Source organism: Cyprinodon tularosa, unplaced genomic scaffold, assembly GCF_016077235.1.
Source record: "Cyprinodon tularosa strain WSP-4 unplaced genomic scaffold, ASM1607723v1 ctg860, whole genome shotgun sequence".
Classification (NCBI taxonomy): Eukaryota; Metazoa; Chordata; class Actinopteri; order Cyprinodontiformes; family Cyprinodontidae; genus Cyprinodon; species Cyprinodon tularosa.
The window spans coordinates 162,334-450,691 of record NW_024039630.1 but is presented as its reverse complement, the minus strand read 5'-3'; the positions used below and the strand labels follow the sequence as shown (position 1 = coordinate 450,691).

At 40.4% G+C, this 288,358-nt stretch overlaps 4 protein-coding genes, 1 long non-coding RNA gene and 1 other non-coding gene across 7 annotated transcripts in view; all 6 read left to right on the top strand.

Moving 5' to 3' along the window:
• Positions 1-10,826, top strand: part of LOC119775278 — a 14,099-nt gene extending 3,273 nt beyond the window's left edge. Inside the window, exons 2-3 of the long non-coding RNA XR_005279626.1 lie at positions 455-456; positions 10,815-10,826. This is a non-coding gene — a long non-coding RNA (uncharacterized LOC119775278). The remainder of the gene's footprint in view (positions 1-454; positions 457-10,814) is intronic.
• Positions 10,827-23,291: 12,465 nt separating this feature from the next.
• etv5a (ETS variant transcription factor 5a) lies at positions 23,292-34,175 on the top strand. Of its 2 annotated transcripts, none has more exons than XM_038273208.1 (12): positions 23,292-23,449; positions 23,551-23,644; positions 23,718-23,765; positions 23,962-24,012; positions 25,939-26,062; positions 26,148-26,399; positions 26,481-26,776; positions 29,030-29,092; positions 29,207-29,275; positions 31,763-31,932; positions 32,021-32,122; positions 32,707-34,175. In XM_038273208.1, exons 1-12 carry the CDS (start codon positions 23,402-23,404, stop codon positions 32,935-32,937), a joined length of 1,548 nt encoding a protein of 515 aa, XP_038129136.1. In that variant the 5' UTR covers positions 23,292-23,401; the 3' UTR covers positions 32,938-34,175. The 2 variants fall into 2 exon arrangements, with proteins under 2 accessions (XP_038129136.1, XP_038129137.1); XM_038273209.1 differs by having other exon boundaries at positions 23,300-23,449; positions 23,554-23,644.
• A 12,861-nt stretch (positions 34,176-47,036) lies between these two features.
• Positions 47,037-82,167, top strand: rbm44 (RNA binding motif protein 44). Its single transcript, XM_038273206.1, has 17 exons — positions 47,037-47,292; positions 53,478-53,615; positions 53,682-53,816; positions 62,591-62,665; positions 64,227-64,378; positions 64,454-64,584; positions 65,679-66,027; positions 66,097-66,155; positions 71,981-72,146; positions 72,222-72,253; positions 72,792-72,861; positions 73,676-73,766; positions 74,974-75,084; positions 75,154-75,227; positions 78,859-78,923; positions 79,036-79,207; positions 81,867-82,167. Exons 1-17 carry the CDS (start codon positions 47,037-47,039, stop codon positions 82,158-82,160), a joined length of 2,370 nt encoding a protein of 789 aa, XP_038129134.1. The 3' UTR covers positions 82,161-82,167.
• Positions 82,168-98,413: 16,246 nt separating this feature from the next.
• Positions 98,414-210,015, top strand: itgb5 (integrin, beta 5). Its single transcript, XM_038273205.1, has 16 exons — positions 98,414-98,886; positions 102,026-102,111; positions 104,449-104,653; positions 104,730-104,979; positions 107,734-107,902; positions 115,938-116,099; positions 120,389-120,484; positions 120,568-120,657; positions 122,079-122,213; positions 144,319-144,493; positions 152,462-152,716; positions 195,728-195,950; positions 200,076-200,176; positions 205,220-205,339; positions 205,447-205,613; positions 209,779-210,015. Exons 1-16 carry the CDS (start codon positions 98,829-98,831, stop codon positions 209,866-209,868), a joined length of 2,382 nt encoding a protein of 793 aa, XP_038129133.1. The 5' UTR covers positions 98,414-98,828; the 3' UTR covers positions 209,869-210,015.
• Positions 199,140-199,256, top strand: LOC119775287. Its single transcript, XR_005279627.1, has one exon. It is a non-coding gene; the product is annotated as a small nucleolar RNA SNORA66 (small nucleolar RNA).
• Positions 210,016-244,877: 34,862 nt separating the features above from the next.
• Positions 244,878-275,280, top strand: tnfaip6 (tumor necrosis factor, alpha-induced protein 6). Its single transcript, XM_038273203.1, has 6 exons — positions 244,878-245,026; positions 248,262-248,399; positions 256,789-256,950; positions 267,171-267,399; positions 274,236-274,276; positions 275,038-275,280. The coding sequence occupies exons 1-6, from the start codon at positions 244,927-244,929 to the stop codon at positions 275,172-275,174; spliced, it is 807 nt and encodes a 268-aa protein (XP_038129131.1). The 5' UTR covers positions 244,878-244,926; the 3' UTR covers positions 275,175-275,280.
• The last annotated feature ends 13,078 nt before the right edge of the window (positions 275,281-288,358 follow it).

Sequence of the window (288,358 nt, the reverse complement as noted above, 5' to 3'; positions counted from 1 at the left end):
CATCAGCTGATACCATCACAAGAAAAAAAAAGTCTGCCTCTACTTTAATATTACTGAAGTCCCAGTAGAATCTGATAAAAAAATGTTCTGATTATACTGTGTAACGGCAAAACCGAAGAGAGTTAACTTTTCCACTGACTGTATTTTTGACTGAATCTAGTTGTATAAGATTTCTCACCTCAGCTTTGGTCTAGTTCCCAGCTAAATTGTGCCAAAATGTTAAACTGGTCACAAACAATCCTTAAATATTTGTTGAACCCGGGATCCATTGTTCAGGGCGTAATGAACTGCATCCATGAATATGATCACACATCCTGTGGGGGGTTCCACTGCTAGCTTTAACTTTTGGTTTTATTCTTATAAAACTATCACAGAGTATTAGGACTTGGCTAGAGATTATTCTTTCTTTTTTTTTTTATTCCAAGAATAAAGTCTTTATATTACCAGATTAAAGTCGTAACATTACGAGAATAAAGTCATCAAACCACAACCTGTTTCAGAAAGAAAGCTTGGAGCTCCGCCCAGCATAAGACGGCCGACCAGCTCCACCAATCAGCAACCAGAGTCCACTTTGACATCCTGCCCAGTTTGATGCTGCTGCTAAAAGATTTCCTGATTTGTCAAAGTAGAACTTCACATGATGCTCAACCTTCCTCGTTTTAGGGAAGACAGGGCTTCTTGTAGGAGTTGTCATAAAATACAACTTTATTCTCCTAATATTAGGACTTTATTCTCAGAATACTATGAGTTTATTCTCGTAAATTTACAACTTTTTTTGGTAATTTTATGGCTTTATTCTCATAATTTTAAGACTTTATTCTAGTAATTGTTTTACTTTATTTTCAAAATGTTGCAACTTTATTCTCATAATTGTATGGCTATTCCCTTTGCGGCTTTATTTTCGTAATTTTATGTCTTTATTCTCATAATTTTACGACTTTATTCTTGTAATTTTATTACTTTATTCTCATAATTTTAAGACTTTATTCTCATAATTTTTTGACTTTATTCTCATAATTTTTTGACTTTATTTTCAAAATGTTGCAACTTTATTCTCGTAATTGTATGGCTATTCCCTTTGCGGCTTTATTTTCGTAATTTTATGTCTTTATTCTCATAATTTTACAACTTTATTCTCGTAATTGTATGGCTATTCCCTTTGCGGCTTTATTTTCGTAATTTTAAGACTTTATTCTCGTAATTTTTTTACTTTATTTTCAAAATGTTGCAACTTTATTCTCGTAATTGTATGGTTATTCCCTTTGCGGCTTTATTTTCGTAATTTTATGTCTTTATTCTCATAATGATACGACTTTATTCTCGAAATAAAAAAAAAACAATATCTCTAGCCTGGCCCCAATACTCCCTTATAAAAAACAAATTTAACAAAAATAAATCTCCCAGAAGCCCGAGGAAAGCATCACAGAAGTTTCTTTGCACAAAGCGGATGCAGTAATGGAGGACTTGCTCTTCCAGGCCATTTTTAGTAGAACTGCTTATACTTTTCCTAATGATTGTATCTTATGAAGTATAGATGTTTAATACGTGTAAATAGATGTGTGAATATTTCACTCTTTAAAAAACTTCACTCAGTTAAATCGAGGATGCATCCCACCTTCCTTCACTCTGAGGATTTCATTTCTTTACATCAATCTTATACTGAATTATATGTTTTACTCCTTAGGGGACTATTCCTGATAAAATAAAATAAAAAAACCTAAGAATGAACCCTTTAATCTTAAGACGACCTTTATATGATGTGATTTAGCTGATGTGGAGAGCTGGCTGCTGCAGGGGAGGTTCTGATGGCCCAACCTGAGCTCCAGTGTTCACACCCTGCTTCCCTTTAACAGCCACTGAGTCAGAGCTCAGGTACCACACAGGAACCAGTCGCCCAGATGTGATCCGACAGTTTATCGCTCATTTCTTTCCATATCAGCGGTCGGCTGAAGCCGAAATATCCCAATACAAAAAGGTGATTGTTTATATGGGAGTGGAGCCGGAGCGCCGACAGGACTCAGTGGTTACAGAGTGCATGTTTACAGTAACTGTACATTTAACGAGAGAATGATTTTAGATGTTATACAAATGTATATATATATTGTTTGTAATATTTCCTCTGAAGTTAACTCCATCACAAGTGGATCCAACTTATTTCCATTTTTGTTCTGGATTCATTGCTTTTCTTTTTGCTTAAAGCCATCGGTTAGATGAAGGACCGGAGAGTTTCCACAAGAAGCCTGGATGTCAGATCAAAGGGCGGCCAGCGCCACATGTCTGCTCCCAGCCTGTCTGAATGATTTCCCCATGCATGTCACAGCCCATATCTATCTCTTTCCTTTGTAGCAATCGATTGCCTTAACAAATAAACAGACTCACTCTGTGCTAACGATCTGCCGCAGTCATGATCAACAACAAACGAGGAGCAGGCGCTTCTAGACGTACCTGCATGGTCCTTTTTCTGGCATGTTAACCCTTCTTTAGCAGAAGACCACTGTGATGTAATCTGCTCTCATTAAAGTGACAAAAGAATCAAATCTGTTTGCCTTATCTGTGCCTCTAACTTCCAGAGGGAGGTTATCTGTAAAGGTTAACCAGCACCTTCCATGCAGGCTAATCTCCTTCCTGTCTGAAATGGTTCATGTCTGTATTGGTTCCACTCACTGGGCTCTATAGCTTCATCGTAGGCATGCGTCACATTCATTTAGTAATTCCAAAAAAGTATAAAAAGAAACAATCCACTGGACTTTGTTTCAAAGTTTGAAGACGTTTCTCTTCCCATCCAGGAAGCTTTATTAATTCAAAATGTCAGAAATAGTGTTGAGTTCCAGGCTTTATACAGTAGCCCAACAAAGCCCTTTCTTTGTTTAGAAAACATGCAAATAGAAGCGGATAAGCGAGTCCACCCCTTAGGAATGGGGGTCGTTTGGCTTCTTTGTTAGCCTGCAATGCCCCATACCTGTCTATGCCTCTGAAAGGGGGGTCGTTAAAGGGAATTGTTAGCCTGGCTGAATAGGCGAGGTCTTCTGCTCCCCTGTAAAGCGATTAGGGGTTGCGATGATAGCGGAATGGGATTACCTCAATTGCTGTATTGTAGGTTTTAGAAAGCATTTAGCTTTTAGCATATTTAGTAACAATTCACTTTTCCAGGAATTATGATTATATAACATACATTTTGTTAGGGATGCGCAATATAATCGGCCCCCTATCGGTATCGGCTTAAAATTGAATATCAGACATCGGCCACCCCACCGATATTTAACCCGATATTTGATCAGCTTCTGAGTTTCTAAAGTCTAAAAAAAAAATATACTACTTCTTCCTCAAAAACTTCTTTTTTACAGACTTAAAAACTTCTAAAGACGGGGGAAAAAATATTGATACATTAAAATATCTTATATTAGCATTTAAAAACACCATATCAATCTCTTTTACTAATGAAATATTGCTATATGTCATCGTTATGCTACGAAATCCCCCGAAAATTCACCAAATGTTGCCATATTTTTATGTTGATATATTGACGCGGTATCAATCTATTTTACTAACAAAATCTCACAAGAATTTGCAAAACATCACGAGAGTTTGTAACAGAACAATGAAATTTCACGAGATTTTAAAAAGTAAAATAGATCCATACCGCGTTTTTAAAAATCAATTTGATATTAGCATATGAAAATATATTTGAGTATATTATTTTTCAAAGTGTCAGAAATGGATAACAAAACTGCTATTTTCAACAATGACTACTTATTTTTGTCCAGCTTTAACATCGGTATCGATATCGGTTATCGGCTACATGAGTTTTAAAATATCGGCATATCGGATATCGGCCAAAATCCCAATATCATGCAGCCCTACATTTTATGTCTTTTTAAAGAAAACAAGATCTTGAATTTCCCTTGATCCACAAAATGACTTATATTGTACCAACAGCTTTAAAATAAAGACATATTCGCAGAGCTGAGGAGTAAAACCTTACATTTACTCAGGTACTTTAGTTACTTGAGTAATATTTCTTTTCCTGCAGCATTTGTTTTCATTTTCCTTTATCTTGGTAAAATATCACTGCTTCACCTTGAGCTAAATGTTTGGATTCTCCAAGGCTCTAAACACACAGTTAATATTTATGTCAAAATGAGTCATTTCTTCTTTGAACTTAGCCAGCCTGACATTTGGAGGTCGAGCTAACATGTAGTCAGGAGGAAAAATAGTCACTGAATGTACTGGTTACATAGTTTTAATGTGTAATGGACTATTTTTTTCAGTTAGTTTTAATTTTTCATTAAATACGCACATAATATATTATTAACTATCAGACATTATGATTAATCAGTACTTCAGTTGCCTTTCTTACTCTCATTTGAGTAAAAATGTGATAATGTATTGTTACTTTTGTGACCAATTTTTGGGTACCTTACCCACCTTTGCATTTCTATATACAGTATGAGCCTGTAGTTCCTTAACCAAATGCTTTTTTGAAGCCATCAGTAATTTAGGTTTGATATTTGACCTGGTTGTGCAGAAGTGGTTTATCTAAACCGCTTGGTGTTCTGGCACCTGACCTGGAATCTGAGTAAAACCCTGAGTTTCCAAAACAAAATAAAGTTTAGGGACATTCAGGAAAAGTTTCAGTCAGATTTATCCCTTCCCAGAACTTGCTGAAGTGTATGTTAGGAACTTTTGTCCAATCCAAATCCTCGGCTGTGTCCAGGTCTCAATCAGCTGAGTCTCAGATTAAAGGAAATTAGGTCTGCTCTTCAGGGAGATAGAACCCAAATGAAGCGTCTCCAAGGCCTAAGCCTGGTGGAACACCAATCGCATGAACCCCAGAGAGGGCAGCTTCACATCAGCACGGACTGATCCACTGGGAGACACGGCTCCACCCACAGTATGGCTGAGGTCTGTAGCAGCTCCCGTGGACAGTGGCACCTCCAGAAATCTTTCATGGGGGGGCCAGATGGGGCCACTAAAAATCTTGGGGTGGCAACTGAAACCAAAAGCCATTTTTCCGTGTTTGAATCTACTATTGTGGTAAACCTGCCTGTAGAAATCATAAAGACTCATATCTTGGTTTATGGTGTGATTTTTAATATGACATCACTGGCTGGGCATAATTAACCTGACTCCGCCAGATGGATTTGCTCCGCATATCCATCTGGAAACCTTCCGTTGAAGTAATTTTGGGAGGGGGCGAAAATACTCGTTAGCTGATTGGCCTATGTTGGTGATAGACGGGCCAAATAAACCAATCAGATCAACGAAGCATATGACGTACTAACAGCCAGGCTACTCCTGCCGAAACCAGTCGGGAGAAGAGCAAAAACATCTTTTCCTCTGAGAAAAGCCTCCAGAGCAGTGTTTTGCTCTTCTTTCAGTGAAGAAATACTCTGTAATTCCGATAAAACTTGCTCGATAGCCACGCTAACGCTAGTTTCATCGGCTGAAGCCGCCATGTTCTTTAGACTGAACTGTCGCGCTTCTCGTTGCGTCACACCTCAACCCGCCTCAAAGCCAACGCTGATTGGACGTTCGTTTGGTGAACGGCTCCAAATTTTCTTCAACGGAGAGTCTCCAGACTGATCTGCGAGTGAAACCTTGAAAGCTCGCGAGATCAGGATGGTCTCACAAAGCTAGGGCATAATGGCATGAAATCTAAACTGATGCTACTACAATTTACACTGGCGAGTGGGGTGGCCAGAGCATTGCACAGGGTGGCCGGGGTCACCCCCTGGTGGCGCTACTGCCCATGGACAATGGGTATTCATTTATTGTACGGATGCAAATATAACGGAGGACTTGCTCCAACAAAAATAAACAAGACGGTTGAAACGTGGGGCCTGCTAGGAGTTCAATCGGGCCGATGACCCTAAACAGACAAGAAAACTGATCTACGGTCGCTGAGGGTCCCAAACGCCATGAAAGTAAAAAATGTAAAGAAATTACCAAAAAATAGACTAGCTAACACAATAATTAAGAAATTCACGATGCACATGCGAAGAAAGAATGCTGCAACAGAGAAACACACTACCATCATGAAGCCCACTATGATGCAAACACAAAAAACACATGGACGGAGCAAAAACAAGCAAAGTAAGTAGCTCAGCATAATGGAAGTCCTCCAGACCACAAGGGGGAGACAATCAACAACCCATATGGTACCAGATATTTAATTGATTCTTTTTTTAGTTGTTTGAGCATCCCGTACATCGCTTAACTCTGAGCTGGCCCCATTTTATCTGCAATCTGAATAACTAGTTTACAGATTTTGACTTGCAGCTTTTTTGCATGTGTTTTGTGTAATTGCACTGCGTTTGCACCTCAGCCATTGTATGGAACAGATAAAGCAGGTTACCTCTCTGAAGAGGAACCAACCTCAACCTGAACATCTCAAGTTTAAAAAATGTTTAAAAGTCAATCTCCGACAGAAAGCAATGCTATGAAAAAAGACACTATGTGAAAGACACTAGTCAAGGACAACAAAGGTGTGAAGAATTTTTATTTTGAATAAATTGTTTTATTGCAACGTTAAGCAGATAGTCGTCTGCCTTTTCCATGTTCATCATGTAAACAGAAGTACAAAAATTGCATCCAGTACCTCCTTGATTGTCATCCTAATATCCTGCATCTGAGTCAGAAATGCGAAGTGGGAATAACACACAGCTGACTGAGACCCAGAGCATTAATTAAACTCAACTAATGTTCTTTCTCTGTTTTTTTTTTGTTTTTTTCAGAGTGTTAAGATCACTAAGAGTGTTTTTAAACAGCAAAAAACAAACAATGAAATGTAACAGTTGGACTTTATCAATGCCCTGTTTTAATAAAACATGCGCTGACTCTAATAATAGAATCACAACAGGCCTACTTGGGAGTAAACAAGCAATTCCAGATTAGGAAAGCTTTTTTTCAAGACAAGATGATTTTTGTCAATTAAAATAAAATGGTTGTGTACTTTAAAATAATAGAAACTTATTATTTAAATAGTCATCCTGCAGCTAGTCTGGTCACGTTTCAGAGCTACCATATTTATCAGGTTTTCTAGTTTGATAAGAAGCCTAAATAAGTTGAAATGGACAGCCATCTTGCATATTTCAGTAGATTTCCATCATGTCAAAAGGTACATTTGTGTAGTAAATAAATAATTAAGCAAATGAGCTCTCAATTCAGCTCTCAAGCATGAAATTAAACGATGAGCCAAAAGCTATTTCTTGGAGAGAAACAAGACTAAACCCTGAAGAAAGCCCCACTCTATCCTTTTCTTTGGAGGTTGTTGAGAAAAGCAGCCCAGCTGGTGTCTCTGTCCGGGATGGTTTCACAGCTAAGCAGAGCACAAGACCAGATGCTGCAGAAACTATAATAAGAGAACAGAGAGAGAAAAAAGTTAATTGTTGAACCAACAAATAGTGAAAAAAAGAGAAGTAGGATTTTGATTAAAAAAAAAGTGGTGCCCATGTCCTCCAGTAGCCTAAGTATATAGCAGCAAAATGACTGAAGAGAGAGCTCAGAATAAGCTGAGCCAGCCTTACAAGCTTTATCAAAAAGAAAAGAAGTTGATAAACCTATACACACATACATACAACACCATTATCTGAGGTATGGAAGTAAATCTGTGCCACAAGCGTCACGTCACGTGACTAAGAAAACATAACGGGATTGGCTGGGTGTTGGACGCCACAATCCATTGCTAATGTCTGTGACCTGAAGTAACCCTTCCCTTTTTACACTGAATTTAGACGCCGAATTTAAGACAGTGAAATAGAGCCAGTTGAATCTCAGGAGGCTGAAAATATTGAGTTTGAATTTTGAAAGGTTGAATTTTTTTATATGCAGATTTTTTTAACACTGAAAAATTTAACTGAAAAATAAGTATTGAAAATATAATCACTTTGAAATAGTCATGTGAATTTTTAGCTTGAAGAGAAAATAACAAATGAAATTTCAGCTGTGTAGAAATAATGACAATGAATTTTTTTTTTTAGGTCAAAAATGTGTTCTGAATATATTTAAACACTGTACAGTAAGTACAAACATGTAACATTTAAATTTCAGTGGCATTTTTTATTCAAATCCCAGCGACACAAATTTACTTCCATACTGAGGCCATGAGAATATCATTAGTGACATTAACCAGAGCTGTTTCAGTTCTATGATGAGCTCTAAACCAGACCAATCAGATCAACAAAGCATATGACGTACTAACAGAGTGTTGACGAAAACACAACCACAAGCCAGGCTACTCTTGCCGAAACCAGTCGGGAGAAGAGCAAAAACATCTTTTCCTCTGAGAAAAGCCTCCAGAGCAGTGTTTTGCTCTTCTTTCAGTGAAGAAATACTCTGTAATTCCGATAAAACTTCCTCGATAGCCACGCTAACGCTAGTTTCATCGGCTGAAGGCGCCATGTTCTTTAGACTGAACTGTCGCGCTTCTCGTTGCGTCACACCTCAACCCGCCTCAAAGCCAACGCTGATTGGACGTTCCTTTGGTGAACGGCTCCAAATTTTCTTTAACGGAGAGTCTCCAGACTGATTAGCGAGTGAAACCTTGAAAGCTCGCGAGATCAGGATGGTCTCACGAGGCTAATCTGAGGGATGAAAGTTTTCAAAACTTGCTAAAATAAGGGAAAAACGTCAACAAAACATTGTTTCTTTAACTGATCAGTTGGATGTTGTTAAAGTCTCTTAAATCTTTGCTGCCAGTGTTTTTCATTTTTGTTTACCTCATTGCCTGACTGGCTACTTTTTTAGCATTTGGATCAGTTGCAGTGATAAATCTAGGCTTACAGGCAACAGTATAGCTCTGTAAATTGGGTCAAAGCTGAAAAAAAACAACTACTTGTTTCGGCGATGCTGTTCAGGGTGTTGTTTCTGCTGGTAGGTTTTAAAGCATCAAAACAACGAAACCAGATGCTTCATTTCACTTCAAAGGTCATCCTGCAGGTTCAGCTGAGGCTGCTGCATGTAAACAAGATGGTATCTGCTACAGAAATAGTGCAGCTGTCTGGTTTGATGCCTGCAGTGCCTTTAGGTCAGTATATCGGAGGGAGTCAAGGGCAGAGCTGCCCTCCAGTTATCCAGAAGCTGATCAAACTGAGAGCCTGGAGAATCAATATGTCCAGCCTCTGCAGTCAGTATCTGTCTCTGCACAGTGTCACCCTGGCTAAATGTTGACTGCTGGCATTTCAATGCACTTAAAAATCTGTTTCTAAACAGCAGAGGATAATTTTGTTTTTTGCTTTTCTGCCTAGATGAAACCAAATCAAATTTTAATTTGATGCTTTTTTGGTTACTTCTAAGCCACATTTGAACTGGACCATCACACAAACATGTATGTGGCTCTTCTTTAACGGATAGTTCAGATTTTTTGCCAAGAGTTCTTGAGCAGCTATCTGTCATGTCAAAATAAATCACTTCATTCAAACATCATCTCATAACAGTCTGTTTAAGGTCAGCCTGAATTAACTAAATTGTATTTAAGATTAAACTTTGACTAAGCAAATCCTAAACCTCATTTTGTTTTTTAGACATACAGAAGTGGACTATAGTCAAATTTGTGTTACTGTCCATGTTTCACAATCAAAAATGTACTAAAGTTAAGGTCATGAATTGATCGATGGATTCTGCTTTGAAACTTCTGCTGAAGAGCATCATCCTGTCAGGGTTTGGTTGAGGTTTGAGGACCCAAATGCAGAGGCAGGGAGGCAGAGGTGAGTTTTTGTAGATTTAATTAAATGTTCACAAACAAGTGAGGCAGGAATCCAAAAATCCAACATGAAAAATGTAAAACAAACCAGAACCATGGCGACATCAGGGGAAAACAATCACAAGGAGCCAGCGCTGAGGAACTGCACAAGGAGAGTATTTATGGGAGACTGAACAACGAGCTGATTGGGAGCAGGTGAGAGGAGTCTAGAAAAGGAGACCAACACAAGAGGGCAACAAATAAAAACCTAAGAACTAAAATAAATCCAGAAAATACAACAAAATAGGAATTAAACCAATAAAACTAGAAAAAATGGAGAAAAGAACAAAAATTACAGAACCAAGACTGTGACACATCCAAGTCATGAAGCAGCCAGACCATCACACTACCACCACCCAGCTGGTTCTATCAACTCATTGCAGAATTTACTCGTTCTGGACGAACATGTGGCAACAGTGGGAAGTAAGATGCATTACTGTTCCCTTCACAGTGACAGTGGAGAGAAAAACTCTGCTTTAACACAAAGAAACCAGATCAAAGCTCAGTGTGAGCAGCTTTTTGCCGAGGCATACTGGGGATCTGAAAAGACAGGGGCAGACATAAAGGAGATAATTGTAAACTAGCTTAGTTGATACCTCTGTGTAGTAAAGAAATAGTTAAACAAATGACCCCTGATCAGGTTTTCATCTTAAATGGATGAAAGAGAGCACAAAAAGTTAGTTATAGTAAAAGACGAGCTAATAGCTATGTCTAGGAGAGAAACAAGACTAAACCCGGAAAAAAGCCCCATTCTATCATTTTCAATGTAAGTTGGTGACAGCTGCAGCCCAGCTGATGTCTCCGCCCAGGATGGTGTCACAGCTAAGCAGAGCAGATGGAGCAACTATGATAAGAAAAAGCAGAGAGAGAAAAAAAAGTTATTTCTTGAACCAACAAATAATGAAAAAGTAAAGAAGTAGGAATTTGATGAAAATTGGTCCCCATGTCCTCCAATAGCCTAAGTATATAGCAGCACAATGACTATAGAGAAAGTCCAAAATAACCTCACCTAATCTTATAAGCGTTAACTCTTATAAAAGTTCATTGTGCTCTAAGTGCAAACACAATTGTTTAGCATCCATTTTCTCAAGAATCTCAGATGAAAAAGAAGAAATGATATAGGTCTATAATTCAAAATGTAAATAAAGAAGGGCAACAGAATAAAGTAAGAAATGAAACCACTGCTGAGGCGTTCTGTTTTTCAGAGGAGTGAGGAAACCCCATGTGCTCCTTGGGGGCCCTTTGATGCCCACGGGTACCGCATTGGTGACCCCTGCACTAACGTTACAAACCTTTGATAATCATACCATCTTAAAAAGCTCAATAAACACGTGTGGTCTGTAACTTCTTTCAAATTGTTAATGTGTAAATCCCTTTATTGTCCCACAACGGGGAAATTTACTCTCTGCATTTAACCCATCCCCTCGGGGAGCAGTGGGCTGCCATTGTGCGGCGCCCAGGGAGCAGGTTTAGGTTAAGGGTCTTGCTCAGGGACGCAGAGTGGCAGTCTGTGGGAATGAGTGGGACTTGAACTCAGAACCTCCAGGACCCAAGCGCAATGCTCTAACCAGTAGGCCACCACTCCCCAAAGCAATTTATCATCCATTAGCCACATGATAAAATCAGCTTTAATCGATTATTGGGCAACAAAATGCAGACGCATCTTATTTTCTCTGGTGGCCTCTTCTGCTCACAAACAATAAAGGAACACAAGACATTTTCTAATACATTCTTAAAGCCAAATTAAAGAAACTGTCAAGCTTGAAGCGATGGTAGAGGTTTTCACTATGAGCCACTCACAAAGACAAATATTATGCAGAAAGTGTGGCTGTGTGTGACAGCTCACCTGCAACAAACGGTTCCCTCTGGAAAAGTTTGCTATTATTTGTCTACCATTTCCAATCTTTGCTAGATGTCTGCATTGTTTCTGCTGCTGCCCATTTTCAGACTGGAGTGCAAATAAAGGCCACTAATGACAGGAAACCTTGAGAAAACTATTCAAAGTTTTTTTTTTTTTCTCTGATAAATGCAGTGTTAATCTTTTATTAGGCCCCAAACTGAGTGACATTTAATGACATCACTGCGCTTTGATCAGCTTAGTCATGTATAAAAACAATTCAGTTCAATTCAGTTTATTTCTATAGCGCCAATTCACAACACATTTCATCTCAAGGCACTTTTCAGTTCACCAGATCATCCAGTCAGATTGATTCAAAGTTTTCTATCTAAGGAAAACCAGTTGATTGCATCGACTCATTGACTCTTCAGCAATCCCTCACACTAAGCATGCTTGTAGCGACAGTGGAGAGGAAAAACTCCCTTTTAACAGGATGAAACCTCCAGCAGAACCAGGCTCAGTGTGAGCGGCCATCTGCTGAGGCCCACTGGGGTTCAAGGAGACAGAAGCAGACATAGAAAAAGAAGCATAGATACAAAAGGCAACTGTCAACCAGCTCCACAGGCGGCCCCGTCCAGGAAACACACAGCCAGGCAGACGAGCTCCGAGCCAGCTCCCATGTCAGAGGATGAAGAGAGCACATCCAGTTAGTCACAGTCAGAGAAACAGGACTACACTGGAAAACAGGCCAAGCTCCAACATCTAGAAACAAAGGTGTTGCTGACATTTCTCTCCAGGATAGAGTCACAGCTAAACAGGAAAAGATCATGATCAAAACTCTCAATAAAGTGAGCTCAACTCACTTTTACAAAACTTTCCACCATCCAGTTTATCTGTTTATATTAAAGGAATAGTACACCCAAAACATGATTAGCCTTCATTTTCTACTCACCCCCATGCTGAACAACACTCTGTAGTACTTTTTTGATATCTCAAATGCATCTGGAGATCTCAAAACGAAGTAGAATGTTTTTAGAGCATAAACAGTAGTGTATAGGATTTCCTAAAAGCGCGTTCACGAGTCTACGGAAACCGCGGCAGACCAAACCAGACGAAAGTGCGCATTCAGCTCGGCAAAGAACTCATGCTCTTCCTCAACACTGAAGTCCTCAGACATTTTTCTTTCGTTGTTTCTTTCTTTGCACAGGTAAACAGCACATTTCTTCTTCTACGCTTGCATTATCGGCAGAGCAGACGCTGAATGCGCACTTTCATCTGGTTTGGTCTGCCGCGGTTTCTGAACGTGCTTTTAGGAAATCCTATACACTACTGTTTATGCTCTAAAAACATTCTAAATGACTTCGATTCGAGTAAATTATGGACGCTACCCACTCAGGACACTTGGAATACATTGGACGAGCAGTATGGAGGAATATTGACACGTTTTTTGTGGACTTTTATGGACCTTTCTGCCTCGGGTGCCACAGACCTCCATTATTTGAATGTCAGCAGACAGCAAGAAGCCTCCCAGATCTCCAGATGCATTTGAGATATCAAAAAAGTACTCCAGAGTGTTGTTCAGCATGGGGGTGAGTAGAAAATGAAGGCTAATCATGTTTTGGGTGTACTATTCCTTTAAGTGGTCAGGGAAAAGCTGTTGTAGCTTTAGGTCCAGATGAAATAGGATGTGCACAAAAAAAAGAAAAATATTTTTTTTTTATCATCAGTCCATTGCATAGTTCCTCAAAGGTCTCGTTTTTCAAACCCTTAGGTGCCATTTCTGCCCAGCACTTCTGTGACTATTGAATCCTAACCATGGCCTTACCAGAGGCAAATGAGGCCCGCAATTACGTTTCCCCAAAGCATCAAGTTGTTTTTCTGAAACTGTTTCCTAAAATATAAATTAATTCTTTGAAACCAGTCAGATGATGATGATGATCTTTGCCTGATGCTAATACATGAAGCTGTAAAGTGTGAAAACAAAAGAAACCTGCAAAGCATCACTGTTCTGTGTTGTTGAAACCCAAAACACAGAGACGAGGACAATATTGTTTATGAAGGCTTTTCATAACAGAGCGAAGGAACAAATAGAGACTGAGAACAACACTGGTTCTGACTGTACAGTGGTTAGACCAAGGAGCTGGTTTCTACTCTACTGGTTTGATTACTCAATGTTATGCAGGTCTGTAAATGAGCTGAGAGGAGGACACACTGTGGTGGAGAAGAAACTACAGTGCTAAGAGAAGAGAGTGGGAAAATCCTAAAAATAAATCCCATAATGCTTTCCGAGGAGAACTCTCCGTGCAAAGCATTCTGGGATATATCTGCCTCTTCTGAGGTCTTTCTTTTCTTCTCATAGACTTCGTAGACACTTCTTCTCTTACGACCCTCGGCCATTTTCAAAGGTGAGCTTCAATGACCGTAGCTCACCACAGATATACGCCTGAAAGTGTGCATGTGCAGAAAATGATAGCTAACAGGACGAACACGTAGGACGGCCTTACGTAAACATATCACCAGCATTATTGACAGTTAGGAGGACCACTGATTAAGATGATCCACCTGGAAATAAAAGATCGTCCTCTATACCTTTAAGCTACTACAGGCATTTAAGCTGAAAAGGATTCTTCGAATTAATTTTAAAACGTTCACCTCTACCACTTACCCTGCAGTTTTCTCCCTTTTGATTCTCCATATAAAAACGCGGCCCCGAGGCATGATGCTGCTCCCACCGTGTTTCATCGCTGTCAGGTTTTTTTAGGATTCTCTGCTTTGTTGCTTTTCTGACACACATGATGTTTAACTTTTGGTTTAGTAACACAAGTGCCTTGGCTCGCATTCCTCTCTCTGCATTCTTCTCTAGGTGGAGATCTCGGTATGTTGGCAGTTGATTTGCTTTTCTTTTCTTTTATATATTTGTTTGATTCCTGATGTTTTGATCAAAAACCTGAATGATCCATCCAGCTGTGTGTCGCCTTTTTTTTCTAAACTAATCCTGAACCTGTTGACCCTCAGACACTCCACATCCAACGTTCAGTAACTACTATGAGCTTGTTATCAGATCCAAAGTCTGAATGGAAACAAGCAGCGACTGACAACATGTGATAAGCTCATCACATCACACCAAATGGACGTATTTCACTTCTTTGGTTTTCTGTGGCGTCGCCTCGCAGGCCTGTGGTCCTTCTCTGAGCAGTGGTAGCATCCTGCAGAGATTGCTGCAGTAGACTTTAAAACGAACACAGACGAGGAGATGAAAGAAGGCCTCATTATACACCAGTCTTTGGAAAGTCTTCTTGGGTTCGGCTGCTGAGATAACAAGGCAGGAATTATCTCCCAAAGTGCTATTAATAGGAGACAAGTCACATCTTGCCCCAGAGTGAGAGCATCCTGCGCCCAGAGGCCCTACTTCTTCATTTAAACTCTTCCTCAGATGTGAATGTCTGCAGATGCTTTGCACACTGGGACCGGCCTGTCGAGACCCGCAGCTGCAATGCTCTCCTCAATACTCAACACTAATGACGGCGAGATACACAAAGATGAAAAATGCAAATATAGGTTCTGTGCATTTATTGTATAGAGGCATCCCATTACTGGTGAAGATTCCCAGTCATCCAGGTCATAGTCATTCCAAATGAGTTAAAAACAATCCACTGGACTTTGTTTCCAAGTTTGAAGATGTTTCGCTTCCCATCCAGGAAGCTTTTTCAATTCGAAATGTCCGGAATGGCGTTTAGTTCGAGGCTCTATACAGCAGCCCAGCAAAGCCTTGTTATTTTTAGAAAACATGCAAATTGAAACGGATAAACGGATCCACCTCTTTGGAATGGGGGTCGTTTGGCTTCTTTGTTAGCCTGCAATGCTCCATACCTGTCTATGTCTCTGAAAGGGGGTCGTTAAAGGGAATTGTTGGCCTGGCAGAATAGGCGAGGTCTTCGGTTCACTTGTAAGGGGGTTAGGGTTGCAATGATAGCAGGAAGGGATCAACTCTATCGCTGCATAGTAGGTTTTTTGAAGGCTGAAATCTGAGTCCACCCCCCCCCCACACACACACACACACACACACACACACCCCCCCGCTTAAGGTTGTTTTTTTCTTTCTTAACATAGATGGCTTCCTTCACGCCCCTCTCAAACCAACTGTCTCCTTTGTCCACAAAGGGAACATTCTTGTCCTCAAAAGAAAGTTCTTTCTTCATAAGGTGTAGATGTTCGTCAGAGTGTTGTCCAGAGGAGGGCGCTCTTCTGTGTCGGGCCATGCGTCTGCAGAGAGGTTGTTTGGTTTCTCCAATGTAAAGATTAGAGCTTTCCTCACTGCATCGAACTGCATACACCGCTCAAACTTAACGCTATTTCTGACATTTTGAATTGGGAACGCTTCCTGGATGGGAAGCAAAACGTCTTCAAACTTGGAAAAGTCCAGTGGATTGTTTTTAACTTTTTTTTTGGAATGAGGTGTCTCATTCCACAGAGACAAATGTGTTCTGGCTTCTTTTAAGGTCAAATGTGAGGATATCTGTTCAAACTTGTATAAAAAAGAAAAATATTCTCCACAACAGCATCTTTAATGAGACGATTACTTCACTTTATGGCTCCTAATGTGGTTCTTTAAATCAATATCAGCCGGTGCTTAGATGAGGTGTATTTCCCACTTTCTGTGGCTGCTAACTCTTCACAAAATCGTAAAATGGTTGCTTGCTACGCCTGGGGAAAAACATCCAAATGAACAGATGATAAATGTGGACACTTTATGGTGTGGAAGCATTCATACCAGTGGCTGCTGGCCACTAGAGGGAGCTCATTCCATTTTTCATTGGATTGGTGACATATTTCCGCCCTAGGAGAGCTCTGGGCGCAGCTAAGCGTTTGCTCACCACCTCACACCACAGTGCAGACGTATTGCAGGTGACTGACAGGTCGAGTCGCGTTGCAGACGCATTGGAGAGAGAGAGAGAGAGGGAGAGAAATGGTGCTAGAAACGTCCTTTTCCAGGACCTGGTTTAACTACAAGGCTTGGCTAACTGCATGCAGCGAGGCTAAAGCTTTATCCTGCTTTCCCTGCCTCCTTTTTCAAATATCAGGATCTGAGCCAGCATGGATAAAGACAGCTAGGACTGATTTAAAGCACTTTTTAGAAAAGGCAAAGAAGAATGAACAATCTGGGATTCACATGGAATATAATAGAATATAGTCTATTTTTTCTAGATGTTTGTTAATCTGCATAGTTGCTCTTAAATAAACACGGTCTCAGAAAATAAATTGTTTTTTATTTATTAGAAAAACATAAAGCTCACTAATCGCTTCTTCATTATTAAACTGGTACATTATTTTTTAGGTTTCTTACACCATAATGGACCATGCAAAACACAGATTTACCTTCACAAAACCTCTGAAGGGCAATATTTATGGACAAAAAGTAAACCTGTACATTGAAACTATGTTTTTGTTTTTTATAAAGTGCTTTTATAATGTTTTTTTTGTTGTTGGCATTCATATAAATATACTGGTGTGATAACTAAGTTTGATTGGTTTTAGGTATACGTCTATTTTTAATTTATAGCCCCCCTGGAAGAAAACTCTAACAGATTTATACCCCTCTGAACTTTTCTGTAACATCTGTATTTTTTATTTAATTTGATTTCTTCCATAAAAGGCAGTAAAAAAATTCAGAAATCACTTACCTTTGTGAGTTTATTACCAGATAGAAGGCTTTGGAGAAGAAACTGACTCTACGCATGACCTTGGACATACTATCCAGACAGTGAAGTATAGTGGAGAGAGCATCATGCTGTGGGGATATTTCTCTTCATCAAGGACAGTGAATTTGTAGTAGTCAATAGGATGATTTAGGGGCGGTTATTAGTGCATAGCTTTGGCTCTTTTTCCAAATATCATTATTCCAGACTTTACCTGCATCGGGTTTTATGACTGTAAACGTTCTAATCATGAGTGACGTATAATCAAAGAGGTCCAAGGTTAAGGTTTGTACTCTGCATGATCTTTTCAGAGTTAACTCTGGACAAGGGCTTAGTTCACATTCAAAACGATCCGAGGTTTAATCAGCTTAAAGTCCTCCAGGAAAGCAAAGTGGGACGGCGACCTAAACGCTCTTGGACAAGCCCGATCTGCTGCTCTCCATTATGTAATATCATTCAAATCCCTGCAACTATACACTGTACAGTATATTGTTCATGCATTTTGCCTCTGCTTGCTTTTCAAACTGTTTACTTATGTATGAGTATCTGAAATGTGACTCATTGGTCGACGCGTGCACAAACGAAGGTCACACAAAGGTGGTTTTGCTGTGTCCTTACCTTTCTTGGCAACCATTGGGATTAGCCTACATGGCTCCAAGATAACGCTCTTTTCCGACCTGACTGTTACGTCAGCGTCACACTAACCTACAGTCGTAGTCTTAGAGGGAGCTTTAAGCCTGGGCATCTCTTCACAGCGCCAGCTTTCGCTGTCCAAACCACCTAAAGAGAAATAGAGAAGTATCTAAACAAGCACATGGCCAAATGAGTAAAAAATGTCTTCGTTTTAGCCGCAGCAGCGAAGATCAACACCCAACTCCTGCAGGCTTATAAGCTCACTGACTGAGATGTCTTCTGCTATTTACGCTCGGTCGAGAATGCCGGTGGATATTCCTGCACCCCCTGCTTGTTTCAGCTGATGCTGAAAGACAACCTGTTTGCCTTAGGCCGGAGACCTTTAGATGGCCACTGAGATTCTGTGTGACAGCTACATATGTGTTTGTCCCTTCCTACTATTACTGCCTCAGCAGCACTCTCATAATCGCTGCATCGTAGCTACAGGGATTTGGCAGGGATTATAGATTTCATACCAGCTGCTGGAGCCCTCTGTGACGCCAGCAGTCGGATAGAGTTTACCAAAGGGGTTCCCTATATCGTGAAGGTGGCTATTGATCCATGCCCTCTAACCTTTGGACTCCACTGCCTGTTCTTTGCACACATTTATGCCTGAGAATCACCTCATGATACTGAAAACCTAAGGAGCTTATGTCTTTATCTCCAGTGCAAAGACATTATGCTCATTAACTGTAGTCTGAGTCTTTCATTTTTCAATCTAAAGGCAAATAAATGTAACTTTAAAATGTATATTTGTACTTGACTGGCTTGTAATAGGAAAAGTGACCCAATAAGCAAATTGAAACCCTAGTTTCCTGCATCAAATCAAAGCCTAAAGCACTATTCTAGGTCTCCCTCGTTTGATCACTGCAACTTAAAGAGTTTTTGTGGCTGAAAAAAAGAATCCCTCTGAATTAAATCACCAATGACACGTAGAAATGTGACAAGAACGGGAGGATTTGGGAAATTTGGGGCCCTAGGTAAAGACAACCAGGGGGCCCTCTGAACTGAGAGGACAACACATAAAACAGACCCATTCTACAGATAGAGAAATTTTAATAGAATAGACATCCATGAAAGACTTTTTCCAAGCACTAAGCTCACTTAGCTGATTGCTCCTTCCTGTGTTTCCAAAAAGGCCAAAGTAAATAACCCAGTCCTTCTTTTCACTGTAGACAAGCCATGATCTGCTTATCTGTTCTCCATTTTTCATTTGGATGAAATAATAGCTGCATGAATCATGACAGCAGACAAGATAGAGGAGAGCAGGAGGCGGGGTTACCAATCTACTCGCTCTGGAGAGCAGAGTTCGCTGCTTTTAGATGTTGTCTCCAAAGTCTCCAGTAGCAGAAAAAAGTTGCTACATTTGGCATTAGGTGCTTTTTTGAAATAAAAGTGCTAGAGGGGCCTGAAAAAATGTTAAATATTGCGAGAAAAGCGCTAAGTTGGCATCACTGCTTGTCGCATCGTTTGTTTTCAAATGGATTGCTGCTGTCTGTTTGGACCTTTCTGAACATGTGCAGCAAATGGACTGATCCAAATGGTGGACACTGAAGGGGCGGGGGGCTGAGACACACTTAATATTATCAGCGTACTCATGGCATTTTAGCCAAAGGATTTTTATCAAAAACATAATTAATGTGCACAAATAAGGAATAGTTGTATTAACCACACATGTAAACAGAGTTGTATGTGGCCCCCTGGAACTTGGGGTCGAGGCAACTTCCTAGTATTGCCTAATGGTAAACACCCCTCCCAAACACACATTTATGCCTGAGAATCACCTCATGATACTGAAAACCTAAGGAGCTTATGTCTTTATCTCCACTGCAGACATTATGCTCATTAACCGTAGTCTGAGTATTTCAGTTTTCAATCTAAAGGCAAATAAATGTAACTTTAAAATGTATATTTGTACTTGAAACCCTAGTTTCCTGCATCAAATCAAGGCCTAAAGCACTATTCTAGGTCTCCCTCGTTTGATCACTGCAACTTAAAGAGTACCTGTGACTGAAAAATAGAATCCAGTTGAATTAAATCACCAATGACATGTAGAAATGTTTCATGAACATATCTTACTAACTCCTTAAACCTTGAAAAACAGGCATTTATTTCCCATTTAAGTTATAGTTATTAATTAAATACATATTGTTTAGAAAGACCGAACTGTTGTGCATATTTAAATAATCATTTACGATCCCTGTTCGGACAGAAAGCCAGGGTGATTATATCTAGTAGGTTTCCACTGCTGCTGGCCCTTTAAGAAACACGCCTGGCAGCGGCGATTGAAAAAAAAAAATCCTGCCATTCATAAAAATAGGCCACAGCCGTCTCGTGATTGGTCAGACTCCTTAACATGAATAATTCAAGACCACCTGAGAGATGATTGGATCCTTCTTTGACGGACAGATTCTTTCAGCCAATTAGCGCGTTCCACTGCGTGCCGCTGGAGCTGAGGGGAAAATCAGCGGGCCATTGAGGAGAAGCTCAGTCAGAGGAGAGTCAGCCGGAGGAGACGGTTCATTCCAGCTAGCGGACGGACGGACGGCTAAACGGCTTCCGACACGTTGCACTTTTATTTGTGGATATTCTTTCCGTTTTTTTAACATAAGGGACCTTTATACAAAGAAAAAGGTAAGCTACGATGTTTAATTTGGCAGGAATTTGACAGCGAATGTATTTTTTTAAGCTACGTAATTAGAAAAAAAATGGCGATGATTTAGATGCTTTTATTTTGGTTTCTGTTGGTCTTAATGCGGGAAAGGTGTTTCTGAACTCCATGGTGGTTATAATTCACTCATGTTTAGGGTCATTGTGATTTGTTTTTTTTTTTCTGGCTTTCTTTTTTTATGAATGGAAGGGCCAGCACCCCCCACCCCCCCTCTCTCACGGATCAAGTTTCACTTCATTGAAGAAAACAACAGGGGTGGGTGGGGGGCAGGGCGGGGAGCAGTAGGTGCTGTGGTGTGCGTGTGCGTGTGGGGGGTGGACTCCGGACCCCCCATCTCTATCGGCTCTAACCCAGAAGTTTAACCGAGAAGAAGACTTTTTTTGCGGTTTGTTTCGTGCCTTGCTGCGCGGCTCCAAGTCTGTCTCCCTTAAATCACTTCCAATGTTTTCAGCTTTAATGTCCGACTGGAATAAAGAGGAAACTTTCCCTGGTTCTACATTTAAAATCCAATTTAATCCCGGCTGATTACTTATTATACTTTGCTGATAAATTTTTTTCTTTTATTTTTTTTTAGACCATCCTATTTTTTTTAAGATCAGTTTAAAAGCGAGTCCAGTCTGGATCTGGACTGATCTGTTAAAAATATAAACATTTTAAACATTTTTAATGTCAATATGATAACAAGAAAAGCCAACTTGCATGAATATATTAAGAAAATAACAAAAGTGATCTATGAAAAACACATTTTCTTTGGTCCAACATAACCTTTGAAGCATTAATGCTGATACTGGCACTGACACTTTTTAGTTTATCAACCTATATATAATTGTTAACTTGGCTTATTAACTTTTTAACTATTCAATTAGCATTTTATCTATCATTCTTAATTCTTTTCAACTTAATTTTCAGTAGGTAATATATCTTTCAGGGGCTCATCTAATTGGTCAAATGGCAGAATAAGATGTACAGCCATCTATCTTTGCTGAATGGCTGGATTCTCCATTTGTAAGGGGTGTGAAAGTGATTTAAAAAAAAAAGTTAACTTGCCTTATAAATGTTTAACAGCAGTGATCCACTCCTGACCTGAATCTGGCGTACATTGTGTGATTAGGGTGATGGCAAGGAGCTCCGCCATCCTCACAGATCAGAAGCTGTTAGACAAACCTGGACTTTTCAAACCAGGGCCAGATTTTTACAACTCTGATGATTGAATTAAAGCACAGGTCTGTGAAATCTCAACTCTCTTTCTAAAATGAAAAAAAAAAAAAGCAAAAAGTTTTATTGTTTTTAGTGTTTAGACCACCTTAAACACTAAAAACAAATCAAACATGTATGCAAATGGATGTGATCTTTGCCCTCGTCTTTGCTTCTTTGGTCGTTTTATGCATGAGTGTTGCTGGCTGTAAATAAGCAGGATGAACCGATCTGCCTCGGTGTTATGGATGAAATGTTCTGCATTGAATCAAATGGCTAAACTAAACCAGACCTAGATCAGCTCTAACCACAACTCTTGGGTATGTCAAAGTGGATCTCTGTCAGGTATAGCTTGTTTTCATCTGGAAGACATTATTTATTCAAAGCCTCGCTGCAGAGAAAGGATTGTAGTAACCATAACAAACTTTTCCAGTTTTTTCTGAGGTCCAAATTTATCATCTTCAAAGTAGGAAGACACAAAACCTTTAAATGAAAATGTCTTTGTTTGTTTTTTTCATAAATTCATATTTAACAGATCAGAAAGTTGTATTTAGAAGATTCTATCAGTCACCAATAAACTCTGATTTAACGTTGAAACCTAAACCTTAGGACCAGAGATTTTAGTTTTAGTCCTGCACTGCAAAAACGATCTAAAAAAAGTAAAAAATTTACCCTTAATTTGAGTAGGTAAATAAGATGATTTACCAATGGAATGAGTATTTTTACTCTTAAAATAAGATAATTAGATAATATGCACTTGTAATAAAACATTTGGTTTTTTTCTTGTTTTAAATGTAAATTGTTTTGTTCCATTGGCAAAGTGTCTCACTTACCTCCTCAAAATGCACTTATTTAGATTAAAAAATTTTGCAGTGTGTTTAAAATCACTGCTTCAGATTTTAGACTTAGCTAATTGACTCGTTTCGTTTTCACAGGATGCAAAGAGTCAAAGTTATTCAGATATTTTCCGCCGTCTTTTATTTTTTTTAAAGGAACGATCCTGAGTCGTAGCTCCGCTCGGCGTCTGTAATTATTGCCCAGCAGCTATCCTTTATTGGTCATCCATTAACAGGAGAAGGAGCAGTGAGTCATACGGCTCTGCTGTGAGAAGAGGGCAGCTCCACCGCCTCGGGTCGCCTGGTAAAGAGAAGCTGGGAGTGTTTAAGAGAGCGCGGCCCTCTGCTCCTGACTGCTGTCGCCTCTCAGAGAGGTTAACCAGCTCTGTCAGCTTTTTTTCTGTCTTGTTTGGGGGGATTTGTGATGTTGAACGCAGCGTGGTTTCAGCTGCGCTGGAAACATCCTTCCAAGTGTTTACTAAAGATCTCCTAAGCTGATGAGGAAAGGCGCAGCAGAGAGTGCCGCTTATATAACTGCTGTATGTGTTCCTGCATGCTAACTCTGTTTGTTGATTAAATACTGAGCTGACGGGGGGGTTGTAGCATCAGAATAAGATGCAGCTCAGCGTACAGGTTGCTGGGTATTGAGGCGGCACACCAAGGTGCTTGATGGGAAACCCTCTATAGACGTTTCACCTGTTTTATTCCACTGTTTTCCCAGATAATCCACCCGCCTCCCTCTGTCACACAGATAGCATGGACAGATTCTACGACCAGCAGGTCCCTTTTATGGTCCCACCCAGTGTAAGTGGACACACTTTACTGCCAGACGCTCCAGTCCTCACAGCAGCTGATGAAGGAGGCGTCTTCATGATGTTTTTTCCCCATCTCCTCCTTCCAAACAGCAGAACTCTGCCGCAGATGAAGCGCCCAGCGGCCGGCTTCTGAACGACAGGAAGAGGAAGTTCGTGGACACGGAGCTCGCCCAGGACACAGAAGGTAAGACTGTCCGCTGGTTAGCATGTTTCCCTCCGGGCGGCCGGCAGCTCACGCCTCTCACCTTCTCTTCCAGAACTCTTTCAAGATCTGAGCCAGCTGCAGGAGATCTGGATCGCAGAAGGTAGGAGCTCCAGGACCGCATAAAGCCAAACACGTCCAACGTTTTTTAGCATTAAAGTTTAACTCTGGAGAATGTCCAAAGTTTTTGTTTTTCTGAGTCGACCAGCAGAGCGAGAAGAGCAAAGTCCTCCAGAGGACAAAGTCTCTGTCTCCAGCCCCACCTTTGGTTCATCAACCCTTTTCTCTTGTCTCTACAGCCCAGGTTCCTGATGATGAACAGTTCGTCCCAGATTTCCAGTCAGAGAGCCGTAAGTACCTGGACCCCCCCCACCCAGTCTCTTCCATCTAGAGTTTAATCAGCCGGTTAGTGTGGCGCATCACATGAGCCATGGTCCTAATCTGATCTCGCATTTTTTCACACTCTGGGGGTTGGCTAAATGCCCAGCGCCCTGCTTTGCTCTGAAGCCGGTGTTCTGTCAGACCAGCATACCCATATTCAACACCCATGTATCCCTTTGGTTTTGTAAGAAAAATAAACTTAAAACTGCCTAAAGAGGCATGTATCCCTTTAGTCATGTAAAAGAAAAGAAAGATGACTAAAGGGATACACATCTGTTGAGGTAGTTTTAAGTCTATTTTTCCTACAAAACTAAAGGAACAAATGCAAATCTGACGTCTTGCGCATTGACTTTGGGTATGCTGGTCAGAACCAGAGAAGTTCTGTTGGACCCACTTTCTGTTCCTCTGAGTTAATGTTTTGATCGGATGTGTGGGAGGCGAAGACGTGGTGGGGAGTGGTGGTCTTTGTTGTTACTGGTTAGACTGGAGCAGCGGGCTACACTGCAAAAATTGTAAATCTAACTAAGGTACATTTTTCATAAAACAAGTGAATTTCTTCTTGAATCAAGCGGGTAAGTGAGAAGATTTGCCAATGGAATAGGAAAATTTACAGTTAAAATAAGGGGGGGGGGTAGTCTCTTTTTTTCAAGTGTATAATATCTAATGTATCTTATTTTAAAGGTAAAAATTCTAATTCCATTGGCAGATTATCTTATTTTCTTACTCAAATTTAAGGTAAATACACTTGTTTAAAGAAATTTTTAGAACCTTTTTGCAGGATAGCCTCTGGAGTTGCACACAGCAAGAACTATCTAGAAATAAGCAAAAATGTATTAAATTAAGTGTATTTAACCTTATTTGAGTTGGTAAATGTGATGTTTGCCATTGCAATTAGTATTTTTACTCTTAAAATAAGATAATATGCACTGTTTTTTTCTTATTCCATTGGCAAAATGTCTCACTTACACTGCAAAAACCATCTGAAACTAAGTAAAAATTTCTTAAATAAAGTGTATTTACAATTAATTTGAGCAGGTAAATAAGATAGTTCGCCAATGGAATGAGTATTTTTACACTTAAACCAAGGTAATTAGATAACATGCACTTGAAATAAGACAATGCAATTGTGTTTTTTTATTTCAAATGTAAATTGTCTCGTTCCATTGGCAGAGTGTCTCATTTATCTCCTCAATTCAGGATAAAATTCACTTATTTTAAGAAAAAATTACTTATTTAGAATAACATGTTTTGCAGTGCAGTTAGACATGATCATCAGATTTCCATGTTTTCAACTCAGATTTGTTTCAAATTTTTAACCTTCCTGAAATCAAAGATCAGATCCTCGGCCTTTCAGGGTGAATCTCAGCGAACGCGGGTTCGTTTCCACTCCTGTTGACATGAATCGGTGTTAAAAGGCCACTTCGCTCGGCTTCGGTTCGCTTCGCTGTGACCTCAGATGCTGCTCCCAGCTGACTGAGCAGCTCGGACTGGGGGAGCTCACGTCGGCTCCAGTCGGATCCATCAGCCTGCCGGATAATTCATTCAGCCCCTGCAGCTCAGTGCTCTGGGATCCAGTTTCTGTTTGGCGCCCCGGAAGCTGCAGCCGTCCCATGGAGAGCTGCAGCCGGCGGTCTAATGGTTACAGCAGAAAAATCATTGGCTGCCATTAGATTACAGCCGCTCTGATTCATGAACGCTGGTACCGGCGAGCCCTAATGGGAATCAGATGAGAGCTTCCGTAGCTCTGGCGTGCGATTGGTGGAGTTGATAAAGTGTCTGTCTCAGACGATAACCATGCGTCTGTTTATCCATCAGCTCCAGATGTGCTTCAGATAACATCAGTTTTATTGCTTCGATCAATAGAAATCTAACGCTCTCCTTCATCTCCTGTGCAGTGATGTTTCATGGACCTCCGCCGGCCAAGATCAAACGAGAGGCCGCCGCCGCCAAGGAGCTGTCCCCGTGCCACCAGGACCGGAGTCCCATGCCCTACGGAGAGAAGTGCCTTTACAGCTACAGGTCAGCAGAGGCGCCCCCTGCAGGTCAGCCTGACGCCGGCTGCTCGTCGTCCGGCTGGTTAATCTCTTCTCGTCTTCCTCCGCAGTGCCTGCGACGGAAAGCCGAACCCCGGATTCAAGCCATTAACCCCCCCCTCCACTCCAGTGTCTCCCTGCCTCCCCAGCAGCACAGCGCTAACGCAGACCCCGCCTCCTCGTTCCCACGTGGCCAACCAGACGCCGGGGCTGCGGCAGCTGCAGCCACCTCCCAGCCAGCACGCTCTGCCCGCCCAGAGCCCCCCCTTCGCCGTGCCCTGCGCCCCCCCCAGCCAGGATGCAAACAGCTTCACGGAGCACAGGTGAGCGGCCGCCGCCCCCATCTTTACCTCCATCTGCAGTCTTTGTTTCTAGAAAACCGATATCTGATCCTCCATGTTTAGGTTCCAAAGGCAGATGTCAGAACCATGCATCCCTTTCCCCCCGTCTAAGAGCCAAACCCACCCCCCGTTCCTGCAGCAACCCCCCAGCAGCAACAGCCTGACCCGCGACGGTCGCCCTCCCTACCACCGGCAGATGTCCGAGCCGCTGGTGGCCGTTCCTCCTCAGGGCTTCAAGCAGGAGCTCATCGACCCTCGATACAGCGAGCAGGGCGGGGCCCCCATGGGTCCCCCCCGTCAGCAGGCGTTCCACCCTATGGCCATTAAACAGGAGCCGCGGGACTTTTGCTTCGACTCTGGTGAGTACCAGGTATCTCAGGAATGTTTGTTTTGGTCTCCAACACACGATTGTGAGTTTTAACGAGAGGCGGCTGTGTGCGCACACAGGGAGACAGAAGCAGAGATACAAAAGGCGACTGTAGAAGGAAACACACAGCCAGGCAGACGAGCTCCGAGCCAGCTCCCATGTCAGAGGATGAAGAGAGCACATCCAGTTAGTCACAGTCAGAGAAACAGGACTACACTGGAAAACAGGCCAAGCTCCAACATCTAGAAACAAAGGTGTTGATGGCAGCAGCACAGCTGATATTTCTCTCCAGGATGGAGTCACAGCCAAACAGGAACAGACCAGATGAAGCTACTATGAGAAAAAGCAGAGAGAGCAGAACGTTAGAGATTGAACTAACAGATTCTGCAGAGTGGGAGAATAGAGATAGAATGAAGCAGAATGATGAAAATGGGGGCCCTATGTCCTCCAGCAGTCTAAGCCTATAGCAGCAGAACTATAGAGATAGCTCAGGATAACCTGAGCCACTCTAACTAGAAGCTTTTAGCTTTTTGTATCGATGCATCGACACATCCGCAAGAGAATCGATTCATGTTTTTTTTTCCTCCGGTCTATTTTTATCCATTTTCTCCTGGGCGTAATTCTCCCTCCCGTGCTGCGGTGCCGCTAAACCCATTTTGCCCTCCTTAACTCGCTTCCTGGTTATACTCTTACAGCAGTTTGTTGCAGCAAGCTTCACACAGACATTTTTAAATTATGCTCAGTATTGAAGCGTGGTCTGGGCTACATACTGTGGGTCTAGATACGGCCGAGGCGGCGAGGAAGTGGGGGCGAGTTTAGTCCGACGACGGAGGGACATGAGGGCAAAAAGAGCGGAGATCCAGGTGGAAAAAGGGTCCCAGCGTTCTCACGCACCTCGCTCTTCTAGCGGGTCAAACTTCACGAGTTGTTTTCCGCAATTTCGGTCATAAAAACAAAACAAGCCGGCCTCCTGTCTGCGGCACTGTCTGCGGTCAGCTACAATCTGGGAGAGGAGCAGCGGAGCGTCTCTCAAGGGGGCGGTGACGTCAACACTCTGGAGCCTTCTTCTTCTTCTTTTTTTTAATGGCGGATGGCAAACAACTTATAGGTGCATTACCGCCACCTTCCAGAATGGAGTATGGACCAGATAAACTATTATATTCTCCCTAAAATACCCGTTCTTCTTAGAAAATTAAAAATACTACCAAAAACTACATCCCCAGATTACCTTTGAAACAATTCCCTTATATCTAGTTTATTTTTATTCCTGTCTAACTCTCTACGCAACATCTCTCTTTCCTGAGTATATTTATTACATTCTAAAAAAATATGTTGGACAGTTTCTCTGGAGCCGAGGTATTGCATTGAACTCATTACACTGATATTCTGCAGTATTTTTGCAGTATTTTTTGATGCAACTTTTCTACTTCTGTTATTTGCTGTTGTTTCTAAAGAAAATGCATAATGATATTACAGCTTTCATTGATTTTATTTCAAACTTGAAACTTTGTTTAGTCTGTAAGGTGTAAAAAAAATAATAATAATAATGAAAAAAAAATTAAACGATTAATCGAATCGAATCGTGGTGTATTCTTGAGTATCGAAAATAATCGAATCGTTGGGTCAGGAAATCAATACTGAATCGAATCGCCATGATGGATGTGATTTACACCCCTACAAGCTTTATCAAAAAGTCCACTGCCTTGAGATGGACGGATCACACATCAGATAAACCAAACTCCCAGAGTGTCGGGCGGCATATCGCTCGACCCAAACGCCCACTCATCCAGCTGTTGTGCCCCCCCACCCCTAGTGCATTATCCTTCCCTCCAGAAGGTTTCGTCCGGCCTCTCTGACGCCGAAACGGATTCGCTTTGTTCTGGATGTCTGCGCTGCCCTGTGATGTAATGACAAATCCTCTTATGCTCTTATGGCCTTTAAATACTCGCGTCACATCAGAGGAGCCTGTCCTCTGAGCACGAGCGCAGCGTTTAAGTTCAACTTTATAACGAGGAGGGGATCCTTGGAGAGACGCAGAGTGGAAAACATGGCGTCACCCCTCAGAGGGCGGGGCTGATGCTTTTGATCATCGCTGAGATTTAATCCTGTTTCAAGCCTCAGACGTGTACGGGCCACTCTGTCCTCCCTCTGTGATCTGTAGGTGGTCCCACCGAGATGAAGCCCCCCTTGTTTTTAGCCTTTAATCCCAGTTCTAACATTGTGCTCCTGTCTGCTCTGTTTCCAGAAGTGCCTAACTGCCAGTCGTCCTTCGGGAGGGCGGGGAGCTTCTACCAAAACCCCCATGAGAGTGAGTTCATCCCTGTTGGTGTCTTTGTTTGTCAGAGGGATTTTTTTCTTCCGTCCGTGAACCTTTTCCAACTTCATCTCCTTTACGCCGCCTTTATTCCTGTGTTTATTTCAGGCTACGCGTACGACAGAGATTCCCAGCTGTACTTTGATGACACCTGCGTGGTTCCTGAAAGGTTAGACGGTAAGGATCAGATCTGGTTCTAAGAAGGCTTCTTCTTGGGGGGGATACAGACAGTTTCATACCATCAAAGCCCTCTGAACATTTATGGTTTTTGTTATATTGCATAATGGATTTAAATCAAACTTTAGATTAAAAACCAGAGTAGGATTTCAACTGCATTTTATCTAATAGTCTTATTTTAAGAGTAAAAATACTCATTCCATTTGCAAATCCTCTTATTTACCTTCTCAAATTAAGAGTAAACACACTTAATTTAAGAAATCTTTACTTATATCTAGATTGTTTTTTCAGTGTATGAACACTGCAAAAAATGTAAATCTAAGTAAGTCAATTTTTTCTTAAAATAGGTGCTTTTTTTTTTTTTTATTGAGCAGTTAAGAGAGTAACTTTGCCAATGGAATAAGAACAATTTACATTTAAAATAAGAAAAAAACAACAGCAGTCTCTTCTTTCAAGTGCATAATACCTAATATCTTGTTTTAATGGTAAAAATGCTCATTCCATTGGCAGATCGTCTTAATTTCCTACTCAAATTAAGGGTAAATACACTTATTTTAAGAAACTTTTGCTCATTTTCCGAACGTTTTTGCAGTGAAGAAAATTTTATATCACAATATATTTGGGCTATAATCACAATACCTTTAAATGACCTTCAAAAACAATGGAGTGCATAACATTGCACTGATGTACTCATTCAAACTTTTAGTTTAGAATTGTATTTTATTTAATTTAACCAGCTCAAAGCTTTTCACTAATAATTCTGCCACATGATGTCTTTGGGTGTCAGAATTAAAACTTTAACAAGATCCCAGCAACCAAACAGGAAACACAGCAAAAACATGCAGTACTTAATAAAATGCAAAATAAAAAAAGGAAAATTAATGTAAAATTACAAAAACAAAAGTGGAAATACTGTCCAAAAATTAGAGCATTATCAGAGCATCTCCAAATTATTAGCATTGATCTTTACCTGCTGGGAATTTTAAAGGAGCAAAAAAAGTTATAAATTTTAAAACAAAACCTCTGAACATCACATCACAGGTATTACAGCATCTAAACAACATTTCAACAGCTTCTCTTCCTGTTTCTCTCTTATGGGATTATTTTTTCAAACGCCATCGGCTTCACCGCTGCTTTATTGAACGTTTTAATTGGTGTTCGGCGAGACGCCGACATGCAGAGTTTAACACATTCTTCATTTTGCAGCAGATGAATTTTAGCTGGTGGAATAATTTTGTGCTGCTACGTTTTGCAGCAATGGCTTTTTGTTCTTACAAATGAGTGCCTTTTGTTTGGCGTCCTCGGCAAGAAGTCCAAACCGCTTTGAGTGTTCAGCCAGCTCAGCATACGGTGTCAGGCCAGCATACCCTCAGTAATACGGATTACTGTCTCCGCTCTGCTTAAAGACAATCTCGCTGTTTTATTTCGCAATTTAGTCAGGTTTTTGTCATCGTTTGCGCATAAAAGAACAAATAAATCACTCACTAGGTTCGTTACACGCATCAGGTTTAAAAATAAACATTGCATGTCCGTTAGATGAGGATCTTATTAAAGAATGATCTGCATTTTTTTCACAGAGAATTAAATATTTAATTTGTTTTTAGTTTAAGTGACATGCCGATCATTCTATTTTTATAGTACATGAAGAACTACTGAAATTATTTTCAGATTACACATCAATAGATTAAAAAGTCCACGGGGGGATAGGAATGACTTTAGGATCAGGATTCACTCAGTGATAAAAGCCCACTGGAACAATCTGAATCCATCCTATGGGACTGATAACCAATAATAACGATCATGCATGTGTGTTCGTATTACTAAGGGAATGCTGGCCTCAAAGAACACCATATATTGCTTAGCTGAAACACCTGCTGTAGCTGTAGCATGAGAGAAAATAATCCTGTTTATAGGAGGAGTTTATGATGCATTCAAAGTGTGTGGGGAAAAATAAAACTTGCCGAAATAGATTCAGACGGCTGAATGTCGTCAATTAGAATTTGAATTCAATGGCTGCGATGGAGCCATTTTAACGATCGTGCATGGGAAAACGCGATGCATCGAATTTATTCGATATATCGCCCCCCCTAGTTGGGACACTGTAAAACGGACAGATGGGAATGTTTGCAACTATGCAGAAAATGAAGAGAAACAACTTTTACAGCAAATTTGCTATTGGTTTCTCACACGTTTCATTTATAAAAAGATAAAAACCAGACGGCAGTTTGCTCCATCTTCCTATATGCGGGTCTGGCTCCTTGTGTAAACTCCCATTTAATGGGTTTTTAGATGTTGAAATGGAGAAGTTAGTTTGTTAGGAACATGTTGACTATGCATAATGAACAGCTCGTGCATTTTGTTCTCCATCTGGTAGGAATGTCTCACCAAACTGTGGCCGAGATGCAGAACATTTCTGATTCACACTTGTCTTTTTGTGCCTTCTGTCCCTTTCTCCTCGTCTCCCCTCCGTTCCTCCTCCGTCTCCAGGGAAAATAAAACAGGAGCCTTCTGCTTACCGGGAGGGCCCTCCTTACCAGCGCCGCGGCTCCCTGCAGCTTTGGCAGTTCCTGGTCACCTTGCTGGACGACCCGGCAAACGGACACTTCATCGCCTGGACCGGGCGGGGCATGGAGTTCAAACTCATCGAGCCCGAGGAGGTAGGCGCCCGCTTCCTGCTGCCGTCTTCTCCTGTCGTAGCTGTGAATCTAAAGTGAGCGCGGTTTCTGTGTGCGTCTCGTTTGGCAGGTGGCTCGTCGCTGGGGAATCCAGAAAAACAGGCCGGCCATGAACTACGACAAGCTTAGCCGCTCGCTGCGGTATTACTACGAGAAGGGCATCATGCAGAAGGTAGAGGCATGTTTCTTTTTTCTCTCTCTTTGCACCTGGGCGTCCAGGAGTTTGTAAATCTTCCCGTCAACTTTCTCTGATGAAGTCTCTCTGATGGTTTTCAGTTCAGTTAATTTATCTAAGGTGTTGCTGGCAGCACCAAAGCTGTTATTTCTCTCCAGGATGGAGGCTCAGCCAAACAGGAACAGACCAGATAATAAATAAATTGAACTTTATTGATCTCACCATGGAGAAATTAACCCTCTGCATTTAACCCATCTCCTCTGGGAAGCAGTGCACTGTGCAGCGCCCCAAACGGGGGTTAAGGGTCCTACTCTGAGACCCAGAGGCGCAGTCTTTGGGAGTTGGTTTCAAACTCACAACCTCAGGATTCCAAGCCCTATGCCCTAACCAGTAGGCCACCACTCCCCAGATGAAGCACCTATGATGAGAAAAAGCACAGAGTGTAACATTAGAGACTGAACTAACAAATCCTGCAGAATGGGAGAATAGAGATGGAATGATGAAAAGGGGTGACCATGTCCTCCAGCAGGCTAAGCCTATAGCAGCGTAGCTATAACTCGGTTCTGTCTGTTCCTCCTCAGGTGGCGGGTGAACGGTACGTCTACAAGTTCGTCTGTGATCCCGAGGCTTTGTTCTCCATGGCGTTCCCCGACAACCAAAGGCCCAACCTGAAGGTGGACCTGGACGGCCTGCAGGGCCTGGAGGACGACACCGTCCCCCTCACCCACTACGACGACGCCGCCTCCTACCTGCTGGAGGCGGGGGAGCAGTGTGCCCCCGCTCTGGCCTTCCCTGACAACTACGGCTACTGACAGGCTGCTTGTGTCCTGACGCACAACACACACGTACATGCAAACACTCCCAAAGTTTCTCCTCGCGCCCGCTCTGAAATTTCAGAGCTGGAACCGCAGAGCTGCCTGGAGGGGAAAGTGACCTCTGCTCCTTCCGGGTTCCATCTTCTGCTCCCTGGAAAATCCCTCTGAAACCTCCGGAAGCTCGGCAGCTCGTAAACGAGGGAAGAACCCGCCGCGGCTCCTTTCGCCGCCAGGAGAGGTTCCTGAAACCAGGGCGAACTGGACTCTGTAGCTCCAGCGCTCTCCAAAGCAAGGCGAGGGCCGTCGTTGCCACGGAGACCAAAGCCCAGCGGCTTTGAGCGGACTGACAGACGCTCTTTGTACGAGACGGCGGGAGTCGTCGTTTTGTCCGACTTTGTGACAATCTTGTTTAACTTAGAAGCAACCAATCACAAGCCGTTTCAGATTCAGCACTATTCTGTCCAGAGTTGCCTTTCTGGGCTCCCATGTTTGCATCCGATCAGTGAAAGGGCTTCGATTCGCTTAAAGACTTCGTCTCTGTAGATAGAACATCCTTTTTCACAGCGGACTGTGGGCTTGTTGGTTCAGCTGCTCTGTTACGTAAATGTTGTTTGATTCTGTGTAAGGTTTTCTGTGCAGCCCCCGCCCCCCCCCCCCCCCCCCCTCACTGAGGAGAGCACATGGCGCTCCCTGTTCCCCACATCATGTCCTAATTTTCTGTTGTATCTGGGTGCTTGGCGTATCCTCTGCAGTGTTCTCGCTCCTCTGATGCCCCGGTACGGCGGTGGCATCAGGAGGCTGCATGCTCACACAGACGGCGTGGGGGGGGCCCTCTGCATGCTGGAATCAGTCCGCTGACATATCCCTACTGGATTTGGACACAGTTTGTGATATTCTTTTTTTTTCTGGGGGGGGGGGGGGTCTTTTCGTTTTTGAATTTCAAGCAAAGAAAAACTTCTATAAAGTATCTATTTTTGCTATAAGGCTGCATTGGTTTTGATTTGAATGTGTTAAGCTATAAAATGCAGCCTGTAATAAAGATGATGACGACGATGGCTCCGGGTTGGACAGCAAACGAGGACGCGTTCCGTCCCACAGAGGCCAAAGCGAAGAAGATCCCGTCCAGCCCGGACGCACGGAGGATCTGCTTATGTACAGATTTCAGCCCCCGCCCCCGTCTGTTTCTTACTCTGCTGAGTTTCTGTACCGGGTACAATAAAAGCTCCTTGATGATACGCTGCTTGTTTTTATCTTTTCGCTCCTTCTGTCCTCCTCCTTCCAGCAGTCAGCTGACTGACCGCACGCATCTTGCGGCCACTGGCTGACCTGCCTGATTTCCCGAGTCACATGCCTCTCCTCGCTGCTGCTCATATTTTTCTGGGTAAATGATTGCTCTTTTGGGCCGTGGTAAATGTGTTTTGAGCAATGCCTGGTGAGCTGACTGCAAAGATAACTTCAGCTCCTGCAATCCTGGACCCTGAGGGCAAGAAGATCTTGTTTAGTTATACTTTAATGCGCTCCATTGTTGCCCTGTTATCTCTGCTAGCAGCATAAAGCGAACAAGACAGGCAAAACATGTTATGCAGCTTATGAAATATTGAGTTAAAGGATAAAGCATAAATATTGAACTACATTGGGTGCTTTTGTAGAAGAAAATGGAGCCTTTTCTGATAGCGTTGTCAGAGACTGAGGCTAGAATCTTAAGAGATCAATAACGGTTTACTAAATCTGCTTTTCTCAGAGGAAACCTTTCTCAGTTTTGAGCTGCTAGAAGCGGACATGTCCGAATACTACCGTTACTCTTTCCTTCTGCCTTATTTTAAAGCACCATATTATCACAGGTGTGGAAGAATAATTGATATGGCGATATATCAGGATTATTAGCTGCCCGGTATATCGTTCTTTCAATTCAGTTTATTTATATAGGGTCATCTCAAGGCACTTTACAGATTCAATTTAACCAGATCATCCAGTCAGATTGATTCAAAGTTTACTATCTAAAGAAAACCAGTTGATTGCATCGACTCATTGACTCAAAGGTAATCCCTTACACTAAGGATGCTTTTAGCGACAGTGGAGAGAAAAAACTCAATTTTAACAGGAATAAACCACCAGAAGAAGCAGGCTCAGTGTGAGTGGTTCCAGTTCCTAATATATATATATAGGGGAGACCGGGTATGGTTGTAACATGGGGAGAGTTGTAACACCACCAGTTCCAGCAATCAGGGATAAGATAGGAGTCACATGATCACTTCAGTGTTTACCCCGCTTCCTCCCCAATCACATTTTGTGGTTGTCAAGGCTGGAAACGGGTGCATGCAGATACTAAGGAGAAAAAACGGATTTTGAGGTAAGAAAGTAAATTTTTTGACCATGACTATATTTTGTTTAGTACTTATACTGTTGCAGATAAAACCATATTACTTACATTAAATGAAAGTGTAATTTCTCCGGCAAAATGTGATTCATTTCCTCGTGCTAATTTCAAACCGCTATGCTACTACAGCTAGCTAAACATGGCTGACAGAGTTGGGGTGGGTTGTAACACATCTTTAAAAAGTGTTACCCTATGCAGTCTCTGGGCCCACCAAGCCTGCAATAAGTCACACTTATTCACCACCATACGTTGTGAAATGAGTAGAAAATAGAGTCAAGACATTGACAAGGTTAGAAATAATGATTTGTATTTGAAATAAGATTTTTTTTACATCAAACTTTGCTTTCGTCAAAGAATCCTCCATTTGCAGCAATTCCAGCATTGCAGACTTTTGGCATTCTAGCTGTTAATTTGTTGAGGTAATCTGGAGAAATTGCTCCCCACGCTTTCAGAAGCAGCTCCCACTAGTTAGATTGGTTGGATGGGCACTTCTTGCGTACCATACGGTCAAGCTCCTCCCACAACACCTCAATGGGGTTCAGATCTGGGGACTGCGCTGGCAGCTCCATTACCCATAGAATACCTGCTGCCTGCTCTAAATAGTTCTTGCACAATTTGGAGGTGTGTTTAGGGTCATTGTCCTGTTGTAGGATGAAATTGGCTCCAATCAAGCGCTGTCCACTGGGTATGGCATGGCGTTGCAAAATGGAGTGATAGCCTTCCTTATTCAGAATCCCTTTTAACCTGTACAAATCTCCCACCTTACCAGCACCAAAGCAACCCCAGACCATCACATTACCTCCACCGTGCTTAACAGATGGCGTCAGACATTCTTCCAGCATCTTTTCCTTTGTTCTGCGTCTCACAAACGTTCTTCTTTGTGATCCAAACACCTCAAACTTTGATTCATCCATCCACAACACTTTTTTCCAGTCTTCCTCTGTCCAATGTCTGTGTTCTTTTGCCCATCTTAATCTTTCTTTTATTGGCCAGTCTCAGATATGGCTTTTTCTTTGCCACTCTGCCCTGAAGCCCAGAATCCTGCAGCCGCCTCTTCACTGTAGATGTTGACACTGGTGTTTTGCGGGTACTATTTAATGAAGATGCCAGTTTAGGACCTGTGAGGCGTCTGTTTCTCAAACTAGAGACTCTAATGTACTTATCTTCTTGCTCAGTTGTGCAACGCGGCCTCCCACTTCTTTTTCTACTCTGGTTAGAGCCTTTTTGTGCTGTCCTCTGAAGGGAGTAGTACACACCGTTGTAGGAAATCTTCAATTTCTTAGCAATTTCTCGCATGGAATAGCCTTCATTTCTAAGAACAAGAATAGACTGTCGAGTTTCAGATGAAAGTTCTCTTTTTCTGGCCATTTTGAGCGTTTAATTGACCCCACAAATGTGATGCTCCAGAAACTCAATCTGCTCAAAGGAAGGTCAGTTTCGTAGCTTCTGTAACGAGCTAAACTGTTTTCAGATGTGTGAACATGATTGCACAAGGGTTTCCTAATCATCAATTAGCCTTCTGAGCCAATGAGCAAACACGTTGTACCATTAGAACACTGGAGTGATAGTTGCTGGAAATGGGCCTCTATACACCTATGTAGATATTGCACCAAAAGCCAGACATTTGCAGCTAGAATAGACATTTACTACATTAGCAATGTATAGAGTGCATTTCTTTAAAGTTAACACTAGTTTAAAGTTATCTTCATTTAAACGTACAGACTTTTTCCTTCAAAAATAAGGACATTTCAATGTGACCACAAACTTTTGAGCGGTAGTGTAGATATATGGATTTTAGACTTTTCAGGGGGGTTCGATAAGCATCTCCCTGAAATGAGTTTTTGAAAGTTTGCAACATCAATATCTTCTGATGAATATACACAACACTTGCTTTTTTTATCTATACATTTCATTTTGATAGCTGGGGGTGAGGAACCACCAGTCATGCAGGCCTGAATATTACTGCTCTTAGGATTTGTGTTTGGTCCCACTATTGTCTCATTTTCTATCAGGTTTTATGAACTATTCAACTGAATGGATAAGACAACGTTGAAAGCATGATTTATTCCACTAGTTCAGTTCTAAGTGAAGCACATAATTTTGTACACAATTTTTTTCTTTGCAAGCCTTTATTTCAGTCAAATATAATACAAATAGGGCCGGATCTATCAAAGGTTTGCGTGTATAAAAACGTGAGCTATTTCACTGCGCACGCTAAAAAATGTACAAACTGATCTATCAACAGCGTGCTAAAAGGATTTGGTCTTTAAAACGTGCTAAATAGCGCCTCCTATCCATTTAGTACTTTTTCTGCAATGAATATACAATATGGGGCGTTTACACGCAAAAGTGCGTCTTGTGGGAGGAGAACATGTAAATATATTAATTTAGCACTCGCAAAGTGTTTTATCAAACCTGAAAGCAATTTTGCTAACGGTATCTGACTCTATATTTAACATGTTTCAAAAGAAGGTGCAAATGGTGTGTATGCGTAATTGCGCACACATGGCAGCGGTTATTGGCGCAAGAAGGAGACATCGAAATGAAGAAAGGAGACGCAGAGAACGCATTTTTTCACTCCGTGTGAATATTTTTGGAATGAACGAGGAAACGATCATCAAAACATATCGTTTATCCAGCATTGCCATTTTGGAGCTGTTGGGGGAACTCCGAATGGATTTGGAGCCAGCCACAAGGAGGACCCACGCAATTCCAGATATCACAAAACTCATTGCAACATTGGATCTCCCAATCTCGTTTTTCAGAAGTGCTGTCTGACGTTCTAAATGCCATGTCGCCCTGACGTCCTACCGGAGAAACCCGACCTCCCCCCTGCGCCTGTGGAGCAACATGCCAATGCTGCGGGGATGGATACGCGCAGTAATCTCATCCACAGTCACTTCTTGTGAGCCATTTGGTATGTGCATTTTTCTACAGGCCAATACAAAACACCTGTTTTTATATATATATATATATAATGTATATGTATATATATATATATACCACAAAACGCGCAAAACCATTTAAATAGGGCGTCTCCAACAGTTTTGCACCTGCCGCCAGTTACGCAATCACTCTTGTTAAATCACCCGCTAACCATGGTTCAGCCCCTCGCGCAAAATTCCAGTTAGCGAGCGCAAATTACTGCACGCAAAATTTCATCTTGATAAATCCGGCCCATAATACGTTTACAATGTACAACTGATGATACTCTACAGTAGACAGAAACAAGGATTTTGCCACTCAGTTCAATACTTTGAAAATCTGAATTTCAAGCCAATAGTGTTATTGGAACCCAGGACAAGACCTTGTTACCTTTGTAACATTAAAAAATATGCATATTGTGATGGCAAAAATGAATGTCAATATAATAAGAAAAATAACATTGCATTAATGCTGATACTGGCACTTACATTTTTTAGTTTATAAACTGAAATATAATTGTTTACTAGGCTTATTAACTTCTTAATTAATTAGCTTTTTTTTTCTTGACTTATTAACTTTTTTTTCTTCAACTTAATTTACAATAGGTAATATATCATTTAAGGCAAGGGTGTAGGTTTGCATAGGGACAATAGGGACATGTCCCCTACCAAAACTTGGGACGGACCTACCTGTCCCTGCAAACAATTAGATGTGAATACCATGTTTATAATTTACAATACAGCGTAGTTGCAGCAATAGAGGAGTTCTGGAATGGAGAATATTGACAGACAAAAACATGTTTTATCTAAAATGGAAAATGTTTATCAATTTTTTTTACAATTTTGGTATTATTGTTGCTCTAAGTTGGTCGCTCTGTGAGCTAAAGACATCTTTTAGAGTCTCGATACTCTATAATGATTAATCGATTACTAAATTAGATTACATTATTTCAATAAGTGAATAATCCAATTAATTGTTTCAGCCATAAAAAAAAACATGAAATGGGTTAAACAGAGTAACTACAGCCTAGATGTAGAGCTTCTAGAGTAAAGTTAATATATTAAATGCTCAGTGTCAGTTCCTCTTCTATTTCCACCAGAGATGGCAAAAGTACTCACTTTCCGTACTTGAGTAAAAGTACAGATACTTGTGTTAAAAAATACTCTGGTAAAAGTGGAAGTACTGATTAAACTTCTTTACTCAAGTAAAAGTAACAAAGTACAGGCTTGTAAATTTACTTAAAGTATAAAAGTAAAAGAAGAAACCACTTTTTTCATGCCGTTGCCTACATTTTAAATGGATGTCTGCCAATAGGACTAGATCTCCGTTGTGTTCATTTTCAATCATCTCGTCGTCCATGCTACTATGCTAACGCCACCGCCACCAAGCTGCAATGATTTGCCGCCAATAGATACCGCCGAATCTGTCGATTCATCTTGTAGTGGTGCGTCAAATGCAACATAGATTCCCATCCAATTAGATTGAATTTGGTATTGATGACGTGAAAAATAATAACGGTAACTCCATTGAAATGATTCAAAACAAAAGTAACGAGACAATTTTTTTTAAATGTAAGGAGTAGAAAGTACAGATATTTGTGTAAAAATGTAAGGAGTAGAAGTAAAAAGTCGCCATAAAAATAAGTAGTAAAGTAAAGTAAAAATATCAGAAAAATGTACTATAGTACAGTAACGAAGTATTTGTACTTCGTTACTTCCCATCTCTGGCCCTAGGTAACTGCCTAGTATTGCCTAATGGTAAATCCCCCCCCCCCCCCCCCGTGCAGGATGTGCAGGGACATGTCAACTTTTTGGGCAACAACTGGGTTTCATACGGAAGAAGATTAGGGCCACTGGAAAAAAAAAAAAAGTTAACTAATTTTTACATTTTATTTCAGTTTAGTATGGAAAAAAGTCAGAATGCTGACTTTTTTTTTTGAAGAATTCTGACTTTAATCTAAGAATTCTGACTTTAAAGCTACAGTGTGTAATTTTCAGCGACATCTAACGTCCAGACTGCAGACCGCAGCAACATGAACATCTCCCCCCCACCGCTTCTCCCCCCCCAACAGTACGGCGAGCATTACGGGACAAAATGTCTTCCACGACGTCCGCATCACCCACCTTCTCAAGTGATGAGGTTTGTTTACATAGATAATTTTAATACTGCCATCTATTGTTCAGTACCGTCTCAGTTCATCTCTCTCAACTTGCCGTAGTTACTTTCGAGCGTAATGGGCGATCTCGCAATCGCTAGTTTGTTGGCTCTGCGTTGCCGTAGCGCAAAGATGTCTGCCTCCATGGCTGCGAGACCCGCTCCTTTGTAATTATAAATAACGAATTCTAAGGCAACGCAAATATTAAGGTTAAGAGGCTGAGCTCGTAGATGATGATAAATAACATAGTTATGTATAATATATTACATTTCTGACTGTATATCCCTGTAATTATTACACACTGTAGCTTTAATCTAAGAATTCTGACTTTTTTTATTGTCAGAATTCAGTCAGAATTCTGAGAATTCTACAAAAAAGTCACAATTTTGAGATTAAAGTCAGAATTTTAAAAATCAGTTAACGTTTTTTTTTTTTTTTTCAGTGGCCCTAATCCTCTTCCGTAGTTTCAGGAACTGGATTTTGGTGCATTTTGTTTTTAACATTATTGTTACCCTTCTATATCAGAAAAATCTACTTGAGTACAGTAACAAAGTATTTGTACTTCGTTACTTCCCATCTCTGATTTCCAGTGCTCATGTAAATACAACACATGTATTTGGCGTCCCTTGAATCTATTATTTTGCTTTGTTTTAATGATACAAAGAGAACATTTAAAAGATAAGAGTGGGTTTTACCTCTGTTTACCTCTGCGCAATTCTATATCTTTAAAAAAAAGATTATAAATCCACATATAGCAGACATATTTAGACTATTCTGTTAAATAGGCACAGATTTATCTACCATCTTAGGTAATTTCAAATGCAAATCTTTTCAAAGTGGAAAAAAGTCCTATTTCCTCATTCATCAGAGCCAGTAAAGCATCAGTCATTGATAAACAGCATCTAGTGTGTGTACTGCTTATAACATTTGTATAAATGTAGCAAGAAATGCTGCTATTCTCTTTAAACGAAATACACGCTGATTTTCACGTCAAGCATAAAAAAACGAGCATGCATAATTTTGCATAGGACCAATGACATCAGACCAACAGTGTCCCTACCAAAGTTCAAATCAAACCAATTGTTTTAGGGGTTCTTCTAATTGGTTAAATGCCAAAATACGATATCCTTGCTGAATGGATGGATATAGATCTTGTCCTTCTAGAACTCACTGAGGGACAGGGGGGACTCCATTTGTAAGGGCTATGCAAGGGATCAAAAATGCTAACTTGTTCTATAAAGGGTTTAGATTGAGAAACCTAAAAGGAATGATGAAAAGTTTTTGAAGGAATTGATGTTTCAGGATTGAAAAAGTCAGAGAAATGGTCAAACTCGTGTGCAAAGTGAATCCTGTGGCCTTTCACAACCATCTTGTGATGTTTGTTCCAGCCTTTCTGTATCTGAACTTCTGCCCTGCAGCCAGTGTTTCTGGAGAGTCTGGCTTGTAACACCGCAGATGGTTAAATTGGTCGTGAAGCGAAGAGCATAGCATGATGGCATCTGATATGTTATCAAACTGCGAAGCTTCATCCTTGGCCTGTAGAGATGGCCAGCAGCTCTCTGCCTGCTGATTAGTCAGAGCCTTATCAAACCACAGAGAGGAAAAGCTGAGCTCTGGGCTCCAGTAACGCCGCCTGGAAGGCAGCAGCCATTGATTGAGACAGCAGAGTGCCTTTGAATATTATGAAAGACCTTTTAGTGCACTCTGGGGACGTGCCCTGCCCTCATGTTGCGTGTTTGTGTGTGAGGACAGCTTTCACCAGCACTCACAACAAATATTTTATTAGAGCTCTCTCCATCTGCTCCTGAAACAGACGATGAAGGGCTTCAGGTCCGGTTCAGAGCCATCATTAAGAGACCATCCTGAGGTTTCTGTCACATATTTAGTCTCCCTATTCTACTCTTTGCTGCTTCTCCAGTAATACATCATATTAACGGTTTTGCTCCCATCAACAATTTATACTATTGTCATAAGAAAATAAAACACAAAAAAAAGCAAAAAATGTTTCATAACATCTGCAATCTTAAAGTCATAGGGAAGTCATATTAAAATGTAAAATCATTCTAGCTTAAACATGTATATAAATGTACGCTTTATCAGACGATATTGTAGCAAAATTTAGAACATTTTTATTTAGAAGAAAAAATCTTGTCTTAAAATCAGTTTTTTTCTTTCATTATCTTCTGCAGACCAGTTAGTTCTACGTCAGCCTGAACGCCTAAATTCAGCCAATCATATATCAATTAAATTTTTTACAGTCATAGCATCTTGATTCATATGTCGCAGCTAATATACGCAACGGTTGAAATCAGAATCCTTTCCTTTCCCATTGAGTTGCGTCCCAGTGTTCACGGGGATGGACGTCTGTGTCTTCGGCAGGCGTAGAGCTAACAGAACTGGCAGCGTTGCGAGGCAAGGGCTCAAACATGTACGGCTGGAAGGCTTCTACACCAAACCAAGCTTCTGCCGCCCTGGCGTCCTCTTCCACAACATCTTCGTCCCCGCTTTCCTCCTCTAAATAAAAAATGGATGACGGAGGAGACTCATCCACGACCTCCGACACTAAACTCTCCTCCTCTTGCATGTTTCCTCTGTCCATAGCGTTCCTTGACAGCGTCGTTTCTAAGGCACCAATTTAGTGCTACTTGGTCCCAATGGAATTTCCCGTTGGGAACCTGCTAGCACTAAGATGCTAACTGGTTAGCAAGATGCTTCCAATAAACCGACCACAACCAAACTTACTTTCGAACCTTCCGCCACAACAATCCCGCCCCCTTGATAAACGACCAATCACATTCACTTTATTTACTCGTGTAAAGTCGTGCACCACTCTGGAGAATTCGGAAATGCGACGGATGGAACAGCTGCTTCCCTACGACTTTAAAAAAGTGGTAAAAGCTTCACACTCTACTTTGATGCAGTTTAGATATCAGATGCACAGTCAGTTGGAAACAATAAATAAGACGTGATGTTGGCCGAATAATACTGCATGGTGATGCTGAAGAAGAAGGTGTAAACTCTCATCATTTTCCATATTGCAGGTTGCCTCTAAAGGGGCTAATGTTCTTAGCATTGAAAAAGCTGATTTTTGGAAAATACAAAAACTATATATAGGTATGTTTGATTTTTAATTTAGATATGTTTGATGATCTGAAACTTTTGTGTGACAGAAAAGCCTGAATTAAATCTATAAAATACCACAGTAGTCCTGAGTGTCTGCATAAGACCTGCTCTAGCATTTACACAATTTAGTATTTGCTGCACAAAAATGTAAGCAGTGGTTGGAAATAAGGTCAGGGATTATGCTGTAAGTCTCATGGATTAGTGGTTTGGCATAAAGAAGAGAAGTGATGCTGGTTTCCTGATGTTGCTGCAGCAACAGCAGAGCTGAGCATCTTCCTCCACATTAATGAGATCACACTGACATCATTTCCAGAAACAAACTCTGACAACCTTTCTCTTTTGAAGAGTTTGTTGTTTGGACTTATTCTTGGTCCAGGTCTCAAATATAAGCCTAGTATGGTGATCGGTCTGTTGTTTTCAGCTATTTAAAGCTAGAATAAGGCAAGGCAAGTTCTAAAACCTGAAGAAAGTGGAACAAAGTGTAAGAAGCTTCATACTTCTGTTAATACAAAATCTACTTTATGTTCTTTTTTCATAAATTTCTTCTAGGTCAGAAAGATAGAAAAAAAAATAAACGAAGAGTTTATGCTTCACAAGATCACAATGTGGTAATTCTCTTTGACAAAAGAAGTAAAAACAATTTGGAACGTTGGAAACTTTTTAAAAGAATCATATAATCTGACCTAAACGAGGCGCATACTATGGAGGATAAAAAGTGCCAAAATTAAATAAATAAATACAGCATTAAATAAATAATTAAATGTGTCAATAATTGATTAAATGTGGAATTAAATAAATAAATGTGTCATTCATTAATTAAAACCACGTCACTAATATAAAGTGCCACAATAAAATGAATAAATACAACGATAAACAAATAATTAGATGTGTGATTCATTAAATGTGTATTAAATATATAAATGTGTCATTAATTTAATAAAATACATCTTCATTTTATTAAAAAAAAAATATATATAGTTATTACAGTGTGCATTTAATTATTTCATGGTCCTGTGTCGCAGTGCATCGAAACCATTAAAAGAATCTGTCAAACTCACCCATCAAAGTTATGGGGCGGGTTTAACGCGAATCGAGTCTCTGTCATCGAGTTGCTTCGCCTTAATGTGAAGGGTGACCAATCAGGTGTTAGATAACCGCCCCCTAACTTTGATGGGTGAGTTTGACAGATTCTTTTAATGGTTTCGATGCACTGCGACACAGGACCATGAAATAATTAAATGCACACTGAAATAATTATATATATTTTTTTTATGAAATGAAGATGTATTTTATTAAATTAATGACATTTATACATTTAATTCCTTATTTATTTAATAAATTACACATTTAATTATTTATTTAATGCTGTATTTATTTATTTAATTGTGGCACTTTATATTAGTGACGTGGTTGTAATTAATGAATGACACATTTATTTATTTAATTCCACATTTAATTAATTATTGACACATTTAATTATTTATTTAATGCTGTATTTATTTATTTAATTGTGGCACTTTATATTAGTGACGTGGTTTTAATTAATGAATGACACATTTATTTATTTAATTCCACATTTAGTTAATTATTGACACATTTAATTATTTATTTAATGCTGTATTTATTTATTTAATTGTGGCACTTTATATTAGTGCCGTGGTTTTAATTAAAGAATGACACATTTATTTATTTAATTCCACATTTAATCAATTATTGACACATTTAATTATTTATTTAATGCTGTATTTATTTATTTAATTTTGGCACTTTTTATCCTCCATAATCCCGATCCTACTAATTTCTTTGTCTTTTTCCATGTAGTAACATTTATCGAGTTTTGCCAAATACTCCCCATTTCAGTACAGTCGAAACACCACCTTTAGGCCATAAATGGCCTGAAATCTTCAGGTATCTGCTAGAAACCCGATGATACAGAGTGTTTTCATTATTCATCTTCACTGGAAGCTGAACACCCACATCAACCAAAGGACAACTTAGAAGGAGGAAAACTACAGCTTGGGCTGATTTGGTCTGAGTCCAAATCTAAATCTAACAGAAAAACCAACTGACTGAACCAAGCTGTGGACAACAGATGTTCTCACACTTGAAATCTAAGAAGCAGCAGAAAAATTGGGCAGCTGTAATCAGAGGGTAGAGGTGACCATGGCGGGCAGCACAGGCAGCAGAGACCAGTAGCTGCTCTGATAATCACTGACTCACCAACAATTTAGGGCAACTTTAGAATAATGATGCTTCTCATATCCTCCAGAAACCCCTCACTCTGTTGGAGAACATCTAAAATCTTTCCCCACATCATTGCAGCACGCTGTGTTTTTTCAGTGTGAGGAAACAGAGCAAGGCCTAAAAACTGCTGCATCACTGACTTCTCACAAACACACACCTACCACCCACATGTCATCCCACATGTCTTTTATTTCTTTTAAATCTTCCTCTCAGCAGATAGTAACTGTGGCCTAAACAAGGTCTCCATCTAGTGGACCTTTAGCCTTCCTGCTTGAATCTGGGTAAAACAACTCATCCTCACCCTAGCATCAGCTCTGCAGGACACACCAGGAATGTCACACTGCAATTAAAAACAAAACATGACTTCCAACTGGAGGAACAGTCTATTGTATATCAGCATGTGAGACTCTATAGACCCACCTTCACGTGTCTCCTGTTTCACTTCAGTTCTTGAAAAGCTAAAGATGATTCTAGGAGTTAAATTACTTTGGTATATTGCACTGCCTTGGGTGCAAACAGGCTGAAAATACATAAATGTACTGCAAACACAAAACTGACATAAGAAGTTACAATATTATTGATCACTGCTTTGCACACTGGAAAAAAATCAAAATCTAGATAAGTCATTCTTTTCTCAGAATAAGTGCAATTGTTCTCGGATTGAGGAGGTAAAAGAGACATTTTGCCAATGGAACAAGACAATTTACACTTAAGATAAGAAAATACAAATGCATTTTCTCATTTTAAGTGCATATTATTGAATTGTCTTATTTTTAAGAGTAAAAATACTGATTCCATTGGCAAACTGTATCATTTACCTACTCAAATTAAGGGTAAAAACATTTAATTCAAGACATTTTTACTCATTTCTAGATCGTTTTTCCAGTGGAGTATTTGGGTCAGTGGAGTGAATGGAAATTTTTTTGGGGGGCACACATAGCATGCGTTTTGGCTCCAAAGGGACACTTCAGCTTGGGTTTTGGAACTGATGGGCGCTCTTATCGAGCTAATTTTCAGAACTGATTATCATATTTAATCGGTTTGATCAGAACAATAGGATCCAGTATACAAAGACTTTTTTCAAAACGCTTATTAGAAACAGTACTACAGTGACCAGCATCAGCGTCTAAGGCAGGAACCTCTGCAGGAGGTAACAACAGGTCAGCGACCACGTCTATCTGGATGATAACGAACATGTGAGTCACTAACCTGGTCTTATAGTTCAGTCCAGGCCCAGAGGGTGAAGTTGGTTCCAGGGGATCGGAGGCCAACATGACGCAGCAGGCGGCGCCTAGAGAGTTCCAGATGCTGAAGTCTTGGAGCTCAAAGGACAGACGGGATCAGAACCAAGCAGACGAAGGAAGGCAGGATAATCCAGAAGGTGAAGCCAAAGACGATGTCGAAGACATGTTCGGTAGTCAGAGCCAGGAGGTTAGAGATCCAAAGAGAGGCCGAAAGGAAATCCAGAACAGAGTCAGGAAACAGTTCCAGGTTCGATTCCAGAAATCCAGAAGAAGTCTGAAGACAGGTCAGGCAAACAGATCAGAACTGGAACAGGCAGGCTCAGAGGTCCAGAGGCAGTATGGGTCTGGATCAGGTAATCAGAAACAATCAGGTACGCTAGAGAACCCTCCCCACTGGCTCGAATAATCCGACACTGATGACTTCAAAGGGGCCCTTTAGCTTGGGCTTTGGCTTTAAAGGGGGCCACTTCAGTTTGGGCTGTTTTTTCCCAAAATATATATTTTTTTTTTATCAATTTCCAAATAATACCAATGTACAGACATAATACAAACAACAACATGTATCTCTCACACACACTGAGACCTGCACCTATCATAGAAGTAAAGTAAAACAAAATTTCTGTGTTTAGTTTCAAGTTACAAGAAAATCAGATTTAAAATAATAATAAAGCAAATAAAAGCAAAAAGCAACAAAAAAAAAAAAAAAATAAGGCAAAAATGTAAAGTGAGACCAAAAATGGTCTTACATTACAGATGATATAATAATCATGTCTGGCTTCCATAATTGTACAAAGTACTTTACTTTGGTTATTTAAGTTAGTCTTTCCAGTCTGATGCACTCTGAAATTTCTTTACTCGTTGTTTAATAAAAGGTTCTTCTATGCTCTTCCAGTTCAAAGCAATGGCTCTACTGGTATTTAACCATCCAGAATCCAATCCAGTTGTTAGTGAGAAACCTGTAGGATATATTCCCCGTACACAAAGTTAGCTTCAGATTAAACAATTGTGACCAACAATTTATGACTTCCAGCACTTCTGTATATCAGAACATTTCCATAAACAATGAATTAATAATTTTGACATTTAGTGCATATATCAGGAATATTACTGGACATATGATGGAGTTTTTTTTTTGGATGTTATATAAACACTTGTCAACCATTTTTATTGCAATAATTCAAAAAAAATAAACAATCCACTGTATTTTGTTTCCAAGTTTGAAGACGTTTCACTTCCCACCCAGGAAGCTTTTTAAATTCAAAATGTCAGAAATAGCGTTGAGTTCCAGGCTTCATACGGTAGCCCAACAAAGCCTTTTTTATGCTTCGAAAACATGCAAATTGAAACGGAAAAACGGTTTGACTTCTTTTGTTGGCCTGCAATACCCCATACCTGTGGGGTCGTTAAAGGGAGTTGTTGGCCTGGCTGTAAGGCGAGGTCTTCTGTTCCCTTGGAAGGGGTTGGGGTTGCGATGATAGCGGGAAGGAATCAACTCTATTGCTGCATTGTACGCTGAAAGTCCACCCCCTCTGTTTAAGGTTGGTTTTTCATTCCTAACATAAATGGCTTCCTTCACTCCCCTCTCAAACCATCTCTGTTCTTTATCCAAAATGTGAACATTCAAGGAGGAACAGAATTCAATTCAGTTTATTTCTATAGCTCCAATTCACAACACGTCATCTCAGGTCACTTTCCAGTTCAACAGATCATCCAGTCAGATTGATTCAAAGTTTTCTATCTAAGGAAAACCAGCTGATTGCATCGACTCATTGACTCTTCAGCAATCCCTCACACTAAGCATGCTTGTAGCGACAGTGGAGAGGAAAAACTCAGAACGAGGCTTGGTGTGAACGGCCATCTGCTGAGGTTGACTGGGGTTCAAGGAGACAGAAGCAGACATAGAAAAAGAAGCATAGATACTAAAGGTAACTGTAAAAGGCGGCCCCGTCCAGGAAACACACAGCCAGGCAGACGAGCTCCGAGCCAGCTCCCATGTCAGAGGATGAAGAGAGCACATCCAGTTAGTCACAGTCAGAGAAACAGGACTACACTGGAAAACGGGACAAGCTCCAACATCTAGAAACAAAGATGATGATATAATTTATCCCCTTTGAGGATGGACCCACTTCGAGAACCAGAATGTACACTTTCTACACACCTGCACGCTGAAAACAGGCTGACTAAATAATTAGCTGCACTCCACTGCTAATGTTCTAAATCCCAGTATTACAGCTGGTGTGCAGTCAGTTTTTCACACTTAATGGCTTTGTGTGATATAATCTTAGTGATGACAGTCAATAACATGTGTTTGTCTTTTTGTTTTTAGATTTAATAATTTTAGACCTGGAAAAAAACCCAGATGTCTCCTCTGACAGCCTAGGAAAGGAAAGCGACTGAGAAACATATCAATTTAACAACAACAAAAACAAACTCGCATCCATAACATCGTATCTTAGCAACTGGGCCATCACTGGTGGATCATTAGCAGAAGCTCAGGAGTTTATAGTTCTGTTGATGTTTCATCAAAACAGAGATGTTTCTGCTGCTGGTTCTGACTCTAAACAAACCTCCGGCTCCTTCTTACTGTTGATGGTCACAACACGTGTGGGTGGATCACCTTTATTTTGGTTTCTCCTCACCCAGCAGATCATGGGTGAGGAGAAGCAGCTGAACACGCTGTTCCACGATGGAGCTGAATCCCTGTGAACACGGTGGGCGCTGTGTGGGAGTGGAGAGGACAGCAGCTGCTCCAACAGTTTTTATTTTAACTCTGTGGTCCATGATGAATATATTTCCCAACAAAAAGCAAAGATCTACCTTACAGGTTATTCATCCCGCCCGGAGACGACTGTTCTGATACTTTAAGATGTATATTGCCCCACCCAGTAGGGGTGGTAATTATCTTATTTAATGAGATGTGTTATTCAGAATGTCATATATTATCTATGAACACACACCCTACTAACTGTGTGTTAAAACAATAAATGAAAGAGTGATTTGAGCACTAATCGTGGTCAAACAGTTAATTCTGCACATACATGGAATAAATTCACCACAACTTCTGTTCAAAATATGAGAGTTTATTAACAAAAATTATTCAGCTCCAAGTCAAACATATTTCAGTTAAAAACTCTTGACTAAAACTAGTCAACTCAACTAAACTAAACTACTATGTAGAAAGAAGGGAAACATAGTTGAAAACCATATAACAGCCAGAATTTAGGATGTGATCAAATTAGCTTTTCACTCATTTAGAGCTAATTGAATGTTTTTAAACCGCTAACCTGTAAATCATTGAGGTGAATAAAACATCCATCAATCCATTTTCTGTCACGCTTCATCCTTGCAGGGGTGGCGAGGGGCGCTGGCGTCTATCTCCAACTGACTGCGGGCGAGAGGCGGGGTCCACCCCGGAGGGGTCGCCAGTTCTTCGCAGGGCAACACAGAGACACATAACCATTCACGCTCACACCTAAGGAGAATTTAGAGAAGCCAATTAACCTAAAAGTCATTTTTTTGGGACTGTGGGAGGAAGCCGGAGTACCCAGAGAGAACCCATGCATGCTCAGGGAGAACATGCAGACTCCATTCAGAAAGACAGCGGGCCGGGAATAGAACACAGAACCCAAAACCTCTTCAAGTTGGCAATCCAACGACCAACCCGTCCGTGGAGGATCAGGAATCGGAAAAATTAACAGTTTTTTTTTTCCACTTTAACTCGATGTATTCCAACATCCAACTGCCATGAGTTATTCCACCTTTCTGATTCCTGATCCTCCACGGACGGGTTGGTCGTTGGATCGCCAACTTGAAGAGGGAGGATTTGCCATCGAACTTCTGGCCAGAGAAAAAACACGTAATATGTAGCCAACATTTGGAAGAAGAATGTTTTCAAGATGACTTGGATAATAGCGCGTTGTGACAAACACCAGATACAGCACTGGGACTTGATCAACGGCCGATACCGCACCGTGACGTCACAAACCAGTAGGTGGCAGTAGTGTTCTTTGACAAACATGGATGCCTCCAGTAAAGCACATTCACATGAAAATTACTCTGAATTAAAAACACTGATCATTTATCGAACAGGATGTAATAATTTCATATTTAAAGAACTTTAAGAAGTTTGAATTCTGAATATGACTGTACTTCTCCTTTAAGAAGGATCAGATGTCATTTTATCAGCTTCAAATGTACCATCTCTAACATGGCTTGTAATCAATATCTGATCCTGATCCTGCCTCCCTTTAGTCATGTATGAAATGTTTTTTTTAATTAAGGTCACATCACCATAAGCTTCAAAAACACCAAAAAGTAAGTAATAAAATACTTTTTTTTGTACATGACTAAAGGGATACACGCCCATTCAGGTACTTTAAAGTGTATTTTTTGTACAAAACTTAAGGGATAAATGGGTATTGGCTATATAGGTATGCTGGTCTGATCGGGTATGCTGATGTGACAGAACACCGGCTCCAGATCCAATTCAACTGACTGGAACAGTTTGCTCATCAGCAGGGTTGATTAGTCATTTATGGATTCTCATGTGGAACTCGCAATGACCCTCCTTACCAATAGGTGGCAGTAAGGTGTACCTCAACATAACCTATTTGATTCTTGCTGTCCTCTTCGCCAAACACCAATAAACCACAGGAGAAGAAGAAAAGCGACAAGTTTAACATCAGTCATATGTTCAGATTCTAGTTCATCCTTAATTAGTTTGCAGTATAATCACTCAGAAACCAGGCCTGATATTTTAATAGAAATTCAACAGACACTATATAGAATAAATATGATTGGTTTAATAATAAATGTTGAATGGATACCAGCACATTATGGAGTAAAAAAAAATGAAAAAGTAGATAATGCAGCAAAAGAAGCTATGAGAAATGTATCAGTGGATTTAATCATAAATTTTAGTAAATGTGAAGTTAAAATGCTAATTAAACTGAAAATGAAGGATAAAAGACAGCAATTAATTTAAAATTTAAGTAAAGCAAAAGTGAAACTACATTTATTTTAATTATTTAGAAGTTATTCAGAAAGTAAAATTTACTGGATAATATTTCGATATCTACAAATTACGTTGGAGTATAAGGGCCAGCGTATATATATACTTTTTTTATTTCAAAAATAAAGTCGTAACATTACGAGAATAAAGTCATAAGATTACGAGAATTGAGTAGTAAAATTGTGAGGAAAATTTAGCAATGAGAATAGCTGTGAAATTACGAGAATAAAGTCATAAAATTACAAGAATGTCACAAATAGAATAGTCATAAAATTACAAGAATTAAGTCGTAAAATTGCGAGAATAAAGTCACAACATTATGAGAATAAAGTCATAAAATTCCAAGCATAAAGAGGTAAAATTACGAAAATAATGTCAAAACGAGAATAGTCATAAAATTACGAGAATTAAGTTGTAAAATTGCCAAATTTAAGTCGCAATATTATGAGAATAAAGTCATAAAATTCCAAGCATAAAGAGGTAAAATTACGAAAACAATGTCCCAACGAGAATAGTCATAAAATTACGAGAATTAAGTTGTAAAATTGCCAAATTTAAGTCGCAATATTATGAGAATAAAGTCAAAAAATTCCGAGAATAAAGAGGTAAAATTACGAGAATAATGTCGCAACGAGAATAGTCATAAAATTATGAGATTAAAGAAGTAAAATTACGGAATAATGTCACAAATAGAATACCGGTAGTCATAAAATTACTAGAATTAAGTCGTAAAATTGCCAAATTTAAGTCGCAATATCATGAGAATAAAGTCAAAAAATTCCGAGAATAAAGAGGTAAAATTACGAGAATAATGTTGCAACGAGAATAGTCATAAAATTACGAGGATAAAGCCGTAAAATTACGGAATAATTTCACAAATAGAATAGTCATAAAACTACGAAAATGAAGTGATAAAATTGCGAGAATAAAGTCGTAACATTATGAGAATAAAGTTGTAAAATTACAGGAATAATGTCGCAACGAGAATAGTCATAAAATTACAAGAATTAAGTCGTAACATTTAAAGAATAAAGTCCTATTATCACAATAATAAAGTTGTATTTTGTATTGCTATTTTTAAACTTTGTTCTCGTAATAGTACGACTTAGTCTCGTAATATCACGACTTTTGTCTTGTAATGTTAATACTTTATTTTTGAAAAAAGATAAATAAATAAATAAAAATCTCTAGCCTGACCCCAATACTCCGTCGTAAAAAAAAAAAAACATTTGTATAATAGAAGTTAAATGCTGAGTCATTCTGGTACTCACTCCATACCAGTAGATGGCGCAAATGCATCAATTAGTTGTTTGACAACCGCCAAAAAATTTCAAAAAGAAGATTTTTAAAAAAGCGCCAAGACATAAAGGTGGAGCTCTGAAGTTCAGGGTTAATTAGATTTTTTGTTTTGAGTCAGCAATGTTCCCGTGTACCGACGGGGTGTGGGATGTGAGGCAGACCGGGGTGTGGTTACTGTCCGCTCCCCTGGCTGTGAGTGTGCCGGTGTGGCCAATGGAGCTATCCGCTCCCAGATCAGTTCCTGCTGGCAGCGACAGCGGCGCCATGTTTCCTCCACCGCCGCCCGGGCTACAGACGGTGTGGATGCGAAGGCAGCTCCTGCAGAGGTAAACCACCGAGCCTCCTCCTCCTCCTCATGATGAGACGTGAAGCAGTTTTTGTCTCGGTTCAGGTCTCTGTTTGAGCTGGTGGAAGCTAGGGGCGGTCTGGCCTTAACGGACACCGCGATGCTGGAATGGTACCTCAGCCTGGCGCCAGAGGACCGGAGGATCATTCTAGGTAGGTTTGTCCCTGGAGCCCGGTCCAGCACACCCACAGTCAATACCCGTTTATTCCTTTGCTTTAAACTAAAGAGATGAACTGATATTGACTGTGGACGATGATATGATGATGATATATTGCTGTTGACATTCATCCTTTTTTTTAAATGCACATTAATGTTTAACTACCCATAAATATAAATATCGGTATATATTTTGGTGCTTTTGTGTTCTCAACAATATGGAAATAGTTCAATAAATATATCTTTGAGCTTAATTTTGGAAAGAACAAACTGAATCGAAAGCGTATGTGTCGAGTAACTGTAAGTCCGATGCGTATCACAACCCTGAATACGCATCGGACCGTCGCAAACCCGCGCAGACCTGAAGCGGAAGTGCGCAGCCAAAACGCAGCTGTGACTGGTCCTTAGTATGCCTTTGCGGCTGTTGTCCATTGGAGGAACGGCTACAACGAAAAGTCAGTCTTTCTTTTTGCCAACTTCATTAACAGGACTAGTTCCTCTTCGATGTCTAGCAACTCTAGATCCATCTCCGTGATATCTAGCAGACGCGCCATTGTTGTTTTAAAAAAAATAAACTCTCCCGCCGGTGCCGCTGAAGTTCTCGTGAATAGGCTCCCCCTTTCGCTTTGGCGGGAAACTGCTGTGCGTCCCTAGAAATTCCAGACTGTGCAGAAGCATAGCAGCAAAACTGGTTCACAACCAGACCCAAGCCACATTTGATGCGTGCAGGAAGTCTAATCTGCCCTTAAACGTGTCTCCACCAACTTTCATCACAAAGTTACACCCTTGGACTTTATCCCTTTAGTTTTGTACGAAACACACTTCAAACTACCTCAGCGTACGTGTATCCCTTTGGTCATGTACCAAAAAAAATTAAATTACTTACTTTTTGGTGTTTTTTGAAGTGTATGGGATCTCACCTTAAATAGTTTTTTGTTGTTGTTGTTGTTTTAGATGATTCAAGTGATACATGCCCATACATAAGACACAATGTCGATGGCAAACCCAGTCAATAACTTCCAGTCAGTCTGAGATAGCCAGACTAATGTTACGCTACAGACTATACTATAGGATCCATCTGCGTATAGATGGATTTATTTGTTAGGTCATCCACTGACTGGGAAATTATCTTTGGAACGTCTTCCTGCAGCCAGGAAACTGCTTATTTTTGAAGCCAAATGCTTCACACGTAGGCATTTTTATGGCGCGTCTCCATGGGTGTGGGGAGTACCAATATGGCGGCCGATATCTTCACTTTTTCAGGGCTATCAGCAATCCAGTGAATAAATAGACTTTATGGAAGCCTATGATCTCTATTTGTTTACTGGATAACCGATTGGCCGTTGGTCACTGTGGTAATTTATCCCTTTAGTCATGTACAAAAAAACAATATAATTTGTTTAATTATGTAACATTTGTCATATTGTCTAAGTTGATTATTTAACTGGGAAGGTGAGTAATTGGTTGAGTTTTCAGTGGTTAAAATAGGATGAAATTGGTTTGTTTGCTGTTTCTTTAAAGGCACACTATGCAACATTTTTCAGTTAATTAATGTGTTCCATAACGTTTTGGATGATTAAATGAGTCATTTCAGGTTGAACAAAGGTATTCTCGGCCGCCCTGGTGGTCTGTGGGGGAAATACTGCACTTGCAACTGCAGGAGCACCGACCCGCACCCACAGGCTCAGAAGTCTCGTGAGAGTCAGTCTTGCTTTACGGCGAGAACTGCTACACGGCCCCAGTTAAAAGCATTCTCGTTGCTAGCACAGTGGCAATCTTTGTGCAGTTATGCTACGTTCACGCAGCAAAAGCAGCAAAATCGCGTCTGCTGCTTCATTTTTGATGCTTGTACCAGTTAGTTCTGACGCGCGACTGAAGCAGCTTTGCAAAAGTGTGTCTGACGCGCGTTGGGCGGAGCTTCACTATCCTTTCTCTGCCTTGCAGCTATATTTGCTGTGATCATTTGGAATAAAGTAGTTTTAATATGTGTTTAAGTGAGAAAATACACCTGAAAACGTAATCAGTGCCGTCAGTTCATTCAGATTATTATCCTGCCTTCAATATTTTTTCTGTCGGAGCCGCTGAGACCCCCACATACCAGGGATGCGCCGACAGTATGGATCCCTTCATCAGCAGCCTCTGGCCGGGTTGCCTCCTCGCTATTCACCGCGGCAGCTGGTAGGTGTTTTGCATCTAAATAATCCAAACTGCATATTCTGCCGGCAGATTTCTGCATTTTAAATTAATTTAGGCGTCAATGAACTGTTTAAGAGGAGAGATCATCAGCGCTGTGTCTCTCTCCCTGCGTCAGATGCTTAAACGCACCCGACGCGCTGCTTCAGCTGCTCAGACGTGCTGCGCCTGCTGCTCAAAACGCACCGCGGGACCTTTTGCTGCGCCTTGACGCGCGTCAACCATTGACTTTGCATGTAAACTCGCTGCTTCTGTCGCGCCAGCTACGTCCAGTGCGAACGCAGCATTAGTCATTCGCTGCTAAGCTCAAAACAACCGCGCCTGGCTTGACGGAGAAACGTGGAGAACAGCTGTGCATATTTACGACAGTGCACTTTTACTTTCGCCCTCTGGGGGGAGCCTCGCTGGAAAATCAACACCGGTTGCACAGTGTACCTTTAACCTGGAACTGGAGTCAGGTCAAACAGCACATCTGGTGCTGAACAAGGTCAGTTTCAACTTCTACTGGATCTTAACTATATTAATACAGGGTTCCTGCAGGTCCTTAAAAAGTCTTAAAAGGCATTGAATTCTTCAAAATAAAACTAAGGCCTTAATTGGTATTAAAATGTCTTAAATCAGTCTTTTGAAGGTCTTAATTTTCAAAACATCATAAATAGGATTATTTTTATTACGATTTGTTTTTGTAATCTAAATAAAACGTTAAAATTGACAATTTTTTTGTCAATAAAAAATAATGGCTCGCCATTATTGGTTCCGTCCCGATAGCGGAACCAATAAAAGCGTTGTTGCGGCCGGGACATTTGGGAGATGCACCGTTAACTTTTTGTCTGGTAAATATGAGCAAGTGTAAATGTAACCAAAATTGTCTCCAGCCAAGAGTTTTCTCCATGGCTAAAACCAGGGAACATACATGAGGCTCAGTGGATTTATGCAAGAAGTCATTCAAGCTCAGAAAGATGGGAATTAAGGCAGTGGAGTCGCACATGCGAAGCGCGAAACACAAAGCATCAAAATGGAGTTAGAGAGAAACAGCCGGTATTTCTCAGTTTAGTTCCACCCTTGTCTCTGCAACGCCTCCACTTATCACCAAATCAAACATACTAAGAAAACCATACAAAGAAAAATAGCTGCAAAAAAGACTTAGCACTGGTTATGTTGGGGCTTTAAAACTGACTTGTTTTGTTCCCTGCTAAAACAAAGTTTGTGAAATCAGTTAAATAATTGTTAAAATATATCTGTCATTTGTGTGTTTTTAGCTTTCTTCCTGTATGGGAAGCTTTTCAAAATTTGAAACATTAGTGCAGTGGTTTATGTTAAAATAAACCTTTGGGTTAAGTTGTCGCAAGCAGGTTTTTCTTGTGTTTCTTGTGAATTTGGTCTTAAATTTTTATTTCAAGCGGCATTAAAAAGTCTTGAATTTAACTTGCCTTATTCTGTAGGAACCCAGCAAACTGTATTCCACCTGTTTCTTAAGGATCAAATCTTTTCTGGAATCTCAACATATCATTATCTATATTTGCTATTATTTTTCATTTCATCGCTGATCTAAATCAGCTGAAAGTAGAAAACAATCCTCATCAGTCTTAAAACAAAGTACTGCCTTCTAAGACAGGCTGAGCTGCCCAGCTCTCCCCCTTTATATCGCGGTCTAACAGTTACTTTGTTCACCAGAAACAAAGTTTTAACAGTCAAGTAAAACTTCATCACTCATACTACAGAAGTATGGAGGACCAATCCTGCCAAAATGAAAATAAATCCAGAAATAAATAAATGCTCAATAAATAAATAAATAAGCAAGCAATTAATTGCTTGCTTATTTATTGAATAAATGTTGGTAGAAATTAAATTCTACAGTGAGACATAAATGTATACATCTCTTTTAATTAGTGTCTTGATTTATTCGCTTTTTTTATAATTACCTTATTTATTTATTGTCCGTTATAATCTTCAACTTAAATATTTATTATTTTAAGTATTTATTTATGTGCATGTGATAATATTTTTGTCTGTATTATTCTTAGGGTTGTCACTAGAGGTGAGTATTGGCATGAGTGTTGCGATTCGATACATGTCGCAATACTTGGTTCACGATACGATATCACGATATTGCAGTTTCACTATATATTGCCATATTTTCCCCAGCTATCAAAATCAAATGATGAGATAAAACAGCAAGTGCTGTATATTTTCATCAGAAAATATTGATTAGGTATTATTATCCATGTTGTTTGGGGTTTTTTCTTCCACTGTGACTGCCTCAAATACAGATTTGGTGCTGCAGGCACAGTTAAAGGGCTCCACAGCGGGTTCTGCCAGAGTGGTGGTGCAGAGGTAGCCCATTTTCCCATCAATGTTTTATGTAACCATTTTTTTTTTTTTGGGAAAATCGATAGTAAGAAATGAAAGATCGATATCATATTGGGCAGCCAAATACCACGATATATCGCCAAAACGATTATTTCCCACACCCCTAGTTGTCACAGTACTAAACTTTTCAACTCGATACCGATACTAAGGAAAATATTCGATACTCGATACCTTTTTCGATACAAGGATAAAAACAAAGACTCCAAAATTCTACAGAAATATTTCCATTAATAAATAAAAAAACTATAAATAAATACAATAAACAATAAGAACAATATTTTGAGGTTGTATACTGTGCACAACATTAAGCATGCTTCATAAAACTAGAATTAAGTGTTCCTTCCTTGGCTTTGCTTTGCACATATAACAATGACACTAGCCAAAACGGTTAAGAAACTGAAATAATTCTCAGCAGCTGCACCTGTTACAAAAAAAAAATTTGAAACTGAAAAGTGCGTAGAATTATTCAATCACACAGTGTTCTGAAAGTGCATTGTCCTCAATTCTGCAATTTAGATGAATGACTGCTTAGGTGCCACTGGTGGTAGCACTGTATCGATACTTATAAAAACGAGTATTGTATCTGGATACAAAGTTTCAGTATCTATACTTTTTTTGAGTATCGATACTTTTGACAACCCTAATTATTCTTTCTTTGTATTTTTTTACCCTATTTATTTCTTCCATGCTACTTAATCCTGCCTGTCGTATTTACATTTCTGTCGGCATTTCTACCTCATTATGCAAATGAGGAGGGGGCGTGTCTTAAGGGCTCAACTTCTGCCCATTGGTTGGTTAGCATTTACTGCATTGGTCGAATCTGCAGGAGGAGAGGAGAGTCTGAAGAGGGCGAGTACGGACTCGTGTTCTCACCAAGTATGTTCTTGAGAAGAACCCAGGAAAATCGGGTTTCGGGGAAAACGGGAGCACGCAGAATAAATATGGGTCCATTGGAACAGAAGCCTACTGATGACGTCACCACACGCTCAGCTCCTCCTGTTATTAATAGTCTCTAGATAATAATAAATTCTGACTTTTTTCATTTAGTGGGGAATAATAATTGGAACAATCAGATAAAAACAAATCAAATGAAAACTTTGCCAAATACAACAAAAAATCGGCACCATAGCCAGCGGTCCTTCACACACGGCTATGCCGAGAGAGGGCCGCTGCAGACCGGCTAACGTTAGCCCTGGCTGCCGTTAGCCTCGGAGCTCCGCTGGTTGCCGAGGTCCTCTCCAGTTCGGAACATTTTCTTTTAAATTACGCATAAAATCGGTAAATGGGCCATATAGTGACACTTAAAAGTATAATGTTCTCACCTCAAATGATCTTTAAACAAACTTTTATTGGACACCAGCAACAGAAAAGTTAACATTAAATTTAATACTCTGAGCTCTGTGAGTTAAGAAGATGAGCTGCCAACCAATGAGCAGAAGCTGGCCCTCTAAGACACGCCCCCTCATCATTTGCATAACAAGGCAGAAATGTAAATACGACAGGCAGGAATAAATAGCATGGAAGAAATAAATAGGGGAACAAAATACAAAGAAAGAATAAAACAGACAAAAATATTATCACATGCACATAAATGAATACTTAAAAAATAAATAATAGATAAATAAAGTTGAAGATTATAACGGACAATAAATAAATAAGGTCATTATTACAAAATGGGAAAAATGAAATAAGCTAATTATTAAAAGAGATATATACATTTATGTCTCACTGTTGTTCTATTTTTGAGGGCCAATTATTGTATGCTTATTTATTTTTGGAGCATTTATTTATTTCTGTATCTTTAATTATGGCAGGATTGGTCCTCCATACAGATGCTCCAGACTCTGCACACTGACGCTGCTACGGCAGGCTAGTCCACTTTGCTGAAATTTCATTGCAGCAACTCAAAATGGTATTCAGTCATTTCTATGGCCCCCACGTGCGTGTATGCATGCCTGACAACGTCGGGGCGTGCTGCTAATGAGACGACGGATGGTGTCCTGGGGTATCTCCTCCCAGATCTGGACCAGGGCATCACTGAGCTCCTGAACAGTCTGAGGTGCAACCTGGCGGCGTCGGATGGAAACATAATGTCCCAGAGGTGTTCTATTGGATTTAGGTCAGGCGAGCGTGGGGGGGCCAATCAATGGTATCAGTTCCTTCTAGGGGTGGAACGGTTCACAAAATCCACGGTTCGGTTTGATTCACGGGTTCGTGGTCACGGTTTTCGGTTCGATTCGGCATATGTTGATTGTTACACCGAAATCCCATAAAAATGTATGAAATTAATGAAAAAATCCCCCCCAAAATAATGGATTGTAATTATTTTAAATGATCCGTGGAAACCCTGGATCATTTCCGTATGTTTTGCTGCTTTGAATTTAATCATCAGGCACTCAGAGGGGAGCGGACGGGAGCCACAGTGGAGGCTGCAGGCTTTGCTTTGAGCAGCCGGTCTGGAGCGCAGCGGTGCAGAGCGGGGGTTGCTGACGGAGTATGAGGGATTTCGGGGTTAGCATGACATGTTGCTGTTAGCATAAACAAAACGTGTTGCACGTTTATCCACAACTTTCTTTCCGCCGTCATAGTAGGTCACTCTAAATGCAAAGTGGTCCCATACAGCAGACCTATAAAGTGCTGCTGGCGCGTCTTCCAACTCCTGTTCTTTCCCACTCGCCATACCCACACAATTCTCCACAACAACTGATTTTTTTCTGCTACACCCGGCTACGCTGCTTCGCTTCTTCTTGTTTACTACTGGTGGTTGGCTTTGGTCGCAGTACCGCCACCTTCTGCTCTGGAGTGTAAACGCTTCGCCTTTGAGAAAAAGGAGCAGAGCATGAACCGAACGAAACACACGCGAATCGAACAGAGACAGTCGAACCGAACGGTTCGGACGGTTTTCATAAATCGTCCCATCCCTAGTTCCTTCATCCTCCAGGAACTGCCTGCATACTCTCACCACATGAGGCCGGGAATTGTCGTGCACCAGGAGGAACCCAGGACCCACTGCACCAGCATAGGGTCTGACAATGGGTGCAAGGATTTCATCCCGATACCTAATGGCAATCAGGGTGCCGTTGTCTAGCCTCCCTAGACCATCACTGACCCACCACCAAACCGCTCATGCTGAACGATGTTACAGGCAGCATAACGTTCTCCAGACCCTTTCACGTCTGTCACATGTGCTCAGGGTGAACCTGCTTGCATCTGTGAAAAGCACAATTCCGGGTTCTGTGGCAAATGCCAATGGAGCTCCACGGTGCCGGGCAGTGAGCACAGGGCCCACTAGAGGACGTGGGGCCCTCAGGCCACCCTCGTGGAGTCTGTTTCTGATTGTTTGGTCAGAGACATTCACGCCAGTGACCTGCTGGAGGTCATTTTGTAGGGCTCTGGCAGTGCTCCTCCTGCTCCTCCTTGCACAAAGGAGCAGATAGCTGTCCTGCTGATGGGTTGTAGACCTTCTACGGCCTTGTCCAGCTCTCCTGGAGTAACTGCCTGTCTCCTGGAATCTCCTCCATGCTCTTGAGATTGTGCTGGGAGACACAGCAAACCTTCTGGCAATGGCACGTATTGATGCGCCATCCTGGAGGAGTTGGACTGCCTGTGCAACCTCTGTAGGGTCCAGGTAGCGCCTCATGCTAAAGTAGTGACAGTGACCCTAGCCAAATGCAAAACTGGTGAGAAAGAGTCAGAAAAGATGAGGAGGGGAAAATGTCAGTGGCCTCCAGCTGTAAAACCATTCCTGTTTTGATGGTCGCCTCGTTGTTGGCCCTCATTAATTTCATTAACATCAAAGCAGCTGAAACTGTTAAAAACCCCCTTTGCTACTTACCTGACCAAATCAACATCCCAGAAGTTTAATTAACTTGATGCTATACTCTGATTACAAAGTGTTCCTTTCATTTTTTTTGAGTATTGTATTTTCCAGCTTAATAAAAGCCGTAGCATGACTTTGACTTCTTAGACTGGTTTGATATTTACATTTGATTAGATGAACTATTAAGATTGTAAAATGGTGCTGCAGATAATGGAGGGAAGTTCGTTTCTGTGATGTGATTAAAGAAAATGTAAAACCCCTGTTAGAACTAGAGGCGTATAATTGTTATTAGATATCCTCCTTATTTAGCTTTGTCTTTCCTAATGGAGCATTTCAGTATAAAACTAGGTCTGATTTTGGTCTCTTAAAATGATTTTCTCTTTCCAGGTGAAGGAGGCCTCCAATTCTTCCTGCAGAATCATCCCAACCTGGAGGTGTTGGAGGATTATGTTTATTTGAAGTGTAAGTTTGTGGATGCGTTATGATGTTTAACCTGGATCCTTCCTAAACCAATAACCATTTTTAAAGAGCTGGTCACCATCTCTGACGCTCTCCTGAATCCCAGCTCTGATGTGCTACACACTCAGGAGAACTTTAATAAATCCTTTACCAACCGGAGTTCATTCAGAGTAACTTGTTGGCTTGAAACGTCGTCTATCTCGCTTTCTTAACCAAAAATCCAGGATGATTTAGCACAGAACTGATTCAGAGTTCTCCCTAAAACAGAACCAAAGCTAATCTCGGTTCGTCTGTGCGGAGAATCTTAAGCCCATTTCCAACTACCTGCATGTTCAAACTCCTTGGACGTTTAGCACATGAATCTGGATATTTTAGAAATATTACTGTGGGGTAAAGATCTTCATAGCCCCAGAACCGCTCGTATTTTTCTGCGTGCTCTCGTTCTCCCAATGTCCAGACTTTCCCGTGTTCTGTTTAAGAACACACTTGTTGAGGACACGAGTCCGTACTCGCGTTGTTGTGAGTTTCAAAAGGTCAAAGTTTCAAAATGACCTTTCAAACAGGATGTTCATTGTGCTGTTTTTGCTAGCTTAGCAGTAGCTCATTTGTTGTGTTGTCAACAGAAAAAAGGCACCTGTCCTGATCCAGAGAGCAAGCGCTAGCTGACTTAAACACACCTGGCACGCCTACGTGGCTGTTGCTTCCACGTCAAAAATTGAAGACTTGACTGATGGTTTTTAGTATTTATTTCCAGGCTCCATGAAAGTAACTCGTTGAAACCAACATGAGAACCGACAAACAGAAAATGCATTTAATTACAGTGATGTTCTTCATCTCTGTACGCGACACAGTGCAGCTTTTCCAAACGTGAGAAAAATGTAGCATAGCATTAGCTTTCTAAACAAATCTCTGAGGTAAATACAGGCATAATTTTCTGCACATTACCACTAACCTCGTGCCTCCTCAGGGGCGGGTTGAGGTTACTCTTTATCTTACAGATGTCTATTATTCATACTGTTACTTATCTCCGTTTTGTTTTCCTTAAACTTCTTACTTTTACCGGTAGCTTGTTCTGTTTTTGCCTCCGGAGTGTAATACTGACAGGAAGTAGTTCGCGTTTTTTCAAAATAAAGCTCATTATAACCAAAAACTCAAAACCGAGCAATTTGCATATCAAAACACATGAAATACATTTCTTATGGCAAATACAAACCATGAACTGTATTTTATACCCTTAAATCATGAAAATAAATGCATTGAAAAATGGCTCAACTATATGGTAAAGGAATATTTTAGTATTTTTAATGACCAAACAGGTGGTTTGCTACACCCTGTATAATCAGAGTGCGGGGAACTCAGATGTACAGAAAAGTAGCGTCTCCTCTGGTTTCTATTGGCCGAGCATCCGTTAGCTGCCTGGCAGAGCTTTCACTGTGGACCGTTGCACAGACCATACAGTTTAAAAACATTGGATTTCAGGGAGCAGCATCCTGTTGACTTTAAAACAGGTGGATTGTTAAAAATTAATTTCCTTTAAGTTGCTTTCAGTCTCGACCCTCTTCAGATCGTCTGCAGCAAAGTGAGACGAAGGTGTTTCCAGGTGACTTTCAGAACGGAGCGAATCGATCACAGCTACAGCTGCCTGAGGGCGTCCACAGTGACCCTGCCGTCCACCTGACCGGCCACAGCGACCCGCTCACACAGAACCAGAGCAGAGTGAGTGAAGACGCTTCAGCATGTGAGGCAACCAAACCAGTATGTCGTCGGTGAAAGACGCTTCTTGTTTCTCAGCTGAACAGCGGCACAGCAGCGACGCCTTTAGTCATGGAGTCCGACCAAAGCAGACAGAGAGGAGAGTCCAGTTATTGGATCCACGACCCGGTAGCACACCACCAAAGTTATGCTTCTACACTTCAGACACGGTGAGTTTTTATTCGGGCAGAAGGATTTTGACAATTTAGCAAATTTATTTGGATTTTCCTTTGCACCAACTCCAAGCTTATAGATGTTTCACCCCAGGCTGGTTTCAGAAAGCTGAAGCCCCTGACACATGATGATTTAGATCAGCGAATGACTGACTTACAAAAAATCTGGCTGAAACGCTGGCATACGTTGGATAAGCTATGGGGGCGGTTTCGCATTTTAAAAAAAATACACCACCTCGCATAGTATAGCCATGATCTGCTTATCTGTTCTCCATTTTTCATTTGGATGAAATAATAGCTGCATGAATCATGACAGCAGACAAGATAGAGGAGAGCAGGAGGCGGGGTTACCAATCTACTCGCTCTGGAGAGCAGAGTTCGCTGCTTTTAGATGTTGTCTCCAAAGTCTCCAGTAGCAGAAAAAAGTCTAGATTTGGCGCTAGGAGCTTTTTAGAAATCAAAGTGCTAGAGGGGTCTGAAAAGTGGCTAAATATAGCGACTAAAGCGCTAAGTTGGCAACACTGCTCTTTGCATGGTTTGTTTTCAAATGGTTTGCTGCTGTCTGTTTGGACCTTTCTGAACATGTGCAGCAAATGGACTGATCCAATATGGGGGACACTGAAGGGGGGGGCTGAGACACACTTAATAGTATCAGCTCTCTGATGGCATTTTAACAAACAGATTTTTATGAAAAAATAATGTGCACAAATGAGGAATAGTTGTATTAACCCTACATGTAAACGGTTTTATGGGCCCCCAGGAACAGTCAGCCATAACAAAACTTTCAACAATCAAAACACAATATATAAAACGGAAAAGCTACAACAGTGGAGTTTAGGGACATTTCTAGTTTTTATCGATGGCATCTATGTTCCAGTGTGTTTAATCCTCATATGTGGAAGTTAACAGCTTTGTTTCTTCTTTTCTATGGAAAAGCTGGATTCATGTCCAAGAAGAATATTCATTTAAAATGACTACTTAAAGAACAAATCTTGCAATGAAAGTTAAGAACTAGGATCCCTTTTAGGATGTAATGAAATGTGAAGTGGAGTAAAAGTTTGGAGGCAATCTGCCGTGTGGTTTGGTTTCAGGGCGGAGCTCCAGCCTCCTCCTCCTCCTGCCGGCTCTACAGGAGGAGACCTGAGGAGAGAATGGGAGAAATCTCACAGCCTCATTAATGATGACAGGAGCATCCTGATGTGCTTGACCAGTGAAAACTTGTCGATGCCAGATGATAAGGCTCCAGTTCAGCCAGTTTATGACAACAGCTGCAACCCCCCCGGCGTAAAGAGGACTGCCGCTGCTTCCTGTTGTGATGCAGGACTGGACTCCAAGCCGAAGAGCTTCACATCGATCAGCACTCAGACCGAAGCTCCAAGCTCAGCGGAGAAGAGCGTCATGACTGTGGTTCTTATGTCTGATCTGGACTGTCTCTCTGAGGTGAGGTTGGAGCCCAACCAGCTGTGGACTGTTGTTTTCCATGTTTTTACACCTTCTTTGTCCTTTCAGGAGTTAAAAAGACTCCAGATGCCTGAAGAATGCAATGAGACAGAGAAAAAGAGACAAAGGTAACGTTTCGGCCTCGATCATTTCCTATTGCAACGCAACGTGTTTCATGTCTAAAAGATCCAGTAAGATAAGGACTGAAATGATTGAATATTTGGCTCTCTAAATCCGGGGTGGGCAACAAAGAGCCAAATTGAACCAAAAAAAAAATCTGTCTGGAGACGCAAATATTTCAATTCAGTTTATTTCTATAGCTCCAATTCACATCATATGATCTCAGGTCACTTTCCAGTTCACCAGATCATCCAGTCAGATTGATTCAAAGTTTTCTATGTAAGGAAAACCAGCTGATTGCATCGACTCATTGACTCTTCAGCAATCCCTCACACTAAGCATGCTTGTAGCGACAGTGGAGAGGAAAAACTCCCCTTGAACAGGAAGAAACCTCCAGCAGAACCAGGCTCAGTGTGAGCGGCCATCTGCTGAGGCCGACTGGGGTTCAAGGAGTCAGAAGCAGACCTAGAAAAAGAAGCATAGATACAAAAGGCAACTGTCAACCAGCTCCACAGGCGGCCCCGTCCAGGAAACACACAGCCAGGCAGACGAGCTCCGAGCCAGCTCCCATGTCAGAGGATGAAGAGAGCACATCCAGTTAGTCACAGTCAGAGAAACAGGACTACACTGGAAAACAGGCCGATCTCCAACATCTAGAAACAAAGGTGTTGATGGCAGCAGCACAGCTGATGTTTCTCTCCAGGATGGAGTCACAGCCAAACAGGAACAGACCAGATGAAGCTACTATGAGAAAAAGCAGAGAGAGCAGAACGTTAGAGATTGAACTAACAGATTCTGCAGAGTGGGAGAATAGAGATAGAATGATGAAAAAGGGGTCCCTATGTCCTCCAGCAGTCTAAGCCTATAGCAGCAGAACTACAGAGATAGCTCAGGATAACCCGAGCCACTCTAACTATAAGCTTAGCCTTAAAAGTAAAATCCATTTAGTGGTTTTCTATCTACTTCTCATTGGACTTTTTGTTTAGAACTGCACTGCATTGCTGTCCTACTGCAGACATCACCTTTTGGACCTTAGGAGCAACAATTTTCACAGCTTTATCGCTGATCTCTGACTCATCCCAGAGCTTCAGAGCACCCCTCCTGGGTGGAAATGCACTCAGACGGAGATGAGAATGTAAACAAAGATGGTGTAAGCATGGCGGGATGCAAGCAACGCTTAAGCTAACAGCACCTCTGCTCCCTTTACCAAGCATTTTCGTCACCAATGTTCATTCTCTGGGGAACTAAACGGACGAGCTACGACTATCCATCGCGAATGATAGCTCAGCTGTCCAGACAGTGCAATTGAGCTAACGGGATGCCATACACAGGATAGCAGATGACTGGCAAGACCAGAGGTGGAGGTTTGTGCATTTATATTAACAAAGCTTGGTGCACAGACCCTACTACCGAGAGACGCTGCTCACAGAATGTGGAGTTTTAATGGTCAAATGTAAACCTTATTACCTTCTATCATCCTCTGTATATTCCCCTGGATGCTAATGCCAAGCTAGCCATGAAAGAATGTTATACGGCCATTAGCAAGCACCAAACCAAACACCCCGAGCCTCATTTTAATTCCATTCAGTATATTTATATGGCGCCAATTAAAAACAGATGTCATCTTAAGGCACTTAACAGCACTATAAGCTACTGTACAATAAAAGCAACCACTTTTATTGTTGCGGGTGATTTCAACCACTCCATCCTGAAGACATCTTGAGATTCCACCAACATGTCTCCTGCCAGACCGGAAGAGACCCTGGACCATGTCAACTTTAACCTCGCTGGAGCTTACAGGCGACACCCCTCCCCCATGTCAGCAGCCCACTGCTCCCCAAGGGGATGGGTTAAATGCAGAGTTCATTTCGTTGCTCTGTACTTGCAACAGTGTAATGACGATAAAGTTAAATTATATTCCTTTAAAGTAACAAATGCATGGACAAGTATGTCAGCATCACCACTGGACAAATTTCAATTTTTTTTAAATCTTCCCCAGATGAAGCCTAGAAACCTCTTTGATCTGGGATTTAAATGACGGGTCCTGATCAAAAACAACACCAAGATTTTTTACTTTATTATCTGAAATCAGTTTAATCCCATCCAAATGAAGTGACTGGCTAATCAGCTTCTTTTTAAAGACTCTGGTCCAAAGACTATAACTTCTGTTTTGTCTGCATTCAGAAGCAGAAAGTTAAGAGTCATCCAGGTTTTTATGTCTTCAAGACATGCCTGTAATCTATGTAATGGGTTAGCTTCATCTGGATTATAGACAGATATAGCTGGGTATCATCAGCATAACAGTTGAAATTAATCCCATGCTGTCTAATAATTCTACCGATTAGGAGCATATATAAGGTAAAGAGAATTGGTCCTAGCACTGATCCCTGTGGTACTCCACAGGTAACCTTTGAGCATGAGGAAGATTTATCATTAACGTGAACAAACTGAAATCGATCAGATAGAAATAATTTAAATCAGCCTAGAGCTGTTACTTAAATTCCTACAAAATACTCAAGTCTTTCTGAAAGAATATCCTGTTTAGAACTTCTGGATAGATGCAAACTACATTTTGTTGCTTTCAGTGTCATATCGTAACAAAGTAAAAATACTTCACTACTGTACTTAAGTATATTTTGGAGCACTTTATACTTTCCAAGCGTATACATTTTTTTGAGAACTTTTACTTCACTACATTTACAAACTTAATTGCATACTCTAATACATTATCGATGTTTGGTTTAGTTACTAAGTGGAGAAAAAAAAAAAACGAGAGAGAAAAACGCCAGTGTTTTGACCCCACCTACCGACTACAAAGTCGGGTCTTGCCTGGGCTTGTTCATCAACACCAATAGGATACGCCTGTTTCACAAAACCAGTCTGAATTTATCCTAAACTTGGTTGTTTATATTATTTTAAGTGAATTAAACCTTCAAGCAGGGTTCCCGCGGGTCCTTAAAAAGTCTTAAAAGGCATTGAATTCTTCAAAATAAAATTAAGGCCTTAATTGGTATTAAAATGTCTTAAATCAGTCTTTCGTAGGTCTTAATTTTTAAGACATCATAAATAGGATTACATTTTTATTACGATTTATTTTTGTAATCTAAATAAACTTTAAAATTGACAATATATATATTTTTTTTTATATATATAAAAAAAAATAACAGCTCGCCATTATTGGTTCCGTCCCGATAGCGGAACCAATAAAAGCGTTGTTGCGGCCGGGACATTTGGGAGATGCGCCATTAACTTTTTGTCTGGAAAATCTGAGCAAGTGTAAATGTAACCAAAATTGTCTCCAGCCAAGAGTTTTCTCCATGGCTAAAACCAGGGAACATACATGAGGCTCAGTGGATTTAGTGCAAGAAGTCATTCAAGCTCAGAACGATGGGAATTAAGGCAGTGGAGTCGCACATGCGAAGCACGAAACACAAAGCGTCAAAATCGATTTACAGAGAAACAGCCGGTATTTCTCAGTTTAGTTCCACCCTTGTCTCTGCAACGCCTCCACTTATCACCAAATCAAACATACTAAGAAAACCATACAAAGAAAAATAGCTGCAAAAAAGATAGGGATGCACGATATTGGGATTTTGGCCGATATCCGATATGCCGATATTTTAAAACTCATGTAGCCGATAACCAATATCGATACTGATGTTAAAGGAATAGTACACCCAAAACATGATTAGCCTTCATTTTCTACTCACCCCCATGCTGAACAACACTCTGGAGTACTTTTTTGATATCTCAAATGCATCTGGAGATCTGGGAGGCTTCTTGCTGTCTGCTGACATTCACATAATGGAGGTCTATGGAGCCCGAGGCAGAAAGGTCCATAAAAGTCCACAAAAAACGTGTCAATATTCCTCCATACTGCTCGTCCAATGTATTCCAAGTGTCCTGAGTGGGTAGCGTCCATAATTTACTCGAAGCGAAGTCATTTAGAATGTTTTTAGAGCATAAACAGTAGTGTATAGGATTTCTTAAAAGCGCGTTCACGACGCTACGGAAGCCGGCAGACCAAACCAGAGGAAAGTGCGCACTCAGCGTCTGCTCTGCCGATAATGCAAGCGTAGAAGAAGAAATGTGCTGTTTACCTGTGCAAAGAAAGAAACAACGAAAGAAAAATGTCTGAGGACTTCAGTGTTGAGGAAGAGCATGAGTTCTTTGCCGAGCTGATTGCGCACTTTCATCTGGTTTGGTCTGCCGCGGTTTCCGTAGACTCGTGAACGCGCTTTCAGGAAATCCTATACACTACTGTTTATGCTCTAAAAACATTCTAAATGACTTCGTTTCGAGTAAATTCTGGATGCTACCCACTCAGGACACTTGGAATACGTTGGACGAGCAGTATGGAGGAATATTGACACGTTTTTTGTGGACTTTTATGGACCTTTCTGCCTCGGGCGCCATAGACCTCCATTATTTGAATATCAGCAGACAGCAAGAAGCCTCCCAGATCTCCAGATGCATTTGAGATATCAAAAAAGTACTCCAGAGTGTTGTTCAGCATGGGGGTGAGTAGAAAATGAAGGCTAATCATGTTTTGGGTGTACTATTCCTTTAAGGCTGGGAAAAAATAAGTAGTCATTGAAAATAGCAGTTTTGTTATCCATTTCTGACACTTTGAGAAATAATATACTCAAATATATTTTCATATGCTGATATCAAATAGATTTTTAAAAACGCGGTTTCGAACTATTTTACTTTCAAAATGTCATCGTTCTGTTACAAACTCTAGTGATATTTTGCAAATTCTTGTGAGATTTTGTTAGTAAAATAGATCGATACCGCGTCAATATATCCACATATAAAAATATGGCAAACTTTCTGGAATTTTCGGGGGATTTCGTAGCATAACGATGACATATAGCAATATTTCATTAGTAAAAGAGATTGATATGGTGTTTTTAAACGGAAATATATCAGCATATGAAGATATTGGGATATTTTTATGTATCAATATTTTTTCCTCGTCTTTAGAAGTTTTTTAAGTCTGTAAAAAAGAAGTTTTTGAGGAAGAAGAAGTATTTTTTTTTTTTTTTTTTTTTTTTAGAAGTTAGAAACTCAGAAGCTGATCAAATATCGGGTTAAATATCGGTGGGGTGGCCGATGTCCAATATTCAGTTTTAAGGCCGATACCGATAGGGGGCCGATTATATCGTGCATCCCTAAATAAAGACTTAGCACTGGTTATGTTGGGGCTTTAAAACTGCTTGTTTTGTTCCCTGCTAAAACAAAGTTTGTGAATTCAGTTAAATAATTGTTCAAATATATCTGTCATTTGTGTGTTTTTAGCTTTCTTCCTGTATGGGAAGCTTTTCAAAATTTAAAACATTAGTGCAGTGGTTTATGTTAAAATAAACCTTTGGGTTAAGTTGTCGCAAGCAGGTTTTTCTTGTGTTTCTTGTGAATTTGGTCTTAAACTTTTATTTCAAGTGGCATTAAAAAGTCTTAAAAAGTCTTGACTTTAGCTTGCCTTATGCTGTAGGAACCCTGTTCAAATTTTACCAAAATGTAAAAAAATGTCATTCAAACTTCACTTACTTTTTACTTATACTTTTCACTACATTACTTGAGTGCATCTATTTTTACAGTAATTCTTATACTTAAGTACAAGCCATTTCAGATACTTTAAGACTTTTACTCAAGTAACATTTCATTCAGTGAATTGGACTTTTACCAAAGTCATATTTTGGTGAGGTACTGATACTTTTACTTTACTCTGAGATTTCAGTACTTTATACAACACTGGTTGGTTAGTATTTGTGACAGTATAGTGACAATAAAGTTGAATTCTATTGTAAATATCAAATTTTTCTCTCTACAGAGCCAAAGACCTGCCTGCAGAAACAAAGAACATCCTGCAGAAACTGGAGAGGGACTATAAGCTGCTGCAGCAGCAGCTCCTAATGGGGGTTCCTTTGGAGCAGCTAAGTCCTCTGTGTGTGGACCCTAAGGTCACCCCCCCTGGAGCAGGTTCCTCCCCTCCACAGGTGAGATGCTGCCCTCATCTCCCAGCACAGAGACCCCATGATCTGGTTTGGACTCTGACTCCTGTTTGTGTTTAGGTCATTGGTGACGCAGGCGAAAATCCTCCTTGGTATGTTGAACATTTTTGTCGTTAAAGCAAACCAGTAAAGCCTGGCAAACACTGTACGATATTTTAATGTTGTACGACAAAACCATAAGGTTTAAAACTTTACAGCTCACGATTTATGTTGTTATACTGTACGTGCAAAAACCACACGTCAGACACGTCACTCTCGAAGAAAAACAACTCCCTTATTTGCACGTGCGAGGTGCTGGTAAATTGGCTCGTAGCTCTGCTTCATCTGCAGGATCTGCTCACAAACACCTCATGAGGGCATGAATTGATTTTCTCCCGACCTTACGATTCCTAATCCAGAGGTTTTTGTTGGAGGCTAATCGCCCCTTGTTACCCGCTGTATACTACATGACACATGACGCACGATCAGGATCCAAAAGTTTTGCACGACTGGAGAATCGGCCCTAAAAGGGTAAAAACTCGTACAGTGTCTGCCCGCCTTTAGATTGTGTTTATGTGATGTGAGGACAGAACAAAGCCTGCCTGACGGAACTTCTGGTTGTTGTGTAACTTTGACCTCTAACCTCTTTAGCCTGAGCACCGGCCAGGAGGTGCAGAGGCCTGGGGAGAGTGGATGCCATGAGGAGAGAAAGAGCTTCCAGGTCTGATCACAGCTTCCACAGTTTTCTGATGAAAATGAAAGAGAGATCATATCTCTCCTATCCTGGCTTCTCTTCATTGGCTTCCTGTTAAATCCAGAATAGAATTTAAAATCCTCCTTCTCACATATAAAGCCTTAAATGGCCAAGCTCCATCTGATATCAGAGATCTGATTGTTCCTTACGTTCCTAACAGAGCACTTCGCTCTCAATCTGCAGGTTTACTAGTGGTTCCTAGAATTTCTAAAAGTAGAATGGGAGGCAGATCTTTTAGTTATCAGGCTCCTCTCCTGTGGAACCAACTACCAGTTTTAGTCCGTGAGGCAGACACCCTGTCTACTTTTAAGGCTAGGCTTTAAACTTTCCTTTTTGATAAAGCTTATACCGTAAATTCCGGACTATAAAGCACACCTGATTACAAGCCGCAGGCTCTAATTTTAGAAAGAAAATCAATTTTGTGCTTTTATAAGCCGCACCGGATTTTAAGTCGCAGGTTTCCCACGTTGTTTGAGATATTTACAAATAAAGATATTACAAGTGAGCGTTTTTTTAACGTTTGATTTAATTCGTATGATAAAACAAACTAATACGGTACATATGATGAATGCTTTTTTTTTGTTTTTTTCAAGCTACCTGTAACACATTTAAATATACGTATGTGTCGGTAACACGCAAATAACGCTGCATATACCGGTACTTTTAATTGAACAACGCACAGAACATTGAAGCCGACCAGGAAAAGTCATTAATCGCTTTCTTCTTCCTCCTGCGCACTAAAACCCTCAAAGTCCTCTTCCTCGGTGTCTGAATGGAACAGCTTCAGGATGCCGTCTCTGACTTCAGTCTCATCCTTGTCGCTCTCACGGTCCTCTTCATCCCGCAGCAGCCCAGCCTTCCGAAACCCGCCGGTGATGCTGGATGTTTTTCGCACGGTTTCACGCATTGAGAACCCACAGGCGGACATCAGTGAAAGATGCCCTTCGCATGCGGCCAGTTTTGGTGAAGGATTTCTCGCCACTGATCATCCACGTCTCCCACTCACTGCGCAGTGCCACTTTAAATGCACGTTTCACACTGATGTCCAGTGGTTGCAAATACTTTGTTTTTCGCGCCATGAAAAAAAACATGTATTAGCCGCACTGTATTATAGGCCGCAGTGTTCAAACAGTAGGAAAAAAGTAGCGGCTTATAGTCCGGAATTTACGGTAGTTACAGTGGCTCAGGTTATCCTGAGCTATCTCTATAGTTCTGCTGCTATAGGCTTAGACTGCTGGAGGACATAGGGACCCCTTTTTCATCATTCTGCTTCATTCTATCTCTATTCTCCCACCCTGCAGAATCTGTTAGTTCAATCTCTAACCTTCTGCTCTCTCTGCTTTTTCTCATAGTAGCTTCATCTGGTCTGTTCCTGTTTGGCTGTGACTCCATCCTGGAGAGAAATATCAGCTGTGCTGCTGCCATCAACACCTTTGTTTCTAGATGTTGGAGCTTGGCCTGTTTTCCAGTGTAGTCCTGTTTCTCTGACTGTGACTAACTGGATGTGCTCTCTTCATCCTCTGACATGGGAGTGGTCTTGGTGCTCATCTGCCTGGCTGTGTGTTTCCTGGACGGGGCCGCCTTTTACAGTAGTTTTGTATCTCTGCTTCTGTCTCCTTGAACCCCAGTCGGCCTCGGCAGATGGCCGCTCACACTGAGCCTGGTTCTGCTGGAGGTTTCTTCCTGTTCAAAGGGAGTTTTTCCTCTCCACTTTCGCTACAAGCATGCTTAGTGTGAGGGATTGTATTTGAGTCAATGAGTCGATGCAATCAGCTGGTTTTCCTTAGATAGAAAACTTTGAATCAATCTGACTGGATGATCTGGTGAACTGGAAAGTGCCTTGAGATGACATGTGTTTTGAATTGGAGCTATAGAAATAAACTGAATTGAATTGAATCAAAGAACAAATTCTGTGCAGCAGCCATCGCTGACTCTGCTTTTCCTTAAAAAGACGCAAGACGAAAGCGAAGAAGCTGCTGATCTGCCCAATGACGGACTCATTAAGCAAACAGGTGAACGCCCTTTTGAATCGCCTCATAAACCATAAATGATGACTCATCTTCATCGTCTATCCTGCAGCCTCTGAGGAGCCCAGCACCGATGAGATTTGGTTCGACGCTAAAGAGGAGCTGAATCTCCAAGAATTGGCAGCAGAGATCGGTCCGAATTCAAACATGGCCGACAACCAAAGTTAGTTTATAAAACACAAAACATCCAAAGTTAAACGACTGTACTGAATCTGTTTAAATCTGTCGATAGATGCAGAGTCAGCTGATGATGAGAGCAGCAGCTCGAGGCTCTGCATGTCCAACCTGCCTGGCAACACCGCAGAGGTGACTACACACCGTTACCTCTGTCCTGGAATGACAAGCAGGGGGCAGTATGAAGCTTCTTAAAACGTTCAAACTATATCCAGACCATAAGTTACATACAGCAGAGCTGGTAAAGGTTTGATGACAGTGGCAGCTGGTAACATTTTCTCTAGGGGGGCTATAAATTCAAAATAGACGTATACCGTAAACCAGGGGTGTCAAACTGGTTCCAGAAAGGGCCGTGTGGCTGCAGGTTTTCTTTCCAACCAAGCAATAGCACCGGACTCCAGTCAATCATCATGTCATCATGTTAATGCTGAACTCCCTTGATGAGATGACTGGAGTCTGGTGCTATTGCTTGGTTGGAAAGAAAACCTGCAGCCACACGGCCCTTTCTGGAACCAGTTTGACACCCCTGCCGTAAACTATTCAAATGTATTCTTAGTCATCACACTAGTGTGTTTTGCGTGTCACAAACCTAAAAAAAATGTACCAGTTAAATAATGGAGAAGCTGTTAGTCAGCTTTATATTTTTTTTAATGTATGAAAACTATTTTCTCAGAGTGTGTTTATTTAAGAGCAACTATGCAAATGAACAAACACCCTGAAAAAGTAGATTATATTCTATTATTTTCCATGTGAATCCCAGATTAATCATTCTTCTTTGCCTTTTCTAAAAAGTGCTTTCAATCAGTCCTAGCTGTCTTTATCCATGCTGGCTCAGATCCTGATATTTGAAAAAGGAGGCAGGAAAACAGGATAAAGCTTTAACCTCGCTGCATGCAGTTAGCCTAGCCTTGGAGCTAAACCAGGTCCTGGAAAAGGACGTTTCTAGCACCATTTCTCTCTGTCCAATGCGTCTCCAAATCCCGCGACTCGATCTGTCAATCAGTCGCAAATCGTCTGCGCTGTGGCGGGAGCTGATGAGCAAATAAACTTCCTGCGCTCCTCTGCGTTTGTATTGCAGAGGAGCTACTGCGCATGTACAACTTTTAACGAGATTTTTGCGCCCCAGGGCGGATATACGTTAGCCTGGGTGCCATTCCGAACTTAGTCCCGCCCACAATGTTTGAGGTCGGGAAGTTCGGTCTGGCATTGCTCAATAGTAGCGCGAGTATGCTAGCACAATATCTGGCGGGCCAATCAAATTGTCAGGGCGGGCTTTATACGATGATGGACAGATGATCAACAGTAACGTAATCAACCACGTGACCAATGCGCGCTTGGGTGACAACAACAATGGCTGCCGCTGGAGAGTTTAGGTGAGTAGATTCTGCTATTAGGTCTGTTCTAGAAGATATCGACAGCAAATTAATTTTAAAAGAGGAACAGAGAAACGCGATCAAGGCTCATCTTCTTATTCTAGGCGTGCAACTGCAAGCTTTGATTTTTGTTTACAACAACTATGCGTCGCTTAACATACGTCACGCACTCCGTTGCTCTTATTGGTTGTAGGTCTATCCAATTGAGTGCAGAGGCATTTTTTTTCCTGGTTTGTTCGAAACACGCCCCATAATCACAGCTCTATGGAGCAGCATCAGACTCATTCTGACTAGAATTGATAGGACTACGTCAGGCTAGCTATGCGTCACCAATATGACGAAAAATGGAATGACACTTTACTAGTCATTACATTAAATATTAATCTTGCACATCTAAAAATATATATGTATTAATATATTTTGCAATATTTTAGATTTTAATTTAAAATGAAAAATATTTTTTTTTTTTTAAACATTTTTTTTCTTTTATATCTTAATCAGTGTCATTGGGTGGGTGGGATGGCGCCCTAGCTTCCTCTATTGACCAGCCGCCTCTTAGTGAGGGAATCCATTTATAACTAGAAATCAACAAGATAACGTCCAGTTAAACTGGAGTAAATACAGACGGCTGGCTTATTTCTCCTTAAGGTGGATTTATAGTCAGAAACCAGGTCATCTGCCCCGTCTGCTGCACCCCTCAAAAATTTTAGGTCACAGGAGTTCTCTGATTGGTCAAATCTACATCCGCTCTGCTCATGCGTATTTCCTGTTTGGTACCTTACCGGCTTGTTTTGTTTGTCTGACCGCCATTGTGGAAAACGACTGGTGAAGATTTTTTTTTTTTTCAACTTTATTGTTTATAACATTAATTACATGTTTCAGTAGGAATCTCCATTTAGCGTTTTTACAGGAAAAAAAACGACGAGAAATTCAACTTAACTTTTGCAAGGCAAAAGAAGAAGGTACAATTAAATTAACAGAAAAAAATAAAATAACAGGCATTTATAATAAATGATAGTAACCAATCTCCAAAAGGATATATACATGACAAATGTAGAATTCAAAATCAACAATTAACAGAGACATACTTATTTAGGCAGTGCGACAAATCATGTTAACTTGAGTTAAAACACAAGAAATCGTGACATGTCGTTACATAGCTTTTGTATATGTCCATATTTGTCAGCTAACAAGGATAAAGATGAATAGAAGAATTTGAGTTCATTTTTGAAACGTATAACTGAAGGTTCTTGATTTTTCCATTTACATACATGTATATGATATTTTCCCATACTTATGACAATATTGATCATGTCCGATAAATCTTTCGCAATATAATTTTTATATGATAGTATGTGATTTATATTAAATGGTGTTATATTTTCTATTTTGGACGACTGGTGAAGATGGAGCAGCTAGAAGAGCGAGGTGTGCGAGAACGCTGGGACCCTTTTTCCACCTGGATCTCCGCTCTTTTTCGCCCTCATGTCCCTCTGTTGTCGCACAGATCTAGACCCACAGCTAGTTCCTGATTGGCCCTCTGGTGTTGTGGCGTGGAATAGCAAAGCACAGACCACGCTTCAATATTGGGCATAAATCAGAAATACCTGCGACAAGCTCACTGTGACGCCCTGCTTCAGGAGGATAACCAGCCTTTAGCCTGTTAGCTTACTGTTACCTTTAGGGATGGGTGGCTTTATACTTCCTTTAGCTTAAGGCGTTATCAAACAAATCCTTCTTCACTGTTACTGAAGCACACAGCTGGTTAATGTCCAGGTTACAGATTTTTCCCTTTGTTTTGAAGTTCTGTTGTTTTTTTGATGGGTTTGAAGTGAAAGTTCTGAATCCCTCGTAGTTGTTATGTTCATCGTCTGTAGACCTGTTCTAACTTCTCATTTCTGTTGCTTCTTTGTGCAAAAAGTGATTGGTATATCAGTTCTTATTCATTATTATGACGGACACCTGTGATGTGAAAACAGCTTCCATTGAGAGTTAAAGTTAGCTGTATAGATGATGATGATTGTCTACTTCTCTTATAATTCCTCTAGTTTTATTTAGGCAAAAACGATAAACATGTTTCCTTGTATCAATGTTTATTTTTTTCAGTTTTGTTCCCTTTTTTTTCAACAAAGTCCTGAACTTTCAAGACTTGGAGACTCAGTAATTGATCGGCCTGTATGAGGTGGTTGGAAAGTTCTAGTAGGATTGACAAAAGCTCGACTGGTATGATGATCAGAGATTAAAGTATTCAGGCCAGTAGCGATTGTCCGTGGGTTAAAAAAATCACAACTAACATGTATACATGTGTATACGGATTTTTATTTTTTTTTTGATTGAATTCCTGCAGATGTTAAAGTAAATGACTAAAAGCCCTAAATAACTTTTTCCAGACGGATCAGAAGCAGAAATTCCATCCATCAGATGTCAGCATTTCCACTCTAAAGAACAAAGCGAGGTGAGCTGCTATCATTTTAAATGTTTAATTGAAAGTAATCAGATCCAGTTCCTCTGAGTTCTGATGAAAGGTGATGGTTGATGCTTTAATCAGCCCCTGCTTGTGTCTCTAGAGACGCCATGGTGGATGCATCAGAGGCAGCTGCAGGCCGGGAGCTCAGCGGTCATCAAATCCAGAACTATACCATCAGCATCAGTCATGACAGCGGAGCCATCGATGTAAACCAATCATCCAGCTCCGTTTCCAAGCACGACGCCATTGAAGCTTCGCCCTCTGAGAACGAGGTGGGGAGATGTTCTACCTTCCTTCTTTTACTCCTATAAACTCCGAACGATGCATGAAAACAATTTTACTAAAGATTTTTGCCTTTAGCCTTTAAAGCTCAGCAGCATGGAGGCTCCCACTACCAGCAGCTGGAGCTGTGGCCATTTTTCAGTTCCGTTTTTTTTTTCAGCATGAAAATTAGAGTATTAGGGCCACGCTAGAGATAGTTTTTCTTTTTTATATATATTATGAGAATAAAGTCGTAATATCAAAAAAGAATAAAGTCAACGTACAAAAGCCTGTTTCAGAAAGAAAGCTCGGAGCTCCGCCCAGCATAAGACCGCGGACCAGCTCCACCAATCAGCAACCAGAGTCCATTTTGAAATCCTGACCAGTTTGATGCTGCTGCTAAAAGATTTCCTTAATCGTCAAACTGATGCTAAAGTATAACTTCACATGATGCTCCACATTCCTCATTTTAGGGAAGAAAGAGCTTCTTGGACGAGTTGTCATAAAGTACAACTTTATTCTCGTAATTTCATGACTTAATTCTCGTAATTTCACGACTTTATTCTCGTAATTTTACGACTTTATTCTCGTAATGTTACGACTTTATTCTCAGAATTTTACGACTTTATTCTCGTAATTTCATGACTTAATTCTCGTAATTTCACGACTTTATTCTCGTAATTTTACGACTTTATTCTCGTAATGTTACGACTTTATTCTCGTAATGTTACGACTTTATTCTCAGAATTTTACGACTTTATTATCGTAATTTTACGACTTTATTCTCGTATTTTCACGACTTTATTCTCGTAATTTCAGGACTTTATTCTCGTAATTTTACGACTTTATTCTCGTAATTTTACGACTTTATTCTCGTAATGTTACGACTTTATTCTCGTAATTTCATGACTTTATTCTCGTAATTTTACGACTATTCTCGTAATTTTACGACTATTCTCGTAATTTTACGACTATTCTCGTAATTTTACGACTTTATTCTCGTAATTTCACGACTTTATTCTTGTAATTTCACGACTATTCTCGTAATTTCACGACTATTCTCGCAATTTTACGACTATTCTCGTAATTTTACGACTTTATTCACGTAATTTTAAGACTTTATTCTCGTAATTTCACGACTTTATTCTCGTAATTTTACAACTATTCTCGTAATTTTACGACTTTATTCTCGTAATTTTACGACTATTCCTGTAATTTTACGACTTTACTCTCGTAATTTTACGACTTTACTCTCGTAACTTTACGACTTTATTCTCGTAATTTTACGACTATTCTTGTAATTTTACGTCTTTATTCTCGTAATTTTACGACTTTATTCTCGTAATTTTAAAACTTTCTCGTAATTTCACAACTTTATTCTCGTAATTTTACGACTTTATTCTCGTAATTTTAAAACTTTCTCGTAATTTCACAACTTTATTCTCGTAATTTCACAACTTTATTCTCGTAATTTCACAACTTTATTCTCGTAATTTTACGACTTTATTCTCGTAATTTTACGACTTTATTCTCTTAATTTTACGACTTTATTCTCGTAATTTTAGGACTATCCTAATTGCGAATGTATTCTCGTAATTTTTAGTGTTGTACCGATACCAGTATCAGGCAGGACCCCGATGCTGCACTAAAATGTAATGTTGCGCCGATGCCATTATTTGGCCCTGATACCTGGCTGTGCAGTATCGGCCAAAACCGATACCATCTGTTTGAAATTGATGTGTGTGTAAATATGAAGAACTGCAGACTACTTGGATGTAAAATAATCACCATCATGGCTTTGTCAAGCTGCTGCCTACCAAGTAAAACTGCAGCATGAAGATGAGCGGCTGGATGTTGATTGTATACAAACGAACCCAACTTACTGTTAAACAGGAAGCTAATTGGTTTTAATTCAATTTCTAAAGCCTCAATCACCAAATATTCTTATTGAATATCTAAGGCTGGACCTCTGATCTGAGAGCCGTTTGTTCACGTTGATGCTAGATGATTCTCTGCTAGCCCACATGTTGGTGTTGTCCGGCGGCGTTCCGATTCCAAAACAATTAAAAGTTCAGTTTCCTGATTGGAAAAGAAGATTAGAAGAGATTAAAAGAGTGAATTCAAGCAAGATGGATATTAAAAGGCAAATTCTTCACAATTCTATGCAAAATGGAACTGACTAAAATAAATGAACTCCTTTTTAACTGAGGAACTGAAACGGAACCAGAAAAGCTCATCAGCAAAACAGTTGAATTTCCAATAAAAGATGCAGCGATTCGCAGTTCAGTGTGGATTTTATTTGCGATCAGGTATGTGGAGTCGATAACCAAACCAACTGCAAATGCTTCCAGATTGACCTCTGACCTTTCCAACAGGTTTGGACGTCTGCGGCTAAAGACGGTTTTAGAGACTGACCACAGAAAGACGCAGACTTCCTCTCCTCCTCTTTCAGTTTCTGTTCTCACGCCTTCATCACTTCTTTCAAGCACATTTCTTCCTTCATTTCACCCTTTCACTATTTTGCTGCTGCTAGCTGGTTTTTCATATCGGTTTAAACATCGTAGCAACAGACGACAAAACGCAGAAGTCCAAAACAGGCGACGTTGATTCTAAAACCTTCATGCTGTTTTAATGTCTCTAATGTTTCTTAGTTCCTCTTTCTCTGTCCAGCCGATCGACTCGCCGCTCCTCTGCTCCGGCACGCAAAGATGGAGGGTTGTGTCCAACTCGCTCACTGGAAGGAAAACCTACGTGCCTCTGCACTTCGGCACCATGGACAGCCTGAGAATCCTGATGGGCGAGCTGACGAGGATGCATCCAGATGTTGGCCGGCAGGGCGTTATGGACGCTCTGATGGAGCTGAAGACACGACACGGGGGGGCCCTTGGCAGCCTTCCCCTCAGCACCATCAGAGATATGACCTCTGACCTGCTGACCAAATCAGCTCCTGCCACCCAGACATGAGGAGGAAAGACTTACTTACTTACAATTACTTAATTTCATTGAATAAAAAAAAAATAAAAAAAACTTAACGAGTTCAAGTTTGCTGCTTTTTGTTGTAACTACTTGTGGAATAAATTTTCCTCTAACAGACCGTGTCTCAGTGCCTTTGCTTTCTGGCTGATGTGTTTATCAGTTTTGAATATTGGTGGTGCTTTCACACTTGTGCTAGCGTGAGATGGACTCTACAACCCATATAAGTGGATCAGGTAGTGCTGCTCATCCAGTGCGTTGGCCTAGGACCTTTATTGTTTTTAGTTTACATTAATGATCTTGCTAATGTCACAAGTTCTACAATACCTATTCTGTTTGCAGATGATACAAATTTTCTAATCTCTCATAAAGACTTGACTACTATTACAGAGAAATTGAACAGAGATCTAGCCCAGTTTTCAACCTGGTTCCAAGCCAATAAGTTATCTTTGAATGTGAAAAAATGTAATTTCATGGTTTTTGCTGGGCACAAAAATTATACATTTGATGATATAAGAATTTGTATTCAAAACCAACAAATTGATAAAGTTTCTACTGTTCGTTTTTTGGGTGTCCAACTTGACGACAAACTCCTTTGGAGAGAACAAATTGGTACAGTCTGCAAAAAAAGTCACTAAATCTCTAGGTATTTTGAGAAGGATTAGAAATTTGTTCACAATAAAGTGATGTTAACTCTATATTATTCATTAATCTATCCATACCTGTCATACTGTAATATTGTTTGGGCAAGTACATTTCCTAGTTATCTTAAAAAAAATACTACTTTTGCAAAAAGCTTTTGTTCGCTTAGCAACATTCTCTAAAGTTGATGCAGCTAGTGCTCCTCTTTTTTCCAAATTACAGCTGTTGATCATTTTGAAATTAATATTTATCAAACATGTACCTTTATTTTTATGATAAAACAAGGTCAGTCTCCTGATACTTTCAAGAAATATTTTGTTAAGAACTGCCAAGTGCATTCTTATAATACTAGTCAAGCTTTGTCTTTTCATTTACCGTTAAGTATTAAAACTCAAGTGCAATTTTCTTTTCGGCATCGTGGTGCAAAATTATGGAATGAATATGGAAAATATTTGGAATCTTCAGAAATAAATGGTAGAAAGTCTTTGAAAAAAATACTGTTATCCAAAAAAGACAGTGATGTATGATTTTACAAAAATTTGACCCCCTGAAATCTGAATGCTAAAATGTAAAAATAATGTTACTGTATATGTCTATTCTGTTTTCTCTGAAAGGACTCTCATAATGTGAGCTGCCTGATATTTTGTTGGTTTACGGGTGTGGCCTTGGTATAAGCCCTAAAGGGTTTCTGTCACACTCCATCACATTTTTTATTTTATTCTATTGGTGTATTCTGAGTTTTTATTTTGATCTGTGAAAATAATAATTAAAAAAATAAAGGTTTGCTGTGCCAGTCAGCGTAGTGTCCAGAGGCGCTACCAGGAGACAGGCCTGTACAGCAGGAGACTGGCAGGGGGCAACAACCCAGCATCAGGACCACTACCTCCATCTTTGTGCAAGGAGGAGCACTGCCAGAGCCCTGCAAAATGACCTCCACACGTCATGTATCTGCACAAACAGTTAGAAATGGACTCCACAAGGATGGTCTGAGGGCCAAACATCCATAGATGGGGGTTGTGCTCATAGCATGTTGCCCTGTGCTCTTCACCCAGGAAAGCGGGTTCACACCTAGCACATGTATGAGTCTGGAGACACAGTGGAGAGCGACCTGCTGCCCGCAGCATCCTTCCACATGACCGGCGTTTCAGGGTTTTTTTTGCTGGAAACAAACAAATGGTTGAGAGTATTTAAATATTCTTAGTGGGGTTAAGAGTAATGGAATAATCTGCAAAGCTCAGCCACTCGTACAGTTTTATAATTTTTTTTTATTGTTTTACAGTAAAAAATATTGTAATATGTCCACAGCTGTATGTTGATTATTATATTTGTAAAAACACTACATTACAGTATTAGTTTATATTTATGTGAATGTTATTTTTACCCATGCTTTAGTTGATTTGTTTTCTTACTTGTTTTTCCTGTACAGCACTTTGGTCAGCTGTGGTTGTTTTTAATGCTTAACAAATAAAATACTAATGGATTTTTTTTTTTTACTCTGTTACTTTTTCTATTATTTTTATACACCTTTTAAAATCCATATTTATGTGACCACATTTGCTTTCATCTTTTAATGCTGTTACACCACAACTTACCCACTGTGGGAAAACAAAGTGTGTTTTTATTCTATGTAATGCTGATTATTAATGTCTTCCAAAGCTCTGATGCCTTCACAAAGTTCTCCCTTAAGCCCTGATGTCAACGGTCTGTTGATTTAAACAAAAATATGCTGCAGTGCTGAGGCATCCTCCTCCTGTTCTGCTTAAAGCAGGTTAGCACTGGGAAAAAATCAAAATCTAGATAAGTCTCTTTTTTTTTTCTTAAAATAAGAGCATTTTATCTTGAATTGAGGATATAAAAGAGACATTTTGCCAGTGGAACAAGATAATTTACATTCAAAATAAGAATTTCAAGTGCATTTTATGTATCTATCTTATTTTAAGAGTAAAAACACCCATTCCATTGGCAAATCATCTCATTTACCTACTCAAATTAAGGCTAAATACACTTAATTTAAGACATTTTTTACTTATTAGATCGTTTTTCCAGTGAGCGGAGCAGGTCGACCTCTCCAAGATGGCGCCTGCAGTGTCTGTGCATCACAGTGGTGTCAAAAGTTCACACATTTGTTATTTAAGTAGAAGTATAGATGCTGCAGTTTTAAAACACTCTGGTAAAAGTTGAAGTATCAACTTCACCTCTTTACTCAAGTAAAAGTGAAAAAGTATGTGCTCCAAAAACTACTTAAAGTATAAAATAAGCTTTAAGAAAAAGGCCAGATGCCACTATATGTATTGAAAGCTCAATTTTACGACTATTTCTAATAATTCTTAGAGATACGACCAAGGATGAGGGAGGTCTTGTTGGTCTCCGTCTCCCGATACGCTCTCGCCTGTGTCCGACCTTTCAGACATTTCAGCATCTTTTTCTGAATCCCACATTGTAGCATGGCATAGACAATTCACGTTAGCAGTTTGAAGAACACCTGCTTGCTTCTGATGATTTCCTTTAGCTAACCAATGAGTGTTTGCGTTCTATGACTCATCCAATCACACTAGTTTTCACTAGATGTGGGTGGAGCCAATGATCTGCATTGGATGGAGCACATGACGGGAAATAAAGATTTAGAAACATTAAACCGAAGCCAAGAGTAACGAGTAACGTTTATTTTAAAAATGTAAGGAAAAGAAAGTACAGATACTGGTGTGAAAATGTAATGAGTAGAAGTGAGAAGTATAGATGCCTAAAAAGTGTACTTCGGTACAAAAAGTATTTGTACTTGACACTTCTGGCACAGCGACAGTCAATGCGGGGTCTATTCTTTTCTTTAAATATGTCTATCCTCAGACCCCCTGTGAGACCATATGCTGGTGCGGTTGAAGGTATTGAAGCTATGGACCATCCTGCCTGTTCTCCAGAGATAAATCCCACTGATCACATCTGGGGCATCATGTCTCCCTCCATCCACGGACGTCACGTTGCACCACAGCCTGTCCAGGAGTGGCAGATTCTTTAGTCCAGGTCTGGGAGGAGATCCCTCAGGAGACCGTCCTCCACCTCATCAGGTTGTATGGAGGTCACACACAATACTGGGCCTCATTCTGAGCTTTTTTAAGGACATTCCATCAAAGTTAGAGCCGCCTGTTTTTCCACTTGAATTCATCAAGACCACCTTTGGTTTATAAATTAGATTTCCATTGATGATTTTGTTGTCAAAACACTCAGCTTTATACAAAGCGAAGTATTCAGTGAGATTATGTCATACACTCACATCTAGGATGTGTGAGCTTTCCCTTTATCCCTTTACATGTCATCTCAAAACACTTCAGAGTCTCTAAGATCATGCAGATGGATTGACTGCAGCAGTCTAACATTCTGAGCGTTCAGTGCCTGGAGAGGAAAAACTCCAGCAAAACAAGGACCATGATTTAGCTGCAGAAAGAGTCTAGGAGGGAAACAGGACTAAACACTGAAGAACAGGTAACTGAAAGTTACGGTGGTACTTTATGGTCCCACGTAATAAAATACTGTTCGTCTATTTTGTTAGTTAGCAGAGACGCAGCTTTTTATTATGTAAAGTTTGTCTTTCCCTCCAGATTTGGAGCAAATAAATAAAATGCACATTGTTCACCGCAGTTATTTTGCACCAAAAGTAGTAAAAATCCATAAGGCACATGCCTCAACCAAGAGGAACTACTGGGTCAATAGTGCCGGGCCGAGGGTGAAAGGGAGAACCAGATCCAGCTATTGAGGTGCAGGCTTAGTTAAACCTGAGTCTGCAGGGTGCATTGGCCCAAAGCAGGTCCATCCTGCCCACATGTGCTCTGCAGGTTCTGCTTTGCTCCCGTCTGTATAAATGGAGTTGAAATTGAAAGAGTTTATGAGACAAAATTCTTAGGGATTATTATAGACAACAAACTTAATTGGAAGCCTCACATAGAATATATTAGAAATAAAAGTGCAAAAACTATTGGAATATTATTTAAAATAAAAGATTTAATAAACATTAAAGGCCTGCATATTAATATAATATATTCCTCTTTGGTCATGCCTTATTTGTCCTATTTTTTAGAAGTATGGGGAAATGCAAATAAAACAATTATTAATAAGTTAGTTAAGTTGCAAAAAAAAGCTCTAAGGCTTATTAATAAGGTGGGATACCGTGAACCAACTGATAAACTCTTCATTCAAAGCAACACATTAAAATTCAAAGACATTGTTTATATAAAAATACTGGAAATAATGCATAAAGCAGTGAACAAAAGTCTTCCTTCTGGTACTCAGAAATTATTTAAGTTAAGAGAAAATAAATATAATTTGCGAGGTTTGTTTATCAGAATCAGAAATACTTTAATAATCTTAGAGGGAAATTACTTTTGTTACAAACTCCAGTTACAGTTTTATATAATATATACACACATCCAACTATACAATATAATAAAGATTTAAAAAAAAAAAAAAAGAATAAAAAGAGATAAAATATATACACATATAGCTCTTCTGTATATATATCTGTACGTATATCTATGCATATGTAAAAACTAAATCCAAGTAAAGTGAAAATCCAAGTAAAGTGATATATTTGAGTTTATAAAATTATATTTATTAAAGTGTTTATATTTGAATGTGCAAAAGAGACGAGTCAGATAAAGTCTAGATGTGTTTCAGTTATCGGTGTGAAAATGTGGAATGAATTGAATGATGATTTAAAGTTATGTCCTTTCTTGGTGAATTTTAAAAGGGCTTTAAAATGTAAAATGATAAAATCCTATGTTATGTAGATTTGAATATTTATACATGCAGTAAAGAACCTGGTAGGTTGTAAGTATAAAACAGGGTAGGCAATAATAAGCTTTGCTTCAGCCTGTTCCTTTTTTTTGGTAAATTTTTGTTTTGTTTTGATATTGTTGTTTTGTTGTTTAATGTTGGATTATTTGCTAAAAAATAAAGTGAAAGTGATTACCTGCTGAATCCAAGTACCTCAGAAAAGACAACTAAACTTGACCCCATGGGGGGAATTGGGGTCAGGGGTCACGTTTAGGATTAAGGAGTCAATTAGGTTTAGGTTGGGGTTAGGGTCACGGTTAGATGCATTAGAAACGATTTCTTATCCGTCCATCAGCAGCAGGAGCTGCAGAGATCAGTGAATTCAACCAAAACAACATCCAGATTGAACTTGTTCAAATGAAGTCATTTCAGAACCAATCAGCAATGAGAGATGCTGCCTAGTAATGTGACAAAGGTAAATTTATAAACGCATACTTTAATCTGCTGAGGAAAAACTTAAAAAATGTTTATTTTGGGGGAAAGGTTGGTGTAATCATTTTAAGGCTTTGATTTGTACTTTGTTGTAATGGCCAGCAGAGGGCAGCACGTGCTTGTTATGAGGCTTCTTGAGATGTTTAACAATGTCTTAGAGGAGAAATAAATGTGTTGTTAAAAATATGATTTATGTCAGAGAAAAGAAACCATGAAAAAACAAGCAGGATGGTTCTTATGTGAACTATATTTCCATTTCGGTGGATTAAAACTGGATCAATTCCTGGAATTCTGTTCTTTGTACATTTTCAGGGCGACATTGTGAAAAGTTACTAAAGGACACAAACCTTTGATCAGAGCAGAGGCCTTCAGGGCCCTTCCGTACATTTTTAATCCGATCTTCATCTCATTACGATTCAGAGGTGTTTCTCTAAACGATTTAAATGTTGCTTCATGCTTGTTGCCCTTTGGGAGAAAATTTGGTTCTGCTGTTGTGTTCAGAGGCAGGGGCGGATTTAGGAAATTTGGGGCCCTAGGCAAAGACAGGCAGGGGGGCCTCTGAATTGAGAAAACAACACAGAAAACAGCCCCATTTTACAGATAGAGAAATGTTAATAGAATAGACATCAATGAAAGATTTTTTCCAAGCACTAAGCTCACTTAGCTGATTGCTCCTTCCTGTGTTTCCAAAAAGGCCAAAGTAAATAACCCAGTCCTTCTTTTCACTGTAGACAAGCCATGATCTGCTTATCTGTTCTCCATTTTTCATTTGGATGAAATAATAGCTGCATGAATCATGACAGCAGACAAGATAGAGGAGAGCAGGAGGCGGGGTTACCAATCTACTTGCTCTGGAGAGCAGAGTTCGCTGCTTTTAGATGTTGTCTCCAAAGTCTCCAGTAGCAGAAAAAAGTCTCTAGATTTGGCGCTAGGAGCTTTTTAGAAATCAAAGTGCTAGAGGGGTCTGAAAAGTGGCTAAATATAGCGACTAAAGCGCTAAGTTGGCAACACTGCTCTTTGCATGGTTTGTTTTCAAATGGTTTGCTGCTGTCTGTTTGGACCTTTCTGAACATGTGCAGCAAATGGACTGATCCAATATGGTGGACACTGAAGACACACTTAATATTATCAGCGTTCTGATGGCATTTTAGCAAAATTATTTTATTCAAAAACATAATTAATGTGCACAAATAAGGAATAGTTGCATTAACCATACATGGAAACAGAGTTTTTTCGGGCCCCCAGGAACTTGGGGCCCTAGGCACCTGCCTTGTATTCCCTAATGGTAAATCGTTCCCTGTTCAGAGGTTGGAGCAGGACTGGGCAGTTATTTCACCAAAGACTCACCTTAGTAACTATAGTTATGACCTAACACTGAATTATTAAAGAAATGGATTAAAATAAACTATTATGGTTTTTGGTCTTTGCAATAATCTTCAATATGTCACAGATTTACTACTGGAATATAAGTATTTGTATTTTATTAAATGTTTAGTTTAATATTTATTCAGTATGTAATCAGCAGGTCCACAGAATTTAAACTTTACCCCTAATCTGTCTGTAAAATCAATTAAACATGAACGATGCATTGCATGGTGAAATCCTTCCTTCCTATGCTCTCTGACTTTAAACAACCATTATCTGTTAGATTTTAACTTCTGCAGCAGCAACAGTCCGTCCATCAGGCTGGGCATCCAGGCTCCTAACCATAGTTTTAGTTTTAGTTCAACCCAACTAAAGGAAGAGCTTTAGAGCCCGTACTGCAGAGCAGATAGGAAGGAAGGACCATCAATCAGAGCAGAAAGGAAGAACAGGAGAGAACGTGAGATGGGGAACAAAAGCAGTTACTGAATCTGATTTTTTTCTCCCCATCAGTGAACACCATACCAAGTCCTCCCAGACCAAACTGACAACATTTCACTACAGACTTTTTACTGCAGGGGGAAAAAGCTACTTTCATCATAGGTGAGATGTTTAAACATCCCAGTGGAGGCGTTTGGTTTTAGCTGAAAACAATGTCAAACCAAAGCTGGACTCTAAGGAAAAACCTGCTTCCCCGCTGGATGAAAGTGGCTTCATCAGGATTAATCATCAACTATAAAACCAAAGCAGAGTGCCGACAGTCTAACTGTCCTGTCTGACATTAACAACAGATTATTATAAATAATTGATCTACTTTCCTTAATCAGGAATTTTACTGATGAGGCTTTTTTTCATTCAGAGAACGGATTGTTCTTCAGCTGGTTGAACTTTAAACCCAACAAGGATCCAAACTGTTTAGAAAATCAGGTGTTCGTTATGTTACAGAGGCAGATTTAAGAAATTAGGGGCCCAAGGCGAAGGCCAGCAGGGGCCCCTCTGGAAAGAGAAGAAAAACACAAAACAACAGGTGATTGACTCAGATCCAAATGTTACGTCAGAAAACTCGTCTGATCGGTTTGACCTTTTGTCTCATAGACATAGAGATATGACAGTAGACCCGCATTGACTGTCACAGCGCAGGAATTACGGGCGCCATCTTGGGGAGGTCGACCTGCTACCCTAAGCAGAACAGAAGAAGGACGACTCGGCACTGAGCAGCACATTATTGTGCATCTGAAGGATAAGAAATCAATATACAGCTCTGGATATTTTTACAGTATGTAACAATATAAAAATATATATTTATACATTTTTACAGTCTCTCTCTCTCTCTCTGTCTCTCTGTCTCTCTCTCTCTCTCTCTCTCTCTCTCTCTCTCTATATATATATATATATATATATATATATATATATATATATTTACAGGGCTCGATGTTAACCATTGCCCAATCTCCAGGGGAAAGTAGTTTTCATTGTCGGGAGAGTACAAATTTCATTACATTTACCTGCCAGGCAAGTGGAATGATCGAAAAAAAAAAAAATTATTTATCACTCAAAATTACTTTAAAATCACCGACATTCGATGAAAACGACCCAAAAGCGTTGCCGGCGGCATTTATATAGTATATATATATATATATATATATATATATACTATATATACATGTGTATATGTATATATATATATACATATACATATATATGTATATGTATATATATATATATATCTATATATATATATATATATATATATATATATATATATATATATACTATATATACATGTGTATATGTATATATATACATATATATACATATACATATATATGTATATGTATATATATATATATATATGTATATATATATATATATATATATATATATATATATATATATAGATATATATATATATATATACATATACATATACATGTATATGTATATATATATATACATATACATATATATATATATATATATATATATATATATATATATATATATATATATATATATGTATATGTATATACATATATATATATATATACATATACATATATATATATATATATATATATATATATATGTATATGTATATACATATATATATATATATACATATACATATATATATATATATATATATATATATATATGTATATGTATATATATATATATATATACATATACATATATATGTATGTATATATATATATATATATATATATATATATATATATATATATATATATATATATATATATATATATATATGTATATGTATATATATGTATATATATACATATACACATGTATATATAGTATATATATATATATATATATATATATATATATATATATATATATATATATATATATATATATATATATATATAGAGAGAGAGAGAGAGAGAGAGAGAGAGAGAGATACCATGGGCTCTCTTTATTGGTCCAATGTTTCATTTACAATAAACACAAGTAAATATATAAATATACTCATATACAACAACCCAAAAGAAAAAGCAAAAGACATGAATGCACCCCCCCCCCAAAAAAAAAAAACAAAAAAAAAACTGAGAATAAGCATTTCATTATTTACACGACAGAGAGATCTGTCGACCGCCCCAAGATGGCGCCACCCAATCATTTAATGTCTATGGTCTTTATCTCCATGTGTTATTTCTTCTTCTCCTCCAGTCTGTGTTTTTCTCCCCCTTTTCATTTCCTTTTTTCTTGTAGTCTCTCCTTTTCATCTGATCCCATGCAGAGTCATTTTATTGAAAGTGTTTTTTAAAATCATAAATGTAACGAATGTTAGCAAATAAGTGAGAACTGCAGAGGCATAATGTATATGAGGAGTTTATGGGGCCCTCAGGAACTTAGGGCTCCAGGTAACCGCCCACTTTTGCCTAATGGTAACTCTGCCACTGGGCTGTTATGGTAACCAGTGGAAATCTGTCTAAATATGAAAAGGTGGTTTAAATGTTGGGGGGGTATAACCCTAAACAATCCTCTCTGGCATCAAAGCGTTTTTTTTCTGCCTGGATGATCTCTGTCTGGGAAAAAAAAGCCACATGAGAGCGGGATCTTTTTCTTTCTAAACCAACATGATTTCATCCTCTCTGGTTTCTTTGAAGCTTGTTTGCATTTTCTCATGTTTGCATGATCCAAGTTATGTTTTAAATGTTAAAAGTGAAACCAGTGAGAAATCTGCAGGTTCTAAACATTTCTCCAGCTTTAATGGTCACGTTTTAGTGCACAAACCAGGAACTTTGGCTTTTTCCATAATCAGCCGAACAAACAACCTCACATGTGATGAGCCCGCTTAAAGGGGGTTCAAAGGGAGAAATCAGAATAATAATATTGCGTACGGGTGGCTTGCAGTAATGTAAAGCCTTTAACCTTTGAGCGGGGGTCAGTCAGAAGGTTGAGGCCGGGGGATGATGGAGCTTTTTGCTCTTCGTCCTTCACCTGTTATAGAGTTTGTCTGTTAGGCAGAGATGCGGCCCAGAGGTTCATAAAAAACAGGAATTTCTGTTGAACTTGTGCAACAGCAGCATTTTCAGAAACCTGATTCTGAGTTTATCTTTGTCCCTGGAGGAGAGTCTGGAGACTCCTTCAGCGTCTGCTGTTCCTTTAAAGGAATCTGCGTGGTCAGATGTGACCTCTGACCTGCCAACCAAATCAGCTACTGTCTGCTGATATGAGCAGGGGAGGCTGTGCGCCTCAGTACAAAAAAAGGAACATCCAATGAACAACATTCTCTGCTTTCTTTAGTACAAAATGTTGCTCTTTTCAAAGTCTCAATGAACACTGATTTTTTTTTAGCACCAAATTTTAAACACTGAATTTTTTTAATTCATTGGATTCCTTACACTAAATTTTTATGTGGAAGAAATTCAGCTGCAAAAAATTCCCCTGCAAAAATCAGCTGCAAAAAAAAATCAGCTGCAAAAGATCCAGCTGCAAAAAAAAAAAAAAAACAGCTGCAAAAAATTAACCTGCAAAAAAATTCAGCTGCAAAATTTCAGCTGCAAAATATTCAGTGGCAAAAATTCAGCATCAAAAAATTCACCTGCTAAAAAATTCGGCTGCAAAAATTTCAGCTGTAAAATATTCAGCTGCAAAAAATTCAGCTGCAAAAAATTCAGCATCAAAAAAATTCACCTGCAAAAAAATGTAGCTGCAAAATTTCCGCTGCAAAATATTCAGTGGCAAAAATTCAGCATCAAAAAATTCACCTGCTAAAAAATTCAGCTGCAAAAATTTCAACTGCAAAATTTCAGCTGCAAAATATTCAGTGGCAAAAATTCAGCATCAAAAAATTCACCTGCTAAAAAATTCACCTGCAAAAATTTCAGCTGTAAAATATTCAGCTGCAAAAAATTCAGCTGCAAAAAATTCAGCATCAAAAAAATTCACCTGCAAAAAAATTCAGCTGCAAAAATTTCAACTGCAAAATTTCAGCTGCAAAATATTCAGTGGCAAAAATTCAGCATCAAAAAATTCACCTGCAAAAAAATTCAGCTGCAAAAATTTCAACTGCAAAATTTCAGCTGCAAAATATTCAGTGGCAAAAATTCAGCATCAAAAAATTCACCTGCTAAAATATTCGGCTGCAAAAATTTCAGCAGTAAAATATTCAGCTGCAAAAAAATTCAGAATAAAAAAATTCAGCTGCAAAAAATTCAGCATAAAAAAAATCACCTGCAAAAAAATGTAGCTCCAACATTTCAGCTGCAAAAATTCAGCATCAAAAAATTCACCTGCAAAAAAATGTAGCTCCAAAATTTCAGCTGCAAAAATTCAGCATCAAAAAATTCACCTGCAAAAATTTCAGCTGTAAAATATTCAGCTGCAAAAAATTCAGCTGCAAAAAATTCAGCATCAAAAAATTCACCTGCTAAAAAATTCGGCTGCAAAAATTTCAGCTGCAAAAAATTCAGCCGCATAAAAATTCCCTGCAAATTCTTTGCAGCTGAAAAAATTCTCCTGCATAAAAAATCAGCAGCAAAAAATTCAGCCGCAAAAAAATCGACTGCCAATATGTCGACCTTTTGGTGAACTCAGGCCAAAGCAATCGACACTCGATGCAGTCGAGCAGCTTCTAGCCAATGAAATCAGCTCATTTGGTCCGAAATAATAAGGAAGTTTTCCATCGGCTGCTTCTTCCGGATCAAACCAAGAGCCTTGACAGACGGGGGTGCTGCACTAGCTGTGATTGGCTGTTATTTCACCCAGTCCCATTAGATGGAAAACTCTAATAGCTGTCTATTAGCAGCTACCTGACGTTTTGTAATCAGATCTATTTAACAAGAAAAACTCTTCAAGAACAAAGCTATGCCCACCTGTTGTGTCATGTGACCAAATGAGCTCATTTCATTGGCTAGAAGCTGCTTGACTGCATTGAGTGTAGATTGCTTTGGCTTGAGTTCACGTCGACACATTCGCAGCTGAATTTTTTGCAGTTGAATATTTTGCAGGCAAATTTTTACCAGATAAAAATGAAATATAATGAATTCAATGTAAAAAATAAAAATGTGTAAAAAAAAAAAAAACTCATTAACAGACGTCAGATCTTACTTTTGTTATTCTTTTAACCTTAAGTTTCTCAAGGTGATTGGGAAATTATGGTTTTCTGCAAAGAAATAGAAATCATGTCTTTTCTTCGCAAAATATTCCAGTCCAAGTTTTATTGATTTTAGAGTTTTAAATCTGTTCAACTTTGTTTTTTTTTCCAGCGGATCCCCAAAATGTTAGCCTTTGACCCCAAAAATAACAATCCAACAGAAAGGTGACAATCTAAAATAAATACTCACCCTATAGTTATTCATACATAGGAAGTGAAGTAATTATGCTATTTTTAATATATATATATATATATAAAATTATGTTTAATTCATCATCTGAATGTATTTGTTGAGAAATTTTGTTATTTAATTGTGAATTTCATAATTTAACGTTTTATACGAATCATTAGACTTTAAAGGAAAAGTCCGGTTAGCAGGGAACAATCAATGGATCATTATTAGCAGTGATTTAATGAATTTAGCGTTAATCAGTAAAAGAAAAAAATTATAATTTTTGATTTAATATTTTTTGATCACTGAGTCTGGGAGCGGTCATTTTTGCCCAAATATAGTAACCCCTCCCTCCTGCCATCTTCCAGCAGTGACGTCACGGTGCGGTAAGCCTAGCGCCATTCTCCCCGCTTTACAAGCTAAATCAATGGGAACTACTAGACACGTCTGCAATCAACAACAATTATTGAAGATTTCCAGAGGACTTCACCATTGAAATTCACCAGAGCTATAGTGAAACTGACAATACATCAGGTAAAAGCGGAAAAGAATATAAGTTATTTTTAGTGTTGCGCCATTTTTCTGCCCCAATACCCGGCTGTGCAGTATCAGCCGATACGGAAATTGATGTGTGTGTATATATGAAGAACTGCATTCTACTTGGATGTAAAATAATTGCCATCATGGTTTCATGTCAAGCTGCTGCCTACCTTTGTGAAGCAGGAAAAAGACTAAACAGTGAATCCAGTAGAACTTTTTATTGCCTACCTGGAATGGGTGACAATAGTTAATAAACTTTTGGCTCTCAAAATGGTATCAGTGCCCTATTAGTTGGTACTCGCTGATACCGATGCCACCATTTTAGTGCTGGATCGGGGTCCCGCCCGATACTGGTATAGGTATCGGTGCAACACTTGTTATTTCACCTTTCTGATTCTTGATCCTCCACAGACGGGTTCGTCGTTGGATCGCCAACTTGAAGAGGGAGGATTTGCCACCGAACTTCACCACAACACCAGATACAGCACTGGGACTTGATCAACAGCCGATACCGCACCGTGACGTCACAAACCAGTAGGTGGCAGTCAAGGGCGTAGGTTTGAATTAAACTTTGGTAGGGACACTATTGGTCTGATGTCATTGGTCCTATGCAAAAATATGCATGCTGGTTTTTTTATGCTTGACGTGGAAATCAGTGTGTATTTTGTTTAAAGATAAAAGCACCATTTCTTGCTACATTTGTAAAAATGTTTATCAATGTTTGAAGCATCATCGGCTCTGATGAATGACAAATTATGACTTTTTTCCACTTTGAAAAGGTTTGCATTTCAAATTACCAGCGACTCAGACAGAAAGTAAATCTGTGCCTATTTAACTAAATATAGTCTAAATATGTCTGTTATATGTGGATTTATCCTGTTTTTTTCTTTTGAAGATATACAATTCTGGAGAGGTAAAACCCACTCTTATCTTTTAAATATTCTCTCTGTATCATGAAACAAAGCAAAATTATAGATTCAAGGGACACAAAATAAATGTATTGTATTTACATGAGAACTGGAACTGACACTGAGCATTTAGAATATTAATTTCACTCTACAAGTCATCTAGGCTGTAGTTACTCTATTTAACCCATATCATGTATTTTATCTTGGGCTGAAACAATTCATTGGAATAATCAATTATTAAAATGTCAACAAATTTAGTGATCGATTAATCCTTAACTGGAGTATAGAGACTCTAAAACATGTCTTTAGCTCACAGAGCGACCGATTTAGAGCAGGAATTATACCAAAATTGTAAAAAAAATATATATATATATAAACAAAAATGTTTTTATCTGTCAATATTCAACATAGTCAACATAATATATGTTGGTAAGGACAAGTAGGTCGGTCCAAAATGTTGGTAGGGACATGTCCCCATGGTCCCTATGCAAACCTACGCCCATGGTGGCAGTAATGTTCTTTGACAAACATGGATGCCTCCAGTAAAGCACATTCTGAATTAAGAACACTGATCATTTATTGAACACTACGTAATAATTTCATATTTAAAGTACTTTTAGAAGTTTATGGAAGAATATTAAGGCCACTGAAAAAATAAAAGAAAGGTTAACTGATTTTTGAATATTATTTCAATTTAATATCAGAAAAAAAGTCGGAATTCGGACTTTAATCTCAGAATTGTGGATCTTAATGTAGATGGGCTCCATGAAGGCAGAGATGTGGAGATTACTGACAAAGATATGAGTTGTTTGGGAGGAACAGGAACACATTAATGGAAAATGACGGAATTAGTTGACTCTTTATGTGCCTGAAGGGTCCCCGGTGACGCTATTTGATTAATGGAAGAGCAGAAGGTGTTTAAAACAAGAGAGATAGGATCTAAAACAGGCATGGCTACAGCTTGATGCTAACATGTTTGTTAGCTGTCAGAATTCTGAGATTAAAGCCAGAATTCTGAGATTAAAGTCAGAATTCTGAGATTAAAGCCAGAATTCTGAGATTAAAGTCAGAATTCTGACCTTTTTCTCATATTTTACTGAAATAAATTTTTTATTCTGAATATGACCGGTGTAGGTACCAGATTGACTCGGGGGCCTGCGCCTCTTGAGATGCGTCAGAGCGCCCGCCATCTTAAATGTGGCAAATCTGCAGTTTCTCAGTCACTTAAACAGTATCAGAGGGACTTTAATCTCTGAATATACTTTGTATTCGTAGTATTTTTGTTTTTGTAATATTACAAGTTTATTTTTTGTATCCCTTTAGCTTCATTCTCCTGCATTTATTCTCGTTACAAATGCAGACCGCGGGCTCAATGTAGTTTGTTTGAGTGGCGTTGCCATAATGTCACATCATCGGGAGGCGCAAGGCCCATGGAGAATTTCTTCGTAAAATTTTCCGTTTACAAACCGCAATCCCGCTTTCGAATAAAACCTACACCCCGCTATAATTACTTTAGTAAGCTGTCCAGTCCAATCAAAATGTTTTGCGCAATTGTGCAAACGTTAAAACAATTATGTATTGTGACGTCATCAAAAGGAGCAGGCCCCCGAGTCAATCTGGCAGCCCGAGTCAATCTGGTACCTACACCGGACTTTTTTTTTAAAGGTCCGATATGCCATTTTTCCGAGCTCCAGTGAACGCATCCTAATCCCCACCGTGGATGGGGGCGTGGTCTCCAGCTGGGACGTAAACTGGACGCGTCTCCAAAGCCACAGAGTCCAACACTGAGCTCCGGTCTGGATGTTACCGGAGCCCCGCTGGGTTTGGGTCACCGTTCCGTCCTGTTCTGCGCCGCCATGACGGCCTGAAGCAGGTTCTGGGAGCAGTTGTCTCCGAAGAGGCTCTAAGAGGAGAGCAGAGGAGGCGAAAGCCCGCAGAGGGACCGAGCAGGGAGCGGGTCCGAAGGCTCTGGATCGGTGCCGAGCGCTGGCTGCCGGCCGGCGGTAGGATGATCGGAGGAGACCCGCTGAGGCGGCCGGAGCGGAGCGGCTTGAGATGGGGGGGCTGATGGGAAACTAGACACGTCGACGCGTGTTTTCTTTCTTTGAGTGTAGAGCTATAGACCTAGAAGCTGGAGGCGCTGTGACACCATGTGGAGAGTAGCGGTGTGCTGGATGCTGCTGCAGACGCTGCTGCGCTCCGCTGCAGGTAGGAGCCGCCTCGGTCCGACCTGATCACTAACAATAATTCACACATCAAAGGATCCATGGAAGATCAAACATGTCCCTGGAAACCTTCTCCTGTATTATGGCTGAACAGCTGTTTGTGTTTCTGATGGTTGGAAGGACCCCTTACCAGCACCCTAATCTCCAGTCCGGGATGGATTCATGGTTCAGCAGGTGGATCAGAGCAGAGGGGGGGGATTTACCATCAGGCAACACTAAGCAGTCCCCATAAAACTCTGATTACATGTATGGTTAATACAACTATTCCTTATTTGTTCACATTAATTATGTTTTTGATAAAAATCCTTTGGCTAAAATGCCATCAGAATGCTGATAATATTAAAGTCGTAGGGAAGTCATATTTAAATGTCAAATTATTTTGGCTTAAACATGTATATAAATTTACTCTTTATCACTCAGATCATATTCTCCCAAAAGTTAGAAAAATTTATATTTAAAAAAAAAAAAAACCTGTCTAAAAATCTGTGTTTCTTTTTCCTGTTATCTTCTGCAGGCCAGTTAGTTCTACGTCAGCCTGAACACCTAAATTCGGCCAATCAGATGTCAACGGTCATCTGTCAATCACATTTTTTTGGTCATAGCATCTTGATTCATGTGTCGCAGCTAATATACGCAAAGGTTGAAATCAGAATTATTTCCTTTCCCATTGAGTTGCGTCCCAGTGTTCACGGGGATGGACGTCTGTGTCTTCGGCAGGCGTAGAGCTAACAGAACTGGCGGCGTTGCGAGGCAAGGGCTCAAACATGTACGGCTGGAAGCCTTCTACACCAAACCAAGCTTCTGCCGCCCTGGCGTCCTCTTCCACAACATCTTCGTCCCCGCTTTCCTCCTCTAAATAAAAAATGGATGACGGAGGAGACTCATCCACGACCTCCGACACTAAACTCTCCTCCTCTTGCATGTTTCCTCTGTCCATAGCGTTCCTTGACAGCGTCGTTTCTAAGGCACCAATTTAGTGCTACTTGGTCCCAATGGAATTTCCCATTGGGAACCTGCTAGCACTAAGTTGCTAACTGGTTAGCAAGATGCTTCCGAGACACCGGCCGCAACCAAATGTGCTTGTGAACCTTCCGCCACAACAATCCCGCCCCCTTGGTAATCAACCAATCACATTCACTCGTATAAAGTCGTGCACCACTCGGGAGAATTCCGAAATGCAACGATTGGAATGGCCGCTTCCCTACGATTTTAAGAGCCTCCTTTAAGAGGTCCAAACAGACAGCAGCAAACCATTTGAAAACAAACCATGCAAAGAGCAGTGTTGCCAACTTAGCGCTTTAGTCGCTATATTTAGCCACTTTTCAGACCCCTCTAGCACTTTGATTTCTAAAAAGCTCCTAGCGCCAAATCTAGAGACTTTTTTCTGCTACTGGAAAATTTGGTGACAACATCTAAAAGCAGCGAACTCTGCTCTCCAGAGCGAGTAGATTGGTAACCCCGCCTCCTGCTCTCCTCTATCTTGTCTGCTGTCATGATTCATGCAGCTATTATTTCATCCAAATGAAAAATGGAGAACAGATAAGCAGATCATGGCTTGTCTACAGTGAAAAGAAGGACTGGGTTATTTACTTTGGCCTTTTTGGAAACACAGGAAGGAGCAATCAGCTAAGTGAGCTTAGTGCTTGGAAAAAATCTTTCATTCCTTTAGAGACAGCATGAAAAGTCAGCTGAGTACAAAACATAGAGAGGAAAACAAGAAGAGAGGGACACAACCTAGAACAGATAATGGATGTCTATTCTATTAACATTTCTCTATCTGTAGAATGGGTCTGATTTGTGGGTTGTCTTCTCCATTCAGAGGGCCCCCTGCCTGTCTTTGCCTATGGCCCCACATTTCCTAAATCCTCCCCTGGACTGTAGTCCATATTTCAGATTAAACTCTGAACTCTGGCTGAGATTAATCAAACCTAATCCTGAATATTTTTCAATCTCCTCTTCAGCTCTCATTGTGGAGGAAACTGACCTGTAATCCCTGCTGGACTCTGATGATGTTTGATCAGCTTCCATAGTTTCCTAATTAATCAATCAGCTTTCCCGTCGTATCGCTTAGAGCAGAACCAGGGAACAGATCCTGCTGGTTTGTCCTGTCATTTGATGAGCATTCGTTATCTTGGTTCATCTTCAGAACAACTGGGGATAAAATCTACAGATTAGAGTCTTTAACAGGTTGTCTGATCAGCTGATAGAACTCCCCATGAGGAGAGCAGCTATCTTAGGCTGAAGGAGATTTAGATCAACATGAAATATGAGATAAATAAAGTTTTATGAATCATGTTATTGTAGCTCAGCTGCTCCAAGTCATTGTTTGTGATCAATAATGAGGAGAATAGTAGAAACCAAACCTTCTACTGTCGTTCTTCTTCTAACGTTTTCCTGGGTGATAAAAGTTCAGAAGCGGGTCACCGGGTAAAGGACGGCTCAGGTTGTTCTGGGAAAATCTATCATTTTATTCTATAGAGCTGGACAGTTATTGTTTGGAGGCCCTGAATCAACATTTCTCTGCACCCTCCACCACATCTGACTGGGGGTCAGTCAGCCGGGTGTCGGACTGTCAGACGGGTCAGTCAGCCGGGTGTCAGACGGGTCAGTCAGCCGGGTGTCGGACTGTCAGACGGGTCAGTCAGCCGGGTGTCGGGATGTCAGACTCTTTTCTATACCGGGTAACTTCAGTATCTCCATTGCAGCTGAATAGAAGATCTGAAATGAACGATTTTACTTGATTTCCACTGATAGAAACTACTTTAGTTTGATTTATTCAGCATTTTTATTCACTCTGCTGTTTAGTGGATCTTTCTGCAGGCGTGAAGGAATAAACTAAACATTAAACATTCACATTTAAGACTTTAAAGATATAAAACAGTCTGTATGAGATTTTATTCCAGCCATGGGAACAATAATTGGTTGGTTTCGGGTTACGAGTCGACAGTTCTTCTCGCTGTGGATCCGTTTCAGCGGCGTTCTCTGGTGTTGAACTGTTACAGGAACCACTTCCTGTTTGTCCGCCTGCAAATCAAACGTCCTCCATCTGAGATGTCAGGTATTGTTTCTCCTGTTTCTACTCTCTCCTCCTCCAAACTTTGCCGCTGATCTTCTCCTCCCAGGTCTGAACGTCTGTATGAGCGGCAGCGCCACGTCCTGCGAGGAATGCCTCCTGATCAACCCCAGCTGCACCTGGTGCGCCCAAGAGGTGAATGACCGCCACCCTGCAGACACCTGTAGGGCGGAAATCTGTTTAGGAAGTTTGAACAAGCAGGCGAATCATTTTAAATGCAGTTTTTCTGGTTTAAGAAGCCTGTTTTTTTTTCAGAATCCTGAGTTTTTTAATATTTGATTCAGAGTCGGGAGCTTTTTCATCTCCAGATGTGGTTGTGATGTTTCTAGAAATGGAGGACGCTCTATGAAGCGTGTTTTAGATATAAAAGGTCTGACAGTGGTGCTCTAAAGCCAAAACAGAACGATCCAGTTTTCCCGATGGGGCAGAAGGGAAGGTAGTAGCTGCTTCAGCGGTGATGGAGTCCAAGATGGCCTCCTGAGCTGCAGCAGCAGGAGGAGGAGGAAGATGAAGAACTGTTCAGTTTAGAAACAAAAGTTGAATCAGTCGATTTATATCTATAACGCTAGCTGTCGTCTCAATGCCCGTTACAGAGGCGGTTAGTGGATCCAGTTGGATGAATCCACAACCAGTTAAATCTGCTGGTGAAGATTCTCAGTCATCCAGGTCAGAGTCATTCCAAAAAAGTTAAACAATCCACTGGACTTTGTTTCCAAATTTGAAGACGTTTCTCTTCCATCGAGGAACATTTTTCAATTCAAAATATCAGAAATAGTGTTGAGTTCCAGGTTTAATCCAGCAGCCCAACAAAGCCTGGTTTTTGTCTAGAAAACATGCAAATTGAACCAGACAAAGGGGTCCACCCCTTTGGAAAGGGGGTCGTTTGGCTTCTTTGTTAACCTGCAATGCTCCATACCTGCATTGATCTGCAGACGCTCCATTCATATTAGGTCTGGGGGTTTGTCTTTAGGATGCACTAGTCTCTGTTTAAGGGTCTGGTTAGGTTTGAGATGTACTGGGATTTTGTGTTTGGAGAAAATCGTCTCGAGTCTCCAGCAACATATGGGATAGAGATGTTTTTGCGTTAAATTTTCTCACCGTTATGTTCTGCTGCGGGTCTTTTACAGGTTTGAAGACTATCTTTAATGTTTTTCTGTTGTTTGCTCTTCCCTGTTTTAGTGCGGTCATGCTCTGCCCGGTGTTGGAAGGTTTTCTAATCCAAAACAAGCTTTTGTTTTGGTCTGCTGTATAAAACCTGGAACTCAACGCTATTTCTGACATTTTGAATTTAAAAATTTTCCTGGATGGAAGAGAAACGTCTTCAGACTTTGAAACAAAGTCCAGTGGATTGATTTTAACTTTTTTGGAATAACCAGTTGAACCCTCTATAAAAATACATTCAGTTCATTGATACTGGAGAAGATTAACAGAATAACAGAATTTTATTTATTGTTTCATAATAAGGAAAAAGTTTCAGAGAATCTTTAATCTGAAGAATAATTTGACGCATCTAGATATTTGACTTTTTCTCTTGATTCAGCTTAAAGCTAACCGGTAACTGTTAGCTTAATTCTCGATCTGTTCGACGTATCGATGCCCCCTGCTGGCAGGTTTCTTCTTCTTCTGTACCTTTATAGTCGGATTGCTGCTGCTTTCCGCTGTAGCTACCAGATCTGCTCGGTTCTGCTTCCTGCCGGTGACATTACGCTACCTGATTGGCTGAACGTTGCTCCATGATGTAAAACATAGTGGTTGCCAGGGCAACGGTAATAACATCATGCAGCGTCCGTGTGCCAAGTCAGCAGATTTGTAGCGTTAGCGTGTCTAATGACTGAAGTTTTACCGGATCGATAACAAAAGTGAAAAATAAATCAGTTTCTGGTGAACAAAGTAACTGTTAGACCGTGATATAAAGAGCTGGGTAGCGCTGTGGCTAGCTGTAGCTAACAGGTTAGCCTCTTTTAGCTCGCTCAGTTAGCCATATTAAGCTACACTACTTTTAAATTTGTGTCAACAACAACTGTTCGTTTTCTAAAAGTAGATTAATTGTTTTATTTGTCTAAAATCTTTATGAAAGTCATTTTTTAAGATGTGCCATTTGTCCTTCCTGTCCTCAGATATTAATAAAAAGAATAAAAATAAGCTGAGCTCCTGTTAGCGCTGAGCCTGAACGATCAGACATGTTCCTGCTGCTCTGATGGAGGAGGAACGTTTCCTCGCCTTAACCAGGAGCTCAGGGACTTGGCTACAGGCCAGTGGCCTTTAGGGGGCGCTAAACTGGTGCCTATTAGTTACATGGTGTTGCTATAGTTACTATTTAAGTCTGAGCCCAGAGTGCTGCTGTATCTACCCGACGATAATCGATGTGGCTCAGTGGTAAAACCTCATCGTAGCTCAGATTTCCAGTAATGGTTTAGATCTAGGAAGGCGTTTCTTTCTAAGATCTGATTTCTGTTGCTTCTGATCTCGCAGGACTTTGGGAAGCGGCGTTCTCTGACGTCACGATGCGATTTCAAGCAAAATCTGCAAAAGAGGGGCTGCGAGCCTCGCTTCATCGAATCTCCGAGGAGCGCGGCGTCCGTCCTGGAGAGCCGTCCCCTGAGCAGCAAGGGATCTGGGGCGGCGCACGACGTGGTCAGTATCACGCCTCAGAAGATCTCCCTCAGCCTGCGGCCAGGTAAGAACCGCCCGTGTGTAAAGGAAGCTCACGGCGTCCGTCTGTGCCTGACCCGGCTGACTCCGCCCCCCTGCAGGAGACCCCGTCTCGTTCAACCTGCAGGTACGGCAGGTGGAGGACTACCCTGTGGACCTCTACTACCTGATGGACCTCTCGCTGTCCATGAAGGACGACCTGGACACCATCCGTATGCTCGGCACCAAGCTGGCCGAGGAAATGGGGAAGCTGACCAGCAACTTCCGCCTGGGCTTCGGCTCCTTCGTGGATAAAAACATGTCCCCCTTCTCCTACACCGCTCCCAAGTACCAGGAGAATCCCTGCAACGGGTAGGAAGCAGCCTGCAAATCCACTCAGGCTGGTTTTATTTCCCCTGAAACTTTGCTTCCTGGTTTGAATTGGAAAAGTTTCCTGTTGATCCAATACCCCACTCCCTTAAAGAGACATATACCCCATTCACAGTACCCTTTCAAAAACCGTGCCGAGACCGGTCCGAGCTCAGTAACTGAGATAACTTATGGTGTGCAAATGGAAAGCAAACTGAACTGAACCAAGCTAGACACAACCGGACCGCGCTAACTGCAGACCAGTTCCAGAGGTGGGCTCGGCTCCGTTTTTCCCCTGGCTCGGTTCTCTGATAACAAGAGCGCATCAGCAGAAGGCGTCATCTCCGTCTGGCTGCACATCGCGATTCACACTCCATTCCACTAGTTGGCGGTAATGAGAACAACTTCTTCTTCAACTATAAACTACAATCGAAATCTTCTACACGCAACAGTTTAAATAATGGAATTTTAAATAACACCGAAGTACAGCAATAATAATCAAGCATTACTTTCTGACTGTGACGGGCGCCGCCATTTTGATTTGCTTGATTCCCTCCTTCTTCGTCTTCTTCTTCTGGTGTTTTATGGTGGTTGGCAAACAACTTTTGGTGCATAACTGCCACCAACTGCTTGATTTTCTCCTTTAATACTGGCAGTAAGGGGTGTAAATCACATCCATCATGGCGATTCGATTCAGTATCGATTTTCTGACCCAACGGTTCGATTATTTTCGATTTCTTTCTTTTTTTTTTTTAACACCTTACAGGCTAAACAAAGTTTCAAGTTTGAAATAAATCAATGAAAGCTTTAATATCATTATGCATTTTTTTTTTTTAGAAACAACAGCAAATAACAGAAGTAGAAAAGGTGAATCAAAAAATCCTGCAAAAAATCAGTGCAATGAGTGCAATGCAATACCTCGGCTCCAGACGTCCCGCCCCCTCCACAGACGCTCCGCTGCTCCTCTCCCAAATTGTAGCTGACCGCAGACAGGAGGCCGACTTGTTTTGTTTTTATGACCGAAATTACGGAAAATAACTCTCCGCTCTTTTTGGCCCTCATGTCCCTCCGTCGTCGGAGTAAACTCGCCCCCACTTCCTCGCCGCCTCGGCCGTATCTAGACCCACAGTGTGTAGCTCAGACCACGCTTCAATATTGAGCATAAATCAAAAATGTCTGCATCAAGCTCACTGCAACACACTGCTGTAAGAGTATAACCAGGAAGCGAGGTAGGAGGGCAAAATAGGTTTAGCGCCACCGCAGCACGGGAGGGAGAATTACGCCCAGGAGCAAATGGATAAAAATAGACCGGAGGAAAAAACAACATGAATCGATTCTCTTGCGGACGTACAAAACAATTATTATTTACAGCCCTATACCGCTGGTCGTCACTAGGAGGGGAGGAGTCGAGGAACCGAGATAGCATGATGTGTAAACGGTTGTCAGAACCGAGCTCGGCCTGGTTAACTGATCCGAGCTCGTACCGGTCTCGGCATGGATCATTTTTTCAAAGGTAGTGTAATTGGGCTATATGCAGGTATGGGGCACTGCAGTGCAGGCTAATAAAAGAAACCAAACGACCCCCATTCCAAAGGGGTGGATCCGTTCATCCATGTTTTCTAATCCAAATCAAGGCTTTGTTGGGCTGCTGGATAAAACCTGGAACTCAACTCTATCTCTAATATTTTGAATTGAAAAATCTTCCTGGATGGAAGAGAAACGTCTTCAAACTAGGAAACAAAGTTCAGTGGATTGTTTTTTATTTTTTATTTTATTTTTTTTTAAATTATAAATATACACTTGTTTACACATATACATACAACTACAAAGACATACACATATATATACACACATATACAACTACATCTATACATAGACACATACCTACACACATCCACATTTATTTGAGGGGGGGCAGAGGGATTGGGGGGGGTACAGAGTTTGCCATAATACACGAGGTAGAGAGGTCACTTATCAAGACAGTAACAGGTGCTTATTGTGTACGTTTTTGTAAATACATTTTCAGTGTGGGCCAAGGTCCAGACACTCTGGAATCTGGTTGATTATCAAGGATTATGGCGGCCTGTTGCATAGCAACCAATCCCAAAAAGTTGTTCCAATTCTGTACATCAAAACAATTATAGTTCCTTTCCTTCCAGTTCAGCAATATTCTACGTTTGGCTGCTAAAAAGCCCAGTGATATGATATAGTCCACATTCTTTGATGTAGAGTCTTAAGTCTTTGTTCCAAGTAGACAATCCAGAGGGCAAAGTGGTATTTCCATATCTAGTATATGAGACAATGTGTCAGTTATATTCCTCCAGAATGTTTGGACAGGCGGGCACTACCAAAGCATATGCAGCAGTGTGTCCTCTGACCCACAGCCATTCCAGCACAATTTACACTTTTCTTTGTCCTTTTTATTTAGAATATAAGGTGTAATATATGCTCGATTTGTTAGTTTGTGCTGTATTATTTTATACTTGACACATTTGGACATTTTTGTGCTTTTTTGTAGTGCTGCATGGATTGCTTTTTAACTTTTTGCGAATTAAAAATTTAAATTTGGTCATTTACTGGATTACATGTTTATGTCCTTCTGTCTGCTGTAGGTCATAGGATGATATTCTGCTGATTATACATTATTTCCCTTTATTAGATGAAGTGTTTTTGATCCAGCATTTCATTATTTTGCTCTCAGACATGGTTTCATTCTGGTTGTCGTTTGATTAATCCCCCCTGATGTCTCCCTCTCAGATACAAGCTCTTCCCAAACTGCGTCCCCACCTTCGGCTTTCGTAACATCCTCTCTCTGACCGATAAAGTGGACCGCTTCAACGAGGAGGTGCAGAAGCAGCTGGTGTCGCGGAACCGGGACGCTCCGGAGGGCGGGTTCGACGCCATCCTGCAGGCGGCCGTTTGCAAGGTGGGTGAGTTTGGTGACAGACAGGAAGCAGAGTCTGGTGCAGCTGGAGGACGAGTCGCTCACAGGCCCGGTCACATCCCGCCTTCCTCCCCCACTCTAATTGTTTTCTAAAGGAAGACAGCAGCTTGCCTTGTAATTTACTTGAGCTGCTGTCTTTCAAATAGCGGCTGGTTGATGGTGGAGCTAAGCCTGGTGGTCCGTTTTAGTTCTCTGCACTGGAAAAACGATCTAGTTTCTTAAATTAAGTGTATTTACCCTTAATTTGAGTAGGTAAATGAGATAGTTTGCCAATGGAAAGAGTATTTTCACTCTTAAAATAAGATAATTAGATAAAATGCACTAGAAATAAGACGATGCAATTCCGTTTTCTTGTTTAAAGTGTAAATTGTCTTGTTCCATTGGCAAAATGTCTCTTTTACCTCCTCAGTCCAAGAAAAATGCACTTATTTTAAGGAATAAAATAACTTATCTAGATAAAAAATTTTCCAGTGTAGCAGCAGAAATGCAGCTTAATTCTTCCAAACTTGTACATTTATCCCCATTAAAGTAACTGTTGCATTCAGGGACAATCTCAGGCAAAGCCAGATTAAAACGATCTCAGCATCGTTATCTGCTGAGGTGCTGCTTTCCATCTTTATCTCTTAGTTTATCTGCAAACTTAGCAAAGTTTATCACGGAGGAAGCAGAAACGTCTCCTGGTTTGGCTCTGAGCTCCTGGAGGCGGATTTTCTCCCTTAGGTAGAAAAGCACAGATTGTCTCACTGAACTCAGCAGCAGGAAAACATGCATCCAGGGCCTCCTGCTCCTAAATCCCCTCTGTTACAAGCAGAGGCCTGCTATATAAATGAGGTCAGTGTGGGATTCTGGAGTTTTAGAATGATAGTTTTAGTTTTTTATCTCCTATCTCCTATTTAGGTTCATTCTTCTGGTTTGTCCAAAACGGTCGACTGTTTTCAGTCGACCGAATGTATTCATTATCCTTTTATAGGCCACTCATTTGAAAAGCCAAATTTCAAGCCAATAGTGTTATTGGAATCCAGGACAGACCTTATTACCTTTGTAACATTAAAAAAATATGGATATTTTGATGGCAAAAATCAATGTCAATGTAATAGTTTATAAGTTATTATTGATAATTTTCTTCATCTCCCCCTCCCCCCAGGTTAAAGGAATAGTACACCCAAAACATGATTAGCCTTCATTTTTTAATCACCCCCATGCTGAACAACACTCTGGAGTACTTTTTTGATATCTCAAATGCATCTGGAGATCTGGGAGGCTTCTTGCTGTCTGCTGACATTCAAATAATGGAGGTCTATGGCGCCCGAGGCAGAAAGGTCCATAAAAGTCCACAAAAAACGTGTCAATATTCCTCCATACTGCTAGTCCAATGTATTCCAAGTGTCCTGATTGGGTAGCGTCCATAATTTACTCGAAACGAAGTCATTTAGAATGTTTTTAGAGCATAAACAGTAGTGTATAGGATTTCCTAAAAGCGCGTTCACGAGTCTACGGAAACCGCGGCAGACCAAACCAGATGAAAGTGCGCATTCAGCTCGGCAAAGAACTCCTGCTCTTCCTCAACACTGAAGTCCTCAGACATTTTTCTTTCGTTGTTTCTTTCTTTGCACAGGTAAACAGCACATTTCTTCTTCTACGCTTGCATTATCGGCAGAGCAGACGCTGAATGCGCACTTTCATCTGGTTTGGTCTGCCGCAGTTTCTTTTTTTTTTTTTTTCTCTCTTCCTCGGTGGGGGGGAGCGGTGGCGGGCGGGTCGGTGTCTGGTGTCCGCTGTCGCATTGTGGGGGCTCCTTTTTTTTTTTTTTTTTTTTTTTTTTTTGGGGGGGGTTTGGCATGTCTGTTTTCTCGGGGGGCGGGCGGGCCTGCTGGGTGGGGGTCCTGCTGGCGGCGCGCCGCTGGTGTGGGGGTCCAGGCGGCTCCGGCGGGGGTGGTGTTGGGGGGCCGGTCTGGGCGGGCCGGCTGCGCTGGCTGGGTATTCGGGTGGGTTTTCCCTCCTGGAGGCATGGCGGTCTGCCGCAGTTTCTGTAGAGTCGTGAACCCGCAGGCGCGCGCTTTTAGGAAATCCTATACACTACTGTTTATGCTCTAAAAACATTCTAAATGACTTAATTTCTAGTAAATTCTGGATGCTACCCACTCAGGACACTTTGAATACATTGGACGAGCAGTATGGAGGAATATTGACACGTTTTTTGTGGACTTTTATGGACCTTTCTGCCTCGGGCGCCATAGACCTCCATTATTTGAATGTCAGCATACAGCAAGAAGCCTCCCAGATCTCCAGATGCATTTGAGATATCAAAAAAGTACTCCAGAGTGTTGTTCAGCATGGGGGTGAGTAGAAAATGAAGGCTAATCATGTTTTGGGTGTACTATTCTTTTAAGAGTCTGGGGCCCTGTCCAGACAAAGTCAAAACGAACACGAAACGCTAATATTTTCCAGAACGTTTGTCGTAAAGACGGAGACGTAAAATAAATGTGATCGACAACATGAATGCATGAAAACGCTGCAAAATGTATGCCAGGCCTGTAAGTGGCGCTGTGGCGCCAAAGCAAAAATAGGTGAAAACAGGCAACGAAATGTTGGGCATGCGCACTAATATTTATACATGGTTGCCCTGCGGGTCCATTTTCGTGGTTCAGTCAAATTCAGGTGCTGAACTATGTGGTCGATATTGCTCTGTTCTTCCTGGAGATATTCCAGAAGAAGAAGATTCTGTTGTAAGCCCGACAGCAGGGTGAGTAGCATGAGCAGCAACCATTCAACACAGTACGGCGCCATTGTTGTTGTGATACTGTGTCGCGCATGCGTGTTTAGAGGCGACGCTATGATGCACGCTTGTAAGAAAAAAAAATGCGGTTGGAGATTAAAGATGGAAACGCGAAAACGGCGTTTCAAAATCTTCCCACTCTGAAGGCTTAATAAAAAAAGATTGTTTACAGACCCCCGAAAGGCCGGCTTCGTGTGGATGAGAGGCTGGTTTGGTGAAAAATTTATGCCTTTAGGCCAGGGTTTGACTTCATGTGGACGGGGCCTGGGTGTCATCCTCGATATCACGCTATCTTTCCAATCCCATATAAATAACATTACCCGCTCTCTACTCTCTCTACCACCGCTACTTAGCAACACAGACTCAATTCTCCATTTTAAAATGCAACTCAAACTCATCTGTTTAAGATTGTGTATTCTCTTTAAATATCAGTTTCACTGTCACAGACTCTGTATTTTTTAAATGTTTTTATTTTGTTTCTGACACTGTGTTTTTTATGCTTTATGTATGGTGACCTTGAGTGTCTAGAAAGGCATCTTTTAAATAAAATGTATTATTATTATTATTATTAATAACAAGAAACGCCAACTTGCCCGAATATATTAAGAAAAATTACAAAAGTGCTTCCATAAGAAATTCATGAAAAACACTGAGAGTGAAAGAAACACATTTTCTTTGGTCCAACTTTACCTTAGAGGCAGTTACCCCTTGCTCACACTGGCTCCGGTGCGGTTACCGAGCCGACGGAGACCGCAACTCCCGCACACCCACTCTCACACCGCCCTTTTGACTACGGTGCGGTGCGGCTCTGCGGCTCCGGCAACAGGTCCGGAGATTTAACTCGCGAGAACAGAAGTTCACTTGAGTTCACGTAACTTCACGCGATAACACAGGCCAAATAAGGATATTTGCGAGAGCTTGTTGCGGAGGGCTCCGGCACGCCGCAAGGATAGCTTTCTTGCGGAATTTCTCGGTAACCGCAGCCGGACAGCTCAGCAGCCGGTGAGAGAGGTTTATGTCTTTTTAATGACTTGGAATCACTGCGGCGCCGCACCCACCGCACCGCAACGGTAAGACCGGAGTCGGTGTGAGCCTGGGGTAATGCTGTAACCTGACTCCGCCAGATGGATTTGCTCCGCATATCCATCTGGAAACCTTCTGTTGAAGTAATTTTGGGAAGGGGCGAAAATACTGGTTAGCTGATTGGCCTATGTTGGTGATAGACGGGCCAAATAAACCAATCAGATCAACGAAGCATATGACGTACTAACAGAGCGATGACGAAGAGGAGCCAATTGATAGATCAAACTCTTGCCGAAACCAGTCGGGAGAAGAGCAAAAACATCTTTTCCTCTGAGAAAAGCCTCCAGAGCAGTGTTTTGCTCTTCTTTCAGTGAAGAAATACTCTGTAATTCCGATAAAACTTGCTCGATAGCCACGCTAACGCTAGTTTCATCGGCTGAAGCCGCCATGTTCTTTAGACTGAACTGTCGCGCTTCTTGTTGCGTCACAACTCAACCCGCCTCAAAGCCAACGCTGATTGGACGTTCGTTTGGTGAACGGCTCCAAATTTTCTTCAACTGAGAGTCTCCAGACTGATTAGCGAGTGAAACCTTGAAAGCTCGCGAGATCAGGATGGTCTCACGAGGCTATTAATGCTGATGCTGGCACTTACATTTTTTGTTTATAAACCTAAATATTATTGTTAACGGGGCTTATTCACTTTTTAACTTTTCAATTAGCTTTTTTTTTTCTTGAATTGTTAACTTTTTTCCAACTTCATTTCCAGTAGGTAATCTATCATTCAAGGGCTCATCTAATTGGTCAAATGCCAAAATATGATGTTCAGCCATGTAGCAGGATCCTTGCTGAATGGCTGGATATAGATCTAGTGCTTCTAGACCTCACTGAGGGACGGGGGGGGGGACTCCATTTGTAATGGGTATGCAAGTGATCAAAAACTGTAACTTTCCCTATAAAGGGTTACGAAATTTCCACATTTCCAAATTCTCCCTGTTCCATTAATGGCGGATTAGACTTCTGTAGCCACAAACTTCAAATGTCGCCTAGTTCTGGTAGCGAACCAGTTTTGCTGCTATGCTTCTGCGACGTCTGTGTGGAATCTCTAGGGACGTACAGCAGTTTCCGCAAGGGGGAGCCTATTCGAGAACTCGCGAGAACTTCAACGGATCGTACTCCCGAAGCTCCTCGCTCAACCTTTCGTCGTAGTTGTCCATTGTAGTTGTTCCTCGGTTTTAAAAAAATGGTGGGCCCCGGCACTGAATCGAGAATGATGACCAAGTGCGGAAAGGGATTCCAAGGACCAATCATGACCATCTGACGCGTAGTCGCGCACAGAGACAGATTTGATGGTTGCAGAGGCTTTGCGTCAGAAGCATAAATCGGCCTTTAAAGATGAAGGTCAAAGATGCAAACTCACTTTATAAAATAAGGTTATTTACATCAATCATCCATCCTGATGGAGTTTAGTTTCCCTTTTTTGAGCCTTAATAGAATTTCAGCACCGGATACTATGAGATGTGGCGCCATCTGCTGGCAGAACCACAGAACTACCAGAAAACCAGATGGCGATAAAAGAATATTCCCTGACTGTCCTTCAATGCCTTGTAGCAAATCGACACTTGTTTGAAGACCAATCAAATTATCTACGGAAACCAGAACCTCCTATCAGAACATCAAAGAGAAGGAAAGTTCGTGTTTCTTAACAAACGCAAACAGGCAAACGGCGTCTCAATAGGAACTAATCAACCAGTCGGTTTATCTGTTATCTGTATGGAGACCGTAAAGCGTTGCTATCATTGTTAGCAGCTCTAACACCGACGTTCAGACTGGATTCCCAGAGCTGGAAGCTGCTAACTGGCTTAGCCACATTGCTTCCTTGTGTCTGCACACATGCTCAGTTTCATAACTGCAGTTGCTCCATCTTATTGTAAATATTCCACTCATAGCTTTTTTTTTTTTATTTATTTTTTTTTTTATTACTAATAAACTGAGCAAGAAAAGTGTAAAGCACTTAAAAAAGACAAAACGCAAGCCGGACGCGTTAATCATTCAGAATAACATCAAAAGCAAGCAGAGTGAGTTACTCTCACGTTTTGGTTGTGGTTTAGAGGTGCCAAATGCAGAGGCAGAGAGGCTGAGGTGAATTAGTTTTATAGTTTTAGTGAAAATTAGTGAAATAGTTTTTAATGATGAAAATGGTTAACAAAGGCAGGAATTCAAAAATCCAACAAAAAATGTAACAGACCATAACCATGGAGACATCAAGGGAAAACGCGCACAAGGAGCCAGGGAGAGACGAGGTGAGAGGACAACGGCAACGACAGGACCAGCAACAACAAGGAACCAACCAGGAGTGACTGCAGAGGGAGAGCATATGTAGCTGACTGAGACAAAGGCTGGGCTAACGAGCTGACAAGGAGCAGGTGTGAGGGAGCCAAGGGGAAAGGAACACACAAGAGGGCAACAGAGGACAACAGAAAAACTAGAGAACTAACATAAATCTAGAAACTACAGCAAAGTAGGAATTCAACCAATAAAACTAGAAAACAAGGAGCAAAGTAAAGCACAACAGAACCAAAACCATGACAGTTACTGCCGAATGAATTTAAAGGATGTTGTATAACGTAACTATACAACTTTTAAAGTTCGGTGAATGGAGCTGAGCAGCTGTGCTGGGCCCCCATTTAGCCGGGCATACACACTGCGATATTTTAAATCGTTGCACTCAGCTACAGCTCAAACCGACGAAACCTGAGCATAAACCAGGCCTCAGCTCTGCAGTGAGATGGTGCTACTCGGACTCGTCTATCCGGAAGCCAAACGAGTAGAAGAGGAACATGAAGCTCACTAGAGTGAAACGCGCTGCCTTGGATATTTGTCTAATTTGGTGTTGAAAGCCCTAAAAAGAAAAGGAGACGGCGTATTTGGACAAAGACATGGCTGAGCAAACATGGCTACTACGGTCTGTCAGTTTTACAGAAAGAACTCCATTTCCCTCATTGCACCCCAGCCATGCTGCTGGGTTTTCCTCAGACAAGAAGAAGAAGAATCCTTGTTGCCCACTGAGCGATTTTCCCACGACCACCTTACGATGGCCGACTGAATGTCAAACATGTTTGATTTTCTCCCGACCTTACGATTCCTGATGGGGAGGTGGTCGTTGGAGGCTGATCGCTCTTCGTTGCCCCCTGTACACTACACCACGCACCATCAGGCTCAAAAAATTCTTGCACGACTGGAGAATGGGCTTTATGCACAGCTCTACTACTTCCTGAATTTAAGGTAGCTCCTTTGTTTCCTGTCTTTCATTACTGGACGAACTGATTAATCCAGGTGTGTCTGGCCAGTTACTTAGGTCATACACACTTGGATTAATCAGTGCATCTAATCATGAAAGACAGGAAACAAAGGAGCCTCCTGAAGTTCAGGAAGTGGCGGAGTTGTGCATAGAGCCCAAAAAGGCCAAAAAAATCGTACAGTTTATGCCCGACTTTAGCCTTCCTGTTTCCTTCACAGTTCTCTCTCACCATCCTGCAGCCTCAATCAGCCACGGAAACCTTCCCTCTGTAACATCCTCCACACCTCAGTGTGTTAATGTCAGCTGGCCTCGTAGGTTTGTGCGTGTTGAGTTCACTGATTGGATAAGCATGGGATTTTAGAGTTTCCACAGTCGGAGGATGATGAAAAACCCGTTCTAAGCTTCAAGACGTCAGCTGCTCTGATTCCTCCTCCAGACTTTCACACTTTCTGATTTATTAACCAAAGTACATAAAAGTTTTATTGGCCTCTCAAACTTTGTAGAATAATAAAAAGAGTGGGAAGATGTAGACTTGAATAGAAATGATTAGATAGATGGGAATAGCAGCATCACAGCGCTGCTTCCCTCCAACACAAGCAGTGTTTGTGTTCAGAGGCTGCGGGTCAGCCGCCCGGCGCTCTGAGAACTTTACAGAATGAACAAAGAGGCGCCTAAAGGGCCTCTCTGCTGATTGGATGCAACCATTGTTTCCATGCCATAATGGCCGGACCGGGCCTTTTGTAGAACTGTGTGGGTCTGTGTGTTCGGGTCGGTTCTCAGGCTTCCAGAAAGAAAGAAAGAAAGTGTCAGTTTGAGTTAAAAGGAAACTAAAAGGTTTAGTTATTTTTCTTTTATCTGTTCCTCCTTTGATAACACTCTCTGATTTTAACCCCCCTCCCCCACCTGTTTGGCTCCAACAGAAGGAAATCGGCTGGAGGAAGGAGGCCTCGCACCTGCTGGTGTTCGCCACAGACGACGTGCCGCACCTCGCTCTGGACGGTCGGCTGGGAGGACTGGTCCAGCCACACGACGGCCGCTGTCACCTTGACGACCAGAACGAGTACAGCGCCTCCACAAAGATGGTGAGAGGATTTGGTGGTTTATGTGGGCCCTGGTTCGGTTCCTTCGTCCCATGGATCCAACATGGCGGCAAACAACAAGCTAATCGGTCGTAGTGATGTAACTTAGGGGTCATTTTAGACACCTGAGGGGTACGTTCAAGTTACCTCGTAGTTTGGAAGAAGTGACGTAATCTACGAGGCTTCTGGACGCTCCTACTGTATTCTCCTACATTCCCATATGGTCACAGGGTTAAAAATTATTAAATATTTTATCATCATAAACATTTAAAAATAATTCCAAAAAAGTAAAAAAAAACAAAAAACAATCGTCTGGACTTTGTTTCTTAGTTTGAAGATGTTTCTCTTCTATCCAGGAAGCTTTTTCAACTCAAAACGTCAGAAATATTCTTTAGCTCCAGGTTTTATAGAGCGAACCAAAACAAAAGCTTGTTTTGGATCAGAAAACCTTAGAACACAGAGGCGAGCATGTCCCAACTAAAACATGGAAGAGCAAACAACTAAAACACATTAAAGATAGTCTTCAAACCTGTAGATACCCAAACTGGGCGTTTGTCAAATCAGCAAGGAAATCTAAAAGACCCACAGCAGAACATAACGGTGAGAAGATTAAATGCAAAAACATCTCTATCCCAGATGTTGCTGGAGTCTCAAGACTCAAGAGGATTTTCTCCAGACACAAAATCCCAGAACATTTCAAACTAAACAGACCCTTTAACAGAGACTTGCATCCTAAAGACAAAACCCCAAGACCTAATATGAGCGGAGCGTCTGCACATCAATGCAGGTATGGAGCATTGCAGGTTAACAAAGAAGCCAACGACCCGCTTTCCAAAGAGGTGGACCCATTTATCTGTCTCTATTTGCATCGATACGTCCGCAAGAGAATCGATTCATGTTTTTTTTTTTCCTGCGATCTATTTTTATCCATTTGCTCCTGGGTGTAATTCTTCCTCCCATGCTGCGGTGGCGCTAAACCTATTTTGCCCTCCTACCTCGCTTCCTGGTTATACTCTTACAGCAGTGTGTTGCAGTGAGCTCGATGCAGACATTTTTGATTTATGCTCAATATTGAAGCGTGGTCTGTGCTACACGCTGTGGGTCTAGATACGGCCGAGGCGGCGAGGAAGTCGGGGCAAATTTAGTCCGACGACGGAGGGACATGAGGGCCAAAAAGGGCGAAGATCCAGGTGGAAAAAGGTCCCAGCGTTCTCATGCACCTCACTCTTCTAGCTGGTCAAACTTCACGAGTTGTTTTCCGCAATTTCGGTCATAAAAACAAACCAAGCCGGCCTCCTGTCTGCGGTCAGCTACCATTTGGGAGAGGAGCAGCGGAGCGTCTGTGGAGGGGGCTGGACGTCTGGAGCCGAGGTTTTGCATTGCACTCATTGCACTGATTATGTGCAGGATTTTTTGATGCAAGCCTTTCAGAATCTATAACCCAGGGGGATTATTATTTTTCAGTGAATGAGGTTTAATAGGAATAGGTGGAGTGCAACTTTTCTACTTCTGTTATTTGCTGTTGTTTCTCCAATAAAATCCATAATGATATTACAGCTTTCATTGATTTATTTCAAATTTGACACATTGTCTAGCCTGTAAGGTGTAGAAAAAATCGTTGGGTCAAGATATCGATACTTAATCGAATTGCCATGATGGATGTGATTTACACCCCGAGACCTAATCTGAGCGGAGTGGTGTCTGCAGTTCAATGCAGACAAACAATGCAGACAAACAACCTCTCCACAGACACATGGCCCAACACAGAAGAGCGCCCTCCTCTGGACAAGACTCTGCGGTACATCTACACCTGATGGACAAAGGTCATTCTTTTGAGGACAAGAATGCTCGGATTTCAGCTTTCAGAAAACTAAAATGCAGCAATAGAGTTGATTTCCTTCCCGCTATCATCGCAGCCCCAACCCCTTTACAGGGGAACAGAAGACCTCGCCTATTCAGCCAACAATTCCCTTTAAAGACCCCCTTTCAGAGACATAGACAGGTATGGGCTACTGCAGGCTAACAAAGGCTACGTTCAAACAGCACCCTGAAGTGACCCAAATCCGATATTTTTGTCCATATGCGACCTCTATCTGATCTTTTTATGATAGTCTGAGCAACACAGATCGGATGTTTTCCACTGCGATCCAGGCCACTTGGCTCTTTGGTCCTGAATCTGGTACGATTCTGATCTTTTCAAATGCAACCTGTACGCCATTAATACCCGACAAAGGTCACTATTCTGCGTCTTGCTACGCAGAAGCAGGAAGAAAACCAAACACCATGGTAGACGATGATGCAGAGAGCAGTATTTATGTTTAACCATCTTGAAAAGATTGAGTTTTTAAGGTTGGAAAAGATCGCTAGATGAGCTCCGGCGCTACCATCCATGTTTACCTCCGTAAACGAAGAGCATGCTGGCTTGTGACGCCATTACGTCCTCCACTGCGCATGCTGGATACTTGCCTTGTATGAATGCAGTTCACACAGGAGATCACATACAGGTTGCATATATTTGGAAATGCGAACGGCAACGCAAAAAAATAGATTTAATAAAAAAATTTGGAATTAAGCATTAAAGTCGTAGGGAAGTGGCTGTTCCAACCGTCGCATATCCGAATTCTCCCGAGTGGTGCCCGACTTTACACGAATGAATAAAGTGAATGTGATTGGTCAATTATCAAGGGGGCGGGACTTTCGTGGCGGAAGGTTCGTAAACAAGTTTGGTTGTAGCCGGTTTGTCAGAAGCATCTTGCTAACCAGTTAGCAACTTAGTGCTAGCAGGTTCCCAATGGGAAATTCCATTGGGACCAAGTAGCACTAAATTGGTGCCTTAGAAACGACGCTGTCAAGGAACGCTATGGACAGCGGAAACATGCAAGAGGAGGAGAATTTAGTGTCGGAGGTCGTGGATGAGTCTCCTCCGTCATCCATTTTTTATTTAGAGGAGGAAAGCGGGGACGAAGATGTTGTGGAAGAGGACGCCAGGGCGGCAGAAGCTTGGTTTGGTGTAGAAGGCTTCCAGCCGTACATGTTTGAGCCCTTGCCTCGCAACGCTGCCAGTTCTGTTAGCTCTACGCCTGCTGAAGACACAGACGTCCATCCCCGTGAACACTGGGACGCAACTCAATGGGAAAGGAAAGGATTCTGGTTTCAACCGTTGCGTATATTAGCTGCGACACATGAATCAAGATGATATGACTGAAAAAATTTTATTGACATCATTGATTTGCACTGTTGGGCACGTTACTTTGAAAAAGTAATTAGTTATAGTTACTAGTTACTTCTCCCAAAAAGTTACTGAGTTACTCCACAATAAAAGTAACTAGTTACTAGTAAAAGTAACTATTGCGTTACTTTTGCGAGTGTATGAAATCAATAACTGGGGATGTCTAATTCTGAAATCCTGTGTTTGGGTTGTTATAGATACTGCAACATGTAGCTACATCCATCCGTCCGTCCGGACGGACGGGGTGTCGGCAATTGTAACTGCGTTATAGTCACAGTAAGAGTAATAATTTTGATTACTCTTTACTAAAAAAAGGTAGCGGCGTTAATAACGCCGTTACTTTCAACGCCGTTACTCCCATCACTGTTGATTTGACATTTAAATATGACTTTAAGGCCTGCAGTGTTAATGTAGCCAAAGAAGTCAAATGACCCCCATTCCAAAGGGGTGGACCCGTTCCTCTGGGTCAATTTGCATGTTTTCTAAGCCAAAACAAGGCTTTGTTTTCGGTCCACTCTATAAAACCTTGAACTCAATGCTATTCATATTTTGAATTGAAAAATAAATCTTCCTGGATGGGAAGAGAAATGTCTTCAAACTTGGAAACAGAGTCCAGTGGATTGTTTTTTAATTTTTTTGGAATAACTATGACCTGGATGACTGAGAATCTTTAACAGCATTAAAAATAATCCGCCTTAATGAGACACTCAGGTCTAGGAGCTGCTTCCATCTTGATCCAGACTGTCTTTGAAATTTAGTGAAGCTGACTGGATGCATAAAATTTTTTATCAGAATAAAGGAAAGGGTTCCTTTATTTCAGCTTATTGCATTTAATCCCAATATAAACTGAAATTTCCAGTATTAATGAGGCATCAAAGAAGCAAAGCTTGTTGAGAAGACATGAAATCCAGCAGTCTGTGGTTGTGATCATTTCTTTGAAAGGTCAAAGGTCGCCTGCAGGCTTTAGGAGCATCCAGCCACCTCATCTGTCCTGGCGTGTAAATCCTTGGCAGCACATGTGGATCAAACACCAACTGTTGCTCTCCCTCTTCTCCCTCTGCAGGATTATCCATCCCTCGCTCTGCTTGGAGAGAAACTGGCAGAAAACAACATCTTCCTAATCTTCGCAGTGACCAGACGCTTCTACGTTATTTATAAGGTTTCTTTCATCCCCTTTTTCCTTTTCTTTTTTCATCAGTTTGAGCTTCGCTGAAATATTTGCATTTGCTTCATGTTTCCCAGAACATTACAGCTCTGATACCTGGAACCAGAGTGGAGAACCTGGACCAGGACTCCAAGAATGTCATTCATCTGATTATCCACGCCTACAACGTGAGTGAAGAACGTCTGGCTTCCTGTTTTTGTTTGTGCTGCTCTGCTGAGGGAAGAATCCATCTGATAAGAGAAGCAGGGAAGCAGAGTGTCCTACCTCAGCCCAACGTTTCTCCTGATCTGAGGAAAAGATCCAGCAAACCCAAAGAAACCTGATGACGGTCTTCCTGCTTAACATTGTATTCCTGAATTTAATCCGAAATCTCTTTAGTCCGGCTGTTCCTTTAAGATGGAAGCATCTCTGTTCTTATTAGAAATGCAAACAATTCAGTTCAGTTTATATTTAAAGCACAAATTCACATCACATGTCATCTCAAGGCAGTTTCCAGTTCACCAGATCATCCAGTCAGATTGATTCAAAGTTTTCTATCTAAGGAAAACCAGCTGATTGCATCGACTCATTGACTCTTCAGCAATCCCTCACACTAAGCATGCTTGTAGCAACAGTGGAGAGGAAAAACTCCCTTCCCTGAACAGGAAGAAAACCTCCAGCAGAACCAGGCTCAGTGTGAGCGGCCATCTGCTGAGGCCCACTGGGGTTCAAGGAGACAGAAGCAGACATAGAAAAAGAAGCACAGACCTCTAAATACTTTTTATGTTAGAAACGGTGGCTCTGTCAGGGAATGAAACTGTTAATCTGACAAGATCTTAGCCAGTTTTCAAAGGATAAAAGAGAGCACATCCAGTTAGTCACAGTCAGAGAAACTGGACTAAACACTGAAAAACAGGCCAAGCTCCAACATCTAGAAACAAAGGTGTTGATGGCAGCAGCACAGCTGATATTTCTCTCCAGGATGGAGTCACAGCCAAACAGGAACAGACCAGATGAAGCTACTATGAGGAAAAGCAGAGGGAGCAAAACGTTAGAGATTGAAGTCCCAGATTGCATTTAATGAAGAGATTTTCATGAGGCATTTGGAAGGAGGAGCAGAGCCTCCCTCCATGTTTTCCGGTGTGGGTGTGAAAACATCTCCCCGGCTGCAACAAGCCGCCTTTATTATGTCCTCAGATGTGTGTCAGAGGCGGAGCCGTCCGCTGTGAGCGTGATCTTTGACACAAAGGCATTAACATTCCAGCTGCCATGTTGTATCATCCAGCCTGAGGGTGACTGGCTGCAGCAGCTTTGTGCCGCCGTCTCAGCTGGACCCGTTCAGGGTCAGAGACGCTTCTGCACGGCTCCTCCACAGGCGTGGGAATCTTACATGCTGCTAATTGCAGCATGCAGCCTGCTTCCTCGCGTGCCGCTCATAGCTGTGTTGAAATGGAGAGAGAAAAATGTATCGAACCAGAGAAACTCTTCCCTCATGTCTCATTCTTTCTGCTCTGTTATGCAACCAGAGACGCACAACCATAAACAATGAGGGTGGAAGAAACGTTGACATTTCAGCTGAAAGTCATCTTCTGTATCCGTTTGTCCACAGAACATTCGCTCCAATGTGGAACTGACGGTGTTGGACCATCCTGAGGACATCAGCCTGTCCTTCACTGCCACATGCCAGGAGCAGAAACCGCAGCCAGGCTTCAGGAAGTGTTCAGGCCTGAAGATAGGAGACACTGTGAGTCCTTTTCCTGTGTTTATAAGCCAAACACCCCCACAGCTCATGAGAAAGGCCTCATTTAGCAGTGGAGAACCACTTTCTTGGCTAAATATTACACCACACCATGACTAGTGTGTTATTTAACGTTGTAGAGAAACGGCCGTTCCATCCGTCTCATTTCTGAATTCTCCCAGTGGTGCACGACTTTACACGAGTGAATAAAGTGAATGTGATTGGTTTTTATCAAGGGGGCGGGATTGTTGTGGCGGAAGGTTCACAAGCAAATTTGGTTGTAGCCGGTTTGTCGGAAGCATCTTGCTAACCAGTTAGCAACTTAGTGCTAGCAGGTTCCCAATGGGAAATTCCATTGGGACCAAGTAGCACTAAATTGGTGACTTAGAAACGACGCTGTCAAGGAACGCTATGGACAGAGGAAACATGCAAGAGGAGGAGAGTTTAGTGTCGGAGGTCGTGGATGAGTCTCCTCCGTCATCCATTTTTTATTTAGAGGAGGAAAGCGGGGACGAAGATGTTGTGGAAGAGGACGCCAGGGCGGCAGAAGCTTGGTTTGGTGTAGAAGGCTTCCAGCCGTACATGTTTGAGCCCTTGCCTCGCAACGCTGCCAGTTCTGTTAGCTCTACGCCTGCTGAAGACACAGACGTCCATCCCCGTGAACACTGGGACGCAACTCAATGGGAAAGGAAAGGATTCTGATTTCAACCGTTGCGTATATTAGCTGCGACATATGAATCAAGACGCTATGACCGAAAAAATGTGATTGACAGATGACCGTTGATATATGATTGGCTGAATTTAGGTGTTCAGGCTGACGTAGAACTAACTGGCCTGCAGAGGATAACGAGAAAAAACCTACAGATAATAAGAGAGGATTTTTTTTTTAAATAGAAATTTTCTTTCTTTTGGGACAATATGGTCAAATAAAGAGTACATTTATATACATGTTTAAGCCAGAATGATTTGACTTTTAAATATGATTTCCCTACAACTTAAATAGCTCTGAAAACAATACTATTTGTAATTATTCATTGATTTTATTGATCTCACAGTGGATAAATTTACTCATTTCATCGGCTCAAATAGTCAAAAAATTTTATATGAAATTAAATCCCCGATGTTGCTGCTATTTTCAAATATCCATTACTGTAGAAATGTCCATAGCTGCATATTGGTTATTTATTCTCCAGGTGAACAGTTTTTATATTGTTAAAACACTTTTACAATATTTTATTGTTTATATTTTAATTCTTCACTATTAGGTCATTCTTATACATTTTTCTAATGTCTACATTTGTGTGACCATTTTATTCTATAAACTTTTTGCTGCTTTAAACACCAGAATTACTAGCCTCGTGAGACCATCCTGATCTCGCGAGCTTTCAAGGTTTCACTCGCTAATCAGTCTAGAGACTCTCCGTTAAAGAAAATTTGGAGCCGTTCACCAAACGAACGTCCAATCAGCGTTGGCTTTGAGGCGGGTTGAGGTGTGACGCAACGAGAAGCGCGACAGTTCAGTCTAAAGAACATGGCGGCTTCAGCCGATGAAACTAGCGTTAGCGTGGCTATCGAGCAAGTTTTATCGGAATTACAGAGTATTTCTTCACTGAAAGAAGAGCAAAACACTGCTCTGGAGGCTTTTCTCAGAGGAAAAGATGTTTTTGCTCTTCTCCCGACTGGTTTCGGCAAGAGTAGCCTGGCTGTTAGTACGTCATATGCTTCGTTGATCTGATTGGTTTATTTGGCCCGTCTATCACCAACATAGGCCAATCAGCTAACCAGTATTTTTGCCCCTTCCCAAAATTACTTCAACGGAAGGTTTCCAGATGGATATGCGGAGCAAATCCATCTGGCGGAGTCAGGTTACAGAATTTCACCATTATGGGACAATAAAGGGATTTTCTATTCTATTCTATTCTATTCTATTCTATTCTATTCTATGCGAACTGATTTTTCCAGATGTGTCATTGGAATGATTTCAAACAGCTGATCAGCTGATCATCAGTCTGCACAAAGCAAACAGCATTCTGCAGCGTTGATTTATTGCTGCATGCACTGATTAACTGCATATATTTTGCATTTCGCATATTTCGCACGTTCACTGAAAACGACAGCAAGACATTTATTTCTGCACACAACAACAGTAAAATAACAGTCTTCAAATCTTGGAAAACAAGTCGAGTGGATATTTTTTGAACTTTTACGGAACAGTAAGATACTTTTGTAGCAACAAGTAGATGCAGCTTTGGATCCTCTCTGCAAAGCCGGAGCTTCTGTTCTTTATTCATTTACACTCACCAGCCACTTTATTAGGTACACCTGTCCAACTGCTCGTTAACACTTAATTTCTAAGCAGCCAATCACATGGCAGCAACTCAGTGCATTTAGGCATGTAGACATGGTCAAGACAATCTCCTGCAGTTCAAAGCGAGCATCAGTATGGGGAAGAAAGGTGATTTGAGTGACTTTGAACGTGGCATGATTGTTGGTGCCAGAAGGGCTGGTCTGAGTATTTCAGAAACTGCTGATCTACTGGGATTTTCACGCACAACCATCTCTAGGGTTTACAGAGAATGGTCCGAAAAAGAAAAAACATCCAGTGAGCGGCAGTTCTGTGGGCGGAAATGCCTTGTTGATGCCAGAGGTCAGAGGAGAATGGCCAGACTGGTTGGAGCTGATAGAAGGGCAACAGTGACTCAAATAACCACCCGTTACAACCAAGGTGGGCAGAAGAGCATCTCTGAACGCACAGTACGTCGAACTTTGAGGCAGATGGGCTACAGCAGCAGAAGACCACACCGGGTGCCACTCCTTTCAGCTAAGAACAGGAAACTGAGGCTACAATTTGCACAAGCTCATGGAAATTGGACAATAGAAGATTGGAAAAACGTTGCCTGGTCTGATGAGTCTCAATTTCTGCTGCAACATTCGGATGGTAGGGTCAGAATTTGGCGTCTACAACATGAAAGCATGGATCCATCCTGCCTTGTATCAACAGTTCAGGCTGGTGGTGGTGGTGTCATGGGGTGGGGAATATTTTCTTGGCACTCTTTGGGCCCCTTGGTACCAATTGAGCATCGTTGCAACGCCACAGCCTACCTGAGTATTGTTGCTGACCATGTCCATCCCTTTATGACCACAATGTACCCAACTTCTGATGGCTACTTTCAGCAGGATAATGCGCCATGTCATAAAGCTGGAATCATCTCAGACTGGTTTCTTGAACAGGACAATGAGTTCACTGTACTCAAATGGCCTCCACAGTCACCAGATCTCAATCCAATAGAGCATCTTTGGGATGTGGTGGAACGGGAGATTCGCATCATGGATGTGCAGTCGACAAATCTGCGGCAACTGTGTGATGCCATCTTGTCAATATGGACCAAACTCCCTGAGGAATGCTTCCAGCACCTTGTTGAATCTATGCCACCAAGAATTGAGGCAGTTCTGAAGGCAAAAGGGGGTCCAACCCGTTACTAGCATGGGGTACCTAATAAAGTGGCCGGTGAGTGTATATCCGTCTGACAGCAGCAACATTCTCACAGAAATTGGTTTTGCTATTTCAGTATCTAATCTCAAACTTAAACTAACTTCATCGCGGTGGAGAACGCGCTGCTGCTGCCTGCAGATATAAATAAATAGTGATTTAATTTAGTGGTCTGATGATTGCCCTCAACATTTCAGGCTAAATTCAAGTCACAATTAATACAGCTTTACGTAATACAGTTATTGAAGAAAATAAAGAATAATAAATTGGTGTTAACATAGCAATGTAAACGCCCTGTATAATAATCCTGCTTTAAAAAAAGCATAAAAAGAGGCTGTGATATGTGGACACACTGTTTATATCCCATGCTCCTTTTCTTCCTTTGGCGCATTCTTCTTCTCTAGACTATTTAGGCTGATGTAACTAGTAAATCTCTCCACTGTGAGATCAATAAAGTCAATCAATCATTATTTGGTGTTTTAAGTTGAAATTCCATTAAAATATGAATCATTAGGTTTTGTTTCATTGATGAAATTCTAGTAAAACAATAAAAAAAAAATCTGATTTTTGGTTTTATTTTTATTTTGAGGATTCAGGGAAAGAAAATGGCAGAAAATTCCGATCCCTGCATCAGAGCGCTACCTGTTGGATCTATGAACGGTTTTCTATGCTTCAGCCAAACTAGCAGCAGTAGTGGAGTTTGGAGATGCAATCTACTTCTTAAATCTATCTTTGCTCTCCTCTAATTTATCCAGAAGTTCTGCAATCACACTTTTTTCTCTCCCTCCCATTTTGGTGATCGGCTGCATATTTAGCCTTCCCTGGAAATGCCTTTCCTTTAAATTCTTTTTATTATTTGACAACCTCTCATTACAAAGCAACCTTGCAGGAAATCCTTCCGCATTGAAAATGAAAGCAAAGGATTCGCTCCATTCTTCTTTGAATCCTCTGTTCAGGGTATCCGCAGGTCATTAGAACTCATTAGAAGTCATTAAATTATATTTTTTTTAAATAAGGCCTTAATTGGACTTAAAATAAATGAAATCTGATTATTGTGGCATTTAAAATGATTTGTTTCAAAAAAAATATAAAAAAAAGTTTTGATAGATATATTATTACGCAATATATTTCCAGTTGTTTGTAAAGCGGTATGTTGAAAAGAAGCTCGAGGCGGAGGAAATGTTAGAGAGAAATGGAAAATGCAAATTTCAGCAAAAGTTTCTGGAAAGCGAGGAATTTGATGTTTCTGCAGCCTGTCGATGGTAAAGATGAGGAAGGATTTTGCTGTGTTTTTATGCATTTTATATATATATATATATATATATATATATATATATATATATATATATATATATATATATATATATATATATATATATATATATTAGGGGTGGAATAGTTCACAAAATCCACGGTTCGGTTCGATTCACGGTTTCGTGGTCACTGTTTTCGGTTCGGTATATGTTGATCCCATAAAAATTTATGAAATTAATGAAAAAAAAAAAAGTTTTGAATTGTAATTATTTTTAATGATCATGGAATGAAACCCTGGATCATTTCCGCATGTTTTGCTGCTTTGCATGCTCTCTACCATCTCCAAGGGACTCAGAGTGGAGCGGACGGGAGCCACAGTGGAGGCTGCAGGCTTTGCTTTGAGCAGCCGGTCTGGAGCGCAGCGCTGACGGAGTATGTGAGATTTCGGGGTTAGCCTGACATGTTGGTCATGTTGCTGTTAGCATAAACAAAACGTGTTGCACAATGCTTGCACACTGTTGCACTTTTATCCACAACTTTCTTTCCGCCGTCATCGTAGGTCACTCTAAATGCAAAGTGGTCCCATACAGAAGACCTATAAAGTGCTGCTGGCGCGTCTTCCAACTCCTGTTCTTTCCCACTCGCCATACCCACACAATTCTCCACAACAACTGATTTTTTTCTGCTACATCCGGCTTCGCTTCTTCTTCTTCTTCTTGTTTACTACTGGTGGTTGGCTTTGGTCGCAGTACCGCCACCTTCTGCTCTGGAGTGTAATCGCTTCGGCTTTGAGAAAAAGGAGCAGCGCATGAACCGAACGCAACACACGCGAATCGAACCGAGACAGTCGAACCGAACGGTTCTGACGGTTTCAATAAATCGTCCCATCCCTAATATATATATATATATATATATATATATATATATATATATATATATATATATATATATATATATATATATATATATATACGGTATATGATAGTCATGGGTAGTTGTTGACAGCATTAAAATCATTCCTAAAAGCATTAAATTAGAGTTAAGGACTGGTTATCCTCCCGCAGCAGTCTGTCGCAGTGAGCTTGTTGCAGGTATTTTTGATTTCTGCCCCATATTAAAGCGTGGTCTGCACTATGTTATTCCACTCCACAACCCCAGAGGGCCAATCAGGAACTAGCTGTGGGTCTAGATTCGGCCGAGGCGGTGAGGAAATGGGGGCAAGTTTGTGTGACAATGGAGGGACATGAGGGCCAAAAAGAGCGAGGATCCAGGTGGAAAGAGTCCCAACTTTCTCGCGCACTTCGCTCTGCTAGCTGCTCCATCTTCACCAGTCGTTTTCCACAATGGTGACAAACAAAACTAGCCGATAAGGAACCAAACAGTAAATACACTTAGAGTAGAGCGGATGTAGATTTGACCAATCAGAGGCCTCTTGTCTGCAGTCAACTACTATTTGGGAGAGGTGGAGCAGAGTGTCTGCGGAAGGAGGCGGGGCATATCTGCGTTCACCGTGACACACGCAGACCACCTGGTTTCTGAGCATAAATCAGCCTTTAGTCATTCCTTTATAAACTCTGTCTGTTCTCATCAGCTGTTTTCCCTTTGTTCCTCTGGGATCAGTGGCCTGAGAAACACCCGCCGCTTTGTTTACAACAGCCGCCTGCCTGGCCACGCCACGCACCGCGCTGATACGTTTGCTGCAGGCTATAACGCAAATCTTCATTGACAGAAAAGTTTACATTTATTGTTTAGATTTATTTGTTATGCACATTTCCATTGAGTCATTTTTGAAAAAGCTACAGGGAGCTGCAAGGGGGGCTAAAGAGACGCAGGTTGCCCGACCCCGGCCGTAGAAGTTACATAGTTAGCATGAGCTAAATCAGGCTAGCACATGATGTTCTGTCCTATCTGACTGTTTGGAGACAAATCTGACTGATTCTGTCCGTCTGTCTTTGAATGCATCATAACTGGTGCTGCTACAGAAATCTATTATGAATTATTTGTCAGAGTTTTATCCTAAACTATATTTGCACAGTTTAATATTTACCTGGATATTATACTTAGATCTACATACCTATCAGTTTAGTTCTATTACTGTAATAACTTTAAAAATCCTTTTGTAAACAGGTTTCTGTTCCATTTATTTATCTTACAGTGGACTGAAAACCCCTGAATGAAACGCTGATTGAATCAGTTCTTAAAGGAAGTTTCATTTGACAGTGACTGAATTAAAAGATGTCCAGCAGCGCCGATCAGTAGACGAGCAGCTCATATGAAAGCTGGATTGTTCCATTCTGTAGTGCGGGGGTCAAATAGCGGAGCGGCGGTAACAATCAGAAAGAGAGGCTTCAAGCAGAAGGTGGCAGGATTATGCAGCAGGGAGTGGGCGGGAGGATTGATTCTGGCAGAGGAAGGAAGATGCTTAAAATCCTGTTATAGTTGAGGCTGATTATTGTTTTTATGCTTGAATATAGCAAAATAAAAATAAAAATGTTGAGGTAGAACTCGCTTTGCTTGTAATGAGCAAAAAATAGGCAGAAAGACAGAAATATCTATTTATAAATGAGATGAATAATAAACTGTCTGCTTGAAGAGAATTCCTGGTCAGTTTCTGCTCCGACCCGACGAGCTCCATGCTTCAGAGTCACAGGCTCCTCTGGCCTCTAAATAATTTACAGCTTCTGTGTATTTAAAGAAACCATTTTCATGTGGTTCAGCCGGAGCCGCTGCTCCAAGGAGGAAACGACCTCCATTCACAGGGAAAGAACGCTTTCAGGAGGAAAATCAGGATTCAACTCACCTCTTATCCTGCTGCTGCTCAGCAGGTCCTGGATCTTTAAGCTTGGTTTAGAGTCGTTTACCTGAAGCAAGGACAGACTGTAGTAAAACTAAAAACTTTATTTAAAATGCATCCATCTTTCAACCCTTTAGTGGGGAAATACTTTGAAAATCAACATTTACCTTTGCAACATTCCAAAAATAAAATGAATGTCAATGTAATAACCAGAAACGTCAACTTGCCTGAATAAATTTAGAAAAATAACCAAAGTTCTTCTATAAGAAATTCATGAAAAACACTCGGAGTGAATTTTTTTTGGTCCAACATAACCTTAGAGTTGGTTGATCAAAGTGAGCATGTGCAGGATCAGTGTCCTGATGGTTTCTGAGCCGCCGCAGCCTCTCCTACCAGAGGACGCAGGTCATGTGAGGAACTTCCTGTTCTCTGGACTCTGGATGCTTTGCTGCAGTTTGGCAGAAAGAGACGGATTAAATGACTGAATGTAAAAAAAAACACAAAAAAACCCCCAGAGCTTTGAATGAAACTAAATGCAGCAGAAAAGTTAGTGTTTCTCCTTTGTTTCTAGATGCAGATCAGCAGCGATCAGCCTGATGGTTCAACTGAAAAGAAATGAAAATAAATCTGTATTTGGCATCTCTCCGATAACTTCACCGCTCCTTTATCTTTATCTTTCCACCAGCCTTCAAACTCACACCTGTTGCTAAAACTACATCCTCTATCATCTCCATCTGCCTGTTGAGACATGCTACCTTTAGCTTCCCTTTCAGTCGGAGCCCTGTTCTAAAGCACTTTCTACATCCTTGAAAGCGTAGAAGCTGCCACTCCTTCTGTCCCAGATGACTAAGCTTGCTGCTATTTACCAGCTCAGGTTCAATCTTGCTGTCCTTGTAAAGCACTTCTCTGGTCCTCCAACTGAATTAGGGTTCTAGCTGAAAGCCCAGGAGAAACTCCTGTTACCTTTTCCATGCGAGGCGGGGAGTTTAATCTGAAAAGACGAGACTAAAAAAAAGAAACGGATCAGTTTCCCCAGAATCTTTAACTTTAACCAGTTTTCCTCCTAATGTCTTGTCCAGTGGGGAGTAATAAAGTTATTAGATCCTCTTTTTAAGCTGAAACTATCTGATGTTGCAAGATGATGCAAGTTAATCTTTTTTTTTTTATATCTTTATACTTCTGTTGCTATGGAGACGTTATAGATCAGCAGTCTGTGTTTCCTGTTTTCATGAGGATCATCTGACTGTGCAGGAATCACCCATATGGCAGTAGGGTTGCAGACTCCCTGAAAATAAAAAAGGGAATCCCTCATGCGCGTTCCAGCTGACCCCATTGCCTTCATCCTTCCTGGCGTGGTGATTTATTTTTTAGCCCCCCTTTGTATGTGATATCATTTTTTTTTTACTTTTTGACTCAAATTTGCATTGAATTAGATGCATATTTGTGAGTGACATGAACACATGAAAAAAAAATTATTATCTAGCGATTCACTTTAATACAAAATAACAAACTTTGCTGAATAAATAAGTATCTCAAACATAAGCCTGTCCTGCTTAACTTCAAACTTTAAAAATGAATACAAAACAATAAATAAATAAATAAATAGTGCAAATTTTAACAGCAAACTTGTAAACATATTTTTAAATGCTTTAAATGAATTTACTGTAGGCTACAGTTGTAAAACAGAAAAAAAAATCTTTTTCCACTTGTATTTCCTCTGAGCTCCTGCAGCAGTGAGGACGTGTTTGTCTGTGAGTGCTGCAGAGTAAACCTAAGGAAAGCAGCGTTAGCATTTAAATGACTCCATTCGTCCCCCATACTGCTGTTGTCTCCCACTATTCTCTCCGTGAGCAACTCTTGGCTCGACCAATGGGATGAGGGGATTCTAGATTGTTACATATATGTTGTCAGCTCATTGGTCACAATGCAGGACAGGGCCCGGGAACAAGTTTACCGTACATTTTGTATCTAAGGTGCCCTTGTTCTTCATTTTCCATTAGCTTTTTACTGACAATTTTTTTTTACTCTTACAGTAATATGGGACAAAGTGCGTTTCTTTTCCACTAAATACGGGACGGGTACTTTTATTTCTAAATATGAAATGATTTCATTTTCAAGGGAAGGTTGGCTTAACCTGACTCCACCAGATGGATTTGCTTCGCATATCCATCTGGAAACCTTCCGCTGAAGTAATTTTGGGAAGGGGCGAAAATACTGGTTAGCTGATTGGCCTATGTTGGTGATAGACGGGCCAAATAAACCAATCAGATCAACGAAGCATATGACGTACTAACAGAGCAATGACGAAGAGGAGCCAATTGATAGATCAAACTCTTGCTGAAACCAGTCGGGAGAAGAGCAAAAACATCTTTTCCTCTGAGAAAAGCCTCCAGAGCAGTGTTTTGCTCTTCTTTCAGTTTAGAAATACTCTGTAATTCCCATAAAACTTGCTCGATAGCCACGCTAACGCTAGTTTCATCGGCTGAAGCCGCCATGTTCTTTAGACTGAACTGTCCCGCTTCTCGTTGCGTCACACCTCAACCCGCCTCAAAGCCAACGCTGATTGGACGTTCGTTTGGTGAACGGCTCCAAATTTTCTTTAACGGAGAGTCTCCAGACTGATTAGCGAGTGAAACCTTGAAAGCTCACGAGATCAGGATGGTCTCACGAGGCTACGGTTGGCAACCCTTCATATCTCTTCAATTTGGAAGAAGGAACAACAAAGCAGTTTAAAATAAAAAAAAATAGATTTTTCAGTTTTAAAGCACATTTTAGACTCTAATGCTGCGTTCAGACCGCACGCATCAGAAGCAGCAAAAACGCTCGTGCTGCTTCATTTTTGATGCTTGTACAAGTCTAGTTGTGACGTATATTTGCTGTTCCAGCTGCGTGGTGAAGTGCGTCTGATGCACGTTGGGCGGAGCTACCCCATCCTTTCTATATTAGCAGTAGGGGTGTGCAAAATAATCGTAATGATGATGCATCGTGATTCTAATTTTCGTGATCTACTGCATCGATTCTTGATGCCAAGTATCGATTATTAATAAAAAAAATTCATAAATAAAATTGCATGAATGTTTGGCGAACATCAGCCAAAAACAAGTGGATCCAGTAGATGTTGCTGCGGATGTGTTGACGCACACTGCCTTGTGTCACAAGCATTTCCGGGCCGCGGGATACTGCGCCGAGTCATTAAAAAACAAAACATGGAGGAGAAAATATTGCAATGCATCGCAATAATTCAAGTATCGTGATACATCGTGATAGAATCGCATCGTGGCCTGTGAATCGTGATACGAATCGAATCGTGACTTCTTTGGCAATACCCACCCCTAATTAGCAGTGATCAGCGGGTAAAAAGTGTTGACGTGAGAAAGTCCTCCTGAAAAAAATGGGCTGAGCTGTCAGTTCATCCAGATTACCATCCAAGATTATTTCTCCATGGTCTGCTGGTATGTGGGGGTCACTGGGAATCCCCAGCAGCAGCTGCTTCTGGCCCGGTTGCCTCTTCCTGGTTTTCCGCTACTGGTGGTGGTTGCCGGAAGTAGATGTTAGCGTTTTTCATCTACTTAATCCAAACTGCAGGCAGCAGGATAATAAAAGCGAACATATTCTGCCGGCAGGTCTCGACATCCAAAGTTAATTTAAGCATTAATAAATAGTTTCAGAGCAGTGATCATAGCGCTCTGCATCAGCAGTGCTGTGTTTGACTCCCTACCAGCTCCCAGATCATCTTCTGTGGTTGGAAGATACAGCGTGTCCAGCAGCTAAAGTTAAATTTTTCCAGCAGCTGCTGCTTCTAAAGCGCGTCACACATCAGATGTTCAGAAGCTCGGGAGGCGCTGCTTCAGCTGCTTAATGCTGCTTTCACACCGGACGCAGCAAGAGCAGCAAAATCGCTTCTGCTGCTTCTTTTTTGCTGCTTGTACCAGTTTAGTTCTGACGCGCGGCTGAAGCAGCTTTGCTGCTCTGGCTGCGCGGTGCAAAAGTGTGTCTGACGCGCGTTGGGCGGAGCTACTCTATCCTTTCTCTGCCTTGCAGCTATATTTGCTGTGATCAGTGGGAATAAAGTAGTTTTAATATGTTTTTAAGTGAGAAAGTCCACCTGAATACTTAATCAGTGCAGTCAGTTTATCCAGATTACAATCCTGCCTTCCAATATTATTCCTGTCGGAGCCGCTCAGACCCCCACATACCAGCGGTGCGCTGTCAGTAGGAATCCCATTCAACAGCAGCCTCTGGCCGGGTCCCCTCCTCGCGGTTCACCGCGGCAGCTGGTAGGTGTTTTTCATCTAAATAATCCGATCTGCAGGCACCAGGATAATAATAGTGAACATATTCTGCCGGCAGATTTCTGCATAAACTGTTTCAGAGGAGTGATCACAGCGCTCGGTATCATCAGCGCTGTGTCTCTCTCCCTGCCAGCTCCCAGATCAGCTTCTCTGATTGGTTGATGCGGCGCGTCGAGCAGCAAAAGTTCAATTTTTCCATCTCGAGCAGCAGCGCGTTTGCGGTGCGTCACGCGCGTCAGATGCTTAAACGCTCCCGATGCGCTGCTTCAGCTGCTGCTCAAAACGCGCTGTGGGACCTTTTGCTTCGCCTTGATGCACGTCAACCATTGACTTAGCATGTAAACTCGCTGCTTCTGCTGCGCCTGCTGCGTCCGGTGTGAGCGTAGCATAAAACGTGCTGCGCATTTATGTGCATCACTGACTTTGCATGTAACTTTGCATGTAAACCAGCTGCTTCTGCTGCCTCAGCTACTTGCTGTCTGAATGTAGCATAAAACTAACAATCTACCAAAAGAACACCGACTAGGAGCAGTAATGAAGCCAAAATATCCAGAATACATATTTCTGTTACATTTAGGAGAACAACTGTGTTTTTCTGTAAATATGTTCCATGTAAAACTCATTAAATCCTAGTGGTGGATTTAATTACTTAAAAAAATACTAATATAAAGCATTGCTGTTCAATGAATTTATTAATTCACTTATTAATTGGTCGAAGTCCTATTATAAGCCTATAAAATAACCCCTATGGAGTGAATTTTTTACCACAATTGTTGAAAAGCAAAGATCAAACTTTTACAAATGGAAATTTGATTTAAAAAAACATGATTTCCAGCAATGCGACTTTGAAAAACGTTATTTTTTTAAAAGCTTTGCTGTTTTCTTCAATTAAATGTGAGAATTAAATGAGTGAAAACGTCTTTCTGTCCATTAGCTGGACTTTAGCAACATTTTATTGGTCCAGAGACGTTTACAATTGGACTTGATGTAAAGAGAATGAGATGTAAAAAAAAAGAAAAAAAATTCAGTTAGAAAAAAAGAAGTAAAACTAAAATATGGTAGCCTAGTAAAGTAGCCCCGCCCACCAGCGGCCAAAATCATTTTTGCCTGCTAGTAGGTCTAGCCTAAATTTGGTGGGCCAATCAAAACGCAGAGATGTGTTTTGAATATTTGGATGCAAAGTGGGCGGAGTTTTGAGGGCGTGACGATAAAGCTTTGCTAGGCTGGAGAAGCACAACAAGGAAGATGGCAGCAACTACTGAACAGATCTGGTTTGACTGAGCTTTGGAATCAGTTCTGGAAGGATTAGACTTTGGGTTTTCGTTTATACGTGAGCAGGAAGAGGCTCTACGCTCATTCATTTTTAAGAAGGACGTATTCGCCGTTTTACCGACAAGCTGTTTGTTTACACCCCCCCACCAGCTTCCTGTCACGCTTCCTACGTCACAGTCAGTTGCTCTCATTGGTCAGAGTGTTGGCCAATAGGCACAGACATGGTTTGAAAAACAACGGGTTGTTCTCATCAACAATCTTCCGATATCTCATTCATCGGAGCCAGACTAAAAATTACATATTTAATCTCCCATTTAGTCTGGTTTATCAGGCTAAAAATATGTTAAAAAAAAAAAGTTTAAAAAAAATGAAATTGAAAGAAATAAGATGAAACAATAAGACTGAAAAGAAATGGAACATGAAAACCCATTAAGTTTTTAAAAGTTTCATCTTTTGAGTTTGTTTTTTGGAATTCAAATTTCCATTTACCAAACCTGTTTTGTTTTTCCTTGCAAAAATAACGGAACAACATTCACTCCATAGGTCGTACTCCCCCATAACCAGCCTGTCCCCAGTTTAAACCCATAATGGTAAACTGGTTTGAAACATGGGATAAACTTCTGAAGGTTCACAAAAGCTACGTTCACACTGCAGGCCTTGATGCTCAATACCGATTTTTTTTTTTTTGTGAAATCTGAAATTTCTACGCTGTTGTCCGTATTTCCAAATATATGCGACTTGTATGTGATCTCCTGTGTGAACTGCAGTCATACTAGCAAGTGTCCCGCATGCGCAGTAGAGGATGCAATAACGTCACAGGCCAGCATCCTCTATGGATGGTAGCGCCGGCGCGCATTTGGCGATCTTTTCCAACCATAAAAACTCAATCTTTTCAAGATGGTTAAACACAAATACTGTATTCCGCATCATCGTCCGCCATGGTTGTTGTTTTTCTTGCCGCTTCTGTGTAGCAAGAAGCATAATAGTGACCTTTGTCGGGTATTAATGACGTTCAGGTCGGATGAATGCGATCTGGCCGTTCAGACTCAGGTTCCATTCGTATCGGATTTAGGACCACAGAGCCAAGTGAACTGGGTCGGATTGGAAAAAATCGGATATGAGTTGTTCAGACAGTCATGAAAACATCAGATCCATCATCGGATTTGGGTCACTTCAGGCTGCAGTGTGAACGTAGCCTAAAACATCTTGCTCTCTTCGACTGGAGATCTAAACCAGCTGATAACTGGGTTTGGTTCCAGCTGGACCAGTTTCAGCTGGGAGACTGGTTGATGTGAAACCTTGGAGCTCACTTTATATTCTGATCAGAACATTCAGTTGGACAGAAAGCCTTCACCCCCCCCCCCCCCCCCCCCCCCCCCCCCCGGCTTCCCTTTATTTTCCAGCTCTGGAGGAGAAAAGGAGGTGGAGGAGCTGAGGGAGGGAGATTCAGTTGGGATGAAGTGAAAGGAGTTCTGGGGTGATGGGCCTCCATCGTTCCTTTTATCCCGCTGGCTGCCAGTATTCTCCATCGTGCCCCCCCATCTCCATCTTGGTGGGGGCAGCCATGCAGCCTAAAGTAGCATCTGAAAGGCCTCAGACTAAAGCAGGCTGGATGAGGCCTGTGGGAGCGCTGCGTGAAAAGAATCAGGAGGAGGAACGTCGGCGGGACGGAGGATGGATTCCCGCTCCATCTCGGGGGGGTGGGGGGTGCTTAAGCAAATCAGCATCATTTGGGTTTAATTAGGTGTTGTTTTTTTTTGAATGATCCCAGTTAATTGAGTTTGGGGCAGTCATAAGATGCCGTCATCTGAGGAGATAATGTCTCGGTAATCCCCCCCCCCCAGCTTATTTCTATGCCACGAGTTTCTTCAATCACTTCCTGTCTAAACAGCCCCCACCCCCTTCAAAAAATCCCGAATAAGTTGGCTTTCCTTTTAGAGATGCAAAGAAACCCTCTGCTCTGTTGTCCCTGCTGCCACGTGATTATGATCCATGATTGACCATTCTCCTCCTGACTCACATTTACAGTAAATTAAATTGTGCGCCTCGTTAGCTCGTTAAGCTCCCCGCGTTTGGCTGGAGTGGGGGGGGGGGGAGGGGGGGGGGGGTTCTAGGTGGCATGTGACGGAGCCTCTTTCTGTGTTCTGAATCAGCTCAGATTGTTGCTCATCCCTCCGGAAGCCGCTCCGTAATCCACCCTGGAATGCCGCTCATTTGGACCTCGGCTCTACACTGCAAAAATGATCTAGAAATACGTAAAAATTTCTTAAATCAAGTGTATTTACCCTTAATTTCAGTAGGTAAATACGATGATTTGCCAATGAAATTTGTATCTTTACACTTAAAATAAGATAATTAGATAATATGAACTTAAAATAAGACAATGCAGTTTTTTTTTCTTATTTTAAATGTAAATTGTCTTGTTCCATTGGCAAAGTGTTTCAATTTCGTCCTCAATTGGACAAAAAATGCACTTATTTTAACCCTTTTAAGCCCAATCCAAGAATAAAACAAAACAGAAAATTACTTTTTTTATTGGTTTGAAGTCCTTATTTGGCCTTTTAACAAACTATGTAAAAAGAAAAAAACAGAAATACATTTTTGATATTAATAATTTATTACTATGCGATAAGTCAAGATTATTTTTTGTGTAGTCTTCTGTCCTCTGTTATCAGGTGTATCTGATTGTGTACAATAGGATTTTGAGCAAAGTTTTTACCATTAAATGATGCAAAAGGTGTCAGACGCAAAACATTTCAGAAACCGTATGTATCAAATACGATACATTTGGCATTACAGGGTTAAGAAAAAAGATTTCCATTTTTTACAGACTAGAAGCAATAGCGATTCAGTTCCAGTTCATAAATAATTTGAGTCTGGAGCTAAAAACATGGATGGATTTATCAGTACTAAAGCTTCAGTGCAAAACTAACAGCGTTTATTATGGTTCTTCCCTGCAGGGCGACAGGTGCGTCACAAAAGCAATTAAGAAAGCTCAATTGGAAACAGCATGACTCATCAGTAATAATATTTATAATAATTGAACTTTTATTGATATTTCATTGGAGAAATGTAGCTCTGCATTGAACCCATCCCCTTGGGGAGCAGTGGGCTGTAACGTGTGTAAGGGTCTTGCTCTGGTACACAGAGTGGCATTCTGTGGGAGTGGGGCTCGAACTCAGAACCTCAGGATATCATATCTCTATGCCCTACACTGGAAAAGTGATCTAGAAATAAGTAAAACTGTCTCAAATTAAGAGCATTTACCCTTAACTTTAGTAGGTTAATGAGATGATTTGCCAATGGAATGAGTATTTTTACTCTTAAAATAAGATAATTAGATAAAAATTAGGGATGCACGATATAATCGTATCGGCCTGGAGAGAAGTTCTGGATAAGTTACGCAGAAGTTACTCAGAGGTTTAGGATCAGCTAGACTTATGAGTAACTTACACACGCTGGGGAATTTTGATGCTCAAAATTTCTTGACGTACTCGCCATATATCAACGTCTTCCAGCATACCCATAACTTATCCGACATATGCCAAAGTTTTATGCCAGATTCGTATGTCAGGCGTACACTGGTCTAAATCGTCGAAGTGTGACAGCGGCTTTATGTATCCAGGTTTTTAAATCATGAGCTAAGCAGAAAGATTGGTCCATAATCAGAGCACTAGCACAAACACCCTCCTGTAAAGCACGGAGGTGGAGGGGTAATGCTGCTGGTGAGACACACCGCAGAAAGCAAATCAAAGAAGCAAAGAAGTCTGAACTGAATAAGAGCAGCAATTCCTCCACATCAGTGTCATTAGTTTCTGCAGATGATAGATGCCTCTGAATGCAGGTCCAGGATGGGATCCGAGGTCTTTAGCAGGGGGTCCTCGACCCCTAGGGGTCCACAGAGGTACTGCATTGGGGTCACCAAAGTTTTGGGTGATTAGACTCTTTTTCTGTAATGTTTTCCACTAATTGAAATGTCTTTAAATACACATAAACATGAATTGAACAGACTGTAGTAAACAGATAAATGGAGGCAGAAGATGTCTTTCAGTCATCAATGCTCACATTCAGCGACACACAGGAGCTCTTTCAAGCTGGACACCGTTTCATTCACAACACCTGTCTCATCAACCAGGAATCAGAAATACTTTAATAATCCCAGGGAGGGATTACTTTAGTTACATTACTCCACCTGTAATAGAGTGACTATAGGACCAGTTTGATAGAACACTATTTAATACTATATATATAATTAGGGGGTTCCCGCTCCATCTCGCCATCAGTTTGGGGTCCTTGGCTGTTGTCTAGAAAACAACGTTAAAATATTCAGATCATTTTTATAACCCCGCCCCCCTGGTTCTACAACAAACTAAACAATAACAATGACTAACACACATAGTTGAGTTGAACCAGACCAGAAAACGCCTCAGGTGGCGCGTGAGGCGAGGCTCTGTAATCAGCTGTAATCTCTGGCACAGGAGCCAGGCTATCGTTAATGATGGAGCATAACATTATGACCGACTGACTCATCAGCAAAGTCTTTATCAGCAACTGATTAAAAAAAACATCCGGTTTCTCATCAGCTGCTCCGATATCACAGCCGAGCTTCTGAAAAGCGGCGGGTGAGAGCGCCGGTGTTGTTTCAAACCAGCATACCCATAGTTAATACGCATTTATCCCTGTAGTTTTGTACGAAAATACACTTTAAACTGCCTCAACAGGCGAGTATACCTTTAGTCACGCACAAAAAACTATTTAATCTAGGGATGCACGATATATTCGGCCCCCTATCGGTATCGGCCTTAAAACTGAATATCGGACATCGGCCACCCCACCGATATTTAACCCGATATTTGATCAGCTTCTGAGTTTCTAAAGTCTAAAAAAAAAAATACTACTTCTTCTTCTTCCTCAAAAACTTCTTTTTTACAGACTTAAAAACTTCTAAAGACGAGGGAAAAAATATTGATAGATTAAAATATCCCAATATCTTCATATGCTGATATATTGCCATTTAAAAACACCATATCAATCTCTTTTACTAATGAAATATTGCTCTATGTCATCGTTATGCTACGAAATCCCCCGAAAATCCACGAAATGTTGCCATATTTTTATATGTTGATATATTGACGCGGTATCGATCTATTTTACTAACAAAATCTCACAAGAATTTGCAAAATATCACGAGAGTTTGTAACAGAACCATGAAATTTCACGAGATTTTGAAAGTAAAATAGATCGATAACCCGTTTTTAAAAATCGATTTGATATCAGCATATGAAAATACACTATATTGCCAAAAGTATTTGCTCACCCATCCAAATTATTGGAATCAGGTGTTCCAATCACTTCCATGGCCACAGGTGTATAAATTCAAGCACCTAGGCATGCAGACTGTTTTTACAAACATTTGTGAAAGAATGGGTCGCTCTCAGGAGCTCAGTGAATTCCAGCGTGGAACTGTGATAGGATGCCACCTGTGCAACAAATCCAGTCGTGAAATTTCCTCGCTCCTAAATATTCCACAGTCAACTGTCAGCTGTATTATAAGAAAATGGAAGTGTTTGGGAACGACAGCAACTCAGCCACGAAGTGGTAGGCCACGTAAACTGACGGAGCGGGGTCAGCGGATGCTGACGCGCATAGTGCGAAGAGGTCGCCAACTTTCTGCAGAGTCAATCACTACAGACCTCCAAACTTCATGTGGCCTTCAGATTAGCTCAAGAACAGTGCGCAGAGAGCTTCATGGAATGGGTTTCCATGGTCGAGCAGCTGCATCCAAGCCATACATCACCAAGTGCAATGCAAAGCGTCGGATGCGGTGGTGTAAAGCACGCCGCCACTGGACTCTAGAGCAGTGGAGACGCGTTCTCTGGAGTGACGAATCGCGCTTCTCCATCTGGCAATCTGATGGACGGGTCTGGGTTTGGCGGTTGCCAGGAGAACGGTACTTGTCTGACTGCATTGTGCCAAGTGTAAAGTTTGGTGGAGGGGGGATTATGGTGTGGGGTTGTTTTTCAGGAGCTGGGCTTGGCCCCTTAGTTCCAGTGAAAGGAACTCTGAATGCTTCAGCATACCAAGACATTTTGGACAATTCCATGCTCCCAACTTTGTGGGAACAGTTTGGAGCTGGCCCCTTCCTCTTCCAACATGACTGTGCACCAGTGCACAAAGCAAGGTCCATAAAGACATGGATGACAGAGTCTGGTGTGGATGAACTTGACTGGCCTGCACAGAGTCCTGACCTCAACCCGATAGAACACCTTTGGGATGAATTAGAGCGGAGACTGAGAGCCAGGCCTTCTCGTCCAACATCAGTGTGCGACCTCACAAATGCGCTTCTGGAAGAATGGTCAAAAATTCCCATAAACACACTCCTAAACCTTGTGGACAGCCTTCCCAGAAGAGTTGAAGCTGTTCTAGCTGCAAAGGGTGGACCGACGTCATATTGAACCCTATGGATTAGGAACGGGATGTCACTTAAGCTCATATGTGAGTCAAGGCAGGTGAGCAAATACTTTTGGCAATATAGTGTATATTTGAGTATATTATTTTTCAAAGTGTCAGAAATGGATAACAAAACTGCTATTTTCAATGACTACTTATTTTTGTCCAGCTTTAACATCGGTATCGATATCGGTTATCGGCTACATGAGTTTTAAAATATCGGCATATCGGATATCGGCCAAAATCCCAATATCCTGCATCCCTATAAAAATGCACTCGAAATAATAAAAATGCAATTGTGTTTCCTTATTTAAATGTTAATTGTCTTGTTCCATTGGCAAAATGTCTGTTATACATTCTCAATTTAAGAACAAATGCACTTATTTTAAGAAAAAAATGACTTATCTAGATTTAGATTTTTTCCAGTGTAACCACTAGGCCGTCACTCCCCCTGTAAGAATAGAATAAGGCTGCAGACATCCGTTAATCTGTTGACTGCGTTTTTGAATAATCGATTATTCAAAAGAAAGAAACAAAGTAAATAGATGTACCTCAACAAAGCAGCTGAAACTGTGCGGAAGGATTTTTATGTTAAACAAAAAATGTTAAAATCTTTTGTGCATTTTTAGCTTAATAACTGCCCGTCTCACCTGCACAAAAATTGAATTCGGTTTATTTCTATAGCACCAATTCACAACACATGTCATCTCAAAGCACTTTACAGTTCACCAGATCATCCAGTCAGATTGATTCAAAGCTTGTTATTGCAATGTAACACCCTTAATTTAATAGTGAATAATGGTTCTCATCAGACTGATGAACTCTTAACATGGCTGGAAATGGACTCTCCCATCAAAATAATGCAACAGGACCTAAAACTGGTAGCCTCGTGAGAACCATCCTGATCTCGCGAGCTTTCAAGGTTTCACTCGCTAATCAGTCTGGAGACTCTCCATTGAAGAAAATTTGGAGCCGTTTGTCGCTACCCGATCCGTACCATCAGCTCATTTGCGCCTGCGCGAACAGAATAACTTCCGGGTCGCCAAAAAATAATGTAATCACGATACTGAAAAAACTTTATTTATATCCTTAAATAATTAAAGAATACTAAACTACATCGTAAAGACAATATTGAAGACTTTTCTGGAAGAAATGGATGCTTTTTAAATTCAATCCATTGTTTTGCTTGACGTCATTTTTCTGGAATAAAAATCCAAATTTTCGGGAAATGTTCCCTTATCAATGAAAAACTGCAGGTCACGAAAGGTAGCAAATGAATCCATTGTGGGATCAGTACTGCTGGAGTGCATAGTTAAGTACAGAGTAAATCAAATATTTAAACAAATTTAAATATATACGCTGTGCGACGTATATTTGCGCATGCTCAGAGCAGTCAAAGTAACTATCACCATGCGATTGAACTTTTTTATGTATTTCTGTTTTTTTATTTTTAGAAAATGCAATATTGACGAAAATACAAAGATATACAAAAAGAAACCCATGCCTCTAAAAAATACAAAAGAATAAAAAAGTAAGAAAAAGGAAATATTGCCACCGGAAGTTATTCTGTTTGTGCACGCGCAAATGAGCTGATGGTACAGATCGTGCTTCCGGTACGGATCGGGTAATGACACCGTTCACCAAACGAACGTCCAATCAGCGTTGGCTTTGAGGCGGGTTGAGGTGTGACGCAACGAGAAGCGCGACAGTTCAGTCTAAAGAACATGGCGGCTTCAGCCGATGAAACTAGCGTTAGCGTGGCTATCGAGCAAGTTTTATCGGAATTACAGAGTATTTCTTCACTGAAAGAAGAGCAAAACACTGCTCTGGAGGCTTTTCTCAGAGGAAAAGATGTTTTTGCTCTTCTCCCGACTGGTTTCGGCAAGAGTTTGATCTATCAATTGGCTCCTCTTCGTCGTCGCTCTGTTAGTACGTCATATGCTTGGTTGATCTGATTGGTTTATTTGGCCCGTCTATCACCAACATAGGCCAATCAGCTAACCAGTATTTTCGCCCCTTCCCAAAATTACTTCAACAGAAGGTTTCCAGATGGATATGCGGAGCAAATCCATCTGGCGGAGTCAGGTTATAAAACTGGTGGAACGCCATGGAAACCACAGATGTGACGCTGATCTGCGGCTCGAGGCGTTGGGGATAACAGAAGGTTTCCAAAGTTACTGAATAAAATCGTTTGGCGTCAGCAGGAACCTGATGGGTTTTCCTAATTCTCTGAGGCGACATTTTTAACTTTTCCTTTAGATCCCAAAGTAAAACTTTCCTCCTTGCATCCCATTCTAACATCCAGCTCAGCAGGGTGTGTATAAACCAGGCTGTGGGAAGTGGACCGACACCCTTAATTAGTCCGTTATGTCAGAACCGGAGGGGCGCCTGTCTGTTGAGCTTCTCTTTCAAGGCTGAGATGCTTCAGCCCGTTTGCTAAGAACAGCAGAATGGCGCCAAATCTTTATTGGTTCTGAGTCTCACTTTCTAAGCGCCCAGGCTGGGGGTCATATCCACGGATCGTCTTCTCACTCCTGCGATCATCTGTCCTCTCTGTAGGTGTCCTTCAACGTGAGCGTGGAGGCGAGGAGCTGCCCGCCCCGCGGCACCACCCAGACCTTCACCATAAAGCCGGTGGGCTTCAAGGACCGCCTGGAGGTGTCTGTGGATTATCAGTGCGACTGCGGCTGCAGCCGGACGGCCCAGACCAACAGCAGCATCTGCAGCTCCATCGGTACCATCACAGCTTTCTCTTTGGTTGCAGGCTGGGGCGGGCTTACACTGCAAGAAATCACAATCTAGATAAGTCAGTTTTTCTTAAAATAAGTGCATTTGTTTTTGAATTGAAGAGATAAAAGAGACATTTTGCCAATGGAACAAGACAATTTACTCCTTAAATAAGAAAACACAATTACATTGTCTTATTTTAAGTGCATTTTATCTAATAATCTTATTTTAAGAGTAAAAATACTCATTCCATTGGCAAACTATCTAATTTACCTACTCAAATTAAGGGTAAATACACTGAATTTAAGAAATTACTTATTTCTAGATCGTTTTTCCAGTGTAGCGTGATCTGTTCAGCCTTTACAGCTGCAGGAAGAGAGATTCTCTTCATTTTTAACTAACCTCACTATTTATAAAATGTATTATTATTTAAAAAGTAAATGACTCGTTACATGAACAGAAGCTTGTTGCTTGTCTTTGCTATTATTAGAGAAAGGTGTGAATAAACACAGGAAACTGAAGCTGTGGGAAAGTGTCAAACCTGCAACAGGAAGCTGAAGCTCAGAGCCCAGAAATCAGCATGAATCATTAAACTGAACGCTTCCTCTGAGAACACAGAGCTAGAGAGGTTAGATGTGTACTTGTGCGTTTTCATCTACAGTAAACAAACCTGCTTCTTCCAAAAAAGTAAAAAAAAAAAACAATCCACTGGACTTTAGTTCCAAGTTTGAAGACGTTTTGCTTCCCATCCAGGAAGCTTTTTTAATTCAAAATGTCAGAAATAGCGTTGAGTTCCAGGTTTTATAGAGCGGACCAGTGATCATTCTGCTCCTCCACATTCTTTGGAGGACCAGAATGTTCCAACCAGGAGTGTGAAGGAAGCCATCGATGTTAAGAAAGTAAAACCAACCTTACAGGGGTAAAGAACACTTTGCCTGTTCAGCCAGACCAACATTTCTCCCTAACAACCCCCCTTTCAGAGGCATAGACAGGTATGGGGCACTGCAGGCTAACAAAGAACCCAAATGACCCCCATTCCAAAGGGGCGGACCCGTTCGTCCGTTTCTATTTGCATGTTTTCTAAACCAAAACCAGGCTTTGTTGGGCTGCTGGATAAAACCTAGAACTCAACGCTATTCCTGATGTTTTGAATTCAAAAAGCTTCCTGGATGGAAGAGAAATGTACGGTGGCCCTGAAGTGCAAACTGCAACTACAAATCTAAAAGCGCAACTACATAAAGCAAAGCGCAACTACACTAAGTAAAACACAATAACGTTAACCTACCGGAAAAGGTAGGTACCAGTGAGAAACATGAGACATCGCTGATTGGACAACGGCGTCGTTTGACCCTTGAACCGGAAGTCATTCTGCCTGCTGCGGCTTTTGAAAACATGGATATTGTCGGCGCCCCAAACATAGCTGCCGTTATCCAGGAATATTTTGAATCAGGACATACGTACGAGGTGATACTGGATATGCTCAAGACTAATCACCAAATTTCAGTTAGTTTGCGTACACTGAAGACACACTTAAAAGAAGCTGGACTGTTCAGACGACGCAACTTCCGGTTCAAGGGTCAAACGGCGCCGTCGTCCAATCAGCGATGTCTCATGTTTCCCACTGGTACCTACACTGGAAAAAATCCAAATCTAGGTAAGTCATTTTTTTTCTTCAATTAAGTGCATTTGTTCTTTAATTGAGAAGGTATAACAGACATCTTGCCAATGGAACAAGACAATTTACATTTGAATAAGGAAACACAATTGCATTTTTATTATTTCAAGTGCATTTTATCTAAATATCTTATTTTATGAGTAAAAATACTCATTCCATTGGCAAATCATCTCATTAACCTACTAAAGTTAAGGGTAAATACACTTAATTTGAGACAGTTTTACTTATTTGTAGATCGTTTTTCCAGTGTACCTTTTCCGGTAGGTTAATGTAGTTGCGCTTTGCTTTATGTAGTTGCGATTTCCTTAATGTAGTTGCGCTTTTAGATTTGTAGTTGCAGTTTGCACTTCAGGGCCACCGTAGAAACGTCCTCAAACTTGGAAACAAACTCCAGAGGATTGTTTTTAACTTTTTTGGAATGACTCTGACCTGGATGACTGAGAATCTTCACCAGGACAAGCCTGCTTCTGTGCTTTTTATTAAATCTAAACCTAAATGATAAAGTAAAATTATTTTTTTCTATGAAAACAGAGAAAATTTCTGTGGTTAAATTTTTCACAGTTATTGCTAGATTTAAAATCGCAGATCCCTCCCACCGAAAGCTAGTTTAAAGTCAACTTTTAAGTGTGAAAAATATTTTCAAATTGCATTTATTCTGCAGAACATATAAAACACATCTGGTTAAAACCTCCTGTTACAACCCGTCTACTGGTGGCCTGATCATACACTGCAAAAAATTCAAATCTAAATAAGTCATTTTTTCTTGCAATAAAGAGGTAATTGAGACACTTTGCCAATGAAACAAGACAATTTACATTTAAAATAAGAAAACACAATTACATTGTCTTATTTCAAGTGAATATTATCTAATTATCTTATTTACCTCCTCAAATTAATGGTAAATACACTTAATTTAAGACATTTTTCTCATTTTTAGATGGTTTTTGCAGTGTAACAGGAAAGATCCATCTTCTCCATGTCTTCCCAAACAGCCAACACACAAAGTTGAACATTTTTGAATATTTATTTCAAAAAAAGGTATTTTTTTGGTAATATTTTAGCTAATTTCATTGGTAAGTGCGTTGGCTTGAGTTCACAGAAAGGTAAACACATTTTTAGTCAAATATTTTGCATGCAAATTTTTACCAGAACAAAAAAAGGTAGATTCCAGTGAATCAGTTTTTCTTCCATATGAATCCAGCTGGTTGGAGAAGCAGAAGCTCCTCCTCTATCTTCCACGCCTGGGATCAGCAGTGAACCTTGAGTGAACCTTCCCAGGTTTTCCTTCTCTAAACCTCCTTTGATGGCTCCTGACTGCTGCAGCCTGAAGAGATTTCACAGCAGCTTTTATTGTGGAGACCTGATATCCTGTCATTTCAGCTGCTCGCTCAGCAAAGCAGCTCAGATTGTTTTTCTCCCTTTTTTTCTATCTTCACATGAGTATATCAAACATCATCCGACAAATAGATTCATTCTTTAACCGTATGACCAAAGAAAGTTATTTTAGTGGCGTTTAATGTGACAGAGGGTCACCTCCCCGATGGACTCTGGTTTAGATGAAGGCGTATCATGAGCATCGAATGTTCTAGTGCAGCGTTCTGCAACCTGCGGCTCTTTTAGACACTCTCCAGCAGCTCTTAATAGCGGCTAAAATGTAAAGAGCTAAATACTGTATTTTACTAAATACCCTTATCAAAAGCTTTAGTGTTTTTTTTATAAGATAGGAAAAAAAATTAGATTAAAAGAACCGAAATATTTTTAAGAGCCATTGTTCTTTTAATTAGGTTGGAAATTAAATGTTTTAATGACATTTTAATAGCAAAAAATAAATATATTGTTGTTTTGTTTGAGATGGACACTAATTTCCTATACGAGATTAACGCTTTATAGGGCAAGTTACCATTTTTGATCACTTGCATACCCCTTACTAACCTGACTCCGCCAGATGGATTTGCTCCGCATTTCCATCTGGAAACCTTCCGTAGAAGTAATTTTGGGAAGGGGCGAAAATACTGGTTAGCTGATTGGCCTATGTTGGTGATAGACGGGCCAAATAAACCAATCAGATCAACGAAGCATATGACGTACTAACAGAGCAACGACGAAGAGGAGCCAATTGATAGATCAAACTCTTGCTGAAACCAGTCGGGAGAAGAGCAAAAACATCTTTTCCTCTGAGAAAAGCCTCCAGAGCAGTGTTTTGCTCTTCTTTCAGTGAAGAAATACTCTGTAATTCCGATAAAACTTGCTCGATAGCCACGCTAACGCTAGTTTCATCGGCTGAAGCCGCCATGTTCTTTAGACTGAACTGTCGCGCTTCTCGTTGCGTCACACCTCAACCCGCCTCAAAGCCAACGCTGATTGGACGTTCGTTTGGTGAACGGCTTCAAATTTTCTTTAACGGAGAGTCTCCAGACTGATCTGCGAGTGAAACCTTGAAAGCTCGCGAGATCAGGATGGTCTCACGAGGCTAACCCCTTACAAATGGAGCCCCAAAAAACTTCTTGAAAAGTTAAAAAGTAAAGTTAAAAGGTTCGTAAGCCTCTAAGGTTATGTTGTACCTAACAAATTGTGTTTTTTTCACTCTCAGAGTGTTTGTCACAAATTTCTTATAGAAGCATTTTTATTTTTCTTAATATATTCGGGAAAGTTGGTGTTTCTTGTTATTACATTGGCATTCATTTCTGCCACCAAAATATCCATATTTTTTTTTAATGTTTCAAAGGTAATAAGGTCTTGTCCTGGATTCCAATAACACACGATCTAAAAATGAGTGAAAATGTCTTAAAATAAGTGTATTCACCCTTAATTTGAGTAGGTAAATAAGTCGCATTTTTATCCTTAAAATCCGTTTTTTTGATATTATACACTTGAAAAAGGAGACTGCTTTCTTTTCCTTATTTTAAATGTACATTTACTTGTTCCATTGGCAAAGTGTGTCGCTTACCTGCTCAATTCAAGAAAAAATGCACTTATTTTATTTCGGTTATTTGCAGTGCACTCTTTGCTTGGAATTTAGATATTTAAAGTTTTTTAAAATAGTGCCCTCTAAAGGGTAAAAAAAAAAAAAAAGATTTTTTTTATAAAAAGTCCTGTTGTATTTTGCGGCTCTAAAAACAAGCTTTACTTGGGGCAAAACGGCTCTTTGGATATGAAAGGTTGCAGACCCCCGGTCTAGTCACACTGGAAAAATGATCTAGAAATAAGTAAAAATGTTTTTCATGAAGTGTACTTATCCTTAATTTGAGTAGGTAAATGAGATAGTTTGCCAATGGGTTTAGTATTTTTACTCTTAAAATATGATAATTAGATAACATGCACTTGAAATAAGACAATGCAATTGTGTTTTCTTATTTTAAATGTAAATTTTCTTGTTCCACTGACAAGGTGTCTCTTTTAGCTCCTCAAACCAAGAACAAATGCATTTATTTTAAGGAAAAATTACTTATCTTGATTTAGATTTTTTTTCCAGTGCAAAGTCCAGACTTAATTCTTTGTTGTAACTTTAAAAAAAGTTTTTCTTTCAATAAAAAAGTTTAAAAAAACAACAATCCACTGGACACGAAACTTTGAAGACGCTTTTCTTCCCATCCTGGAAGCTTTTTTAATTCAAAGCGTGAGAAACAGTTCGAGAGTTTGAGGATTTATACAGGTGCTGGTCATAAAATTAGAATATCATGAAAAAGTAGATTGATTTCAGTAATTCCATTTAAAAAGTGAAACTTGTATATTATATTCATACATTACATACAAACTCATATATTTCAGATGTTTATTTTGTTTAATTTTGATGATTACAAATGACAACAAATGAAAATCTCAAATTCATCATATCAGAAAATTAGAATATTGTGAAAAGGTTCAAAATTGATGGCCCCTGGTGCCACACTCTAATCAGCTAATTAACTCAAACCACCTGCAAAAGCCTTTAAATGGTCTTTCAGTCTAGTTCTATAGGCTACACAATCATGGGGAAGACTGCTGACTTGACAGTTGTCCAAAAGACGACCATCGACACCTTGCACAAGGAGGGCAAGACACAAAAGGTCATCGCTAAAGAGGCTGGCTGTTCACAGAGCTCAGTGTCCAAGCACATTAATAGAGAGGCGAAGGGAAGGAAAAGATGTGGTCGAAAAAAGTGTACAAGCAAGAGAGATAACCGCACCCTGGAGAGGATTGTGAAACAAAACCCATTCAAAAATGTGGGGGAGATTCACAAAGAGTGGACTGCAGCTGGAGTGAGTGCTTCAAGAACCACCACACACAGACGTATGAAAGACATGGGTTTCTGCTGTCGCATTCCTTGTGTCAAGCCACTCTTGAACCACAGACAGCGTCAGAAGCGTCTTGCCTGGGCTAAAGAGAAACAGGACTGGACTGCTGGTGAGTGGTCCAAAGTCATGTTCTCTGATGAAAGTAAATTTTGCATTTCCTTTGGAAATCAAGGGCCCAGAGTCTGGAGGAAAAGAAGAGAGGCACTTCATCCACGTTGCTTGAAGTCCAGTGTAAAGTTTCCACAGTCAGTGATGGTTTGGGGTGCCATGTCATCTGCTGGTGTTGGTCCATTGTGTTTTCTGAGGTCCAGGGTCAACGCAGCCACATACCAGGAAGTTTTAGAGCACTTCATGCTTCCTGCAGCTGACCAACTTTTTGGAGATGCAGATTTCATTTTCCAACAGGACTTGGCACCTGCACACAGTGCCAAAGCTACCAGTACCTGGTTGAAGGACCATGGTATCCCTGTTCTTAATTGGCCAGCAAACTCTCCTGACCTTAACCCCATAGAAAATCTATGGGGTATTGTGAAGAAGAAGATGCAATACACCAGACCCAACAATTCAGAAGAGCTAAAAGCCACTATTAGAGCAACCTGGGCTATCATAACACCTGAGCAGTGCCACAGACTGATCGACTCCATGCCACGCCGCATTGCTGCAGTAATACAGGCCAAAGGAGGCCCAACTAAATACTGAGTGCTGTACATGCTCATACTTTTCATGTTCATACTTTTCAGTTGGCCAACATTTCTATAAATCCTTTGTTTTTATTGGTCTTCAGTAATATTCTAATTTTCTGATATGATGAATTTGAGATTTTCATTTGTTGTCATTTGTAATCATCAAAATTAAACAAAAATAAACATCTGAAATATATGAGTTTGTATGTAATGTATGAATATAATATACAAGTTTCACTTTTTAAATGGAATTACTGAAATCAATCTACTTTTTCATGATATTCTAATTTTATGACCAGCACCTGTAGAGTGGACCAAAAACACTTTGGTTTGGATATGAAAACATGCAAATTGTTTTCCTGTTTCAGCCAGACCAACAATTCCCTCTAACGACCCCCTTTCAGGGACATAGACAGGTATGGGGTATTAGAGGCTAACAAAGACCTCAAATAACCCCCATTCCAAAGAGGCGGACCCTTTACTTCCGGTTCAGTTTGCATGTTTTCTAGGCCAAAACAAAGTGTTTTTGGTCCACTCTGTTAGGTTTATTGAAGACAGTTAATGTGTGTAGATATGAAACATTGAAGACCTGCCTCCAGCCAGAAGGTCATTACAGGGTCATTCTGTCGCAAGACCCACCCCATCCTGTTGTGATCTGTTAATAAAAATGAAATGTGAGCAGGCAGCCTTTCTCCTCCTGCAGGAAGCTGTTTGAAAATCCCTCGGTGTGTCAGATTCATTTTTTGTCCTATATGAACCCACAATTTTCTGAAGCTAACACACTCTATAAAGCCTCAAACTTGCTATTTCTTATATTTTAAATTGAAAAAGCTTCCTGGATGGGAGGCCAAACTAAGTCCAGTGTTCTTTAACCTTTTTTGGAATGACTATGACCTGGATGACTTTATCTTTAATTGAAAATCGGACACCTTTTCTCTGGGTTTAGTCGCCATAATGTGAAGAAGTTCATGAGGAGATTTAGGTAGAAGTTTTCCTGCTTCCTCCCGGCTCGTCTTCAACATCCGAGAAACTCCCAAAGCTGCTTCAGTTAAATTCTACTTTCCCTGACATGAGGGACAGATTCTCCCACATGCTTGTTTTTTGGGCATAATAATAGTAATTGAGGTGCAGAATTACTCTTAAACATATGTTTTTAAGCTGCCTCCTCTTACATCCTGTCTATTTTTTTTGGGAAAGTGCAGTAAAGGAGCAGGACTGAAGAGAAATCAGGACATTCTGCTGTGAAAAAGAAACCTTGAGGATGAGGAGCTTCTTAGCAGATCATTTCTGAGAAATAAACGGAGCAGAGTGACTGCTAACGGTCCAAACGCTTTACCCCTCAGGAACCTACCACTGCGGCACCTGTCAGTGTGAGCCGGGGTACCTGGGGGCCCGCTGCGAGTGCCAGGAGGGCGAGGCCAGCAGCATGTACCTCAGCGCCTGCCGGGAAGCCGAGGGCAAGCAGCTGTGCAGCGGGCGAGGCGAGTGCAGCTGCAACCAGTGCCTCTGCTATGAGTCGGAGTTCGGGAAGATCTACGGGAGCTTCTGCGAGTGCGACGACTTCTCCTGCGCGAGGCATAAAGGCATCCTCTGCTCAGGTAGGAACCGCCGAGGCCAGACGCTGCCGCCTGGGTCTGTGGGCTTCGGATTTATTGACCGCTACTGATAATGAAAGCTGCTGCAGACTGTGGCTCCCTGGATACACATCAAACCATCCCTGACTCCTGTTTATTTTGACTTCCTGTCCTGTAAGAGCTCCCAGTGGCCGTTTCTCTATTTGTGTACTAGTGTGCTCTCGTGTGCTTGTGAAACGTCATCAGCCTCAGCCTTAGTGCTTTTCCAGTGCTTTTCTTAGGTAGGCAATACTTTGTTCATTCTTTTGTTTTTTTCAGGCGGGGTGGTTCCTTTGAATATTTTTGTACTTGCGTAAATATTGCATAATCTAAAAACGAAAAGAAGCAGTACACTTAAATAGCCTTTCGAACGTTACTGTGACTGCTCTGAGCATGCCCGATGATGACGCACGCAATACAATGGAGAGAATGTAAAACGTATCAATTTCTTATAGAAAAAGTCTTCCATTTTTTCTATGCTTTGTAATTTAGCATTATTTATTGTTTAAAGTATAGAATTTAGTATTTCCAGTACCGTTATTACATCGTTTTCGGTGACCCGGATCATATTCTGTTCACACGTGAGCAGGACGGATCGCGTAGTGACAATTCTCACCCCGCCATTTTTACCCAGCTGTTCTTGATATTGACAGCTTTCCCAGCATGCACTGCAGCAGCAGCAGTTTCCAGATTAGCGCTCACAGAGCTCAGAGTATTTAGTTAGAAGTTCTTTTCTTTTCTGTTGCTGTTGTTTTATAAAAGTACATTTTAAGATCATTTGAGGCGAGAACATTATACTAGCTTCACTGTTTGGCCCATTTACTGATTTAGTGCGTAATATAAAAAAAGTTCAGATTTTGAGAGCCTGCAATCAGTGGACCTCTGAGGGTGACAGCAGCCATGGCTATCGTTGGCCCGGCTGCAGCAGCCATGGCTATCGTTGGCCCGGCTGCAGCAGCCATGGCTATCGTTGGCCCGGCTGCAGCAGCCATGGCTAACGTTGGCCCGTCTGCAGCAGCCATGGCTATCGTTGGCCCGTCTGCAGCAGCCATGGCTATCGTGGGCCCGTCTGCAGCAGCCATGGCTATCGTGGGCCCGTCTGCAGCAGCCATGGCTATCGTGGGCCCGGCTGCAGCAGCCATGGCTATCGTTAGCCCGTCTGCAGCAGCCATGGCTATCGTGGGCCCATCTGCAGCAGCCATGGCTATCGTGGGCCCGGCTGCAGCAGCCATGGCTATCGTTAGCCCGTCTGCAGCAGCCATGGCTATCGTTGGCCCATCTGCAGCAGCCATGGCTATCGTGGGCCCGTCTGCAGCAGCCATGGCTATCGTGGGCCCGTCTGCAGCAGCCATGGCTATCGTGGGCCCGTCTGCAGCAGCCATGGCTATCGTGGGCCCGGCTGCAGCAGCCATGGCTATCGTTAGCCCGTCTGCAGCAGCCATGGCTATCGTGGGCCCGTCTGCAGCAGCCATGGCTATCGTGGGCCCGTCTGCAGCAGCCATGGCTATCGTTAGCCCGTCTGCAGCAGCCATGGCTATCGTTAGCCCGTCTGCAGCAGCCATGGCTATCGTTAGCCCGTCTGCAGCAGCCATGGCTGACGTTGCCCCGTGTGCAGCAGCCATGGCTGACGTTAGCCCGTCTGCAGCAGCCATGGCTATCGTTAGCCTGTCTGCAGCAGCCCTCTCTCAGCATAGCCATGCGTGAAGGACCGCTGGCTCTGATGGCGATTTTTTTTTTTTTGGCAAAATGTTAATTTCATTTGTGTTTATCTGTCTTAATTATTATCACCCCACTGAATGAAGAAAGTAAGAATTCATTATTATCTAGAGACTATTAATAACAGGAGGTGAAATGCAGCTGCAGACGAGCAGAGCGTGTGATGATGTCATCAGTAAGCTTCTGTTCCAATTGATCCATATTTATGCTTCGTGCTTCCATTCTCATCCACGCTTTCCTGGGTTCTTCTCATGAACATACTTGGCAAGAACATGAGTCCGTACTCGTGTTCTTGTGAATTGAGAAATGGCCAGTGTGTTTTTGTGTGTGTTGGAGGTTTCCACGGTAACTCAGCAGCTTCTCCATCCAAAGCGAAGCAGTAGAAGCTTCCTGACTGCAGGCTTTACAGAACCTGCAGTGATTCTGGAATATCTCTGATTCAGGACACGTCAGGATCAGAGTCTAACCCTGCTGTGGACTCTCTCCCTGACCCGTCTCCATGTTCCTCGGCCCTCATGGTTCTGTTTGTTCACGTTGTTCTCAAACAGAGCTGCAGAGAACACTGTGTGTGCTGGAGGACCCCGTCCTCTCTCTGGCTGTCCCAGCTCTGTCCGCAGAGCGGTCTCCATTGTGTGAGAAGAAGTGTTCAGCTCTGAAGGATCTGCGTGGGATCGGCAGAGCCTTTTGTGTTCCCAGTACATCAGGTCCGCGGCCGCGGTGAGAGACCTCCAGGCTCGTCCCCCTGCCAACAGTTGCTTGTGTGAGACCACAGAGGGGCCTTTGTGGCAGCGGGGTTCGGCTCTGGCTTCATCCCAAGGCACAGTGCTCGCCTGTGTTTGTTCAGCCAAACAGAAGAGTTGGCAGTCGGAGCAGAACCGAGCCTCCTAACCTGGACGGACTCTGCTGCTCGCTCAGCCAGAAGCTCCTGGATCCGTTAAAGAGCAAATCGCCTTTATAATAAGGATATATTAGAGATGCATTCATCAGTTTATTTTGGCTTACGTCTGTTTTTATTATTATTATTTGAAAAGGTATTTATTACAGAGGCGATCCTCTTCATCGTTTTAATGTCTGCTTTTCCAGTTTTACTCCAAACTCGTTGAACAAGGCGGCTATTCTTGGCCCTTTGCCTCGGCTGACTCACTTAGAGCCGCGCCTTCTTGTTCTAAATTCATTCATCAAGTCAAAACAAATGAAATACCATCTGTAATTTCCATGCAGGCTAAGGAAGAATACTTCCTCTTTCCAGCTGTTAAAGCTTTAGTTCAGATCTTAATTATTTCATAATTGTGCTTAAAGCAATAGAGGACAATCTTTTATTTCCGGGTGGATCATCTTAATAAGTGGTTCTCCTAACTGTCAATCATTCTGGTGACATGTTTACATAAGGCCGTCCTAGCGATCTTTTTCTGCGCACTTGCAGCCGTATATCATCTTTGAAAATGGCCGAGGGTCATAAGAGAAAAAGTGTCTATGAAGAAAAGAAAGGCCTCAGAGCAGACAGATATATCCCAGAATGCTTTGCGATGAGAGCTATTTAAATTCTATCTGAAGGATTGTTCTAGAAAGGACTGGAAACAATATATAAATAAAGAGATTTGTTCACTGAAACTGACACTAGATTTGAAAATAAACATAAAGTTGGTGCATAAATTCTGTTCTTTAGAACCATGTGGTAAAGTCCCGTAGTTCTGTCAGACCGGCACACCCATAGTCAATACGCATGCGCAAGACGTCAGATTTGCGTTTATCCCTTTAGTCATGTACAAAAAACAAAAAAAAACAAGGTAAAATCGCCATACGCTTCAAAAAACACCAAAAAGTAAGTAATTAAATTAGGGATGCACAATATTGGGATTTTGGCCGATATCCGATATGCCGATATTTTAAAACTCATGTAGCCGATAACCGATATCGATACCGATGTTAAAGCTGGACAAAAATAAGTAGTCATTGAAAATAGCAGTTTTGTTATCCATTTCTGACACTTTGAAAAATAATATACTCAAATATATTTTCATATGCTGATATCAAATTGATTTTTAAAAACGCGGTATCGATCTATTTTACTTTCAAAATCTCGTGAAATTTCATGGTTCTGTTACAAACTCTCGTGATATTTTGCAAATTCTTGTGAGATTTTGTTAGTAAAATAGATCGATACCGCGTCAATATATCAACATATAAAAATATGGCAACATTTCGTGGATTTTCGGGGGATTTCGTAGCATAACGATGACATAGAGCAATATTTCATTAGTAAAAGAGATTGATATGGTGTTTTTAAATGGCAATATATCAGCATATGAAGATATTGGGATATTTTAATCTATCAATATTTTTTCCCTCGTCTTTAGAAGTTTTTAAGTCTGTAAAAAAGAAGTTTTTGAGGAAGAAGAAGAAGTAGTATTTTTTTTTTTAGACTTTAGAAACTCAGAAGCTGATCAAATATCGGGTTAAATATCGGTGGGGTGGCCGATGTCCGATATTCAGTTTTAAGGCCGATACCGATAGGGGGCCGAATATATCGTGCATCCCTAGATTAAATAGTTTTTTGTGCGTGACTAAAGGTATACTCGCCTGTTGAGGCAGTTTAAAGTGTATTTTCGTACAAAACTACAGGGATAAATGCGTATTAACTATGGGTATGCTGGTTTGAAACAACACCGGCGCTCTCACCCGCCGCTTTTCAGAAGCTCGGCTGTGATATCGGAGCAGCTGATGAGAAACCGGATGTTTTTTTTAATCAGTTGCTGATAAAGACTTTGCTGATGAGTCAGTCGGTCATAATGTTATGCTCCATCATTAACGATAGCCTGGCTCCTGTGCCAGAGATTACAGCTGATTACAGAGCCTCGCCTCACGCGCCACCTGAGGCGTTTTCTGGTCTGGTTCAACTCAACTATGTGTGTTAGTCATTGTTATTGTTTAGTTTGTTGTAGAACCAGGGGGGCGGGGTTATAAAAATGATCTGAATATTTTAACGTTGTTTTCTAGACAACAGCCAAGGACCCCAAACTGATGGCGAGATGGAGCGGGAACCCCCTAATTATATATATAGTATTAAATAGTGTTCTATCAAACTGGTCCTATAGTCACTCTATTACAGGTGGAGTAATGTAACTAAAGTAATCCCTCCCTGGGATTATTAAAGTATTTCTGATTCCTGGTTGATGAGACAGGTGTTGTGAATGAAACGGTGTCCAGCTTGAAAGAGCTCCTGTGTGTCGCTGAATGTGAGCATTGATGACTGAAAGACATCTTCTGCCTCCATTTATCTGTTTACTACAGTCTGTTCAATTCATGTTTATGTGGATTTAAAGACATTTCAATTAGTGGAAAACATTACAGAAAAAGAGTCTAATCACCCAAAACTTTGGTGACCCCAATGCAGTACCTCTGTGGACCCCTAGGGGTCGAGGACCCCCTGCTAAAGACCTCGGATCCCATCCTGGACCTGCATTCAGAGGCATCTATCATCTGCAGAAACTAATGACACTGATGTGGAGGAATTGCTGCTCTTATTCAGTTCAGACTTCTTTGCTTCTTTGATCTGCTTTCTGCGGTGTGTCTCACCAGCAGCATTACCCCTCCACCTCCGTGCTTTACAGGAGGGTGTTTGTGCTAGTGCTCTGATTATGGACCAATCTTTCTGCTTAGCTCATGATTTAAAAACCTGGATCCATAAAGCCGCTGTCACACTTCGACGATTTAGACCAGTGTACGCCTGACATACGAATCTGGCATAAAACTTTGGCATATGTCGGATAAGTTATGGGTATGCTGGAAGACGTTGATATATGGCGAGTACGTCAAGAAATTTTGAGCATCAAAATTCCCCAGCGTGTGTAAGTTACTCATAAGTCTAGCTGATCCTAAACCTCTGAGTAACTTCTGCGTAACTTATCCAGAACTTCTCTCCAACGCATATCAGCGTATCTGACGTGTTCCAGACGAGCGCTGAACGTGTTTCTAACTTCCAGCTACTGTATAATGGCGTATTGGCAGCGTTTTGGTATAAAGGAGGTTCACATTAGGAGACCATCAGTTCTCCTCCAGCCTTCATCCCCATCATAGGGTGAGCCAGAAGGTGAGTGATGGATCCTCCCTGCGTTCGCGCCCACCACCAACACACTTCCTAGCAGACATGACGCTCAATCTGCTGCCACTAAAAACCTTCTTTCTTTCTTACTTTTTATTTTTTCTTTGTTTTTTGCGGGCAGCAAACAGCAACTTGGTTAATGCCTTGATCAAATAAATCTTTTTCTGCAGACCGGGCGCCTCCTTGTCTGAGGGGAGCAGCTTTAACTGATGTTTGTGCATCATTTCCTGGGCATTACGCTGCCTTATGCAGAAGTTAGGCTGTCTTTGGACAGAACCTCTGGACTCCTTAATAATATGTAAATATAAACGGCCAAAATTGAAAAAAAACCCATAGAAAGTTGAGCGTACGGCAGCGTTTTAGGAGATTCTGGGACGTCAGGACTACGCTGGCTAAATCTGCAAGGTGCGGCAGGGCCATGAATCTTTACGTAGATCTTTACCAGTCCTGTCTGTCGTTTTCTATGAGGCCTTTCATCAACTTTAACATTAAACAGGCTGAGGCTGCTCAGTGTGGAAAGCTGAGTCTATGAACTGAGCTGGTTTTTATTTACAGTAAAACATTCATTTCAGAGGAATGCGAAGTTAAAAGTTCTTTAACTTGAGCAATTTCTCTTTTTGGATAAAAACTATGAATCATGAACAGGATTTCCTGAGATCCTGATGTTCAAAAATATATTTGAGTACCGGCGGCTGAGGGGAGGATGTTTTTAAAGAAATGATATCATGATAAACTGTTAGCTCATATCCGCATTTATCTGTCTGAGGCTAAAGAGACACATGACCAGCAGCCGTCAGCCATGTTGGCTTCTTTAATCGGTTTATAGATGTAGAACAGGAGGAAGTTCAGCCTACTGGATCCGCCAAGTGTTACAGTAAAACTGATTCATTAAATTATTGTTACAAAGAACGTTTTGAAAATTAAAATTTTCAAAATAGAAAAAGTGATCTAGAAATGGAGTGAAATGAAAAAGTCCAGAAAAAGTTTTGAGTGTAACTTTTCTGTTTTCTCCAATTTAATTTTTTCAATTAAATTTTTCATATTTTATTACAGATTTAATATTTACAGACTTTATATATGTCAAATTTTTTTTTAATATAGCTTCTTGTTTTTTTTTTAATCAAATGTATTTTTTGTTTTAAATAACAATTTTAAGCTTTCTTTTTTTGTAATTAAAATATATATACTTATATTTTTTTATCTTTGTCAAACTTTTATTTTTAGGTTTCTTTTTTTCAATTTATACAAATGATATATAAATATATATATATAGTTTTTGATTTTTCATTTCCTTCTTTTATTATTGCGTTTCCTAAATCACACTCTCTTCCCCTCTGGGGTCAAATAAGGCTGGAGTTTCACTTCCACTCAGAACATGGAGGATTTTATTCACTTCTGGGGTTTTAACTAAATTTTATGTCCTGTGTTGCTGATGGAGAATTACAACATAACAAGCTCCTTATTTAATGATTTCCAGCTGACACTTCTTTTTACCTTAATGGTGATTTTTAATCTGATACTTGTTTTAAATCAAACATTTTTTATTCTTTATTTCGAACATGCAAGAGAAAAACAAAAAAACAATAAAACAATGTTTAAAAACATTTTGAAACAACAAACAAGGTGCCCTTCTTTCCTAAATTAATAGGAAGAAGTAAAACTTCTGTACTCCTACCCGTTTAATTCTTGTATTTCTTTAATTTCAAATATTTATAATTACGTTGCTATATATATCCATATAAATACATACCTACCTACACATATACATACATAAATATGTATACACATATACCATCATACATGTATACAAATTAACAAAACAAAAAACACAAACAAAACTTTCTACAATGCTTCTCTATACCTTTTGAAAAGAATTTCTTTGGACATTTTTTTGAAAAGGAATATGTTTGGGCATTGCTTTAGGTTCTCATTTAGTTTTTCCACAATTTAACTCCGCAAATTGATAAACATAATCTTTTTCTTGTTGTTCTACATCAATTAGTCTTAAAATTTCCCCTTAAATCGTACCCTCCCTCCCTTTCAGAGAACATCTTTTGGATATTCCCAGGCAATAGGCTATACTTTGAACATGAATACTGCACTTTATCTAATTATCTTATTTCAAGAGTAAAATTACTCATTCCATTGGCAAATTATCTCAATTAAGGGTGAATACACTTAATTTAAGACATTTTTACTTATTTCTAGATCGTTTTTGCAGTGTAGTGGCTGTAGTGAGTGTTGATAACACAGTAATTCAGATAAGGTAACAGTAGTGAGCAGGATAGGATGTGAAGTGCTTTGGAATCCAGAATGTACTTAGCTCTGGACTAGGGCTGCAACTAACGATTATTTTAAAAATCGATGAATCGGCCGATTATTTTTCGATTAATCGATGAATCGGACAAAAAATATTTTTTATATTAACCTCTTTATTCCAAAATAAACATTTTAGACAGAACAAACAAGCACACAAGTACAGGTTGCTCATTAACTGTACTGGTGCAATATGAAAAATAAACGTTTGTGTTAAAACTACGCAAACTTACATGAGATATGTAGCTGTACATCCACAAAATATAGGCTACTTTGTTTCATAAAGCGCAAAAAGAGACATTTTTTTTTTAAAAGCCCCTAAGGGGTTCAAACAATAGGCCCCCCATTTCAACAAATGAGGTTTTTTAGACTAGAAGAGTTCTGCCTTTTAAGACAGGAAAGTATAGCAGTTAAAGTTGCTACTTGAGAAAATACTGAACCATAGAGATAAAAATAGCCTGTGGTTCAAATTATAAATTGTATTTGGAATAAAAATGAGAGAACTAGGGGTGCTAAAAACACATCCTCCAAAGACAGATATTTACATGGGAATGTGGCATATAATTAATTTACATATTACTGATCTTGCTGGATTTTATTCTGCTTTACTTCCATAAATTGCAGGATCTTCTTTATTTTATCTTTGCCAGAAGATTTAAACTTTAAAAGCCTTGCCCTCATAATTTGCAAGTTAATTTATTTATAAAGTCAATATAAACGCTTCTTAAGCTAATTCAAATGAAATTAAAAGTAAAATAAGTAGCCAACCTTATCACTGTCTGTAACCTACTAACACGGTAAGGAAAGCATCAGATGAGCTACCTGAAAAACTAACGTTACGTTTCCCCACTTTGAAACCAAACAAACATGGTGGTTCCGTGCCATGTTAAGTTGTTTTGACAAAAGTTGCATGTTACGACTTTTTTCGCTTTACAAAACGCAGGCTATTTTAATTATTGTGATCAATTTGTGCCGTCAATCCCGGCGCATGCGCGCTTCATTTGCAGTCTGGACGCTGAGGCTCTGACTGCAGCGCTGAGAGGGACTCCTGCGGAAGCGGGGTTGGGATGGGGGAGGCGCCCCACGGCAATGACGACGGCGGCGGATGACGCATTAATCGCGCGACACAACTAATCGATGTTAAAATTCGTTGCAAACGCTTTTAAAATTCGATTTTTGTCGATTTTATCGATTCGTTGTTGCAGCCCTACTCTGACATTGAAACCCAATTTGAAAAGAAAGAACTTTGTATAAATCAACCTTGAAACAGAAATGTGAAATTATAAAATTTTTTAAAAAATTTTAAAAAGTAAAAAATGAATTAGAAAATATATATAATATAAATAAATAACAAAAAGATTTTAGAAAATGGCAAAGGCAACCTTAAAATCATTTTTTGATTTAAATGTATTTTAAAGATTTATTTCTGATTGCATTTCTAACATTTTCCGTTTACAAACGCTTCTTTGCAACAATAATGAAACAAAATTCACTCCATCCACACTTCTGTATGAAAACCGGACTTCCTTAAATCCAGTAATTAATTAGCCGTTCTCATTAGCCTCGCTGTCTTTACAGGTGTGTTTACTCTCCGTTTAACCCCCCCCCCGGTTACTCCTCCTGTCCTTCTGACCCACATCTCCTGCACAGCTGCTTCCCTATAATGATCTAAGAGCTCTGCGGCGTCCTGTTGCCAGAAATAGCTTGCTTCTACTCTCCTGATCCACTGTTTACCTCATAAATAAAGCTGCTGTCCTACAGCAGCGTGCTCACAGTCCCGTGTGTGTGTGTGTGTGTGTGTGTGTGTGTCCTCACAGGGTAACTGGGAACATGTGTGTTTACTCATCTTCATGCAGAACGTAGCTCAGACTGTTCCAGCTCTCCTGACTGGGATTGTTTTGCAGGTTAAAGCAGGGATTCAGCCGAGCCGCCGGGTTGTTCTGGCCAACGCATCATAATTACGGCAACATGTTGACCTGAGTCAGCTGTGCTCTGCATCAGCCGGGGCTTTATTTTCCACCGCTGACATGACAGATTGGAGCACTGAGGAGGATCCTCACAGTTAGGGCTGTTGAGTCACTTTGAGAGGAGAGGTAAACATCAGATCCCACTAAACATGGGCCTCAACAGCAGTCAGCACAGAGTCACACATAAGCCCCATATACTCTGCCCTCTGAAAGCAGAACCGTGCTGCGCTCGGTTCCTTACGAGCATTTATACAACACGCTAGGGGTGTAAATAATAATCATTTAGTATCGATGCATCGATACGTCCGCAAGAGAATCGATTCATGTTTTTTTTTTTCCTCCGGTCTATTTTTATCCATTTTCTCCTGGGCGTAATTCTCCCTCCCGTGCTGCGGTGGCGCTAAACCTATTTTGCCCTCCTGCCGCGCTTCCTGGTTATACTCTTACAGCAGTGTGTTGCAGTGAGCTTGATGCAGACATTTTTGATTTATGCTCAGTATTGAAGCGTGGTCTGAGCTACACACTGTGGGTCTAGATACGGCCGAGGCGGCGAGGAAGTGGGGGCGAGTTTAGTCCGACGACGGAGGGACATGAGGGCCAAAAAGAGCGGAGATCCAGGTGGAAAAAGGGTCCCAGCGTTGTTTTCGCAATTTCGGTCATAAAAACAAAACAAGCCGGCCTCCTGTCTGCGGCACTGTCTGCGGTCAGCTACAATTTGGGAGAGGAGCAGCGGAGCGTCTGTGGAGGGGGCGGGACGTCTGGAGCCGAGGTATTGCATTGCACTCATTGCTCTGATTTATTGCAGTATTTTTTGATGCAACTTTTCTACTTCTGTTATTTGCTGTTGTTTCTAAAAAAAAATGCATAACGATATTACAGCTTTCATTGATTTATTTCAAACTTGAAACTTTGTTTAGTCTGTAAGGTCTAAAAAAAAAAATTAATCGTATCGTGGTGTATTCTTGAATATCGAAAATAATCGAATTGTTGGGTCAGGAAATCGATACTGAATCGAATCGCTATGATGGGTGTGATTTACACCCCTACAACATGCTAGCACGGTTCCTTGCCTTCTAGTGGCGATCTACGGTACTACTGCTCTCTAGAGGCAAACAAGCAAATCAGAACATTCAGGAAGTTTGCGGAGAGTCAGGCGAAGAAGGCAGCCTTTGGTGAATTTACTGGACAGAGTCAGCTTTTGGATACGACAAGCGATAGTCTCATCAGGGCTTCCAGACGCAGGAAAGACGGACGTTGAGGTTCATCACGCTGATAAGCGGAATCATCACTGGAAATCGTGCGGCACGGTGGGGAAGCTAGGATTTCTATGAATGGCTGAGACTTCATGATTTTGGAGGCTGGCTGTACGGCGATGCTGCGGTCTGCTCCTGCGGTCTTTGTTATCTAAGAACTGAACCAGAACGAAATCGCGCCAAGCCCTACTGATGAACTAGTACCAGTTTATCGCGGTTTGGTTGTGTCTAGCGAGGTCCGGTTCAGTTGTGGGTGTCATTTACACTCATCAGTTATCTCAGTTATCGTGCTCGGACCGATCTCAGCACGGTTCCAAAAGGATAGTGTAAACGGGGCTAAAGAGAAGCAGCTGATCAGATCTAATAAAACTCTAAACTACCTATACACTGGAAAAAATCTAAATCTAGATAAGTAATTTTTTCTTAAAATAAGTGCAATTGTTCTTGAGGAGTTAAAAGACACTTTTTGCCAATGGAACAAGACGATTTACACTTAAAATAAGAAAACACAATAGCATTGTTTTATTTCAAGTGCATTTTATGTAATTATCTTATTTTAAGAGTAAAAATCCTCATTTAATTGGCAAACTATCTCATTTACCTGCTCAAATTAAGGATAAATACACTTAATTTAAGAAATTTTTACTTATTTTCAAATCCAGACTCAAAACTTTCCTGTTCAGACAGTCCTATCCCATCTAGTTCTTACGCATCACTTCAATATTGTTCTCTTCCTTTTCTTCCTTTGGTTTTATTTTACTTCCTGCTGTTTTGTTTTTCTGTGGCATCTTTATGCTTGTACTTTTTAGCTTCCTGTTTTTAATGTTTTTATCTGCCTGTACAGTGTCCTTGGGTGTTGTGATAAGGCGCTTTCAAATAAAATTTATTATTATTATTATTATTATTATTTTTAGATCGCTTTTCCAGTGTAACTGAAGGTGCATCGGTTGATTAGTTTTAATTTAATCAACTTTAGGTGATTGATGATCAATAGTTGGATTAATCTTATCTACCTGTGCAGAAGTCATCAGGTCCCCCACAGTCAACGCTCTAAGCTTCTTGTTTTTGCTCCACTCTATAAAGCCTCAAACTCACAGCTATTCGTGACATTTTGAATTTAAAAAGCTTCCTGGATGGGAAGAGAAATCCACTGGAAACAAAGTCCAGTGGATTGTTGTTTTTTTACTTTTCTGGAATGAGAAAATCAAAGTTTCTTATTCAGAAGGTGTACTTCATGGGGAGTGTTTGTTTCACAGAGATTATCCAGTAAAATAAAGTTGAAATAGTTTCTGATTTTATAACGACCAACAATGTCAGTTATTAAACGGATTGGTCTCAGTCAAAATGGGAAAATCTGGATTTTTAAAGATGTCTTGATTGGCTAGAAAATTTTAATTAGTGTCCTATGAAGAACTAGCCTCGTGAGACCATCCTGATCTCGCGAGCTTTCAAGGTTTCACTCGCAGATCAGTCTGGAGACTCTCCGTTAAAGAAAATTTGGAGCCGTTCACCAAACGAACGTCCAATCAGCGTTGGCTTTGAGGCGGGGTGAGGTGTGACGCAACGAGAAGCGCGACAGTTCAGTCTAAAGAACATGGCGGCTTCAGCCGATGAAACTAGCGTTAGCGTGGCTATCGGGCAAGTTTTATCGGAATTACAGAGTATTTCTTCACTGAAAGAAGAGCAAAACACTGCTCTGGAGGCTTTTCTCAGAGGAAAAGATGTTTTTGCTCTTCTCCCGACTGCTTTCGGCAAGAGTTTGATCTATCAAATTGGCTCCTCTTCGTCGTCGCTCTGTTAGTACGTCATTTGCTTCGTTGATCTGATTGGTTTATTCGGCCCGTCTATCACCAACATAGGCCAATCAGCTAACCAGTATTTTCGCCCCTTCCCAAAATTACTTCAATGGAAGGTTTCCAGATGGATATGCGGAGCAAATCCATCTGGCTGAGTCATGTTAATGAAGAACAATTTAGCCGCCGATGCTAACTAGTATTTAAGAACGTTGAATCATAAAGTTCTCTCCATTGGTTCCTGGATAAAAGGAAACCAGATCCATGTGGTTCTTTGCCACATGTCTCGCCCCCTCTCTCATACCTCCTTTCCTCTCAGTCTACTATCCCAAAAAAAAAAAGGAAACCAGATCAAAATGACAGTAATATCCACAACTAGAGTAAACATGTCTGTAAATGGGGCCTAACTAATATACATGCACAGATCTCCTTCGTTCATGGCGCTGCTGTGTTTTTTATTTTATATTTTCCTAACATTCCTGCACAGTTTGCAGCTTCTTTCACTTCCTGATGTTTAGAAGTGAACAAAATTACAGGATTTTCAATAATTTCTACTAAATCTGCTGACGGTAACAACATTTCTGCAAATGTTTACATTTTTAAAGGATTTCCTGTTAAATCGTCTCTCATTTGTTGTAGCTGTGAAGGAGGCCTGATCAGGACTATGGAAGAAAAACAGTCTCATTGGAATCTGCCTTTTTTTTAACACCGAATTTTAAACACTGAATTTTTTTAGACATTGAATTCCTTACACTCAATTTTTATCTGGTAAAAATTCACCAGAAAAAATTCAGCTGCAAAAGTATTGACCTTTTGGTGAACTCAAGCCAAAACAATCTACACTCGATAGAGTCGAGCAGCTTCTAGCCAATGAAATTAGCTCATTTGGTCACGTGACACAAACGGGGACGCTCACCTGAGCCCATCACAGCTAGTACGGCACCCCCTGTCTGCCAGGGCTCTTGGCTTGATCCGGAAGAAGCAGCCGGCGGCAAACTCTTTTTCTTCTTCATTTTGGCCAGAGGCAACATGGCGGCGGCAAACAGACGGGTGCCGTACTAGCTGTGATCGGCTCAGTTGTTTCACCCAGTCTGATAAGAGGAAAAACTCTAATAGCTGTCTGTTAGTAGCTAACTGACGTTTTGTAATTCTATCTGTTTAACAAAAAAAAATTCAGCCGGGAACAGCGCTGAGCGCAGCCGTTGTGTCACGTGACGAAATTAGCTAGTTTCATTGGCTAGAAGCTGCTTGACTCCATCGAGTGTAGATCGCTTTGGCTTGAGTTCACCAAAAGGTCGACACTATTGCGGCTGAATTTTTGCAGCTGAATTTTTTGCAGCTGAATTTTTTCTGGTGAATTTTTACCAGATAAAACCTGAGAGTAAGGAATTCCATGTCTAAAAAAAATTCAGTGTTTAAAATTCGGCAGATTCCAATGAGACTGTTTTCTTCCATACAGGACCGATAAAATCGGCCACTAAAACAATCAATTATTGATCGTTTTAGTAGCCGATTCAGTCAGCGTTACACAGATCCAGTAATAATAGAAATAACACAAAAGGCTTAAAGAACACATTTTAAACTGAGTAGTGTGTCAAATTAATTAGCATGGCTAACCATGTTAGCAGGGGGAAGCATACACCGTATGATTTTTTTTGCCCTTTTCATGCCAATTCTCCAGATATGCGTGGATTTTTTTTTATTGGGCCGACTTTCAGTCTGATGGTGCGTGGTGTCGTGTACAGGAGGTAACGAGGGGCGATCAGCCTCTAGCGACCACCTCCCCATCAGGAGTCATAAAGTCGGGAGAAAATCAAACATGTTTGACATTCAGTCGGCCATCGTAAGGTGGTCGTGGGCAAATCGCTCAGTGGGCAAACAGGGACTCTTCTACTTCTCATGGCGGGGGGGCAATGAGTGAAATAGAGTTCTTTCTGTCAAACTGACAGACCATAGTAGCCATGTTAGCTCAGCCATGTCTTTGTCCAAATACGTCGTCTCCTTTTCTTTTTAGGGCTTTCAGCACAAAATTGCCCAAATATCCAAGGCAGCGCGTTTCCCTCTAGTGAGCTTCATATTCCTCTTCTACTGGTTTGGCTTCCAGATAGACAAGTCCGTGTAGCGCCATCTCACTGCGGAGCTGAGTCCCTCATGGTTTTTAGACGTACAGTGTGAGCAGGTAGATCACATCAGAACATCGGGTCGCACAGTGTGAGATCAAACATCGTGAGCTGTGGACTCACACTGTACCACGGAAGCGCAGGGTTTGTGGTTCAGTGTGAGTTTTAGCTACGTGCAACGATTGAAAATATCGTACAGATTATGCCAGGCTTTAGCATCACTAACGGTAGATCTCTGCCTTTTTCAATCCGTCCTCCTCCTCCATGACTCATAATGACTAAATGTTTGGCTTTATGCGCTGAGGTCCTACATCTGGTCTCTCAACCTTTTTTTACGCTGGGATTAATCGATAGAACCTCATCTCCTTGTAGAGGGCGGTTCAGGAGCGAGGAAAAGCGATTCTACTGAGGCGAAAGCCCTGTTTCCTGTGATTAAAGGGAGGCGAGAGCGACGCTACGCCTGTGAAGGAAGGAAGGCGAAAACTGCAGGAGATGACAACCAATCAGGAACTAGATGTGGATGTAGGGCGCTGCAGAGACCAACAACGATGCTGAGAAAGGATGAAGGAAGAAATGCTCTGAAGAGTTTTGTTCTAGAGCTCTAGAAGGACTGACCCCTAACCCCATTCTCTCTGTTGGGGTTCGCGCTGGTTTTCCGCTGCTTCGGTCTAAGCTCAAGACGCCATCTTACAGTAGTAGCCATTTAAAATTTCCTTGATGGGCCCTTGGCTGGTCCTTGGTTGGCCCTTAAATGGCCCTTGGCCCCTTCAATTCCCTCTTAAACATCAATTTTTGTACTAAAAATATTCTCCGTCTTGATTTGTGGACATTAAGATTTAAAGAAACGCGTCATCTTCTTGTCAGATGCTGTAATTCAGTGAAAGGGTGGAGTTGGAGTAAAAAAATATGCATGCCCAAGAGGATCCAGGAAGTTGGAGGAGAATTTGCTGGGAGTTGCAGGGAACTGGGCTGCCATTTCACTGGGAAGGGCCATTTTGAAATGCTGCTACTAAACATCATTTCTGTTGTCATGGTGATCCGCTCTAACGCGACATAGAGCGAAGCTTGGTGGAAAGTGTTGGTGGGGAGCTGTAGTTCCTGGCCTCCAAGATCTGGAAGCATCTCTTGAGGACCTGCTGGACCAGAGGAAACCGAAGCCAGCAGCTTTGTTCAGTTTTACCAAAGAAATATAAATAAAGCAACACTACTCGCTTTAAAACCCATTTCCACACTTCTGGGGTGAAACCAACAACCAGCAGATTTGTTTACGTTTTGGAGCATTTCAGCCGCCATGCAAATCCAATTGTGGTGTTTTTAGTTTTTGTTTTTTTAGCTGATTTTGCCTGCAGTGTGAAAACAGCGTTACTGGACCCACCGTAGGACATCCGGTGTTTACCATCTGTAACAAGTTCACCCACCACATTTATTTTACAGCCCGTGTTTTGTTGCTGGACATCCACACACACTGGTTCCCACTTTCCAACCTGTGCTTTGATGCAAAGCAGACGGATGTACAGACTCTCATCACAGCATCGGCTCGCCACCTCAGGAGCTTCCTTTAGAAGCTGCCGCCTGTTTAGATCATCAGGTCGTTCTTTCCTCCGCAGAGCGCCTGGTGAGGTCCGCTGAGCCCAGGTCCAGTCCTAAATCTGCTCTTGAAGTTAAAGGGCCCCCAGTGCCCGATGGAGATCATGACGTTTGAACATGTTACCGTGGTTACCTGTGGGGTAAAGCGAATACCTGCTGCTTCCTGGATGTTTGCTCCACACTGTGTTCTTCCAACATCATGTTTAGATGGAATAAAAAAGGTTTACACTGCTGTCCTTGATGCTTAAATCCGATTCTTTTGCGTGGACATCGAATACAACTCCAAAAAAATAAAAAACAAAACAAAAAAAACGATCCACTGCACTTGATTTCCAAAGTTGTGGAGGTTTCACTTCCCATCTAGGAAGCTTTTTCAATTCAAAATGTCAGAAATGTACGGTGGCCCTGAAGTGCAAAGTGCAACTACAAATCTAAAAGCGCAACTACATTAAGAAAAACACAATTACATTAACCTACCGGAAAAGGTAGGTACCAGTGGGAAACATGAGACATCGCTGATTGGACGACGGCGCCGTTTGACCCTTGAACCGGAAGTCATTCTGCCTGCTGCGGCTTTTGAAAACATGGATATTGTCGGCGCCCCAAACATAGCTGCCGTTATCCAGGAATATTTTGAATCAGGACATACGTACGAGGTGATACTGGATATGCTCAAGACTAATCACGAAATTTCAGTTAGGTGGCGTACACTGAAGACACACTTAAAAGAAGCTGGACTGTTCAGACGACGCAACTTCCGGTTCAAGGGTCAAACGGCGCCGTCGTCCAATCAGCGATGTCTCATGTTTCCCACTGGTACCTACCTTTTCCGGTAGGTTAATGTAATTGTGATTTCCTTAATGTAGTTGCGCTTTTAGATTTGTAGTTGCAGTTTGCACTTCAGGGCCACCATAGAAATTTTGCTTATTTTTGTTTAGAAAACATATTAATTGAACCAGAAGAATGGGTCCACTCCTTAGGGATGGGAAGTCATTTTGTATTCTTTGTTAGCCTGCAATATGCTGGTCTATGTCTCTGAACAGGCGAGGTCTTCTGTTCCCCTGTATGGTGGTGGGAGTTGAAATTAAAGTCCCCCCCCCCCCTCTGTTTAAGGTTGATTTTCCTTAACATCGATGGCTTCCATCAGAGCTGGATTCTTCCTCTGAGGAAACATCAGGAGATTCATATCTCACAGCCGGAGGTCAGGGTTTGTTTTGCTCTAAGCCGGAAAAGTTCCCGCTTTTCTAAACTGCAGATGACGCCATGAATAACATTCTTCTCACATTGCTTGCATATCTGAATATCTGGCAAGACCTTCAGCAAGTGTCTCCAAATGGCTTGGAAGGAAGTCTGGACAATAGATATTCAGAAATCACATTGATCCAGCAGGAACCTGAATGATTACAGCGTCTGGAATGTAAAACTGTTTAATGAACATGGCAATATTTACCCAAAAACCTTCTAATATTAAATCATTTACGAGTATATTTATATTTATGTGTGTCTACTTTCAACTGCACACATTAGATCAACACTGGGCTGCAGATATTAACTTGGAAACGTTAAATGCATAAATAGAAGCTGCAAATGTGTCTTCTCTCTCTTAGGGTTAGGGTTACTCCCTCATTGTAGAATATTATATAAAACTCCAGCTGCCAAAAAGCAAAAGGCCAAGAACTTAAAATCCAGGCTTGGTCTGACTTCAGCATCGCTCCTCCTGGTTCCACACCAGAGCGGAGCGACGCTAATGCTGTATATATTAAGAGTTAGCGTGTCTAGAAAATGGCCGATACAGGTTCTTTAAAGGAGAGCAATTAATAATCAATGGATCAGTATTTATACCTAAAACTAATACGTTCGCAGTGATTTAAGGAATTTAGCGTTAATCAGAAAAATAATAAAAACAATATTTTTCATCGGGATCACGGAGTCTGGGAGCGGCCATTTTTCCCCAAAATATAGCAGGGTTCCCGCAGGTCCTTAAAAAGTCTTAAAAGGCTTTGAATTCTTCAAAATAAAACGAAGGCCTTAATTGGTATTAAAAAGTCTTAAATCAGTCTTTTGTAGGTCTTAATTTTAAAACATCATAAATAGGATCATTTTTATTATGATTTATTTTTGTAATCTAAATAAAAGATTAGAATTGACCTTTTTTTTATTTATTTAAAAAAAATAACTGCTTACCATTATTGGTTCCGTCCCGATAGCGGAACCAATAAAAGCGTTGTTGCGGCCGGGACATTTGGGAGATGCACCATTAACGTTTTGTCTGGAAAATATGAGCAAGTGTAAATGTAACCAAAATTGTCTCCAGCCAAGAGTTTTCTCCATGGCTAAAACCAGGGAACATACATGAGGCTCAGTGGATTTAGTGCAAGAAGTCATTCAAGCTCAGAACGATGGGAATTAAGGCAGTGGAGTCGCACATGCGAAGCGCGAAACACAAAGCGTCAAAATGGAGTTAGAGAGAAACAGCCGGTATTTCTCAGTTTAGTTCCACCCTTGTCTCTGCAACGCCTCCACTTATCACCAAATCAAACATACTAAGAAAACCATACAAAGAAAAATAGCTGCAAAAAAGACTTAGCACTGGTTATGTTGTGGCTTTAAAACTGATTTTTTTTGTTCCCTGCTAAAACAAAGTTTGTGAATTCAGTTAAATCTGTCATTTGTGTGTTTTTAGCTTTCTTCCTGTATGGGAAGCTTTTCAACATTTGAAACATTAGTGCAGTGGTTTATGTTAAAATAAACCTTTGGGTTAAGTTGTTGCAAGCAGGTTTTTCTTGTGTTTCTTGTGAATTTGGTCTTAAATTTTTATTTCAAGTGGCATTAAAACGTCTTAAAAAGTCTTGAATTTAACTTGCCTTATGCTGTAGGAACCCTGTATAGTAGCCCCTCCTTGCTGCCATCTTCCAGCAATGACGTCACGGTGCGGTAAGCCTAGCGCCATTCTCCCCGCTTTCCAAGCTAAATCAATGGGAACTACTAGACACATCTGCAATCAACAACAATTATTGAAGATTTCCAGAGAACTTCACCATTGAAATTCACCAGAGCTATAGTGAAACTGACAATGCCCACGTGCATGGCAGCTGGATGCTGGAATACATCGGGTAAAAGTGAAAAAAAAAGAGTTATTCCACCTTTCTGATTCCTGATCCTCCACGGACGGGTTGGTCGTTGGATCGCCAACTTGAAGAGGGAGGATTTGCCATCAAATTTCTGGCCAGAGAAAAAACCCGTAATATGTAGCCAACATTTGGAAGAAGAATGTTTTCAAGATGACTTGGATAACAGCGTGTTGTGACAAACACCAGATACAGCACTGGGACTTGATCAACAGCCGATACCGCACCGTGACGTCACTAACCAGTAGGTGGCAGTAGTGTTCTTTGACAAACATGGATGCCTCCAGTAAAGCACATTCACATGAAAATTATTCTGAATTAAAAACACTGATCATTTATTGAACAGGATGGAATAATTTCATTTTTAAGGAACTTTCAGAAGTTTGAATTCTGAATATGACTGGACTTTTCTTTTAAGAAGGATCAGATGTCATTTTATTAGCTTCAAATGTACCATCTCTAACATGGCTTGTAATCAATATCTGATCCTGATCCTGCCTCCCTTTAGTCATGTATGAAATTTTTTTTAAATTAAGGTCAGATCACCATAAGCTTCAAAAAACACCAAAAAGTAAGTAATAAAATACTTTTTTTTTGTACATGACTAAAGGGATACACGCCCATTCAGGTACTTTAAAGTGTATTTTTTGTACAAAACTGAAGGGATAAATGGGTATTGGCTATATAGGGATGCTGGTCTGACCGGGTATGCTGATGTGACAGAACACCGGCTCCAGATCCAATTCAACTGACTGGAACAGTTTGCTCATCAGCAGGGTTGATTAGTCATTTATGGATTCTCATGTGAAACTCGCAATGACCCTCCTTACCAATAGGTGGCGGTAACGTGTACCTCAACATAACATATTAAAAACACTTATTTACTGAACAGTATGGAATAATTTCTTATTTAAAGTACTTTCAGAAGTTTGAATTCTAAATACAACCAAACTTTTCCTTTAAATCGCTAAAACTACTACATCCTGTTAACTCTAAATTTCTTACATTTCTATCAATGTCAATGTTAAAGATTCTCAAAGTCACCGTAGATCTCTGGTTGTTTCTCTGAAGGCAAAATGTCTACCCTACATTACACAAGACAATCAAACCGTGATGTTTTCTTTTCGTTTGACTTCACGATTCGTCCTGGTCTATGACGTTAAACTCTTAACAAATACAGTGAGGCCTGAACTTGGTCAAAGGAGGAGAGGTTCAAGTGCATGAATCCCTCTGGAAGGCCAAATGAGTTTTCCTTGAACTACAGTAGTAGCCAATCAAAATTTCCCCGCTTTCCTTGGCTGGCCCTCTATAATTCCTTTTTAATTCACGGTTTCGTGGTCACGGTTTTAAGTTCGGTTCGATACATGTTGATTGTTACCCCGAAATCCCCAAAAAATTAATGAAATTAATGAAAAAATCCCCAAAAATTAATGAATTGTAATTATTTTTAATGATCCGTTGAAACTCTGGATCATTTCCGTGTGTTTTGCTGCTTTGAATTTAATCATCTGGCGCATGCCCTCTATGATCTCCAAGGAACTCAGAGGGGAGCGGACGGGAGCCACAATGGAGGCTGTAGGCTTTGCTTTGAGCAGCCGGTCTGGAGCGCAGCGGAGCGGAGCGCTGACAGAGTATGTGGGATTTCGGGGTTAGCATGACATGTTGGTCGTGTTGCTGTTAGCATAAACAAAACGTGTTGCTCAATGCTTGCACACTGTTGCGCTTTTATCCACAGCTTTCTTTCCGCCGTCATCGTAGGTCACTCTAAATGCAAAGTGGTCCCATACAGCAGACCTATAAAGTGCTGCTGGCGCGTCTTCCAACTCCTGTTCTTCCCCACTCGCCATACCCACACAATTCTCCACAACAACTGATTTTTTTCTGCTACATCCGGCTTCGCTTCTTCTTCTTCTTCTTGTTTACTACTGGTGGTTGGCTTTGGTCGCAGTGCCGCCACCTTCTGCTCTGGAATGTAAACGCTTCGCCTATGAGAAAAAGGAGCAGCGCATGAACCGAACGCAACACACCCGAATCGAACCGAGACAGTCGAACCGAAGGGTTCGGATGGTTTTCATAAACTGTTCCGTCCCTACTTTGTACTAAAATATTCTTTCTTGATTTGTGGACATTAAGATATAAAGAGAAGCGCCATCTCCTGGTCAGACCCTGTAATTCAGGGAAAGGGTGGAATCAGAGTTAAAAAAAGTTCATGCCTAGGAGAAGCCAGTGGCTGGAAGTTGGAGGGTTTTTTTGCTGGGAGTTGCAGGGAAGTTGGCTGCCATTCGTCTGGCGTTTGACCGGGAACGGCCATTTTGAGTGGCTGCTACTGCATTTGATTATAGGAAAGCTCCAGCTCCTTTTGTTCGTGTGTTGGTGAGTAATGTCAGGCATGCCGTGATTCAGACGCACAGCCAGAAGCTGGAGGTAAACAATGTTTTCGTGCCTGGTGATCGTTGCTGCCTGCCAGCGGTTCTTCACCAATCGGCTCCTTCTCTCCGATAATCACTGTGCTCCTGTCTCAGCCTGTCGATTCACCAACCCACACCTTTAACGCCGTTCCCTCTCCCACCGAGGCCTATAAACTAGATGTAGTGTTGTTTCAGCAACAGGAACACAATCTGCACCAGAAGGACTTAAACCTGGTTTCAAAGCAATAATTAACCGTCTAATTGGACGATTTGTTTAGCTGAGTGTTATCGCAGCGATAACGTCTATTCTGGTCACTTTAGGAAGGATTGATGGTCAGTCTGCATCATTAAAAGCTTCATGGGGAAGGTAGCCATTTTTAGATCCTGCCGGCCACTGAGGCTGCGGAAACTTTCTAAGTTTATTCATGTGAAAACAAGACCTCCCTGCATTTATTATAAGGTTTCACTGAAGGGCGAAGCAAGCCGACCTTTGCTGATGCTCTTCTGTATGAACTTATTAGTCCATGACGGCTGGTGAGGAAACTTTGGCCCATTTCCTCACAGCGTTGCTTCAGGTCATTGAAGTTTCCAGCCGCAGCTTTTTGATTAGGTTGAGGTTTGGAAGCCGGAGCTTTGCAGCCTCATGGTTGTTTATTCTGCTGCTATGACATAACTCCCATTATGCATATTTTCCATCATCCAGTTCTGCTTTGAACATAGATCTGTTGCATTCCTTGCATCTGGTTATTGCTCTGACCCTCTCGGGTGTGGTATGTTAGAGGTTTCAGTTTACCATTGTCTGTTTCTTCTTTTTTTTAACCCCTTGAGCCCGGCGGGCCCATCTGACACTTTCTCATGTTTATCTATTTATAAAAATGGCCAAAAACAGAGTAATATGGTGTTTCATCTACATGCCCTTCAAAATAGGGCTTTAAAATTTCCAAAACATGTTTCAAAATAATTTTTTCACAAATACTTTTTGTTTTATAGCTGTGAAAACCAATAAAATCAGATTCAAAATTCCACCTGACGTGTGACTGCAGGATTAATGCAACAGTAGGTATTCATTTTAAAGGAATAGTACACCCAAAACATGATTAGCCTTCTTTTTCTACTCACCCCCATGCTGAACAACACTCTGGAGTACTTTTTTGATATCTCAAATGCATCTGGAGATCTGGGAGGCTTCTTGCTGTCTGCTGACATTCAAATAATGGAGGTCTATGGCGCCCGAGGCAGAAAGGTCCATAAAAGTCCACAAAAAACGTGTCAATATCCCTCCATAATGCTCGTCCAATGTATTCCAAGTGTCCTGAGTGGGTAGCGTCCATAATTTACTCGAAACAAAGTCATTTAGAATGTTTTTAAAGCATAAACAGTAGTGTATAGGATTTCCTAAAAGCGCGTTCACGAGTCTACGGAAACCGGCAGACCAAACCAGATGAAAGTGCGCATTCAGCGTCTGCTCTGCCGATAATGCAAGCGTAGAAGAAGAAATGTGCTGTTTACCTGTGCAAAGAAAGAAACAACGAAAGAAAAATGTCTGAGGACTTCAGTGTTGAGGAAGAGCATGAGTTCTTTGCCGAGCTGAATGCGCACTTTCATTCGGTTTGGTCTGCCGCGGTTTCCGTAGCGTCGTGAACTCGCAGGCGCAGGCTTTTAGGGTGTACTATTCCTTTAAGCCACACCCCCTAATAGCGGGCATGATTGGAAGGTAGAGGCTCAGACCTTTCCAAGGAGGGGTCGGAGGTCATTGTGTAACCATTCAGGTGATGTAACCATCATGCGTTACATAAGTTTGCTCTGTTATTCTTATTTTCTATTCAGTTAGGTGATATTATTGGTGAATTTTAATTAAAAAATTGGCTTAGTCATAGGAGCAAAGGCTTTTCCTTATGCAGAAGGTCTCCAATAATGGAAATCACCAATTTGTCTGACCAGATTCCCCTTTATGAGGGGAAAAATGTGTTTGGCATAATTTGGCCACTTTTGGCATTGTGTCAAAATCCCATTTCCTCCTAGCACACTGCCTACTAAAATTTCTGTGGAACAAACATGCTTCAACTTATTCAGTCCAAATGTGCTTGACTTATAGTCAAGATGTGGATCTATAAAGTCTGAGTGTTCACCCAGAGTTTCAAACGGGCTTTCATGGTGGGAAAAAATTTGGCATGGCTAAGTATCTTTCATTCTTTCTTTGTTTAATCACCTATATACAGTGATGGGACTAACGGCATTGAAAGTAACAGCGTTACTAACGCCGTTACCTTGTTTTAGTAACGAGTAATCTAACTAATTACTTTGACTGTAACTATAACGCAGTTACCATTGCCGACACCCCGTTACTGCGCGTTACTCAGGTCGCACAATGAACCTTTTTTCATGATAGGACTCGTGCGCGCCTTGTCATGAGAGAGGGGAGGATGAGAATGGCTGATGTATAGTGAGATTCCGTCTGTCAGTTGGGTAGGTGGGTGTTTCTGCTGGTGGGTGTTAACGTACAGCACACACAGAGAGATGGAGAGTGAGGAGGACTCCAGCAGCAAAACACCGTTTTCCACATGGAAATACCGGTGTTACGTCGAGCTGCGTTTCCCCATCACATACGGTTTCCCCTGCATCTCCGCACAGCGCAGGCGGCACGATTCACCGCGCAAGCGACAGGAAATGCGCATGCTAGCTAAAGGCGCGCAACAGTCGCCCTGTGCTCGCGCCACAGGAGAACTATGGAGAGTGTGAACGATCAAATGATAGCCTTTATGGATGGATGGATGGATGGATGGATGGATGGATGGATGGATGGATGGATGGATGGATGGATGGATGGATACTCTGCCATTTCAACCTATTGTATTTTTTCTTTTAAACATTATTTGATGGCCTTTGTGGCAGGGATGGAGATCCATATTTTATGTCACACACAGAGTATAGATCTAGATAGATAGATGTTGCAGTATCTATAACAACCCAAACACACAGGATTTCAGAATTAGACATCCCCAGTTATTAATTTCATTCACTCACCGGATCTGAATGTCCTGTTATAAAACTTCACATGGCGTTCCCCCCTGATGTCATTTACGTTGAGTTGCAATAAATGCTAAACTCTCTGCAGGTTCTTGTCTTTGTCGTCCGCTCTATTCAGCTGGCTTTGGAAACACACCGAGAGAAGGTGGGGGCTGGGTGGTGAGGGTTACGGGGGCGAGAAACGCAAAAGTAACGCAATAGTTACTTTTACTAGTAACTAGTTACTTTTATTGTGGAGTAACTCAGTTACTTTTTGGGAGAAGTAACTTGTAACTATAACTAATTACTTTTTCAAAGTAATGTGCCCAACACTGCCTATGAATCAAACTTGGTGACATTAAAAATAATGGTTCCACCTGAAAAATATTCCTCAATGCCTTGATGTCACACTAATACAAACAATTGTATTTCCAATTCATAGTTTTGGAGCTGTGCTTGCTTTAATTTGAATATGTCATTTCAGGTGGAATTTGCTCCTGGGCTGAAGGGGTTAACATGATGGTTCTTTACATTCTGTGTCATTTGCTGCTGTTTTAGATTCACAGGCTTAAAGTCAATGGGTTTCATTAAAGCACTTTTATCATTTTGGTCACCAATCTTAAGCCGGCCGTACACTGTTCCATATTTTCAATCGTTGCAGCAAGCTGCAGCTCAAACTGTACGATTACACTGCAAGGTTTAAAAGTTCACAGGTCACGATGTTTGTTCTGACACTGTGCGGCTCAGCGCTCTGATCAGGGGCGGATTTACTATTAGGCAAAACTAGGCAGCTGCCCCAGGCCCCAAGTTGGTGGGGGCCCCATAAACCTCCTTTTAGATGTATGGTTAATACATGTATTACTCGTTTGTGCACATTTATTATGTTTTTGATACAAATCCTTTCTCTAAAATGCCATCAGAATGCTTGTAATAGTAAGTAGTGTATCCCCCCCCGACAACCCCTTAGTGTCCACCACGTTGGATCAGTCTATTTGCTGCGCAAGTGCAGCAAAGCAGCAAAGCATTTGAAAACAAACGTTGCCAAGAGTAGTGTTGCCAGCTTTGCCCTATGCGCTTTTGTTGCTTTATTTAGCGACTTTTCAGACCCCTCTAGCATGAAAAAAAAAAGTGGTTATTTATAAATCATAAAATTTAAGATAAAGTTCTGTATTTGTATCATAGGTCTGTTTTATGTGCTTTCTTTTCAATTCAGAGGGCCCTATGCATGTCTTTGCCTAGGGCCCCAAATTTCCTAAATCCACCCCTGGCTCTGATGCGATCTACCTGCTCACACTGTACGTCTAAAAACCACACACACACACACACATTGGACTCTGCGCTGAGAGATGGCGCTGATCGTACTCATCAATCTGGAAGAAGAAGAAGTTTGCACGTGAGCAGTGCTGGAGGTTCTTGTAATTGCCTCATAGACGCTTATAGCTCTGCTTCAACAGCAGGATTTATCCATCATCACCTCATGAATTCCGATTGAAATATTTCTCGTATAAATCGGCCCGAAAAGGACAAAAAAATTGTGCAGCATATCCCCGGCTTTAGCTGTTCTTTGGAGAAGAAGAAGGTTTTCTTTCTTAACTGTCAGTCAAACTGATCACATATGAAACCTTTTGTCATAGATTTGGGGGGATTTGTTGGGACTCCGTAGCCTCGTGAGACCATCCTGATCTCGCGAGCTTTCAAGATTTCACTCGCTAATCAGTCTGGAGACTCTCCTTTGAAGAAAATTTGGAGCCGTTCACCAAACGAACGTCCAATCAGCGTTGGCTTTGAGGCGGGTTGAGGTGTGACGCAACGAGAAGCGCGACAGTTCAGTCTAAAGAACATGGCGGCTTCAGCCGATGAAACTAGCGTTAGCGTAGCTATCGAGCAAGTTTTATCGGAATTACAGAGTATTTCTTCACTGAAAGAAAAGCAAAACACTGCTCTGGAGGCTTTTCTCAGAGGAAAAGTTGTTTTCGCTCTTCTCCCGACTGGTTTCGGCAAGAGTAGCCTGGCTTGTGGTTGTGTTTTCGTCGTCGCCCTGTTAGTACGTCATATGCTTGGTTGATCTGATTGGTTTATTTGGCCCGTCTATCACCAACATAGGCCAATCAGATAACCAGTATTTTCGCCCCTTCCCAAAATTACTTCAACGGAAGGTTTCCAGATGGATATGCGTAGCAAATCCATCTGGCAGAGTCAGGTTAGGGACTCCCAGCATCAAGTTACTGTCCTTCACAATGATTGGCTGTTGTTGGAAATTTGCCTTGACTCTCTTAGGTATTATTGGAACCTTAAGGACCAATTCTGTATCTTCAAAAAGTTCCTGGTAAATAAATGATTGAACAGCAGATTTATTTGCTGAATCTGTCTTTCTAAGATGTCATTGAAGGCCACATGTTTTTGAAAGAGCTGTCGGTCATCATCCAGACTGTTTGTGGGTTTCCCACAGGAGGTTTTCTGTTCCCTGATGGACGCTTTCACTTCCCCAAGCTGTTGTATTGCAGTTTTTTTCTTTTTTTTTGCACTGAGCTGTTAGTTTTAAAGGTTTGCTGTGGTCTGGACTTCACTAAAAATTGTGAAACCTCATTTATCTCCCTTTAAGAGGTCTTTACCCTTCCGTTGTAGCTGCATGTATGATGTGTGCGAGGGATTGCTGTCGAATCAATCAGCTGGTTTTCCTTCCAACTCTTTTTTGCTGCTCTTTGAGCACTTTAAGGACACATTGCTTAGTTGTGATTACATATTTATCTATTTACTTAATGGTACTTTTTCCAGATTTCTCTTTACTATAAAGCAGACATGTTCACAAGTCATTTTTTGCAAGTCCAAGTCAAGTCTCAAGTCTTGAGAGTCTAAGTCCAAGTCAAGTCTCAAGTCTTGAGAGCTCAAGTCCAAGTCAAGTCTGAAGTCTTGAGAGCTCAAGTCCAAGTCAAGTCTCAAGTCTTGAGAGCTCAAGTCCAAGTCAAGTCTCAAGTCTTGAGAGCTCAAGTCCAAGTCAAGTCTCAAGTCTTGAGAGCCTAAGTCCAAGTCAAGTCTCAAGTCTTGAGAGCCTAAGTCCAAGTCAAGTCTCAAGTCTTGAGAAGGCCTGTCACAATTATCAATTAATCGCACAATGAATTCTAATCACTCGATTAATTAAAATAAGTGCAATAATTTTCGTGCTTGCTTGTTTCTCCTTGTGTTTTCATCTCCGTCACTGAGACGGTATAGCTTAAAGGTTACTATTATATCTATGGAATGATCATAATCTTGAACTGGTAAATGAAAAATACAATTTAAAAAAGCACAAATGCAATTTTTTTTCCAGTTAAATTTTGCATCTTTATTTTTTTCTTTCAAAAACAACAATTTTCTTACAGTATTTACCTGACATTTGTGGTTACAACTTTTTCTAGTTTTAGGAGTAAATGTCTGCTCTTTTATTTTTAAGTGAAAATGAGGACTGTGGGGAAAAAAAACAATTACAATCCTGCTTTTTATTAATACATATGAAGTTAGCAACTACAAGAGATAAAGAAAAACCCTAAATAAAAACCAGGACAATATCAATTCTTTCATAAAAGAAACATTGTGGCAATAACTTTTTGTAACTTAATGCCCTGGAACAGACAGAACCGACTTGGTGGGCAGGATTTTAAATTCAATTTAGTTTATTTATTTAGCGCCAATTCACAACATTATTCACAACATATTTCTCCTCTACGACGGCCATGAAGTTTTTAAAACTTGGCTTGTCGATCATGCATGCATGCACACGGGCATATATGTCACGTAGCGTTGCGTCAGTGACGTCAGAGCTACGTGACAGTTTGACAGCCCCTCTGCCGTTTTTTTTACCTCTTCTGTGTGCGGGTAAGGCGAGCGGCGATCAGTCAAGTTAGTAAAACAAAAAACACTCACAAACTCGAGTCCCCATCTCTGCTCTTGGGGTCTCATTTAACAAACCTGCACGGGTTTAATAGATGTTCCCTCACGGGAGCGAGTACAGAGTTGTGCATATGCATTTTTTTTTTTAAGTGGAGATGGTCGATCTTTTTAAAAAAGTTGCGAAAATCTTCCACTATACCTTTAAATAACACAACTGGCTCATTGGAATACACTCTGACATTTATACAGTCCTTTGCATTGATCATTTAGGGCTGGATGGTGGCAGGTAGAGCGACTAACATGGGGTGGAGCCTTGTGCGCACAATTGTGAGTTATTAAGGAAATGTCTTGTTTTGTGAGGATGTATGGGTTAAAAAATCTGTCCTTTCATTTGCATAAACTCTTCCAGCTTTACTAAGATCCTTTAATGAATGGGATTCCTGCTTTATTGATGGTTTTTGGTTTCTTTGACAGTGAGGAAAAGTTTACACTGGAAAAAGTCATTTTTTCTTAAAATAAGTGCATTTGTTCTTGAATCGAGGAGGTAAAAATGACATTTTGCCAATAGAACAAGACAATTTACATTTAAATTAAGAAAATACAATTGTTTGGTCTTATTTCAAGTGCATTTTATCTAATCATCTTATTTTAAGATTAAAAACATTTATTCCATTTGCAAATCATTTAATTTACCTACTCAGATTAAGGGTAAATACACTTAATTTAAGACATTTTTACTTATTTCTAGATCGTCTTCCAGTGAAGTCTTGGTAGAAGCAGCCTGATGGTGAAAATGGAGAGTTTGAAACTTTCCTGAGTTGATTTTTGTAAGTGAGAATTGGCATCATATCATTTGTCCCAGCTTCCATCAGAGGGCAGAGATCCCAAACACAATGTCTGCTGCTCTTTCCTTTTTTTATTTAGTGTAATAACATCAGAGATTAATTTATTTAAACATGTTTTTTGAACTTGATGAGAACCAATTTCTTACATTTCTGCTCATTTAAATGGCTTTTTCATTCATATTCTACTATTATTTCCTTATCTGTTTTGTTTTAGATGCAAACTGAGCGACCAGTAAATAATTTCTTTTGAAAGTTTAATGAAACTTCTGGATTCTAATCAGCTGGTTCTTGGTGTTGGATCCCGAAGGTCAGAGTGAACTCAGCTGTTTATCTTCATTAGCCGGTTTATTTCTGCAGCAGTTCTAATGTAAACGTTCCTTTAAAGCATTCAAGTTTGCCTTGAACAGAGACTTTTATCTGACGCCACGCGGCGCCGCAGACGTCAGGAAGCTGTGTGTCGTCTCCGTCCTATCGGAACAGAACGTTTTCACGCTAATCGTCCCTGAAGGAGATCTGCAATCATTCCTCGTTAACGAGGCGAAATCAGGGCCGCGTTACGTAAACTGTGACCTCCTCTTCAGCTGCTGCGGAGTGGAAAATGTCTGATGCACAGATCGGCAGCCGTCAGACCGCCGGTCTTTTCAGCCTCCTGCTCTCATGCCCATGGGTGGTTCTAAACGGGGGCCAACGGGGGCCAGTGTCCCTGTATGTCCCCTGTTATGGCCCCTGTAATGAAGACATAATACTCAAAGAAATTCTTATGATGATATTTGCTGGAACAGACATGGTTACTAATAGGTCCTTTGGATATATTACATTTTTTTCTTAAAAAAAAATCTGTTTTACTAATTATTTAAAAACAATAAAGTGATAGCTTCAGTGGTATTGAGATAGGATCCCAGTTTTCATCTCCTAAATGTTTAATCTTCTAATTTTTACAGCTAAATTTATCAGTTTTTCTTGAGTTCGAATTCAGATTTTATAGAAAAGAGTAATTTTAACTTAAATCAAGTAAAAAAAATTTAAAATTCCTAAATCATGAATGTATGTTGACCTAATAAGACATACAATTTGAATTAAACCTAATTGAATAGAAATTTTACTTGATGCAGCTCTCTTAATATATTTAAATCTCTTGCCCAGTTATTTATTTCATGCTTTTCTGCACCTCCATGAAAACAACGCTGGCCCCCTCCTGACCCCTGGTACATTGGGTCTAGAACCGCCCCTGCTCATGCCAGTTCCTCTTCTTCCTCCACTTTTCTGCTGTTGAAATGTTTTTGTCTGACCACAAATGTGTAGGGATGTCTTCCAGACCCCACAAGGATCTTCAAACTGTCTCCTTTCTGACCCTTGAATATTTCAGAGGTCCTCTTTTAAAGAGGAAATGGTTTTCATTCCACGCTGCAGTCTGGAAGCCATGAATTTCTCTTTTTTGTCACTTAAAGTCAAAGTGAGACTAAGAGGCCAGTCTGAGCCTTTGTCTGAGCTGTAATCTCATCCCACAGCTGACTGTATAATTTAGTGTTTTATGGGGATATTGTTCTGCCGTCAGGCTGTCATTTGGGGCCCGCTGCCACAGCGTCAGGACAGGGAGGGGCCGCCTGCTAGCTTTGTTCAGTTGCTCTGCTCTCCAATTAATGTGCAGGACTCTCTCATTTCACATTGCTGCTCCGTTTAAAAAGCTCTGCTTGGTAGGAGACCGTTAATAAATGAAAGTCTCTTCATTCTGGCTGAAGTCTCAGGATGTTTTAGAAAACATGAGGTTTAGTTTGTGAGAACAGAACAAATGAAGAGTTAATGAGGCTCCTGAGGCATTAAACCAGAAAGTGATGGAAGCCTTTTTTCTGACATTCTTAAAGTAACAGTTGTTCCAAAAAAAGTTTAAAAAAAACAATCCACTGGACTTTGTTTCCAGGTTTGAAGACGTTTCGCTTCCCATCCAGGAAGCTTTTTCAATTCAAAAGGTCAGGAATAGCGTTGAGTTCCAGGTTTTATACAGTAGCCAAGGCCTCGCACTGCAAAAACCAACTAGTAGGTCAACATTTCTTAAATATTTATGCTTAATTTGAGCAAGTAAATAAGATTATGTCCATGAAATAAGTTTTTATATATAAAATAAAATAAAATTGGATAATATGACCGGACTTTTCCTTTAATAAAAAAATACACTTATAGAAGGTGTAGAGTGGTGCAAAATAAAAGTGTTGTTAAGTTGAAAAGAAATATCTTGCATATAAATGTTTATATAAATATTTCCTATTGGTTACCATGCCAATGTCCAGGAGAAATGGCTTCTCAGCAGCAAAACAAAACAAGGACGAATATCGGAGAAGTTTTTGAGCGTCGGTTCTGACTTAATGAAGTAAAGGTGCTCAGAAGCCAGACAGATCTGGCCGTTTCTCAATATGTGGGCTTGTGCGTTCTCAGGTACTTGTGAAACGTCATCAGCCTCAGCCCGAGCACTATTCCGTTTCACAAGAACAGCAGACCAAGAACGGACAAGGTCTCCGGATGTATTTCTCACCCCTCCATCTTTACCCAGCAAGCATCAGAGCAGACTTGTCCGTTCTTGAGACTGACAGCTTTCCCAGCATGCACTGCGGCAGCAGCAGCTTCCAATGGAGCGCTCCATGTCATTACCCGATCCGTACCGGAAGCACGATCCGTACCATCAGCTCATTTGCGCGTGCGCAAACAGAATAACTTCCGGTGGAAATATTTCCGTTTTCTTACTTTTTTATTCTTTTGTATTTTTTAGAGGCATGGGTTTCTTTTTGTATATCTTTGTATTTTCGTCAATATTGCATTTTCTAAAAATAAAAAAACAGAAATACATAAAAAAGTTCACTCGCCTTGTGATAGTTACTTTGACTGCTCTGAGCATGCGCAAATATACGTCACACAGCGTATATATTTAAATTTGTTTAAATATTTGATTTACTCTGTACTTAACTATGCACTCCAGCAGTACTGATCCCACAATGGATTCATTTGCTACCTTTCGTGACCTGCAGTTTTTCATTGATAAGGGAACATTTCCCGAAATGACGTCAAGCAATACAATGGATTGAATTTAAAAAGCATCAATTTCTTCCAGAAAAGTCTTCAATATTGTCTTTACGATGTAGTTTAGTATTCTTTAATTATTTAAGGATATAAATAAAGTTTTTTCATTACCGTAATTACATTATTTTTTGGCGACCGGGAAGTTATTCTGTTCGCGCAGGCGCAAATGAGCTGATGGTACGGATCGTGCTACCGGTACGGATCGGGTAGCGACACTCCATTGAAAGTTAAAAGTTCTCTTTTCTGTTGCTGTTAAATAATAGTATGTTTTAAGATCATTTGAGGTGCAAATATTATACTTTGAAGCATCACTATATGACCCATTTACTGATTTAACGCATAATAAAAAAAAAAAATTCCAAAGTTAGCCCGTCTGCAGCAAAATTCCAAAGTTAGCCCGTCTGCTGCAGCCTGGGCTAACGTTAGCCGTCTGCAGCAGCCAGGGCTAACGATGGCCCGTCCGCAGCAGCCAAGGCTAACGATGGGCCGTCCGCAGCAGCCAGGGCTAACAAGGGGCCGTCCGCAGCAGCCAGGGCTAACGATGGGCCGTCCGCAGCAGCCAGGGCTAACGATGGGCCGTCCGCAGCAGCCAGGGCTAACGTTGGCCCGTCAGCAGCAGCCAGGGCTAACGATGGGCCGTCCGCAGCAGCCAGGGCTAACGTTGGCCCGTCAGCAGCAGCCAGGGCTAACGTTGGCCCGTCAGCAGCAGCCAGGGCTAACGTTGGCCCGTCAGCAGCAGCCAGGGCTAACGAGGGGCCGTCCGCAGCAGCCAGGGCTAACGATGGGCCGTCCGCAGCAGCCAGGGCTAACGATGGGCCGTCCGCAGCAGCCAGGGCTAACGATGGGCCGTCCGCAGCAGCCAGGGCTAACGATGGGCCGTCCGCAGCAGCCAGGGCTAACGATGGGCCGTCCGCAGCAGCCAGGGCTAACGATGGGCCGTCCGCAGCAGCCAGGGCTAACGATGGGCCGTCCGCAGCAGCCAGGGCTAACGATGGGCCGTCCGCAGCAGCCAGGGCTAACGATGGGCCGTCCGCAGCAGCCAGGGCTAACGTTGGCCCGTCCGCAGTAGCCAGGGCTAACGTTGGCCCGTCCGCAGCAGCCAGGGCTAACGTTGGCCCGTCCGCAGCAGCCAGGGCTAACGTTGGCCCGTCCGCAGCAGCCAGGGCTAACGTTGGACCGTCCGCAGCAGCCAGGGCTAACGATGGGCCGTCAGCAGCAGCCAGGGCTAACGTTGGGCCGTCAGCAGCAGCCAGGGCTAACGTTGGGCCGTCAGCAGCAGCCAGGGCTAACGTTGGGCCGTCAGCAGCAGCCAGGGCTAACGTTGGCCCGTCCGCAGCAGCCAGGGCTAACGTTGGCCCGTCCGCAGCAGCCAGGGCTAACGTTGGGCCGTCAGCAGCAGCCAGGGCTAACGTTGGGCCATCAGCAGCAGCCAGGGCTAACGTTGGCCCGTCCGCAGCAGCCAGGGCTAACGTTGGCCCGTCCGCAGCAGCCAGGGCTAACGTTGGCCCGTCCGCAGCAGCCAGGGCTAACGTTGGCCCGTCCGCAGCAGCCAGGGCTAACGTTGGCCCGTCCGCAGCAGCCAGGGCTAACGTTGGCCCGTCCGCAGCAGCCAGGGCTAACGTTGGCCCGTCCGCAGCAGCCAGGGCTAACGTTGGCCCGTCCGCAGCAGCCAGGGCTAACGTTGGCCCGTCCGCAGCAGCCAGGGCTAACGTTGGCCCGTCCGCAGCAGCCAGGGCTAACGTTGGCCCGTCCGCAGCAGCCAGGGCTAACGTTGGCAGGTCCGCAGCAGCCAGGGCTAACGTTGGCCCGTCCGCAGCAGCCAGGGCTAACGTTGGGCCGTCCGCAGCAGCCAGGGCCAACGTTGGGCCGTCCGCAGCAGCCAGGGCCAACGTTGGGCCGTCCGCAGCAGCCAGGGCTAACGTTGGGCCGTCCGCAGCAGCCAGGGCTAACGTTGGGCCGTCCGCAGCAGCCAGGGCTAACGTTGGGCCGTCCGCAGCAGCCAGGGCAAACGTTGGGCCGTCCGCAGCAGCCAGGGCTAACGTTGGGCCGTCCGCAGCAGCCAGGGCTAACGTTGGGCCGTCCGCAGCAGCCAGGGCTAACGTTGGGCCGTCCGCAGCAGCCAGGGCTAACGTTGGGCCGTCCGCAGCAGCCAGGGCTAACGTTGGGCCGTCCGCAGCAGCCAGGGCTAACGTTGGGCCGTCCGCAGCAGCCAGGGCTAACGTTGGGCCGTCCGCAGCAGCCAGGGCTAACGTTGGGCCGTCCGCAGCAGCCAGGGCTAACGTTGGGCCGTCCGCAGCAGCCAGGGCTAACGTTGGCCCGTCCGCAGCAGCCAGGGCTAACGTTGGCCCGTCCGCAGCAGCCAGGGCTAACGTTGGCCCGTCCGCAGCAGCCAGGGCTAACGTTGGCCCGTCCGCAGCAGCCAGGGCTAACGTTGGCCCATCTGCAGCAGCCTTGTCTCAGCATAGCCATGTGTGAGGTACCGCTGGCTCTGATGGCAATTTTTTTGTTTTATTTTCCAAAATGTTCATTTGATTTGTGTTTATCTGACTGTGTTCATTATTATTCTCCACTAAATGAAAAAAGTAATAATTTATTATTATCTAGAGACTATTAATAACGAGGTGAAATGCAGCTCCAGACGAGCAGAGCGTGTGATGATGTCATCAGTACGCTTCTGTACCAATTGACCCATATTTATGCTGCTTGCTCCCGTTCTCTCAGAGTCCCGACTTTCCTGGGTTCTTCTCAAGAACATACTTGGCGAGGTCACGAGTCCGTACTCGCACTCTAGTGAACTGAGAAATGGCCAGAGTTTGATGCTTTTTTTTTCTTAACTACGAAGTTTAATGTCTGCTAATGCTAATTAAAAGTTAGCATTAGCATATCTGGCACCTGGAAAATGGTAGGAAAGTTAATGGGTGCCAATTAGTGGCTGGGAGGGGTTATTACCTTGAAATGTAAGCTAATGTGTCCTGTTAGCATTCTTTTATTTAAATATCAGAGAAAGACCGCAACTTAAAACGATGACATCTTAATCATGTAAACGGAGGGAAAAAAGTAATGTTTCAATTAGTGCTGCAACTAACAATTATTTTGCAAATCGATTAAACTATTGATTATTTTTTCAAATAGCTCCCTGAACCTGAAGCTTTTTTTTTTAATAGATTTTTTTCTGCCTCTTGGTAACATTTATCTGGTTGGAAATAGGGCAGGGCGATAATTCAATAACGATATATATCGATCGATAGACGTGTGGCGCAATAGAAAAAAAGAGGGTCGATAAAAGTTCGATAAAAAATAAACGCAGTTTTCCTTCCTTCTCATTGTAGCCTAGCATGTAGGTTTATACTAGTCACTACTTCCTCCCAACCAATCGCAATCGCGGACCCAGGCACGCCGTCACCAAGCGCCGCCCTCTCAAACCACAACACAGAGCACATGAAGATGTCGCAGCAAGGAGAGGCGGAGGAAATTGTTCCAAAGAAAGGTTTTTGTAGTTCGCCAGTTTGGCAGTATTTCGGTCATGGCAAGTCGGACAAAAAACTAACCACAGTCCTCTGTAAAATTTGTAGGGAACCAGTGAAAACGAAGTCTGATAACGCAACCAACTTTTTTTTATCATCTCAGCCGCTCACACCCGCAGGAGTACGAGCTGTGTAGGCCCCGGTGCGGCTCTCCTCCGAGTAATCTTTAGGAATTTCGGGAAAATATATATATATTTTCAGTTCTGGGCAGTTTCCCATGTAGTTCTAATGATGAATTTATTTATTTGTTATATTCATTTTGGTCACTTTTCTGGTCACTTTAGTTTATTCTTTGTCAGTATTTAAGGTCTCTTCAGTTATTTTTCTTTAAAACAATTCTGTTATGGTTAAAAAAGTTGGTTAAATAAAGATTTAATTCAAAGTTTGTGTTTGTGTTCTTTATTAAAATTAAATCATTTAGCAATATTATAAAAAGTCCAGGCAGACCTGCACATAAAATATGGTTTCAAATCTTTTCAATAATTATCGATATCGATCAATATGCATTTTTTTTTATCGATAAGCTTTTTTTCTATATCGCCCAGCCCTAGTTGGAAATCAACCTCTGTTCATATTTGTTATGTCTGCCTTATTCTAACACTTTTACTCAAACATCCTGTTCAGAATTTTCCATAGCAAAACCTTAAAGACCAGCCACTTTCCTCCCCACTTTCCTAATTTTTTCATAAACTTTTTGACTCACCCTGGCTCTCTCTACAACACCACAAGCATTTCAAATATCCAGGGCAGCTTTTCCCAGAGCAGGACGTAGGGCCAAGATTCAGAGAGCAACTAGAGAACTTGGAGGTTACAGCCTAATGTTTTCCTTTCACACACGCACACACTCCCTCTGCAGCTTCTGGGTCACAGCCGGTTCTTTGAGCCCTCCTGCAGGAAGCCTGAGCTCTTCCCACTTCACATCATCAGTGGGAACCAAACGACCCAACATCCAGTCGCCCCGCTCCCTGCCACATCTCATCACACATGCACTGCATTCCTGTCGAGGGTCACCCAGTTCAGCACCATGACCCTAAAACTCTGCAGACCAGATAAGGACATCTTTGCACATCCAGTCCTCTTCTGCACTTCAGCTCATCTGTGCACAATTCTCAGTTTGAGCTCCTGTCTGTGTGCAGCTGAAGTTACCAAACGGCTCATTTCCTTTTTCCATGAGCTCTGAATGTTTATATTGGTCTGTGTCTAATGAGCTTTTAAAGCCCATGCTGTCTCTTGGCCAGACACAAGCATTCCCAGGCTGGAACGATGCAACTAACCCTGGATTCTGATCCTTTTAATGCATCTCTTTAAGCTGCCAGTGTCATATTAGACGGGGTCTACGTCAGTTCACAGCTACCTGACGATTCTGGAGGAGGGATGCCACCGAGGAAGGCTTACTGCAGCCTTTGATTACTGTTTGAGTCCTGCAGGTTTTCCAGTCAGCTGGTCTCTAGTTTAGTATGGAAGCACAAAGATTTAAATTAATTTCAATTCAGTTTATTTCTATAGCACCAATTCAAAATACATGTCATCTCAAAGCATTTTACTATTCACCAGATCATACCATCAAATGGATTTAGTCTCCTATCTAAGGAAAACTAGTTGATTGCATCGACTCTTTGACTCTTCAGCAATCCCTCACACTAAGCATGCTTGTAGTGACAGTGGAGAGGAAAAACTCCCTTTGAACAGGAAAAACCTCCAGCAGAACCAGGCTCAGTGTGAGCGGCCATCTGCCGAGGCCGACTGGGGTTCAAGGAGACAGAAGCAGACATAGAAAAAGAAGCATAGATACAAAAGACAACTGACAACCAGCTCCACAGGCGGCCCCGTCCAGGAAACACACAGCCAGGCAGACGAGCTCCGAGCCAGCTCCCATGTCAGAGGATGAAGAGAGCACATCCAGTTAGTCACAGTCAGAGAAACAGGACTACACTGGAAAACAGGCCAAGCTCCAACATCTAGAAACAAAGGTGTTGATGGCAGCAGCACAGCTGATATTTCTCTCCAGGATGGAGTCACAGCCAAACAGGAACAGACCAGATGAAGCTACTATCAGAAAAAGCAGAGAGAGCAGAACGTTAGAGATTTAAATAACAGATTCTGCAGAATAGGAGAATAGAGATAGAATGAAGCAGAATGATGAAAAAGGGGTCCCTATGTCCTCCAGCAGTCTAAGCCTATAGCAGCAGAACTATAGAGATAGCTCAGGATAACCTGAGCCACTCTAACTAGAAGCTTTATCAAAAAGGAACGTTTTAAGCCTAGCCTTAAAAGTAGACAGGGTGTCTGCCTCACGGACTAAAACTGATAGCTGGAGCCTGATAACTAAAAGATCTTCTTCCCATTCTTATATTAATTATCATATGCATGACTTTATACATAATTAGCTGAAACTAAAAAAAAAAACAGGCTGGAAAAATGTGTCACTGAATGTTTTATGGTGTTAAATAGTTTTCTTTAGTTCATAGAGTTCGTTTTGTTTTTACTTGGTTTGTTTGTGTAGCACCGGATGTAGAGGCTCCGTCCAGAATAAAAACAAACAGATTAGGAGGTTTTTCCCTCCTTCATGGCGTCTATAGTCCTGGTGGATAAAGAGGCTGCAGTCGACTGTTTTTGCAGAACCTTCCTTCTCTCGAAAAGCCATGCAGTTTAGAGTATGATGGCATTTCTGTAAGATTAGATAAAGAAGCAATAAACACCATAAGTCTTGTTAACAGAACAGATTATATTCTGAAGACAAAAATCTACCAATTTTGACCAATTTTGTAAAAAACGTAGAAAGTTGAGGTTTAGTAGATGTTGGCAGCAGCCCATCCTGTCTCACATGCAAATACACCCAGAGTCTCTGCTTGTTTAGCATCCATGCTAAATGGCGCCCGTGCTGCTGAGTGATTGGGGGGGCTGATAGGATGACTCTGCATCCCATTTTGGAAAAGGGAGAGTTCCAGAACTCTGAAGCAGACGGGATGCCAAACGCCTCCCCCACCGATCTAATAAGCACTGAGGTGTTTATGGACTGAAGGCAGCTAGCAGCTAGCCTAGACCTGCCCATGTTTAGCAGCTGCATTTACTCCTTTTATCCTCTTCACACTTAGAGGCAGAAAACCCCGTCATCCCTCTGAGCGGCCAAACAGTCATTTAAGGACAGGTTCCCAGCCCTGATGCCATGAGTTTAGCCTCTGAGCAAAGCTTGGGAGTGGTGCTACAGACCCCTGCATGGGAAATAACGGCTTAATGGGATCAGTGTCAAAAATTCACAGCTTCAAAGTTTTGGTGTAAATAAAAAAAGGAGGAAGAAAAATGACGGCATGTCTAAGATTCTAGACGAATAAGAGTGTTGCACAATAATGACCACTGGCCTGATGACACCAAACACTTCCTCCTGGAGGGGTCCCTGACCTCTACGAGGTTCTGCTCTAAGTACAGGACTCTGGTTTCCTTTACTTCACTTCTACACTTTCATAAAGACTCTTAGACCGACGCAGAAGCCGCTCCTAAAGTCAACCCTGGAGGATCAGAACTCCATCCTCAGTGAGCCTAAAAGTTCAGGATTTGGACATTTCTGGAGTTTCACTGTTAGTTTCAGAGTTCCTCCCTTGCTTATGGGCTAGTAGAGATACGTTTAGGAACCGTCCATGTTCACTATCAGACTCACAGTGGTTTAAAGGAAAAGTCCGCTCATATTCAGAATTCAAACTTCTAAAAGTTCTTTAAATATGAAATGATTCCATCCTGTTCAATAAATGATCAGTGTTTTTAATTCAGATTAATTTTCATGTGAATGTGCTTTACTGGAGGCATCCATGTTTGTCAAAGAACACTACTGCCACCTACTGGTTAGTGACGTCACGGTGCGGTATCGGCTGTTGATCAAGTCCCAGTGCTGTATCTGGTGTTTGTCACAATGCGCTATTATCCAAGTCATCTTGAAAACATTCTTCTTCCAAATGTTGGCTACATATTACGGGTTTTTTTCTCTGGCCAGAAGTTCGATACAACCTCACATTTTAGGCTTTCTGCTGATTTTGGTTAAAAAGCTTGACCTAAATTCCCTGGTCTTGTTAGGTGGGATCGGACAACCTGTCCTGTTCTCCACTCTGCACAGTTTGACCTTGGAGCGAATTTGCTGAGACGTAGATTCGTGGGAAGACTGGAAGCTGTTTTAGACATTCTGAAAACTTCTGAAAAAAGGCAGATGAATAGATGAGACGAAGTCGATTGTTATGTCTTCTTCTGTCTCCTCGAACCCCAGTGGGCCTCAGCAGATGGCCGCTCACACTGAGCCTGGTTCTGCTGGAGGTTTTTCCTGTTCAAAGGGAGTTTTTCCTCTCCACTGTCGCTACATGCTTAGTGTGAGGGATTGCTGAAGAGTCAATGAGTCGATGCAATCAGCTGGTTTCCCTTAGATAGAAAACTTTGAATCAGTCTGACTGGATGATCTGCTGAACTGGAAAGTGCCTTGAGATGATGTGTTGTGAAATTGCACTATAGAAATAAACTGAATTGAATTATTTAATCTACAAACTCAAGGTCGCATCCATTTCTCAGTGGATTCCCATTTGTCAGGAGCTTCTTGGCTCAGATGAAGCCACCTTCTGCTTTGACTCCTCCTCCGTTCCAGATGGACGCTTGTTTTTCGCTTATTTAGCAGCTTTAGAATCCCGAACATCCGCTTTATTTTTGGGGACACAAGCAAACATCTGCAGTAGAGAATCTTTAACTGAACATTGCTAAATAATTAGCCTTTGAAAATGCGGTGAAAATGTTTTTTTTTTTCTTTATCCAGCTAAGATAGCAGCCTAATGAAAGAGGTCTTTGTGGACGTTCTGGTGCAATAAATCTACTGCTGAGCCCAACTGGACCATCAGGGCCTCCTCTTGTCAGAGGGGCGGCCCTTGGCTAATGGATGGGCTCCATGTTGGCCGAAACCAATTGTTTCCCTTCAGTTCGCTCTGCAGCCTGACCTCTACTCATCGATGGTTGTGGCTCTGAGAGGTCAGCTGTGGTTTTAGGAAGGTCCAGCTGCTGCAGCAGAACAACGCTGCTTTAACGACGAGCTAACTGAGTCTTATTATTCATAAGAACTGTTGAATAAAATTTACTGCACAGTTTGAACTACTGATAACATTATTTAATGAGTATTTAGATGTTTTCAGGTAAAATAAACCATTTATTTTAATTTTTCTTTGGTTTTTAGATCATTAAATCATTGAAACTCAAATTGGGAAAATCCCACTATAAAAAGAACAGAGCATAAATATTATTATACTCCTCTTTTATCAATTTGTCCCCATAAAATGTGTCAGGAACAAACTCTCATCAGTTTCTTTTACTTTAATAAAACATTAACAGCTTAATTTGAATTAATTCTATAGACTTTAACACATTCGCTCAGGAAAACTCGCCCCAATGCAATTTAAACAAACTCTGTAAACTGTAAAAGAGAAATAAGAAAAAACACAATTTGTAAAACTAAAATGCTTAAATATAAGATCTGTAAAAATAAATGAATTAAAAATCGGAGAAAACAGCAAATTTACTTTTAAAATTTTTCTGTATTTAGAAGGTTTCAGTCTGTTTGTTTGTTTGTTCATTTGTTTGTTCCTTTGTTTGTGTGTTCGTACTTGTTTTTTTCTTGTTTGTTTTTGTTTGTTTGTTCGTTCGTTTGTTCGTTCTTTTGCGTGTTCCTACTTGTTTGTTCTTTGTTTGTTTTTGTTTGTCTGTTTGTTTGTTTGCTCGTTCATTTGTTTGTTCCTTTGTGTTTTCGTACTTGTTTTTTTCTTGTTTGTTTGTTCGTTCCTTTGTGTGTTCATACTTGTTTGTTCTTGTTTGTTTGTTTGTTCGGTCATTCGTTTGTTTGTTATTGTGTTTGTGTGTTCGTACTTGTTTGTTCCTGTTTGTTTGTTTTTATTTATTTGTTTGGTGCTTCGCTTGTTTGTTCCTTTGTGTGTTCGTACCTGTTGTTCTTGTTTGTTTTTGTTTGTTTGTTTGTTCCTTTGTTTGTGTGTTTGAACTTGTTTGTTCTTGTTTGTTTTTGTTTGTCTGTTTATTTATTCGTTCATTCGTTCGTTGCAGCTTTACAGTGCCACTCACTGGTGAGACATGAGTATTACAGCTCTTCTGATTCCACGGCCTCATGTAGTCTCATCTTAACGTGGAAATGTTCCTACATGAGGGTGTAGCCTCGAGTCCGACCGCAGGGTTTTATGAAATGTGTTCAAATATTTGTGGACAGAATCTCAGCTCCACGTTGTCTTATTTACTTCCGTTGTTCGTTTTTTCTCGTCTCATCCAGGTCACGGAGAATGCCACTGCGGGGAATGCAAATGCCACGCCAACTACATTGGCGACAACTGTAACTGCTCCACAGAGACGTCCTCCTGCTTCTCGGATGACGGGAAGATGTGTAGCGGGCGTGGGCACTGCGTGTGCGGCCGGTGTCAGTGCACCGAGCCGGGAGCGTTTGGAGACACCTGCGAAAAATGCCCCACCTGCCCCGATGCCTGCGGGACCAAAAGGTAGAGCTCACAGCCAACCAGAACCAAAGACTCATTCAGAAACCAGCAATAGCATCAGAGTTAAAGGATTTAACAACTACTTCCAGTTTTAATGAATATTTGATGGGAACTCTCACTTTTTTTAATGAATTCTCATTTTAAAAATATATTTTATCACCAGTGATTATTTTATTGATCAAATTACCAAATAAACGAGGTTTGGAGGAGAGCTTTGTGTTGAGCGCCAGATGCATGAAGAAAATCCTCAGCAAAGGTCCGGAGACATTTTTAATTATAATCCGTTACTTTAAACAGAATTTAACACTGAAATAAAATGAGATGTTTATGCATCCATGTTATACGTTTTAAATACAAAATATAAAAAAATAACATTTTTCCATTTTATAATCTTAACGTGTTTTCTGAAGTGGAGAACAACAATCGTTCAGTTCGTTCATATTTTATCAAACGCCCGGCTTGCCACAGGTTTGCCTGCTGTGTCTAAAAGTAGCAGCAGCAGCAACCCAGACTGACAGCTCATTGGCTCATTTGGATCACGTGCAGTCTGGAGCCGGACGCTCCCCAGGGCTTTACCGTATTAACAGGAGAAGAGGCGCATAGAAAGTTAGAGACACTGTCATCGGACAACATGCGTTAATTTATAAATGTTTTAAATCAGGTTGGGTCTAAATTAGCCAGCAAGTGGGTCCGGATCTGGACCACGGTCCGCTAATTCGTGACCTCTGACCTAGTGGATGAAATAGTAGTGGATTAGATAAAGTAGTGAGCATCCATCAGGGTTCCCGCGGGTCCTTAAAAAGTCTTAAAAGGCATTGAATTCTTCAAAATAAAACTAAGGCCTTAATTGTATTAAAATGTCTTAAATCAGTCTTTCGTAGGTCTTAATTTTTAAAACATCATAAATAGGATAATTTTTATTCCGATTTATTTTTGTAATCTAAATAAAAGATTAAAATTGACCTTTTTTTTTTTTTTTTTTTTTATAAAAAAAAAATAACGGCTGGCCATTATTGGTTCCATCCCGATAGCGGAACCAATAAAGCGTTGTTGCCGCCGGGACATTTGGGAGATGCGCCATTAACTTTTTGTCTGGAAAATATGAGCAAGTGTAAATGTAACCAAAATTGTCTCCAACCAAGAGTTTTCTCCATGGCTAAAACCAGGGAACATACATGAGGCTCAGTGGATTTATGCAAGAAGTCATTCAAGCTCAGAACGATGGGAATTAAGGCAGTGGAGTCGCACATGCGAAGCGCGAAACACAAAGCGTCAAAATGGAGTTAGAGAGAAACAGCCGGTATTTCTCAGTTTAGTTCCAGCCTTGTCTCTGCAACGCCTCCACTTATCACCAAATCAAACATACTAAGAAAACCATACAAAGAAAAATAGCTGCAAAAAAGACTTAGCGCTGGTTATGTTGGGGCTTTAAAACTGATTTGTTTTGTTCCCTGCTAAAACAAAGTTTGTGAATTCAGTTAAATAATTGTTCAAATATATCTGTCATTTGTGTGTTTTTAGCTTTTTTCCTGTATGGGAAGCTTTTCAAAATTTGAAACATTAGTGCAGTGGTTTATGTTAAAATAGACCTTTGGGTTAAGTTGTCGCCAGCAGGTTTTTCTTGTGTTTCTTGTGAATTTGGTCTTAAATTTATATTTCAAATGGCATTAAAAAGTCTTAAAAAGTCTTGAATTTAACTTGCCTTATGCTGTAGGAACCCTGATCCATGGTCACTAGATGAGCAGGTATATCCCAGAAAGCTTTGCGAAAGCTGTCCTCGAAAACCATCATGGGATTTGTTGTGGCGTCGAGAGAACAAAGATGGCGCAGACACCGTGCGGGAAGGTAGAGTCCTGTGACCAACAGGGAGCGAGAAATAGTGATTATCTGTCTGAACGGTCAGTTAACTGACCACTATATAGTTCCCGCTCTATATAGTGATTTAGGGGTTAGGGCGGACGTTCAGACACAGTCTTGCTACTAGTGCAACTTTTTACCTATTGCATAAGAGACCATAAAACAATGGAAAACAAACCATGTCTAACTGCTGATGTTGCTAATGCTACGTCCACATGAATGCGCATACAAACTATTTATGTTCAAACTCAACTTAGTGAACATGGACGGTTACTAAACGTATCTCTACTAGTCCATAAGCAAGGAAGGAAACAAATCCTGAACTTTTAAGCTCACCGGATGGAGTCGGTGGATGCCTCCAGTAAGGCATATTCACATGAAAACGACTCTGAATTAAAAACAATAAAAACACAGTATCTAATAATTTCATATTTAAAGTATTTTCAGATGTTTGAAATTGAACTTTAAAGGAAAAGTCCGGTCATATTCAGAATTCAGACAGATATATTGTAAGGAGAATTTACAGTTAAGATCCAGCAAGAAAATGAACCTGCTGCTTCACAGAATCCCAGCTCCTGATTTCTAGATGGACCTTAGAGAAGAGTTGCTGTCTCCCACTTAAAGAGTTAACATTTACAAGTTTTGGCAGCCTAACTTGGTTTATATGGTTACTATATGTGACCAAGTGTAAAATAAGATGTAAAGAGACTTAATTAGTAGTAAAATATTTGTACATTTATTTGCAGAAATATAAAAGCTTCATTATCAGTTGTTCTAAAATCTTATATAAAAATGTAATATGTGGCAAAGCAGTTCATTGATGGGCTGTATCTAAAACAGGACAAGTATACAATTGGCTGAATTGGGGTTGTGCAAATAGCAATAATAAATATACAGTTAGGAAACACCAATAAAAACAATATGACACGGCCAAACAAAGCCCAAATACAAACCAAACAAAACATGCAAAGGTGCCCCTAAGTCAATCCAATTTGACAGTCCAAAAAGTCTATACAGGCCCAAACAACTAATGCACAGCCTAAACTTTAACCAAGGGAAAAAACAGTGGATGGCGGCTCAGCAGCATCCAAATCATCACTAAAAGATACAAATATTTAACATTCAGTATGACAATCATTTTACGGAGTCCCTAAAGGGACATGGAGGGGAAAAAAAGAACTTTTGCGAGATCCTGCAATAGTTTTGCGAGATCTCGCAAAAGTATTGCGGGATCTCGCAAAAGTTTATTTTTTGCGAGATCTCGCAATACTTTTGCGAGATCCCGCAATACTTTTGCGAGATCCCCCAATACTTTTGCGAGATCCCGCAATAGTTTTGCGAGATCTCTCAATAGTTTTGCGAGATCTGGCAAAAGTATTGGGAGATCTCGCAAAAGTATTGGGGGATCTCGCAAAAGTATTAAAAAATAAACTTTTGCGAGATCTCCCAATACTTTTGCCAGATCCTGCAATACTTTTGCGAGCTCTCGCAAAAGTTTATTTTTTGCGAGATCTCGCAATACTTTTGCAAGATCCCGCAATACTTTTGCGAGATCCCCCAATACTTTTGCGAGATCCCGCAATAGTTTTGCGAGATCTCGCAATAGTTTTGCGAGATCTGGCAAAAGTATTGGGAGATCTCGCAAAAGTATTGAAAAAATAAACTTTTGTGAGATCCCGCAATACTTTTGCGACATCCTGCAATGCTCGGTGTAATGCTGCCAGTTGCCCTCTACACCCATGTGGAGTAATTGAGTGAAAGGCCCAGATTTGCTTCCCTCTGGCTTTTAAAAATTAAGCTCCGCCCCCAACTTCCTACTTCCTGGTTCACCCTATCACATATATAATATATATATCACATATATCTTTCTCTGTGAAATAACCCAAATTTCCCACGAACAGAAGGCGTTGATGCATCAGACTGATGTTTCGCAACAGGACGTAGTTCATTTGCGGTTTATTTGGCAATTTAGGTAGTGAAACTTGTGCAATTTGAGTAAATTGCTCCTATTTTCCCAAATGCAGATTGGCTTTGTAAAATTACCCATCATCCTTTGCCTTGTTTCCGTTTTTTTTTGGCGTACAGGGACAGAGCAGAAAGCCTGGCGTCTAACTTAGGTCAGATGTTGAGTTTCGGTGAAAGTCTTCCTTCTCTGCCGTATCCTCCAGACATAGTTTTAAGTGATGGAACCTGCTCAGTCATGTTGTGAAATCTTTTGTGGATTAGCGGCTGATGAGCTTTTTTCTGTGAACTTTGTCCCTCCTGCCTCAGGGAGTGTATTGAGTGTCGGCTTTTCAACACGGGGCGGCTCGCAGACAACCAGACCTGCCAGCGCTTGTGCAAGGATAAAATCGTCACCATGGAGAGCCTCGGTGAGTAAAACCAACACACAGGAACATGTCTTCTATCCTTAGCAGGACTTTGAAGTGGCTTCCATTCATCTCTACACATTTCTATGGCCTTACCCTGACCCCCAGTCCTCACCAAAACACGCCCAACCCTAAAGCAAACTTGAACCTAACAGCAACATGTAGGACTTCAGGGAAATGTTTCTCAGAGTTTCATCAGAGCCTTTATTGTTTCTGTGAGCTGACTTTCAGTTCCCTGTTTTCACATTCATTCCACACATGGTGAACCTAAGTGTTTAAAACCAGAGGATAATCAGACAGCCTCCAGCATGAGGCCGTCTGCCTGTTATGACTGGTTTCCATGTGCGGAGGTCGCCTTGGGAGCCATGATTAGAATCCAGGGAAACTGCAAGAAGCTGCTGTATGGTGATCATCAGTTCACTATCAGCCAAAGGAGCAGTCATCTCTGACCGTTACTATATACCATAATGTTAACATGAAAGGAAAAATAAAACTAAAAAAAATAGATGTATGTTTAAATCCAAAGCTGAAAAAGTAATCTCCAGGAAGTAGCGTAGGATCCCATATCCAGTGTTCTGTCAGATGAGCTTATTTGGTCATTTATTTTAAGAGTAAAATACTCATTCCATCGGCAAATCATCTTATTCACCTGCACAAATTAAGGTTTAATACTTAATTTAAGAAATCTTTACTTATTTCTAGATTGTTTTTTGAGGCGTCCCTTTAGTTTTTTAAGAAAAATAAACCTTAAACTACCTCAACAGGCATGTATCCCTTTAGTCATGTACAAAAAAAACTATTTAATTACTTAAGTTTTGATGGGGTTTTTTAAGTTTATAGCGATCTGAGCTTAAATTGTTTGTTTTTTTGTGCATGACTAAAGGGATGCACACCTGTTGAGGTAGTTTAAAGTTAATTTTTCTTATAAAGCTAAAGATAAATGCAACTCTGACGTCTTGCGCGTGGATATTGACTATGGGTATGCTGTCTGACAGAGCACCGACACAGATCAGACACAGACAAGTGATAAAACAGAAAGATTTTAATGCATTTATTTTCCCAGGTAATACATTATTAACCTTTAACACATTATAATTTAGTAGGAAAATTTTAATTTAGGTCTTTTTCGCAAAGTAAAATGGAGGGCGACCCGGATGTACCGTATTTTCACGACCATAAGGCGCACCGGACTATAGGGCGCGGTTTTATATACAGGTACATTTCCTGTACTACGTTTAAATACCTCTACTGCGTATTTAAAAATAGAGCGGGAGCAAAACTGAGTATTTTTGTGCTTTATTCATGTATTTATTACAAAGTATTAATCAAACCTGGCAGCTGGCCGTGAGACAGACACAGAGCGCTGTGATCACTCCTCTGAAACAGTTTATTGACGCATAAATTAACTTAAAATGCAGAAATCTGCCAGCAGAATATGTTCGCTTTTATTATCCTGGTGCCTGCAGTTTAGATTATTTAGATGAAAAACACCTACCAGCTGCCGCGGTGAACCGCGAGGAGGCGACCCGGCCAGAGGCTGCTGTTGAATGGGATTCCTACTGACAGCGCACCGCCGGTATGTGGGGGTCTGAGCGGCTCCGACAGAAATAATATTGGAAGGCAGGATGGTAATCTGGATGAACTGACTGCAATGATTAAGTTTTAGGGTGTATTTTCCCACTTAAAAACATATTAAAACTACTTTATTCCCACTGATCACAGCAAATATAGCTGCAAGGCAGAGAAAGGATAGTGAAGCTCCGCCCAACGCGCGTCAGACACACTGTTGCACCGCGCAGCCAGAGCAGCAAAGCTGCTTCAGCCGCACGTCAGAACTAACTGGTACAAGCAGCAAAAATGAAGCAGCAGACGCGATTTTGCTGCTTTTGCTGCGTCCGGTCTGAACGTAGCATTACTTTGAACAGCCGGTTCACACCGATGTCGAGCGGTTGAAGTTCCTTTGTCAAACCTCCCGCAATAACAGCAAGCACAGCGTTAATTTGTTTCACCATGTTTTTCACATCGGCTGTGAGATGGGCACGCATGGAGTCACAGATTAACAGCGATGGTGATGCGTGGAAAAAACCACCTGGTCTCCTTCCATTCACCTCCCTCAGCCACTCTTTCATCATCTCCTCAATCAGGAGTTCTGCATGAAGCACATACCTGTTCTTTTATACACAATCCACGCCCACACTTCCCCCTTTAACGTTCTCATGGTGGTCTCAACAACGTCCGCAGTAAAAACACACATAGGGCGCACCGCACATTTTGAGGGGAAAAAAGACGTTTATATGCGCCTTATAGTCCTGAAAATACGGTATATCTGGTTTCGCAGATGAGCTGATGGTACTGATTGTGCTACTGGGACGGATGGGGTAGGGACACTGACTGAGCATTTTTTCTTTGCACGCTTTTAAAAAGGTAACTTTAAAAATCTATCCTTTGTCTATATGAAAAGTTCTAAATAAAGTTTAACCAAAAAAAAACAACAAAGGCTTAAAAACGCATTGAGCAGCAGTGGGAATAAAGACACCTCCTACTGGTAAGGAGTGTAACAGCCTCATCTGGGTTGTAAACTTGTTCTTGTATTTTTGCAAAGCTGAAACTGTTATTTATCCTTTTAAACATCTAATGTTGCATATATTTCTGAGCTGACCAGGAAAAGATGATATTTTTTTAGATTATAATTCCCCCTACATGTTTCTAATGACAGTAATCTTAGCCCATACATCACTGCAGGCTGAGTTCTGCCTCTTTAGACGAGGAAGTGAAGGAATCTCTGCAGATGTTTCAGGCTCAGCTTCACTCAGTCAGGCCTCTGTCCCATCAGAGAACCCCCCCCTCCTCTCCTTCCCTCTCATTTGCTTCAAAGCAGCTCTATTCAAATCCCAACAAACCTCCTCAGTCATCTGCATCCACCCACTGAGCAAACATACCTGCTGCAAAGCACCACTTCTTTTCTGTTGTTTCATAAAGGCAGTGGGCGGAGCCTAAACCCTGACAAAACAGAGCTGTCTGTGGACGTGTCCTTAAAATCCCCCCACCATGACAGAAAGCATTCTCTGGATGTTTAGGGAATGTTTTTTTTTTATCCGTCTGAGCTTTGGGCGCTCAGCTGAGAAGGAGTTCCGCAGGGACCCGGCGTGGCCGTGGCCCAAATCTGACGTCTTCACTGCATTCCCCGCGGTGTCAGCCATGCGAGTGGCCTTAATGCGCTCCACATGTACGCTCCGGATGCTTACAGCATGAGGTAGAGGAGGGCCTGAGGGAGGGGAACAGGGCGAGGCGTGGAGAAAGATTGATTGAATAAAAACAGGCAGAGTCTTTTCCCAATGTCAGCGGCTCCATCAGAGGAAAGAAGAGTTTATGATCCCAGAGAAAATCCTCTTTAACATGTCATTAAGTTTATTTGTACACTGCAAAAAATGTTTTTATAAGCAAGTAATTTTCTCTTAAATTAAGTGTTTTTTTCTTGAATTAAGGAGGAAAGTGAGACACTTTGCCAATGGAACAAGACAATTTACATTTAAAATAAGAGAAAAGATTACATTCTCTTATTTAAAGTGCATTTTATCTAATTGTCTTATTTTAAGCGTAAAAATACTAACTCCTTTGGCAAAATCATCTTATTTACCTGCTTAATTAAATTGAGGGGAAATACACTTAATTTAAGACATTTTCACTTATCTTCATTGATTTGCAGTGCATTGCAAAAAATGGAAATCTAAATGAGTCATTTTTGCTCAAATTAAGTGCATTTTTTCTTGAATTGAGGAGGTAAGTGAGACACTTTGCCAATGGAACAAGACAATCTACATTTAAAAAAAAGAAAAAAACAATTGCTTTGTCTTATTTCAAGTGCATATTATCTAATTATCTCATTTTGGGAGTGAAAATACTCATTCCATTGGCTGATGATCTTATTTACCTGCTCATTTTTTTACTTATTTCTTATTTTTTGCAGTGTGTAAAACATTCACTGCAAAAACGATGTAGAAATAAGTACAAATTTCTTAAATTTAGTGCATTTACCTTTAATTTTAACTGGTAAATAATTCCCAATGGAACACTGGAAAAAAATCTAAATCTAGATAAGTCATTTTTTCTTAAAATAAGTGCATTTGTTCTTGAATTTAGAAGGTAAAAGACATATTTTGCCAATGAAACAAGACAATTTACACTTAAAATAAGAAAACACAATTACATCGTGTTATTTCAAGTGCATTTTATCTAAATATCTTATTTTAAGCGTAAAAATACTCATTCAATTGGCAAATCATGTCATTTACCTGCTCAAAATAAGGGTAAATACACTTAATTTAAGAAATTTTTATTTATTCCTAGATCGTTTTTTCAGTGAATGAGATGTTTTACTCTTAAATAAGATAATTAGATAATATTCACTTGAAAAAAGAAAATGCAATTTATTGTCTTATTTTAAATGTAAATTGTCTTGTTCCATGTCAAAGTGTCTCACCTGCTCAATTAAATAAAAATATTTTTTTGCAGTGCCTTAAAACAGCTAATGCACTGCAGAAAATATTGATTTAAGCCAGTATTTCTAGAAATAAGTGCATTTTCTATTAATTTAAGGAGGTAAGTGAGACACTTTGCCAATGGAACAAAACAATTTACATTTAAACAATGAAAAAAACATTTCATTGTCTTATTTCAAGTGTATATTATCTAATTAACATATTTTAAGGGTAAAAATGCTCATTCCATCGGCTGATGATCTAATTTTCCTGCTCAAATTAAAGGTAAATAGATTTATTTTAAGAATATTAAACTCATTTTCAGAACGTTTTTGTAGTGTCGCTGAAAAAAAAAATAATAAAAAGGCATAAAAGAATAAAATGCAGCATAAAGATATTAACTAAAGCAACAATAAGAATTAGTTTAAACTAAATAAACAAGGTAAAAAAAGCAGAATCCTGCAACATTTTGGCATAAATGAACTTTTATTTCCCCTTTTTGTTAAAAATGCGGCTCAGTGTTTCTGCTTTTCTTTGAGGTGAAACTCTTTCTTTCTTCGTCGTGCAGAGATACGGGAGCCTGGAGCCGTCCTCTGCCTCTATAAGACCGAAAACAACTGCGTGATGAAGTTCACCTACCACGAGCATGCCAGCGGACTCTCCGTCCTCACCGCGCTCCAAGAGCCCGGTCAGTGCCCAACACGTCCTGAGTTTACACCCCTAAATGAGATTCCTCACTTTTCTGAGAGCGTTGGTCACCGTGTGACGTGTCGGGCTGCTTGTCTCCTCCCACAGAGTGCGGCAGCGCCCCCAGCGCCTTAACGGTGTTACTGGCTGTGGTCGGCACCATCCTGCTGGTGGGGATGGTTCTGCTGGCCGTCTGGAAACTGGTGATCACCGTACACGACCGGAGGGAGTTCGCCCGCTTCCAGAGCGAACGCATGCGCGCCCGATACCACATGGTGAGATGGACCTTCCTGTCTTTGACTTTCTACCACTTAGAGGAATGTTTTGGTTTTTTGTTTGGTTCAAACACTGACGCCACATTCACAGATAGATTTAGAGAAACAAATATTTCCCCCTCAGTTTTCAATAATAGGGCTCAGGATCCGCGTTGCATTGTGGGACGTCGCGGTCATATTGACTGCTACGCAAACATAAACATAGCTCTGACACAACGTTGTTGTTGAAAGAAGATACGTAGAAGTAGAGAGATAAAAAAGATGTTAAAATCCCGAAAAGGATCTGGAATTTACCGGGACACATTAAATAGAGAAGCCAGGGACCGGTATGTTGACAAAATCAGCATTATTAATCATTTGGATCCATATGAAGTTTCAAACAATGAGTGGAGCACCAATGAGTGAGCGCCTATACTTCAAAACAGTTCCCAAGCTACAAGTCCTTGGAGTCTCATGTGCAGTTCATCAATGGATGGGTTCAGGAGCTGCACATCATAATGCCAGCAAACAGTGGGAACACAGTAATCCGTACAAAGCTCTGGAACCTGCTAGTTTAGCAACCGCTAACCGCTAGTGCTAACAACCACTCACGCATGTAATGTACTTTTAACTAGCTGCTATGTGTTTCAAAGGTGTAGTTAGTAACGTTAACTGCCAACCCTCCGGGTTTCTCATGTATTTGAGCCTTTTCCCGCTGCCGTTTTTATTATTTTACTGTAAAAGATCCCAACTTTGAAGGAAAGACACAAAGTAGGCTATAAAATAAAACCGTGCATCTTTAACTTACCAGAATGAAAATGCAGGGAACACACTCTCAATGACATTGAAATACTGTGGAAAGTTATGTTCGGTCGTCTTACAGCCGCGATCCAAGCTAGCCGACGACTCTTTATCTCTGATGCTTGGTCTCCATGGTTACGCCTCCATGCAGGAAAGCGGTGGAAAGTTAACCCATTTTCTATGTTTCCATGGCGATCATGTGTTGAGCTGTTACAGCCCACAATACAGCAACGGTTTACCATGGTTGAAATCAAGTTAAGGTGAAATTAATCAAATTAAAACACGGCTGAGAGGGAGTACAGTACCCGGTAGTCATAGGCAGTAGTCTGAGCAGCGGTAAAAGAGGCCATCAAGATGGCGGCGACGCAAAGTGCTTACGTCATGAAGACCAAGCCCTATAACACCACCTTGCAGCATTGTTTTCAAAAAACTCGTCATTTACATCAACCTGCATAAATCTGCTGTCGAGGGTCATGATAAACTGTAAACATCAGGCGCTCACATGATGTTAAGGATTTTCTGGTGCATAATGTGACGTTTAAGAAGCCAAACTACCGTTTATCCCTGTTGACACGGCGGCACATAACCAGCGTTATCAGACATCTTCACTTTGGCCCGAGGTTTTAGAAATAATCGTATTCTGTGATAAAAACTGGGTTTTGGTTTAAAGGAGAGGCCAAACCGCAGGGAATTATCTGCGTTTTCCCTTCGTCTAAACGGGGTCTGAGGCGTCAGAGGAAACTTTCTCTGCTTTTCTGTGAAAGAAAGCGACTAAAACAGAAAACATTCCTTCCCAGGATGCAGCAGCTCAGCTGTTTGATAGGCCTTTGATAAACGTAGTGCTTCTGGTTTAACAGAACCTTCAAACCTTCAGGTTTCTGGATGCAGGAGTTACGCTCTCACCAGGGTTCTTTATCCTTGGACCAAACGAGCTGAAGGCCTGCAGGAGGCTGAGAGTGGGAAGATCTTTCTAATTAGATTCAAAACGCATCTTTATTGTATTGATCAGGGCTGAAAACAATTAATCAGATTAATCGGTTATTGAAATAATCAAATTTAGTAATCAATCACTTATAATTTGAGTATAGATATTTTGACACATGCCTTTAGCTGACAGAGCGAACAGCAGGATTTATAGCAAAACTGTAAAAAAAAAAAAAATATATATATATATATATATATATATATATATATATATATATATATATATATATATACCCGAATTCCTCATTTTTCCGCCACTGTTACTGAAATTTGCATTTTCCCATTTTCTAGCCTTTTTTTCCGTCTCAAGCTTCTTTTCCAAACATACGGCTTTACGAAGAACCGGAAAATATATCGCGATATAATATATCTGACAACATTTTTTTAATAAACTTTTCTTTTTTTTTTTTTAAATAAACATTTTAAATGTCACCATATTCACATTTAATGCATTTTAATGCCAGTTAAGGCTTAATTTAGCCTCTTAACATCCACCTCATTTTGGGTAACCCTCGCCTATTTTGCATACCTAAATGGAAGCCAAATTAAATGTGCAATACATTATTTGAAAGCTAACACCCTCTAGTTTCCTAATATATAAATTAAAATTGGGTGACTAGAACACAGACCAACCTGCATCAGTTCAAACATGACACATAGTTGGGGTTTTTTATTTCCGGAAATGATAGGTCTTTTTTGAACAGCAGTAATAAAGACATTCTTGAGAAAAGGCAGGTTTTATTGTACTATATTTGTTCTACATCATGTCAACCACAAATGCAGAAAATTTCAGTCCTCTAGCTATAACAGTTCCAGAGCTGCGGGGTTTGGATCTTTAGGTGTCAGCTTGGAGCTGCGCGCAACGGCTCCACCTGCTGGTAAAAATGTTACCGGTTGGAATTTTATGCATTCTGAATTACTATCTCCACTTGCTAAATAAAACACTACAGGAACGTTTTTTCTTTACGAAACTTGTTTTTGAACGTCATTGAACAGCGTTGACGACCCGGTGAGTAGCATATTTTAAAAAAAGAACGTTTATGTTGTTTTAAGGACATTATCTGACATGCACTATGGAAGCCATTCTAAAGCAGCCAGGGGGGGATTCTGAATGAGCCAAAAAGCAGAGACAGGACCAATTGTCAAAATTTTGGTGTCGATCATTCGATTTCATCCTGGACACTACAGAAAAGGGGCTAAAAGTGTTAAAAACCGGAATTTTCCTTTAAGGTCCAACGGGTCGACCCAGTGGGTTTTAAGAGGTTAAAAAATTATATTTTATTGATTTTTAATAATTTTTGATGACCTGCCGAAACCCTGAAATAAATGCTTGCATACATAGATAGGAAAATATAAACGTGTGAAACCCCGTTTGTTTATTTCTGATGCGGGAGTTTAACTCCATAACAGACACATTCTGGTTCTCTGTGTTTATTCCAAAAAGAAACGATTAAACCAGTTGGTGCTTCGCAGCTCCAGCAGTTTCTGCCATTAAATATTCAATAAAAGACGATAAATAATCCAAACAAACTTCAGAGAAATGGCTTCAAAAGAGCAGCTGAAAAACAAAAGTTATGAGTAGAGCTGAAACATTTAATCAGATTAATTAATTTACTAATTGATTAATCATTAACTGGAGTATAGAGACTGTAAAACAGGCCTTTAGCTGAGAGAACGACCCACTGGGAGCAGGAATTATACCAAGATGGTAGAAAAGATATTTATAAATATTATTCATTTAAGATAAAAATCTTTTCGTCTTTCAATCTGCTCAATCCAGAACTCCTGAAGTGGAACATTTTTAATTTCACCAATAAGAAACTTTAGCTATCAGATTATTGTTTGATTAATAAAAAAAAATTATCAACAGATTAATCTTTTGCAAATTAATCGTAAGTTGCAGCTCTATTATTACAAATACCAATTAAAATCGCACCTAAAACATGGAACATTTTAACAGGAAGTAACGGATCTAATTAAATTAATCTATAATACCTGTTAAAAGATAAGATTTGTAAAGAAAACACAGAGCTGATCCTAATTCATCTTACAGTAAGAGACAGAAAGGGAAGAAAGGGGAAGAACTGACTCTTAGTGGTTGCTACGGTAACAAGATGTAAAGAAATAGCAAAAAAAAAACAACATTTATAACAATAAAAGATCACAAAATCCCTTTTTGACTGAATAACATGAATTCAGTTGATAAATAAACCCATTTTTGACAAACTTTCATCCAGAATATCGTTAAAATAAAAGCGTTTCACATTCATACCTGCACAGGTTAACATCCATGCAGAAACAAACCTCTGAGTTAAAGTATTTCTGAGCTCTTCCTATAAACTCCACATGTTTTCCACTCCTGCAGCCGCCTGTAACCCCCCCTCCCTTCTGATCCCCTCAGGCCTCCAACCCTCTCTACAAGCAGCCCATCTCCACGCATTTTGCAGAACTGGAACGGTTGGAGAAGTCTTTCAACGGCGGGCTGCACTGATCCCTCCGCACGGGGCACGGCAGGACCGGTCCAACGCACAGAAGCACGGCAGACGGAACGCATCCCTCCCCGGGATGCCTGCCAGCGATGGCGGAAGTGAAATGAAGTATTTCTAGAGTTCCTGAGGAGATCCGGACAGACGTGTCTCACTTTAAAAACGAGCGGCGGGTCACAAACATGAATTAAACAGGATATGGGATTATATTTCTATATTTTTATAGACGCTAAAGATGCATTTGGAAGCAGAGCTCCTCCCCCTGCAGGACTCCGATTATTAGCACATATTTCTACGGACGCTGGTCATGATTTGGTACTACTAATATTTCCTGAGCTGCAGATGTTTCCTTTGCTTTGCTCACATGGTGTCATAGTTTGGACTTTAGGTGACTCCATGTTGGTTTAATCCGGCGCTGCGGTTCCACTCTCCTCTATACCAGCAGGGCATTAACGTACGGCGCTCCTCTAACATCCCAGCATGTTTTCTATCGATAAGAAATACGACGATGAACAAACGCAGACCTGCTTTCACCAACGGCCCAGACTTCCTTCTCTCATCAGGAGCCGAAACGTTTAAAGATGACGAGCATCGGACGCGTTTTTCCTGCCCTTCCTGCTGCCATTGTTTGCTTTCTTTTCTAACCAGATGATGACAGAAGGATTTTACTCTCAACGTAAAACAAAGAATCAATCCTTTTCTGCATCAACAGTTGACGTTGTTAAAAGTTAGAAGAATCTTTTCTCTGTTCAAGCTTCCTGTCACCTGCAGGAGTCTTGATCTGCAGCCTGAGCGATCGGCTGCAGCGCGTCTCAACATGTCCGCCTGGATTTCTTTCATCTCTGCCTCCTCTGCTGGAAACAGAAAACATCTCAGAGCGTTATTAGCGCCTCATGCATGAGTTTAGTTATGATAGGTGGAGGGTTCCTATTGGTCAGTCAGGCGGATTAAGGATTAACGATCATCATCACCCAGTTTGTTTAAAGTTCCCCGATATTTCATTGAATTCTCGCCCCTTTTGCCCCATTATTACCAGCTTGTTTATAGAGCTGGGTTCAGGAGAATGGCGTGTAAAATGATTAGCATGTAGCTAAAGATACCAATCTAGTGTTAAAAGTTAACACTGACTGTCCAGAAATGCCTGGAAAGTGTTTCTCTTGCTTGTTTCGTCCTCCTACATCAGGTCCCTCGGTCATAAATCGCTCATCCTGACTGGATGAAGCCCTGACGTCGCTCAGCGACCCCAGAGGGTGGCGGTTTCACGTCACTTTAAACTCCTAAATAAAACCATGACATCATTTCCTCCCACCTTTGGGTCAGAACCTCCTCGCCTGTTTCCTGTCAGCCATGCAGGCTGCGTTTCCATGACAGAAAGCGTCTCTGGGCCTGAATGAAGCGCCACCAGCTAACCACGCAGAGGTCACCGTCACCACGGAGCGCCGCCTCCTTGGTAGCACCGTTGCTATGGTGATTTCACGATTTCATGCAGCAGTGAACATTAACTATAGTTTGGTTATTTAAGGTACTTTAACGTCCTCTGATTAACAAATCAAACCTTAATCTTTTCATTCTGAGTTTTTTTCCCTTCCGTTTAGTCTTGAAAAATTTAAATCTTAGTCAATTCTTCTTTAAATAAATGTTTTGTCCTTTGATTTGAGCAGCTAAGAAAATAAACCAACAGAATAATTTACATATAAAGTATAAAAATCACATGAAATAATCTTATTTTAAGGTCAAACACACCTATGTAAAACTTTTTCCTTATTTTTAGATTGAGTGTTGCTATGGACTGGTTAAAGGTACTGAAGCCGCTCAAATTTTTGCTTTTTGGAAAGAAGAAGAGTCGAGTCTTTTTGTTGTTGTTCTAGAAAACAGCTTTGCTCTTAGTTCTTAATACCAAGACGATTGCAGTGCAACCAGCTTCTGTAACGTTATAAGAACAGTTCCTCCTCCTGGTGAATCAAATAAAGGAACTAAAGAGGAAGAGGCGGATCTCATCATGTGGCTGAACTGGATTCCCAGAGCGGATCGGGATCCAGCTGGAATCTGTGCAGGCGGTGACTTTCATAATGTGGGTGTCACTCCGGGTGGGGACTTGTAAATATTGTCTAGATGGATAAAAAAAGAAAAAAAAAGTGCCAAATGATGGATGGTTTGTGATTTTTTTTGTAAACCTTTTTATCAGCTGGAGCGTTTTTCCCCACAGAGCTCCATGTAGATGTAACACCTCACCAACAAATAAACGGCTTCCTTCAAAACCCTGTCGTCTTCCTGCGTTCATTCTTAAGTTTCCTGCACTGGAAAAAAATCATAATCTAGATAAGTCATTTTTTTCTTAAAATAAGTGCATTTGTTCTTGGATTAAGAAAGTAAAAGAAACATTTTGCCAACGGAACAAGACAATTTACATTTAAAATAAGAAAACACAATTACATTGTTTTATTTCAACTGCATATTATCTAATTATCTTATTTTAAAAGTAAAAATACTCATTTCATTGGCAAACTATCTCATCTACCTACTCAAATTAATGATAAATAAACTTAATTTAAGCCATTTTTACTTATTTCTGGATCGTTTTCCCAGTGTGACAAAAACGCTCCAGTGAAATTTAATAAAGTTCAGAAAATGTGAATAAAATTCCAGTTAAAGTAAAAAAACAACTCAAACTTTTCACATTTAATGATTTTTTTTATAAAAACGAATGTTTCCGACTGATTGGACATTAGACAGCAATAGATCATAAAACAAAAGCTCATTTCTTATTTGATTTTATTAGAAAATATACATCTAAAGTTCGATCTACAATGGAAATAATCGAAATCTAGATAAGATATTTTTCTTAAAATAAGTAGAGATGCACGATATTGGGATTTTGGCCGATATCCGATATGCCGATATTTTAAAACTCATGTAGCCGATAACCGATATCGATACCGATGTTAAAGCTGGACAAAAATAAGTAGTCATTGAAAATAGCAGTTTTGTTATCCATTTCTGACACTTTGAAAAATAATAAACTCAAATATATTTTCATATGCTGATATCAAATAGATTTTTAAAAACGCGGTATCGATCTATTTTTCTTTCAAAATCTGGTGAAATTTCATCGTTCTGTTACAAACTCTCGTGATATTTTGCAAATTCTTGTGAGATTTTGTTAGTAAAATAGATCGATACCGCGTCAATATATCAACATATAAAAATATGGCAACATTTTGTGAATTTTTGGGGGATTTCGTAGCATAACGATGACATATAGCAATATTTCATTAGTAAAAGAGATTGATATGGTGTTTTTAAATGGCAATATATCAGCATATGAAGATATTGGGATATTTTAATGTATCCATATTTTTTCCCTCGTCTTTAGAAGTTTTTAAGTCTGTAAAAAAGAAGTTTTGAGGAAGAAGAAGAAGTAGTATTTTATTTAATTTTTTTAGACTTTAGAAACTCAGAAGCTGATCAAATATCGGGTTAAATATCGGTGGGGTGGCCGATGTCCGATATTCAGTTTTAAGGCCGATACCGATAGGGGGCCGATTATATCGTGCATCACTAAAAATAAGTGCATTTGTTCTTGGATTGAGGAGGTAAAAGAGACATTTTGCCAATGGAACAAGACAATTTACTCTAAAAATAAGATAATGTAATTGCGTTTTCTTATTTCAAGTCCATATTATCTTATTTTAAGAGTAAAAATACTCATTCCATTGGCAAACTCATTTACACTGCTAAAACCATCTAAAAATGAGGGAAAATGTCTTAAATTAAGAGTATTTACCCTTAATTTGAGTAGGTAAATGAGATAATTTGCCAATGGAATGAGTATTTTTGCTCTTAAAATAAGAAAATTAGATAAAATGCACTTGAAATAAGACAATGCAATTGTGTTTTCTTATTTTAAATGTAAATTGTCTCGTTCCATTGGCAAAATGTCTCTATTACCGCCTCAATTCAAGAAAATGTGCTTATTGCAAGAAAAAATGACTTATTTAGATTTAAATTTTTTTCAGTGTAGCTACTCAAATATTAATAATTGATGGTAAATACAGTTAATTTAAGCAGTTTTTACTTATATCTAGATAGTATTTCCTGTGTAATTGTGTGGATTCCATCAAGTAAACGTTGATTCTATAAAGCAGACATGATGGGCTGTGAAATGCATCGCCTCCATGACCCGCTCACCCAGTCCAGGATTACTGGACCTGCAGATGAAATACCAGCTGCTGCAAAAGGCCTGATTGCATCAAACCATTTTTCCTGTTTTAACAGAAACAAACTTCTATTGGAGGCAGATCTAGGGTGCGGACCAGCAGCCGGCTGGGAGGGTTTAAAGGACAGGAAGCAGCCAGAGGAGCTCTGAGCTTCAGTTCTAAGGTTGGCAGAGAGGAACAAACAGATTCCAGTGTGACGAGCGCATCGATGCCCGTCTGGACAGAGATGAGGAGCCACGGGGTCACAGGGAGGTCGTCTGAAGCCATTGAACGCAGCACAGGGCAGAGGCTGACCTCATTAACAGCATCAATACTTTGAATGATCAGTCAGCTCATCGCTCAGGGGAAGGACGCTACCAAAGCCTCTAAACCTAAATAACATGTCAGATTTACACTTAATTAAGTGCATTTTTTCTTAAAATAAGTGCATTTTTTCTTGAATTACAGGGGAGGTGAGAAACTTTGCCAATAAAAGAAGAAAATTTACTTTTAAAATAAGAAAAAATTATGATATTGTCTTTTTTCAAGTGCATATTATCTAATTATTTTATTTTAAGGGTAAAAATACTCATTCCATTGGCAAATCATTTTATTTACCTACTTAAATTAAACAGACATTTTTACTAATTTTTAGATCGTTTTTGCAGTGTAGTTTGCTCACACACTGCAAAAACAATCCAGAATAAAGTAAACATTTCTTACATTAAATGTATTTACCCTTAATTTGAGTAGGTAAATAAGATGATTTGTCAATAGAATGAGTATTTTTACTCTTAAAATAAGACAATTGGATAAAATGTGCTTGAAATAAGACAATATAATTATTTTTTCTTATTTTAAATGTAAATTGTCTTGTTCCATTGGAAAAGTGTCTCACTTACCTCCTGTAATTCAAGAAAAAATGCACTTATTTTAAGAAAAAAAAAATACTAGCTTAAATCAATATTTTTTCCAGTGCATTAAGGCACTGCAAAAAAATATTTTTCTTAAATTGAGCAGCTGAGACACTTTGACATGGAAGAAGACTATTTACATTTAAAATAATACCTCCTGAATTCAGGAACAAATGCACTTATTTTAAGAAAATAATTACTTATTTAGATTTCGATTTTTTTTTTCCAGTGCAGGCTTTTGGTCTTAACAGCCTCTTTCACCCAAAACCTTCTATAAAACAAACCGCCTTTAAATATATGTGATGAGATCACAGTCTGAGGCTTTGCTGTGAGGTCATCACACTGGAAAAAAATAAAAATCTGGACAAGTCATTTCTTAAAATAAGTGCGTTTGCTCTTGGATTGAGGAGGTAAAAGTGACATTTTGCTAATAAAACAAGACAATTTACATTTAAAATAAGAAAACACAATTACATGGTCTCATTTTAATTGCATAATATTTAATTATCTTATTTAAGAGTAAAAATACTCATTCCATTGGTAGATCATATCATTTACCTTCTCAAGTTTAAGTTAAATACACTTAATTTGAGACATTTTTACTTATTTCTAGATCTTTTTTCCAGTGCAGCGCACTGGAAATAATCTAAATAACTACTTTTTCTCAAAATAAATGCGTTTGTTCTTGGATTGAGGAGGTAACTGAGACGCTTTTCAAATGGAACCAAATCATTAACATTTAAAACAAGAAAAAACTATTGCTTGTCTTATTTCAAGTTCATATTATCAAATTATCTTGTTTTAATAGTAGAAATCTCCATTCCATCGGCAGATCATCTTATTTACCTGCTCAAATTAAAGCTAAAAACACTGAAATGTTGACTTATTTTTAAATAGTGTTTGCATGTGGATCCAGATGCCGTTCACACTGGAAAAAATTGAAATCTAGATTAGTCATTTTTTTCTTAAAACAAGTGCATTTGTTCTTAAATTGAGGAGATTAAAGAGACTTTTTGCCAACGGAACAAGACAATTTAGATTTAAAATAAGAAAACACAATTGCATTTTCTCATTTCAATTGCATAATATCTAATTATCTTATTTAAGAGTAAAAAAAAACTCATTCCATTGGTAGATCATCTCATTTACCTTCTCAAGTTAAAGTTAAATACACTTAATTTGAGAAATTTTTACTTATTTCTAGATAATTTTTCCAGTGCAGCGCACTGCCAATAATTGAAATCCAAAGAACTATTTTTTCTCAAAATAAATGCGTTTGTTTTTTAATTGAGAAGGTAACTGAGACACTTTTCAAATGGAACCAAATCATTAACATTTAAAACAAGAAAAAAACTATTGCTTGTCTTATTTCAAGTTCATATTATCAAATTATCTTGTTTTAATAGTAGAAATCTCCATTCCATCGGCAGATCATATTATTTACCTGCTCAAATTAAAGCTAAAAACACTGAAATGTTGACTTATTTTTAAATAGTGTTTGCATGTGGATCCAGACACTGAATTGAAATCTAGATAAGTCATTTTTTTCTTAAAACAAGTGCATTTGTTCTTAAATTGAGGAGATGAAAGAGACATTTTGCCAATGGAACAATACCATTTAGATTTAAAATAAGAAAACACAATTGCATCGTCTTATTTCTAGTGCATATTATCAAATTATCTCATTTCAAGAGTAAAAATTCTCATTCCATTGGCAAACTATCTGATTTACCTACTCAAATTAAGGGTAAATACACTTAATTTAAGACATTTTTACTTATTTCTAGATCATTTTTCCAGTGTATGAATAAAACCAACACTGCAAATCAATCTAGATATAAGTGAAAATGTTTTAAATTAGGTGTATTTCCCCTTAATTTAAGCAGGTAAATAAGATGATTTGCCAAAGGAATGAATATTTTTACTCTTAAAAGAAGGCAATTAGATAACATGCACTTTAAATAAGAGAATGGAGTATTTTTCATTTGGCAAAGTGTCTCTTTTACCTCAATTCAAGAAAAAAATTCACTTATCTTAAGAAAAAACTACGTATTTAGATAAAAAAAAAATAAAAAATATAGTGAATGCATCCATTGTTGGCAGACTCTGAACATTAATTGCCTCTGGCCTTCTTTCCTTTCTGTGAGGATGACCTACATCGCTTTCACAGAGGGACACACACCCTCCTGCATCAGTGTCGCCTGTTCCCCGCCAGCCGAGCTCCACTCCCTGTTCCCTCCCCTTCTTACTCAACTTGCACTTTTCACTTCCTTTTTGATCGTGAAACTTTCCTGGGTGTTTTCTCTTCACAGCTCCTCAACCTCTGCATAGAAGAAGGCAAAGAAAAATAAATATTCCTTTAGAAGAAGATATTTGACATGTTGAGAAAACAGAAACCCTCATGTTTTGAAATGAAAGTGCATAATTAAAGGGTTTAAAACAGAAGCAGTTCAGTTCAGTAGCTTTTATTTGTCCCAGTATGGGCTATTTTTGTGCAGTAGTAGTGCACCTTTCACACACATGTTCACATTTCACAAATCGCAGATAAAAAATAAAAGAAGCACAAGAGACACATAAATATTTAAAAAGATAAAAGTAAGGTGGATAAAAAAGACAGAAATGTAAAAAAATAAAATAAAGTAAATAAATATGTGCAAATGAGAGCATAGGCCTGAATGCATGCAACAAATGGCTATCTGCTTTTCCTGGTAGAGTTTAGCAGCTGAACAGCAGAGGGGATAAAGGAGGGTTTGTATCTGTTGGTCCGAACTGGTTTAAAACGGGAACCAGAGGGTAGAAACTGAAATTCATCATGTAGGGGATGGGTATAATTATCCAAAATGGACTCAGCCTTCCTGATTACCTGATCTTCATATATTTCAGTCATGTTTTTCTGTTAACACTTGAATTAGCCAGAGATTTGAACACCACTGCAAAAACGATCTAGAAATAAGTCAAAATTTTTTAAATTAAGTGTATTTCCTCAATTCAAGAAAAAATGCTCTTATTTTAAGAAAAAAATACTTATTACTTATCTGGATTTAGATATTTTCCAATGTAGTTTGTAATTTGAACACATTTTGCAGAGCTTAAGGTGGAAATCCTGACAAATGTCTGCGGTTTCTGGGCGTGACCTTTGACATAGTCCCAGTGCAGGCCCGTTCACTGGAAAAAATCGAAAGATTGAGGAGGTAAAAGAGACATTTTGCCAATTGAACGAGACAATTTACACTTAAAATAAGAAAGTACAATGACATTGTCTTATTTCAAATGCATTTTATCTAATTATCTTATTTTAACAGTAAAATTACTCATTCCATTGGCAAACTATCTCATTTACCTACTCAAATTAAGGGTAAATACACTTAATTTAAATTTTTTTTACTTATTTCTAGATTGTTTTTCCAGTGTTGACCTTTGCCTTCTTCTTTCACTGGAAAAACGATCTAGAAATAAGTAAACATTTCTTAATTTGAGTCTATTTGCCATTAAGTTGAGCAGGTAAATGAGGTAGTTTGCCAATGGAAGGAGTTTTTTTACTCTTAAAATAAGATAATTCGATAAAATCCACTCGAACGCTGGAAAAAAATTGATATCTAGATAAGTAATTTTTTCTTAAAATAAGTGCATTTCTTCTTGAATTGAGGAGAAAAACGGGACATTTAGCCAATTGAACAAGACAATTTACATTTAGAATAAGAAAACTCAATTGGATTGTCTTATTTCAAGTGCATTTTATTAAATTATCTTATTTCAAGAGTAAAAATACTTATTCCATTGGCAAACTACCTCATTTACCTACTCAAATTAAGGGTAAATACACTTAATTTAAAACATTTTTACTTATTTCTAGATTGTTTTTCCAGTGAAATAAGACAATGCAGTTGTGTTTTCTTATTTTAAATGTAAATTTTCTTGTTCCATTGGCAAAGTGTCTCTTTTAACTCTTCAATCCAAGAACAAATGCACTTATTTTAGGAAAAAAATGACCGCTCTAGATTTCGATTTTTTCCAGTGTTGAACCAGACGCCATCGTGTCAAAGACTGCGGGCTCAACGATAAAACCAACTTTTAATAAGCTTAAATATTGAAAAGTCACAAAGATCTAGAAATAAGTTAACATTTCCTAAATTAAGTGTATTTTCCCTTAATTTTAGTAGGTAAATTAGAAAGTTTGCCAGCGGAATGAGTATTTTTACTCTTAAAATAAGATAATTAGATAATATGCACTTGAAATAAGACTGTGTTTTCTGATTTTAAGTGGAAGTTGTCTTGTTCCATTGGCAAAATGTCCCTTTTTCCTCCTCAATCCAAGAATAAATGCACTTATTTTAGGAAAAAATGACTTATCTAGATTTAGATTTTTTCCAGTGTTCCAAACCTGCTTTACTCTAAGGGTCCCTCACACTAATCTGAGATAATGGAGGTAAAAACTTCCCACCCTCGGCTACCTTGCAGGAATATGCGTCTCTTCTTCTTTTTAAGGGTTCTGTCAGAAATGGATCTCTGCAGTTATTTTTTTTTTTTTCCTTTTTGGATCTTCAGGTCAGATCCAACAGAAATCTCAGCAAACATTTTAAAGCAGCTCTCAGAAGTTCATTGTTTTTCGTTCAGATATTATTGGGCAATGCTAGAGTCACTGCACTGCAAAAAATTAAAATCTAAATGAGTAATTTCTTCTTAAATTAAGTTCATTTTTTCTTGAATTGAGGAAGTAAGTTAGACTTTGCCAATGGAACAAGACATTTTTCATTTAAAATAAGAAAAAACAATTGCATTGTCTTCCTTCAAGTGCATATTATCTAATTATCTTACTTTAAGGGTAAAATACTAATTCCATTGGTAAATCATCTTATTTACCTGTTCAATTTAAGCTTTAATCCACTTATTGTAAAAAATCTTTACTTATTTCCAGATTGCTTTTGCAGTGTGTTTACCTGATCTGCTGCTCGGCTCACAGTTTCCTGCAGGATTTTTAGGCAACCAGGAAGTGTTTCTGTTCAAGCTGTTCCTGCAGCATTCATTTCTTTTAATGGATGATGTCAGAAAACATTTATCTGATTTAAAGGTTTTATCTGATTGGTTTGCAGAACCTTTCCACATGCTCAGTCTGCAGATTAAAACTGCACTGGAAAGAACGATCTAAATTTCCTAAATTAAGTGTATTTACCTTAGAATAAGATAATTAGATAATATGCACTTGAAATAAGACAACGCAATTGTGTTTTGTTATTTTAAGTGTAAATTGTTTTGTTCCATTGGCAAAATGTCTTGTTTACCTCCTCAGTCCAAAAACAAATGCACTTATTTTAACAAAAAATGACTTATCTAGATTTAGATTTTTCTTTTCCAGTGTTGGAGGATGTTATCCTTAGGATGGCTTTGCTAAATTTTTTTTTAGTTCAGTTTAAACTGCAGTTCAAGAGACAGGGACCCAGTTTTATAGTTAATGTCTCTAATAAGCTTTGGTATGCTGCCCCCTGGTGGCTGTATTACTTTGGAACGCTAAAGCACAATTCAGCTCACTGCACTGGAAAAACGATCTAGAAATAAGTAAAAATGTCTTAAATTAAGTTTATTTACCCTTAATTTGAGTAAGTAAATGAGATAGTTTGCCAATGGGATGAATATTTTTACTCTTAAAATTAAATAATTAGTAACATGCACTAGTAATATGACAATGCAATTGTGTTTTCTTGTTTAAAGTGTATATTGTCTTGTTCCATTGGCAAAATGTCTCTTTTACCTCCTCAATCCAAGAACAAATGCACTTATTTTAGGAAAAAATGATTATGATTTCTCAGATCAACCTACAGATATACAACTGTATGGAACGGCCCTGGACGGGGCCGCCTGTGGAGCTGGTTGACAGTTGCCTTTTGTATCTATGCTTATTTTTCTATGTCTGCTTCTGTCTCCTTGAACCCCAGTGGGCCTCAGCAGATGGCCGCTCACACTGAGCCTGGTTCTGCTGGAGGTTTCTTCCTGTTCAAAGGGAGTTTTTCCTCTCCACTGTCGCTACAAGCATGCTTAGTGTGAGGGATTGCTGAAGAGTCAATGAGTCGATGCAATCAGCTGGTTTTCCTTAGATAGAAAACTTTGAATCAATCTGACTGGATGATCTGGTGAACTGGAAAGTGACCTGAGATGACATGTGTTGTGAATTGGTGCCATAGAAATAAACTGAATAGAATTGGAAGGCCGTCATTGTGGCTTTAAATCAAATATGACATTAGATCTCTGTTATGATCCCTCCCCGTGAGATGGTGACCACATTCTCTTTTTATCTCAGTATTTTCCTTTTAAAGGAAAGACCTCTAGCAGAACCAGATCCAAACAGATCTTCATGTTATCTTAGATCCTCGAATAGCAAAGAATTCGTATAAAAGAAATGCATGTGTTTTTCTTCAGCATATGGTTTCTACAGTAGAAGGTTTTTATTGAAGCCAAGCATAACGTGAATATTCAATTCAGTTTAGTTCTACAGAGACAATTCAAGATCATCCAGTCAGATTGGTTCAAAGTTTTCTAAGGAAAATGAGCTAATTGCATCGACTCATTGACTCTTCAGCAATCCCTCACACCAAGCAAGCGTGTAGCGGCAGTGGAGAGGAAAAACTCCCCTTTAACAGGAAGAAACCTCCAGCAGAACCAGTCTCAGTGTGAGCGGCCATCACCTGGATCAAATGCAACACTGAGATCCAACAGGACGAGCACAGATACAAGTCCATTATCTGAGGCCATGAGAATATCATTAGTGACTTTCACCAGAGCTGTTTCAGTGCTATGATGAGCTCTAAAGCCAGACTGAAACTCTTCAAAAAGTCCATTATGGTGAAAGTGGCTGCGCACTTTTTTAGCAACTGTTTTCCAGGAATATTAGGTACAAAAGGAAGATTGGATAAAGGTCTATAATTGACCAAGTCATCTGGGTCAAGAGATGGTACATATCCCTGTAAAGATCTGATTATCCTCCAGCAGCAGTGTGTCGCAGTGAGCTTGTTGCAGATATTTCTGATTTATGACCAATGTTGAAGCGTGGTCTGCGCTGTGTTATTCCACGCCACAACGCCAGGGGGCCAATCAGGAACGAGCTGTGGGTCTAGGCCGAGGCGGTGAGGAAGTGGCGGCGAGTTTGTGAATTTGGGGGCCAAAAAGAGCGGGGATACATGTGGGAAGAGGCTCCCAGCGTTCTCGCGCACCTCCCTCTTCTAGCTGATCTGTCTTCTTGAGTCCTTTTCCACAATGGAGGTCATACAAAAAAAAAAAAAAAAAAAAAGCTGGAAATACACATAGTGTAGAGCGGATAGATTAGACCAATCACAGGCCTCCTCTCTGCGGTTATCTTCACTTCGGGAGAGGTGCAACAGAATGTCTGCGGAAGGGGCGGGGCATATCTGTGTTCACCGCAACACAGACGCAGACGACCTGGTTTCTGAGTATAAATCAGCCTTAAAAACATTAATCACATCTAAACAGGAAGAGGAGATCGAAGGGAGTACTTCCTTAAATATCAAAGAGACGCAGGCTCTTCTGATTAATGTGACTCAGCACTCTGCAACAAAGGATTTTAACTCAATCTAACTCTGATAATTGTTTTTGACCTAACCCTTTTCATTTCAAGGCTCTTCAGTCTTCATTTATGTCTGTTTAATCAGTGACCACTAGAGGGCGCCATGTTATAAAAAAGCACGAGTTCTCTTAACTTAGATTTACTTAGACAAACTTTGTTGTCATTTTGTAAACACAAAGAGTTTATAAGCAACATTTTATTTTGTAAACTGCTCCCATGTGCAGCAATGATGAAATGCAAACATTGTGGGAGAAAAAAAAAAACATGGTGCAAACAACAGAGGAGCAGAATGTTTAAAGGTTGAATGTTTTTGGGCTTAGCACTGGTTTAGGTTATTATCTATATGTGTGAATATACTAAAAATGAAAAAACAGGTTTAAGCTGGATAATTATAGCGCTTGTTTCATTTTGCTTGTGTGTTAACATTTCAGAGAGAAGAATGCAGGTCTTTTGTAAAAAATAAATAAATAAATCTTTTTTACAGTTTACCACTTTGCAGCTGCATATTTTATTGAGATCGATGTTTTCAGCAAAGCAGTGCATGTTTCTGCAGTGAAAGGAAATTATTGCAGATTTTTCAAACATTCCTGTAGACAAAATTATGAATTTGAAAAGTTATTTTTTATTTTATTTTTTTTTATTTTAAAGATCCAGCTCAATTGGAAGGTAACAAAGAGCGCTGTTAACATATTGCTCTGCTGTGGCTGCTAATTTATGCCATTGTTAGAGAAAAGCTCTGTTGGTGTTAGGTTTATCATTTATACATCATGTGCATTGTTACTTTGCTAGCCAGATTAAGACAGAGCAGAAGGCCTTCCTTCACATTGTGGATGTCACTGTGTGTACGGAGGTCATCTAATCAGGACAGCCTTCATGTCTTTAAAAATACACAGGATATGGGCACATCTTGGAGCCGGTCTGATAGAGGAGAGCTATCTGTAACCCTGAAGCATAGAAGCAAGCTGCATGGAGTTCAAGACATGGATGGCGTGTCAGTTTCTGATACGGACAGCAAAGCATCCACCTGATGCAACACATTGACTCATGAGCTATAAGAAGGAGAAGATGACCTTGTTCAGGTTAAATCTTTGCCGGACGCTCGCGGACGTGATTTTTGAGCCCACAGCTGTGCAAGCTCCAAGCATTTTCTCTGTCCTGTAACGACCTGATCTGGAATAAACTCTGTCATGTTTTACTCTTGTTTTATAGTCCTTTTTATATGGTTTTACCCAGTTTGAGTTAAGATTAGCAAATAACTTGCTCCCAGGAAAAGAACCGGTGAGGAGGCCCCCGGGGCGCAACAGCCTTTTTTCCAAGGGGACAAATCCTCCTCATTTTAACATTGGTATAAACTTAACTCTGATCCAGCGTTGTGATTGGTTCAATCTGAAACAGACAGGACCAATAGCTGCATCTGTTTTTGGATCAAAGGTTCCTTTTTCAGATGTTTCACTCTAGTACTGGATGCAGCAAAGCTGAAATTATTTTGGCTGAGAACAAATGAGGATAAAGATTTTATTTACCTTTATTTGTTAGGGTGCATATCAGTAGAAAACCTTACCGGGTTATTTTTTTTCCATTAAAAAGCAGCTGATTAACATCTCAACAACTCTTCAACTCCCATATTATTAGAAAAGGTGGTACTGAGGATTTAGAGCAGGAGCAAGGAAAGGAGAGGAGAGTCATTAATTGGACTTCTGCAGTTGTTGGGTTTATCAGAGATAGACAAGAAGATGAGGTAGATCTTCTTAAAATTAAGACCATTGTGCACAAAATGGTAAATGGCCTGTACTTACAGTGGGGCAAAAAAGTATCTAGTCAGCCACCAATAGTTCAAGTTCTCCCACTTAAAAAGATGAGAGAGGCGGGTAATTTTCATCATAGATAAACCTCAACTATGAGAGACAAAATGAGAAAAAAAAATCCAGAAAATCACATTGTCTGATTTTTAAAGAATTTATTTGCAAAATATGGTGGAAAATAAGTATTTGGTCAATAACAAAAGTTCATCTCAATACTTTGTTATATACCCTTTGTTGGCAATGACAGAGATCAAACGTTTTCTGTAAGTCTTCACAAGGTTTTCACACACTGTTGCTGGTATTTTGGCCCATTCCTCCATGCAGATCTCCTCTAGAGCAGTGATGTTCTGGGGCTGTCGCTGGGCAACACAGACCCTCAACTCCCTCCAAAGATTTTCTATGGGGTTGAGATCTGGAGACTGGCTAGGCCACTCCAGGACCTTGAAATGCTTCTTACGAAGCCACTCCTTCGTTACCCGGGCGGCGTGTTTGGGATCCTTGTCATGCTGAAAGACCCAGCCACGTTTCATCTTCAATGCCCTTGCTGATGGAAGGAGGTTTTCACACAAAATTTGACGATACATGGCCCCATTCATTCTTTCCTTCACACGGATCAGTCGTCCTGGTCCCTTAGCAGAAAAACAGCCCCAAAGCATGATGTTTCCACCCCCATGCTTCACTGTAGGTATGGTGTTCTTTGGATGCAACTCAGCATTCTCTCTCCTCCAAACACGACGAGTAGAGTTTTTACCAAAAAGTTCTATTTTGGTTTCATCTGACCATATGATATTCTCCCTATTGCAGATTCAGACTTCCCAGCCTGGTGCAGGTCTATAATTTTGTTTCGGGTGTCCTTTGACAGCTCTCTAGTTTTGGCCATGGTGGAGTTTAGAGTGTGACTGTTTGAGGTTGTGGACAGGTGTCTTTTATACTGATAACGGGTTCAAACAGGTGCCATTAATGAAGGTAACGAGTGGAGGACAGAGGAGCCTCTTACAGAAGAAGTTACAGGTCTGTGAGAGCCAGAAATCTTGCTTGTTTGTAACTGACCAAATACTTATTTTCCACCATATTTTGCAAATAAATTCTTTAAAAATCAGACAATGTGATTTTCTGGATATTTTTTCTCATTTTGTCTCTCATAGTTGAGGTATATCTATGATGGAAATTACCACTGTATATGGCTCTACCAAAGACAAGATCAAAGTATTCAGTCATCGACCCATTAATGCACGCACTGATGGTGGTCAGCTGCATTGTATCCACTGCTGCCTTGGGGCTCGCTGAGAGAAGCGAGGCTTCTGCACCCAGACGCCGCCTCTGACCACCACCAGTAGGAAACGCAGCTGAAGTCACTGAAGTGCGAAGCAAACCCCTGCGTCGGACATCATTGTCACAGACCTAATCCGCGTCAGGAAGAGCTACCTAACAGCAGAAACAGGAGAAACTGAGACTACACACCCAGTCTGTCCAAACTTTACATTAGTGACAGAATTTATGCCTGAACAAAAAGGCTGTAAGGCAGTCAAAGAAATGCAACTAACAAAGATCAGTATCATCTGACAGATATAACTCTCATTAAGGAAATTGACTCTTTTCTTTTTTCTTCAGAAATCTTCTTCAGCTGATTCTGTAATAATGTGTTTTTATTGAAAAAAATTCTGCCACTATGCTTCTTTTTCTACTTCTTCTTCTTTTATTTCTTCTGCTTGCTCTGCTGTTTTGAATGGGCTTCAGTCTGTGACCAGATGTTAGAGAGGCATCTTCAGCCAACAGGCTCTCCCTGGGATCCCGTCACTCAGGGATTGTTCTAAGAAGTCTTTTCCAGTGTCCAACAGTGTGAGCTGTGTGTCTTTTCTTGCAGTCAAAGATAAATTTGAACAAGCAGCTGTGGAACCTCTTCTTAAAAGGGAAAAGCTGTCTTGATAATTCAGTGCAATTATAGACCTATTTCTAACCTGCCCACCAAAACTCAACAGACGACCGTTTGCTGTCAGCTGCAATTTGTCTTTGCTGAAGATGACACTGTGGAAATCTTTTACTCTGGTTTCAAAGCCTGCAGTAGAACTGAAACCGTCTCGGTTCTGTTGGGTTTTACTGCTGTTTTTGACACGGTGGACAGCAATGAATACCCTAAATCCTTTAGTGGACAAACTTTAGGTGGTTTAAATCCTCTAAACTACATCTTTTACTCATTTATCATGTTTGGTCCAACAGACCTCAGTTTCCGAGTCTTTTTTTCTCGTTATTTGTTGAGCAAATCAGTCGTTATTCTCTTGTCTGCAGATGGTTTGCAAATCTGCTGCACGTCTTTTAACCGTTTCTCCAAATACGGAGTACCTCCACTGCCTGCAATTTTTTTCCAGTCATTGTTACTGGATCCCTGAGAAACATAAATGTAAACTGACAATTAAATCAGTAGATATGACAAGTTTATATGTACACTGGAAAAAATCAAAATCGAGATAAGTCATTTTTTCTTAAAATAAGTGCATTTTGTCTTTGATTGAGGAGATAAAAGAGACATTTTGCCAATGAAACAAGACAATTGACACTTAAAATAAGAAAAAATAATTGCATTGTCTTCTTTCAAGTGCATATTATCTAAATATCTTATTTTAAGTGTAAAAATACTCATTCCATTGGCAAACTATCTAATTTACCTACTCAAATTTTTCCAGTGAAATATGTGATTTAAATAAAAAAAAAAAACACACATCCAATCATAAAATACACAAAAAATCAAATGTGCCATTGAGTTATTAAAAATAGAGTAAAAGTGATTCAATAGATAATTAAATGTTATCTTGAAAGTTCACTTTTCCCTATATTTAAAATAAGTGACTTAATTCTATTTTTTGTAAATACAGAATTAAATAACTACACGTTTTTTTTTTAAAATGACTACTTTGGTCGTCAGTCTGTGGGAATGTTATTGTTGGAGTCACAGGCTGAAATGTTTTTAAAACTCCTCATATGCTATAGCATGGTATCATACATCTACAGTTCCGTAAAAGTTCAATAAAAAACACCGGACTTGGTTTCCAAGATTTTAAGACGTTTCGCCTCCCCTCCACATTGGAAAAACATTCTAGAAATAAGTAAAAATGTCCTAAATTCAGTTTATTTACCCTTAATTTCAGTAGTTTGCCAATACACTTATACCATTTACTTTTTAAATAAGATAGTTAGATAAAATGCACTTGAAATAAGACAATGCAATTGTGTTTTCTTATTTTAAATGTAAATTGTCTTGTTCAATTGGCTAAATGTCCCGTTTTTCTCCTCAATTCCAGAAGAAATGCACGTATTTTAAGAAAAAAATTACTTATCTAGATATCAATTTTTTCCAGAGTGGATTTTATCGAATTATCTTATTTTAAGAGTAAAAAAACTCCTTCCATTGGCAAACTACCTCATTTACCTGCTCAACTTAATGGCAAATAGACTCAAATTAAGAAATGTTTACTTATTTCTAGATCGTTTTTCCAGTGAAAGAAGAAGGCAAAGGTCAACACTGGAAAAACGATCTAGAAATAAGTAAAAATGTCTTAAATTAAGTGTATTTACCCTTAATTTGAGCAGGTAAATAAGATAGTTTGCCAATGGAATGAGTATTTTTACTCTTAAAATAAGATAATTAGATAATATGCACTTGAAATAAAACAATGCACTGGAAAAAAATAAAAATCTAGATAAGTAATTTTTTATTAAAATAAGTGCATTTCTTCTTAAATTGAGGAGATCAAAGAGACATTTTGCCAATGGAACAAGACAATTTAGATTTAAAATGAGAAAACACAAATGCATTATCTTATTTGAAGTGCATTTTATCTAATTATCTTATTTTAAGGGTAAAAATACTAATTCCATTGTCAAATTATCAAATTTACCTATTCAAATCAAGGGTAAATACACTTAATTTAAGACATTTTTACTTTTTTCTAGATCATTTTTGCAGTGTGCAATTGTGTTGTCTTATTTTAAATGTGAATTGTCTTGTTTCATTGGCAAAATGTCTCTTTTATCTCCTCAATTCAAGAATAAATGCACTTATTTTAAGAAAAATGACTTATCTAGATTTCGATTTTTTTCCAGTGTAAATGTAAATAGTCTTGTTCCATTGGCAAAGTACCTCATTTACCTCCTCCATTCAAGACAAAATACCAACAGAGACGATAATAGGTCATCAAACAGTGAGTTGGACCACCGCCTCCACAGTGAAACAGTGAGAACCCGTGTTTAATCTGACGTTCTGCTGTAAGGGAGTGTTTTATGGCCTGAATTTACTGTTACCTACATCCACTGCATGAGCAATGAAACCGTCACTTAGCCAGAAATTTGTAAGACGTGTGTGTAGCCTGTGCCTCATCATTTCAGAGCAGTAATTACTGTCCCTGGCAACGTTTTCCAGGATCTCCTGAGCGCTGCCAGAGTTACAGCATGTTGGACCTAATTCCACTGAAGCCAAACGTTCACATGTGTAAACTCCTCAGTTTCCATCGGAAAATATCAGAATAAAAAAAGCAAAGTCCACTCTACGCCTCTACGCCGTGGCTACATTTAAGAAAATGTTCTCTTCAGTTGCACAACATATTCACATCCCTTTATTTTTTTCAAACTTTCTTGTTACTTTAGTCTAAAATCTGCTAAAAGTTTGTCTAAATGATTTAATATCTTCAGTTTCCTTAACTGATTTACTTTGAAATCTTTTTTTGTTGTTGTATTTTTTGCCATGATGATAAATTTTTTCTTTTATTGTTTTTTTTCAATAGTTTTACTTTGTTTTATGTACTTCTTACACTGCAAAAACGATCTAGAAAGAAGGGAAATTCTTAAAATAAGTGTATTTAGCCTTAATTTTAGTAGGTAAATCTGAAGATTTGCCAATGGAATGAGTATTTTTACTCTTCAAATAAGAAAATTAGATATTATTCACTTGAAATAAGACAATGCAATTCCTTTTTCTTATTTGAAATGTAAATTGTCTTGTTCCATTGGCAAAGTGTCTCACTTACCTCCTCAATTCAAGAAAAATGCACTTATTTTAAGAAAAAATTACTTTTTGAGATTTCATTTTTTTGCAGTGTATTCTTTTCTGTTATATGCTGGAAAAGTGATCTAGAAATAAGAAAAAATCTCTTAAATTAAGTGCATTTACTCTTAATTTGTGTAGGTAATGTGATAGTTTGCCAATGGAATGAGTATTCCTACTCTTAAAATAAGATAATCCGATAATATGCACTTGAAACAAGACAATCCGAATGTGTTTTCTTATTTTAAAAGTAAATTGTCTTTTGAAATAAAATTAAAAGGAGCCGGGGGGTGGCGCGCCCTTGGGGCATCGGGTCCCTGGGGCCCATGGCCGGATCTACTTCGGGGTGGCTGGCTGCCGGCAGAGCCCGCAGACTCGTTCCCTCGGTGGCTGGGGGATTTCCTCGAGGTCCTCTATCCTCCTGTCTTGGTGGGGGGGGTGGATATCTGTGGTTGGCCCCTTCTGGGCGCCTTTGCTCTTGAGGTCCCTCTGGACGTCTGGGGCTTTGGGCTCCCCGGCGCTCGCTTCAGTGCACTGGAGGGTCGCGTCTTTGGCTTTTCACAACCACTTTTGAGCATTTTTCCTTTAGATAAGCTTTACAAGCTTTACACTCTCAAAACAAACTACAGATTCACTTCCATACAGAAAGCCCATATTCTTATCTTCAGGTAACACAGAGTACATGTCAGATTAAATAATACTACTTATACTTCAGCGATAGTATCAAGGTGTTACTTTATTGTAACTCTTATACTTTATCCGTTGGTTGTGGTTGTCATGATTTTTTCCAAAGATCTGACCCACATGCAGAAAACCAAACAGAGAGACCAGGGGAAGGTTTAACAAGTTTATTTAGACCGGTAGAGATGGGTCCAGTGCTGCTCTGAACACTGGTGAACCGGGACTGAAAAGTGAAGGGGAAGTTCCCGTGGTTAGTTCAGGCTCAAAGGGGAATTTGAGCTTCGATTTAACGAAAGGGAATAAAGGCAAAAGGACTAAATTTTCCAGAAAAGGTGCACTGCAAAAACAATCCAGAAATAAGTAAAAAATGGCTTAAATTAAGTATATTTAGCCTTAATTTGAGCAGGTAAATAAGATGATTTGCCAATGGAATGAGTATTTTCACTCTTAAAATAAGATAGTTAGATAATATTTACTTGAAATAAGACGATAAAATAGTTTTTTCTTATTTTAAAAGGAAATTGTCTTGTTCCATTGGCAAAGTGTCTTACTTACCTCCTCAAATCAAGGAAAAACACACTTATTTTAAGAAAAAATAACTTATTGAGATTTATATTTTTTGCAGTGTGTCTTTCTCTGAATCCAGTCGGTGTGGGTTGTTCCAGTAATTGACTTGCTCGTTGGAGGACGGACAGGGTTTACCCAGGTTGAGGTGTTTCCTTGTGGAACGGAGGAGCTTACTGCCACTTAGATTTCCTATGGTACTTGAACAGTTTCTTGTGGAGGTGAATCCCCTGCTCAGAGAGAAGCCCAAACAATCCCTTGGGGAAAGGTAGATCCAAGCCTCCAGTTTGAATCCCCAGCTCAGTTTGAAGCTCAGATGATCCTTCCAGGGAGAGAAGGTCCAAAACATCCAGTTTGCAGGATGACTTCCTGCCGAGAGGCAAAGACAAAAAACAACAAGGTTAAGACTCAAGTTGACAAAAACTCAGTTTGACTCAGCAAAACTCAGCTTTGCTCACACTGCAAAAACAATCCAGAAATAAGTAAAAAATGGCTTAAATTAAGTATATTTAGCCTTAATTTGAGCAGGTAAATAAGATGATTTGCCAATGGAATGAGTATTTTCACTCTTAAAATAAGATAGTTAGATAATATTTACTTGAAATAAGACGATAAAATAGTTTTTTCTTATTTTAAAAGGAAATTGTCTTGTTCCATTGGCAAAGTGTCTTACTTATCTCCTCAAATCAAGGAAAAACACACTTATTTTAAGAAAAAATAACTTATTGAGATTTATATTTTTTGCAGTGCAGTACCCAAAACTGGCAAACACTCTGGCGTCGAGGTAGTGGCAGTCAGCAGCTTAAGAGTCCTCAGATAATGAGGAAACCATCCACAGGTGTGTGAAAGGGCCAACGAGAACCAGGCGCCACCTGGTGGTGGAGGGAAAACAAGCAAAAACACAACCCACACAAACCGGATTCCTAACAGGGCTGTTCTTTTCACATCTCTTTGCAGGCGATGAAGCAGACTATAAGAAAATAAAAAAAGATCTTCTTAAAGGAATCAATCTGGGCTTAAGAGTTGTGACTCCAGAGCTCCTGCTGTTTACGGAGGCTCAGACTTTAGCGTTTTGTCATGCCAGCACCATCAGCAGCTTTTCCCACAGTTAGACACCACATCTGACTGATAATGCCCGTAGAAAACCTTTCAGACAAAGCAATGTTTGGCATCGTCAATGTAAATATTTATCAGCTCTTTTGTAACACATCAATGCGCTATCCTCAGACTCCTTTTACTTTGGACCATTCACATCCAACTCATTGCCAGTAATCACCCGCCTTTATCCGTCACTGCTGTATGAATAATGCCAAACCGAGCGTCTGCTGACCACTTTTAGTCTGAGAGGTGAAATCAGCTCAGAGATGTTAACAGGAACTGTTGCTACACTTTATGAGCAGATACTTCCAAATATTTTAACCTATGCAGAGGTTAACAGAGGTTACTACCAACCTCCACTGGCCTCGCCAGCCAGCCATGTGTGTAAATATTTATCGCCTTGTTCTCAGGAGCTGACTGCAATTAAAACATTTAAAATACTGAGGGAAGCAGGATTATATGTTAGACAGGAAACCAGAGGATATGTCTGTTATAAAAGGGGTTTTCATGACATTTCACCTAGTTTTCACCTCGACAGAGAGAACCTGAAGGCAGCAATGAAAGCAACCACAGGTGGATCACCTCCATGCTTCATGCAAAAGGAGGCTCTATGAAAATAAAACCAAAACCTTCCTGTCCAGTTTTTACTAACACCAGTTTTTTTTCTGATTTTATCTTTAGTCATTTAAAGGAAAAGTCCGCTCATATTCAGAATTCAAACTTCTGAAAGTTCTTTAAATATGAAATTATTACATACTTTTTACTAAATAAGTGTTTTTAATTCAGAGTAATTTTCATGTGAATGTGCTTTAATGGAGGCATCCATGTTTTTCAAAGAACACTACTGCCACCTACTGGTTAGTGACGTCACGGTGCGGTATCGGCTGTTGATCAAGTCCCAGTGCTGTATCTGGTGTTTGTCACAACGCGCTATTGTCCAAGTCATCTTGAAAACATTCTTCTTCCAAATGTTGGCTAGAGAAGTTCGATGGCAAATCCTCCCTCTTCAAGTTGGCCATCCAACGACCAACCCGTCCGTGGAGGATCAGGAATCAGAAAGGTGGAATAACTCTTTTTTTCACTTTTACCCGATGTATTCCAACATCACTGCAAAAAATCTAAATCCAGATAAGTCCTTTTTTCTTAAAAGAAGTGCATTTGTTCTTGAATTGAGGAGGTAAAAGAGACATTTTGCCAATGGAACAAGACAATTTACGCTTAAAATAAGAAAACACAATTGCATTGTCTTATTTCAAGTCCATATTATCTATTTATCTTATTTTAAGAGTAATTACTCATTCCATTGGCAAACTATCTCATTTACCTACTCAAAATAAGGGTGAATACACTTAATTTAAGAAATTTTTACTTATTTCTAGATCGTTTTTTGCAGTGCAGCTGCCATGCACGTGGGCATTGTCAGTTTCACTATAGCTCTGGTGAATTTCAATGGTGAAGTTCAATTCAATTCAATTCAGTTTATTTATATAGCGCCAAATTCACAACACATGTCATCTCAAGGCACTTTACAGAGACAATTCAACCAGATCATACAGTCAAATTGATACAAAGTTTTCTATCTAAGGAAAACCAGTTGATTGCATTGACTCATTGACTCAAATACAATCCCTCACACTAAGCAAAGTCCTCCAGAAGTCCTCTGGAAATCTTCAATAATTGTTGTTGATTGCAGATGTGTCTAGTAGTTCCCATTGATTTAGCTTGTAAAGCGGGGAGAATGGCGCTAGGCTTACCGCACCGTGACGTCACTGCTGGAAGATGGCAGGAGGCAAAAATGGCCGCTCCCAGACTCAGTGATCGCGACAAATTTCTTATTTTTTTTTTTTCTTTACTGATTAACGCTAAATTCATTAAATCACTGCGAAACTATTAGTTTTAGGTATAAATAATGATCCAGTGATTATTCCTTGCTGACTGGCAGAGATGGCAAAAGTACTCACTTTCCGTACTTGAGTAAAAGTACAGATACTTGTGTTAAAAAATACTCTGGTGAAAGTGGAAGTACTGATTAAACTTCTTTACTCAAGTAAAAGTAACAAAGTACAGGCTTGTAAATTTACTTAAAGTATAAAAGTAAAAGTAGAAACCACTTTTTTTATGCCGTTGCCTACATTTTAAATGGATGTCTGCCAATAGGACTAGATCTCCGTTGTGTTCATTTTCAATCATCTCGTCGTCCATGCTACTATGCTAACGCCACCGCCACCAAGCTGCAATGATTTGCCGCCAATGAATACCGCCGAATCTGTCGATTCATCTTGTAGTGGTGCGTCAAATGCAACGTAGATTCCCATCCAATTAGATTGAATTTGGTATTGATGACGTGAAAAATAATAACGGTAACTCCATTGAAATGATTCAAAACTAAAGTAACGAGCCAATTTTTTAAAATGTAAGGAGTAGAAAGTACAGATATTTGTGTAAAAATTTAAGGAGTAGAAGTAAAAAGTCGCCATAAAAATAAGTAATAAAGTAAAGTAAAAATATCAGAAAAATCTACTTGATTACAGTAACGAAGTATTTGTACTTCGTTACTTCCCATCTCTGCTGACCGGACATTTCTTTTAAACATTAAACATTGTGCTTTCTTTGTTTCAGCACTGGTATTACATCTGCAAACATTTTCTAAAACCTATAACCTTAATTTTCCTACAACATTTAAAGACGTTCTGGTCAGACATGATGTCAACATCTGATTGATTTACTGAGCTTTTATTCCTGTGCCGTCCAAACACAGATTGCTTACTCTAACCAGGGTAAGCCGTCAGCCCTCCTGTAGATGCACATGGAAACCATGACTCCTCCATTAAAAGAGACTTTTAATATCCAGCATGTCGCAGTGACGGCGTCTGAGACGGACTTTCCATGCGTGGGTTTGACTGGGTGAGGTTCTCGGACAGTTAAGAAAGCACAGATCATTTCCCCTCAGATCTGGAACCAATTCAGAACAATTTACCACCCTGCCATCTGTATGTGTTCAGATGGCCGGGAGTCCTGTGGGTGTACTGTATATATATTTGTGTAATATTCATAAACACAGCTGCACGGCTGACATGCAGCCTTTTAGTTTCATCATTTACCCATTTCTATTTGTTCTCCATGTATTGCCTGTCAGTCAATCTAAGGAGATCCTGGTGATTAAATTTAGTTCAGTGTTTCTAAATAATGGTCAATCCAGAGTAAATTTTCTTTGCCATGATGTTGCAATAATAATGTTTTAAATGAGAAATTAGGGTGATTTTTTTTTTCTATCTCATAAAAGCTTGGTGCCTATTTTGCGTCAGTATATTTACCCCAGAGCTGGAGATGTGGGAGACATAAAACATCTGGACAGCATCACATTCAGTGTTGCAAACTGCTTTTCCCCAAAGGTCTGTTCGATGGAGTAACCGTGCAGCAAAGATGAGCCACAAACCCCATTGTTCTTTGTTACAACAGAACTAAGAAAACAACACACAGAACCGCATGTTTATGACTCCAAGCCCGACCTACTGTATGTTACTATTGCTACTTTTAATGTTCAGAGTTAAACAACATTTATTGAGCTTTGAAAACGTACTCATTATCTTTTGGCCTTTTATCGGGGCGGGGTTTAAGGCACTAGTGGCTTGTTTTTTGGACAGTAGGTGTACAGTGAAGGGGGTATGAGAGAGGGGGAGAGACATGCAGCAAAGAACCACAGGTCGGTATCGAACCCGGGTCTTTAATAAATTAAAGCGTATATGTGTGTTATAAAGGTTCGGCCAAAAGCCAGACCTAAATTAAATTTTGATTCAGTTCAGCTAATAAGCATCACAGCAAATGTCATCTCAAAGCACTTTATAGACATAATCTGATACATCCAGTCAGATTTAAAGGGGTCATACACTGCAAAAACGATCTAGAAATAAGTAAAAATTTCTTAAATAAGTGTATTCACCCTTAATTTGAGTGGGTAAATGAGATAGTTTGCCAATGGAATGAGTAATTTTACTCTTGAAATAACATAATTAGATAATATGCACTTGAAATAATACAATGCAGTTGTGTTTTCTTATTTTAAGTGTAAATTGTCTTGTTCCATTGGCAAAATGTCTCTTTTACCTCCTCAATTCAACAACAAATGCACTTATTTTAAGAAAAAATGACTTATATAGATTTAGATTTTTTGCAGTGTAGAATGCAAAATGGAGTTTCTATTGTCATAGATGAATAACGATAGTTCAGTGGGTGAAATGGACGTACAGAGAAGTTCAAACCCCATCAAGGGGGGTTGGGGGCCGGTAAGGCAGGTGGGAGACGCACAGGGCCGCTGGTGTCCAGGCTACTGCCACTGGCTCGGGGTTGGAAACTCCGTCCCCTGCTGGCTCCCTGCCCCCGTCCGCCGGGGTTTCTGGACCAGCCCCTGAGATGACGGCTCGGTTCCAGTGCCCGGTGTGTTTCAACTACGTCCTCCACTGTAATTGACCAAAATCCAGACCGATTTTGAAATTCCCCCTGGGACATACTTTTAGGTCTCAAAAGTAGGACGTGTCCTGGAGAAAGAGGACGTCTGGTCACCCTACCATATCAACAATCTGATGTTTCAGTGAGTGAGTGCTTGTTGCTATGATGCGTCTTTGCTCAGCAGCTTGGCTCGTTGTAAACCAACCAATAAGCGCACAGCTCATCTAAATATTCATGATCAAACCATAAAAGGAAGATAACCTGTGGTTTCATTCTAGGGCTTTTAACCAGGCTGCATTAGGGCTCATAGAACAGCTAATATGCCATTTTCAGCCCAACCAATGTTACACACCCTATTAGAGACCTGAAGGACCAGATACCCTATAGAATCATTCTATCACCCTATTAGAGACCTGAAGGACCAGATACCCTATAGAATCATTCTATCACCCTATTAGAGACCTGAAGGACCAGATACCCTATAGAATCATTCTATCACCCTATTAGAGACCTGAAGGACCAGATACCCTATAGAATCATTCTATCACCCTATTAGAGACCTGAAGGACCAGATACCCTATAGAATCATTCTATCACCCTATTAGAGACCTGAAGGACCAGATACCCTATAGAATCATTCTATCACCCTATTAGAGACCTGAAGGACCAGATACCCTATAGAATCATTCTATCACCCTATTAGAGACCTGAAGGACCAGATACCCTATAGAATCATTCTATGAACCCTTTAAGGTTAAATTTTCCCATCAACGCACAACCAGCTTATTGCATCCAGTCATTGACCCTTTAAGATTCGTTCCTCCCAGATGAGCAGGTAGAAGCAGTAGACATTTGCTTACCTCGTGTCATTGACTCTGCAGCAATCCCTCACACTAAGCATGCTTGTAGCGACAGTGGAGAGGAAAAACTCCCTTTGAACAGGAAGAAACCTCCAGCAGAACCAGGCTCAGCGTGAGCGGACATCTGCTGAGGCCGACTGGAGTTCAAGGAGACAGAAGCAAATACTAAAAATTACACACAAGTATTTTTTAAAGTTTCTTTTTTTTGGTCCTTACATTGTCAAAAGTACAGAGCAACGAAATTAACTCTCTACATTTAACCCAACCTCTTGGGGAGTAATTGGCTGCCCTTGAGCGGCGCCAAGGGAAAGTATGGGGTTAAGGGTCTTGTTCAGGGACCCAGAGTGTCAGTCCAAGCACAATGCCCTAACCATAAATCCTTTCTATGTCAGAAAAGGTAACGGTAAAATCCTCAGGTGGCTTTGTCAGGGACGAGCTCTGACCCAGTTTTCATATCAAAGGGATGAAAGAGAAAACATCTAGTCATCATTGTAAAAGCTGAGCCTATAGCTATGTCTAGGAGGCAAACAGGACTAAACACTGAAAAACAAGTCCAACTCTGTCATCTATATTCAAATGTGTTGATGGAAGCAGGCCAGTTGATATTTCTCTCCAGGATGGAGTCACAGCCAAACAGGAACAGAGCAGAAGAAGCTACTATGACTGGGAAAGCAGAGAGAGCATGACTAATGAATACTGCAGAATAGTGAAATGAAAAGTGGTCCTTCCGTCCTCCAGCAGTCGAAGCCTATAGCAGCATAACTATAGAGATGTTTCAGGATAACCTGAGCCACTCTAACTATAAGCTTTATCAAAAAGGAAAGTTTTATGTCTACGTAGTCTTAAAAGTAGACAGGGTGTCTGCCTAACAGACTTCAGCCGGGCATACACTGAGATATTTTCAATCATTGCACGCAACTACAGCTAAAACTGTACAACGAAACTGCAGCATTTAAAAGTTCACAGCTCACCATGCATGTTCTCACACTGTGCAACCTGAAAGCTCTGATGCGACTGTATGACAGCCAACTGAATTGAAAACATGTTTGCTTTTCTTCCGACCTTAGGATTCCTGATTGGGAGATGGTCGTGAGAGGCTGATCGCCCCTCGTAACTCCCTGTATACTACACAACGCACAATCAGGCTGAGAGTCTGTCCAATTGAAAAAAAGTCTCGCACGTCCGCAGAATCGGACGAAAAAGGGCAAAAAAATCGTACAGTGCACTGGAAAAACTCAAAATCTAGACAAGTCATTTTTTTTCTTAAAATAAGTGCATTTGCCCTTGGGTTAAGGTAGTAGAAGAGACATCTTGCCAATGAAACAAGGCAATTTACACTTAGAATAAGAAAACACAATAGCATTGTTTAATTTCAAGTGCATATTATCCAATTATCTTATTTATCAGAGTAAAAATACTCATTCCATTGGCAAACAATCTCATTTACCTACTCAAATTAAGGGGAAATACACTTCATTTAAGAAATTTTTACTTATTTCTAGATCGTTTTTCCAGTGTGTATGCCCGGCTTAAAACCTCAACCAAACAATGGAGAAACCATTCAGTATTCTTGTTGCATTTTCTCAATTTCTCCATGTTGTTTTGCGTTTGAACAACATTTGTGCGTTTTACTTAATCTGTTACCTAAAGTTGTTCTTTTACTTTCATCTTTCGACTTACATGTGTACGAATTGATACCAATGGCAGTTATTTCTTTGTTATGAATATCTTTAAAAATGGGTCGTTTCATATCAGCAAATGCAACTTAAAAATTCAGTTTTCCTGCAAATGACAATAGTATGGAAGAGGATTAGGGCCACTGAGAAAAAAAAAAAGTTAACTGATTTTTTAATTTTATTTCAGTTTAACATGGGAAAAAAGTCCGAATTCGGACTTTTTTCTCAGAATTCTGGCTTTGATCTCAGAATTCGGACTTTTTTCTCATAATTCTGACTTTTTCTATTGTCAGAATTCAATCAGAATTCTGACAATAAATCCCCATGTTAAACTGAAATAAAATTTAAAAATCAGTAAACTTTTTTTTTTTCAGTGGCCCTAATCGTCTTCCGTACATTAGGCTGCTTAAGCTCTGTTAATTGGCAATGTTTTTGCAGTCCAAAGATGAAAAAGACAGAAACTTCTATGACATACATTGGACGTAGACCCTGGCAGCAGAACCAAGGTTGTTTGCCTCGAAATTCAGACTGATGTCCTGAAAAATTGGGACATGGTAGACATGTCATGGTTGATAGCATTGGGAGAACAGCGTCAGTGGAGAAGCATACCTGGGTAGAGGGCCAAGTTATTGTAAATGAGAGTAATGGAAAGAGATCATAGACTTATACCAATTGTAAAAACCTCCCCCTTTACAATCAGTGCATCATTTGGCTTTTATCCGCATCGTAACACAAACAGACCAGATTGTTTTCCTTGAGGAACTGTGGAGAGGGTCGTAAGGAGTTTGCTTCTCTGGTCTAAGTGTGTTTTGTGGTCTTCAAACAGGTTTATGACCCCCAAAAGGATTTTATGGGGGTGCATAGGTTATCAGGGCTCTCTGATTCATTCCCAAAGTAAGAGCTGTAAGCTCTTGTCACCGAACCATTTTGTGTTTTTTGGTGAAGTTCGTAAAGCAGTTGGTGTGGAGAGTTGATCCTGTTGCAACACATCAGATAAGTGGTTGAATGTTAATCCTTGGGATTTAATTTCCATTTATTCTTATTTTCTGTTTTCAATAAGTGTATTCATTCCTAAACCGTATATATCAGATTTTAATTTTATGTGAAAAAAGCTCAACTAGTTTGTATTAACCTGGCTTTTTAGGTGATGTTTAGGGTGCTTAAATTTAGTTAACATTCCCAGTCTGCTATGCCTCATTTAGTGGGTAGAGTGGAAAGGAGGAGTTTGATAATAATCTTTTTGACAGTAAAGCAAGTGCTTTACTGCAAATCAACTGACCCTCATCTCTGGTCACAGTTGAAATAATGAGATCCTAGATAGAAGCAGCCAATTTTAGCTTCCTCCATGCATGGTGGACTCAGAGTTAAATATATATTGAGAGGCTCCATCATCTGGAGGAAGTGCTGAAGGTCATCTTTTATTTTTTTGGACAGATGCAGAAGAGCACCCACTATCTTGATACAGTAACATGAATCAGAAAAACATTGTGTGTGCACTTAGCAGCTGTCCAGCCTTTTATTCTTTTGTCTTTCCTACACAAATAACCATAAAACAAGGGTGATAATGAAATACCGTAATAAGAGTAATTAAAAGTCTAGTAATAGAAAGTCTATTATAGCAATCCTGTTCCTCTAATAAAATATAAGGAGACATCCTGACATGTCCAGCAATTGATCTAGGAATGGCTCCCACCCCTCTTCCCTCCCAGCCGACCCTATAGGTGACCTGTTAGTAGCCGGCCATTGAACTTAGAACCTGTATCCACTCCTTAAACATGGACTGAGTGGGAGATTTCCAGTGGCGTAAAGTTATTCTGCACCCTGTTGTCATATCTGAACAGCAACAAGATTTCTGATGTTTTCCCATTTTAAAATGATCTGAAAGTGATCCTAACAGGAATAATACAAATGTGTAACAAAATCCTTATTCACAAACAAAATTATCGCATTCCACATGTCTTTAGTTATGTCACACTCATGTAATATATGAACCAGAGTTCCAACCTTTCCATTATATCTCCACGATGAAAGTAATAGCAGCCGTTCAAAATGGCCCTTCCCAGTCAAAAGGCAGCCGAATGGCAGCCCACTTCCCTGCAGTGGGCTGCCATTCGGCTGCCTTTCGGCTCCCCTGTAAATACAGTTTACGTTAAAACGTAAACTGTATTTACCCTTGATCGCAGTAGGTAAATAAGATGATCTCCAAATGGAATGAATATTTTTACTGTTAAAATAAGATCATTAGATATTTTGCACTTAAAATAAGACTTTAAAGGCAAATTGTCTTGTTCCTTTGAAAAGGTGTCTCACTTACCTTCTCAGTTCAAGAAAAAATGCACTTATTTAGATTTCAGATTTTTGCAGTGTAGCAATAATTCAAATAAGGTAATATCAAGGAACTTTGCAGACACAATTCAATCAGATCATCCAGTCAGACTGGTTAAAACGTCCCTACCTAAGGAAACCCAGCCCATACACTGGAAAAAATCTAAATCTAGAAAAGTCTTTTTTTTCTTAAAATAAGTGCCTTTTTTCTTGGATTGAGGAGGTAAAAGAGACATTTTGCCAATGGAACAAGACAATTTACACTTAAAATAAGAAAACACAATCATATTGTCTTATTTTAAGTGCATATTATCTAATTATCTTATTTTAAGAGTAAAACTATTAATTCCATTGGCAAACTATCTCATTTACCTACTCAAATTTTCAAGTTTTCGTTTGATTTGTGACAGATGTACTTATCTACTTCTCCTTTTATACTGGAAAAAACGGACATCTAGATAGGTCATTTTTCCTTAAAATGAGCTCCCAGCAAAATCCCCTCCAACTTCCAGCCACTGGAGGGACCCCCTCCCTTCCTGGATGTGCATATTTTTTGACTCTGGCTCCATCCTTTCACTGAATTACAGGGTCTGACCAGGAGATGATGCTTAACCCTTTATAGGGGACTCATTGAAATAATATGAAAACCTTAATTTCAAGCCAATAGTGTTTCTGAAATCCAGGGAAAGACCTGAATACCTTTGTAACATAAAAAAGAATGTAATATTAATAATTATAATATTAAATTTATAGTTTATAATATTATAAAAATTTTTTTGGTACAACATAACCTTGGAGGCATTAATGCTGATACTGGCTCTTACTTTCTTTAGTTTAAAGAGCTAAATATAATTGTTAACTACGATATTAACTTTTTATCTTTTCAATTAGCTTTTTACCTTTTTTTCTTGCTAACTTTGTTTTTAACTTAATGTACAGTAAGTAATACATCATTCAAGGGCTCATCTAATTGGTCAAATGCCAAAATCAGATGTACAGCAATGTAGCAGGATCTTTGCTGAATGACTGGATATAGATCTTGTGCTTCTAGACCTCACAGAGGGTCGGGGGGGGGACTACATTTGTAAGGGGGAGGCAAGGGATCAAAAATGGTTACTTGCCATATAAAGGTTTTTTATGTCCATAAATCATGTCAGAAAAAAAATTTTTAGTTCAAAGATTAATGCTTAAAAAGAAATTGTAGGGGACCAGCTAAGGACCCATCAAGGAAAGTGGGAAATTTTGAATGGCTACTACTGTAAGGTTTAGGCATCTGATTAGGATGGCTTGAAGGCGCCTCTGGAGGTTTTCTGGAGCATTTCATTGGAGAAGATCCTAGGGAAGACCCCAAGCCTCATTGGAAAGACTGTATATCCTTCCTCCAAATGCCTTCACTGCAAAAAATGGAAATCTAAATAAGTCATTTTTTCTTAAAATAAGTGCATATGTTCTTGAATTGAGGAGTTAGGTGAGATACTTTGCCAGTGGAACAAGACAATTTACATTTAAAATAAGAAAAAGCAACCGCATTGTCTTATTTCAAGCGCATATTATCTAATAATCTTATTTTAAGAGTGAAAATACTTATTCCATTGGCAAATCATCCCATTTACCTACGAAAATGAAGGGTAAATACGCTTGATTTAAGACATTTTTACTTATGTCTAGACCATTTTTGCAGTGTTCGGATTTGTTAGAATAATTTTGAGAGTTAATAATAATATCGTGCATTCTATCCTCGAGCTCCAAGGGAGTCGGAGTGGAGCAAGATGGGAGGAACAGCGGAGGCTGTTGACTTTGCGCAGGTGATCTGGAGCGGGACGGACCGGGATGGTTGCGAAGAATTTGGGATTTCGGTGTTACTCTGTCACCCAGTGTATGATATTCCATGAATGGATGAATATGCATGGGTAGAAAACTCCAAAATCTCTACTTTTATCAAACTTCTCTCATTTGTTGATAGAGGGCATTCCTGCAAAGCCCTGTAACTTTTTACTGACCTTTGCAATCGCAGTCCTCTTCGTTACCACATTCCTTTGACCTGTGGTGTTCCACCTTATCCTGGGTGCCATTCCGAACTTAGTCCCGCCCACAGCGTTTGAGGTCGGGAAGTTCGGTCTGGCATTGCTCAATAGTAGCGCGAGTATGCTCGCACAATATCTGGCAGGCCAATCAAATTGTCAGGGCGGGCTTTATACGATGATGGACAGATGATCAACAGTAACGTAATCAACCACGTCACCAAAGCGCGCTTGGGTGACAACAACTATGCCTCGCTTAACATACGTCACGCACTCCGTTGCTCTTATTGGTTGTAGGTCTATCCAATTGAGTGCAGAGGCATTTTTTTTCCTGGTTCGTTGGAAACACGCCCCATAATCACAGCTCTATGGAGCAGCATCAGACTCATTCTGACTAGAATTGAGTAGGACTACGTCAGGCTAGTTCCACCTGGTTCCATCTATGGTCCTCCTTTATTCAGTTCAATGCAGTTTATTTATATACACTGCAAAAACTAAAAATAAGTTAAAATTTCTTAAATTAACTGTATTTACCCTTGATCGCAGTAGGTAAATAAGATGATCTCCAAATGGAATGAATATTTTTACTGTTAAAATAAGATCATTAGATATTTTGCACTTAAAATAAGACTTTAAAGGCAAATTGTCTTGTTCCTTTGAAAAGGTGTCTCACTTACCTTCTCAGTTCAAGAAAAAATGCACTTATTTAGATTTCAGTTTTTTGCAGTGTAGCAATAATTCAAATAAGGTAATATCAAGGAACTTTGCAGACACAATTCAATCAGATCATCCAGTCAGACTGGTTAAAACGTCCCTACCTAAGGAAACCCAGCCCATACACTGGAAAAAATCTAAATCTAGAAAAGTCTTTTTTTTCTTAAAATAAGTGCCTTTTTTCTTGGATTGAGGAGGTAAAAGAGACATTTTGCCAATGGAACAAGACAATTTACACTTAAAATAAGAAAACACAATCATATTGTCTTATTTTAAGTGCATATTATCTAATTATCTTATTTTAAGAGTAAAACTATTAATTCCATTGGCAAACTATCTCATTTACCTACTCAAATTTTCAAGTTTTCGTTTGATTTGTGACAGATGTACTTATCTACTTCTCCTTTTATACTGGAAAAAACGGACATCTAGATAGGTCATTTTTCCTTAAAATGAGTGCCTTTTTTCTTGAGCTGAGGAGATACTCTGCAAAAACAATCAAGAGACAAGTACAAATTTCTTAAATTAAGTGTAATTAACCTCAATTTGAGTAGGAAAATAAGATGATTAGATAATCGGGACTTGAAATGAGACTAAATTCCTTATTTTTTCTTATTTTAAATGTATATTGTCTTTTTCCACTGGCAAAGTGTCTCACGTACCTACTCAATTCAAGAAAAAATCCACTTATTTCAAGAATAAATGACTTATTCAGATCTACTTTTTTTGCAGTGTAAGTGAAACACGTTGCCAATGGAACAAGACAATTTACATGTAAAATATAAAAAAAAATATTTCATTGTATTTTTTCAACTGTATTTTATCTAATTACCTTATTTTAAGAGTAAAAATCCTCATTCGATTGGCAGTTTATCTTATATACCTACTTAAATTAAGGGAAAATACAATTAATTTAAGAACAGTTGACTCATTTTTGATCTAGAAAAGAATATTTTATAATGTTTAAAATGCATCATGAGCCAAACATAGTAGTTAGAAAAGAACCATGACTGGGTTTAATCATTCCGCCATGCTGGGTGTTTGCCACCGCCCCCCGGAGGCTGGAGTGTCCGTATAAAAAGCCGCCACTGCAGAGCAGCAGAGGACAGAACAGCTGCAAACATCTGCTCAGAACAGCTGCACTCCATCAGCTCCAGGATGCACGTCTTGGCTCTCCTCTGGACTCTGGTCTTACTACTGAAAGAGGCACAAGCGTGGGGCTTCAGAAATGGAATATTTCACAACTCAATATGGCTGGGTAATTACCAATACCTCATCTTGAAAAGAAAATGTAATATTTGTTATTATTTAATTAATTTAACTTCCTATTATTAGAGAAGAACTTTAGAATTTTTGGATAGAAATCATCCAGAACTGAAGAGATAAATCTCTCCAGTAATGTTTGAGGGTTTTTCTTTTTTGTTCTTAAAATGTTCTGCTTTCCTGAAGCTGTTCTCATTTAAAGTGAGGATTTCGAAGAGTTAATGGAGCATGCAGCAGTCCTGCATGTTTACTGCCTGGCTGTGCTGCACGAGGCCTGTTAACACGTGGAAATGACTTCACCTCAGGCCCCTAAATCCTCAGCAAAGAAACACTGCAGCTGAAGGGGTCTATCATGCAGGGGCTAAATTCACTAAAGTTTACATGGGAAAAATCGTAATTTTTTCTTAAAATAAGTGCATTTGTTCTTGGATTAAGAAAGTAAAAGATACATTTTGCCAATGGAACGAGACAATTTACATTTAAAATAAGAAAACACAATTTCATTGTCTTATTTAAAGTGCATTTTATCTAATTATCTTATTTTAAGAGTAAAACACTCATTCCATTAGCAAACTATCTCATTAGCCTGCTCAAAATAAGGTTAAATACACTTAATATAATATGTTTTATTGTTTCTAGATCATTTTTCCAGTGTAGTTAATCTTGCTGCTTGTGGCACTTCCATCTCTCACCGTGTGTGTTTCATTTTGATAACTGGCTTGGCTCAGAATCATCTGCGGTTTTCCTCTGCGTTAATCTAGATGCCACGACAGGAGCCGTGTTTTTCTTTGGATTTATTTTTATTTATTTGACGGGGATGTTGTACATTAATAAGCATTCCTGCAAACGCAGCAGAATTAGCCAAAAGGCTGTTTTTCATCTGTTGTCTCTGGACAGATCTTAAAATTGTCTTCCTAGAAACACAACAGTAAGAATTTTACAGTGAAAAATATAAAAAGAAATAAAAACTTTTCAAAACTTGTTTCAATATACAGAATAAATGTTTGCTAGACTACAGATTTTAGGTTCATAAAATAGAATAAAACATTCAAATAAAAATAATTACATTATATATATAGACTCAGCAGAGACACATGTGGCAGCACACTACAAAACATTGAATTCTAAATAAGTCATTTTTTCTTGAATTTAGGAGGTAAGTGAAACACTTTGCAAATGGAACAAGAGAATTTACATTTAAAATAAGGGAAAAAAATAGCATTGTGTTATTTCAAATGCATATTGTCTAATTATCTTATTTTAAGAGCAAATTACCGATTCTATTGGCAAATCATCTTATTTATCTACTCAAATGAAGTGGAATAATAATGGAAGACATTCAACTAATGCTGACATGACTGCACTGCAAAAAAATGAAATCTAAATAAGTCATTTTTTCTTGAATTAAGGATTTAAGTGAGGAACTTTGCCAATGGAACAAGACAATGTACACTTAAAAAAGGAAAAAAACAATTGCATTGTCTTATTTCAAGTGCATAATATCTAGATAACTTATTTTAAGAGTAAAAATACTCATTCCATTTGCAAATCATCTTTTTTACATGCTCAAATTAAGGGTAAATACCCATAATTTAAGACATTATTACTCACTTTGAGATTGTTTTTGCAGTGTGAGGTGTTCACCTGAAAAATTTTCTAGAAATAAGTAAACATTTCTTAAATTATGTTTACCCTTCATTTCAATAGGTATATAAGATGATTTGCCAATGGAATGAGTATTTTTACTCTTAAAATAAGATAATTTGATAATATGCACTTGAAATAAGACAATGAAATTCTGTTTCTTTTATTTTAAATGTAAATTTTCTTGTTCCATTGGCAAAAGTTCTCTTTTACCTCCTCAATCCAAGAACATATACACTTATTTTAAAGCTACAGTGTGTAATAATTACAGGGATATACAGTCAGAAATGTAATATATTATACATAACTATGTTATTTATCATCATCTACGAGCTCAGGCTCTTAACCTTAATATTTGCGTTGCCTTAGAATTCGTTATTTATAATTACATAGGAGCGGGTCTCGCAGCCATGGAGGCAGACATCTTTGCGCTACGGCAGCGCAGAGCCAACAAACTAGCGATTGTGAGATCGCCCATTACGCTCGAAAGTAACTACGGCAAGTTGAGAGAGATGAACTGAGACGGTACTGAACAGTAGATGGCAGTATTAAAATGATCTATGTAAACAAACCTCATCACTTGAGAAGGTAGGTGATGCGGGCGTCGTGGAAGACATTTTGTCCCGTAACGCTCGCCGTACTGTTTGGGGGGAGAAGCGGTGGGGGGGAGATGTTCATGTTGCTGCGGTCTGCAGTCTGACCGCTAGATGTCGCTGAAAATTACACACTGTAGCTTTAATTTAAGAAAAAATGACTCATCTAGGTTTGTTTTTTTTTTCGATTGTTATGAGCCAGTATTTTAGATGCTTTTTGAACACTGGAAAAACGATCTAGAAATAAGTAAATATTTCTAAAATTAAGTGTATTTACCCTTATTTTGAGTAGGTAAATGAGATAGTTTGCCAATGGAATGAGTATTTTTACTCTTTAAATATGATAATTAGATAATATGCACTTAAAATAAGACAATGCAATTGTGTTTTCTTATTTTAGGTGTAAATTGTCTCGTTCCATTGGCAAAATGTCTCTTTTACCTCCTCAAATCCAAGAACAAATACACTAATTTTATGAAAAAATGACTTATCTACATTTCGATTTTTTCGAGTGTATGTTCAAAGTTCGCTGATGTTCTGAGGGACAGAGTTCCACTCCTGAGCTGTTGTGACTGCAAAGGCTATTTGACCAAAAGCATTTCTATGCAGAGGAAAAACACCGTCTCCTCTGGCCGACCCCCATGTTGCTATCAGTGTGACTGAGTGGAGGAGATGACACACCATGGATTATTTAGCAAAACAGACAGAGGTTTGAATGCTTGATGGAATTTTCCCAGCTTAAAATGGGGATTATTTAGATGCTTTTTATATCCAAAATTTAGATTTTATGTAGAGATTCTAAAGGTTTTAGTGGGGTTTTATTTGCCTGTGACCAGGTTGTAACTGTACATGAACATTTTAGCTGCCTGGAGTGACAAGTTTGATCTTATGAAACGTAAATTTGTAATATTAAATTAGACTGTATTGCACACCCTTTTTATTTGGGATTTTTGAATTTTGACACAGCTTTTCTGTTTTCTTTGTTTTTGACAGAACAAGCAGCTGGGGTTTACCATCGTGAGTCACGAAAGGGGAGGTATCAGCTGACGTACAGGGAGGCCAAGGCTGTCTGCCAATACGAGGGCGGGAAGCTGGCCACCTATGAGCAACTGGAGGCAGCGCGTCAAATAGGTCTGCATCCAATCACTCACAAATTCACAGATCAGCCTTGTGGTCTCTTTAAAAGTAAACCAGACTCCTCTGTGATGACACTCAACACTGAATCCCTTCACCCTGAAGTTTTCCCTGTGATGTTTGCTCTGTCTTTACTCTTTAAAATACATCAGATGGCGGATCGGAAATGATGCAGCACAGCTCCTAACTGATGGAATGCTTTTAACGTGCACAGAGGGGTTAGAGGTTAAGGGGAAGCAATGAAAAGTGTGACAGAAATGGAAAGAGGTGTGATGGAAAAGGGCCATAAAAGCCTTTGAACAACATCTCTGGTTCACTTTAGAAATTGCTGCTTTATTTCTTTCACATTGCACTGGAAAAAACAATCTAGAAAAAGATAAGGTAAAAAATGTCTTAAATTAAGTGTATTTACCCTTAATTTGAGTAGATAAATCAGATGATCTGCCAATGCACTGCAAAAACGATCTAGAAATAAGTAAAAATGTCTTAAAAAGTGTATTTTCCCCTAATTTCAGTAGGTAAATGAGATAGTTTGCCAATGGAATGAGGATCTCTACTCTTAAATTAAGGTAATTAGATAATATACACTTGAAATAGAACTATTCAATATTCTTTTTCTTATTGTAAGTGTAAATTGTCTTGTTCCATTGGCAAGATGTCTCACTTAGTTCCTCAATCCAAGAAAAAAATGCACATATTTTAAGAAAACAATGACTTATTTAGATTTTGATTTTTTCCAGTGTGGAATCATAATTTTTACTCTTTGAATAAGATACTTCGATAAAATGCACTTAAAATAAGACAATGCAATTGTGTTTTATCATTTTAAATATGATTTGTCTTGTTCCATTGGCCAAATGTGTCTTTTACCTTCATAATTCAAGAACAAATGCACCTAATTTAAGAAAAAATGATTGTGATGTCTTTATGTCAGATCAGAGGTGGATTAGTTGAAATAGAGATTCCAAGTTTCCTGTTAAAGCTGAGCTGCAGCTTCTGGTTATTTAACAATTAGATAAGAAGATACATTTTTGGAATTGTACCTGCAGTCATTTATTATTCACATGAGGAGCAGAGATTTCACACAGCATTATGTTCCAAACTGGAAAAACAATCTAGAAAAAGGTAAAAATGTTTTAAATTAAGTGTATTTACCCTTAATTTGAGTAGGTAAATCAGATGTTCTGCCAATGGAATGAGTATTTTTACTCTTAAAATAAGATATTTAGATAAAATGCACTTGAAATAAGACAATGCAATTGTTTTTTCTTATTTTAAGTGTAAATTGTCTTGTTCCAAAAAATTCACTTATTTTAATACAAAACTATTCTAGATTTCGATTTTTTTCAAGTGCACCAAATACACTGAAAGCAAGATTGTCTCTGCTTCTGTCTCCTTGAACCCCAGTGGGCCTCAGCAGATGGCCGCTCACACTGAGCCTGGTTCTGCTGGAAGTTTCTTCCTGTTCAAAGGGAGTTTTTCCTCTCCTCTGTCACTACAAGCATGCTTAGTGTGAGGGATTGCTGAAGAGTCAATGAGTCGATGCAATCAACTGGTTTTCCTTAGATAGAAAACTTTGAATCAATCTGACTGGATGATCTGGTGAACTGGAAAGAGACCTGAGATGACATGATGTGAATTGGCGCTATAGAAATAAACTGAATTGAATTGGATTAGAAAAATCACTGAGATTTCTCTTTTTTGCCAATTTTTCCGTTTTATTGTCCAATGTTTCCAAACCTTTTTTGACCTGTGAACCCTTTTGGGCATTTTTTCGTACCATGAGTTTCCCTCTCTGTCAGAAGTATTGATGACTGCCCAAAAGTGGAACATACAATAACTGAAATGAAAACTATTTTACTTCATCTTTTAATTTAAAATAAAATCATATTATATTTTAATACAAAATAAAATTGTATTATGAACCTGTTTTTATAAAATTGGAGCTCCTTTGAGTAACTCCCTTATAATCACATTTAAATTTGATTAATTGGAAACAAAATGCAGAACTATAGTCAGACTGACTTAATCAGTTTTATTTGTTTTCATCCAGACACCTGAGCTGCTTTGATGAGCTCCTACAGCTCAGTGTGAAAACCAGCAGATCCCAGGCTGTTCTCTTGATCCAGTCTGTTCTTCTGCTTGGTTTTGATGAGTGTCAAACCTGAAGGTGAACTCAAACATATAAGAAAAAATGAACTTTTGTTTGATAAATGTTTATTTGATTTTTCAATTGGGTCCTCACAAAGTAAAATAGATACCACCTCCATTTTATTTCACTGCCTAAATAATAAAATAATTTCCTGCACCCCTTGCAATACACTCACGGACCACCAGGGGCACACGTAGCCCCGGTAGGGAAATACTGCAATAACCCACAGACAATCAGAATCAGATCAGAATTAGAAATACTTTAATAATCCCAGAGGGAAATTACTTTTGTTACACGCTCCAGTTACAGTTTTATATATATATATATATATATATATATATATATATATATATATATATATATATATATATATATATATATATATATATATATATATATATATATATATATATAGAGAGAGAGAGAGAGAGAGAGAGAGAGAGAGAGAGACAGAGAGAGAGAGTTAAAGGTAAAAATGAAAAAGAGATAAAATATATACACATGTAGCTCTTCTGTATATATATATGCATATGTAAAAACTAAATCCTAGTAAAGTGAAAATCCAAGTAAAGTGATAAATCCAAGTAAAGTGATACATGGTTTGCAAAAATACTGCATAAATGTCAATTACAGAGGGGGGGGGGGCTGAATCTCTTGAGGTATAGAGATTGATGACCACAGGTAGGAATGATTTCCTGTGGCGCTCTGTGGTGCATCTGGGCAGAGATGGAAAGCTCAAAACTTTGCTCATGACTTTGCTAAACTAGGCCTTTTCTCAGCCTTCCTGTTACCTTCTCCCTATTGCCTGTGGCTGCTGCTTTAATGCAGACACTCCACTGATCTGCTGTGGTGAAGAGAGAGCTAAGCGAAAAGGCAAAGCACTGGATTTACTCTTCTATCGACGTTCCTACCAGTGGAGGCTGGTGAAAAATATTTTTGGTGGGGCTGATATAGCCTAGTGTATGTCTCCAACTAATCCGGAATAAGAATTCAAATAAACAATTGGACAATACATACAATTTAACAGTAATGATTTAATTTACTATATAATAACAGTAACAGTGATGATTTGGGTCACTGTGACGGGGTTCTTTGGCCTCCAAGAATCCAGTCTCAGTCGGGTTACCGGTGTTGGTGATTTATTGAGCTCAAAAACTCAAAACAGGGTGCAAAAGAAACTAAACATACAAGATACTCTGGGCCTCAGCCTCCCTCCGGTTACCAGCAATGTAACAAAGAAACAGAAAACAAAAATGGCCGCTTTTCTTCCCACAGCCCTCATTAAATAGTTTAAGCCCCTCACATCAGGCTCTCTTAATTCTGATTTCTTCTCATTAATCAGTTTTGTCCATATATTACCTCCACAAACAATTGATGTACAAAAACAAATAATTTTTACAACTTAATTCTTTTACACAGATTCATTGACTTATTCAATTACACCAAACTGGGTTTGAACCCAGCAAAGACGCAGCCAGACTGAAGATGACAAGTCCCCGTAGCATAAACACGTACACACCCACACCCCCCACACACCCACACGCACACACACACACCCACACACACGGCTAACCCCACTGAAATATTAAGTGTGCTCCCTCAATACGCCAGCAGGTAACCAGGAACAGCTTGTGTGTTTTAAGTTCATGGAGCTACTGGGCTCAGCGCGAGTGTATTGGTCCTCACAAACACAGTATAACAGGAATGTGTGTGTGGCGCGCAAAGTTAGAGAGGTAGTTTTAAGCGACGAGGTGGATTCGTCACAGTCACAATAACCATGACATGAAATGTTCATATCCTACAACAGGGATATTCTTCTGGCAAACGGGTAGATAAATAAGGATCTCACCGAATTTGGTGGAAGCTGCATCTCGGTCGTTACATTCGCCATCTTCCCTCTAACTGTCTGCACCTGCGCTTGGGTTCAGAAGCCTGTTAAAGCGCAGTATTTTCAGCGCCCCAATACCATAAAGTTCCGAGACGCTGATTGGCCATTAAATTCACCTAGCAATAGTACATGATTGACAGATTCTCTGCAAATGTGGGTCTGTCTGATCAACGCCCCCAGAACAGAGACGGTAGGAGTCTGTCTGTGGAAATCCACAAATTAATGACAGTAGATAGGGAAATGTAGTTTATATAATTTGTTTTGCTTATAGGTACACAGTCTAGAGAGTAAAACTGACATTTATGAGTTAATTTCTAAAAATATATTTTACGTTTCTCTCTTCTTATCAGGGAGGGCGGTGCCCCAGCGCCCCCTATGGGCCGGCCGCCACTGGTTCCTACCCTCACTTATGGTCATGAAATCTGGATCATGACCCAAAGAACAAGATTCTGGGTTCAAGTGACTGAAATGAGCTTTCTCTGCAGGGTGTGTGGGCTCTCCTTTAGCGATAGGGTGAGGAGCTCCATCATCGGGGAACGGCTCAGAGTAGAGCCGCTCCTCCTTCACATCTAGAGAAGTTAGGTCATGTGGCTCGGACATCTTTTGGGAAGCCCCCTGGACGCCTCCAGGCACGTCCCACTGGGAGGAGGCCCAGGGGACGACCCAGGATGCGCTGGAGGGACTATGTCTCTCGGCTGGCCTGGGAGCGCCTCAGGAGTCCAGAGGAGTCTGGATAGAGGGACGTCTCTGCTGAGACTGTTGCCCGGGCAACCTGAGCCCAGATGAATTAGGTGACATTGAGTACGAGTACTTGTAGTTACTTTAAATGTACTTCAACAAATGTGAACTACAGGCATATATATGCCTTTTACACTAGTAGTGTAAAGATGACTGTACTAGCTGTATATTTTAGTTTTTTTATTTAACTATGTAACATCATGCTTTTGCAAACTTAAGAATGTCCCATACATTGCAAAAAAGTATTAAATTAGCATACTTTCAAGTACACTACCAGTACATGATCTGTTAAATACTTGCTATATGTATGCTCTACTTAACTAAATAAACTTAAAGTATACAACTTTTTACTATCATTCATATAATTTAAAGGTTCATTTTAATAAACTTCAAATTATTACTTATAAACTATAAGTAGACTCGGATGTTTATTATTACATTAAGTTTAGGTTCATATATGGACATATGTAAAGTAAACTATATATTGTATTCGTCAAAGTAAACTTAAGGTTGGTCAATTTACTCCCAAGAACTTTATTTGTTTGTAAACTTCTGCTCTACTTGCATCAATGAATTTGGTAAACCTGGAATATATACATAGAAGATACGTATATATTCAGTAAATATGAACTTCATATATGAAGATATGAACTTGAATTATGCCTAGTTTTAGTTTGCTAAAAATAATCTGGCTCCACTGCATTGGGATGGTTTACTTTTAATAGTTAAACTTTAAATCAGTACAGAATTATGCATAAAAAAGTGAGTTAAAACTTCACCAGCGCAGATGGAGTGTCTGCATAGCTTAGCATGAGGTCCATGAAAAATGGACAGTGTTCGATCTGTATGAAGACACAGCCAGTATGGTATTTACTTAACCTTCCTCTTGTGTTAGCTTTCTGCTGCCATCTGTAGTGTTAGCGGGTCATTTTGGACCCGAGTATTAAATCAGCCATAAAATACCCTAAAAACAATCTTTTATCATCCAATGTTTTTCTTAACTCTTGTTTAGCTGATTGGGCTCCCTTATCTATGAAAAGATTGGTTTTAATATTTTTTGTGGCCCCCTGGGCCTTTGTTTTAGCAGCATACCCCTCGTTTTCAATGTCTAAAAAGTGGTCAAATGAACCTTAAGAGAAGAAAGCAACAAAATAATCAGTTGTTTTGTTACCTGAGTGCAACTGAGAGATATTAAGACACATTTCATAAATGTTCAACAAAAAAAAGATTTTAATTTTAATATTATCAAATATAGTAACATCTATGGTGTTTCGGGTCATTTTGGACATGTATATATTTACTTCAAGAAAAGGGTAAAAACAAGTCTTTTTTCAATTGAACTTGAATACAATATTTATATTTGTGTATATTTACACTTTTAGTGTGTTCTTTGCAGATATATTTGTTGCAGGTGAAGCACACTGTGTAGGTTTTTCTGTCCATATTGCTAGGGCAGACCTGACACCTCTTTCTTTTTGAGCGAGGTGGTCTCACTGGCATTGTGGCTGTGGATGGAGTGCTTGAGGCAGGGCTGGCTGCAGAGGGGGAAGGTGATGCTGATACTCTTCTTGTTGCTGTGGATGTGGATGGCGTGTTTGGTGACCACTGCAGCTGTCTGACCAAATCTGCAGTAGCTGGGTCTCGGGGCACCCGTTCCCGTTGCTCAATGTGCGGCTTGACAAGGGAATTCCCGAGCTCCTCAAGAAACATTCTCCGCTTAGTGTTTTGGGTTGAATTCCACCCTTGGTGAATATGGGTCCACAACATAAATGCATTGTATGCAGACACATTGAGGATGTTGTAAAACACAACCATAGGCCATCTCCTGGTCATTCGCTGGCAAGTGTAGGTGGCAGTCAGCTTGTCCAGATTGTCCACTCCTCCTGTCCTTCACCAGCCACATTTCAGCGGGCAGCTCAGGTTTATTTTTTTTATGGTGCCCACCATGGTGAGTTTCCTTCTGAGAAGTTCTTGTCCAAGGTCATAGCATGTAAAAAAATTGTCACAAGTGATGTTGTGACCCTGCAGTCCAGTAGTCAAATCGAGGACTACCCGTTTTCCTTGGTTTTTTTCAAGGATGCCGCTTGCAGATTTTCCTGTGTAAATCTGTAGGTTCCACGCATAGCTTGTTTTAGCATCACAGGCTGCCCAGATTTTTATGCCATATTTGCCTGGCTTGCTGGGCATGTATTGCCGGAACGGGCATTTTCCTCGAAAAGGGAGAAAACATTCATCCTGGGTTGAACATCAGTGGAAGGAGTTGCACCCATCTCTCCCAAACATCCCTGATGGGAGCAAGCTTGTAAGATTTTGCTCTGGTGTATCATTGTCAAATCTGAGGACTCTTGAGATCATCTGAAAGGTCCAAAGCAACATTGTTGCCCGTTCTCAGAGGCCTGCTCATCTCCATCGCTAAAATCCTGCGTGTCCTCTGCCTCATTTGCTGCAAAGATGTGATCCAAAGCTTTATTTACAGTGAATCTTCTCCTTATTGTTGCATCCTGTGAATTGGCGATGTGTACTCTTCAAGTCACCACCTCTACACTCAAATGGCTTGACAAGCCTGGACATGTCTCCCTTTGTTTGTTCTCGCAAAAAGGCAAAGACAAAAGGCCCTAAATGAAGCTCAAGTGGTTGGAAGAAGAGGCTGTTGGTTGATTGTGTGTTCATGATTACATTTTAGGCATTTTTTATTGTTTTAAGATCAAAAATTTTAACCGGGTCACAAATGACCCAAACACCACAAAAGTCAGTTTTTTCCACCAGAGCACTTTATAATTTAGTAAAAAAATAAAATTTGATTTTACTTTGTTTAAATTGAAGTCCTTGACAAAGTCAAAAAGTTTCAACGCAAAAAACAAATGTATGAAGTACTTTTATGCATGCTAAAACTCAAAACGGGTCCGTAGGGACCCTAGCACCATAGGAAGGTTAAATAGACAGAGATATATGTCTACTCTGGAAAAAATCTAAATCTAGATAAGCCATTTTTTTTCTTAAAATAAGTGCATTTGTTCTTAAATTGAGAAGGTATAACAGACATCTTGCCAATGGAACAAGACAATTTACATTTAAATAAGGAAACACAATTGCATTTTTATTATTTCAAGTGCATTTTTATCTAAATATCTTATTTTAAGAGTAAAAATACTCATTCCATTGGCAAATCATCTCATTAACCTACTAAAATTAAGGGTAAATGCACTTAATTTGAGACAGTTTTACTTATTTCTAGATTGTTTTTCCAGTGTATATAAAATAGTGCAATATTGGATCTGCATGTTGTTGCCTATTTGTGTGTTTCTTTGCAGTCTGATAATTTTTGCTTGGCTTGTTTTACCCCCCAGCACTTTTTAGAGCTACAGTAACATTCCCTTTGCTCTGCACAGCTGCAAGCCCTGCTAGGCTCTGTGCCATTGGCTACAGTTTAGTTTTCCGAACCCCAGGAGTCTCCACAAAGAGAAATAAATAAATGCTCTCCAATAGGCTTTCATTAACTGTTTCTCTAAATGTTTGGAGGTTCTGGAGGGAAGATCTGAATTATCAGCACAGAGCCTATAACCTGTGGTGGCAAAACAAAAAACACGGCGTCATTCTCTTGCTTTTAGGTTTGCACGTGTGCGCCGCTGGATGGTTCGACAAAGGACGCGTCGGCTATCCCATCGTCAAACCTGGTGCCAACTGTGGCTATGGGAAAGTTGGCATCATCGACTATGGATACAGGCTGAACAAAAGTGAGAGATGGGACGTTTACTGCTACAACCCACACTGTGAGTGAAAGCTGTTACTTTAATTACTATTATAACAATACTGATAATAAGCTGTTTTACACCTGCTAAATTCATATTGTTTCTGTCAGGTTTTAGTTGTGGTTTGGAGGACCCAAATGCAGAGGCAGAGGCTGAGGAGATCTCTTGGCAGTTTTAATGGGGCAAAACAGTAAACAAAGGCAGGGATCCAAAAATGCAACTAATAATAAAAAGGCAAACCAGAACAGAGGAGACATCTGGGGAAAACCAAACACGAGGAGCCAGGAAGAGACGAGGAACATAGACCACAGCATGGGAAGACAGCTAAGACAAGGAACCAACAAAGAGTGAGAGCAGAGGGAGAGCATATATAGGAGAGAGAGACAAAGGGAGGGCTAACGAGCAGACAAGGAACAGGTGTGAGAGGAGACAACGAGGGAGCCAAGGGGAAAGGAACATACACACACAAGAGGGCAAAAGGGGACAACAGGAAAACATGAGAACTAATATAAATCTAGAAATACAACAAAACTGGAATTAAACCAATAAATCTAGAAAACAAGGAGCAAAGTAAAGAACAGCAGAACCAAGACCATGACAGTGCCCCCCACTTAAGGGCGGATCCCAGACGCCCTAAAATGTCCAGAAACAAAAAACAACCCACCCTGGGTGGGCGGAGGGGGGAACCAGGAAGGAGGGCACGAAATACAAAACCAAACGCAGAGTCCAAACAAAACCAAAACAACCCACCCAAGGTGGGCGAGGGCAAACAAAGTCTCTGGAGGGCGGCCGTGTGGCCGGAGGCCAGGAAGAGTCTCTGGAGGGCGGCCGTGAGGCCGGAGGCGAGGCAGAAGCTCAGGAGGACGGCGACGCCGTCTCTGACGAAGGAGGCTCTCTGGAGGGGGCCGGCGGCGACGCCGTCTCTGAAGGAGGAGGGCCCCAGGAGGTCGCCGGCGGCGACGCCGTCTCTGACGGAGGAGGGCCCCAGGAGGTCGCCGGCGGCGACGCCGTCTCTGACGGAGGAGGGCCCCAGGAGGAGGCCGGCGGCGTCTCTGATGAAGGAGGAGGGCCCCAGGAGGAGGCCGGCGGTGGGGCCGGAGGCGAGGACGGAGGAGGGCCTCTGGAGGCCGGCGGTGGGGCCGGAGGCGAGGACGGAGGAGGGCCTCTGGAGGCCGGCGGTGGGGCCGGAGGCGAGGACGGAGGAGGGCCTCTGGAGGCCGGCGGTGGGGCCGGAGGCGAGGACGGAGGAGGGCCTCTGGAGGCCGGCGGTGGGGCCGGAGGCGAGGACGGAGGAGGGCCTCTGGAGGCCGGCGGTGGGGCCGGAGGCGAGGACGGAGGAGGGCCTCTGGAGGACGGCGGTGGGGCCGGAGGCGAGGACGGAGGAGGGCCTCTGGAGGACGGAGGAGGGCCTCTGGAGGACACCGGCGACGCCGTCTCAGACGCAGCTGCCGGAACCTTGGGGCACGCCGTCTCAGACGCAGCTGCCGGAACCTTGGGGCACGCCGTCTCAGACGCAGCTGCCGGAACCTTGGGGCACGCCGTCTCAGACGCAGCTGCCGGAACCTTGGGGCACGCCGTCTCAGACGCAGCTGCCGGAACCTTGGGGCACGCCGTCTCAGACGCAGCTGCCGGAACCTTGGGGGACGCCGTCTCAGACGCAGCTGCCGGAACCTTGGGGGACGCCGTCTCAGACGCAGCTGCCGGAACCTTGGGGGACGCCGTCTCAGACGCAGCTGCAGGAACCTTGGGGGCCGCCGACTGCGGCACGGGAACAGCCTCAGAGGGGGCCGCCGACTGCGGCACGGGAACAGCCTCAGAGGGGGCCGCCGACTGCGGCACGGGAACAGCCTCAGAGGGGGCCGCCGACTGCGGCACGGGAACAGCCTCAGAGGGGGCCGCCGACTGCGGCACGGGAACAGCCTCAGAGGGGGGCCGCCGACTGCGGCACGGGAACAGCCTCAGAGGGGGCCGCCGACTGCGGCACGGGAACAGCCTCAGAGGGGGCCGCCGACTGCGGCACGGGAACAGCCTCAGAGGAGGCTTGGAGCGCCCGCTGAGGGGCCGTGGAGGCTTGGAGCGCCCGCTGAGGGGCCGTGGAGGCTTGGAGCGCCCGCTGAGGGGCCGTGGAGGCTTGGAGCGCCCGCTGAGGGGCCGTGGAGGCTTGGAGCGCCCGCTGAGGGGCCGTGGAGGCTTGGAGCGCCCGCTGAGGGGCCGTGGAGGCTTGGAGCGCCCGCTGAGCTTTATTTTAGAGAGCCTTTTACTTGTGTGCTCAGGGATATCAGGATGACTCTGAGCGGGCTCAGGGGTCCCAGGCGCTAGGCTAAACGGCCCGCTAATGGCCACAGGAGTCTCAGGCGCTAGGCTAAACGGCCCGCTAATGGGCTCAGGAGTCTCTGGCGCTAGGCAAAACGGCCCGCTAATGGGCACTGGGGAAGCTGCCCCGCTAATGGGCACTGGGGAAGCTGCCCCGCTAATGGGCACTGGGGAAGCTGCCCCGCTAATGGGCACAGGCACTGGGGAAGCTGGAGCTAGGGAAACAGGACCGCTAAGGGGGACTGGAGAAACAGGACCGCTAAGGGGGACTGGAGCTAGGGAAACAGGACCGCTAAGGGGGACTGGAGCTAGAGAAACAGGACCGCTAAGGGGGACTGGAGCTAGAGAAACAGGACCGCTAAGGGGGACTGGAGCTAGGGAAACTGGCCCTCTAATGGGCTCTGGAGCTAGGGAAACTGGCCCTCTAATGGGCTCTGGAGCTAGGGAAACTGGCCCTCTAATGGGCTCTGGAGCTAGGGAAACTGGCCCTCTAATGGGCTCTGGAGCTAGGGAAACTGGCCCTCTAATGGGCTCTGGAGCTAGGGAAACTGGCCCTCTAATGGGCTCTGGAGCTAGGGAAACTGGCCCTCTAATGGGCTCTGGAGCTAGGGAAACTGGCCCTCTAATGGGTTCTGGAGCTAGGGAAACTGGCCCTCTAATGGGCTCTGGAGCTAGGGAAACTGGCCCTCTAATGGGCTCTGGAGCTAGGGAAACTGGCCCTCTAATGGGCTCTGGAGCTAGGGAAACTGGCCCGTCAATGGGCTCTGGAGCTAGGGAAACTGGCCCGTCAATGGGCTCTGGAGCTAGGGAAACCGGCCCGCTAAAGGGCTCTGGAGCTAGGTAAACCGGCCCGCTAAAGGGCTCTGGAGCTAAGGACACTGGCCCGCTGAAGGGCTTGGGATGTGCTGGCTGACAGGGAACTGATGGAGGTGGAAGGAAAGGGAATAGATCCTCCCTTTGCCCATAAAAGTAGTCCCATAACTCTGACTCCTCAATATGTGGTGCTCTGACTGCAGTGGGTGTAATCATGGTGACTGAGTTTAAACCTCTAACTCGAGGAGCTAACTGCTGATCATGGAGGTGACGGCCATAGGGGAAACTGACCTGAAGAATAGTGGGATTGAAGCAGGCGTCAGGCTGACCCGCCGGAGAGGGAGTGGAGGCGTCAGGCTGACCCGCCGGAGAGGGAGTGGAGGCGTCAGGCTGACCCGCCGGAGAGGGAGTGGAGGCGTCAGGCTGACCCGCCGGAGAGGGAGTGGAGGCGTCAGGCTGACCCGCCGGAGAGGGAGTGGAGGCGTCAGGCTGACCCGCCGGAGAGGGAGTGGAGGCGTCAGGCTGACCCGCCGGAGAGGGAGTGGAGGCGCCAGGCTGACCCGCCGGAGAGGGAGTGGAGGCGTCAGGCTGACCCGCCGGAGAGGGAGTGGAGGCGTCAGGCTGACCCGCCGGAGAGGGAGTGGTGGCGCCAGGCTGACCCGCCGGAGAGGGAGTGGAGGCGTCAGGCTGACCCGCCGGAGAGGGAATGGATTTCTTCCCCCGGCGGCGCTTACGCCTGGAGGAGGCAGACGGCATGGGGGGACCAACAGCTGGTGAAGGTGGAGGAACCGGACTGGAGGCGATTGAGAGCAGAGTTGGAAGGAGGTGAAGTGATGGTTTGGGTGGTGGAGGTCTGTTGAAGAGTTGGGCGCTGGCTGCTTGGTGGTTCCACTCCAACTCTTCAAACAGTTCAGACAGCACTGGGGGAGAAATGAGTTTGCAGTTTGTGAGGAGAATTTGCCTTAGTTGGCCAGCTGCACTCACCCTCTCCTCAGGCGGGCTGAGACTGGCAATAGTGTCCAGAGCCTTTCCCAGCTTCAGGAAAAAATCCCTCAGGGTGTCCAGACTGGGCTCTGCTGGGTCCATTGTGGTTGGTTCCTAATGTCAGGTTTTAGTTGTGGTTTGGAGGACCCAAATGCAGAGGCAGAGGCTGAGGAGATCTCTTGGCAGTTTTAATGGGGCAAAACAGTAAACAAAGGCAGGGATCCAAAAATGCAACTAATAATAAAAAGGCAAACCAGAACAGAGGAGACATCTGGGGAAAACCAAACACGAGGAGCCAGGAAGAGACGAGGAACATAGACCACAGCATGGGAAGACAGCTAAGACAAGGAACCAACAAAGAGTGAGAGCAGAGGGAGAGCATATATAGGAGAGAGAGACAAAGGGAGGGCTAACGAGCAGACAAGGAACAGGTGTGAGAGGAGACAACGAGGGAGCCAAGGGGAAAGGAACATACACACACAAGAGGGCAAAAGGGGACAACAGGAAAACATGAGAACTAATATAAATCTAGAAATACAACAAAACTGGAATTAAACCAATAAATCTAGAAAACAAGGAGCAAAGTAAAGAACAGCAGAACCAAGACCATGACAGTTTCAACATAAAGTTACGTTCTACAACTAGGATGCACTTCAGAATCTTAAAAGGAACTTCTAATATGTTGTTGTCCCTTTCAACTGTCACATCTGTCAAGCCAAGAACACAAACAATAATGGAAGTGTGACACCCTGAGTGTTTTCTGATGAGGATGAAGTGAAAGATTGTCATCAAGGCATCATTCATATAAATATTTGTTTAAAGATACTGAATCAAAATCACTATCAATAATTAATTTGTTTAATTTCTCAGTTTAGTTCAAATCAGCACAGCCGCTTTAACACAATAGTCTCTCTTCATGTAACTATTCAAAGCATTTTGCATTAAAAAATTGGTTTAACCTTCATTAGCGCAGACAGAGTGTCTGCATAGCTTAGCATGATATTAGATAACAAGGGCTCGATGTTAACAATCGCCCGATATCCCGGGGCGAGTAGTTTTTATTGTCAGGAGAGTACAAATTTCATTGCATTTGTCCGCCTGGCAAGTGCAATGATCGCAAAAAAAATTTATTTATCACTCAAAATTACTTTAAAATCACCGACATTCGCTGAAAACGACCCACAAGCGTTGCCGGCGCCATTTTTGTTGTTTTGTACACATTCTCACGTGATTTGAAAAAGCCGCGTGATTATCCGCTAGATGGCATGATTCAGCATTCAGCTGCAGAGCAGCAGCTGGATGATGAATTTAATCTATACTATAATACACGCTAGATTAAAAATGATCAGTCAGGGATTAGGAAAATAATAATAACTGTATGCGCACAGTGTAAATATTTATATCATATGGCAGTCTTCTGTACAGTGATGCAGGTCATACATTAAAAAATGTTCATTAAATGTTTTTCTCTTAGACACTGGAGTGGTGCGTTTAAATGTTATAGAGCTAAACATGTTAAATTGGTGAGTAGTAGTAGTGTAAGTTTTTAACCTGTCAAGTTTTTTTTAGATTTTTAACATTACAATTTATATTTTTCCAAGCACACAACAGTTTAAAGCAAAGTTTAGTTTGAAAAGAATGTGCAGGAAGGATTGAAAAGCATGTTAACACGGTAATGTAGGCTTGAGTTCATTATCTGACGCATGCAGATACACACCAGGAACCTGGAAACTTAAAAAATACTGAATTACAAAAAACATTTAAAAAACAAACATGTTTCATTGAGATTTATATAAAAATGAATATTAGGAACTATATTTATCAAACTTTATACTGGGCAAGTAAAAATTGTTTCTGGGCAAGTGGTAAAAATCCTTAACGTCAACCCCCGGATAATATTATAGGGTGTAATTGTCCAACCTATTGGCTCAAGTTAGACTGAAGTACCTACAAGCTAGTAGCTAGCACAGGCTAAACCCAAGGCTTTAAGTTAAGGGGAGTGGCGGCCTAGTGGCTAGGGCATTGCACTTGGAATCCAAAGGGTTCTGAGTTCAAACCCAAGTCCCACAGACTGCTAACCTGGGGCGAAAATACTGGTTAGCTGATTGGCCTATGTTGGTGATAGACGGGCCAAATAAACCAATTAGATCAACGAAGCATATGACGTACTAACAGAGCGACGACGAAAACACAACCACAAGCCAGGCTACTCTTGCCGAAACCAGTCGGGAGAAGAGCAAAAACATCTTTTCCTCTGAGAAAAGCCTCCAGAGCAGTGTTTTGCTCTTCTTTCAGTGAAGAAATACTCTGTAATTCCGATAAAACTTGCTCGATAGCCACGCTAACGCTAGTTTCATCGGCTGAAGCCGCCATGTTCTTTAGACTGAACTGTCGCGCTTCTCGTTGCGTCACACCTCAACCCGCCTCAAAGCCAACGCTGATTGGACGTTCGTTTGGTGAACTGCTCCAAATTTTCTTTAACGGAGAGTCTCCAGACTGATTAGCGAGTGAAACCTTGAAAGCTCGCGAGATCAGGATGGTCTCACGAGGCTAACAGGCTGCCACCCTGGGTCTCTTAACCTCAAACTGCTCTTTGAGCAAAGTGCAATTGGCAGCCCACTGTTCCCCATGGGGATGGGTTAAATGCAGAAAATTATCGGCAAGTTAATCTATTAAACACATAGAAATGATGCTGAGGAGTTATTCACAAAGAAATACTCATAAGAAATGGTGCTGGTTCACTGTCTGGTAATTTATGAATCAGTAATTGAATGAAAAAATTTAAAGATTCATCCTTGGCTATGATAGCGATGGTTCAGCTCACTGACTGTACGAATTACACTGCGATTTGCTCGCGCTGTGACTGAGTCCACATTCACTGAGTCAGAGGTGATTAATGCCGCTGAATAGCTCACTGGCTCAGTGTATGAAAGAGACATTGATGGATTCAAGCTGCCAGGCAGGGTTAGAGCCTGAACGCATCATTGCCTCGTTCTCGTCAGAAAATCACACCAAGAGTGAAGCTACTTTACGGACACACAGACGAACTGAGATATAAAGGACGATCTGGAACAAATAAAGCAATGATTTATGTAAGATTTTATTTTCAGCTCTAATCTGGAATTCACTCTGTTTCATTGGAAGGACTAAAAGTCACTTTTTGTTTTTGTTTTTTTACTTTTTTAGCTGAGATGAGTGACTACCTATAGCCAGAACTTCAAAATGTCAATGATTAGCACACTTAATGTCTGTAAAGCCATAATTATTACTTATCATAAATCTAAAGGAAATGCAGTCAAAGGTAAATCGTACACTGTGTGACCTAATCAACCTAATTTAACTGTAAAAGCGAAATTGCAGCTGCATAAACTGAGTGATTCTGCAAACAGATCTTTTTTAATTCAATTTAGTTTATTTCTAAGTTCACTAGATCATCCATTCAGATTGATTTAAACTTTTCTATGTAAGGAAAACTAGTTGATTGCATCGACTCATTGACTCTTCAGCAATCCCTCACACTAAGCATGCTTGTAGCGACAGTGGAGAGGAAAAACTCCCTTTTAACAGGAAGAAACCTCCAGCAGAACCAGGCTCAGTGTGAGCGGCCATCTGCTGAGGCCCACTGGGGTTCAAGGAGACAGAAGCAGACATAGAAAAAGAAGCATAGATACAAAAGGCAACTGTCAACCAGCTCCACAGGCGGCCCCGTCCAGGAAACACACAGCCAGGCAGACGAGCTCCGAGCCAGCTCCCATGTCAGAGGATGAAGAGAGCACATCCAGTTAGTCACAGTCAGAGAAACAGGACTACACTAGAAAAACATCTCTAACATCTAGAAACAAAGATGTTGATGTCAGCTTTTAAACTAATAATTTGATGGTTCTTTTGGTGATTCGTTTCACTATATCTACTGTTATCTCTCACATTAAACCAGATAATTTAGATAAAAGCATGTTCATTTTTTTTAAATGTCTCAGTCAAAGTTCATCATTATCTCCAACTGAGACTCTCATAGGAATATAAAGCTGAGGTTTCATACGTTTTCTATCCCATCTGGCTGAGCTGAAGCCCCTTCGTATAAGAGTGCAAAAAGTTTAATAACAAAAGAGCTGCAGCTGTTATTGCTGGGACAATGTAATTTGAATTCTTTGAAGGTTTTTTTCTCTGGAGGTCAGGATAAAAATGCAAACTAAAGATTATTAGATTGATTTTGTCAAGAAACAAATGTTTAAGCATGCATCTTTTCTTTCCACTTCATAATTATGTTTTACGTTGGCTTTTTCTGTTTGAGAAAAACCTCAATAAAACACCTTGACCTTTTTTTTGTAATGTGACAAATATGAAAAAGCTCAGACTGACAATAGAGTCAGTATAGCAGTAAAAGTCTGCAGAGATGTTCCTGTAATGCGCTCATAAAACAGATTTCCTGCTCCCTGAGTAAAACATGGTTTCATTAGCATCTGCATCATGTTTTAGCTGTTGGTGCACGGCAGAAATAAAGACACGACGGTTTGTTTGAGCTCATCCCGCTAAACTAAAACACACACGTCTCTCTCAAGCTGTTTCAGAGGGATTCTGCATGTTGGGGACATGTGGAGGCAGTAAATATTTAGCTCCAGGAAAGAGAGAAACTATGTCTGCCTCTAAACCAACTCCCACATCAACATATGGGGCACATTTTAGTCTGAATTGCCTTTAAAAAGATTTAGGATGTTTGTTCTGTTAATAATTTTACTACAGGAACTTGAAAGAGTCCGTCTCAGTGGTGGAAACCCGTAGGTCCTAAACATAGAGTCTGAGTCCCACCAGATTCCTTCAGGGAAGATGTCCCGGCTCCAGACTCCAGTCAGACCTAAAGCCATGATAAAGAGAACCTCAGTGATGACCTAAGAGGAGAGAACCCTGACTCAAAAACCACAATCTCAGTCCCACCCTGTGAGTTATCAAGGTCAGACTAAGAATAAACCAGGAGGGAGGAAAAAAGGCGACTGAGGATAAGATGGTGGAGTGGCAGCTGAGCAACTACTGACTAGAAGACACGTTTAAAGGCTCCATAAACAAAAAGAGGAAGTCATCCAAGCCATTAGACCTCAGAAGCTTATAGGTTGTTCTATCTAGGAACGAATGCTAAATCACATGTCAACTTCAGCAAACAACTTTGCTTTAAAGTCCAACAAGCTTTTATTCCATTGTTCATAAATCTATACTGAAACACAGTATTTCATGTGTCTTATTTTCTTACTTTAGAGGTAACACTAGATTCTACTGAAGAGGATTAAGGCCAGTGAAAAAAAAAAAAAAAAGTAAATTTATTTTTTTATTTTATTTCAGTTTTATATGGGGAAAAAGGTCGATATCTGACTTTTTTCTCAGAATTCTGACTTTTTTCTCAGAATGCTTATCTTAATCTCAGAATTCTGACTTTAATCTCAAAATTTTTACTTTTTTTCTCAAAACTCGGACTTTAGTCTCCAAATTTTTGACTTTTTTCTCAAAATTCTGACTTTAATCTCCGAATTCTGACTTAATCTCAGAATTCTGACTTATTTCTCAAAATTCAGACTTAAATCTCAAAATTTTGACTTTTTTTCTCAAAACTCGGACTCTAGTCTCAGAATTCTGACTTTTTTTCTCAAAACTCAGAATTTTAGAGGTTAGTTCATGCAGCCACCTGGACCTATATTCCTCCTGCTGTTGGAATTCACACAGGATTTTCTTCCCAACACATCCTGTCCATAAACCAACACTGCAAAAAAATGTAAATCTAAGTGAGTTAGTTTTTCTTAAAACAAGTGCATTTAGGTCTTGAATTGAGCAAGTCAGATCCTTTGTCAATGGAATAAGATAATATACATTTAAAACAAGAAATAAACAACTGTAATTTCTTATTTCAAGTGCATAATATCTAATTATCTTATTATAAGGAGGGAAATGCTAATTCCATTAGCAGATAATTTTATTTCCCTACACATATTAAGTGTAAATAGACTTGTTTTAAGGCATTTTTTACACATTTTCAGGACGTTTTTGCAGTGTAAATAATGAACATTTTGCTGCACTAATCCTTATTTGCACCAAAGTTGATTTAAAGCCTTGGTTGATTTTCTTCGTGTCTCCTATTTGCCTGACAGCCAAGGAGTGTGGTGGTGTTCTGACGGAGCAGCAGAAGATCATTCAGTCTCCAGGTTTCCCTGAGGAGTATGAGAACGAGCAGATCTGCTACTGGCACATCCGAGTCAGAGCCGGTCAGAAGATTCTCCTCCACTTCCTGGAGCTCGACATGGAGGACGACCCATCATGCATGGCAGATTACTTGGAGGTGTACGACAGCTATGACGATGTGTCGGGTTTTGCCGGGAGGTGAGTGTAACCGAAGGAACGGGGGATTTCTTAACTTCTTCACAAGTTTCCTCCAATCAGATTGTTTGATTATTATCATTTTTATTTTTACTTTTAAATTAAGAGAGATGTCCTATTTAATTGTAGAATATGTCTAATGTACAGTATTTAAAGTTGACATGGGTTTGTAGCTTCATAATAGGCCAGATCATGACTTCTCCCTACCGTGCTTGAGACGTGGTTGTACCAATTCACTGTAAATTGAAGTCACCAGACTGCAAAATCAATCTAGTAATGAGGAAAAATGTCTTACATTAAGTATATTTACCCTTAATTAAAGCAGTGAGAATAAGATGATTTGCCAACAGAATGAGTATTTTTACTCTTAAAATTAGATCCTTAGATAATATGCACTGGAAATAAGACAATGTAGTTGTTTTTTTTATTTCAAATGTAAATTGTCTTGTTCCATCGGCAAAGTGTCTCGCTTACCTCCTCAATTCAAGAAAAAATGCACTTATTTAAAGAGGAAATGACTTATTTTGATTTCAGTGTTTTGCAGTGCAACCTATGCATAAAGGCCATCTTTGCTTTGTTCAGCAGTTCCTTGATGGATGGACGTATTTTTCGAAAATCTAAATAATTGTTCTCACTGCCAAATGGCCTTATAACCATTAATGGATTGACAGGTTGCAATATTGATACAGAACATTTGCAATGTGAGTGTAAAACAAGCTAAATGTGTTTGGAAGCTTAAAGGTTATAGGTAAAAGCAGGGGCGGATTTAGGAAATTTGGGGCCCTATTTATTTCAATTTTTTACTAACTTCTAAGCAACATATTTATGTTGTTTGTTTGTTTTTTTTTTACTTAAGATGGAAATAACAAAATGCCAAAGATTTAAAGAATTAACTGAGTAAATTAGTTTTTATTTTGTAATCAGATATTGTACACTGCAAAAAATGGAAATCTAAGTAAGTATTTTTTTCTTAAAATAAATGCATTTTTTCTCCAATTGAGGATGAAAGTGAAACACTTTGCCAATGGAACAAGACAATTTACTATTGCATTGTCTTATTTCAAGTTCATATTATCTAATTATCTTATTTTAAGTGTAAAAGCACTAATTTAATTGGCAAATCATCGTATTTACCTACTCAAATTAAGGGTAAACACACCTGATTTAAGAAATTTTTACTTATTTCTAGATCGTTTTTGCAGTGTATGGGCGACAGAGGTGTCAGTTGCAGGAGTTTATCCTGCAATCTGAGGGTTGTTGGTTCAAGCCCCAGCTCTAATGTTCTGTCAGATCAGGATACATTTATCCCTTTAGTTTATCCCTTTAGTTATGTAAGAAAAATACACTTTAAACTACCTTATTGAGTGTAAACCCCTTTAGTCATGTACAAAAAAGCCAAACTATTTAATTACTTACTTTTTGGTGTTTTTTGAAGCATATGGCGATCTGACCTTAAATAGTTTTTTTTTCTAGATGACTAAAGAGATACACGACCGTTGATGTAAAGTGTATTTTCGTACAAAACTAAAGTGATAAACGGGGATAAGCTAAAGGGATAATCGGGATTAGTGTACGCGTATGCAAATCTGAAGTCTTGTCTATGGGTATGCTGATCTGACAGAACACTGGCTTTCAGTGTTGTTGTGTCCCTGGGCAAGACACCTGCATTGCCTACTGATCAATTGCTAAGAAAATAAGGTTCTTTTAATGTTGCAATAAACAAAAATGTTAGAGACAAAATAAAAGATAACTTTTCTTTTTGGGGAGCAGAAAGGCAGTTCAGGTTTTGTTCCACCTGTGAACCAAAAGACCTCACATAGGAACGTGAGGCTCTCTCTAAGGGTGAGAGGAAGGTTGTAGGTGCAACCAGAAGGTACTAAATTTTACTGAGACGTCGGTAATCTAGAGTGGGATCCCCCCCCAGTTATCCAGGTCGGCACCAGAGGAATGGTGTGTATCGGGCAGAGTTAAATTACCTGTAGATAATGGGAAACGTTTTGCAGTTCTATGGTGGTAGAACAAAAGGCAAGGTTCTGTGGAATTGTCAACTGCCCAAGGAGAAATTTTTGATGCTAACCCATTTTTTGCACTTTTTTTTATTTTCCTTCTTGCTTTGATTCTGTTTTATCTTCCTGTATTTTAATCATGTAAAACACTTTGCATTGTCTTTGTACTGAATTGTGCTATACAAATAAATTTGCCTTGCCTTGCCTTACTGATGGTGGTCGGAGGGCACGGTGTTCGGCAGCCTCGCTTCAGTCAGTGAGCCCAAGGCAGCTGTGGCTACAAAGAAGTTCAGCAACATCAGTGTGTGAATGACTGAATGAAGAAAGAGCGCTTTGGTCAAGTGTCCTGACATGAAAAAGAGCTCTATAAGTACAGGCAGTTTACCATGTACGTTCCACTTTTGGCCAATCACCAATACTTTTCACTGAGAGACAAAATGCCCAAATGGGTCCACAAGTCAAAAACAGTTGGTAACCACGGCAATAAACTCTTAAGACCTCAGATAAAGATGAGATTCAGATGATGTACTTGCAGTTTGACACAGTCTCCATAAAATATGAATGTTTCAAGATCTTCTGGATTTGTGCCATTTTGAAGAATATCCACAAAGACAACGTTAGTTGGAGGAAGAAGACTTTCTTACAATCTGGTAGTTCTTACTGCGCCCTGCAGGACCCACCAGGGGAAGTTCTTTAAAGATTAGCCAATTAGCTCTGCTTCCTGCCGTTTAATGAGTAGCATTCCTTTAGGGACGTCGATAATTTTTTGCAGATGTTCCATTGTGTTTTCATTCTGTCTTTCCAAGCTGGTCTGTAACAGATAAACACAGACTAAATTAATAAACTTAAGAGTGGAAACATGTTACCAGGCTAGGTTTTCTTAGAAAGTACAATTGTCTCTTGGACATTTAAAAAAAAAAGCTGACTTACACTCCAAGCTCACGGTTTGTGTCATATTGGTATTGTTCTAGAAGTTGTGTAGGTGACAGTTATATAATCAAATATGAGAAATGCTGTCTGGATGAAAAAAGGGAAAAAAAATTAAGGAATAATTGAAAATGAATTAATTTACTGCTGCAGAGATAATAATCTGATAGGCTCAGAACAGGTGGACTCAGTATTGGAGACAGTTCAGGTTGAATAGTTTAATAAGAGTAGAAACGGAACGGGTGGCGTCAGCTTCAGCAGGAACCTCTGCAGGAGGAGACAACAGGTTAGTGACCTCGCTTAGCTGAAAGTGCTGGCACACAAACATCAGTCATGTCAGCATTAGTTGAATGTCTTCCATTAACGAACTGTGCTGCCACTTGTGTCTCTGCTGTGTGTATGTATATATGTATGTATGTATGTATTAGGGCAGCAACAACGAATCGATAAAATCAATAAAAATCGACTTTTAAAAGCTTTGGCACCGAATTTCATCATCGATTAGTTGTGTCGCGCGATTAATGCGTCATCCGCCGTCATCACATCCATTTGACTGAAACGGGGGAAGAAGAAAAAAATACGGCAGCGCCGCAGGTGCAGTGTTGCCAACTCAGGGACTTTGTCGCTATATTTAGCGACTTTTCAGACCCCTCTGGCGACTTTTTACGGTGTCACTAGCTACGTTTACATGGACACAACTAATCGGATTGAAGGCCTGATCAGATCAAAAATGTTTCATGTAAACATGTCAGACTGAAGATTCTAATCCGATTCGGTCCGATCTGATCTAAATTTAATTCCGAAAGAGAGAGGTGGTTTTTGCCGATCGCCATTCCGATTGGCGTCCATGTAAACACCCATTCGGATCTTAAGAGTAAAATAATCTTCACTGCGCATGTGTGCGACGTCAGCGTGACGTTTTTCCGCCTTGTCAACAACAGGAAACCACCGGTCGCTCTCGCTCTCGCTGTGAACAACATGGCGGGGGGAGTCTAGGAACGCCGACTTATACACTCAAGTTCATTTAAAGCTGCAGGAAGCAGGAATTTATCCTCCTCCTCTTCCTCTTTTCTCTCTCCACAGCCCACTCGCTCTCCCACGCCGGTTCAATCGCTCATTCTCTACATTTTCTCTCGTACATTTCGCTGCCAAGCGCTTTTTTCCTCCTCTCTCCTTTTTTCTTTCCGCTCGCTCCGAGCGCATCGTTTGTCAGGCCTCCCAAAAACCAGACGCAGACAGAACTGCCAAGTTTGGCAGGAAGTTCTGCGCATGCTTAAAAGATTTAATCTGATCCAACGCTTGGTACATGTATACACACGTCATGATCGGATCATTTCATTTAGTGTCCATGTAAACGGAGATTTTGAATTTCCGATCAACCAAGGTTTGGATCGGATCGGGGAAATTTTGCGCATGTAAACGTAGCTATTGGCGGGTTTTGGAGACTTACGTGAAAGCATGTATCGTTCCTACTCTTGTCCTCCAGCTGCCGTGGGGCGCCTCCCCCATCCCAACCCCGTTCTCCCGCAGGAGTCCCTCTCAGCGCTGCAGTCAGAGCCGCAGGATGTTTACCCTCAGTGTCCAGACTGCAAATGAAGCGCGCATGCGCCGGGATTGACGGCACAAATTGATCACAATAATTAAAATAGCCTGCGCTTTGTAAAGTGAAAAAAGTCGTAACATGCAACTTTTGTCAAAACAAATGAACATGGCACGGAAGCACCACTGTTATGATGCAGCATCTGAAAAGGAAACACGTTGGAGCCTCGATGGCATTGAAGAGAGCTGATCAGCAGGGTGAGCGGCCATGTTTGTTTGGTTTTAAAGTGGGGAAACGTTACGTTAGTTGCTCAGGTAGCTCATCTGATGCTTTCCTTACCATGTTAGTAGGTTACAGACAGTGATAAGGTTGGCTACTTATTTTACTTTTAATTTCATTTGAAGTAGTTTAAGCAGCGTTTATATTTACTTTATAAATAAATTAACTTGCAAATTATGAGGGCAAGGCTTTTAAATCTTCTGGCAAAGATAAAGAAAAGAATATCCTGCAATTTATGGAAGTAAAGCAGAATAAAATCCAGCAAGATCAGTAATATGTCAATTAATTATCTGCCACATTCCCATGTAAATATCTGTCTTTGGAGGATGTGTTTTTTAGCACCCCTAGTTCTCTCATTTTTATTCCAAATACAATTTATAATTTGAATCACAGCGCTATTTTTATCTCTATGGTTCAGTATTTTCTCAAGTAGCAACTTTAACTGCTATACTTATATCCTGTCTTAAAAGGCAGAACTCTTCTGGTCTAAAAAAACCTCATTTGTTGAAATGGGGGGGGCCTATTGTTTGAACCCCTTAGGGGCTTTTAAAAACAAAAATGCCTGTCTTTTTTTGTGCTTTATTTAACAAAGTAGCCTATATTTTGTGGATGTACAGCTACATTTCTCATGTAAGTTTGCGTAGTTTTAACACAAACGTTTATTTTTCATATTGCACCAGTACAGTTAATGAGCAACCTGTACTTGTGTGCTTGTTTGTTCTGTCTAAAATGTTTATTTTGGAATAAAGAGGTTAATATAAAAAATAGTTTTTGTACGATTCATCGATTTTTAAAATAATCGTTAGTTGCAGCCCTAGTATGTATGTATGTGTATATATGTATATATATGTACATGTGTGTATGTATGTGTTCTGTATGTAAGTGCGTTTTTGTGTGTGTGTGTGTGTGTGTGTGTGTGTGTGTGTGTGTGTGTGTGTGTGTGTGTGTGTGTGTGTGTGTGTGTGTGTGTATTAAAATAATCCGGCCAATCATCCAAAAGAAGAAATATTTTAATGCTCATTCATAGAAGTGATGCACATTGCAAAAATTATCTAGAAATTTGTAAAAAATTTCTTTAAGTGTATTTACGCTTAATTTGAGTAGCTAAATAAGAATGATTTGCCAATGGAATTAGTATTTTTATGCTTAAAATAAGATGATTAGGTAATATGAACTTGAAATAAGACTAAGAATAAGATTTTTTTTTTATTTTAAAAATAAATTTTCTCATTCCATTGGCAAAGTTTTTCACTTACCTCCTCAATTTAAGAAAAAATGCACTTATTTAAAGAGAAAATGACTTATTTTGATTTGATCAGAAAAACTCACTTAGATTTACAGTTTTTGTAGTGCAGGGAGACATAACAAACATCCTTAAAAGATGGGCAGCTGTACCTCCAGTGAAAGGTGCTTCTACTGAACACTAATGCAAACCATAGATATCAAACATAAAATCTACCATATGTCTGTTCTTCTTCATGGGATTTTGTTTTGTCACCATCCTGGAGAGAAATATCAGCTGTGCTGCTGCCATCAACACCTTTGTTTCTAGATGTTGGAGCTTGGCCTGTTTTCCAGTGTAGTCCTGTTTCTCTGACTGTGATAAACTGGATGTGCTCTCTTCATCCTCTGACATGGGAGCTGGCTCGGAGCTCGTCTGCCTGGCTGTGTGTTTCCTGGACGGGGCCGCCTGTGGAGCTGGTTGACAGTTGCCTTTTGTATCTATGCTTCTTTTTCTATGTCTGCTTCTGTCTCCTTGAACCCCAGTCGGCCTCAGCAGATGGCCACTCACACTGAGCCTGGTTCTGCTGGAGGTTTCTTCCTGTTCAAAGGGAGTTTTTCCTCTCCACTGTCGCTACAAGCATGCTTAGTGTGAGGGATTGCTGAAGAGTCAATGAGTCGATGCAATCAGCTGGTTTTCCTTAGATAGAAAACTTGACTGGATGATCTGGTGAACTGTAAAGAGATGATATGTGTTGTGAATTGGCGCTATAGAAATAAACTTGAATTTAATTAAATTGTTTTCCCTTTTTTAAAGTAATCTTTGTTTTTATTTATTCTTATTTTTTTTTTTTATCTTGTTTCAGGTTCTGTGGTGATTATTTACCAGATGACATCATCAGCACAGGTAAGCTGACATTATTTCCACCATTATCATGGGGAAAAGAATAAAAATGAAATAAAATCAAAGAATTAGTTTGAATTCTGATAGACAAACTATAGAAAGAAAGAAACTGTCTGTTTTCACTTCGTTTTTTCCTTTAATGCAACACTTACGACTAATAATTCCTCTTAATCTTATGGACTTAATTACAGTTTTGTGAATGCTTTTTACAATTTTCTTTTATCATTACCGTTTCATAATTTGCCAATTTACAAATGGTTTACTTTATATAAAGTTGTTATAAATAATATCTACCTGCAGGAGATCTTTTATTATTTAGTTTTTTCTTAATATGCATAATTTTTTTGTTTTAAATGTCAGTTTGCAAAAATAAGCAGACCTTTTACGGTAGAATATAACAGATGATTAAGAGAATAAATGCTTCTATGAATAATATTTATTTCTAGTAACAAGAAAACAAATTGAAATCTTTATTCTTTGATTTAAATGATGTGTGAATATTTGAGCTTTGTACTTTGGCATCAACAATTATCTTGCTCCAGAGCTCCCTCTACTGGGGTAAAATGACCAAACAAGCAAACAAAAAATAACAGATCTTCCTTTACTTTAAAACCTCTATAATAAAGCCACAGGCAGAGAGATTTCTGCATTTCAACATGAGGAAAAGACCAAAGGAAATCATTGTTTTATTCTAGTACCTTGGTACTCCATGTAGACTCGGCCCTTTGAAGTTCTTAATCAGATCCATCTCTGCTGTGTTTCAGGAAATGTCATGACCCTGAAGTTTCTATCTGACGCTTCATTTACTGCCGGTGGATTCCAGTTGGAGTATGTGGCCTTTGATGCATCGCTCGGCCCACAGGTTCAGACCAACAACATCACAGCTGCTCCTCTTAGCTGATGTCACCATGTTGCTCTATGGATGCTGATTGTTGCCTGCAATGAAGAAGTCTGTATGGTTCTTTAAATGAATTATTCTGTGAAATAAACTCTCTTTTTTTATATCATTATTGATGTAGTTAACTAAACAATTGCAAATATATATGTGTGTGTGTGTGTGGGTGTATAATGGTCTACGGTAATATATTTAGAAGCTTTATTGTCATCTTGGACACATAATTCAACACAAAGGGCCTAGAATGCACATAATTAGAAGAAGGATAGCATTTAACACACTTTGGAAAGAATTTAACCAGCTGGCATTCAACTGACCTTCAACGTTTAACGGCTGTTGAAAAAATGTCCTCATCATGGATCCGGTGTTGAAATATCAGCCATATTTGAGTTGTATGTCTAATAAATATTTTTTATTTTTTATTTTTTTACAAACAAGCCTTTTAAATGTTTTTGCCGCTTTATGATGAAAATAATTCAACTTATATTTTTATCAATATAAGTAGAAAATTATGTTCAAACATCCAAACAGTGAGTTGAAACATGAATGATGAGGCAATGTTAAAAGCTCAACTCTGAATCTAATGCTTGAGTTCAGTCATGATAGCAGTTTCTTCATCTACCAGCATACTTGTTAAATTAGATTAATCAGTGGTTGTCAATTAACGTTACACATTGTCCAATCTGACATGTATCGAGCACTTGGCTGAAAATATGTCACAGATTTTACAGGGTCAGCAGGTTTGAATAGCAGGTTTTCCTCACTATACATACATATATATATATATATATATATATATATATAAATACACACTCAGACTCAGACATATGACATACATATGTAAATATATGCAGATGCATAACTATTGATCCAAAAACATTATATATATATATATATTTATAGATAGATATATATATCTATATATATATATATAGATATATACAGTGGGGAGAACAAGTATTTGATACACTTTTGATTTTTCAGGTTTTCCCACTTGCAAAGCTTGAAGAAGACTGTAATTTTTTATCATAGGTACTCTTCAACTGTGAGTGATGGAATCTAAAACAAAAATCCAGAAAAATACAATTCATTATTTTCATTTTTAAAATAATTAATTTCCATTTTATTGTGTGAAATAAGTATTTGATACACCAGAACAATGAAACCTAATATTTGGTACAGAAACCTTTGTTTGCAATTACAGAGATCAGACGTTTCCTGTAGTTCTTGACCAGGTTTGCACACACTGCAGCAGGGATTTTGGCCCACTCCTCCATTCAGATCTCCTCCAGAGCCTTCAGGTTTCGGGGCTGTCGCTGGGCCACACGGACTTTAAGCTCCCTCCAAAGATTTTCTATTGGATTCAGGTCTGGAGACTGGCTAGGCCACTCCAGGACCTTAAGATGTTTCCTACGGAGCCACTCTTTAGTTGCCCTGGCTGTGTGTTTTGGGTCGTTATCATGCTGGAAGACCCAGCCACGACCCATCTTAAGTGCTCTTACTGAGGGAAGGAGGTTGTTGGCCAAAATCTCACGATACATGGCCCCATCCATCCTTCCCACAACATGGTGCAGTCGTCCTGTCCCCTTTGCAGAAAAGCATCCCCAAAGAATGATGCTTCCACCGCCATGCTTCACGGTTGGGATGGTGTTCTTGAGGTTGTACTCATCATTCTTCTTCCTCCAAACATGACGAGTGGAGTTTAAACCCAAAAGTTCTGTTTTTTTCTCATCAGACCACATGACCTTCTCCCAGTCCTCCTCTGGATCATTCACATGGTCATTTGGAAACATCAGAAAGGCTTTGACATGCGTTGGCTTGAGGAAGGGCACCTTGCGTGCACTGCAGGATTTTAATCCTTGACGGCGTACAGTGTTACTGATTGTTTTCTTTGAGACTGTGGTCCCAGCTCTATTCAGGTCATCGACCAGGTCCTGCCGTGTAGTTCTGGGCTCATTCCTCACCTTCCTCAAGATCAATGATGCTCCACGAGGTGAGATCTTGCATGGCGCCCCAGACCAAGGGAGATTTTCCGTTATTTTGTATTTCTTCCATTTTCTAATAATTGCACCAACTGTTGTTGCCTTCTCACCAAGCATCTTGCCTATTGTCCTGTAGCCCATCCCAGCCTTGTGCAGGTCTACAATTTTATCCCTGATGTCCTTACACAGCTTTCTGGTCTTGGGCATTGTGGAGATGCTGGAGTGTGATTGATTGAGAGTGTGGACAGGTGTCTTTTATACAGGTAACGAGTTCAAACAGGTGCAGTTAATACAGGTAATGAGTGGAGAACAGGAGGGCTTCTTAAAGAAGATCTAACATGTCTGTGAGAGCCAAAATTCTTACTGGTTGATAGATAATCAAATACTTATTTCACACAATAAAATGGAAATTAATTATTTAAAAATCATACATTGTATTTTTCTGGATTTTTGTTTTAAATTCCATCACTCACAGTTGAAGAGAACCTATTGTAAAGGAAGAAAATATTCTAATCATAGTTAACTTTGGAAAAAGATTGGCTTCTGATTCTTCCCTTCCCCAGGTCCACTCGGCGAGCTGCGTTTGGTAATAAAACCAACATTGCGTGTTGACGTCACAGAATTACAGAGTTTAATCCAATATAAGACAATGCATAAACTTAGAAATAAGACAATGCACAAACCTACACCAGAAACTGCAGAACAACAGAGACATACATTCCATTACCTGACATAGGAGGAAAGAAAGCAAAGACGTACAAGACATCTTTGGAGAGTTTGCAAGAGCAAAATCTGATCTTTTTCTTCTAATTAGAAAGCTTTATCCTCTTGTATCTAATCCATTCAAAAAGGGGCTGGCCCTCGGTCCTCCAATCAAACGCCATCTCTGACACTGCTAGGGCTTCCCCTTATTTACTGCAAACATCTGGGGTCATTTGCTTCTTTGTTTTAACAAGAAAAGGCGGAAAGCTTGTCCTGGCATCTAGCATTCCTAAAGTCATAAAACACAAGATAAGCTCTCACAGACAGCTTGTGGAATGCGGGGGGCCTCACTTTTGACCTTCTGTAAACCAAGCAGAAATCTCTCCTGCAGGCTTAACTGTTATTCACCCCCCAGGAGATACTCATTCTATGGGCTGGTGGTCTAAATACTTATCCATTAGTAGTTTTAAATCATTAACACAGCCTTGTTCAAAATTAAGAAATATGTTCAAGTGAGAGTGTTTACACATGCCATAAGATTAACTGTATTAAAGTCTAAAAAATAATCATTTTTCTTTAACAGTCCCCGTTTTGAGGTCTGAGACATACAGACCTCACAAATAAAATGATTAAGCCTTCTAATAGAGGAACCAAAAAACTATGTAGTATACTAAAAAACTAAAACATTAGCCCAATTTTATAACAGTCCCCTTTTTAAACAGCACCTCCTAGGTCCACTGCCAGGTCATGTGTCTAAAGCTGAACTCCATAATCTAAACTTATCAAATGTATCTTGCGCTGTCCAACAATTTAATACTCACCTGATGAACCACAAAATTTTAACCAGTAAAAACTAAACTAAAAAATACATTTCACTTATCAAACATGAAAAATCATAAAACTCAGTTATGTCAATAGAAGAAAACACACAATAGAAATATTAGCCCAAGTATAAAATTAGAAAACCAAAGCAAGATATCTCGAAATTACCAAAAAATGCTCAGCAGACTCAAAAGACAATACTCGCCACAAAAATTACAATTTGTCAATACAAAACAATAACAACATAAAAAAATACATCATAAACACATAAAAATTACAAAAGACCTTTTTTTTTTTTTTTTTTTCACAATTCAACAATAAGAAGTTAGAGTTCGTCTCTATGCTCCTTCGATAGTCTTTCAAAAATGAATATGAATTCTTCGTCAGGAAACGATCCAAAAATACGCGCAAAAAGAAACGAATGTTCTTGAAGAGTTCGCAAAAACGAAAACACGCAATAAAAAGAAGATAAGTTAATGATGATCTTGTAGCTGGATCCTTCACGTGTTCCTCCTCGGTTGTAAACCTCAGGTTTTCACCTGAGTGTCCGTTGCTCACTGAAAATTGGAGTATTATGCCAATTTAACAGTGAGTTTAAGGAGAGGGTGCAATCTCCTTTTCTCAATGGAAGGACACCGGAACAGGATTATTGTGCCTGTCTGGGCCTTTTAAGCCTTGTAATTCAGGAAAATGAAGTGGTTTTGGCAGACTTCTGCCCGGAAATGCAGATCCTCCTCCGCGCTGTGATGTGCCCTCAGACAATCCTCGACCGCAGGTTGAGACTGTAGATTCTCCTGTATGCCCTGCAGCGTGCGCCGTGGCTCCTCAGCTGATGTGCACTGACTCCAATGGAACCACGTGTCTCCTTCTCTCTTGTAGACGGACAGCATGAGTTGTACTCTCCACGACTCGGTATGGTCTGGCGAAGCGAGGTTCAGACCACTTTCTTTTGATGACCATCAGGCGCACCCAGTCGATTCCCCGAACTGATCCCGAGCCTGGACGTTCCTGTGACGTCTGGTATTTTGTAAATTCTGCTGCCAGGACCTGTAACTCATTGAAGAAATCTTTATGAGATAAATGTGCAAGCTTACCTTTCCATCCTGGAATGCGGGTAGCAGGTCCTGGAAACATCCGTCCTGTCTGGAGCTCATATGGAGAGAACCCTGTTGATTGGTTAATGATTGATCCTACACTTTATGACAGCTTCACTGTCTTCCTTTTGTATTATAAATCTGCTACTTTGGAGTTGTATTTTATCAATCCTTTGACCCTCTTTTTATATAAGGCCTACATGAGAAATGAAAGTTTCCTATCATGTTAAACCCAAAACTTAACTGTATTTTAGAAGCAGTTCCATAACTGTTAATTTGTAAATCTCCAATTTAGACCAATTTAATTTCAATCATCATATTTTCTATTTTTTAAAACCTTAAAGAATGATCAGCCTGCTTTACATGAGTCACTAAATATAAAAAATGACCTACTTTATTCCAATCATATTTTAAATCCCAAAAATTTCAACCATTTTTACCTTTGATCCATTTATTCATTTAAAAACCTATTTATAAAATATTTAATTGAATAATGTATTACCCTTTTTATATTGTTTATCAATTATCAATGCCTTTTCAGTTTTGGAGAGAGATTCAATACAGCTAAATTTATTAAATGATGTAAATCTTTAGTTTAGACCTTCCTGGATGTCTTAGTTAAACAACTTCTTTTAAAACATATGAATAGAGATACAACAATCCAATGATCACCTTCCTTAGTTTAAGAACACTATTTTATGTAAATTATTTGATAGTCAATATTTTGTTTAGTATATTCAATTTATACATTTTACTTATTTCATATCCAAATAGTTAGCTCATCTTTAATGCTGGTAATACACCGTAAAACATTTAATGTATTTTGATTTAACTTCAATAACCTCTTTGTCCGAAAAGTAAATGCAGAGATCCAAACTAAAAATTTGCCTATCAGATCAATTCCATTCATGTCCCCCTGTTTCTATAACAGAACAAATGTTCTGTCATAGAATACAATAAAAATCCTATACAACTCATTGAGATGAAATCCGCTATCACCACTAACTTTAGCCTCATGTAACACAGTTGGATGCAATTCAAACATGGTGTCCCAGTTACTGTTACAATCTGCACACCTCAATCAAAGAATTTAATGTTTGATTAAATTTATGAAATCAACACAGAACTTGGTGTCATTAGCTCAGTTAGCTCAATAGACACCCATCAATCCACTTTAACACCTTAATTTCAAATTCCATTTAAATTTAAAATTTATTTTTACTGAATGGTAGCCTCTGTACTATGCAAATAAAAATTTAGATCATCTTCCCTAATAGATGAAGCGTAACACACAATGCAATTCAGCTATAGTTAAAAAAATGTAATTGCAATAATTAGTCCCTGCCCATTCTTTTCAGGCAGGAAGGGAAAAAAAAAGACACACTAGCATTTTGTGAGACAAACAGAGTGAATCATGGAGGAATGCAGTGTCGTAACAATTGGTGCACACCAACCCCTAACTGCATCGTAAAAACCTCTGACCCCAGGAGATGGGGTTGTCCTCAACACCTAGAATTACACTGCAGGGCTGCAGGACGTGAAGAAAACAGGGCGCCTCAGTGCTATATCTAAAATAAGAAGAGAACAATGGCATCACACACTACAAAAATTTAAAGAAAAGAACTTATTCACCACTACCAAGTTGTGTTGGCACCCATTTCGTCTCCAACCTGCAGACTGAAGGGAACCCCAGGAGTGGGCTTTGGCGCCCAGGTCACATGATCAGAGGTGAGAATCCAGGATCAAACATGAGAACACACAACAGGACCACCGCTGAGCGACTTGCCATGCCCCAATTCTTTATCTGCTGAATCAGAACGTGTCTAGAGAAGCAGTCATTCCAGCAGTGCAGAAACATCTGGATACAGTCCCGCTTTGATGAACTTTGGTCAGCCTTTCGTGGTCGACAGAGCAGGACATAGAAACCAGCAGACCAGTCATCTACTGAAACCCCCGTCCGGGTTTGGACAAAAAGCTATGATCTTTGTGGTCCCGACTCACTGCTGATTCCCAGCCATAGAAGACTCCCACAGATAACGCTTGAGTCCCTTTTGTTTTCAGCCAGGCATGAAAAGCAACAGTCAAAGGAGACATCTGTTGCCAGGTCCTTCATGAGCAGCACTTTGGCAAGCTCGTGCAGCATCATCATGTACAGCAGGGAAACAGTTCGCTTTCACTGACCTTCGTAATCGCTCAAAACAGCGTTCGGGCTTTCATACAACAGTCAGCAGATGATGGCCTAGTTCAGCATCATCATGTCTTTGATCAGCAACCCAAGGGCTGACTGCGGTTAATCAAGAAGATCCCTTTCAAAATACTCTTCCCATGATCTCCTGAGCTCAAAAGTCCTTCCCCCAAGATTGCATCAAGTCAGAAGGAAGGAGAACCGCCAGAGAAAAATAATACAAAGTAATTAAAAAGCAAAACTTATATTTGCCACATTTTGTTACTTTCCACTACTATAATAAAATTTATCTTGTGATGCTCCTCCCGTGGTGGCGCTAGATTTGTTGTTGTTATAGCACAAACGGCCAACTGCCCAAATCTGAACTGCAAAAAGAATAGATTAGAAATTGTAAATTAGTCCACGATACCCCCATCACGATCGGATGTGCAAGAATTATGAAAATAATGACACTTACTGTCAAAATCAATAAACGTCAAATACTCGATGACATTCACTCTTTGTGCTAATATCAAACTACAAATCAAAATCACAAACTCACAAACTCATTAAAGAATTAGAACAAACTCTAGAATGTCAAGTACTGTATACTATATAAATGTTGTGATTGGAATTGCCCTTGGTCAAATAATTATCGAATTGCATATTGTTCTTACTAAATACCAAACATGTCCTTATCATTGTCCCTCGCTTCTACAGGACCAAAGTCCTATTTCAAAATTTAAAAATCCTTTACATTTTATCTGAATTTCATAGCTAGTTTTAAACCAAAATTATTCTCAAAATTAACAATTTACACCCTAACTGGTATATAATCAAGGTCAGCGTGATGCAGAAATCTATCAAAATTTTTAATGTAATAGTCATGGCATAGGATGTTATTTGAAACCGTTCAAATTTGAGATGATCAAATTAATTTAGTGGATGCTCTCTTTGATCACATACACCATATTGTAGTAATGCAGGGAAGGCATAATGACTCTAAATTAAAGAAATCCATAATTCACTATTGTTGAATCGAAAAAATCAAAATTATTGATTAATAAAGTTACCATCTAACCATATCCAAACAATTTACAGGGAATTTAGGTCTACTTATGCTCTCTCCCCTGTTGAATAATAAAATTCTCATCTGAATCAATTTGGAAATCTATGTCATTTTATATAATATTTGCTGAAAAACCCAAAATATCATAAGATGTTCACATTTCTCCAAATCTTACATTAGTATTCAAAACTAGATCTGAGATTATGTAAAATTTCAAAGTTCCATCTGGTAATGTCTTATCTTTATAACATCCCCCTGTGTTTTCTTATTTCCAGAAAAGAAAAACAATTTAGAGGATGGAAAAACAAAAATGGAAGAAATTACCGGCCATTATGCTTAAAATTTCAACATGTCCTTCAGTCAACCCATATGAAAATTAAACAAGTTTATTTAGTTAGAATTTAGTGTTAGTTGTTAGTGTTGTTAGTCAAAGTGTGATAACCACAAGTTTCTAATAATACATCTATATGCTTTAAGCCCAAGGTGAATTCTGTTTTCATATTAATTTCAATGCTCAAGCAGATGATTCGCTTTAACCAGATCGTTGACAGCAAAATATGGAAATCGTCATTACCTTAAAATTGTCCTTAAAGCAGTAATAAAAACATATTTTGAATACAAAACTTTCAGTGTACCTAATAGTTTAAAATAAGAAAAATATCACACAGCTACACACTAAACTGAGGTCAAGTTATTAAATAAGAGCATCCTAAAACCATTAAAGGCCATCTCCTACCACATTCATCTCATTCACACTCAAGCAGTCTCATCAACACATTGTAATGAAATGATGCAGGATGTTACCAGATTTCAACAAAATTCATCCTGTAAAAGTCTTTAAACATACAAATATTATAACACCATGGTTGAAAAAATATAATAAAAAGACATTATTATCCAATAGTTCTAATATTGTCAGTTTTGAGTGACCCTTTTTAAAAAACTACAAATTTACACGACAACCGTATTTTCATGATAGGCCACTGTTATTAAATTGGCTACATAGACCCCCTGTAGGAAAACCAAAAACAGTTCATGTGGTCACGTATTGCTGGAAATGGGCTCTGCACACGAAGATCGTCCTACAAGAAACAAAGTCAATCATTAGCTGTTTCAAAATGTCCACATTAACAGTGTAATAAAACACTGTTAAGCAGAAAAACATCATATGTTCTCCTTTCAATCAGTGCGAGGGTGTTCCTCCTGTGTCCAGGGAAACTAGAAATTGAAGTGATTGTCAATGTTTACAGTATTATAAAAACATTGGATCATTCAGTGCTCTAGTCCTGGAAACTGATTGCAACACATATCACCGCTGGAAAGTAAAAAACATCTGTAAATCTGTTATTTTTGTACTTTTCACTTTCACACAAAAACACAGTCCTAAAGCAATTCACATCAAAATCCAAGAACCCTGAAAGCGTGAGCTGGAAATAGCACAGAACTGAAGCACTCCCAAAATGCAAATAAGGGGGGTCAATCAGTCCCCCTGCTGTGAAACAAAACTTGCATCCAAAACGGAGACACCTCTGTCCCACAGAAGCACATTTTAACAGAAAGTTAGTAATACAACATCCAGCAAAAATATTTAACAATATTTCAGAACACAATCTTGAAACACAAATCACTTCCGCACAATCTCAGCACAATTCAGACACAGACAGACGAATAGACAGAAGCGCGTGGTGGGACATAGGCTACAGTATAACGGGGGAAGACAGACACACAGCCACAAACACAAAGAAACATACAAAACACAGAAACACAGACAACGTTGTAGTTCAGTCAAGAAAAGACAGAAAAAAAGAAAAGAAAACGTCAGGAGCCGGCTAAAAGAATGTATCACGCATCTTTTAATTGTCCAATTTCAATTTTACAAATCCCTTTTATTCTCATTTCAACTTCTCAGTCCTACACTTCAGAGCTGGGTCAAGCTCGAGGCGAAAATAAGCCTCAATTTAGTTTATTCGATCACTCAATCCGCCCAGTGACAAAAGGTTTTTTTTCTTTTTCAGCTGGGGAGAGCGATTGAACCCGTATTAAATCAAATAATTTATTTTAGTCCTTTATTTTCCACGAGTGATACAACTCGGTCCAATTAACCCGCTATTAGTCCTTTTCCATGAGTGATACAACTCGATCCAATTAACCCAAATAATTATAAGTCCACTGGAGATGAGTCGAAATCTCCGGCTGATACAAGCCAAAACTAACCAATACACAAATTTCCAAAATACTTTTTTTAGAGGCCCAGGCATTGCTCCTCAGGGTAAAAAGAATAAATGAATCTTTATTAATTAATCAATTAATTAATTAATCAATCAATAAAACCTTCTTTTAAAAAACCCAGCTTAAGTCAGAGTTAACGTAAAGGCTCTGTTTGAACTAGCCACAGTTCCCTGTAATGTGTATTTATTCAAATCCTTAAACAACCGACTCTTTTAGAAGGGATTTTATCTACCTCTGCAGCATCTGAATTCTGTGAGGCCGCACACAGCAAATCAGCCCCGGTCCGACCACACGGCGCTTCAGACAACTGAAAAATAATCAAATACTGTCTTACCACACCGAAGCGTCGGGCCGAAACGGATCAATCAGGACCAAACAGCCGTCCGCCGAGACTCCAGAACCGGCACGAGCCCCCAATTGTAAAGGAAGAAAATATTCTAATCATAGTTAACTTTGGAAAAAGATTGGCTTCTGATTCTTCCCTTCCCCAGGTCCACTCGGCGAGCTGCGTTTGGTAATAAAACCAACATTGCGTGTTGACGTCACAGAATTACAGAGTTTAATCCAATATAAGACAATGCATAAACTTAGAAATAAGACAATGCACAAACCTACACCAGAAACTGCAGAACAACAGAGACATACATTCCATTACCTGACATAGGAGGAAAGAAAGCAAAGACGTACAAGACATCTTTGGAGAGTTTGCAAGAGCAAAATCTGATCTTTTTCTTCTAATTAGAAAGCTTTATCCTCTTGTATCTAATCCATTCAAAAAGGGGCTGGCCCTCGGTCCTCCAATCAAACGCCATCTCTGACACTGCTAGGGCTTCCCCTTATTTACTGCAAACATCTGGGGTCATTTGCTTCTTTGTTTTAACAAGAAAAGGCGGAAAGCTTGTCCTGGCATCTAGCATTCCTAAAGTCATAAAACACAAGATAAGCTCTCACAGACAGCTTGTGGAATGCGGGGGGCCTCACTTTTGACCTTCTGTAAACCAAGCAGAAATCTCTCCTGCAGGCTTAACTGTTATTCACCCCCCAGGAGATACTCATTCTATGGGCTGGTGGTCTAAATACTTATCCATTAGTAGTTTTAAATCATTAACACAGCCTTGTTCAAAATTAAGAAATATGTTCAAGTGAGAGTGTTTACACATGCCATAAGATTAACTGTATTAAAGTCTAAAAAATAATCATTTTTCTTTAACACTATGATAAAAATTAGTCTTCTACAAGCTTTGCAAGTGGGAAAACCTGAAAAATCAACAGTGTATCAAATACTTGTTCTCCCCACTGTATATATAGTGAGGAAAATAAGCATTTTGAACACCTGTCTATCAGCAAGAATTCTGACCCCTTAAAGACCTGTTAGTTTGCCTTCAAAATGTCCACCTCCATTTATTATCCTAAATTAGATGCTCCTGTTTGAGTTGGTTAGCTGCATAAAGAAACCTGTCCAGCCCATACAATCAGTAAGAATCCAACTACTAACATGGCCAAGACCAAAGAGCTGTCCAAAGACACTAGAGATTAAATTGTACATCTCCACAAGCCTGGAAAGGGCTACGGGGAAATAACCAAGCAGCTTGGGGAAAAAAGGTCCAATGCTGGAGTGATAATTAGAAAATGGAAGAACCTAAAAATGACTGTAAATCTCCCTTGGACTCGGCTCCATGCAAGATCTCACCTGGTGGGGTCTCAACAATCTGAAGAAAGGTAAGAAATCAGCCCAAAACTATACGGGAGGAGCTGGTCAATGACCTGAAAAGCACTGGGAATCCTGTTTCCATGGTTACTGTTGGTAATATGCTAAGAGTGGTTTGAAATCATGCATGGCACGGAAGGGTCGTCTGCTTAAACCAGCACTTATCAAGGCCTGTCCTAAGTTTGCCAATGCTATTTAAATGATCCAGAGGAATCATGCGAGAAAATAATGAGGTCAGAAGAGACCAAAATAGAACTTTGGTCATAATTCCACTTACCGTGTTTGGAGGAAGAAGAATGTGTCATAAAACGGAACAGATGGACCCAGTATTCAAAGTGAGACAGTCAGTAGCAAAGATCAAAATGTTTATTGGAATATTCTAACTGAAACTGAACAGTAGTGGGCTGCTGTGAACCTGCGGATCGCAGAGGCTGCTGAAGGGTTGCAGGGCACCACCCAATCACTGACACTCTGGAGGGACAAACACAGGTAAGTGACTGCAATGTTCTGACAGGAGATGATTATCAAAGTGAGTCACTTACCTGGTTTAACAGTTCAGTGCATCCCCTCAATTATAGGTAGGATCAGCCAATGCACATGCCATTGAGATATGGCTCTGAGCCGTCCAAAACGTCCCCGATGCAGCAACACCAGTGAACAGGCAGGACTCCGATCCAGGTCACAATCCACACAGGAACGGACAGATCCAGGTTTCAGGAACCCACAGAGCATGAAGGCAGGTTCAGAGTCCCGTGCGTCGTGCAACCAGCTCAAACAGAAACGCACCAAGGAAGATTGGCAGAATCAAGCAGGAGTCCAAAGGTGGTTCAGGCAAACAGATCAGATGGAACGAACAGGACCAGTGGGTGAGAGGGAACAGAATCAGGTAATCAGAAACCAGTAAGGAAAAGCTGAAGGCTAGGGAATAAACTCAGCAGAAGACACTGGCTTGAGAATAATCTCCTCACTGGAATGGGGACATGAACCTAACTAAAACTAACGAAAACAGAACCTAAAGACAAACGAAAAACAAACAAACAAGGATCTGGCTCTGATAGCTTGACTGAGCTGAATATAAAGCAGGAACACAGGTGGTTAGAATGAGGAGTGATTAGGGACCGGACAAAGTTAAGCAGGTGAATGAAATGAACAATTAGGGTGTGCTATCAGGGCAGATCATGACATGATGAGAACCATTCCAAAAACATCATCCCTACTTGCCAGTTTTTGGAGAACGACCTCCTTGAAGATGGGTGGAGGCTGGATCTACCAACATGACAACGACCCAAAGCACACAGCCAGGATAAGCAAGGAGTGGCTCTCAAAGAAGCATATCAAGGTTCTGGCGTCTTCACACCTAAACCCAACAGAGAATCTTTAGAGGGAGCTCAAACTCTGACTGATCTAGAGAAGATCTGTG

Coding starts and splice junctions, on each gene's coding strand:
- etv5a (XM_038273208.1), top strand. CDS start 23,402: ATGGACAGATTCTACGACCAGCAGGTCCCTTTTATGGTCCCACCCAGT. Junction 23,645..23,717: donor GCTCGCCCAGGACACAGAAG/GTAAGACTGTCC, acceptor CTTCTCTTCCAG/AACTCTTTCAAGATCTGAGC. Junction 32,123..32,706: donor AGAAGGGCATCATGCAGAAG/GTAGAGGCATGT, acceptor GTTCCTCCTCAG/GTGGCGGGTGAACGGTACGT.
- rbm44 (XM_038273206.1), top strand. CDS start 47,037: ATGACGCAGCAGGCGGCGCCTAGAGAGTTCCAGATGCTGAAGTCTTGG. Junction 66,028..66,096: donor ATCTGGACTGTCTCTCTGAG/GTGAGGTTGGAG, acceptor TTGTCCTTTCAG/GAGTTAAAAAGACTCCAGAT. Junction 72,862..73,675: donor AGGAGAGAAAGAGCTTCCAG/GTCTGATCACAG, acceptor TGAATGGAACAG/CTTCAGGATGCCGTCTCTGA.
- itgb5 (XM_038273205.1), top strand. CDS start 98,829: ATGTGGAGAGTAGCGGTGTGCTGGATGCTGCTGCAGACGCTGCTGCGC. Junction 205,340..205,446: donor CACCGCGCTCCAAGAGCCCG/GTCAGTGCCCAA, acceptor CTCCTCCCACAG/AGTGCGGCAGCGCCCCCAGC. Junction 205,614..209,778: donor TGCGCGCCCGATACCACATG/GTGAGATGGACC, acceptor TGATCCCCTCAG/GCCTCCAACCCTCTCTACAA.
- tnfaip6 (XM_038273203.1), top strand. CDS start 244,927: ATGCACGTCTTGGCTCTCCTCTGGACTCTGGTCTTACTACTGAAAGAG. Junction 245,027..248,261: donor TCACAACTCAATATGGCTGG/GTAATTACCAAT, acceptor TGTTTTTGACAG/AACAAGCAGCTGGGGTTTAC. Junction 248,400..256,788: donor GGAGGCAGCGCGTCAAATAG/GTCTGCATCCAA, acceptor TCTTGCTTTTAG/GTTTGCACGTGTGCGCCGCT.